At 39.2% G+C, this 245,818-nt stretch overlaps 9 protein-coding genes across 17 annotated transcripts; 2 read left to right on the top strand and 7 right to left on the bottom strand.

The window, feature by feature from the left end:
• The first annotated feature begins 2,401 nt into the window (after positions 1–2,401).
• LOC131668717 (golgin subfamily A member 1) lies at positions 2,402–8,325 on the top strand. The gene is made up of 8 exons (XM_058943100.1): positions 2,402–3,004; positions 3,132–3,522; positions 3,631–3,719; positions 3,789–3,917; positions 4,985–5,509; positions 6,387–6,914; positions 7,005–7,235; positions 7,309–8,325. The coding sequence occupies exons 1-8, from the start codon at positions 2,894–2,896 to the stop codon at positions 7,462–7,464; spliced, it is 2,160 nt and encodes a 719-aa protein (XP_058799083.1). The 5' UTR covers positions 2,402–2,893; the 3' UTR covers positions 7,465–8,325.
• A 759-nt stretch (positions 8,326–9,084) lies between these two features.
• LOC131668718 (long-chain fatty acid transport protein 4-like) lies at positions 9,085–20,040 on the bottom strand. Of its 6 annotated transcripts, none has more exons than XM_058943101.1 (11): positions 19,832–20,040; positions 17,109–17,319; positions 14,991–15,141; positions 14,085–14,322; positions 13,322–13,544; positions 12,306–12,510; positions 12,040–12,232; positions 11,825–11,971; positions 11,605–11,742; positions 11,355–11,512; positions 9,085–11,280 (listed from the first exon to the last, which is right to left on the bottom strand). In XM_058943101.1, exons 2-11 carry the CDS (start codon positions 17,294–17,296, stop codon positions 10,972–10,974), a joined length of 1,950 nt encoding a protein of 649 aa, XP_058799084.1. In that variant the 5' UTR covers positions 17,297–17,319; positions 19,832–20,040; the 3' UTR covers positions 9,085–10,971. The 6 variants fall into 6 exon arrangements, with proteins under 6 accessions (XP_058799084.1, XP_058799086.1, XP_058799088.1 ...); XM_058943103.1 differs by lacking the exon at positions 19,832–20,040 and adding an exon at positions 19,609–19,722; XM_058943105.1 differs by lacking the exon at positions 19,832–20,040 and adding an exon at positions 19,229–19,527.
• A 4,560-nt stretch (positions 20,041–24,600) lies between these two features.
• LOC131668755 (long-chain fatty acid transport protein 4) lies at positions 24,601–39,429 on the bottom strand. Its single transcript, XM_058943174.1, has 12 exons — positions 39,167–39,429; positions 32,608–32,939; positions 29,830–29,980; positions 29,467–29,704; positions 28,870–29,104; positions 28,232–28,433; positions 27,895–28,087; positions 27,675–27,815; positions 27,341–27,478; positions 27,096–27,253; positions 26,858–27,011; positions 24,601–26,146 (listed from the first exon to the last, which is right to left on the bottom strand). Exons 1-12 carry the CDS (start codon positions 39,269–39,271, stop codon positions 25,992–25,994), a joined length of 2,202 nt encoding a protein of 733 aa, XP_058799157.1. The 5' UTR covers positions 39,272–39,429; the 3' UTR covers positions 24,601–25,991.
• An 8,411-nt stretch (positions 39,430–47,840) lies between these two features.
• On the bottom strand, positions 47,841–48,636 carry LOC131668715 (microtubule nucleation factor SSNA1-like). Its single transcript, XM_058943098.1, has 3 exons — positions 48,582–48,636; positions 48,170–48,369; positions 47,841–48,086 (listed from the first exon to the last, which is right to left on the bottom strand). The coding sequence occupies exons 1-3, from the start codon at positions 48,634–48,636 to the stop codon at positions 47,841–47,843; spliced, it is 501 nt and encodes a 166-aa protein (XP_058799081.1).
• Positions 48,637–48,890: 254 nt separating this feature from the next.
• LOC131668743 (uncharacterized protein C05D11.1) lies at positions 48,891–53,373 on the bottom strand. The gene is made up of 14 exons (XM_058943152.1): positions 53,105–53,373; positions 52,711–52,952; positions 52,472–52,640; positions 52,242–52,405; positions 51,650–52,174; positions 51,301–51,555; positions 51,045–51,218; positions 50,714–50,950; positions 50,447–50,627; positions 50,123–50,372; positions 49,861–50,047; positions 49,641–49,784; positions 49,257–49,567; positions 48,891–49,179 (listed from the first exon to the last, which is right to left on the bottom strand). Exons 1-14 carry the CDS (start codon positions 53,280–53,282, stop codon positions 49,119–49,121), a joined length of 3,078 nt encoding a protein of 1,025 aa, XP_058799135.1. The 5' UTR covers positions 53,283–53,373; the 3' UTR covers positions 48,891–49,118.
• A 214-nt stretch (positions 53,374–53,587) lies between these two features.
• LOC131668760 (uncharacterized) lies at positions 53,588–56,176 on the bottom strand. Its single transcript, XM_058943178.1, has 3 exons — positions 55,776–56,176; positions 54,617–54,950; positions 53,588–54,404 (listed from the first exon to the last, which is right to left on the bottom strand). The coding sequence occupies exons 1-3, from the start codon at positions 55,793–55,795 to the stop codon at positions 54,195–54,197; spliced, it is 564 nt and encodes a 187-aa protein (XP_058799161.1). The 5' UTR covers positions 55,796–56,176; the 3' UTR covers positions 53,588–54,194.
• Positions 56,177–57,126: 950 nt separating this feature from the next.
• On the bottom strand, positions 57,127–59,414 carry LOC131668752 (uncharacterized). Its single transcript, XM_058943168.1, has 3 exons — positions 59,314–59,414; positions 58,238–58,392; positions 57,127–57,920 (listed from the first exon to the last, which is right to left on the bottom strand). Exons 2-3 carry the CDS (start codon positions 58,300–58,302, stop codon positions 57,368–57,370), a joined length of 618 nt encoding a protein of 205 aa, XP_058799151.1. The 5' UTR covers positions 58,303–58,392; positions 59,314–59,414; the 3' UTR covers positions 57,127–57,367.
• LOC131668753 (DNA-directed RNA polymerase I subunit RPA12) lies at positions 59,207–60,097 on the top strand. Its single transcript, XM_058943169.1, has 3 exons — positions 59,207–59,417; positions 59,663–59,876; positions 59,958–60,097. The coding sequence occupies exons 1-3, from the start codon at positions 59,279–59,281 to the stop codon at positions 59,980–59,982; spliced, it is 378 nt and encodes a 125-aa protein (XP_058799152.1). The 5' UTR covers positions 59,207–59,278; the 3' UTR covers positions 59,983–60,097.
• Positions 60,024–216,754, bottom strand: LOC131668751 (venom dipeptidyl peptidase 4-like). Of its 4 annotated transcripts, none has more exons than XM_058943164.1 (16): positions 216,544–216,754; positions 213,065–213,357; positions 117,509–117,737; positions 107,774–107,868; positions 105,813–105,887; positions 94,416–94,468; positions 91,452–91,651; positions 84,650–84,816; positions 79,374–79,607; positions 78,937–79,172; positions 73,569–73,797; positions 71,240–71,427; positions 66,440–66,634; positions 62,599–62,759; positions 61,304–61,515; positions 60,024–61,097 (listed from the first exon to the last, which is right to left on the bottom strand). In XM_058943164.1, exons 2-16 carry the CDS (start codon positions 213,257–213,259, stop codon positions 60,999–61,001), a joined length of 2,568 nt encoding a protein of 855 aa, XP_058799147.1. In that variant the 5' UTR covers positions 213,260–213,357; positions 216,544–216,754; the 3' UTR covers positions 60,024–60,998. The 4 variants fall into 4 exon arrangements, with proteins under 4 accessions (XP_058799147.1, XP_058799148.1, XP_058799149.1 ...); XM_058943165.1 differs by lacking the exons at positions 213,065–213,357; positions 216,544–216,754 and adding exons at positions 153,802–153,959; positions 191,516–191,777; XM_058943166.1 differs by lacking the exons at positions 213,065–213,357; positions 216,544–216,754 and adding exons at positions 190,123–190,415; positions 191,516–191,777.
• Between the last annotated feature and the right edge of the window lie 29,064 nt (positions 216,755–245,818).

Here is a 245,818-nt window from a genome sequence, read left to right on the forward strand (position 1 = left end):
CTTTTTCTTCTTTTCTTTCAGGATGCATTCACTTTTATATCTCGTATGATTCTATTTTCACGCGATTGTCGCCCATTCTTGATAAGGTTTTTCTTGTCGTAGGACTAAACGGACGCCTTTTAAGGATGTTGCAATCCATGAAAATATAGTTGAAGCTCAGTAGCTGTCAATTTTTTACTCGGCTGTATTATGGGATTTGTGCTTTTACTGTATTTTATTTCATATGATGACGATCGATTGGAAACAAAGTTTTATATGTGTACCATTGAAAACATGTAAATGAAATACAACGAAAAGTAAAAATAAAATTGAGAGTAAACGTATGGTAATTCTAATCTACTTCATAAATCATCTAAAATAATCTTCCGAGTATATTCTTAGCAGATGCATTATTGATGTTGTGTGAACTTAAAAAAATAGACGATTTTGGAGTCGGAACTACTTATAAGAAGAAAACATCTGTTTCCGGTGTACAGGGACATTTCCATATGAAGCATAAGCGATACGTCTCCACTCGGTTTCTTGAACACTGATTGAAAGTCACCGACGCCATGACCTTTGACCTCAACTTCATAGATATGGCTTTATTGCAATACGCAAAACAAATGGATGAATCGAACTAATCAATTCACCAACATTGAAAGTAAATTACACGCGATATAACTGTTGCATTGACTGCGCGATCGCATAAAACATTTTATACCGTAAATTCTGTTTAAATAGTTTTTTTTTTCATTTATTTGATTTTGTTATATTGGTAATAATGTCGAATTATTATATTTGTTTTTTTTTAATAAATTTTTTCTCGGATCCAATGACTTTGCCATACGAAGCAATTATAACTATTTTTTTATTATAATTTTATGTTTATACTTATTGACAGTATATCAATTATATGATAAATATTTTAGAATAGTTGAAACCTTGAAAAGTCAAAAATTTCATGTTCAACGAACTTACTTTTTCATAACAATACTTACCAAGTACGTCAAAACATTATTCGTGTAGTTAAGATTAGTATGATAAAAATTAAATAAATGTTTAGTTCACAGGGTAGTGGTTCCAATATTAAGGCTAACGTAAATTTTGAAGTCTGAATAATTTCAAAAATACAAAAAGTAAAAATCTCCGTTTCCATCAGAAGACTTATTTACCCAGGTAATATCGGTACTTTAATGACTGAAGAATTCGTCAATGCTTTCACGAATCATAAAAATAAATAAAGCAATGCAACTTCGTGACTCGTTATTGTAAATATCATCATCATTACTAAAATTACAAGTAGAAATTTTGCAAGAATACCATATCAAAATAGGATACCAGAAGAGAGATGCAACAAGCACGGTATCTCGAGAAATTTGAGAACAGTTGGAAAAGTGCATTTCATAACCGAATATATATCTCTCTCTTTCAGTCCCACGCGTCACAGTCGTTGGCCATTTCACCGGGTATAAAAATAACGGCTGCAGAACCGTGCCAAAGGAAGGGAAAAGAGAAAGAAAGAAAGAAAGAAAGAGAGAGAGAGAAAGAGAGAGAGATTGCTCCTACAGCGACCAAAGGGATACGTCGACTCTCCATGGCATCATATAATAGGTCTAACTATAACTATATAACAACCTACATATACCTAAAACTGAGATAAAACACTCACCAATCAAACACACTAGTCGAGGCGATTGTGTCGTCTGGAAAGTCAGTCATGGTTGCTACGACTTTGTTCACTTCGATTTTCCAACACTTTTGACACTAGTTACGCGTGCATAGCAATTATAAAACAATAATATAGCGTCGTTGCCAGCTACAACACGCTGTCTATGGCTCTTTCAACCGTCGTCCAATCGTCCAAGCCTGGGCAAAATTCAAAATAATACTTCCTGATTCACCCGCGTATCGTCATGTGGCGCTTCTACAATTGAAATGAGCTATCTTTTCATTGGTTGATTTTGTCATGATTAAAAGTAGTATCATTTTGCGGGCGATTTGAACGAATTATTTTCTGGACGTTCATTTATTTAAAAATTATGAATTTTTAAATTATTTCTTTTCAATAACTAATTACAATAATATTATAGTACTCAACATATCACGTATGGTTAGGAAACGTCTTTCGATATCTAATTGATAATCTTTTTTTTTTTCGTTAACCTTTTTCATTTCGTACTTGTTGTCAAACATGATAAATGTTTGTTTTTATTTCGACATAGTGTGAAAATTATTTGTAATAGCTGACAAAATGTCTCGTGAACATCTGGAAGTGGCAATAAAAATACTGTTAGTAATTTTGGTATTCATCCTGTGCAACGCTTTAGCCTGCAAATTAGTTTACGCGATAATGTGGATTCTGTTGATATTAGTCGGCTCAAAAGTATTGTTCAAGACAATACTGCCGTGATAAGAAAAAGCGAAATTTTTCCTTTCTTGTTAACCCGCGTGTGTGCTAGTAAATCGACCAACGACGTGTGTGGTATATGGTAGATGGACCTTGTCGACTGCAGGCGACAGCAACGACGCTACATACATATGTACTTTATGCACGTACACATGTGCAAAGGCGCCGCGAGTCAGTTTCACATGCACGTTGACGCTATGTACCTCGGTGAAAAAACACATACACACAATATGTAAGATTAGTGCAGAAAGCAGCGGCCTTATCCCGTCGATGACGATAAGCGGCAACGTTGTGGCTGATTGACACATTGTAATGGTTGTTACTCGATGTTCAAGCAAACGTTTTTTCAGTGGCTTAAAGGGCGCAACTGCTTAGTTCCTCCCGTGAGTCTGTCTGTTTTCTGTCTCTGTCTAGGACAGGTGTGTGTGACGTTGACAGGTGGTTGAATGCAGTCGACACTCCCTTTATCCTCTCCACCCAAAAAATAAGTTATCTATTTGCATCATGTTTGCTAATTTGAAGAATAAAATCAAAGAAGAAATTGGCAGTGACGTGTCCACTGTTGTCAGAAATGCTGGGACTGTTCGTACACTCAATAACAGACATTTCTCTAAGGTGTGTATAGTCTATGAACTAGTTTTGTTTCTGAAGAAATCAATATTTATTGTTTGGCTACTTAATACTGTGATAAGTTTGGTATCTTGGCAATAATAGATATTAAACTTGTTTTACATCTTTGCAGACTGGTTCAACTAGCAGTGTTAGTGGTTCCCAGGTTTCACTGGATGGATCCAGAGAAGACAACGCATCTCCCTCACCCTCTAGTCGTTTAAAGAGAGAAAACAGTTTTGAATTGAAGCTTGTTGATGGAACATCATTGAACTCAAAGGATATTAAACGATTGGAAAGCAGAGAAGATGAGTGGAGGAAAAGATTACAGAAAAAAGAAACTGAAATGCTTAAGAGAATGGAGAAAAAGGAAGAGGAGTTTAGAATAAAAATACTTGAGAAAGAAAAAGAATGGAAGAAACATGTTGAAAAACACGAGAAAGAAAAAGCCAAACTGGTTCAGGATAGATTGAAAGCTGAAAGTGTAATAAATTCCCTTGAAGTAGCTCTTAATGATGCTGGAGGTATTTAACGCTTTACTTGAAATGTCATTTTTTACTCTTAAAATAAATTTAATTTATTCACTAAATATTGCAATAATATACAAAATTGGTTTAATATTTCTTTTATAGAATACAAAAAAAAACTCTACAGTTTTCAAGAAAATGCAGAACAAATGGAAGGATTTCAAACACAAGAAATGGCCAAAATAAAGCATCTAGTGAGCATAGTTTATTTTTTCATGTTTTATCATAAACATTCATAATATAATGTTAAACATATTTTTCAGTTACTTGCAAAAGAACAGGAACTCAAAGATAAGTCTCAGCGTCTTAAAAATGCATGCAGAGAAATAGAAAATTTGAAAACTGAATTATCAAAGCTAAGGAGATACGAAGATGAACGAAATAGCGTACAAGTAAGTGTATGATATATGTGTGTGTGTGTGTGCGTGTGCGTGTGTGTGTGTGTGTCCATTCAGTTTTAACACTGCTGTATGCACTTGAACACAACTCTGAATGTTAGTTTATTGTAGCTCTTTTACCAGTAATTCTTTTTATGTATGTTCTTCTTTCTTAAAGAATTTTATTTTTTTGTTAAAAATTACTATACACACATGCATAATACATTACTAGGTTACAAATTTTAGCAAGGATTAGTACACTACACATAATAGTGTTTTTTCACATTTTTATGTTACACATTTATTTTATTCTAGTTTCTAAAAAAATTAATTTAAATGTTTTATTCATTTTTATTTGCTTTGTGTTTTGTCATAATGTTTTTTTGCACTTTTCCCCTTCCACCACGATCCCAATAAAAATATTCTTTCCTTCTAACACATCATATCACAGTCGGATTTTTTTTAAAGGTCACTTAAAGTGACTGAGGACACAAGTTCCATTGCTTAAAAATGTTTTTGTCGGAACGTGTCTCTACCTTTGAAGTACTTTGATTTGTACCACCAACGTTCTGATAAAAACGACTTTTAAAAGTTATGGTTTATACAAATTGGCCTTAGTGTGAAAAAATGAGCATGAAGATTTGGTACTGAAGATTTCTGGACAAAGAGAATATAGCGGAAAGTACCGTTTACTCATTGCTACTGCTTCCGTTCGAGGTATGTCTTTACAGCTTAGCTGCTACTTTGCTTAATTTCAATAAGTAACGATAAGCATAAGTTACGTCATGAACGCGTAGCATTTATAAACTTAATTTTTTTATTATACTTATCAGTAACTTAATTTTACTTATCAGTAACTTTATTGTGATGTTTGCAACAAATTTCTCCAATGCTTCTGGGTTTGTATTATTTTTCCGGCTTTTTTAAACTCTGCTTTAAAAATAAGAACTGTGAAAGTGAAAGTTACGGCAAACACTTGCTAGTGTTTGTTAGCATTTTTCCACTGACGCTACAACGTATATATAGAATAACATCTAATCCTGGAGTATTTCATACTGTAGCATTGATATTTTTAATTTCAGGATGAAATGGAATCGTTGAGGCATTCAACACAACGTGAACGAGCTCAAATGTCTAGTCAATTAGCTCAAACCGAGGAAGAAGTACGCCATCTCCGAGACAAAGTATTCGTCCTCGAGCAAAGAGCAATTGCGGCAGCTGATCAAGTAACAGTCGATGACCGAATAGCTGACTTGATGCGCGAGAGAATGCTTCTAGAGCGAAAACTCGAGGAGACTCACCTCCACCTGTCAGATATCAAGACCAGCTGGTCTGGTAAAATATCGAGTCTAGAGACTCAAGTAGGCAGATTGAGCAGGCAGGCAGGTGAAGAAGGTTTGGAAAGGAGACGAGTCGAGCAAGAAAATGATTCGTTGAAACAGAGAATCAAGGATCTCGAGGTCGAAATCGAGGTGAACAATGTCGTAATGGTAACGAAAGATGCTAAGCTTTTGCGTATGGCTGAGGACATTGACGAGATGGCAACAGAGTTAAAAGAGCTCAGAGCCAACGTAGATGATGAGGTCGAGGAGTTCAAACGACAAGTCGTGAGTTTCCCGTGAACACGATGATTCACAAGTGAACGTGTGCATGGATCCGTCCCCACCGCGAATTCTATATCAAATTTTATATACGTTTAACGTGTCTAGCATGGTCACCATACATGATAGACACCTACATATATATCTTTATTTGTGATCTACAGCACAGAACACAATTATTTGTTCATTTTTCATTCTAGGAATACAGATGTCTATTTTTTGCTCAGCGTGAAATTTACATTCCATCCCGCCTAAACCTAAAAAAGTGCCTTTATTGTTTTCTTTTCCAATGAATTTATTTTGTTGAGCACATTTCATATTATCAATTATGTTAAATATTTGTTTAGTTAAAAATATAAAATATTTTTACGAACGTTTTTTGTAAGTGCATGCGCTTAATCTGCTTTTTGCTTAGCAATCATCTTTGTATTGTTTTGTTATTTTCAAACCTTTTTGTGTACTTTTGTTCATGTCTATCGTAAACTACGACATGGAAAAAGTAAAGATGTTGCCTTTTTGAAAAAGAACTTTTACACGATAATTTTAATTTTGCTATTACCTCTTCATTACTATTAATTTAATGTAAGTCGTCATATTGTTATTCTACAATATGTGTAGTTCATTGTATCTATAATTTTTAAATAAAGAAAACTAAAGTAACTGTAAATGTTTCTTTCTTAGACCCTATTTATTTTATTTTTACTATCTGTAATTTTGTTTTTATATTTGCGTTTGTTTACTGCTAAATATAATATAGCTTTTTTAAATATAGTGCACGAAATTATTTCCTACATACAATTCTTATTAAGAAAATTTTTAGTACAAATTTGTTGACTTGTTAAAGTAGAAAACAACGTAAAAAAATAATATTTTTCATCATCAGGAAAACTCGTCTCAGGAAATCGAACAAACACAGTTACGTTTGGAAGAGGCTCAAAGCGCAATTACAACGAAAGAAACTGAATTATGCGAAATGAACTCGAAGTACGAAACGGAAAAATCAAAAAATTTACTTCTACAGTTAGAAAATGAGAGATTAAAAAGAGAATTAGAATCTGAAAAAGAAAACAAAACTAACATAAATATGAGTTTGGAAAAAGAGAGAACTGAGAAGGATTCTGCGTTACTTAGAACGGCGCAAATTTCTCAAGAAATTCAAATTGCAAAACAAGAAACTAAAACTCAAGAGTTGGAAAATATGGAATTACAAACGCAATTGGAGAATATGGAGGATATTTTGAGAAATAAGTGCAAAGATGTCGACGACATCACGAGAAAATTGGATGATGCTTTAAAAAGGATTGAAGATTTTGAGCAAATACAATCTGATACTGAAACTCTGCAAGGAAATGAAAAAGCGTTGAAAACAAACTTGTCGGATTTGGAAGAGCAGTTAAGTGAAAAAAATAAGGTAGATAACAATAGAGAATGATTTAATTTTGATAAACAATTGTAAGCTATAAATTATTTTTAATTAAATATGAAACAAATAATGTTTCAGACCATCAAGATACTTCAACAGCGATTAGCAGACATGAAAAAAACTCTTCAGAGAGAATTAAGAGTTCCTTCATCTTCGCTAGATAGCGATGCTGAGCAATCTGCGGCCATTCTTAATCCCAGTTCATCAAAAACAGTTTCTGCCAAGCAAAACAATGTGAAAGAAGAGGACGTCAATTTTAAATACCTCAAACATGTTCTTATTAAGTTTCTCACCAGTCGAGAATACGAGGTAATATTTGTTGCACATTATCCGATATGTTTACATAGAATACATTATAATTTATACTTGTATCGCTATCTAGGCATTACATTTGACGAGAGCAGTGGCGACGCTCCTACACTTTTCCCCAGAAGAGGAGAGACTACTGCAAGAAACGTTAGAATGGAAAATGTCTTGGTTTGGCACTAAACCCAATCTGGGCATTGGTCAAACAGCAAAAGCCATTCCTCCAAGCTGATAGTGGATCACCTCTTATATTTAGCTTAACGGCATTCTTCAATTGTTATCCACTCTTTCAAGTGAGAGAAAAGTAATCTCGTAATTGTGGCAAGAACATATCTCCGATTGATAGAGGTGATATGTTTGTGATTGGTTAAAAATTACAATTAAAATTTAGTAAACAGTTTAACGTGTTAAATTGTTATTTTTATAATAAGGAAAACCATTCCAATGAACAGTTTTCATCAGTCAATATTGAACGTCGGTTGTTGCTTACATAGCGTTTAGTATGATTTATACTTTGAGCTCGCGCGAATGATAAATATATAGTAAGTGTTTTCAGATCAGTGTGCAGATGTGTAACTTATTAATTAGTAAAGTTGATGCAGTGATATAATTTTTACTTATTAATTACTGTGAAAATTCCATGCCATAATTGTAAATATTTAATGAAAAATGCATGAAATGAATTATAATTTTACTTCATGGACATTATGTTAGCTAATGTTGAAAAAGAAAATTTTATGCTCGAAAATATCATAGTATTATAGATATATATAGGAAAATTTTTAGAAAAAATCTTTATAGAGGAAATTAACAATACAACTTATAGTTCTTTTTTCAGTAATGTGCAGTGTCGCATTTTCTTAGCTTTGATGATTGAAAACTAATCGAATATCCTTTGAAAAGTTCAAAAATAAGAAGAAATGTGATATCAATTATTACTATAATAAAGTAGCAAAACAAAATACTATAAAGGATTGTGTATCAAATAAATACACGGACATGATTTAAATCGATCTTTATTTACATACAACAAAAATGTCAACAAATCACTCACATTCAGTCTTACCTTACATACTGTGATTTTTCTAATGCCTCAAGTAATGACTTTAGTTAAATAAAAATTCCATACGTAAGATTTTTCTAATTACTCATTTCATTTATTCAGTTATAATCAAATTAATTAAGCAGATGAAAAGATTATGCGATAGTAAGTTTTTTTTCTAAATTCTATTCATTTTGTCCAGTATTTTACAACTATATAATTAAAAATGAAGGACTCGATCAAGTTTATTTATACTACAAAAAAAAAAGAATTTGTAAAACCAATAAATATTCAACTTTATCTATTGAAAATTATGATGAGTAATTATTTATTTTTCACCATTCACTTTTTTGAACGAGCAAAATTACAAATCACCTACAAAAGATTTTTTAAATCTCACTAATTGACATTAATTTCTAAAGCCTGTTCTTCTTGTTGATGTGACTTCTCGCTCGTTTTATTTTATACAAGTTCGCAATTCACATGTACATACCCCGTGTAATACCCGTATATTTATATACACGGGTCCGCCGTATAACGTGTATTGCCAGAAAGCAAAAATTTTTCAGCTCTTTTTCGTTTTTATTAATTACATTTTGTCCCTATTAAAAAGTAAATATGACTCTTAGTTTCTATATATGCTTAATAGTTAACTTGAAAAATCGAGTCAAGTACTCGATTCACCATAGAAGCTTTGTCACCGTATCTCAAGGATTCGGCGAATCGAAAGTCTACTATATATATATATATATATATAGTAGACTATATACTAGACTATATATATATATATATATATATATATATATATATATAGTATCGATACAAGGATGCGGTTCGAGATTAGTGTTGTTATTAACATCCTTTTGTGTCAGTTAAAAACTACCAATTTGTATTGATGCATTTTCCAAACTATTGTTACAATTTTTAATTAAAATTTTAACTAAACATTCAATATTATTTTGCAGAATGATTGTATGTTTTAAGATGTTATTGACGTGGAATGATTGGTAAATTTGTGAAAGGCATATCTAGCATAGTAAAAAAAATAAATTCCATTAAGTAATTCGATCTACTAGCTCCGAAAGCACTATCATTACTATAAAAAAATCCTTATTTTAAGTATGCAGTAAATTTAAAAACTTTATTCTTTTTCGTTTTTGCGGGATTATTTATAAATATTAGAACCAGTCTTATTGTATACATCTCTTTTTGACATTAGTAATAAAATTCATTTTCATAACATTTCTACACCTTAGTTGAAAAAAGTTATGTTCTTGAATTCGCTGCATACTTATTTTAAGAACAAACTTTTTCAATTCAAGAATTTCCTTGATAGCAATATTAGAAAGAACATAGGTGAATATTTGTTTGTCAGAATATATAGTATGAAGCGACGTAATTGCCTACATGGACGTATTTTCAGAAAGTATTTATAAAAGTAATACTTTCTATGAAAAACTTTAAAGCTTCAATGTTTTTCATGTACAACGTCATGAAATTTGAGTGACAACACAATGATGTCAATTTAAAATTATACAAAACAAACAAGTATTCTAATAGCATTTAATTGTTTTAACATAATAAAAAAAGATAATACCTAAATGAAGCAGTATACCACCGCTTTTATATTCACTAATACAACGATAAACACTTGAAACACAACATAGAAGTAAATAAAACCATACTACCAACAAATCAATTGCCGTTACGTAATTTGCCCATAGAAAAAAATGCGTTGTTGCTTCATCGATTTTAATTAAAAATTTCAAAAACAATCAATTTTCATTTTTCCTTTCAGTCAAAAATTTGCGACACCGTTGTGCATTTATAATTAATAGAAGTGCACTTTGCGCGCAAATCGAATGGCATATTATATCTCAAACGAAATAGGCACGCGCATTTAACGGTTATAGAATAGTAAGAGTATCTCTTCACATCGACATTCTCTTCGTACATTATTAGTACTATTAATTTTTTCAATTTGTTTTTTGTCCGTATTTTTCGAGAAACCTTCGAGTTATCATTCATACGTTTAGTGTCGATGAATAATTTTATTTTTAAGTATTTTTAATAAAAATTTGATAGCTCGATGAGTACAATATTCAAAATCAAAAGAAATAATTAGTTGAAACGACTAGCAGTATTGATAATTCCCTTGCTTATTTTTTTTCATTCCACACTCGACTAAGGCTCATCATCGAATATAATCATTGTATTATTCCTCCTAGTTCATTTTTCTCTTCTTCAACTTCGTTTTTTTAAGTAAAATATCACACGCAAAGGTGAATGCGCGTGCGTCATAAATACTTGTATTTTAACGACGCACAATATAGGCATACAAGTGTGTAACAAAGGCGCTATATTCTCATTTTTTTTTTGCATTTTCTGTGATTTTTTCAGTTTTACTTATCAAATTTCTCGTAGTATGGTGACGACGATAGAGATGAAAATGATGATCGATCAGTCGACCATTTTTTGGCGCCCGCGACATTAGGTAAAGTATATGTATACATATCGCGTTACGCAACCTATTTATACATAATATATTCGTACTGGTGACCGACCAACGCACAGCGAAGAAAATTCCATGGTAGATGTTTTCTTTAATCTACGTGTGAACAAAGATTGAAGATGGGTATGTCGTGTGTATTGAAAACGTGTCACGCTCTTTGTTTCTTTGTAAAAATGTTAGCCACACTACAGCTTTGCCGAACCGGAGATTATTTCCTCGTAGAGTTTTGGAGTGACCTCCACGTATTCCTTGTTTCCGGATCTGAAGTACACTTTATCTTGAATTTTATTTGGATCAAAACCCTCCTTTTGCAAATTGATTTTCTTCAGTTTGAACGTGCCAGTGAGTTCCAGCTCTTTGACGATTCGGAGGAATATCGGTCGGGCATAGGACGGTAAAGCTTTGTCAAGACCTTCGGCAAGTGCCTTGAAGTCCAGCAGGCTATCGGGATCGACGATCGCAGCCATTCCGGCTCGTCCTTCCATTCCCGGTACCTATATTTTCGAAGCGTTTGTGGTTGGATCAGCAAGAACCTCAATTTCATACGTTTTTGAATTTGACAAATTACCTGTACACCGTAGACTGTGGTGTCACGGTAGCCAGCTACGTTGCTAACCACACCCTCTACTTCGGCAGTTGCCACATTCTCACCCTTCCATCTAAAGGTATCGCCTGTTCTGTCTTTAAAGTAAAAGTAACCAAATTCGTCTTGTACGAGGATATCTCCTGAAATCATTCAGAACAATTTCTCATGACAAACACTCTTTACGAACTTTTGTCAGTAGGGGGAGATTACGCTTCATAAAGATATAACGTACCTGTTATAAATGCTTTATCGCCTTTACTAAACACATTTTCTATCGTTTTTTGCCTCGATGCTTCCTTATCTAAATAGCCGTTGAACTCTCTGGAGGCGTTACCCTGAGCTATCAAGCCAATAAACATTCCAGGCTCATCTGAAAACCACAAATGTAAAACGAATCATCAAGCAAAATCTTCGCCGTTACAATAAAAAAGGGAAAAAAACCCAATGCATACTTGGCTCGCAGCGTATGCAAAAGCCATCGGAGCCTCTAATGGGATCGTGAGTTTCTTGGTTAACGCGTATTACTGCAACTGGATGCAGTGATTTGGGTAGAATCGATGGCACGAAGCCAACTGCACCAACGGTATTGTCAACGTTTACTAAAAAATAGCAAAAATCAGTTATCGATTTCCATAATATTTTCTGATTCACGAATGTCTGAACTTACTGATGTTGGCGTTACCCTCGCTCGAACCGTATACCTCATTCACTTGCTTGATCTTGAATCTCTCGACAAAGTTCTTCCAGATTTGCGATCTCATGCCGTTACCAACCATTAATCTTACCGGATGAGTTGAATCTTCAGGTCGCGGTGGCGCAGACAACAAATATCTGCACATCTCGCCGATGTACTGAGATATCTGCAAATCATTGACAATTTTATCATTTACAGTTATAAAGCGTGCTATTTTTTATATTTTAACAGCATTCTACCGTGCAGTTGTACTTGATACAGTCTGTCCAATATGCAGTCACGGAGAACTTGGTTCTTAGAACGCTAGGTATTCCTTTGATTAATGCACAGCCAGTTCCCACGATTCCTCCAGACATGTGGTAAAGTGGAATCGGATTATATATTATATCTTTGTTCTGTCTTAATCCAAGCATATGATACGTTGCCGTTTGTACAAGCAAGTACCTGTGAAAGAAAAATTCCGTAAACGTCAACAAAGAGAAATCCCTTAAAAATATTTAACGAATTTGGAACAAAATGAAAATCTGATTTGCAAAATATAACGCCACTCGATATAAAAGGCGATACGATCGATATCCGCGTGCACGTATGTATACATGCAGCGTACAATGGACACAAGCAGCTATATTCCACCGTAATCTCATTCCCTTAAAGTTGTGAGGTCTCCCTGACAAGATTATGGATCTTTCATTATCTTGAGCATCGCGTCGCCATTTTCATACCGGCTTCAAATGTCCGTGTGTTATGTAATTGAAAATGCTAATATAGTGATAAAATAAAAAATGAAGCCAGCATTCAGCAGTAACATTTATTTTCTAATTTTCACGGTCGATAAAGCAATGTAATTTTTAAATATGTTTTCTTTCATCATTACACTTTCGAAATACTAGTATTGATCAATATTTTCAATCGAGTTAAAATTTTAACAAGAATTATTTCATTAAACTCATTCTGACCATTAGTTTTCTTAATTATCTACAATCAATTAAATATGTAGTCAAGCGAAGAAAGTGAGTTTTTGAGTTTTCATCTTCCTGTTAATGACATTTGATCAGCACTGAAGTTCGACCTACATTCGTGTGTAATCGATAAACTGACAAAATCCAATGATTCTAAATAGGACATTTGGCTTGTTTCAAAATAACACCAGTACTGAAACTTTAGTATAGAAACGAACAAACCAGTCGATTATTAAAAAAATCCGTTTTATGTTTTAATTCTGTCTACAACTGCAATCAAATATTCAATAGATTACCTAGAATTTGGAAATAAAGCTGCCTTGGGTAGACCAGTAGTGCCGCTCGTGTAAATGTACAGGAGATTATCCTTGTAGCCAGGTTCTTCGTCGACAATTGGCTGTTCATCACTAGCTTTGGCCATGATTCCATTGAGATTGAGAGCACCATCCGTACAGGGAATATCGGTGCCCTGCCGGTACCTCGTCACTTCTGACAATGAGTCGCGAATTTCATCTACCGCTAAAAAAAAAACATTCTGTTCAGGGTTAAATTGACCAGTGTTTTTTTCTAATTTAGTTTATTATGCATTATGTAGACAATCATACGATTTGTTTTGAAATATTTTCATGACTGAACGAAGGTAATTTATTATTGGTTTATCTTACGCAGACACATGATACGAGAATCATTACAACTTATCACTTTTATTTAAATGAATATATTGCACTTGTGTAAATAACTATACTTGTATCTCTTACAATGACGTAAGCTTCCAAAGAAAGATAATCGAAAAATTTATTTTTGTAAATATATGTCAAGTTGCTTTAAATGTATTGACACGCGCAGTTGGCTATAAATATCCATGTTTGTTTCAATTATATTGCGTATTATTGCAGTAGTAGAAAATCAAAATGCAGGCAGAAGATCATAATGAATAAAACTATAGGAACAAGTATTTATATTCCTTACCACTGAGAAAGTTTTCTTTGAAAGAAAGCATAAATCTGTCTGCCAAAAAAAGCATTCATACACGTCACCAAAAGCAGAAAATTCACTTACCGAATGCCAACTCATCAGCATAAATGATCGCTTTGACTTTAGCGATGGACAAGCAATGCACCAGTGACTGCATTCGCAGATTGGTATTAATGAGAGCCGTGACAACGCCAATTTTACCGAGTCCCAGCCACGTGGCGATGTATTCAGGTTTATTGGGCATGAAAAGTGCGACAGCATCGCTCTTTACATAACCAGCTTTTTGGAATATATTTGCTATCCTATTGCTGTACTTGTCGATCTACAAAACAACAATCAAGATGGTATGGAGAATTCTGTTAACGGCCAAATTTAATAATGAATCTGCCTGGTGCTTATATGTACAGCTTTCCTATGTCAATTCCTTTCTGACGACAATTACAACAGGTGCATCAGCATCCGCGCGTGGGCTTACTTTGAACCTCCTACACGCTTTGATACTTCCATTATAAACACGTTTGCCCTCGCCAAGTATATGAGCCACCGCGTATTGACGTATATTTTTCCTGTTATTTATTTTTTTCTCTAGTTTTCTAGCTTGCATAGTAAATCATGTTTCATTCGATCGATCTTTTAACGTGCTAAGGCATTCATCCGATCGTGGGATTATTTGATTGGCGTTTTATTATAGCTCTTTTAGATATTAGTAAATTGATCACCTACGCGGTGTCTTGATTTCTTGTATTTTTTGCAAATTTTTTCATTCAAAATAAGTTTGTAGCAATTTTGTTACTCATAAATTTAAAAGAACCTTCAAACAATATATTATTCATAGTTCCGACCTACCTAAAACGATAGCTATTACATCTCGTGACAAATGAATAATTTACTGCGTCGAAAACTAATTATTATATAGTTTGCACGAGTAAGAGAAAGAGAGAGAGAGAGAGATGCAATATAGGGTAAAGTTGAATTAATTAATTAACTCACATCAGCATTAGTCCAAATTTGTCCCTCAAAGATGAAACAGGGCTTGTCCGGATACAGCCGCGCTTGCTCCCTGAAGAGCTTCATCACCGTGGAATTATTACGTAGAAATTGCTTTCTCTCTTTCTCAGCATTCACGTAGCGATAAAGAAATCTGCAAAAAAAATTCGAGTCTATAAAGTTGTCACATCAGACATGGATTGAAATAACTGTGAATCTATATAATAGACGATGACGTGGACGAAGGATTTAATACAGTTCGTGAACCTAATGTGTACATACGACACACAATTGAGGAAAATTACAATAAATTACCGTTCTGTGTGTTACACGGAATAGCGCGATTGAGTAGTTTACGATCTACTTCGGTGTTAGTTCCAAGTTTTTGTGAGTGCAATAAAATACTGTAACTAGAACATGTAGATAAGCAAGTTCGAATCAGAATGATAACAAAGAAATTTCGTTTTCTTCATTAAACAAGTTTATTAGACCAGAATTACCTACACTTTCTATATAAAGAGAAATGTTATCGATCAAAATTAAAAAGGAATAACGAATAATAAACCTATCAAGTAATTTAGATTCAATCACGCCAAACTCAATTTGATAGAATCTGAACGGTATATGCTAATGATTACCATTTGTTTGCTAGCGCTCTAGCTCACCCATGATATGCTTTGATAAATTCAGCGATCTATAAATTTGTCGCCGTCCAGAGGCTAGAGCATAGCAATTAGGTATAGATCGGTCAGACACGTGTTACGTGAATATATACTTAGGAAAGAAGTGGCCAGCTATCATAAAATATAAACACGAAGGACGATATACCTTTTTTTGATTATTCCAACGATGCTACTAAGAAAACCAACTACTTTTTCTCCAGATTTCGATAAAACAATGAATTATCAACGATGCACGGCAAGTGTAATCGGATTAATTAGACAAAATTTATTTAATACACACTTGATATGTTTGTAAGTTAAATATATTTATCAAAGCCAGTTTAATATTGCTTCATACATATGAAATGATCACATTTAGAAAATACTGTGAACATTGAATGTATCATTATACAAAAGAAAATCTGTTTCATGGTATAAATAAATAAACTGAATAAAATGAATAAATAAATGAATAGCATGAACCATCGATGTGAAAGTGATCAAAAGAACTGCAAAATGTACTTGGCGGTCGATGAGACAATGGGATCATCATTTATCGTCTTGTTTCGATAGTTATCGTCTACAAGTTCTATATAAAGAGGTCTTTTATGTAAATAAATAAAAAACAACAACTGATAACTGTTGATACTTCGTGTCTTAAGATAATTTTTAATGGACTTTGTACACGAACTAATGAACTTTTACGTATACTTTTTTGAAAGGATACATTAACGTTGAAACGTTAAAGACTAACCAAGTGTACTATTTCTGTAGTGTAATAATTTATAACATTTTTTATTGAAAGAAAGAAAAAAATAACATTAATTCGAAAGCAGTCGATTATTTACATCATGAAAGTGGAGGCTGAATCATAAGTAAAATTATCACAAACATTGTTTACATTGGAAAACTTACTGTTTGAATTATCGATTTGTTATTTGAGTTATGGACAAGGAAACCAGAAGAAATGTTTCATTTAAGAGTCAGTGATTTAAAAGCGTTTTAAAACATTACCACCCGCACAAATTGTTATCTCTATAAACAACGCATTTTTCTGCTCAATTTTTCAGAACGTCCTTATTTATAATACTACCTAATAAAATTAAATTAATAAGGTATTTCTCTAGAAATGGTTTTGATTTGAATGAATTATGAATAATGTTATTCGATTAAAGTTTCACATTAAAGACTATGAGCTTATAATGAAACGAGAAAAAACAATCACCGAAGATAAATAGAAGAAAAGAATTAAAAAAAAGAAACAATCGAGCCGAGAAACTCGTTAAAATTTATTATTTATTTATTTATTGTTCTTATTATTTATTACTCGTATAACTTTTTCAATCGATAATCTTCCAAGTTACCAGAATAAAGCATAACTAAGCTATTTATTACCCTATGAACAGTATACCAAAGGCTAAAGGTAAAGTTGGAAAAAGAAATTAAGTGCGAAACTCACTTGATGTCTCTGGGCAGTGTCCTCAAGATAACATAGATTTTGCGCTGATAGCTCGATACGATGGGTAAAACCGCGATAGCCAAGCCGAGTTGTACTATCCTGGCAATGAGGCCAAACCTCGAGCTAAGGCTCGCGGCCATGAGACTGCCCACTATCGCCATTATCAAGAAGGCGAATCTCACTTCCATGCCGGCGGCGGCTCACTCCACACCTGTGAATCAGAAAAGCCAGAAAAAATTTTGAAACGGACGATACGTCACACGATCGCTCCTCGACTTTCTATATGCAAGGGTAGAGAGCGGCGATATTACTCGTATCGCACCACCTGCTTTTTTGTCCAGTAGCAAGCGAAAACCCGTTTCTCCCTCATTCTACATACACCTCCCGCCCCATCCCTTTCCAACGGTTACGCGTTAACCGCACTTTACGATTTTCACGCTAAGCTTTTTGCTTATTGCACCAATGTATCGTCTTACACATCTCTCCCGTTTGTTGCCATCATCGATGCTAGGTATGCACGTGTACTTACTTGGCGCATTTCGAGAATCAGTGAAATAAGAATGTTGCAGTGATTGTTTCACGAAAAATGGGGACGAATCTATGAACAATGCAAATAACAACATCATTAACAAATCGAGAAGAGCGTCGCGACGAAAATAACGCAAGGTGCACTTGAAAAATTCAACAGCTTCAGCCTGGTTGTGCACTGGCTACGCCTGCGTACCCGAGCCTACTAAACCAAGTCTGAAAAAAGGAATGTGACGCGATAACACACACAAACACACTCTCGTGGTCATGCCTATACGTACGGTCGTTGCAACGAGCTGCGCACATTTTTATTTGTCTTTCTCTGGCTCTCAGTTTGACAGACGAGTAAGCCCGTGAAGTAGGGCTACTTATATACGTTGGCGGAATAGCTGCAGTTTCTATACATGTAGATTTTTAACGATTGGCGCGTGCGCCCTTGGGCTCGACTCGTTCGACTATTGCTGCTCCAGGCAGCGCCGGGCGCGATATGACGAAAACACACTGCCGCTCGCCGACCACTTGGCTCACCCCACGTCGCGATCTATGAAAATCAAACATCTAGACACGATTAATAAGCTCGACGGGTACACCACGCGAACGCGTGTGTTGGTTTAGACGATGGCCTGACTTTGACACGAGAGAGCAATGAATCGGATTTCGATAACTCGCCTAGCTCTTCAATCTCATTTTTAGCGAATCATCTGCGAATATTACAAGCGATAGACGAAGTTTGATTTATTAGTTTAGCAAGATAAATTCTTGTAGAGAACGAAAAGAAGCATGTTATGCATGAGTCTACATTTGCAATTTCATCATACGCTATAAAACAGTTGCAAGTAGAACAAAAAGTAGATCAAGTCAAAGATATAGTCAGCCGTTAAACGCAACGCGTACATTCTTGCCTATCGACTATTGCCATTCTTCGGAAATATATTTTCAATAGCAGTAATCACATCTAACAATAATTTCAAATAGAATCTAGCACATTAGACGATATCGACAGTACTCTAAGCGATAAAGCGAACGCAGTGTCATTTTATATGCACTTTATGCGCTAGTTGAGGGAGGACGTGCTTAATTAACCGAGGATTAATGTGATATAATACATTTTTTATAACATATCACGCGAATTTAAGATTATAAATAGCTTGGACTATTAAAAAAACCTGGAGGTTTACTCACGACAACACCCTTACGCGCGCAATATCTGCTTCCGATGTTAATTGCATCCAATATCCTTATTCTCTTCTGCAAAGAGGGGGGATATTGAACCCGCAGGAAGTACAGAATTTAGTGTATTTAATCGCGTTAAAATTCAGACTGCTTGCGCGTACATCGGCACACACAAAGTTTCATTGAACTCATAATTAATTTTTATTATTCCCGACACACGCTCCATATAATATTACATCACTACTCCCGTTAAAAAAAAACTATGCTAAGTTCATACTCGTGTTCACAACTGAAATAGTGAAATTAATTTTCATGGTTCACATCAATAAAAAATATAACCTAATTACACTTGGAGAGTAAAAATAATGATACGCACGATCACTCGAAGAAAATAGAAATGGCCAAAGTAACTCAATTACCTTTCAGCACGACAGTATAAAGTATTCATCGACGACAAAGTAATTATTGTTGAATGACGTTCATCGTAACGTATAAATACACATATTCACACGACACTGACAGAAAGGAAAAAAGCTCCCCCGAGAGACTTAGACACAACGACAAAACTATGGTGTTAGAGTAGTGAGTGACAATTTGTTACCTCAAGATACACAAGTATGGTATTTGTCGAATTATCACTGCGAATTTTGTCTGGCTAGAGAAAGCTGATCGATCGTTTAACCAAACGCGTACGCAGACTAACACACGCACGCGTATATATATACAAAACACCAATAGATAGCCTCCCCTTGAAAAATAACATTTCTTTCGTACACTCAATATTAATTAAATAATAAACCTTTGCGTTACGATTAACATGAAGCGCATCCAATGCAAGTAGAATACGAATCTCGTGGATAGGTTTCTTTTTTTCTCTTGCTGCCCCAAGTGCGTCACGACGAATCGATCCACCACCACTAGCACTACCACCACCGCACCACCAGTAGTAGTAGCAGCACAAGTCGCGCATTGTTTATAGGCAAGTTGCATTGGAATATAACCAAGAGACAGAATATACTTACGACTTTGAAGCCTGAGATCCGCACGGCTGAAACGGTTTTTCGCTCTGGCCGTTGCTTTTCCTTTGCGTAATTTTCTCTGACAACAGGCACGTGTAACGCAAAGCGCGATGAAAAAGAGAGAAAGAGAGAAAAAGGAGACGAGAGTCGTCTTTTTTTGAGTTACGACAACTACGACTGACGGTTAGTCACTGAGAGTGCCACCGACTAATGTAAGGAGACTTGCGCGATGCAAACCTATGTCGGTTTCATGCGAAAGAGACCTAAGGCTGGATTGAAGGATACCTATCAGACTGCAGAAGCAACCAGGGGTGGAATTCTAAGAGTTTACTCGTAAAATCGCAGCAGTAATACTATCCAAAGCAATAAACGTTGACTCCGTTCTAAAATTTAAAAACATTCATAAGTGAGCAAAATAAAATAGATACCGGTAAAATAAAAATTCTATTCATACTTAATAAAGTAGCGATACATTAATTATTCAATTAATATGAATATTTAATTTTCATAGTATTTTTTATTAGTATTTAATATAAACTAATTTTCGAGAGAAAAGTGCATATTTACATTTTGTGTGCAAGATATATCCTTATTCAATATTGATTATCATCATACATTTATATTATACATCATGTACGCAAAAATAAAATATAAGACTTAAGTTTTACATCCACATAGACAAGATAAAAAAAAGTCTATAAAATGTATTAACAATATATATAAATTACAAATGTTAATGTGATATTTTTATTTTAAAGAAAAATTGTACAACAAACTGTGGAATGAGCGACAATAAATTATTTATTATAAATCATAGTTGCTTATATTAAGCAATTTCCTCCCAGAAAAAAAGTCAATATCAGAACAAATAAGTTCGTCATTGTATTGTTTTATTTAAACTTAACATTTAATTTTTTTAATAATATAAAAGAACAGTAGATGGATAAAGATATAGTTTTTTATTTATCACAGAAATCGTAGTAGAAATATCATTAATAATACGTATCATTTTAAGTACAATAAAACAAATATACTATTTTATGTAATTGTATAACCAATTTCAATAAATTTTGAAAAATATGTGATTTATAGATGTTTTTGATTAAAAAATAATTAAAAATGTTTTTTTTAGCTATAAATATAATTCTTATTCATAATATTTTTATTGACTGTTGTTATTAATTGAATGTACTATATCGATATACTAATTAGAAATTCGATTGATGAACTTAAGAACGATAATTTCGTTTACATATAATCAGGGGAACATTTTTTTATTTATCTATGTTACAGTTACATGCAAGTATAAAAATTAAGGACTCATGATAATTATATAATTAATTTATTGCTATTTTATGGTGTAACAATAAAATATTTTTATTCTGCCAGTATCTATTGTATTTTCTTCGCTTTTGAATATATATTCTGCATTCAAAAATTCGGAATGGATTTGATGTTTTTTAGTTTGACATAGCTATGATTTTGCGCCTAAAGTCTGATCGAAGTTGTAACTTGGTCTGACTAGGTTGTCGTACATCCAAATGATTCCGCTTTAGTCCAGTGGTTTATTTTAATTAAACTTTTCACAATAAAGGTAAATCGAATATAATGAATCTATTTACTATCGATATTAATTACATTAGACTCAACTAGTTTTTACTTTAAAAGTATCTACTCAATATTGATGTAAACATTACCTATACAAGGTTATGTTTACATAAGAGAAAATACATTAGATTTGTTTTGTTTATTGATTAATTTTTTTGTAATAAATTTCGATCAGATGATTTTTTGTTATAATTATTGAGTCTAAAGAAAAGAATCTTTCAAAATATTTATGGCGTTGGGTAATTCCTTACTTAGCTTCAATTCTTGTTTTGAGATTTGATTACAAATCAATTTAGTTGTTAATCTAAAATGTGAGAGCATGGTTGAATCTTGATATAATTAATTGATGACATTGCTTTTTATACTACCAATTAATATTATCCAATTGAACTATTCCAACTTTCATTGAGTTTTCAAGTTTGATTTATCAGTACTTGTTATATTTTTGACTATTAATTGATTCAGTTGGTATATTAAACCAAATTTTGATGTATGATAGCTTAGTCGACTACCTCGATTGATTATTTTATAAAAATAAGATCAAAATTTCAATATTTATAATTTGACACAAGGTTGATTTTTGATAAATAAACATAGCTGTATTATTTTATTGAGAATTAAAAATGTAATATAGGTGTGCTTTAACCAAGCGTTAGATCTAGTAGTTCTATTATAACAATATCTATCCATAGATTTGATCTGATTAGTATAAGAGTAAGCAGGATTGCATTTCCATGAAAGGAGGAGCTAGATATTTTGAGTTTAACCCAGTCGACTTAAGATTGAAAGATCTATTGGAACTAACTGCAGAATGTATTCTTAGATTTTTTGTTTATTGCTTTTTATACCATAATTCATGTATTTTATATTATGTTCAAATTTAAGTTGTAGAAAAACAAATAAAGGAAACAGTTATATACAATGATACAATAATATGTTACAAGATATGTTTTCTGTACTTGAATATTTGGTTGCTCCATCCATGAGAATAGTCAATGAAATTTTAATCGGTTAGAGTAAATGTGAATGTTTTCTAAATTTATATTAATAATTTACAAATTTGAATTTGCAGTCAAATATGTTTATAAACTATTATATATTCATTCCTTGAAAATAATTAAAAAAATTTCCAATTGATTCTCATTATGTTAATTAAATTCACTGCCCTTGTATTCTTTTTGAATTTTATAAGGAATTGAGTTTTATTAAATAAGTTATATATATATATATATACACACACACACATACAGACACGTGCGCGCACATACACCATATGAAAATTTAAGGTTTTGTAAAAGCGTGCGTACGTGCAACTATTGCATAAATTATTATGGTTAAATTATTGTCACTAGTCTACGTAATGGTAGATGCTTCTTGATTTTAAAACTATGTAATTAATTAATAAACTATCTGAAGTGATATGTATGACACCAATTCGTACTAACTTTTCACCCCCCCCCCCCTCCTGCTCCTTAACGACGATGATGTTGCTGTGGCTCTATGTATTTGCTATGTACGGTTACCCATACACATTGATACTAGTGGTACGCTACATATATAATTTGCAACAAGCATAGTTACCTTTTTATCATTATCGCTTGCCTAGATTCAACAATTTTTTAATGACTCGATACGTATTATTTAGACTTTGTTTACACTTTTCGATTTTCTCATTTTAACTTTTATTTGTTTATTAAAGATTTCTATCAACTGAGAAGGTCCTTCATAAACTTATGTAATGCGTCTTCGCAAATAATGCATTAAAATACTTTATTTTTTATTTATTTGTTATAATTTACAAATTGTAATTTTTGTAACTAATTTTTGTAATTAATATATTATGAACCACCGCATCGAAGATTTTACAATCGTTCTAACACTATTATCAACGTTTCTGCTTATAATATTGGTTAATCTTTAGTTCCAATATTTTTATAAAGACATACTGTTATCCATTCTATAATAACTTTATGAATATATGAGTCTTTTAAATATTTTTCCAATGTTAGAAATTAGTGAATAGGTCTATAATTCACTACTTTATTTTTTGTTTACCTGTAGGAGTTGGTGTAAGTTCAGTTATTAATGTAAGAACCTGATGTTTGATCGTTAGATGATCTTGTTATATCCTTGAACCACTATTCAAAATTATGTTTAAAAATACAATTTCGAAAATTCCTACTTAATATATCGAATTTAAATATATGAATGTTGAAATCTTTCATTACCAAATGATTTTTCGCGCGCACAAAGCGATAGTGAGGGAGAACAAAGTCGCATGCGAAAACTCCGACGCGCGCGTTTGAACCTAAGAGCCAACTGATCCACGTCTTGCAACTCTGAAATAGAAGTCCTGCTTTTGCGAGCACCGAGTATTAAACTCCCCTTTCGCTTGTCGAACTTACCTTTACACGTACAACAAGGCAGCAGCGGGATATTTCCAGACGCCTCTTGCTACGTTAGTATACAGCCACATTCTTCCCATTACCGACTCAGCCCCGCTCTTGCACGCGCGGCTAAATCAAGGGGAAACGGAAATATCCGGTTATCTTGTGTGTACGCTGTTTGCCTGTTTAATTTCATTCGTTAGCGTTTTATGCGTCTTTACTTTGATTGTCATCACGTTCGTATCTATAGTATGCGCTACGTTTTCTCTCCCGGTCATGAGACGTAGTATTCAGCGATTGTCGAGTAAATAAAAAGTGCCAAACCGGAAAGACTGTTCGTTGTTAGTTTTTTTTATTTGATTCTATTTTTGATTATAATGCGCGTAAAATATCTTGTGCTAGTGAAAAAAACAGTTATTCGTTTTTCTTGAGGTCGTCGTAACGATTCTTTTCAATTTTGATTGTACACATGTCGTTTGATTCGGTATGAAATAATAACTTAAAGACGGCAATTAAAAAATATTAAAATTTTTTTTATTCTAAAAACATAACAAGCAACAATATATTTTAAATTATCGCAACGTTGAAACTGCGCATATACCCCACTTGTCATTAAATAAACATTAAATTAACACAATTCATTTGGAGACCGCCCTCGTAATATCACCGACATGCGCCTTTAAGCATTGCAATTTTTGGTTTCTCAACATCGTTGCTTGCAAATGATGAAATGAACGGAAATATTGTTGAGGTTCGTTGCAATAAATTATACATACATACATAGCTATTTTTACGTCTAATGCTGCAGTTTACATGTTGATTCAAAATTGCCTTTTTTCTTAAAATGGATGCAAAGTTTAGTTACAGCAGTTTTTAGTTTTGCTTTAGCTTCATAAACTCGGTAATATCGTTACGTATCGTTACATCGTTATATCATGAAACTAGTCTTCCCTAATCTATTTTGGTGTCATGGATGAACGGAATCTGTGAAAAATTTCTCATTGCAATTTTACAAATTATATTATATAGCGTTTCAGCTAAACTTTTTTACACTTCCGTCTTAACTCTCCTGTTATATTTGTGTTGTAAATTTTAATTGATATTTTTGTGAAGCATGTAAATTTTGTTTATAACTACATTCTATTATTATTAAAATTGCTTAAAGATGAAGGGCATGTAGTGTTCATTCAAATTGAAAAAAGTCGACTGTAAAACCTTGAAATAATATATCTATGAGAGTTCGATTTGTAAATAGTATAAATTGGACAATGGTAAAAGTAATTTTACTAATAAACACATTATTGTCTACGAAGCAAGATGCAGGCATATCACAGCTACTCAAAAGAGACACTGAAAAAACTTGGCGTTATAAAATATTATGCTACATTATTTCACAAGCTTACATCAATAGTTTCGTAGAAAATATATTTGTTCGTTTTGTTATTTTTCACATTAAAATATTGTGCAACACAACTTAAGTAAACAAATGGAAGCGTACAAAATTGGAAGAATTAAACGGCGAAATTATCGAGGTTCTCCGTAATGAAATAAATAAAGATATAAAAACGTATATATATTCGCATAAATATACATATTAATTCTTTTAAAGTTTCATTTCACTAACTTAGAAGAAAGTGATTAAACTTCAATAATAAAACAAAATAAAAATATTCTACGTGACTATTACCCTATAGACTTTCCATTATTCAAGGATAAGAATCGAAGCCGAAGCGTAACGATTTTATTTACTTACTTTTTTCTTCTAGAGGAAAACAATATTTTTGAGATTTTTTGTTCATCAATAACTTTGTTTTCATCTTTTATAGAAAATAACACGATAGTCATCAACGTGCTTCGAAATATTAAACTCTGACTGGAGTTTATTTTACTCGAAACAAATCTTGATTTTCAACCTCTCTCCGATAGGCGCGAACGTTTGTTATTTTTTATTTACAAAAGGAAAGTTCGCGACGAATGCTATAGATGTACTAAAGCTTTCTTGGTGTACGTTTTCTTTTTCGCGGTGCGCATTCATTTCATTTTGTGTCTGTATTTAGCTTTTGTGCTGCAAACTCAGTTTCCTTCTTTCCCTCATCGGAGTTGTTTTTACTTTTGTATTTTGTACAACATCCACTGACCCACGCTCATTCGTGTGCACCAATGTCGCCTCAAAAGCGAATTTTGCCATTTTTGATTTGGTCGTAAGCATCCGACGTAAGTGGCTCGTAACCAGTCTTCGGATCCATATAATAAAGTTTGTCCTTTATTCTTCTTGGATCATAGCCATCGATTTGTAGATCCTTCTTCTTCAACTTAAACGTACCTAAAATATTTTGTTGTTAAAAAAAACTGTATTTTGCATACTCTACAGATGTAGAAATATCTAAAATATCATTGCAAAGATTTACTTTGTTTGCTGTTATTTAATTTACTTTCGTTAACTTCAAATTTTTTAACTTTTTTATTTGAAAGAATTAACAATGTAGCCTAAAAATAATAAATTAGGATAGAATTCAACTATTATAATATTTTATAGTTGTTATGAGATATTGCGATCGATAGTTTTACAAACAAAAAAATTTTAAAAACGGTCTAAATGTATCTATCAACGATTATCAAAATCTCGTTTACAAATCTAGCTTATAATAATTTTTAAATAAGTCCAACATTTTCTCTGGCTATAAAAATTTAAGATGAATAAAATTATAAGTCAAGTCAAAGATAGAAAGAACATCATTCTATTCTGATTGATTACACCCTAATCTATTACAAATGGGAAAGACACATTGCTTTAAAAAAATTAGGGACTTTCTACGTAAGAGCCATTGGACATCGGGCATCGGACATCGGATGTTGAGGTAAAAAACCAATCGATTATTTATCATTATCTTACCAGTGATTTGTGCGTGATCAGAAAAGACCATGTGCCATATTTTTATTTTTATCTGACGTCTGGCTCTTATGTAGAAAGTTCCTTACTTTTGTCAAATTATCAAAACTCGAAATCCAAAAATAAAGTACATTGGAAACTCACCAGTGAGATCAATTTTGGTTAATATCCTAATAAATTGCGGCCTAGCGTAGCTAGGTAATTGCTCCCGTACGTCGGTAGCTAGTCGATCAATGTTCAAAGTACCGTCCGCATCGTAAATAGCTGCCATACCAGCTCTGCCCTCCGCTCCGTGAACCTAACATTATAATTAATTCACCAATAATAAACGACAACATTAAAGACAAGCAAAGTTATTTAAAAAATCAAATGATTTGCATACCTCGACACCATAGACCACACAATCCCTATAATTGATAAAATTACTGACAATAGCTTCAATCTCAGACGTCGAGACATTTTCACCTTTCCAGCGAAATGTGTCACCAGTTCTGTCCTTAAAGTATAAATAACCAAGCTCATCAGCTACTAGAATGTCACCTACCAAATTAAAAAAAACAAGTTATTGAGTGGTTTGTCTATTCTTAGTTTTTATTGAATAATCTATGAAAAAAGATCGTTTCTTACCTGATAAAAATGCTGAATCACCCTTGCTAAATACGTCATGAACGATTTTAGACTTGGATGCTTTTTTATCTACGTATCCTAAGAATGCCCTAGTTGGATTGTTTGGAATGATTTTGCCAATAAATACGCCAGGCTCGTCTGAAATTCATTTGCATCATTGAATTAATTGCAACGATAACGCAAAATTCTTCAAATATGTTTTCCAGGTTTTCAACATTTATCATACATGATTTAAGTATTTTTCATTTAATTGAAATTAAACTCAATCTTGAGTGCGCATTTCAATAATTCTGCCGAATATAAATATAATCAATTGATTAAACAATCTACGTACTTGGCTCGCAAACTTGACACAGTCCTTTCGAATTTCTGATTGGCTCCCCATCAGCATCGACTTTGATAATCGAAATAGGATAAACAGCAGGTAATATACGCGATACAAAGCCAATAGCTCCGACGGTATTATCAACGTTCACTAAATAATAAACAGTTATAATTTACATCTTAGTTACGGACAAAGGCAATATTTTTCGTTTTCGCTAGAAAATATTTACCTATATTAGCGTTGCCTTCAGTGGCGCCATAAAATTCGCACACCTGAGGAATGTCAAATCGTGCGACAAATTCTCGCCAAATTTGCGGTCTCAGGCCATTTCCAAATATAACACGTAATTTGTGCTTCTTATCCTCAGGTTTGGGTGGCACCGCCAATATGTAACGACACATCTCTCCAATATATTGCGCCACCTAAAAAAATGCACGTAATCTTTACTTTAGCTTTTGAAAGATTAATTCGTTGGTGCAAAGTCGATGTGAAAGTAACATAAAATAAATAAGAAAACAACAGCAAGTAAGTAAGTAAGTAAGTCGTTAGTATAAGACGCAAATTACCGTGCAATTGTACTTGATACAGTCGCCGAAGTATGCACTGGCAGAAAACTTTTTCCTAATGACGACTGTACCGCCGTGTAATAAACTTTGACCTATAGTCATCACTCCACCCGCCGTGTGGTAGAGCGGTAGAGGTGTGTAAAATCTATCGGAACTCTTGAAAGGCGCTAGGTAATGTATTCCACTAGCAATAAACATGAATCTGCAAAAGAATCAAGTAATCAGTAATAATAGTTTTTTTTTTCAATGCTCAATCAGCAAGAAAATAATGCTTCCGAGGTAATATCAAATAAAAAATCTTAAAAGTTTTATGATGACTTATAAACCGAAAGATTGTGGCTAGATAAAGAAAAGATCAAGCTATATCTAAATGTTATGGTAGCTCGCTAAATCACGAGTGTCATCATATCATGGATGTATACATATATAGGTCGACTATCGCAACATTTCGTAAAAAGGTAGCATTAATCGTATGCTATATCATAGTACGCGATGAATGGTCGACGAAATGAGAATAGTGAGATTGTTTGTTGTTAAAGTAAAGAGGCGAGCGGCGACCCTTGACACGCAGGCCCGTAACCCACTTGCAAAAGAGGATATCGATTGCTCTGAAAATCTCCAATTCAAAGTGTATATACCTGGAGTTGGTGATGACGGCAGCTTTGGGTAAGCCCGTGGTGCCGCTGGTATAGATGTACATGAGTTTGTCACCGTAGCAACCCTTTTCTTGGATTACCGGTGGCACACTTGGAGCATCTGCCAAAAAGTTGCCCAGCTCCTTCTCTTTTAGTCCGTTTGTTGGCAATTTCAGGTTGTCCGAAAAACGATACAGTGCCATCTTTGCATCCAGCGATGACGAAATATCTTTTACGGCTGGAATATCAATATTTTTTAATATAATGTTGAGAAGTTAATGCCTACGCTAAGTGAATTGTAATTGATTTTAATAAAATAATAGACGCAGCAAATGTTGATAGGAGTTTCCTGATTATTTAGTTTGTGAAGCTTCTACTCCGCCTCAAGTATTTTTCAATATAAAACAATAAGTTATTAATATGATCTTCAAATGTTAAAATTACTCGAGTGCACTTGAAAGAGACTCACAGAAAACGTGAAATTGAAAGAAACACGCGATCTTCTAATGAACTATTCGATCCACGTGAATTCTTTGTTATAATTATGAAAGTCGCGTGTCGCGACGTATTAATTATCCATTGTAGCTTCAATTGCATTACCTTCAGCCAAATCGGCTCCATAAATCAATGCCTGACATTCTGCAACTGTGACGCTATGCAGCAACGAACTTTTTCTTAAATTAGTATTGATAAGAGGCGTTATAATGCCAAGTTTGCTAAGGCCCAACCAAATAGCAACGTATTCCGGTCGATTTTCCAACAATAGCGCCACCGTATCGCCCTTCTTGTATCCATGGGCTTTGAACACCGATGCGACTTTATTGCTGTAATCTTCGACCTGTAATTCATGCGTTCACTCGGGTTTATTAACGATGCAAATTGTTTTTTCATCGTATCGAAGATAAAAAAGCTTCTCGTTTTTATTTACGTCTTATGCATGATGTCACATTAGTTATTATGTACCTGTTGAAACGTCCATTCTTGATCCTCGTAAATAAGACACAGCTTGTTAGGATTTTTGGCCACGTGCTGACGGAATACATCGGCGACACTGCGGTCTTTTTTCTCATGCCCTTTTATTGTCCACAGCAACTGAACATAACGGAGTATTGCCCTTTAAAAGAAATAAAAGTTTAGCGTATGTCATGTTTTTTTTTCTTGTTCTTTTTTGTGACTATTTAATAATTCATGACAACAATTCTCGTAGCAAGTATGTCAAAGTTCAAAGATTAAACATCGTAGTTGTGTGGTTAAGCAAAACTATTTCGAAATTCAAACGTTTCTGACTCTGACTCTTTCCGAACACATCTGAAAATTTTCGAAAGATTTTAGAATCTTATCGTACCGTGGAGATAATTAAAGTCAGTAATTTTCTATATCTACTTTTGGAAAGAGAAAACCACGTTAATAGTAAAGTCTGAGCGTCAAGGTCTCGATGGAACGTACGATAGAATTATTTTCGCATTTACGAGGCACGACTAGGCTCGGATATTCCGTTATATTTCCTCGAGAATGAAGAGATGCCATACGTGTATAGCGGAATGGAGACGACCCATGAGAGCGCAAACGTGGGTACTATTATGAATATACACTGGCGAATCTCGCTTTTCTTTCATTTTTGCCACGCGAACGAATATGATTTCGAGTCACCCATCATTAGAAAAGAATCATTTATAAATTTTATTCAAATTAAAGTCAATGAGATTTCTTACAAACAAGTTCGTTATTAATAGATAAGTCCAAAAGTCAGTTCTACGGGTGACGTATATTTTAACATTGCGTGTAAAGCAATTGGACACATGGCTTTTTTCCATCAATTTAAGTATAGTGGTATAGAAAGTATAGTGGTATACAAACATTTATTTTCGGAATCATTTGTACTTACAACAGACTAGAAAAAAATTGATTCACATATCGATGATCAAATTACAGGAAAATCTCGATAGTCTTTATCAACTTTCACGATTCGTTTGTTCTTATACAATAATAAATCGCTTGAATTTAATCGTATAAAATAGGAATATATAGGAATGTCTATCTAGTAAAAGAAAGATAAGCATTCGATAAATCATAATTCTGTTTTACTCTCGTGATAATGTTCGAATATTCTCTACCATGCCATAGTATATGAATGACGATGAGAATGAAAAAAAGCGATTGTGTTTTTGTTGAATCTTAAGAAAATACGCAACAACGCAACCGACGAATTTTCAATCCAAAAACCCGGTGTGTGCGGCTGCCTCTCTCGTACACTTAAACTCTTCAATATCACGATCACATACGCATATAGAGCGTTTGGCAAGGCAGTGTGTGCGACGAGCTCATACAAGTACACACGTTGAAATCGAGTGGAACCGGTCTCAGGCAGCCGCAACAAACATACGCGTTTCGACAAAGTTTCTTCATATCCCCTCGCGACAATCTTTTTTTTCACCTGTCTCCCTCAGAGCGACATAATCACATTTTCTAAACGTGTACATTTTGCGGACGTTGGTCTTGTATACGCATAAAATTTATCGTTCACGATTGACGTCAAGTCATTCATAGTTTGTTGCACTGTTTACAATGAGATACGCGAGCTGTCAAAGACAAAAATTACAAAGACGTTTCTCGGGCGTATCGCGAAACGCCGAATAATGCGTGCGAGCACGTGTGTGATTTGATTTCGCGAGCTATCGTCTGCTTCTGCTCTGACTGCGCGATACAAGCGTTTCTTGAGCTTGCTGTACGTGCATACACGCCTGAGTTATCTATGCATTATTTACCGAACCAACTGGCACTCGCTCGCGCGAATTTGATTTTATTCAAAACCAATTCGACTTTAATAAAATCAAATTCTCCCAAGTGGATTTTCGAGCGCAACCTCTGTGCACTTTCATCAGAAATTCATCGTTGTATAGACTCGAACGCCTATTGACTATATTATTCCTCGAAAACTTGCGAAATCATCTACGAGCGATTCGAGTGCTGCATTAATTTGCCTTGTCAATCAGTTCGCCGTGCTCTTTTTCTCTATCCATCTTGTCATGAAAATTAAATGGAAGCAGTCGCAGCCGATCAGTATTTTGTTATTAGAAAATGTCGCAATAACTTTTCCTGACGTACGACTCATAAGTGAAGAATAAATAAGTTAAGTTCGGTGTATGCATATGTTAAATGCGGAAAAAAACATTGTTCTTCAATAACAGGTACATGACCTGTGAAGTCAGTTACAGTTCACGAGGAATACACAAGATTTTCACCGAACGAAAGCTTTTCATTATACATACGTTTTATTTCTAGCGTAGAAACTGACGTATTATCGCGGCATGGAGATAAGCAGGAGCAAAATCCGCTTTAAAATTACTACAATCACACTGTTAATATTACTTTCATCATTAGAGAAATGTATGCGTCTTTGAAAAGACCTCATCTAGGCTAAAAAAACCACGCACAACCTTCGAGTCTGACTAATCGGCGTCTAGAAAACGAGATTTTTTTAGCCGTGTTCCCCTCCGCTCGAGCAAGCGTGGTTTGTCGCGTCACGGTTCACCTAAGAAAAGTATACCTGTGGCACAGCGGAGAAAGCTGGAGAAAGAAGGGCATCGTGCCTTATACGAAGACGGCTTTTTTATATTCCTGCAGCCCACATAAACAAATTTCATCGATACGGCATAACGTTAGTAAAAAGTAATCGATCCCTGTATAATTGATTATCTATCAGTCGTTCATGACGATTTGAAACAAAGCGTCGCTACTCACTTGAGGTCACGCGGAGCAGTTTTGAGCGCAACGATGACCCACTTGAGCCTGCCACCAGCAACGAAATAGGCGACGACGGCGACGATGCACAGCTGCAGGATGAAGGTAGGGCCCATGTAGAGCCATAACGCGGCGAGGGCGGCCAGAAGGCCTGTGATCAGGATCATTGCCACGAGCAGGCGCCGCAGCAGACGAGCGACTGAGGCCCAGCGACGACCGCGGCAGCTGCCACCTGGTGCCGAGGCCGACTCTGCGACCGCCGATGTCGCTCCCGCCGCCGCTGACTGCCCCACCACTAGTGTACCTCCACTTGGCTCCCCTCTTTCCACGTCCTGTAACGCACAACAGCAGCTGGCCTATGAGCCTGCCGAAGTATCTGTCTCTGTTATAAAACCGCCTAGCCTGACACCACACCAGGTACCATCGATGCCACTTAACTTCGACTAGATAATTCACACTTTCAGTGTTTTTTTTATTTATCGTTTGTTGCTTATTGCTCTTTATATTCCTGTTTATTTATAAGTTGAACCGTGCACCATATACGCAGTTGTATTAATTCAGTCGTAACTATATTTCAGATCCTATTATATCATTTTTTCAAATTTCAAGACTCGATGAAAAAGTGATTTTGGTTTAATTTTCCGCGAATATTCTATTTTCGCAACTACGAAATAAAAAATATAAAATTGGCAAGAGAAACTTGAAATATGTTAAAGTCCAAGTTTCATATAAAACAATTTGAACGGTGAACCCGCAAGAGAAGAGCGTTTCAGAACTCGAAGTTAAATATTAAACTGGATATGATGCAAAAAGGACTGACAGGTAGATATGTGCTTAAACGACTAATTCAACTCGATTTCGTTCAAAAGATACGTTTGATTTAAAAAATGGAATTGCTTTACTTTTTATTCGAATCTCACTTGTTGAAGATGTTTCTGCTCTTGTATAGTGTACAATTGATTCGAAACGATATTTCAAGTAAAACAAACTTAAATTCACCTCGTTTGGTAGTTATGAAGAGAACAAAGCGGATATTTGAGCTTTTTTGAAAAACAAATTTAATATTATAACGTCGATCGACTCTTTTGGTAAAGTAGAAAAGTAGTAGAAGATAATTATAGTTCAACGTGCGCGGCGTAGATGGATCTACGATACACTTATTTTAAAAACATGAACCGTTTCACATTAAATTTGATTATGTAAATTTTTTGAATTTACTGTGCAGTTAAAGACAGGGCTAACGATAATAGTACATATATATCTACTTAATATGATGTATTTTTATTAACAATAAGCCAAAAGTTTACGATTCATCAATTGTTTAAGCTACAATGATAAAACCAAGTCTAGTACGAGCTTAAAAAAATTAATCTAGTATAATTAAAAATCAAATTTTATAAAAATTGAGCCTAGTTTTGACCGTAATATCACTTATATTCATGAATCCAATTAAATTTATATTTTACAGTTTTTGTATAAAAATAAATTAAACTTTGAGCTGTCACTCATGATGACTTGCAAAAGCCAAGTGATATATTTATACATTTATAGAAACAAGTTTGAAAAGATAATTACAGGAATAAGTGTGTCGAACTCATTCGGCTGTTTCAGCATAGCTTAACTTTAACTTCGTAATAACTTTTTTTAGATTTGGACCTTGGAGGGTAAATAATCACCGATAATGGATTAGCAAATAAGAGAGAGAGAGAGAGAGAGAGAGAGAGGGAGAAATAATTTTGTTTCACTTGCGCTTGCTCTCAGTCGCGGCACCGACGACAAACACTAAAAGTAAACTGAAATCATCCCATGCGTATTCTGAGTATGGAACAACTACTAGAAATACCGGACCGCCAGTATACGAGCCAAAAGGCAAAAAATTCCTTACTCATTCTACTTACGACAAAAGCTTCTTTTACCTCTGTCGCAGTTTCCTCTACGAATCGGCGTATCGAAGAAAAGTATTGAAAAAGCAAAAAAACCATAATTGCTCGGTCGCGTTTAATCACGTTCACTTATTGATTCAATTATATGCACAATTCTACTCTAAACTACATGCTGCAAAAACTAGTATTTCAATGAAAATACTATTTTTCTTAAATTATCAGTAAAAATATAACGAGCAAGTTTGATTTATTTTTTTTAAGAACATTTTTTTTGTAAGATTTCGTGACGTTGTATTTTGAAAAGTAATGATTATCTCTTGAAACAATTATTATTACAAATATAATTATGAACTATGTGAAAAGAAATTGGCATCTTTTGCAATATAATTATTATAAATAAAATTGACTGATATCAGTTAAAAATCTCACTGCGCTCTTATAGAGAGATCACAAAAATGCGATTATCGTATAATATATTATGTACAAAACATACTTTCGAATTCAGCGTAAATGACACGATGCATGCATAATAGATTATAAAACCTCGACTATCATCGCGTCGCTCGCCGATCAATGCGTATATAGTAGCGCGTGCGACGATCCTTGAATTAGTTTGACACGCGACCTGGCTTTGGCAATCCTCATTGTTTTTTTTGTTTTTTTATTAGCAGTACGTGATTTTCTTTTCGTTCGAAACAAATAAACTTGCTAGGCAGTCGTAAGATCTCTCCACATGATATTAGTAATAGGACGTTGCGCGCTTGCGATAGCTTGTGATTTTTTTGGTGATTACAGCGCCGCGAGTACGTGATATTTTAGTTGAAGTTGAGTCGAGAATTGGTATGATAATTACTACATTTGTTGAAATGACAATTAAACATACCGCGTGTTATCATCTGTACGATGAGTTATGTAAAAACAGACTTTCAGAAACGTGCGACAACAAACATTAACACATAATGGAAATAAATGATAAAGAACGTTATTCAAATTATTTAATTATTGTTATTATATTACTTTAAATAAAAATTTCTTGGTAGTGAAATTCGTTGCGTTATTTTCACGTTGATTGCTCAATTACTTAAATAGTTGCTATGCAAATTCATATCAGACAAGTTTTTTTAATTGTGCGCTAACTTAATTTTCATAAACAGTAAGGTATTTTCATTTATGCTAAAGTACCTGTATATTTTTCGACTCAATAAACGTTTCGGCTTGCGGCTTTGTGAAAACAATTTAAATTTTTCAAGCCGCAGTATTAAGGAAAACTCATAAATAAACATCCCGCAACGTACTATCTTAACAATCTATGGCGCGTTCCGAATTACCAATTCAATCAACATCACCGTTAACTATTGTTTAAGATCATTATCGGTTGCTAATAAATAAGTAAAAAAAAACTTATCTTGCAGAAAAAAGAACAATAATAACATGAAAAGCTTAATCTATGTGAAAATGTTTTGGATTTATATGAAAATACTCATTAACGTTAGCTCGTCGAAGAGTCTATATTCGTCAACCTAATTCTATCAAATTAAACGAGAAATTTTTCCTAAAAGAGCAAAAGCTTTAAAAGAGTATTTTTGATCAACAATTAATAGAACTGATAATTGAAATAATTTGCCATTGATAGGTGGTATATCAATCCACTAAACATGCACGTGAAACAATCTGTAAATATATACCGACAACTTGTCTCTTCACGTAGCTGAACGTCTTGCATTGCTGTACGCATGAACATAGGACTTGACATGACTGATTTTTATCAATGACGCAAGACTCCGTAATTTTGTCATATGAATTGGACACGCCAAGGTCATCGAAAAAGAAATTAATAAAACAACTTAGAATATAGCTGATGGCATAAAATTAAAGAATATTCTGATTTGATTATTTGGTATCTATATATGTTAGATTTTAATGATTTCAAGAGTCACGTACGCTAATGATTTGCAGGAAAAGTTTTATTCTTAAAAAACTTCTATAGGTATTATATAAATGTATGAGAAAGCCGCTACAATGACCTTATACTTAATTGTTAAAAAATCGAATTTTGTGCTTTCGTTAAATTCAATACAATTTTTCTTTAAAAACCTATTTTTGATCGGTCAACGAAAAGAGTTTGAAAATTTTCAAATAGAAAGCGGAAGGAGGCAGCGTTACATTCTAACAGATGCATTCTACAGATGCGATACTTAATCTCTTTCACTTGCGAGCGCACGGGGTGGCCGACTTTGTTCGAAACCTGTATATATGTATATATAGGAAGAGAAAGTGCAATCTTCGTAAGTGTCGTCAAATACGACTTTGCCTTGTGGACTACCTGTTTATAAACACGCTTCAACACTGCACGACGCGTCGAACCATAGCATAATAATAAGTTTTACCTTATATAATTCCGCAAAAGGCGATTTGACGATAAAAATGTACAGAAATAATGCACACTAGAGACTGGCTAAATATTATTTCGACAATTTTATTTTTCAGGAAGTATCATTACGTGCATACTGTTGGATTCGTGCTGTGATTATATTTATGTAATATTTTTACGTCTCTATTATTTTGTCTTGTCCAAAGTTTATTTACAATTTTTCAAGAATGCGTTAAAAAGTCTGGAAGTAGCATTATAAAATTAACAGGTTTTCTCTCTACGAAAGTATTTTATCTCAAAAGGCAGATGTTCAAGTACTAATTATCAGATAATTAACACTTTAAAAAAAAATATGACCATGCATTGCTTGATGCTTTCACAGTGAATTAATTAAGTTTATTATCCTTTGCAATAATATTAATTTTAAAATGCTTACGGTAACTAACGAAAGGCAAAAATAATCATTTTCCAAGGTTTACTTTACAATAGCAAAGACAATTTTAGTCACTATATAAACACACCGAGAATTGATTATATTCTCACAATGCCCTACTTTCCAAAATTTGTTGATGTCATAACGAAACTCTATTCAATGCCATGTTAGCATTGCTTTCCGATCTATTAATAAAATCTCTGCAGTCTTGTAAGACCCTATAGATATAAAATCGTTTATATTGTGCTGAACTTTGAAACATTTTTGCAACTCATTAACGAAGAAATCTTATTAAAGAAGTTTGCATAAAATGTCGATGTAAATCATCAAACGATTGATTAATTCTGAAGATGCTCTGAAAAAATTGCATTGCTAACCAGTGTATAACCAAAGCAGCGATAAAGTAAACTGGCCCAAACAGCTCAACACACCGTACGTTGAAAATCAAATGAACGTGTGTTCCGTCAGTAAACATCTCAGTCTGGAATAAAGTAGCGCATCGCATAGTGAAGCTTGGAGGTTTTTAAGACGGAAGTGCATTACCGAGCGCAATCGCGTGCATTTATAAGCGTGTGCACGGGGAAAACGTAGGAGCATGATATACTCACTCCACGAGGAGAGACGTGGTCAGTGATGCGAGTGCATACTAGCCTCCGAAGAAGCCTCGCTAAAAATAACGATTTTCTCCATTTACTCGTCTTCGCCGCTTCGCAAACATCGCGCCTTTCTCTTTTTTTTTTTTTTGAGGCCCAGTACAGCACTTAAGCACAACTACTGTATTCTCACGCGACGAGGGAGAGAATATGAAGCAGCAGCACACAACGCGCGCAACGAAAATCAATATAAAGCCACGGCGGCGGATTGCACGTGCGCCAAAGCTATGCGGTATGGCGGGAAAAAGCTTCCAGTTTGAATAGGTTTTACAAGCCCACTCGGTATGGGTACTTGAGAATTAATTCTTTTATTCCCGTTCAATATCCGTGCAAACTATACTCAGTCGTGTACTGCAGATGTTGTTAATTGTAGGATCGCTATTCACATCAATAGAAGTACAAAAAGTGCTTATTCTGGTCGAATCCTCACAAATGATAGTTACAAAAGCTTTGACTCGCTATAATATAAGTCGTACGGAAAGAAAAAAAAAACGTTCCAACCCACAAACAGGAAAACTGACGTGAGAAAATGCTAATATTAATCAATGCATTGCAATTTAACCTACTTGATGGACGAATTCAATGTATTGAAATATCAAACACGCTATGAATATTCACTGTTATTTTGACAGGAGAAGAGAAATAGCAACTCTGAGATAATAATATTTTAACTGTAGCCATCAACGAGCGTGTAGGCAAGTGAAAATAACGTATACTCTAAAACTTGTTGGAGCCAATCTGTTGAAATAGAATTTCCGAACGACCAATATTTGTTTGCACAAATCGATGCCGCGCGATGTGAATGCGAATGATGTTTACGTTATTACTGAAGAACCGAGAGGCAGGCAGGTCAAGTAACCCTCGTCGCGTTAAAATAATTATATATATTTTTCTCAAGCAAGTTCAGTGTTCGAGAAGGTGTCCACTGTACTTTCGCAATTCGCTCCCGGGCGCGTGCGCACTTACGAACAATTACTAGCGCTTGCCGGCTCTGGTTGTTTGACAGGCTGTCTTAAGAAATCCACAAACTGTAGTAGATAATGTTCATTGAAACAAAAACTTGTTATTCGGTGTCGCATTGTTTGACAACGTTTTTCTTCTTTTCGTACTTCTCACGGTATCAGAAACGTTGCGTTTCGTTTGAAACCTTCACGTCAAGTGAAACTCGCATTACGTTGGACAATGAATCAACGTACGTAACACAAAAATGCAAACTCACTCGGTCCTTGTCGTTGCTACTCGAATTCATGATGATCGTATTGGTTGACATGCTGTTACCATTAGCCATACTGTTGATCGCATTCTTCTCGTTGTTAGTCGACATGATGATGCACGCACAGATACAAACGAAAACAAAATTTTTCGCACTTTGGTTTTTTTTTCTTTTATCACTCACAGACACACATCATCGAAGTGAATTCGAGGGGAAAGAAAGATGAAGCGAATGAGCCAAGCAGAAGCAAGAGAAGTCAAAGTGCGGAGAGCCCTCTCGCGAAAGTCGAGCTGCCGGCGAAGACTGCAAGTACTCGAGTAAACCGACTAGAGCCGTCGAGCCGACTCCGATATTCCCTCTCTCTCCTGACCGACGCTCTCTCACTCTTTCTTGGCCTACCAGCCTACCTGTCTATTGCCTGTTTTCGATTCGATTCTTAAGAGGTTCGAAGGTGTGCATCTGTGAGGAAAGTCTTTTACAAAATCAAACGGGGTTTCAAATAATAATTATACACTATGCTCTGCGCACACGGAGGTTGCATTAATCACACGTTTAATCAAGCAATTATAATCGAACGCTATTTAGAGTGCTCGAATAGAGAGAAAAAAGTGTTTACAAAATTTTTTTCACGCGAAGAATATTGCAATATAAGTGCATATACTGTAGGATGTGGTGCAACTTTCATTCGAAGGACATTGATCTAATCGCGCGCTGCGTCAAATACCTTCGAGAAAGAAATTAATGAGTTAGACAATATTTTTCATCTATCGTGGTATCTATCAAGTGTATCATTTATCATTGCAGGAGTGTCAGTTTATTCATTTGCAATATTTTTGTGGCGAACGCTTGGAACATTTTTATTTTTTCAATATAAACAAAATGCAATTTTTTTATGTCAAGCTTTGTTTACGAAAAAACTAACGTGAATAGAAAAGTTCATAATCGATATCGTTACATTCTCATACAAATGCGCAGAATAGATTCGATGAATAAATTTTAGCCGTATCGCAATAATTATTCTCTGAGCATCGTCCAAATCGTATAACCCATTGCCGTTCGACCTTAACGTGCAGAAAAGAAGAAGAAGAAGAAGATCGACAGTGTCGAATTTTAAGTGGGACATTCGAAAGAAAAAAGTACATAAGCTATCATGGTCGATTTTTCGTAATCCAGTGACTTGCCATGTTGAGAGTCATCGCTCTACGACGGAGAAAAAAATTAACACGAGAGTGCTTTGTACAGCGTTGCAGCTTCTAATTTAACTATTGTATAGTTCAGCTAGGTCTTACCTACTTTCACGCGGCGAGAAGAACTGCTTGCGTACTCGCCGTTGAAGGATCGCTTTTCTACGGTTGATAGGACGGGTTTTTGAGGCTTGTGCTCGGTTACGAATACATGATTTTCTCATCTATGAGTTTCTCGATTTAAGGTACGATTAGGAATGAATGAATATTAATAGTTCTAAGTGATAATTTATAAGATTAGTGTCTATTACACGATAAAGGTCGATATTGAAAGAGCAAATGATCTTTTCGCCACGTTCGATTTGGGACAAAAATCTTCTGAGATAAAAGTAAGATAGCTTCGTTAAGTTTTATAAGTTTTCGAGAATATTCATTCAAGGTGATGACTCCAGTTTATGCCTTAATATACGCAAAAACCAACATAACAGCCAATCTATCATATTTTTTATATGTAAAAATTTACAAGTTTGGTTTGAAAACTGATATTTGTTGCCACATCAAAATCATCAAGATGGAAAAAATTATAATCGTCAATTACAGGTTGCACTTTCAAATAGTGTACAATGTCAGACATCAATCAAATGGCATTTCTCATGTGAGATTAAACACGAGGAGAAAACGATGTGGGTGAGAAATAGCATGCCCACATGGAACAATCGAAGAAATGCCCCCATGCAGAAAGTAATATTCGCACTGGCGGGCTCGTACGGCGCGAGGCGGAGGCACCGACCTCGTTTTTGTTACGAAGTGTGTAGTATGTCCGTAGGCGCGAGACGCTGCCTACAAGCCGATTTAGGAAATTAGAGGATGCAACCATCTCTTGCGAGAGACCCTTTTGAATCATCGAGCGCTTCACCGGAAATCGCGTTTTTCTTTCTTCGCTCGACTCTCTAATAAGACAATCACCGGTTTGCTAATCGCTTGGCCGTTAGGCGTTTTACAACGAGTATGCTTGCGCGAGAGAGACAGCAGTGAAAGACAATAAGTGTGGAAAATCATCGCTTTCGTTCGTTGATGTAATTTTATTGAGGAACAGGCGAACGTTTGTATCGACTTTTATAGTCCTTCAGAGATTCGTTTTAGTTTTTCTGGGATTTATTGCAGTGTCAAATCGAGAAAAACTATCAAAGAGCTTCTTTATGTGTCAAGATTTTTAAAGCACATAAATGTTTTTAAATTGATGGCGCTCGTTAAGAAAATCAACTTAAAAATAGAGATGATTAATCCATCGCAAAGTTCTTCTAAGGCAACAAGTATTAAGATGCAACGTTCGAAAATTTGAAATACAAACGTATTTTTAAATGTATACATAAGAATGTCAATATATAGCAGTCACGTTTATAATTACAAAGTAAGAGGAAAGCAGAGAGCCATTAATCAGAGTCTAAAATTCAATCGGCAAATATCTATAGCATATATACTCCAAGCTACAAACGAAGAGATTCTCCTTGGAATATTTATGAGCGTACGTTTGTTATTGTAGACAAGGAAGGCAAGGGTCATCGACGATATCGCACCGCGAAATTAACAGCAGCTTTCTTCGCAACAGCATAAAAAGAATCGCGAGTTTTCTCTTTCGCTTGCTGCACTTCCGTGCCATTGAAAAGGATACGCTACCATAGCTTTTCGTTTTAACGGTTACGCAAAATCTCTCCTCATACATTTTGTTACTTCGTGCAGACGTGCTTATCAATTGTGCTGTTCTGGACGTACGTGTGACGTAATGAAATATCTATACTTGGCTTTACAATCACATGTACGTGCTTATTTTTGTAAAGATTTTCGTTAACGCTAATAACAATATTCATATGTAAACAAAAATATCTTATATTTTTTTAAATTATTTTTTGGTCGATTGAAGTTTCGTGAAAATGGATTTTTTAATTTCTGCTAGTGTTGTTATTACAGATCATAAATATGTAAATGAAACTCTACTGCTATAAAAACAAAAAGAAACTGAACAAAAGAAGATATTAACTATTCATAGTCAATGGGTTACTACTGACGCCTGACCAATTTGGCCTATTACTACTTCAATGAGTCAGGCAAATTAGTTTTTCAATTTTCTTCCTTAGTGCATCAGATTTAGTTAATTATTTTCAAATAAATTACATATTGATGGGAAAGTGATAGTTGGTTCGTTGAAAATTTTTTATTGTGAATAACAGAACAGGTTTTTAATCGATTAGCTATTAAAAAAATCATATCATCACTGTTACGACGTGACAACGACAACATTTACATTACCAACGCGCAATATACTTTTGAAAAGAAACGTTATTGGTGCGTATCTCTTGAGTAAGGGATATTGCAGAATTCTGCCCTAGCGCCTTGTACACCCCGAAGTTTAATCAACCACCCTCTGCGTCTTAACTTTACCGCTCGAGCTCAAGCAGAATCAACGATCAACAACCCACTAACTACGAAGTCTCGAACATTTTTCATATGATATTGTGACCATTGTTTGTCGACAGTTATTCACACACATTCGCATTGTTTTTAAGCTTGGGGAAGCTTTTTTTAAATATTGATCGTTGAAATAATGTTGAGCTTATTCGACAGGTGGCTAGAAAAGTTCTATAGAATTGTCCGCGAGTGCATGAAAAAAGCTTGGCTCCCTATATAAGTTGGCCACGCGATCGATACTGACCGGTAGTCCGATGCTTCTCAGGAAACAATTTATTAACATCCAAGTACGTACCGGTGTAAACTAACTACGTGTAGTGGATTCGATGCTACTAAATAATTTTTCGTTTACTGTGGAAGCGACTCTGACTATCGTTTTGCTTTTGTTGCTAAATCTCACTCGTTAATGCTCATCGAATGCAAGTACATGATTGAAAGAGCCACATGTCTTGCTAATTTTTTCCATTCAACTTTGAACTTCGATCGCATGAAAACTGTTATGCACTTTGATTCAAAGCTGCAATATTGCAGAAGATGCAATAATAAAGTAAAAATTACAATGATCATCACGGTAAAGCTGAGACACTCAAACATTGGGTGAATTTTTATATTAATTTACGCTGAATTAATAACAAACTTAGCCATGTATTTTACCCCCCAAGTCTAAGAAATATTACGGTGACGTACTGTAATATTTGAAATCCATAATTGATATCGTGAAAATATACAATTATTCATACGATTTTCGTGAATTTTTGTATGATGCTTGATACATTTTATAGTTCCAACAGGGTAATTTAAGTTAATGGTAGATTGTAAAATTTCACTTACACTAAAACAGAGCGGCGCTACATGTCGCCAGCCGCCGATTGTTTATCGCGCTGATAACTATATCTGTTAATTTGAAAGGTCTACCAATCAATAAGGAAAAAAAAATGCCAACTCAATAAGGAAAGCACTTGTTGAAAAATTTTGTAATAGATAATTGACTCACCATCCCTTCGAGTTGGGTGAGATATTACACAAGATCCAAACTCGTAATATTCAAACGGTGAAATGTGCAGCACTGTAGCCAACTCCAGCAAGAGTAAAAACACGCTACAAAATACATGTATAGATATACGGACCAGTTGGTCGGGTTAAGTGAAGGCGTGATACCTAGGGATTTCGAACGGTTCAAGTCCCGTGTATACTCGTCCATGAAGCTCGTCGTTTCGCAAGTAAGGAAACCTGTAGCAACAATTTCGCATGCGATTCTTAACAATTGTCGGCAGGTGGCTGTGACTCGTGTTCGATGTTACTCGCGAGCGACAGACAATCCCAGCGTTTTCTATATAAGCCAGAGCCGCGCGCATTACTCCTAGGGTAGTCCGATGCTTCTCAGTTAAAGTTTACTCAAGTATCGTTTCTCAAGGAGGTTTTCGATTATCGCCAAATATCGCATATCGCCTATCGCCTATCGTTCAAAATGGTGGTACTGGTTGTATCCGTGCCGCTAAAGTATCAATCACTGTAGAAGCGACTTTGACTATCTTTTTACATTTTATGGACGATGGGTTATGTTCAAAGTCAGTAGGCTGTTGCAGCTTTTTCATTTATTTGCTAGCATTCGTCATTTTAGCCTAGTATTATTTCTATAGAACAAGGTTGAAAAAGTATAACTTATTTTTCTTTATACGTTTTCTGGTTTGAATAGGTCCATTGCGAATTAGGTTCAATTATTTTTTTACAAAGTGCAAGTGTAGAATTATTCCCAATAAATTCTACCCTTCTCATTGAATACTATATAAGTTATTTAAATTGTTTAATTATTAAAAATCACTTTAAATATCTGACCCAAGTAATGTAATATCCATTGTGAATTTATACCCTGAAAAATGATTTCCCTGTAATTAGATGACAGTCACTCAATCCTCTCGTGACCAGCGGAATTTATTTGTTACGAGAAGATATTCTTTCATAATAAAAGGATATCTGTTGAAACAAAAAGATTTTCTCGTTGGCTATTTCTGACTAATTTTTCTTGTAACAAAAACAATTCTCTTACTGCAAGAAGATTTTTTTAGGGTAAAATTTTTTTACATTTAAATAACACCTGAAACTTTAAATAGTATTATTCCATAAAACATGTAGTTATTCTTTTTTATCTTTTCCGATCAAAATATTAAGTTATATAACTAATTATACTATAAATCAATTTGAAAAAAATTCAACTTTTAGTAGTATAATGATTTGGTAAATCTTATTTGCAATTTTCATTTTATCTACGTAGCTCTTTCATAATATAAAAGACAAATTATTGAAATGGAAAATTTCATTTTTACATTTTAGAAATAATCCTTTAATACTTTTTCCATTGCAGATGATAAGTCAATTTTTGTAGATACTTTTGGTACTTCAATGACAACTCCTTTTGAAATTCGTCTAGCTGTAAAAGTAGAATAATACGTATGCTTAATCAAGGTCTACTTCTCAGTATTTCGCGATAATTTTCGAGGACAAAAAAAGAGAATTAGGCTTTTTCCAGTCACACAAGTCAGTGGAATATAAGTCAATGTGCAGAATAAATAGGATTTTTACGCTGTTTTGCATGCTTTCAGTCACCTGATTAACACTTTTTTATGGTCATTGAACGTGTGAAATTATAAATAAATGAATTGTTTTGAAAAAATGCAACAAAAATTACACTGTGAGAGTCTTAAGTTTGTTGTGATAAATATTTTCCAAATAAACATAAATTAATTCTATTGCTGCAAAACACATAAGAAATAGTATATAACGTTGTAGGACAATGAACGTTGATTTTACTCACAAGAAGATTGATTGACATCGTACAAGAAAAATTTCTTAATGTGTGTGTGTATATATATATATATACCTTTCAAACTTGTTTTGTCCATTCTGCACTAGCGAGTCGATTGATATTCAAAAAACCTGTCTTTAAACTATAAGCCTTGAATATCGAAAAGAATGTGAAAAATAAGTTGTGCAAATATTGATTTCAGATTGAAATTACTTAAAAATAAATAAATTCAAAGTTAGATGAAAATAAAGCATTCACATCAAACAATAAATATATATCAGTTTAAGTTAATACAATGAATGTATAGTGAAGAGCAGGGTCAAATGTTGATTATTTAAACTTGACTTGCGTATGTACATGACATCAATGGCAATTATGTGGAACAATCGATTTGAGTGTTTACCGCAAAAAGTCGCGAAAATGACAAAGTAAAAAATTTTTGATTTAAGAAGTCAACTTTTACAACAATTTGTAACAGTAATTTTTTAATATTTTTTAAAATTTTAGATTATATTTTATAGAGAATAATTCATTCAAAAAATGTCCATATTTTAACTTACAAATGATTTACGCTCTGCTTACCATAATTTTTTTTAATAATTTCAGCATTTTCTCATTTACTTTCATGATACCAATTATAAAATTTCCGTATCTTGCTTATTAGAATAGCAAGTTCCACACGAATTCAATGGCGTAATAATTCAGTTAAAAAATCACGTAGTCCATGTTCGGGATGACCGCTGACTCAAAGCCAAAGTTATCATTTATCCACAAAAACCAGTTTCTATACAAACGAAAAATTGTCCTTCACCATACGTTATACGAATTCTTTCGTGACATAAAGAAACAAAATATAAATGAAAATTTTTGATCGGTCGACAAGTCGATCATATAGTTGACTACGTACAGGTATGTTGCTTTGATTAGCTGTTGCAGGTATAATAGTCACGAGCGAGAAAATATGCACGCGATATAAACAGTGGTTCGAGCGCAGAGTTTGTCCTACTGACCGCGTCTGCGTGTACAGCTATAAAAACGAAACGCGTACTGATGTTTTGCTTTTTGTTTTATCATCCGACCTAGAAACTTACAATTGATTTTCAAGAAACAATACAATCATTACAGACACAGAGGAGAAAAATTAACTCACAACCTTGCATATTTTTTGCTCTTCTTTTGGAAAAGATTTACGTGATATTCCTTCCGCGTAGATGTACCGTATCCTTGTTAATTGAACGAAAATTGGTAAAATAGAAATACACATACATAACATTTATACCCCTGCATTTCCTCATGACCAAAATGTATTTTCCTCGTGGTAGGTCATAAAGCGAATTGCACACGCAGAAAAAAAGAAAAAAATACAGTGATCGGACGAGAGGAAAAACCGCGGAAAGTTCGTGCGTCGAGAACGGCTGCTGCATGCCCGAGGAACATCAGGGCCAGCGAGTTTAGCTGCGCGCGAGAGTTGAACGACCTACGAGCCGGTATGCACGCGCTGCTATGGCGGCGGCTGTTTCGAGTAAAAGGACGCGGAAAATCGGGTCGACTACTCGATGGATCATTTCCTTTCGTCGTAGTAGCTTTGAAAGCCGATTCTTATTATTTCGTAGCTTTTGCGTGCAACAGAGAGAAGTTCATGTTGTAATAAGTTTTATCCAGTTAAAAAAAAAATTATTTTCGTTTTTAAAGAGCAATCGACCATTCACTCAGACAAAAAATTCTCTTGGCGCAAGATGGACCATCTTGTTGTAAACAGATTTTCCACTTACTACGAGGGAAAATACTCTACAAGTCAAACAATATTAGCACAAAAGACTTTTCGCTTTGAGCAATAGAATATTCTCATATGGCAAGAGAAATTTTTCTGGACACTAAAGAAATTCCTCTTGTTGCAAGAGTATTGGCTCAAAATAATAACCTTCTCTAGACAAGAGAATTTGTTTCCGGAATGTTTTGTTTTCTTATTTATTATCAATACTTTTATATATTTATTTTTTACTGTACGACTTTTCGTGTATCTTTTCGATAAAATATACCAATACAGCAGGATCCTTAATCTGAGAGTGGTCTTGAATGTATTTCGTCAAACACGATATTTTGAAATTAAACTACTGGTTTCAGCTAATTTATCACCAATAATGACCCACAATGATATGATTTACGTCATTACGAAAGAATCTAACAAATTTTAAATCCATTAAGCAATAAATGCACAACGTATAGATCACGTTTTGGCATTTAGATCGCCGGGTTTCTTTTTTCTAAAATGATCGACAACAGATATAGATTTTTGACAGATATCATCACTGTATTCCAAAGACTCCTTGGTATTTCTACGACATCTTGCAGTATCGGACGCTTCGTCGGAGAAGCTGCTGCTACAACTCGTACCACTACTGCTCAGGGTTTTGTCTAGACAAGCTGCCTCCTTCTTCACCATGTTAAGTAGTAGTTGCGAACTTTCGAGGATCTTGACGAATATCAAGATTGAAAGGTCTTTTGATTGCGTATGTTTTTACGAAAGACTAGATTTGCAAAAAATTTTAACAAGACCTTCATATAAGCCGATTCGGCTTCTTGAATAGTATGTTCGTAATCAGCTCGAGCTGCCGATTTTTTGCCAAGACTTTCATTCAGTTGACTGATCTTGACGTTCATACGTTCGACGTCACGCTGCAATCTCACCCTCTCAGCCTCCTCCTCGTCGATTTGTGTTTCCAGTCTCGACTTGGTCGTTTTCAGATCTTCGAGACCTTTGGAGTTTTGAAAGGCAAATTAATAATATTTATACGAATGTCACCAAGTCAAAGATTTTGATTGATGCGTGTTATCGAGTCTCATTAACACTACTACAGGCTGAGAATAAAATCTATGTATAGTATACTTTCCCTTTCTTACACGCTTGTCCTTGGTAAGAAAGAAGTGATTGATTCATATTAATGACTCGTTTAATTTTTATACGCACAACGAATTAAATCCTGGTTGAAAGCTTGCATAGCCTCTCCAGATCTACTAATCATTTGCTTTTCGTTTAAAAAAATTTATTAGCTTCCGTTTTTGGTACGTACTCCATCAACTTTTACACACGTATTTGTTATTTTTCTTTGTCTAATTGTGGATGGAAAAATTGCTACTGGCAATTTTGAAGTTTTGTATTTTTATAACCTCCGCACGCACTCGACAGTTACAAAAAACGTTCGCATTTGTTACATCAAGAAGAGAAATAAAAGTAGAAAACAAAATGAATTTCCTTAAAAATACGATTTTATTTGAAAAAATGCGTATAAAGCTTTAAATTCAATACATTACGAAAATTACTTCATTTTATAAAAGAAAAAATCCATAAAAATATCATGCACATATGTTCGAGATACAGGAAACACAGTATTTCACCGTTGGCTAATTTATAATTAATGGCACCAATTAGTTACCAGAACTTTCTTGGTTACAGAGATAACGTAAGTGTCTTCATTATTCATTTATAAAAAAATGTTGGTTTTATTTACCATTCATTCAAGTAGGACTCTTCAAGAGAATTATATTCTTTTAAATCATGCCCGTATCTATAAAAGAAATATAAATTTCAATACTAAGCTATTCGATAGTAAGCTACACAAAATTAAGCAACTTGTATACTTACTCCTTGAAAGCTTTGACGATTTCACTCGATTTGAGAGGATGACAAACGATTGTCGTCTTACTAGTACTTGGATCGATTAATGGTTTGAGATATTTAGCCGCTACGCGTTCTATATCTTGAATTGTTACAGCCGATATATTTTTAACCATACGGCGGTTATGATCATGCGGTACATTCTTGAAGTAACACATCAATGACCTTATAACCATATCCCCAATACTCTTCTCGCCTTGAACAATCTCGTAAATTAGTGAAGATTTGGCAGATTCAAAAAGTAGCGGTTCCCATTTACTCTCAGCCAAATGGCTACTCTGAAAAAGTTAAATATAAAAAATTACAAACATTTTAGATACTTGAGAACATATTTATTGAATTGATATTTACCACAATATCTTTAGCTTCCCTATAAGCTCCTACAGTGTTTGTCGCACTGTAAAGCGTCAGATACAAAAGACCTTCGTTTGGTGTTGGATACATGTTGTAACTGTATGAAAAACCTTGACCTCTAATTTGTTTCCACATAGGCCCCTAAATTAAAAATCAGTTTTTTGAGCAGAAAATTAATTTTTTAATTGAACTATATTTCAAACATTGAAACACTTACCTCTAATTGCGTTAAATACTGCAAACATACTAATAAAGATGCCAAATCTGGATGCTGGAAATTGTCAATACCATGACAGCATTGTAGTAAGAATGAGGTATCTATACATCCCAAACTAGCTACACAACCACCGATATCTATCGTGGAAAGAGATTTAATGAGTTTATAATCTGGGACTATGTTCAGTCTGAAAATATAACATATAAAAATTAAATGGTTTTGTAAAATTATTACTGTAAAATCGACTTGAAAATGAGCCTACTTGGATTTTATTGAATTATCAACATTAGAAAATTCTTTCCATGCATCATAAACATCACCGACTTGCATTGATAATTTGTCAATGTTTGCTGCTATATACAGCGTCATATTTTTCGGTGAAGTCAAAATATTTCGGACAGCTTCAATATCAGCTAATACTTCCTTCTGACCTTCTACTGTGTTCATTCTATCCAACATTTTGGTAAGGAATTGTTGTTGACGTAACATGCTTGCATTGTAGTGGTTACTTTCTGCAATACAATAAATTTGTTGTCATTTCAGTAACTGTACCAAAGTCATAATAAAATATAAGCTTTATAGTCACCGTTTTTATATACAAGACTTTTCATAAGCTCATGGACGACTTTATGTCCTTTACGCTTCATGCGTGCAACATCATTGATAATTTTGGAAGATATAATTTTTAGTCTTTCTGCAGCCAACTGAGATCTGTGTAATAGGTCTTTAATCCATTTGACTCCCTTTGCGTACTTGGCTAATTCAAGCTATAAACCAACATAACATATTTTAAGACAATTTTAATTACGATATCGTAATAAAATAATTTTAAAGCAAATTGATCAATATTTACTTGAAGAGCCAACATTGCATAGTGGCTGTAGGAACCACACGAAAATCTGGCTGAATTATCAAGTCCAGTTCTAGTGCTAACTGCAATTGTATCCATTTCTAATTCTGAAACAATAGTCTCATATGGAATCAGTTTTCCATTTCGCAACACTGGACATTCCAATATTGCCTCCAGCAACAAAGGAACATAAGGCCTTTGCTCTAGTGAAATATCAGAGGTATCCATAATGACGAACATCTAAGAGTTACAACAGTCAGATTAAAATTTGTTCGGAGTAAAGCTCTTCGGAATACAAGTTCGGGTGTTTGAATTACTTATTTGAATTACTTACATATACAAAATTTGTATTTACGTGATCTAAATAAGTGAAAAATGGTAATTTTTGGACATTAAATCGAGGATGTTGATCTATAGATTCTGTAGAGTAGCTTTTAACATGATGAAAATTGATTGAATCTGTACTTGGAACGGGTACAGATAAGAAAATTCCGTCTGGAATCGGACGCTAAAAATAGATTACATTTATTAACTTATGTTTAATAAAAGTATAATGGCATAGTAATTATTTTTTTTCAAAAAGTCATTACCTCATTTTCTTCAATAGCTTTTGATAATTCCATTTCTTTCTGTTTTAAACCTTCAGGTCCAAATTTTTTTATTTGTGCTTGTACACGTTCGTGTTCCTTTTCCATATTTTCTTTTTGTTTTGCAATACTTGGAATACCTTTGATAACAGCAGATGGTGCTTCAACAAAATATGTTTTGAGCAAGTCTATCCAATATGCCACAGGTTTTACTTTAAGCTTTTTCAGACTTTCAATCTCGTTCAGTCTTTCATTCAACTGTTGAATATATATAAACAATACAAAAATTAAATAGTTATTATAAATTTTATAGTGAAAATTGAATTGATTAAATTCTTATTAAATTATTTACATCATCCTTAGTTTGTCCAAATAAGAAATCTCCCATAATCATATAAGCTACTGAATCATGGGGACTGCTTTCCAAATTGCTTAATGTCTCAAGAATATGCCTATGAATGACAGTATTCATTCTTTGCATGTCAATTTTACTTTCAGATTTTGCAATGTCATTTAAAATATCCATCAAAAGAGTTGAAATTTTCGAAATTTTCTGTTTTGGTACATTTTCGAATGCAAGGTATAACATAGCTTCTGAATTTTCTGATAGTGAGTACTGAACATCACTTGCATATGGATCATCTATTTCAACAAAATGTTTTTGTAAAGGACTTGCTGATGTATCAGTCAAGTACTTCATCAATAAACTGCACCCTAATAAATCAAGTCTCTGAGTTATTGTCGATGGTCCTCTCCATCCGATATGCACAATACCATTGTCTTCATCATTACATGGATAAAAAATATCTTTAGTAACATTTTCAATAAATGGAGGAACTTTACTTTGCCAGGGTTGTATAAAAGGACCTCTATCACCCTATAATAAAATTGTACTTATTATTTTGTAAACTTAATAATAAATATTGAGCCCAGATCAACTTTACCTTTGCTATAATTTTTTCTTCAACAGGTTGTAAAGCTTTAAAAACATCTACATGTTTCACTTGGCCAGTTATGATAACACATAGATTCTCTGGTCGATAAAACTCTCTATGGAACTTTTTTACTTTTTCATTGCTACAACTTTCTCTCACATTGATCAAAGCACCTATTCAACAAAAAATAATTGTAGAATACTTTTTTGCAAATAGCAAGATACAAATGTATAAATTACCTCCAGTGTTGGATTTGTATCCACACTTTCCAGGATACATGGCTCTTTTTAATTCAAGGTGTACTAGATATTCTCCAACATTTTCTGATCCCTGTTGTTCACAGTAAATTACACCAGCATCTTCTCCATCTCCTGTGATATGATGTACTTCAGTGATATATGCTGAATCCTATTAATCAGAGTCTATTAGAAATTCTAAATCTAAGATGACATTAAATATGTAATACACTATAAATAACCTTAAGAGTTGGATACAGAACATGATCCATATAGATTGGTAAAAGAGTCATGAAACCTTCACTGCCAACAGTTTCCATTGTATAATACGTAATATCAACATCAGTTCTTGCATTAGTTCCTGATGCCAAACACCTATTAGCCATAAGATCCAAAATACCCTTGTAGGGATAATTCTCACTTCCTAAGAAGATGAGATGCTCCAAAGTATGAGGCAAGCCATCATCGTCAAATGCTTCAGTAGCTGCCAATGATATTATTCACATTGTTAAAATGCAATAAACGAATGAATAAATATCATAATTATTTTTGAAACGTCAAAAATGTTTTACATAAATGAACAGAATAAAAGTTGTTGCTGAGAAATACCGATAGGTTATGTTAAATAAAGTTTACCTACGCACAGGTACCCGCAAACAACGGGACCATCGACTTCAGCAATAACAATGGTGAGTCCAGTATTTGTTGATTTGTACTTGTGTACCGGAACGATATCGTTGGATTTGAAGGAACTAATTAACTCGAAACCACCCATGTTGTTTGCCGGTGAGCTATCGACGGGTGTAGGCGCCATGCTTATGACTTTGCGAATGCGCGGCTCTTGGCAAATTTTCACAGCACAAGGCTTTTGCTCGCAATCGTATAGTCCTTACCGAATGCCGACTATTTGCTCGCGCGTCTCGCTCTGAACTCAAGCGCTAAATCTGATCCGGGAGGGGATAATACTACTTTTCAGTTTGTAATTACTTTATATATATATATACATATAGATGTTTATTTCTTTTCTTATTTGCAATTAAGTTATAAAGATGATATGAACACTAGTAAATCGAATTACATGATAACATTATCGAAGTTGTATTAAATAAATAACAGGTTTGAATAGTTTTGCATTATGCAAAGAAAAAATTTTTAATGACTAATTAATTATTTTATAGATGGTTTTATAAACTGCATATATATATATACATCATCATATATTTGTAGATATATGCTCGCATGTCTAATGTCGACAACAAATTATTAAATCTTAATTGCTATACTTTCACTGTTTTATTAGTTCGAGTTATCAGCTGTGGTATATTTTTTCGAATATATTATAAACTAAGTACGGTTGTAAATTTTACATTAAAATGTCTAATTATCGAACTTTCATCACTAAATTAAGAATAAGAAATTTCGGGGTTATACGGGAATGAAACCATTTCAGAAGAATGCATTATTATTAATTATAACAAGAATTATAATTCGATGGTAAATTAATTAATCTAATGTAAATATTTTTATTATCGATAAACTGTTTAAATAAACTATTTATTTTTACAGTATTGTCAGTAAGTAGATATGATTATCGTAGAACAAATCAGAATTGAATATTTTCATATTCTAGTTAAAAAGAAAAAAGGAGGCAACATAAATAAAATCAGTAAAATAGGAAAGCAGTGAATATAAAATAATAAATAAACCAATAAATAAATGGTTTGAATCACTTAACAGCTTTAATCCAATCGATTTCCAACGCTGAAACTCCAGGCTGATTATCCGGGAGATACGGTCCATTGTCGACTTTAATTCCAATATTCGTAATTGCCGATAAGTCCAATGGATGCGTTTCCGCGGGCAGCGGTAGCCCCCGATAGTACGGCTTGAAATCTTCTAATGGCAGTTTCACTGTTGCGAATTCATTTTCAGTTACCTGCAAATTACGATACTGTCAATTATATCGTCAATCGTTTAATTATCGTGTCGTTTGAATGTTATATTGCGCCCAGTTTGAACCAAGTTGAAGGTGCCATTTGTTAAATTTGCTTCACTGCCCCACTTATTTCAGTCGTAAATTGAAAAAGCTATCAATTTACGAAGGGTAACGTAGTTAGCAAAGTAATTAAAAGTAGAGAGAATAAGCACCGTAAAAACTTGTCCATATACGGTGCAGTCCTTTTTGAGACCTTTGTGCCTGATAACCATTTTATACTTGAAATTCACCCCTTGGCCGCGACATTTGACGGCAATGTAATGGTACTCCCTCAAATCGAAATTCGTGTCCGAGCGCACCGCTGCGAAGCCAGCGCCACTCGGTTTTGGTACGAACAGACTGAAGAAAATAGCCCTTTGGAAAAGTTGAGACTTCTGAAGCACGAGGGCTGCTTTTGACGTACCACTTGGTTTTACTGTGTCGGAATATTCAGTCCACTCGCTTAGCTCTTCAGCTCTTGTGAAGTCAAAAAGAGTTTTAACACTCCTACAGGCGAGAAAAGTTATTTCAATTTTTAATATCCTTGGAAAATTTAATTTTAAACTTGTTCGCACAATTAAGATTACAAACTATTGACATTTCGAAGAGCTAATAGCACACTTCCGTTTCTTAATAATACTAAGGCAGTTAGAAATTAATAGTTATTCGTACGACCTTTATAAACTTGGCAAAATTTAATTACTAAGGCAGTGGCTTTTTATTTTCGCAAATATTTGAAGCAAGTCGTCAATTCTTATTATACTAATCAATGTTGTGTGCCATACGCAGGACTTATTTCTCTGAATTATATTTTTCAACACGCCGCGCAGAAAGTACGACTTTACTGTTCGAAAAATGCGCATAATTCATGCTTTCCGAACGTTGTTTTGAAAAATATCGTATCTGTATATAACATGCACTAATTAGGTAATGCACTATTATTTTATAAATCAGACTTCCTCTGTATTATTTCGCTAAATATTTCAACTATGCATCGAATATCGAATAAAGCTTCCGGGAATGCATATTATTATCACGAAATGAATGAAATTGCTACATTATTCTGGGAAATATTTTAATTATCTATCCACGATTGAATGAGACTTCCACAAAGGAACATTTTTAACAGAAAAATACGAAAGCACGTAAACAATTTACCAAATGTTATATTTGTTTTTAAATAGTTATAAATAATAGCCAACGTGAATTTAATTAGCACAGTAAGATAACTAAGCGAAGCAATAAAATAAACCTAATTGACGACACTACAAAATATTGAATTGGTAATAGTCGACATTGGAAAGGCGTAAGAAAAAATAAAGGAATACTCACCCCGTAGTTGGTCCTACCATGTCATTCCGTTTGGAAAACTAAAGCGTGCTGAAGCTCAGTGCTATGTCATCTCATTGGTTCGATTGTACAGCGAGCCCGAGTAAATGCTATATAGACACGAGCGGAGCCGCCGTCGCGGTGCTGGCGTTGGCGGTACGTGGCGGTGGCCCAGTCTCCGTCTCTGCGAACATGTATCTGGCGGAAGATCGATCTTCAATCCCCGAAATATGGCTCGCGTGTTGCCTAGTCATTTGACAGAAGTAGGCTTCTTCAAACAAGCTCGCGACACAGATCCTAGGATCCTAGCAGCAGCAGCAACACGCACCAACTTTTAGCCGACAATGCTTTACGGGCGTGCGTCGTTAACAAATTGACGCCTATCAATCGCTTCTCCTTTTTCACCACCACCGCCACCACCACCACCACCACCACCAATCTACCTTTCAAGCTTTGTACTTCTGATGAATTGAGCTTTCTTTTGTGAGCTGCGTGCTGTTTTCTCTTTCCTTTTTAGATTTTGCTCACAATCCTTATATTGTGTTTGCGCTACGATGCAAGGACGCGTGCCTTGACAAGTTTGATCGATTTCTTATTTAGAAATGTGGAGCTCTCTCTTTCTCTCTCTCCCTCTCTATTGATGTGACAGGCGACATATGAAGTGCTTTTTACTTCTGAATTTCGAACATCAAAACTTTCAACTACTTAAAAATGTATGATGCCATGCCAAAAAGCTTGTTTACAATTGTCGAAAAAGTAAAAATAATATTTTACAAAATTAGTCTCGATGTAACTAAATTAAAGTACTCTTTCGCATAATACTGTTATGATATAAATGAAAATTAAAAAGTATTTATAAATATGTATTATATATTTTTTATGCAGGATAGAATGCAGTAAAATAGAGCAGTTCAATTCAAAACTTTCGATTAAACATTCAAATAGGTCATCAAATTCACAAACTTTTTACGTATTTATAATTTTCCGTTCACAAAGCTTTTAAAACTGTTTCTATTAAAAAGTAACTGCTTTAGTAAAAGTCGTCAAAAATAACACTTATAAATATTGCAAAGATCCTCGAAGTTTCATCATTTCAATTTTAATGATCCGGCCTTGAAAACCTCATTTTTCCGAAAGCTATCGTAAAAACAAAATTTATTATACTCAAAAAGTAAAGATAATTTGAAATTATCACGTTTCTTTTTGAAATTGGAAAAACAAAAGGAAGGATTTATTACGTTGAGTTATCGTCGAAGTTTTAACATTCATATTGATACATATTCAAAATTTGAAATTGAGTTTTCAAATTGATTCAAAGAAACAATATAGATATTTTTGTTCAATAAACGTTTATTTATTTTCATCTATTAACCAATCGAACAACATATTTTATCAATCTAAACCACGCATGAAAATAATATATCGTAACAAATAATGGGCATTGGTTTTACAAAAAATCGAGGTAATAATCAAGAGGAAAACACACGTAGTGCAGCGAAGGAGCTTCTGCGCGCGTAGAGGCGTTTACGCGCCCATATACACCGTAAGCAAACATTAAATGTTCGATGGCAGATTGACTTAGGGCGAGGTTACAACTAGTTAGCTTTGCGTGCCTCGATTAGCTCGATCTCAAGAGCCGAGACGCCGGATTGCTTGATAGGCAGGTAAACGCCGCCGTAAACTTGCAAACCAAACATCGTCAGGTGGCCGAGATCCAGGGGCTCGGCGTCCTTGATCTCACGACCCCGGAAGTAAGCTTTGAAATTTGCCAGAGGCAATACCACCTCGCCGAAACTACTGCCAGACATTGGCGCCTCGAAAAATTGCTCGTACTCGATATCGTCGTTCGACGACGAATTCTTGTGGCGGAGCACAACTTTGTAATGGGAATTCTGGCCTTGACCACGGCATTTCATTCGAAATTCGTTGAACTCGCGCAAGTCCCACGTTACCGGCGTTCTTACCCCAGCGAAACCAGCGCCGTTTGGCTGTGGATTTAGTAGACTAAAAAAGATAGCGCGCTGAAAGACCTGTGTTTTTTGCAGAGATAGCACGGCTTTTGACATGCCCACCGTGCGCACCGTGTCCGAGATTTCTTGCCAGTCATCGACGTTGCTCGCTTTCGTGAAGTCGAATAGGATTTCGTTCCTAAAAAATTAGTAATCGATCTTTCGGAATATGCGTAACTTTACTTTTAGTTTTAATCTCGCAATAAATTAACGGTCGGGAAATGTTTTCTGTAATGATGGGGGCATTTTATAGAGTATTCGATGTATGCACGTGTCATATCATTTTTAATAGATATATAATTAGATTTCTCCATTTAAAAGCTCAATATTCAAAGTTTATTGTGCACTTATATAATTAAAGTTGTATGCCTATCCTTCCAGCTTACATAAGAATTGCGATGAGTCATTGTGGTAAGCAAGCTTTTTGTAGATTATTTAGAGGTGTATGATGCTTACCCATTAATTGGGTTCAATATCATGCTGCCAAACACAACACCAGCTACAACGTGAAGAAATCGCATTATTTCAACTACACTTGTTCCACCACTAAAGTACTCTATTATTCTTCTGTGACCATACGTGTATCACGTACGACTGGATGCGACCAGATGCTGAAACATAATAATGCTTTGTTTACACTATCAAGCTACGATTAATCACTTATACGCATGTCAATCGTTTACAAAGCGATAACAAATGAGTCAGTAAAAATCAAGTGAGAAACTCAACTAAACTCAACTAAGCATTCTCAGTCTTTTTATTAGCATTTGCACAGAAAGGTCCGTCACGAGAAATAGATGCTATAGATGTTTAACATAACTATTATCGTTCATTAAAATTACGTGAGTTAAAATAAATAAAACACGAATTTATATTGAATATTCTTAATATTAAACTAAACTTATAAAAGGTCGCGAATGTGAATTAGACTCGAGTATTCGAATTTTTGATAACATATTCAAAGCATAATTGTATATACTACCATAGTACGTTTTGATGCATTTTAAAAAACAATTTTGCGATTAAAGCGAAAATTTGCATGGATTTTATAAAGCATTTATTCGGCTTTGAATTTTTTACCTTCATCAAAACTAGGCTTGTTTTTTTCAGTCTTGTCAGTCATTGTCATCACGTTTTCTTTTGTTTTTCGTTAGTCTTTTTTTCCATATTGTTTATATTTACACATATAGATCGTATCGATAATAAACACATGTTTGTAAGTGATTTGTTTAAACATAATCACTTCTACAAAAAATTAATTATTTACGTGTTTTATTGATTTGAATAGTTTACATGACATTGTTGGACTTCGAACGTCAAATTCGAATCGAGCGGTTTCAGGAACTTCTAGTACGCGCATGCGTGGATTAGAAGTGACGCGAAGTTAGCTGCTGTCATTCTATACGTGCGATTAACGCTGCGAGCGATAGAAAAATATGGCTGCTAGTAGTGTGTATGTGATGAATTGCGGGAAGAAATTAAGTTAATTACTTAAAAATGAGTTCAGATACAGAAAATAGCGTTTCTTTTACCACAACTCCAGGTTTCTGCCCTGATTGTGGCTCTATTTTACCGCTACTCGGTGATCAAGGCGGCGTAACTTGCTATGCGTGTCGAAGGAATTGGGGACAAGAAGGTTTGTACTGAACTTGTTTAGTATCGCGTTGCAAATATTATTTAAATTATTTATATTTACAAGCCAACACTTTTCAAATATCTTACATTTTGATTTCTCACTACTGGTGACAGTTAGAGAATCTTAGCGATATTATTTTTAATTTATATCTGTCATGATATTGTTTTTTCAATTATCAAAAGAAATTGTTAAATAGAATCAATAGTTTATCCCAAATAAATAATTTGCATTTTATTTTCCTTCAGTATTTGGAGATATGGCTATGTCTTACACTATAACATTCAATAGCAAAGATACTTATGTGTCCGCTAAAGAAGCAGACAATGAGAATAAAGCTGATGGTCCTGTTGTTGATCGAAAGTGTCCTCAGTGTAATAATGATAAAATGTCATATGCTACTTTACAATTAAGATCAGCCGATGAAGGTCAAACAGTATTTTACACCTGTACAAAGTGCAAGTATGTATAAATACATTGATATATTTTATTTGATGTTATGGAGATAAAGCTATCAAATATTAATTATATTATCTTTTTCAGTTTTAAAGAAAGTGAAAATTCATAGTTATATGAGGATAAGGTTATTTGTATAAAAATAAACGATAATTTATTAAAACATAGAGCTTTATTTGTTTTACATTTAACAAATAATTGATGATTATACAAGCAGCTCTTTAAATTTTATTGTAAGTCTGCAGAAGCAGAGCTTACCAAACTCTACCTTGATTACGCTTTAATGAGGTGATCTGATATTTACACTATTTAAAGACTTCAAATATTAAAAGTTAACAAGTTTTTTTTGTAATAAATTTATTTTGATTAGTTGTCAAAAATGTTGTAATGGTCCTTGTTGGATTAAAAAATTGTGACTCGCTGAACCTGTTATATTTTTTATTTACAAATCCGTTATTGTGCAATATATTACATGTTTATACTTTAAAATGTGCACTTCACAGTAATGAAGTTTGACAAATCACGGTTTTCTCACTTTGCTGTATAAATAAAAAAATTCATCAAGGAATTTAAAGGGAAAATAATAAATGGCGTAATCATATAGATAATACACTTTATCCTAAACTTTAGCTAAAATATTTCATTTTAGATCGAATAAATTTAAAATATAACAACAACATATAGGAAATCTTTATTCATTGTCTTATACGACGTTGTACAACACATCAGTTTCTTTTTTTTATCTTTTACTTTTATAAAATTGAATAAAAAGCTGTATTACTTTGTAACAATTAGTAAGTACCAAGCTTTTTATAGCATTAAAATTCACTCGCTTCACATAATTATAGAAATCCTCTCGCATCAGATCACAAACTACCCTCACATTATTTCACATGGCAATATTGTAATTTTGTAATTCATAAAAAATACTTCTTTTTTTCATCACCTTTTTGAAAAATGTTTCGCTACATGCGATTTTTTTTTATCAACTGAAAAATGCTCTTTTTTTTTTTGACACCTGTATCGTCCTAAAGTCGACTATTTACACAAACAATCATGTTACAATATTGTACACATTTATGTACAAATCATACAACCCATCCAACGGCGAAAAAAGCTATTTTCCACTCATGACGATGATTTGAAGCATTCATCAAGGAAATTCTCCATCGAATGATATAAGTGAAGGCGCATTCGTGCGATATCGTGAGTTTCGTCGGTGTATGTCTGAAAAAATGAAATTAATTTCAATTAATCTGCGAGAAAATTCAGGGCGTTGCAATAAAAATGCTATTAAAATGTTTTTTATTTGAGAATTTCATACGATTAAATAAAAAAATATATTACGAAAATAGAAATGATAAAAGACGAGAGGAAAATAAAATTGTGAATGAACGTGACATCTATCGGTATAACAATCTAGGATAAAGTACCTGCTGCCTGAACAAAATATCCTTTTGTTCGAGCATCTTGGCAAGCAGCATAGATTGCTGGTAATGTACATTGTCGTCAAGTGTACCGTGTATCAGGTAGTAGCCTTTGTGCTTAATATTGTCGACTTTATTGAGTAATTGGCTCTGGTCATATCCGCCGAGGTTGTCGGCGACGTTGGGTAGACCCATGAATCTCTCGGTGTAAACGGAATCTGTAATTAAAATGCGAGTTTTATTAATTAATCAGTTTCGCGGGCTACACATAGGGACGCAACGGAGGATGAGAGAGAGAGAACGCAGCACATTATGCTGCAGGCGAGCAAGATTAATGAGTTTTCTTTGCGGCAACGTAAAGATGAACAAAAAATAAAGGAAAAGTCGGGTCTGGCCAAGTTAAGGCAAAAGAAGGGAGCTTCTTTGACGACTGGCAAGCGCGCACGATTTCGTAGTAATAAAGACTACCGAGAGAGACTTTTCCACTTTTCCACGCGCACCTGCTATAATTAGTCGGTGTTAAATAGCCCTTTCATAAGATTCGAAGGAAAATATACGGGCAGCGCTAATATTGCCTCTATTGTGCGACCGCCATCCCTTTGTTTTTTTCTCTGTCTGCGTTGTTAACTCTGCCACTGCTTTTATGTTCATTGTCGACTCGGCAAAAACTTTTGATTATTTTTCACGAAGAAAGCACTGTTTTTTCCCTCGTTCTGCTCATTCTCGTTCCCGAGCAAAAGGAAAAAAAAAGAGCATTTCAATTAGTTCAACGAACCGAGAGTCCGTTCGCGTAACTAATCGAGGCTAATCAGCTGCGTTAGTCGGCAGGGAATAACTCTTCGCAGTTCGTCAAGCATGCACTAGCTACCAGTGAGCTTTAATTATATTTGAAGGTGAAATTCAGAGAAAAACAGTCTATTGTTTTGAACCAGCGTTCTTTTGATGTGGCATCTCGAAATAAGCAGAAAAGAGCGAAATACATTGTTTCCCGTCTTCAGAGCGTAGGAGACGTCAAAAACACCGCGATTCTGAAAATGAGGGTAATTTAGCCTTTCATTCTTTATAACATTTTTACGCGCGAGAGGGGAGGGCATTGAAAAATGCATAAAGCGCGCGGTCGTATAAAGGAAGAGGAAAGAAGGGCAGCGAGTATAGGTATACAGCGGTAGCCTCCTCGGGGTTGAGTTGGGGAATGTATGTAAGAATCTCGGTAGCGACGACCAGCAGCACCAGCGGCAAGAGCGAAGTTGGCGAGTGATACGGCGAGCCATCAAAAGCAGAGCGTGCCTCGGCGCACTTACCGTAAAGCGTCCAGTCGGTCACGGGTGCAACTGACAAGCCGCATTTGAAAATCCCGTCGAAATCCATTGCCAGTGCCATCCCCGTCGCGTAGCCTCCGTAACTCCAGCCCCATATTGCTGTTTTCGTACGGTCGATGAACGAATGCTCATTCTGCAAATGCCTGTAACAATTCAGCAATTGAATCATATAGACTTTTATTTTGCTTTTTTTTTACAAAGAATATTATATTTGTCCATTAATTATCAAAATGAAGAAATAAGGTCATGTTTTCGGAGCTTCCATACATCGCTGGTCTTCTTTTTCACTTGGAAACGCGCAGCGATGAACAACCTATCTATTCCGAGAAAACAGTGGCATTTGATTTCGGCAAACTAATAAGTAGTACAATACAACACTCGTTCAACAGAGGCAAAGTTTGATGAATTACGGTGTACAAGCGAACAGCGTCCAAAGTCCAACAAATTGTGCGAAAGGTTACGAAGGGGACTTGAGAAACCACTTAATTAATCGAATAAAAACTCGGCGAGAAAGAGGAATTAATTAAAACAAGTTCTCGAGATTCGGCGTCGCTTGAACCAGCAAAATCCCGTACTTAGCGAGGAGCTCACAATGGTCAAAAGTTTGCCTAGTTATCTCTCAATCGATAGAATTGTACGCGCGCAAAGGGGCCCCTCCAAGAGTGCATTTGTCAGTCGACTTGAAAATAATAGAGATCGTCGATGTTGTGGCTGGTTTTATGGGCACGCCTATTCGCGGTGGCGAAGCATATAACTACGAGCCGTTGTAGCGGCGCGACACTCAAATCCGAAAGTCATTTCAGTAGAGAGTCCCGAGAACATCTTTGCCCGCGGCGACGATCTGCTAGATTGTAGTTCCGTAGATGGTGTTTTCCTTTTTTCATTCTTTTAGGATTTTCTGCGAGTCCTGCGCGACAGAAATCGATCGACTCAATTTCCTCAATCCCTTGACATTTTCTTCCGAATTCAAATTGCTTCTCTCCTTTATCCTCTGATTGTAGCCGTCCTTCGAGATCGCTTCTGATGACTACCTGTCGACGCGTGGATTCGAGCTAGCCTCTCTTCAATTCAAGTGATCTCGCGCGCAAGCGAACACTCCCCGCAAATTACATTTTCTCAGACCCTTTGCGCCGATTATAAGCCTCGATGAGTACTCGACAGAAGTTTTGGAGCGACGCGGATGTTGATTTGATAGAGATTATTTTTTAGGCGCGTTTTGTTGGCTTTATATGAACGCAAATAAACACAGAACATCAAGTGTATGGGTGCGGAATGTACACTTTATACATTCTGATAAACTCTCGCTCTCTTTTACATATACGGTGCAAGTCTGTATTTGAGCGATAACGCAACCAGCATGTTGAATATGCATTATTAAAATGAATGTAAATATCATGGCAACATTCGAAGTGAAAAATGAAATTTGAAAAGCACTCGGAAATATAGGTTATATATTGAAGCTTCGATGTATTTCGACAGATAATAACGTTTATAGCGTTGTGTACCCAGTGTGCACAACAATTTCATTTCGATGGATTCACTACTAAAGTCACCTGCAATTGCGACAGTGGAGAAATACCAAAACTCGAAAGTGTTTTCAATAAAAATTAATAGACATTGCAGGCGTAGCTGGAGTACACGCAGTAGACTAGTCCCGACGCAACAACGCACAGCCGTCATAAATCTGAGCGCGCGCACGAGAGATAGAGAGAGAGAGAGAGAGAGGAAAAGAGAAGAGTGCAATCGATATATCGCGGAACAACTGCGAAATGAAAAGCAAAGGAGGGAGATGGGAAAATGGACTGCGCGTTGCCGCTTGGAAAATGTCGAGCTTCCGTCGAACTTGCTGAGGCTTGAGTGCGATGATATATCCTCTCGCTCGCTATTCTCGGGGCGTGACCCTGCTCGGCGGCAGCGTCGGCGGCTCGGCTGTTTTGCTGGCGCCCGCGAGAATTGGACAGCAGCCAAGCGATTGCGCAGCACGTCTCTTTGACGCAGCCGCCGCCGCCACCGTCGCCGTCGTTGCATCTCGTTTCGCGCTAAACATTTCACGCGAAACAGAATCCGAGAGTTATCCCTAACTAGCCATCCGAATTATCACTCGACATGATCGCCAGCAGAAGTATAGATATTCTTAGAGAGAAGCTTGAGCACAACTGCGAGGACCAAGCTTATCACGAAAGCACCGAGTCTTACGCTGGACTGGAGTTTGCTTTACGCCTCAGAAGCTTCATTCATTTATAATGCACTTTTACTCAAGGGCGACGATTTCCGCTCGGTGTTATAGCTCTTTCTACTTTTCCTTTTACTCTGCAATTATATAGTTTGGGGAGGATATTTTACGAGCGATTTCACGCAAGATTTGGACAATGACAAAGTTACCACGTCGAAAGTTATCGAAAAGTCGCGTTTGGTCAGACCTGAGCCTTTTGGAAAAGCTATTTACGCGACTAAATAAGAGCATCGTTTTTCCTTGCTTTTACACTGTTATTTTCGAGAACAAGTTAAAAGCTAGATAGCAAAAAAAAATTGTCGACGTTGTTACTTTCATAAAACTTTGCCAAGCCTAAAAGAGTTTGGCTACATTTTCCATTTTCCAACTTTGCACATAGTGAGCGTCGAGGAAAAAGCAAACAAACAAGAAAAAATCGATATTCATTTTACGGATACAAGACACCGTTGTTGCAACTACGACGAGATGTGTACGGATATAGGCTTAAAAGAGGGCAAGGAAAAAAAGAACCCGTTTAAAAGTTGAAATGCGACGCCTACGAGCCTCCTCGCCTCCTGCTCCGGGTAATTTTCTCTGAATATCAGAAAGCTCTTTTCGTTGAAAATAGAATTGAGCCCTATCTTGGAAAAAGGAATCGAGTGTTAAATCCGTTAATCTTTAAGTTGACTTTTTGGCAAAACGTAGGTTTCCGAGGGATGCAAAGCTATCGTAATAAATGACTGTTGAGTAGGAGTACGCGGCGAGGCGTCGGTGTAAGATAGAAGCTTCGATAAATAGAGACGAAGTTACGAGCAATTTTCTTCTTGTTAACGTTGTTCTTATCCCCAGGAGGAGAGAGAGAGAGAGAGAGCAAGAGCTCCTCGCGAGCCTAGAAGAAGTTAATTTAACGTGGGATTGAGCTTGTTGGAAGTTAGTCCTTGCGCACGGATCAGAAGGATTATTGCGCGAGGTAGGTGTAGCACATGCTCGTTCATTAGCTTCGGCGCGCACGTGGCGGCAAAGAAAGAACTCTCGCTTTACTTTCTTTTTGCAGTTGTGTCGCCGCGGCTAAGTGCGTTACTCTCGCAGTATGCGCACAGTTGCCCTTGCCGCAAACTTCCCCTTTACGCTCGTGCCACACATACACATGCGACTTTCGTCGGCAACTACGCCCAGGACACTGCACATAAAAGACGGGGCACAAAGTCGTTTGTCGAGTATCGCATTGTGCGTCTCGCTCGGATTGATACGCTTCCGTTGCGATGATTGCCGACGGAAGTCGTCTCGGCCTCGCGTATATAATTGCTCGTCATTTATTAATTGCGTTTCACTCAAGTTTGTGGCTTTTCCAGAGTCAAGCCAGCTAGATTGCAATTGTCAGTGCCTTGCCGATGTGGCCTTTTCAACTTACCGAGATTGCTTTACTAGATTGAACTAGATTACTAGCTGACTTTGATTGGTTTGCGTAGCAATTCATCGGCGATAATGCGTTCAGCATCGATTTCATCTATAATTATTGTTCTCCGCGCACGCTCGACCGAAACACATTACCGTAGCGTTATATAACATCAATGTTGACAATGACGAAGCTTTAAACTGTAATATTCTTACCTTGTCACGTTTATTTGGTCCGCGATTTCGACAGTGCCGAGATTTCTGTAAACTGCAAACATCATACTGTTGCCTTTCAATCCAGTACCTCTTCCATCAATTGACGCGTATATGATACTTTTGTTAGTAACCAAATATGATCCCCAGTCAATATTGAATTTCTCCGTAACTTCGTTCGTATCTGGACCGCCATATCTGCAAAAAAGCATGTAAATAAACGTACGTCAACCAAACATGCGGCATGGAAAAAGATTGCAGGGCACAATCCGTTTGCAAGGAGGTATAGCACGCGGAAAAATGTACATTCATTAAAAAATATACGGATAGGTAAATTCTTAAGAGTTGCGGGCACCTTTGTTCTGCTCGTTTATTTACGTGTCAAGAGAAAACATCTCGGTTGATCAAAAGACGAAAAAAAAAAAAAAAAAAAGAAACAAAGTAAAGAAACAGAGAACTATACACTGGCCCGCAGCACATCAGCAGTTTCTATTTCTCGAGAGCTCGTTTCCTGATTCTCTTTTCCCGACCTCTATTTTTACTTTGATTTTTAAGGCTGCGCCTGAAGCTTTCCGGCGCCCAATTGGGCTTGCGCCGTTTTCCTTGTACACATACATTAAGAATCCTTTGAGTTTTTTTTTTCACCTATTTCGTCGCATACTTTTGAAACGTCTTTTGGTCGACGAGAATTCCCTACTTGCGCTGACATTGTTACGAAATGAAAATAGCAAAAGGAAAAAAAAATAGTTTAAAATAGGCCTGATAATTGAAAGCTGATGTCCGTTGGAAAAAGTCGATGGACTTTCAATGGAAAAAAGTAGCTTTTATTTGTGGCAAGGCAACTCTAATATCAACAGTGGCAATCTCGTTGCGCTGACATTTATATTAGAAAAATTCCAATAAACGACATATTATGCTTTCAAAAACGCCTTATATCTTCTTCGACGTAGCATAGTTATTTTCAGTGGAGACTCTGGCCTGGCGGTTGGCGGCCAGAGTACTCGAAAAACAAGTAGAGCGTATGATCCCAACTTGGAGCACTCGTTGAAACTTATTTTAAAATTTTTTTTCCGAACTAATAAGCTTGAAGAATATTTCGCAGAGACAGCGGCGAGTTGCATTGCTAAGTTCTCAAGTGAAATAAATGGGCAAACTGCTCGCAAATGCGATGTTGGCACACAATTTCAGGAGAAGGAAGAAGCCTTGGGAGTGTGCTCACTACTCAGCGTAAGTTTAGCCTACAACTACAGACATGCAGATTCTTCTAATGAAGTAGGACGTAGTTACGAGGCTGAAGTAGGATTAGCTGAGTTGCAGCTATGCGCACTATTAGTTGCGCAAACAAAAAACTCCGGGCTTTTAGATTCATCAGAGGGCTAACATTTTTTCCCCCCGATATATAAGTGGGATGCGGGTATAATCAGTGCTTTTTATGCAGACGAATGAGATTTTATTCCGGTTTCCTTTGCCGGCTGCTTTTGCGCGGATAATCCAGTGATAGGCGCGGGAAATGAAGGAGCGAGACGCTCGCGAAAGCGGATTACCATCCGAACGCGTAGCGCGGAAGTAGTGTATGCATGCAGCAAGGACGCACTTTCTTCTTCGCGAAAAGAGGAGAGAGAGAAAATTTTGTTTTCGGCGCTAAAACCCAGCGCCAGCGCGCGCGCCACGACGAATAAAGCATAGACGGCATCGCAAATCTTGGCTCTAGCCGCATATAGATACAGCGCCTGAGCTTTTGAGCCAGTCGACGCTTCTTTACGGCTCTCTCTCTCTCTCTCTCTCTCTCTCCTTCTCGCTCTTTCAGCGTTATCTGGATCTTTGAGAAATCCTTTAGCAGCGCACCGCCGTCGACCAAAAGAAATCATCGACGCGCGCGATCCCTCTTTTGAGAACTCGCCATTTTCGCGAGGCGCCCAAGGAAATTTGGCTTTCCAGTGACGCGGCAAAAGCCACACAACCTTCCTACTCTCTCTTTCGAAGCGATTGTCAAGTGAAACTTTTGCACTTGCGAGCTCCCACTTTTCTTTTTTTAATGTGTTTTCAGGTGAATTTCGCGTTGTCAGCCAGAGAATAAAGTTTAATGAATGTTGAGAGCGCAAGAAGAGAAATATGTCGAAAACTAATCTCGCCTAACTTCGTAATTGGATTAGCAACTTTAATGAGGCCCTCTCTTTCTCTCTCTTTAATACATAGAACGAAAGTGTTATATCTAGTTGTTTAATAGTTCAAGAATTTTCAACCACTTTAGGCTCTTTTATACAATGAGAATTGAGTTTGTAATTAAAACTGTTGAAGAGATGCATAAGTACATGTTGAAAAATTTCTTTTTTTTCTCTTTATTTCACTTGACTTTCAACTTGTTAGTAAAAAAGTTTTCCTTTCACTGAAAAAATCAGCATGATTTAGTGAAAAAGCTTGAAGCTCATTCAGTTCTTGAAAAATATTTTTATAAATTTCTAAGGAGTCCGAGAAGGCTGTAAGATTAGAATATTTATTTCGATAAAATTAAATCAATATCAACTGATTCTCGGTGCAGAACATACGGAATAATTTTGGGGCTTCGTCAATTTATAAAAGAACTTCAACCGTATTCGTCTCGCATCTGACCTAAACGGAATTTCTACAAGTTTGTCCTATAAATAACTTGAAAACCAATAAAGTCTTTGAAATATTTCACTCGTTGACAGTTAGTTTTTCGAAAAATGAAAAATTAAAAAAATTTTGAATCCAAGCAGCGAGCCAAAAAACAAAAAAAACAAATGCTGGTGTTACAGAAGCTTTAAATACGTTTTTCCTAGGCATCAAGCGGCGGCATCAAGCTGCACTCCTATCTCTCATTTTTTCTTTTTTACATTTACCTTTTTCCATCCTCATTCTTTGCTGCCGAGACTCTTTTTCTTTTTCTCTTTCTCATTGGTTCTTTTGTATCGAGTATGTGACGCGTTCCAGCGACACGACGCTCAGTAACTGTGCGAGTATTTTGCCCTGAAAGAGTAGCGGATCGAGCGTGGAAGAATGGACTTTTCTTTTCAAGTTCAGAGGAAGCCAAGCGGATTAGCTAAGCGTAATGGATCTGATGGTTGACAGGTCGAAAAACAGATTGACGCATAATCACACATCGTGGATCAATGGGCTGTTCTTATAGCTGTACAGGGAGCTTTTGCGCGGCAAGTGGTTTTGCTAGTAAAGTTTCAGACATTCCAAAGAGTCATAGGACATTGGAATGTGAAAATGGGGGGATATAAAGTGTGTGTGAGAGAGAGAGAGAGAGAGAGAGAGAGAGAAAGGTCGAGTTTTAAAATGAAGTAACTTTTTCTCGCGACAGAGCCTGGAGGAAATTCCCATATTTTTCTCGAGCTCGAGCGTTGCTGGGAATTCGAGCAGATATAGTCTATATTTACAGAGGCAAGAGTTGTTTTGCTGACGCAAAAATGCCAAGCAGCTTGCACTTCTTTCTCTCCTCTATGCCGCCGCTAAGTTGAGCAAGTCACTATGCTCGTATTTATTCTACAGGACAAACATTATGTTGTTGCTTTGCGCCCGCGGATTCGGGCTCGAGTACAATCGCTATTTGTGCAAGGCTCAGGCAAACAATACCAATCGCCGACAATTCCACACGTTTCGTATTTGAATTTCGACGATGAAATTTGAATGTCGATTCGCGCACTGCTAGACGCCGGCGAGCGGCGCTCCGAAAGCAACGCTGGCCGGGGGGAGGGGTGCGGATTCAATAAGAAAAGTATAATGTTTCGCGCGTCCGAGTTGGTCGCATCGCAGTTGCGGCCGATAAGCCGCTACTCCTCTCCTTCCCCCGAAAAGTTTAACGCTAACGGCGTTTTGCCACGCGGACAGTCTAAAAACGCCGCTGCCATTAATACGTCCGCAAAACACACAAGCGAGTGCCGGCGAGCGGGCGGAAATTTCAATTCGCAGTTAATTAAGTTGAAAGGAAAAGCGAGAACAAGCGCGGACGTCCGCCTAATTAAATAATAACGCGGGCTAAAATTAATTTGATATATTCGCGTGGCGACTGCGCGACACCGTTCGTTTAGCGCAAATGACCCGGCCGCCAAGTTTTTGCTCGCTCGCGCGCGCGCCAAAAAGTTATATCCGCGCCGCCTACAAATTAGACATTATAAGGATTTACGGAGAAAAGTTATATCGGCGCGCCGCTGCTCCACGCTGATAGTGAATTTTCGGCAAGAGGGTACCATTCGCATGCCGAATAATTTCTTTTTTCCCTCCCGCAGAGCCGCTCGTAAATAAAATTCCTCGGATTCTCCGAGCTTGATGCCAGTCGTGGCGCGCTGCCGGAGCGTCTTTTGCCTTCGGATTCCGATGTATGCCGACGCGATTATCGGCCGCATGCGGGAAAAGCCTTTTTTTACCGTGGCATTACTTACGCGCGGCCGAATTATTTGGATTTTATCTCTCTCGGCCAAAAGTGGATGGTCCCCTCCGCCATACGGCGTTAAAGTGCTTGCCGATAAAGCCGATTTCATTCGTCCCGCTGCTTTATTTTCATTTGATAACTCGAGCTCAGGAGTACGCCATATTCGTTTCGTCGACTCGACGTTACATTGATTTGCACGTCGAGAACGCTGGCGTATTGTTTTGTGAAAAATGTTCACTTTCGAAACGGCGCGTGAGCGACAGAATTTTCGTTCCAATTAACATGCAGTCATTTGTACAATGAAAAGAAATAAATAAGAAACACGAGCCCGCACAAATAGCTCACTAATTCATTTAAACTTGAGCAAATATTTTATTTAACAAACGAGGATATCAAGTGATACTTACACAAAGACTAACATAGGATATTTTGTTTTTCCGGACAAGTCGGCGTTAGGAGGCAGAAGCAATTTAACCTGAGCTTCGAAACCTCCAGGCACTGGTACGGTAAATCTCTTTACTATCGGACGAGACTTCTCGAGAATGATCTCCGCCACGGCTTTATTACCCTCCCACGTATACAGTTTCGTTGAGTTCTGCAACAGAAAGAAGAAAATCACAACAACGTGTCTTGCGCGACTATTTATACATCCAATTTCGATGGCATTATTTTCCGTCTCGAATAATTAACGTAAGGCAAACACTTGATCTCGCTTTCTGCCGTTTTTCTTCCGAAATCTTTCGTATATCTCAACGTTACACGAAAGAGCAATGCAAATAGTTATTCAGCCAATGCGAGGAAACGAGCGTCAATATTTAAACGCAAAGGAGAAAGGGCAGAGAAATTGATACGGATGGTTTTGCGGCTGAGCGCGAAAGACTGATGAATATCGCAAAAATTCATGCTCGTGTGAGCATAGATGGGAAAAAACTGTACGAGCCACAATGGCAAAATGATGTAAAAAAACCGAGCTCCATTCGTTTAATAAAAAACGTTTCTCTCGCTCGATAAATCATGTTGTTTTTTTTTACTGTTTTTACTGTGTATCAAGCTTAGTAATTACGAAGGAAATTCACGTAAAAACATTGCCAGCCTAGTCGTAATATCTTCGAAGAAAATAACTCGAGATGCGTATTGCAGAAATGAAATTTCGTTCGCAAAAATTGGACCAACATAGGGTATCATTCAAAAAAAGTTTCATCTATTTCAGAAAAAAATTCGTTGCTAAACCAATATTGGAAATCGCAATCAATCGCGATGAAAATTACCACAGCCGATATTCTAGTAAAAATATATTCTTCCTCGCTAGCGTAAATGAGTTTATTTGGGGGACGAAAATAATTATCAAAACTAGAAAACTGGATCAACCGATCCGAACAGTGCAGGCTAAGCTAGTGAAAAAGCAGCGAAAAAAAAAATCAGAAAAAGTACCCGCTCAGCCCGCGTGTACACGTGTATATATATAAGCATCGGCGCGAAGCATCAAAAGGGATTAACTGGTAAAAGTGGCCATTTATCAGCTAGCCAAGCCTCACGAATTTACGTGTACCGTGGAAAAATCCGAACGGACGCTCGTATTTCGCTGGTGGCTTTTTTTTCTCGTCCTCCACTCGACCGTGCAACACCTGTTACCTGCTGGTGCAACTTTGCTTCGGGAGCTTAGAGCCATGAGTCTACTCGCTTAACTTGGCGAGCCGCAACGAATAATTGAATTTGACGGGCGGGGAGTGCGGATGCGCGGCTCAAAAATTTGATTGCAGCACCGAAAACCAGGCTGTAAACACGAGCTGTTGAGCGTGGAAAAAAAAGAAGGGAGAGGACCTCGATATTCAACGCTTGTGGCTTGCGAGTTTTATAGCCTTCGGTACACACGCGTATACGATCTCGGGGCTACACTCGCACGTGACTTCTTTTCTTCCGCGCTCTCTCTCTTCCTCTCTTTCTCTCTCCGCTCATAAACGCTCTGGCCAAAAATTGAACGGCTTCTCGGTTTCTCTCTCGCCTTTTTCGCTCCCTTATTTTCCGACTGTTCCCTCCCGTGCTTCTTTCTTTTTGTTGCTCTTTCTTTGACTTGAAAAACGTTTATGACCGTGCTTTTTAGAAAACTGTTGAGAGTTTATTTTCTTTAGCAACGACTATAACTTTTAGCACGGTATGGTGCTGCTTTTTAATAGTGTTTTCAAAGTGACCGTTCTCCCCGCGGAAATTCAAATTGCTTACGATAATGCGTTGAATTCACCGAGTGTTATCGTTATTGCGGTTCACAGCTTTTAAAAAACATACTTAATTTACCGATAAATATGCAAGTGGAAAAATCATGAAGCCGCAGTGTACGAAACTTCGGTGTTAGAATTTATTTGCATAATTAGTGCGATATTGAATTTTGATATTAACTTGACGCAATTTGCATCGTCATTCGAATTGGAATATTATTCGCTGTGAACTGATTATGAAGACATTAAACTCTACTCGCAATCACTCAAAGTAATTGCAACGTCATATCTACGAGTCATAAAGCCTAAGGTACAAGAACGGCATTGACAAAGAGCACACTGGTCTCATTGTGTGGGGAAGGTGAAAAATTGAATTTTCACGAAGGGAAAACATGTCATCAGTGCGACGATGGCAGCGATAAATCATCAGCAGAGCTGCCGCGGCAAGGAATGTGAAATATCACAAATGTTCCTCCGCGATATAATAGAGAATAACGCGCTTGGATTTATTTTTTGCCCTTACCCTGTTATGAATTGTGATTTCCGGAATTCCAGGACCAGCGCACGTGAGCACGTAGTGCGAGTTGTCCTTGGAGAATTCTGCCGAGTTGTATAGGCAGTAACTGGAGTCGGATTCGCTCTTGATTCCGCAACTCAGGCAATCGTTGCTACCGCGACGATTTCGATCTAGCAGTGAAACTCGATACAAGTGCTTTTGGCCAGGATCCTCTGCTTTCGTCGCCAGATAGTATCTATAGACACACAAAGTTTAACCATCAAGTTTCGTCATGGAAGAGCATTTCATGTCAAAAATAATTCAACCTTTCTGATTTATGTGCGTTGTTCGCTCATAAACATCTTTCCATTACAACTGGTTTTTTCAAATTTACGATGCATTATCAAGAAAGAGAGCGAAACCATCAATTTTTCACTCTCTTTATCTCACATCGACTTTCAGGTAGTTATAGTAAATAAAGTCACAAAACATGCGTATAGAGAGGCGCAAAATATCGATGCGAATTGCGGAATTATATATAGATAGACAGAGAGAGGTAGTAGCTCAAGTCATAAAGCCCGCACGTTTGCTTTCAGTGAAAGGTAGGAAAATTACAGGAAAGTAGAAACGGGGAGATACAACTGCGTGGAAATATAAAAGGGTTAATAATCCACTCGTAAATTCATAATTAGGCGCACTGCCAGTGGGAGTTCTCGATATCGGATTGGTGAGTCTCTCGCGTCAGATGTAAAACGAGCGCGGCGACAAAAATAAAAAAAAAAAAAAAAAAACAACAAAAACAATGAAAAATGAGCTCACGCGCGGCGTTACTGTCTTTTATCGGCCGCAAAACGCGCGCCTTATCAGACGCGCTGCGCACGCTGTAAATTACTTTGCGTTTTCTGGCTAGCTTTTGTGTTTTTGTTCTCGGCTGCGAGCAGCGTGCAACTGCTCGTTCTCATTTTTTCGTTGTTTTGTCCTCTCGCGCGTGCGCGCGCAAAGCCAGAGGACAAAGGCAACTTTTTTTTTTTTTTTTTTATTAGGGGAATTGTCGCGAACGGAGCGCGCTTCATTCATCTCGCTCGAGTGCTCAGCCAATTTTTGCCATTTTTCGCGCGCGCGGGCACGCAATTGTTTATTTGTGTGTTTTATGGCTCGCCGTGCGCAAGCCTGCATTCAAAAAACTTTTCGGCCTTGATTGTGGCCATTACGCGAACGCCTATAGTGCGTTATCCGCGTTTGCGAGCGCCTCTCTACACTGTGGGATTGCGCGTATTGTGTTCGCGAATTTTGCACCTTGCAAAACTTCATGACAGATTATTGCAAACATTTACAATTATTATTTTGATGACGTGCACTTTCACTGTATATAATTGGTACTTTTCGCTCGGACGTTTAATCGTTAACCAGATTCATTAAAGCACTGGCAATCAAAGTTTATTAGTTGTTATACTCGTTCAAAATTATTTAAGATGAATAGTTGAAATTATTATTCCAATAATAATTTATTTGTAACGAAGTCTTATTATTATTAGCATTGCAATGAGACACAAATTAAGTGAGTTTACAAATTAACTGAGCTTATGCATAAGAAGTTCATTATTTAAAATCCACACTAGCACAGTGTCGATCAAAAAGTTTTTAACCTGTCAAATTAGTGTCAAAAAGTTTTACAATTTACCAGCGCGTCCAGTAGGCCTGCTGTATTTTTGCATGACTGATAGATGAGATTACTTAATCTTCAAAATACGATAAAAAAGTAACAGTAAATACATACGATCAATTTTATAAACTTTTGGTAGTTGAGTTTGAAATTTCTCGATTGTGTACCGGAACAGGTGGATCGAAAAAATTAATAAAAGTGCTAGTGAAAAGTGTTAATGAAAAGTCGCGCGAAAGGAAGTAGTAAGGGAAAAATGAACGTTGCCGTTAAAGAAAAAATCTACCGCGAAAGTTTTTCTCCGAGCTTCCTTACTTTAGCCAGGTCGGCGAAACAGTTCTCGATTTCCTTTCCTCGTGAAACTCGAGAAAAGCTGCCTCGTAATTCGATCCACGAAGATAATGGTTTAGGAGACGCTGCACTATATACCGCGCTCGTATGCTTACCTTCTTGGCGCTACGGTTCACGCGTTAATTCCCGTGCGCCCTTTCTGCCTTGCGATCGATCGGTCGTTACTCTCTCTCTCTCTCTACCTGTCTATTCGCGATCATTATTCAAGATAATGCTTTACCGGGCTTTGCATTTTCAATGCGTTCTGAGCCGATTTTCAGAGTGTAGCTATTTGCTTGATTTTGCAAATTGCATTGCGTTTATCCGATGACACTGCGATACGCCAGAAATGGTTCGCTTTTCAAAATGATAATCGGCAAGAATTGTACCAACGGTGTCAATTATCTGGAAAATTGCTTTACTTCGGATTTTGCCGTCGACATTTACATTTTTCCCTAGTTGTATCGCTAATTCGAATTGATCAGTTTCTATTAACAATCGCCCCTTTGCTAATGATAAATAAATCCACAAAATACATGATTACTTGAATTTAACAGTCTATACAAAAGATGCAACATGCGAAATTAAAAGAGATAATTCTTTAAATAAGTATACAGCGAAATTAAGGATGTGTGAAAATAATGCGAAAACGAATAGGCCTTATTACTTATATGATATAAAAAGACCGACATTTATAATTACAAATAATCACGTGACACATAAAAAAAGCTTTTAAATTTGCTGCCTACTTAAATTAATAGTGTTTATTTAAGTAGCGTTCCAGAATTATATATAAATAAATTCCAATGAATTCGACACGTATTATTTGTGTGATTGTCATACGCTCAATTTTATTGTGGAACTGAAAATATTTTAGTAAAAGAAAGAACAAATAAATACAAATAATTTTTTTTAATAAATGAAACAATTTTGCATGATCAGCTTCAATTTCATTAACAAACTGACAATATTTTATTAAAAATGCCAAAAAGATTTTAATCAAACAAAGTAAACAATTGACAAAAGTGCACGAAGATTATAAAACCGTCATCAATTGAGTGCTATCATACATATTGATAATATTCCCAAAAATAAATAGCAAACAAAAGCTTTCGCGAACATAGAAAGTCCGTATATCTTGAAAGAGTTTGGCGAATATTTGAGAATGAAAAAAATTAAAATAAAGTAGACGCCAGTTGGCAATTCAATGAATCATACGCAAGACGCCGGAGGGTACGAGTGGGGGGGGGGGGGGGCGCTTTCACGATTGAAACGGAGCATGATGCATCGTCGTCACAGCGTGAAAAACGCTCGGCATTAGAGTGGCCGCGTACTCGTGCAAAAACTCTTTTCTCTATCTCTCTCTCACTCGCTCGCTACGCCGAGGAAACATACGCGTGCGAGCTACCGTATAAATATTTTATCCACGAATCTTCTCCGCCGTAGAGTTGGATCGATCGCCGCGGGGCGAACTAATTCACGCGTTGCTTAGCATATTATTTTCTTTCGCGTACGGCAGCGCTTATAAATGCTTCAGTCTAATTGGCATTCGTAGGCATCACGTCGACACCCACTGCAGTAACATGTTTGGATTTTATGTTATACGCTCACAGGCTGTTGACTCTCTTAGACTGTACACGAGCGTGAACTCTTCGCTCGAATGAGTGGCCTCTCGTGTTATTAATTTTCTTTCTCGCAATCCACATTCGCCTCGTTTGGAAATAAAGAAATCTTTCAATGAATCAACCAACTCCTGTACTGAGATGTTTATTTTTGTTTTCTCTCTCTGTGGAGCTTTTATGCGCATGCTATTTGTAATGCGGAGTTATGCTTACGAATGGTATGAACTTTTCAAGCAATCTCGCGACGCTTTTCGATTTACAGCCGTGGATAAGGCGAACGAAGTGTGCAAGTCCGTAGGCTGGCAAGGAATCGCGAGGGCAAAGAGGAAGAGAGAGAGAGAGAGAGAGAGAAAAAGAGACAACTCTTGCAGCGAGAAATGCCAGAAAATCACGCTTGCGAACACGCGATAACTGGGTAATTCGGTGAGAGGCGCAACGCACTGGGTCGCCTTTCTGTCAAAACTTTCGCCACTAGTTCACTGATTTTCTCTCAAATACTGATTACTTCCCCGAGAGCGAGAGAAACAAAAAACGAAAACTTGAAAAGCTGCTCGATTTTAGCTTCCATAATAACATATTCACTCATTACGTGCTATGAGTTTTTTAATGTTAATGAGCTTCTACTCTAATCTAAATAATCTTCATGACATTTGTTATATTTATTTTAAGTAATATTGTTGTTTTATTGTAAGTTTTGTTTCGTATGTGTTTTATTCAAATGGCTTTTTCCTCACCTACGACTGGGGTTTTTTATGCCGGCTGAATCTTAGAATAATTCATATTAATAAAGTAAAGTGCTTGTTGATTGTTTAAATTCTGACTTTTATTCCTTATCATCACGAATTCAATTTAGAGTTGAGACTTATAGCATTAAGGATATTTACATTCTGCCTAATAATCTAACTAAAACTAAACATATGCCGAGGCAATTATATATTTGAAATTCTCAAAAGTAGCAAATGCCTGATATTGAAAGTATTAACGTTTTAGGATTGTAAATAATTTTATGGATCGAGCTCTTTCGATTTCAATCAGTAAGTATCATTATGCTGATAGGATTGCAACTCTATTAAATGCAGTGAATTGAAGTCCAAATATAAATTTAAAATAAAATGTATATTTCCTTTGAAAATTTTATGAGTAATATTTGAAAGCTTTTCAACGTTACTGAAGTTTCAATTTGTCGTTCAAAATTAATAAAAAACATGTAATTAATTAATTTTTGAACGCTGCAAATATCGACATTTTATAATTAATAAATACTTTGAGTATCAGTATATTTTTGTGCAGGCTTGATGTGCAATTAAAAACGTAACGGAGAAGGGTAAATTGACACGGATTCATAGATAAAAGAAATGTAATTGATAAGGGAAGAGGAGGGCAAGCAAAACGGCCGTATTGATTTAGCGCAGCGATGTAACGATTGCGATGTTGTAAGAGCGCAAGAGAGCGAAAGAAGCCGAACTAATTAAAAAGTCGTTCCAGTTTAACGAACAGGCTGGTGCACGAGCGCGTACAACGGACGCGCAGCAGCGTCAGTAGAAAAGTTGTGGTTCTGCACGGCCGACGATATCTAAAATGGATCACGCACCTTGGCGCTTTTGCGCGAAAAGTTCGCGACGAAGAAAAGCAAATTCGTGTAGCCGATTTAATTTCGCTTTCCTTTCAATCGGCCAAACAAAATTTTACTTCTTCCGTTCTCGTTTGTTCTTTGCATTCTACCGTTGGGAATTTGCATTTTTCCGAGCATCACGTCGAATCTTTGAAAGAATGATAAACTTACACGTAGTGATTGTCTTCGTCCCAAACCACGATTTCCGTGACCACAAAGAGACCCGAAGTCAGCGCGGTCAGTTTCGGCGAGTCGGTTGTAGCGTTCGTTACTAAAACCGCATGTCTCCAATCGCCTCGATTGCCTTGTTTTTGCGGCAGAATCAGAAGAAAACCTGTACCGTCTTTACTAAATAATGGAGGCACGAACTGTTCCACCCAGCCGTTTCTTTCCTTGTACTCAAGGGCCTGCAATCAAATTAATTATATACTTGACTTACCCAGCGCACTACAGCTCTCATGCAACTTTAATCTGTATAGCCCATAAAAACTATTAAAGTTACTAATTACATTGCCCGAAGTACTTTACAACTATAAAGTTAAGAGGAAAACAAATTTAATTATAACACATTGAACGTAGGGCGGAAAAACAATGAAAGTAATCGTTACCGTGTTGCACTTGCGAGTGACCACATTGCAGAGATGGAAATAAGCTTGATTTTGTACTCGATTCATCCATATGCTAGACACAAGGCTCTCAGTGGGGAAAGAAATTGCTGCCAAAATTCTCTCCTGGCGTGACAGTTTTGATGGGCTTTCTATTTCAATTAAACTCACGTTGCCGCTGATGACTTGCTCCAAATCGACGTAAAATAATTTCACCAATGGATTTTGCGTGCCACTCTGTAACAAGCAAACAAATCAATCAAACTTGATTACGCGATCGGTCATAAAGTTGGTCGAAAGTTTATTACGGGTACACCCTACTGCTGCTGCCGTTGCTACTGCTGCTGCTATAACCCCTAACCATCAGATTTTCTATTTTCTTACCACAAATTGATCAAAAATTTCCATTTTTTGTTTATGAATTGACCGTTTAATGCTAATTTTATCGTAATCCGAAGATTAGTTGTTTACCGACATCATCATGCTTAAATAAAGCTCAACACTGTCTATCCTACTTTATCACCGCCAACATTAAACATTTCTTTTCTCAATAATTACTACGAAATCCAAGCAAACGAGAGACATTGATCACGTGGAACCTTGATTAAAAAATTGGAGTCTCAACCAAATCTATATACGAATGCTTTGCGTGACATATCATAGCTCGATTACTTGCAGCAAGTCTTTGTAGCTTGGCTTCGAGCGTATAGCACACAAATTAAAGCGAGCTTATCATAACAAATTCCTGAAATGTTCTCTAATTTCCAAATACCAATAAACGAACTCTGCGCGGATTCCATTCACTCTTGTGCAATAGTCGTATAATCCCAAAAACCGAGACAGAGCGAGAGGATAGGAAGGGGGGGATGCAATAATAGAGTGTGCAAAAGCCTACCCGAGCCTTATTGAGTGCAATTTATACATAACCTATGTATCTCTCAATTAAACCGCATGCCAATTTATCGTCTAGCACGTGGATTCCGTCAAAGGAAGCCTTTGTAGAGTTTTTAATGCTTTGATTACGTACAGAAGTTATTAGTGTGGCGAAAAAAGAAAGTTATAACGTTGATCAAGAAAAATCTTGTTGATGAAACTCTGTATTAAAATGTACAAAGTTGCCTCGGAAACGTTTGAATGTGAAGTTGCAAAGTCAAATTTTCAGTACATCAGACTTCAGACTACTTTCTTCAACAATGTGCCACACATCCAGTGTAGTTCATCACTGAGAAAGAAAATAAACGATTATCTCCGAATGATTTTGAAGCAACCGCAGGGGCACTCTGAGTCGTCCAACTGCACTATCGCGCAACGACGACGTGTGGCTCAACGAGACATGTGAACTCCCTCTCACAAGAGTTACTGCCGTTATTACTATCGTTTAGCGAGTACATATACTTGCCACTACTTCGGGTTGGCTCCCCCTCGCTCATAATTGCTACCTTTACGTAGACTTTCGCCAACTACTGCGCTCAGGCTGTTTTTCAAATGTTCTTAATGGATGCTTTCTCTCCCGTTCTCATCTCGCTGAAGAAGACTTTATTCTTGTTTATGCTTTTAGGGCCATTATCATGTGCACTTATTTTGTTTACGAGGTGACCTACTCTTCTGTGAATCTCGGGAATTCATCGTTTATGAAGAACAATTGTTTTGCAGGGCTCCCAAAACTCCCAAAAGCGCGTAATACTTGCGAATTGTTCAAATGGAACGTCAATTTTGAATATTTCCAAGTAGTTTGTTTGCGGCATTCTTCAAATATTTCGGAGAAGTTTATCAGTGCAACAAGAGATGACTGAAGGAGGAGCGACGTAAACTAGCTAATGCGATGAAAAGCAGCATGATTTACTCGACTCTTAATATATTGAGAATATTATGACGGAATATGAGTCTCGTGAGATCGCAAGATTTAAAGGGCATTTACGAGTCCAGCTGTCTCTATGACTGCAAGCAGCAGCGAGTTGGTCTTCCCCAAGAGAGGCCAGAAGAGCGGAGCTATGTCGTTTACCTTCGCCGTCGTCGCTTCGGGGAATAGCCGCTGTTGAAATCAATTTAAAGCTTCGAGACTCCCTCGTTTCCTTTCTACATTTTTATCTGCAGCTTGATTTACACGGCAGCCTACTTCTCATAATTTCGTTCCGCCGTTCGAGGGGAAATATACACGTACGATTTCGTTATTTGCCGATTCGTTTGGATAAATGACATTTCTACTGAGATTAAATAAGCCAGTGGGATAGATGTCAACTACGATATAATCATAACTAGCGTGCAAGGGAGGTACACAAAAACGTAAACGTAAGACTCTTGTTATCGCGGTGACTACTTTATTCGTTTGATTATCATTCTTATAGGCGTGAGTGAATTTCCCATTTCCCTAAGTCGAGCGTGCAACTTTACGAGCAGAGAGAGAGAGAGAGAGAGAGAGAGAAACCAGACCATTGTCATCGATCGTTTCCCAATTTATTCAGCAGCAGTGGCGCAAACTAGTTTCCTTCTCTCGCTTATACGACGTAGTCGGATCTAAAAATGATTGCGCGTGCGGCCGAGTAGTCGTCGTGTAGGGACACGAAATACTACAGGCCAATAAAGAGAGTGCCGGCGTAAAGCTCTTGGATTGAGGATACGCTTTGGGCTCGATCGGCCAGTAGGAGACTTTAGGGAGGCAGACTGTCCAGCTATATCACGACTTACAAGTCTTTTTTTCTAAGTTTCGCACGGCCGGGATAACACGTCGAATTTTCGTGTGTACTGTTTATTTTAGTTTGCCCGTGCCGCGCGAGCTCGGCTTTTTTTCACTTGGGCCTTCGCGCTATTTCAATTATTCGGCGACTGTCAGCTAACGGCTTTATTAATGGAGATCTTTGTTTTTCCAGGAAAGAAGCTTTTAACTATAGGGCACTTTTGATTATTAATTTGGAGGTAATCCAACAATATATGAAAATACATTGCTCGTAACAGTAGAAGGGAAAGCATCATTTTACGCCGTTGGTCGTAAATCCGATGGTGATAAAATGAAGCTGCTTTGCAAAAACCGCAGCCCGCTAAGCGATTAAAGCTCAAAGTTTACTTCGCGGGACTTTTAGCAGGTTGAGCTCTCGCGCGCACGTACGCATTAGCGAGCTCGGCAAACGGTGAAGCACGAATTGCGAAACGACTTCATATAAAGTGGAGAGGGTACACCTTTATTATGTAAATGTACAAAGCACGTATGGCCAAGCGAGCGAGTGCACATTGTCGTACGACGGTTATCTCTGTCTGCGTGGCGTGTGGTCATTGCACATAACGCGCACAAAGTGCCTGGCAAATCCATCGCACCTCCAGGCCACTGAAATGGCACTCACTCTCTCGCCCAGCTGTAATACCCACCAGCGAGTCTTGATATCGCAAACTCGTGTTATATGCCTCGTTATTGTCGTGTTATCTTCTGGCGCTCGCACCTATATAAACTTCGCTTGAGTATCTTTCGCGAGCATCGATTCTATGCTTCTGCTCGCGCTGCGCCCACTTCCAAATGGAATTATTTTACGGATGACCGCGAGCATGTACGCTATATTTTGGAGTATCGAGCGCCCTGAGCTTCTAGCTTGTCCGAAATTGGAAATTTTGGATTTCGAGGCAAGGAGAGAGATTGACGAGCCAAAGCTGTCTTCCTTTTATGTCCGATAAATACGAGGATTTTACGCTGTCCCTTTTATGGAGATACATATCGTATTTTACGTACTAAAAGATATTATGAAGCTTGAAATTTCGATGTTTTTCGTTGCCGTTTAATACTTAAGCGAGTTTCTATATGAGAGCGTAAGATATGGACGCTCTCTACCCAATTTTACCTCCTCGCACGAATATCAAATTCATCATCAATTAACTCACTGTATTACAGACATAAATGAAGTATTTTACCATATAAAGACGAGCGATTGATAACCAGTTTTTTTAATATTTACCGCTTGCTTGTATTTTGCTTCAGAATAGCAAACAAATGCAATAATTTTTAATTTTTATTTTTTATTTTGTGGGAAAAATCAAGTTGAAAGTTAGTACAAATGAAATTTATTGAAATTTATCCTCCGCAATTTGCAAAGACTTCTTATTCGCATTAATTATGTTAGCAGTTAAAATATCAAATTTTCAGCCTTGAGAAAGAGTACAACAGTCTACTCGAAACGTTGGCAACAATAAAATTTCATTAGAACTGACTCGTAGCGGATCTTTTATTTGCCAACCAAAGTTTTTATATGACTTACGCTTGTGAGTATTTTGCAGAAAATATAATTTTTTATTATAGAGGTTCAGTCAACTAGATTGTTATTGGCAATGCTACAAAATAAATGCGAGCATGAATTTCCTGCGAGCGCAATGGTTTTGTTTTCAAATGCTGTAATGGAGAACTGAACAAATAAATATACAGTCATATCACCTCTAATAAAGTTAAATGGGTATAAATAGAATTTATTAAATAGCTCGTTGAATGTATTGACAGTCAGTCACAGGATAATCACATTTCCTCCACAGTTATTCTTTTTAAAAATCGAGTAACTGGATTCTGCCATGAAGCACGAAACATTGTTTTTCGCAGATTCCCTTGAAAATAACCATCGGTCAGTATTGTTAAAATCGTATTAGTCGCCTCGATAAACAACTTGTTTCGTCGAGAATTTTCTCATCTCTTTTAAAGAAATATTAAAAACTTTTGAGGACATATAATGAAAAAAGAAAAAGAAAAGAAAGACGATATAGAGAAAAAGAGACAAGAGAGGAAGAGAGAGAGAGAGAGAGAGAGAGAGAGAGAGAGAATATAGCAACAAAGTTCCTTCTCCCGCAAGACTTTACTATATACGAGACGAGCAACAACTGAGCCAATCTGGATTTTGCCCGGTTAAACATCTGCAACAGGGGGAAAGGCACTACAAGAAGCGAATCGTACGCTAGATATCGCATAGAAGCTTTGAAAAGCTGCCGATACACGAGGAACGAAAAGGGACACGCTGAATTCGTGCTGATCACGTATATTGGCATCTTAAGGATTTATATTGTTGGGTTAAGATTGATGGGCTGCCCCCAAATTCGAAATTTCTAACAAAAATATACACTTGCTCCAGCGAATATCAAGTATACTAAGGTATATCAATAGTAGCTAGCTAGGAAAATATCTGTTATTTGAATAGTTTACATTTATCAGATTTGATTTTTCTTTCAACGAATTCAAGAGTCATCGACAAGCAGCAGCTGTTTTCTATAGATTGAGCAACGTCATAGAGAAAGTATTGATTTATTGATCCACTTACCTTTGGGTAATGAATTGATATGGCTGTGGGGTATTGAAAAGTCAATCCCGGAAACCCGTAGTAAGGGATGTTCATTACTGGTGTGTGCGAGTCGTCGAAGTGGCCGAAGGCCAATTTGGTGCCGCTCGGAGAGAACCATACTGCCTTGTTAGAACTGAATACCTCCTCTGAAAAAGAAAACACAAAAGAAGAAGTGAGCGCGAGAACGATTTGATTTCTGTACTTTCGTCGTTAAAATATTCGTTAAAGTATCAATATTTGCTTGTTTTGCATAGCAAAAGGAATAGCTCGCGGGGCAAACGTGGATCTTCATAAAAAGAAGTTCGCTCAAGTTTCCACTTGAAAACCAATAGACGGTATTGGAATTCGCTCGAGTGGCAATTCGAGCATGGCAATCTTAGGCGAACGGAAAGAAGATCGTAGCGTCTTTTCCAGTTTCACATAGTAGAAGCAGCTTACGCACTGCTTATGTCGTCGTCGAGAGAGAGAGAGAGAGAGCGAGCGAGAGGAAGGGAGGGGGAGGGAGGGGTAGAGAAAGAGAGAAAAAGAGAGAGGTACAAGCGAGACTAGAATTGGAGCTGGGATGGCGTAGCAGCAGCAGCTCTAATTTGGCAGAGAAATTAAGCGCGAGCGTAAGACGCGTTGCCGGGGCGAAATATTATCGCGTTAACGCGCGAAGAGCAGCTAGCGGCCCAAGGGGACAGCAGCATCCCTGAGAAATATCAAGCAAACATGGCCTTACGCCCTGCACTCACTAATTGCGCTCGTGTGAGAGCAAGTGTCTCGCGGGCTTTTATGCTTTTCCTCGTGGTATCATTAGCGCTCACATATTTATGCTTATACTTTTACTTCGTCTGCCAAGCACTGGACGCTAAATTATCCGCGGGGTAATGAGCTTGTTTCCTTTTTAGAGAGATATACGCCACTGCCGCACTGCGTAATGAAATTTATAATGCAGGTCGAAAATTGATCTGCTTTAATCGCACTCGCCGCTACATATGGCAGGAATTTCAAGCGTGCTCGATAGCGACGTGTATAATTGGCCAAACAAAGTGGGCAATTCGATGCCGAGTATTTGTTACGTCGCTCGGCCACGCTCCAACAATTGCTCCAAGTTCAATTAGCGTGGGCGCGCGCGTGTTGTTCTTCTTTACTCGCAAGAGCGCGCAGACCTCACGTGATGAGCAATCAAATCAAAGTAAACACTCCGATAATGAATAAATTAGAGGCCGTACGTACGATGAGGAGGTGCGGCTACGTAAGCGGATTTACGAGACGTACGTGCTGACACGGGATGGAAGTTCTTCAACATCCTAGTTAACGGTAGCGCGCCCATATCGTGACTACGCCAGTTTCGAAACTCGCGCAAGCACAAAGGCGCGCCAGAGCGAGTTCGCGGCATAACAAGCGCGGAATTCGAGACTTTTCTTTAATACAGCGCTGACATTATCAAAACAAAAAGTGTCGTTAGAGCTTCTGCGTGGCAGACGTGCTTTGTTTGAACGATTGTCAATCTGACACGTGGCACGTATGCCATTAATGCAAGGTCGGCTTTCCCGTCACGTCGCTGCAATTAAAGTCAATGAAATAGACGTTTGCTCACGGTATACACCCACACAGCTATTTAAGGCTGGAACAATCGATTTAACTTTGGCGATGTAACGGCAAAGCTTTCCTCGGAATTTCGTTGCACATTGTGAATATGCGGGTATACAATGGAGTTCAAAACCTTTGTCGAATAGTTTGGTAGCTAGAGCGTTAGTCAACTTCCTAATTACGGGATTCGACTGTACTGGGATTAATTATAATAAGCGGATACAACAATTGCACTCAAGGAAACTTCACCACTTGATCGTATTGTTCATTAGTAACGATGATAAAATCATCAAATCACTTTCAAAAGTACTCGACAATCTTTCAAACGACGTTTGCAACGACAAGTTTGAGTATCTTGCAAAAAATCTCTCCAATATAAAAGTTGTTGATGCGTAGTACGCACAAGTGAAAGACGCGGTATTTGAAGCGAGATACAAGGCGCGTCTGATTTAACGCAGACCGTGACTACTAGTCGCGCCACTCTTTCACCCTCTCTCGCGAGCGTTTTAACAAGGGGTTTTGTGCGTTACGTAAGCATCCTCGGCTGTTTACGAAGCGTGCAGAATAAGAGGAAGAGCTAGTCCTCGCTTGCAACGTGCAGCAGAAACGCGCGCACGGCCCCTGCCAAGGCCGACTTCCTCCCTTCCTCGTGTCCTCCTCATCCTCTCCTCTTCCGTTCGATACTTTACCTCGCTCTTTTTCTCTTTTTCGACGATTGACAAGTTGAAGCGCGCCGTGCGTATTTCATCGCGCTTTAGTTACCTCGATGTACTTCCCGTCTTGCCTTCGTTGGCTCGTTTTATTTCTTCGCGCGCGTACACGCTGCCTTTTTGGAATTACATTACTCTACGTCGGGTTACACGGCGACGCGACCATGTTACAGGAGCGTACTTCAGAGCTTTTAAAAGAAGAATGAGGTGCTTGTACCTGCAAATATATATATATGTATATATTGATGGTTTGTGACAAATTCCGCGCTACGCCAACTTCGAGACTTTTCGAGTTCAATTGTCGAACGTTCGATAAGCTTAAAAATAACATATTTTCAATTACGTCAATAAAAATATTTACCCGCTTGAGAATATTACGTCGTCAATTGACTATCCTCTAGCTACTCTGATTGCTAAGCATTAATCATTCAATTGTATTAAGCAAACAAGGCAATGCCAACATTACAATTAAATCACAAATGGCCAGCGAACCAGTGTCTGATGCAGACGCCAGAATCAATGCGAATATTAGTTTAATGCTGTCTGTGCATGCACACCTATTGAATATAGTGCTAAACGCACCCGCTAAATTACTCCATAGATTATCTCTCCTTCGCATTTTAACGTAACAATGAGGATTTTATTGTAAAACACATCGACAAATGCAAAGAAAGACAGTAAAGTACTGCTTTATCCGAGAAAGAGAGAAAAGGTATAAGAGGAGAAAAAGCAAATATCGCAATCGGTTTTTCGCTCGAGGCCGAAGATTACATTCTCGGGGGGAGGAGGGGAGGGGCGTTAGAATTCAACGTAGTGTCGTCGTCTCGAGAGGAAGCTAGCAGACTTCGACGAGAACGAGGTACATTATCGAATCGACTCTTGCCAGCAGTCCCTTCGATACGGTAATGCCGCTCGATGGTCTGTCGATAGCCACCGGCACTAGCAGCAGTTCAATGTATATGTGCGCTTGCGTCAGCGCGTAAAATAAAGCCTGATTTACATGTGTCGAGTTTCGCGTCACGCCAGACTCCTTAAATTTTTCGTACCTTGGCTATATATCGGATTTTTGCCCACGCGTACGTACGACTGTACGCCACGTTCCATTTCAATTTTCACGAGGGGCTGATTTTACGAACACCCGGATTTGTTTCTCTCTGGGCGTACACTGCGGGTTATTGCAAAAGGAGAGCGGGCCCGCGCAAGCGTACACGCCAAAAATCCGATCACGTAGTAAAACCCCGTTCTCGCCATGCAAAAGCGAGAGTGTGACGTCAAATTTCTTTCTCTTTATTCATCATTGGTAGCATTTTTGCTTAACTTTGTCACTTTCTTTGGCAAATATTCGTTAATTATCTTGCGAATGCATTGGAAAATCTAGCAATGAAGTGGTCTAGAAGTTGAATTAAAAAAAAAGAAACTTTCTGCTCGCCAGTGAACCGAATATCGCCGAAAATGAATTGAAAATATTGTAGAGACTCGAAAGTTCCTATTACTTCAGGTAGCTTGTAATAAGAATTTTTTCTTTTTGAAAGATTAAATATTTATCGACCACCATTAACGCCAACTCTGCACTTATCGAGCTACTTGTATTTTGTTACTCATTTTTCCTGTCCCATTCGTTTCGCCGATGAAGAAAAAAATAAAGATTTATTTCATTCGCCTCCATATGTCGCCTTCGCTTTTCATTCATATTCCCCGCCGACTCACATACACCTTTCTAAAAGAAGTCGCCCCTTTCGCATAAGTAGAGCATAGAATTCCAAATCAGATCCGTGTCTTGAATTCCGATATTTTTCCTCTTCCTAGCCAAGATCAAGAAGCGAGTCCAAGAGAAGACAAATAAGCTGTCGCCGAAGTCGGAATCGTCGTCGTAGATCGCTTGAGTAATCGTATATCGCTATCGCACACACGAAAATGGTTGCTACTCAAAGAAGAAAAGTAAGAGGGAGTGCGAAAAACCACCTGGTAGAGATGATTTTTCGGATTCTCTCTTTCTCTCTCTTTTACAGCATCTCGTCGATTTTTCACGTCGTCTCTCTCACTGGAAAAAACGTGAAAAACAGAACTTTTGATCAGAGTCGATTTCGAAATGCAAGCTCGTAAGAACTAGCATTATTCGAAGGATTTTTGCTTAGGCCGCTGTGCGAAGTTATATAGTGGAGCAGTAAGGTTGCGCGTTTCTCTCTGATACGATGAAATGTGGAGCAGTAGCAGTAATGCTATGGGAGGAGAAAGAGAGAGAGAGAGAGAGAGGATCCGTGTAAGTCTGCGCTCCATTAGCAAGTGCACATGGATTTGCTAAAGCATTCTTATAAATCCTTTCGACAGTGTTAATGTCACATCCGCGAGTAGCGAAAAACGCATTTGCTCGCTTAATCTTTGAACGTGCTTTCGCGCGAATACCATAGCTCGCACAAGTATATCGTCGCCGAACGAGAAAAAAACTCGCGCGAGTTAGCTGATCGCTTGTGCGATACATATGTATATTACTGATAAACCTACAAGCTTCGAGATAAAATACACTATCTTTCGTTTTAATGTTACGTTCAAATCATCCTTATTCTCGTTTTAGTTAATGAGCTTTCGAAAGAATGTTTTCCAATCAAATAAGTATTGCGGCTGACTATAATTGACTTGTACTACTGTATTGTTTTTCATCGTTGCTTTTTCGATATAAGTTAATGAATTTATGACGATTGTCCATTGTCAGTATATTGGCAAGTCAGTGGCAATTATTTGAAGTATCTGTATAATCCTAAAGATTATCCTGTCATTTTGATGCGCATTTTCCATCAGAAAGAGTAGATAGGCGCATCAAAAAATAATCATCAAGTATTTAATAGCTTTGTGTGGAAGCTTCCAACACACAGCACAAAAACAAAGAGATAGGATAATAGAGGTTTAATTGGGGGTAGACGTATTAGGCGCGCACACTTGTCGAGGATTAACTGTTCAAGCGAGCTGAAGAGACAGTGACTTTGGTAGCTGAAGCGTGTAAACGTCCAATGTTCTCGTCCAGTTCGTGGCAACGCAGTTGACTGGCTTGCGTAAACGACGCCTATTTGCCATTCTACGCGAACGACGGAGGGGAGAGTCCGAATGTAAATTTGACTTTCGCTAAGAACGCACAACCGCAAGCGTAGCGAGTAGGTAGTCCTACTGGAAGTGACCGTGTTGCGCTTCGTAGTCGAGTCACGTATAACTAATGCCGCGACAGTATTCGATTTCAATTTTTTTTCATTTTTTCATTCGTTTGTTCGTGTTCCGACGACTTTTCGCGCTTACACAAGTGATACGATCCAACCTCATGCATAGTAAAATCTATCGACGAGCCAGCCCGCTATTTACGTCAATGCACTTACAGCTGGTTTTTAGCCAATCAATTAATTGCGACTAGCGCTAGCATCGTCAGCGTTAACCATACTGTGTCGGGACTTCTTTCGCCGAAAAAGATAGTCGAACTATTCTTCCGCCCCTTTCCTTTCTCTCTCTCTCTCTCTCTCTCTCTCTCTCTCTCTTTTTTCTCTCTCTCTCTCTTTTCGTGCAATTGCTTTAGTGAATATGCATTTTTTTGCTTGTAGCTGCAACGTTTTCTTTTTTTTTAAGCGCACGCTTGAACGAGCAATTAGCGCACGCTTTATTGGCACTCGCGCGCTTCTTTTCTTTTGATCGTGTATTCTGAACAGTCGATAGAATTTTGGGACACGAGTTTGGAACTAGATACTGCGTTTCAGTATAGTATTTCATGGCATTATAGCTTAAAATATCGACCAATCACCTTATAAAAGCGTTAACAGTTTAATTTATTACCAAATCTTTGTAAAATATAAGCAAACTGAGAAGCTATAAATTGGTAAAGTATATAACAACGTAATCGTAATGTACAAAAGTTTCTCAAATAGTGCAACAATAATATGCGCTATCAAAGACTGAATAAATAAATATATGTGTATATATATATATATATATACACACATATATTTATTTATATATATACACACATATATTTATTTATTCAGTCTTATATATATATATAGATGCACAAGCGCGCGCGCATACACATAATACATCACGAAATATGAATTTTCATAAAGCGTTAAAAATTCGCTTGCAAAATATCGCAAACAGAGAAAGTCGGTTATCCGTAGAATATTGGCTGAGAGAGAGTGAGAGAGAGTGAGAGAGAGAGAGAGAGAGAGAGAAAGAGAGAGAGGGACAGAGAGAAAAAGGGAGAGAGGAAAGAGAAAAGTATAATGAATCACCAAGGCAATTAGCCTTGAAAGGAAGTTACTCCAGCAGTATGGTCAGGAAAGTCAAGTAGGTAGTGGTGGTGGCGGATATACCGCCCACACACACACATACACACACACACACATATATACACATCAGAGAAAAAACAATCTTTAATCAAAGTACATTTTACGATTGCTATTTGCCACAAAAGAGGAAAAAAATAATCGGTAAAAAACTGGGATAGAGGAACATGCGCCACTCACCTTCGTACACCCAGTCTGGTACACCGTTGTAGATCGTGCCGAAGGCGCCGCTAGTTGTGATCTGGTAGTCCTCGGCAACTTCAGCTTGAGGTCGGTAATAGATGTTACTCTGTAAGACGTAGACGAGGCCGTTACCCTGAGGCGCCCAAACCACCAGCTGTAATCCTTGCGACTCGTTACTGGTCAGCAATGTCTCTTGTCTGCAATTCATCGAAAACCATTTGTTACTCGTTTCATATATTGTCATCGGTATTTTGTTATCAGATAGTAAAGCAAACGATTTAGATAAAATTGTTAATAATGTAACTTGCATGCACTTCAACGTAATAATAACAGTATTCCCGTAGTGATGTTAATTTACGAAAATGCAACGTTTTTTCAACGCAACTCAAAAGTTACATATTCGGGATTAGTTATATGTCAAGTATAATTTCAACGCAAAAACTACACACGCATATAAACTTTAAGGCGTTCTTTTTTAATAAGTTTATATAATTAGGAAACATGTAAATGTATTTCACAGGCAAACTGAAATTTGCATTCTAGTAGAATGTGGAGCGAGGGGCCGAAGTAGACGATATCAGCGTAGCGTCAGTCGTAAAAAAGGATAGCACAACACGGTGAAGAGTGGAATAAAGGCCAATGGATCGGTCGACTCGCGATAAAGAAATATCAGGCAGAAGTTTTTCGATTTCCAAGCTATGCGCACAGCTGTAAATATGCATGGAGTGAGCACACACACACACACACATACAATAAGAATAAGACTGCAACACGAGGCGACGTACTGGACGAAAAAGGCATAGTATTCATACGACGTGGAGTCGCTTCTTTCGCATATGACAAGCGTCGCATGAGCTTTGTGTATGTGTACCAGAAGAGAAGGGCACATTTTCCCCAGCGGCATTGTACGACGTATGTACGTGCCGAGTTGTACTCTGTGCATATTACACGGGGCAAGAGAGAGAGAGAGAGAGACGTAACTGCATTGTCCGGGAATTCCTGCGGGCCACTTCTCTAGCGCGCGCTAGCGAGGACGACGACGGAATAACGAGACACGCCGAACGAAAGAGAGAGGGAGACTGAAGAAGACTCTTATCTTTTTGCTTTGGCTTTGGTGCATTTTTCAGGACACCCTAAGGCGACGCACGCTCGCCTCAAACATCTCCAACGGACCTTTCCTTTCGAATTATTCATCGTTCGACGATTTTGACGTTGCCTTTCTATTATAACTGGTTTTTTCCACTTCGACTCAACGAGATGTGATTTTGCAATAAAACTTGGATTAATAACCTCGTTGTTTATTTACAAAGAGCATTTCACGCAACTTTTATAGCCCCGTGAAATTTAATTGATATTAAATGAGTTATAAAAGTGTCTAACAGCTTACTACGACTGCATTTATGTGATGAACTTATTAATCATTTTTTTAATGTAAATTCGATAAAATATAAAACATCAATAATGCTGCTTTGATGTGATCGAAGAACAATTGGTTTGTTTGAAAATTGTAATTGCGAAGCATCATTTCAAGCATAATGAACGTGTCATTATTCGATATATTTCATTGCGACGACAAAAGAGATGTGTGTGTGTGTGTGTGTATATATATATAAGCTTCGTTAATGAAGTCACGTCGTCATTGTAAATAACGTATTGACAAAGCACTGCAACTTATCAGACATCGAACAAGCTTTCACTATACTTTTTGGTATGGAAAAAAGACATATTGCATTTATAAATCAAGGCGTGGCATAATGGGACAATTTCAATCGGGAATTATCGGCAGGATGCCAATAAACAAGCGGATCGTCGGGGACCGAAGGTACAAGTAGCCCGGACGGCGGCGCGCCGCTCGAGTGACAAACGCTAAGAGGAATAAGATGAAGCGACGAGGTCTGCAGAGGGAGAGAGAGAGAGAGAGTGCTGGGAGAAGAAGAGCAGCCCAGCTATATAGAACGGTGAGAGAAGGAAGAGAGAGAGAAAAGGAGAAAAACGGGCCTGTCTGTCGTGGTCATTGCTCGCTGCAAGTACAAGGAACGAAAAAGAGGATTTATACAAGGGAGAGAGAAACGGAAAAGAAAAGGTCTCTCTAGGAACGGCGTGTAATGCATTTTATCCCAACTTCCCTCAACTGCTTACCGCTGCTGCTGCAGTCGCACCGAGAGCTGCTCCATAGAGCGAATAAACTCGATGCTCAGTTAAGCGTAAATTTGAAAAAGTGGCGCTATCGTTATATGTTTGTAGCTATATAATTTTTAGCTGTTGTTTTTTTTTCTCTGGCTTGTTGTAGGTGATCCAATAATCGTAAAATTAGTCGATGAAAAATGAGACAATTAGATTTTCATTCGTAGAAAGTACGAGGCAGTAGTGATTTAAATTCCGGAGTGCATTCGCATACCGACGACTCCTTAAGACAGCCAAGGGGAATTGGATTTTATTCGGCAGAAATGAAAACCATTTCGTCCAGCGAGAGGCGAGCTAATAGATCAAGTAGCGGGAGGCATAAATTGCTTGCGTTCTAAGTGAAAATTAAAGTTCGCGCGCACGCGCAAGTTGAGGAGAATGATTTGTGAAAATTGGTCGGCGTAACATCGTTAAGAAATGGAAGGGAAGCCTCCACCGCTGTGGGTTAGAAGAGGTGCTATGCTGCAGTTTAAAGTTGAGATTTACAAGTGGCGCATTCTTCACGAGAGAGGACTCACTTAAAGCAACGTCAGCGCGTAATATATAAATCCACGGATGAGAAAGTTGCTGCGGGCGGAAGACGAAGGGGCTATAGCGCGCATATATAAAAGTCATCCAAGAAGGGGATTAAATTTGCGTTCGCGCAGTTTGCAGTTTGCGGCTGTGGATGAAAATGCAAATCGAAATTTTAGCCGGAAATAAGTCTGAAATATGATTATATAACGTATAATGCGATAAGGCTCGCTCGCTTTGCGCGGTTACGGCTCGTTTACTTACAAAGTCTCCAAGTTCACGATCTTGTACTGGGCCAGGTATGTGTGACGAAATTGCTGAAACAGACGAGAAGCAAGAGACATCGTTAAATTCTTCATTCTCATTTAAATTCACTGTTGCGCATTTTTTGGTATATATGTATTACTCTGCCCTCTCAGAAAATGTCCCAAAGCGAAAGAAGTAGAGCGACAACTTATATCTTCTTCGTTCTGTCGTTCTCTCGTTCATGGAAACGACAACGGAGACTTTTTTAAATATCCCTCAGCTTTATCACCGACTCTACTCGCGTCTTTTATTAAATTTTGTATTCCACCCTTATTATAATATATATATATATATATATATATATATAAAGAATGTATGCACACTGTTGAGTCCCTTGGCGTTGGTTTGCTTTTTTTCTCACGTTATTCTCACTAACTTCTTATATAAGACATTCTTTTTTATTTTCCGTGCCGCCCAGGCGAACAATCGGACGGACATCGAATGGTCTAGTAAGCTTATTACAGTGCTCGCACTGCCTAGAAAGACAGACGAGCCATCATTACAGCCATAGCAACTGTACCTTTTCCTTACATAACATCTCTCTCCTTCCCTGCCGCCTTCTCTCGTGGACCGTTACACAATCAATATTCCTGCTTTTAAGGGAAAGAGAAAAGAAGCCTTGGGGAAACGCATGGTATATAAATTGGAGCAGTTTGTAATGACATTATTCAAATTAAATTTTAGTCACGTTTCGCGAATGACTGGAGAAAAGGAGGTGCAGAAAAAAAAAACATTATTAAAAAGTCGTGTTGGGAGATAAGCGCGCTCGATTTCCCTTCAATAAATTTAAAAGCTCGAGAGAGAGAGAGAGAGAGAGAGAGAGAGAGAGAGATACGTTGGCGACGCGATGCGTCAAGCGTCATCAATAATACTCGTCGATATACGTAGCGAGAGGGAAAAAGAGCGAGCGGGTGGGACGAGAGGATTCATAGCGACGCGTGCGCTATTTTGCCTCCATTAACTCTTTCACAGGAGGCTGAGCCATAAATCACGCGCGCGTACACTCGCCCCCTACGATAAGGATCGAAATAACGCCATTTTCACGCGGTGCGAATCATTGACGCGACGCAGCGGGGCTACCCATCGATTTTGCCGGAATATTTTTCCTACATATATGCATTTTCTAGCGTTCGGCTTTTACTTTTTTTTTGTCTTTCTCTTGCTCTATAGTCAAGTGCCCCGGGACTTTTTGTTCCGTCGGCCGCCATTTGAAATTCCGACCGGTCCACTGGTGTTCTCTCTCTCGTAGCTGCCGCGAGCGAAGTACCATATTCGATTGAATGCTTTAAATCTGGTTCATCATTGCTATTCGATCGGCGCGCGCGCATACACACGCACATATGCCTTTTCAGGACGAGAATAATACGAGTAGTAATGGCTTTTCAATAGCGCGCCTGACACTACCGTATGAATTCTTTCAAAAGCCAATATGTGTATCGGATATAGCCAAAGTTGACTGTTAACTAGAATTTCATCACACGAATTTGAGAAGCGAACAACGGATTTATTACTTAGGCTCTGCGCACAAAACTGATATAAACTGAAATTGCTTTTTTGTGCGAGGGAGCCCACCTACAAAAGAAAGAAAAGATTTAACCGTTTAGCTTGATGACGGCAATGGCGATGAAATGGCTGTGTCACCAGTGGATGAAAAAAAGACAGCGAGAATCTCCAAACGAGAGAAACTGCCCAGGACCGAACCATTTAACATTTCAACAAGCGCACTTCCAGAGAGATATATCCATCAAGGACTGCACTCAATTAAAAGCTGTTAAATTCATCAACGAGCCAGGGACACGCGGAATAAAAAGCCCAAAGCGGCAATTTCGCATCGAACGGGGAAAATAAAATGTTTGAAACCGAAACTGTTCGGAAAAAAGTAACCATAAATTCAATTGGAATTGTGCGAAATTACACGTACTAGGTCTATTTCAAAGTATCGTTATATATTTCGCGCGCAGAGGATATCCTCGCGAATGATTCGCGAGCGGGTAGACGTGATAATCGCTCGTCGACATAATGCCCGCCGCGCGAAATATCCCGCTGTGGGTGGAGAGAACTTCGTTTTACGAGTACCGTTAGATAATCGCGAATTACGTTCCGAATCGGATTGACCGACGACAATGTGGCTTTTGCACGCTCGAATTGCCATTGACTTTTTCGGTGGTCCGATATTTCCTCTTTTTTTTTTCTTCGCTTATAGGATTCGCTTTACGTTCAATTTAGTTGATTATCAGCTCATACGAAGCAAATGAATGTTCTATATTTTTAACGAACGGCGATATCAGTGAATCGTTAAGTCCATTTGTTCGGAAGATTTTAAATGCTCGCTTGCGAAGTGATCCGTCAATGACATAACGAGTAAAACTGAGACTTATTAGGAAAGCAAGCGGCGCGCTGCAGTCGACGCGCGGTCTTTTGTCTGAGAGCCCTGTAGTAAGGGGTGACGACGAGTAGTGAGCGCAAACAGGCAATTGTCGAGTCGGCTCGCGTACTCAATTAGTGCCCACCGCAAAAAGGCCTCGCCACAGTGATGCATTGAACATTCCAAACTCGCACTGCTCACGGCGAGCTTTTAAAGCTATTCCGAAGGCCAAATTAATTTTCGCCGACCTGACCCGTCGAAAATACTCTCTGCCTGTTGAAGAAGTATCAAGTGTTCTCCCACTCAACGCACTCAACGTGATAAGTAGCTGTGTTAGACGAACAATTAGCAATCTTTCTTGTACGATTAACGTTTCTTTTCTTTCTTTTTGTTTCGCGTAACGCTTCTCGGGTTTACGTCTCTCTACTGCTTTATGCTATAACACGTGAGCCTTCTCTGTACATATAATCCAAATCACAATAGCATCTAATCAGATTAGCCCGAAGCGTGGATTTGAGTATTAGCGGTCAATAATAGACCAAGGCTTCTATGTCCCTGTACGAAATTCGAAGCCGAGGCTTTGCTTTGCAATTCAATCATTAAATTTATACGCGGTGCGTTACAAGCTCGAAAGAACGACAGTGGCTTTCCAAATTTTACAAGCTCACGTAACTACAATCTTGTGTAAGTAGACAAGCACAAAAACAAAAGAGTCGTACTTGCTAGTTGTACACGCTTACGAGCATTAAAAAAATAATCTGACCCGTAAAAGTGATGAACTACTCGTAAAGCCTACTCATATCTGGCATTACGTCTTAATGCCATTGTGCGTTTGGTTTAATATGTATACGCGCATAATGTACGTTGTAAGAGATAGCGATACGCAAGTGCACGCGCCTTCGTTTTTTACGACATTTTTCATACACTGCTTTACGAGTTTTTTTTTGCATGACGCATACTGCTTCCGAGCTGTTTCTCTCTCTCTCTCTCTCTCTCTCTCTCTCTCTCTCTCTCTCTCACTCACTTGCGCGCGCGTATCTCCTATTCTTATTTCAGTATATATTCAACTCATTTTTTATTTTTGCGAGCTTCGTCATTTAAAACCGTCAAGTGCGGATCTGCAGTATCCTCCTTCTACCCTCCTTGCCATACAATCATTTTATCATGCATTATTTCGTACTTTGTTTTCTCTTGCAATTTTTTAATGTGTTTTCGTGGCTTCGTTGTACGTATATTCTCCTGACACAAAAATTCCATTAGAGTAAGAGCACATAAGAAGAACACTATTTTAAGAAAATCAAACGCAGTAAAAAGTTTTACGTTTTTGAAGTCGTCTTTTAAGTAACTGATGCTTTTTTAAGCAACCAGTTACTCAAATTGAGTAACAAATGTCAGTTCTTTTCCTGTGACAACTGAAGCCGAGTAAAACTTTCTTCCGTTGAACTTTTTTTCCCCAATTAGTAATGGAAAAGCAAAACGAAAAGAAGATTATTGTTGACGTTGCAACGCAAACTCGAGTAAACGACCGAAGTTTTAAGAACAAATTTGCATGAAACGTATATAGATAGCCCAACCAACTGTGTATACATCTGTTCTTGAGACTGGAGCAAAGCTGCTCTAGTTAGCCTATATTACAAAAGATAGCAGATATTTGAAGTTTTCGGAATGATCTTCAACGGTGTTGCTTGTTGCACAAGACCGCAGCACTGATATTTCCATCTCTCGGCCTTATTTGGCTAAAGATGAATAATGGCAGTAGCGATTCGAGGCAGCAGCAGGCCTATGCGAATGCTATAGAAGAGAAGAAATTCGAGCTCCGAGTTATAATGGTCGCGAGTGTAGAAGGCGCGCCGCCCTCCGTTTTCCCGATTTTGCATAAAGGTGCCGCAGCAGCAGCCCTCTCCCGATGAAATATCGCTGTTTCGGAATTCTCAGTCGCCGAGTGTTTCCGCGGCTTTATGACCTCCAATCTTCTACATTGAATTTCGCTCGTCTCTCTTATGGAAGTCATCTTTTTTCAAAGTAATGGATCACGTCAAGTTATTTGGTTTGACAACTTTGCTATGTAATGTGTGGTCAGATCGTCACGGATATGAGCAATACAGATTGATGTCGTTATAGAAAATATATGGCTTACATTATAGATACAGCGATTTTTCTTCCATATCTACGTTTTAATGAAAGTTATATTTTATTATATATTATTTCCTACTACCACTTTTTCATCGTCTGAAGGACTTGTGCAGTTACCACTTTGAACAGAAGCTATGCGATATTTAAAATTACTATGTCAACAGCAACGCTGGAAAATAATGAAACTTTCGGAATAGCCCATTATTTTCTTGGTTACTATGAAATTACAGTATTTTTCGCCTTGCAAATGTTAGGTTTTATAAAACACGTTTTGAAATCCAGCAGAGTAAAAAACTCAGTAATCATTCCAACTTTTTCTAAATTCATTTTTTTTGTCGCCTACTTTCAAATAAGAAACCGTAAAACAGAGAAAGCAATTTTTCTCTCCGAGAATGCTTTCAACGTATCTTTCTCTCTACATTTCTCGTCGACGCCAGAACGTCTCATTGCGCAAGTCTTTTTCGCTCTCGTAGGAAAATGTAGCAAACAAACAAGCAAATGTATGTATAACTCGACGAAAAAAGAACAGAAGTGAAATCGAAATATTGAAATTGGATACTAAGCGCGGAGAGCCTCGATTTTCCGACTGGAAAAGCGATTGGAGAAAATTTGCACTTTCTTCAGGCATGCAATCAGCGCTTGTTTGCGCTGCAAGAACCCGTCGTTTATCTTCAAAATGAGCTGCTAAAGCTCCAAGTCGGATGTAAAATAAACCCCAAGAGTCGTTGGGACGGGAAGGGGGAGGAGAGAGAAAGAGAGAGAGAGAGAGACAGGGCGAAAACGAGAAAATCGCAAAAAGAGAAAAAGAGATTGAAAGAAAAAACATCTTCCATGCTCAAAGAAAAAGGTTTTCCTCATTTTCTTTTTGCCGTGGCTTTTTTAATTGCGCGATTTATGGTCGGCACGCCATCTTCTACGATGGGGCTCGCAAGCCTCTTCAAAGTCCGCCCGTTAATTACACCTCAATTTCATTTGAAAGTTTAGTGTTGACTTCGCAGTGATAAGCAACTTACGTAGATTACTGTTCTACAAATGACGTTATCAAAAATGCGATCATCAATTTTGTCCATACATATGGCTTGACGTCATTCATTTATTTTCTAATGTTGTAATCTAATTTCGTAAGTTCAAATTTTAAACATTATCAATTCATTAGAAAAGCGCATTTGATTCAGTTATAATGTGTAATTCGTAATATGTATTCATAATGTGTAATTCGATTAATTTTCGAAAATTTACGCAATCTCCAAATTCATATAATTCTCTGTAGTATTTGTATTAACATAACAAAATAGTTTGATTTAGTTCCCGATCAATTCAATAAAATTTTAATAAATCATAATTTTTTTAGGAAAGAATATCTCCAAATAACATCAATTTTAGCTCTCAACTCAAAGCCTCTATAATAGATTTATTCAGTAAAAGAAAAACTCGAAGCTTTTGACACGTGCATAGAGGTGGATCATACATCATATAAATTCAAAGCACATTATCACACAAAAGCTATGTATCACGATATTTTGCGGTTATATACAGGACAAAGTCATTAATATTCGAACGTACGCGTAAATAACGCAATAATGTAAATGACGTGAAAAAGCTTTGTTGGTTTGATCCTGATAATTTATACATATCGAACGCGGTGGACTTCCATACACTTTGGATAAAGTAGATCACAATAAAAAGCTACATATATATTTTTAACACATTATCACGTAATCGAATGTACTAACAGGCACATAACCATATACGCATAAATCAACAATGCGTAAAAATGTGTAGAATATATACTTATGGGGGGGGGGATGTAATTACGACTGGTATAATTACAACCAAAAAATCCGACGTGAATAAATGAGAAAGAACTCGATCGACATTCAAGAGGTCATAGTTATATAGGACACAAATAAATGATTTCGGCAAACTGTTAATTTCAATTCGCATTGATCAGCGCATGACTGGCGCGACCTACGAGCCTCGAGGAAAGAGGCTTTTGGAAGAGAGAACTTGATTGGGGTTGAATAGGCCATAAATAGTGGTATTCGACGATGCCCGCAAGCGAGCGCGTTGGAACTTTCGGCGAACGATCGGAGCAATTTTTCTCAGTCCGCGAAAGTTGGTTCAATTTTCGCGCGCGCAGCACAGTGGGAGAGAGGCAGAGCGAGATCTAAAATCGACGGTCATTTAGTCGTATCATAGAATCCAAGAGAGAGAGGGAGAGAGAGCGGGTCGAGAGGAAACGAGCGTAGTTTTTTCATCGTACTGGCAAGCTACCAGGCCAAAGTAAGCCGGCGACGATATTGCTCGGTCCATTAGCTCGCGCGCTCGCTCGCAAAAACGACCAAACGAATCTATAAATTTCGATTGTCGCCTAATGAACAGCCAATGACACTGCCCTACGTAGATATTCTTTGATCTCGATGTTTCTTTTAAATGTGCATGCCGTGGGCAGCCACAGCGATCTCCCCTAATGACCTCCGGCTGCGCGCACGTGGCCGAAAGCGATAAAATTGTCACTCGGAGCCTCAAATGATGCTCCTCTACGTGTGGGATTTTGAGGCACTTGCGTGCGGCTACCCTCTTGTGCCAAGGGTCGCTAGTTTCTCGCTAAATTTAGCTCGTCAGCTGTCATCACTCGATAGTCGGCGAGCAGCTGCGCTCTTTTTAACCTCTCCCTCATTAGAACGCATTTTTCAACATGCTTCTTAGACTTAGTCAGCTCACGATAATAAAAAGATAGCGAGCGAGCTGAGGCTTCGAGAAATAAACCAAAAGCGTCAGAGGGGCGTTTGAACGAGAGAAAACAAAGGGAGAGATTGGGCATCGCGGATTGGCACGGCTGCAAAAGAAAGTAGGATAAGTAGAGCTAGTATAACGAGTGCCGCGTTAATCCTCTTTCGTTAGCCGGCTGCGCGCGCGAATACTCAGGGAGCTTACAAGCTCGCAAAGTTGACAGGGCGACAGCGTAAAGAGGCAAATGCCACGCCGTCCATGTCGTTGGAAGGAGGCGCTAAATTAAAACTTTACATGTCACGAGAGCGACACTTTAAATGAGTTTCCCCGCCTACTCTCTTACGCTATTTGACACGGCGTAATATATTGCCGAGATTGGCGCCACACAATCCCGTAAACGTTGCGCGCGCCGCCTGCGCGCACACCTATCGTATATGCGTGTAGCACGGGAGTTTTACGCCCGGCACCGTTAAATCCTTGGGGAGGAGGTATGAGCGCGCGATCCTCGCTGCAAATTAATTCGCGAGGTGTCCTTAGCGAGTTTGTATTCTTTATTTCTCGTATTTTCCGGCGATCGAAGATTGCTTCTAGGAAGATGAATTTTCTGCGCCAGAACAATCTATTTTATTTTTTATTTTTTTTTTGCGCGCGCGAGGAAAGTTTACTAATTGTTTCATTACATTGCTTATGCAAGTATAAGGCTTGGAATAATATTATTTCTGTATCGAATGACTTCTATATGCGATTGATCCAAACGTTCATTAAAAGTCTTGCGAACAACGCTATTTTTTATAGCGGCTGACGTCGTACGGCGTATTCGTATTGTATGTTACAATAGAAACACCATATTTCAAATTTTTATTGGGTATGACAGCACAGCGACACCCATACCTTCAGGCCCTCAAATTTTTCATTTGTTTTGGCAGAATTTCGATATGTCGCCCGACAACATTTAAAAAAAAACCCGATGTATTTTTCAACTCCACTTCAAGTCTACGACACATTGTCGCTACAAATGAACAAATCACTGCTACGCACCATAAAAAAAAGTCTTTCGGTACTCTCTTTTCTTTTGTATAATGATAAAATGTAAAAACGGTTATAAATTATGCATAGGTAGTAAAGACTAAATTTCGAATAGAAAGAAAAAAAAATATCCTCAGTATTCATGTGGCTGCGAGTAAAAGCCGAGCTTTTTGTCCAGTGTATATATTTGACGTTGGCAACAACTGGCGCAACGCATAAATCATTCAGGAATCGGTCTCTCCTCCACCCCCGCCCGCGGAAGAAATTATTTATGACATGTAGAATAATTCAAGGCACAATACCCGAACAGATGGCGAACAAGAAATATTTGCATACGAAAACAGTTAAAATCGAAAGATCGTCAATTTTTGAGAGAGACAACGGGGAAATTCCAGGACAGAGCAGAAAAAGGGAAATTGATTGATCAGTGTCGCGCGTCGCGGGGAAATTGGTAAAAATTAAAGCGAATCAAATATAGTAGGTATGAGGCGGGGCGAAGGGGGAAGGAAAGGAAATTTATACGCGTCATGCAAATCAATCGTGGCGGGCGATACACGCGTACTGCATGGAAATTGATGGAGCTCGAGGCTAGTTTACGAGTTTCAAGCAGTGCTGGCACACGAACGCGAGCTCTGTATACATTACTGCAACACTGGTGCGGGCTGAATCGAGGCATTAGCGGACACAAGCGAGCTTCCCCTGGCCGCCACGCTGCACGTTCTTCGCTGTTGTCGCCATGGTGGTCGTAATACTGATTTACTCCATTAAAAGATTAAGCGCATCCGAGTTCTCCTTTGAACTTGATATTATAATTAGCCACGTTCACGAAATTCTATTCAAGGGGTATTACCTTTCATGCGAACTTGATGAAATTTCGCCTTTAGCATGCCTCCAGCCCTCGCCTTGTTATTTGAATAATATAATAAGCCAGGATAATAGCCAGGCCATGGCTGAATTATTGTGAGTACATCAATGTTATAATAATCCTTTTGCCCGCAAATTCATATTTCTAGGCCATAGTCAGAGGGTACGGCTAATTAATGTCGGTAATGAGATTTTTTTAGATTTTCGATAGCTGCTTATTTTATCCATGAATGCCCTCGTTAGTATGGTCTCAGTTGCATGACTGAATCTATAAAATCATCAAGCTATCGTTTCAAACAATTGACCTTATATGCGCGAAATCAATGATATTTACATTATCGACATGCGATCGAAATTCCATAATATTTTTTACGAGGTTTTCACGGCACGCGCCGTAGTAACCTGATCCCCTGGAATGCCAGAATATTACATGTAATATGTAAATAATTAAGTGCAAAAGATTATGAAGATGACATAGCGATATCTCGTTTTGGCAATTGCATCAATTTATTGGGCCATAAGCGCGATTAAGTGGAGATTAGCATGAAACGGTCCTCATTAGAATATTATAGCCAAGCTACTGTAAACAAATGGCTGGATTCAAAGTGAATAACTATCATTAGCTACAGAATTTGTGCGGAATTATGTATGATTCTTGTAACTGCGGTAAAGGACGAATGCTTCTGCGAACTTTCCTACATTTTCCGGAAGAGGGCCGGCTCTTAATAACATTCGTTTCATTAAACACATTTTTAATTTACGACTCTTGAACTACTTGTGATTGAAGATAGCAATGAAAATGTAAGAAATTTATACTGCGCTGCGAAGTTTCGAAAGAAAATGAGTGCGGTTATAGAACAACTTGTTTCTACGTTAGATACTATTTACAAACACAACACGAAATACAGTACTGATAAAGCATTTCTCAATTACATTAATCACCGCGGCTTAGTTAATATTATGTTCCTTAAAGTTTATTTTATTGCGCGTGAGTATTGATTAATAAACATGTCCGCGAGGGTTTTACACATAATAGTTCGAACATAATAGTTCGTGCAATCAGCAAAGTGGAAAATATTCAAATTATGAAATTATCCAAAACATATATTGGGCTATGATGTAGTTGCAGGTTTAAGGAGTAACAATATATACTTGTTTAAGCCATTATTTGTATTATCTCTAAAATTCAATGTTTATTTATGATGGTTTTTTAAAACAAACTCGAGAGTGTCTATTAGAAAAAATACTACGTAAATAGAAAGTGTGGAAAACTATATATACATCGCAAAAAACAACTGCGCTGAGCGTAAGCTACTCGCAAAAGCTTTTATAACAAAGTCCGTTTCAAAATATACGTTGGGCGTTTTTTCCTATTACAGTGCTATCGTTTACATCGGGATAGATAGGTTATATTTTTATATGTACTTGCAAGTTTCTTTCATGATTGCAAATTGAATGTCAGAAAAAGCTTTAAAATCAACGATAAGTGCATTATTCGCCGTATCAGCTGAATTTTTGAAATTAGAAGGGACTCTATAGTGGACGAAAGAAACCACGTGCAATCAATTTTCCGCGAAAGCCACTCGCACAAATAACTTATTGCGAGTGTAATTATTTTGGCAAGTTTATCACCCATTAATAACGCAGCGCCACAGGCTCGCTTAAGTTAAATGCTGGCAATATAATACCGGGCGTTGTATCGAGATTACCCATAATGCATACCTGTAATTTTCGGAAAAAGAAGGCATAATGTATCCTTGAATTTGCACGCACGGACGAAATATGTTGATATTGCGTTGGAATGCGAAACATCATTGCAGACAGGCAATAAAGGCTACAGTAGTAAAAAAAGCGCTTTGATCACTCGACGAGGCCCACCGGATTGATATGCCGTTTTCATAGATGTATCGTAATTGCTTGCGTAAATCGCTTTTGTTAGCTTTCGGCTCGGTAACGTCCCATCGAATAATTTACGATTCAATATAAGTCTTAAGTTTCTCGGATAACTAATACTAAAAGGAAGTCTGATCTAATACGGGCTGGTTGCTGAGGAGTGCAGGGGGCCTGAAATTTCATTATACGAGCGTTAAAGCCGTAATAGCCAATAACGATGATGAAAACACCTTCATCATCGTTTTTCGAGATGGGCCCCCGCGTCCCGTAATACCATCATAAATACAATAATAATAATGGCGCGCTAGCTAGTATATATAGAGCAGTGCTAGCGTACTTACCCTCTGATAATTGAAAGCCAACAGCAGGTACTTGCGGTCCGCCGAGAACTGATGATCGAAGCTCGCGCTGAGCGCCTGCGAACAGAACAGGCGTCGTTACAGATTTTTCGTGTACGTGTAGCAGGGCCGTGTAGGCAGCTCGCGGGGCGTCGACTTTCCTCGTGGCTGCTCGCAACCTCCTCAAAATTAAACTGCCGCCAGGGAGACAGCGGGCAACGAGCAACGACACGCCAAAGAGGTCGGCCACGTGAAACTTGGACGCCGCGCGATACCTCGGGTAGCAGCACACCACGTGAAAGGCTTTCCGCTGCACGTAGCAGACGGCAGATGCATGAGCCTCGGAATACCGGCAACGAAATTACAAAGAGAGCGAGCGAACGAGCGGTTAGTCATAGGATTAATCGTAGGATGCGGAAAATATGGGACGGTCATTTTATTCGCTCACAAAAAACTCTTATCCGATATCTTCTTTTTTTTTTTCTTTTACGCGGACACGATTCAATCGATTGGAAGAGACTTTGCGAGTGTATTTTAGAAATTCTATGAGGAATTTTGCCTTTGTAAAATTAGTTTGACCGTGTGTAGCACACCGACGGCGATTTATTTCGAGTTGTGGAGAATCTAAGTGAAATGTAACATAGTGGGGCGTAAAATCTGCTCGTAATGTTGCGACAATCGTGAAACGCAGGACAATGTATTTTCAAGCATACCGATAGATCAGCAGCTTTGGTCTCGGCCGCTGCCTCCGAAATATAGTTACTGTGAGCACCAGTGGGGAATAGATTAGGATGAAATACGCGACAAGTTTACGTTTGAGCTTTCTCTCTCTCTCTCTCTCTCTCTCTCTCTCTCTCTCTCTCTCTCTTTCTCTCTTTCTTTCGGCGAATCCGTATTTTTCCACTACGTTGAATTTATATTGACTGGAAAAAATCGGCAGTATTTTATGCAACGCGAAGCATCATAAATGAAAAATGAACTGCTTACAATCGCTACAATGGATGTGAAAAATATTTAAAAAATTAACACAAGTATATAAATTTTTGCATCAAACACTATTTTTATTTAGCTAATCGATCTTACCACGAGTGAAAACACCAACGAGGATAGGTAAAAGTTTGTTGTATATACGGTCGGGGTAACAATTGAAACGCAAGACTGCCCCGTACTAATTATCAAGCCTGTAGTCAGGCAGGTCAGCCACACACACTCGTGAGTCTGTGCGAAGCACGTAGGAAACTTGGGAAAGCGGGGGCACAGCGATTCGAATGGTTATCACGGCAATTTTCGCGATTGCCTAGTCAAGTGACGTGTCTGGTCGATATAACAAGCCCAACACAGACAGACACACAAGTCAAAGTCGTAGTGCGCGCGCGAGCACCGGCACTGCTGGCAACGGACCGATAATATTTGGCCTAATTTGACTCGTCATCACTGATCCGCTCAAGCTGCTCTGCTCTGTGTTTCGGGTTACATGTATATCATGTTCATCGTGTACATCATCGTCCGCGGACTTTCTTCGGCAAACTTGCAATTGGAAAATTACGACTTGTGGCTCTAATATAAATCGTTCGCTGTTAGTACACAAATGGCAATAGCAGTATGCATTGTTCTCTCGTATTTAGCAGCAGAAACGATATGAGACAACGTGTGGCGGTGCCTCTGCTGTATTTTGACGTTAATTTGCGAGCAATAGACAGTTTATGATTTCACGTGAATTTAGATCCATCGGATAATAGATTGCAATGGCTGTCGTTGACGTTTACAAATAGCGCGTTAACTCACGCCGAGATATGGATATTTGTCCTATAGTACAATCGCGCATTCGATCGACTGATCAATAACGAACGCTCCTGTATATTTGGCAAATGACAATTTTTGATTGGGTGATTTCTATGAAATATTCGTGTGGCTTTCATATGGTGTGCGTTACAAGGGATATTGCTGGCGCAAATTCTACTTACGGAATTGCTAATGTTGAGAACTGTTCGACTGCGCTTTGACGTGACGTTGAATATCATCAAATTTCCGCTCTCGTCCTCGTAAAAAATCTCGTCACCTGTAACCCAAGGAAAAATAAAGATTTAAACAAGTGTTTAGCTTTCTTTTTATTTTTTATGTCCTTGTATGCTGTTGATATACGAGAGAAAGAGACTGAACTCGCGGTGTTTTCTTTGAAACTCGCGCAGGCGGTTTCCTCGTAAAAAGTAGATAAAACGAAGGAGCATTTTTTACGAATCTTATAGGCCGACAAATCATCAGCTGGACCATTAGTCAGGAAGAAAAGAAGTACTGAGAATTTTATGTACTATGTATTTTGAATCTTTTTCTATGTGCATGTCAATTTTTATGCTATCTTTAGATTTACAAAATATCAACAATTACGATAAATTGTCTCTGTCCAAAATCAATAATATACTGATCAGATGCGATCATGCAGATTTGAAATTCCCATACAGAGGAAGTCAAAGGCGAGAATGCAGCTTGGCTAGCCAGTATAATATCTACCGATGCGTCGCAGTATGAAATCAGTAGCAACGGCATCTGAATTTCCATGTAAATAGCGTAACATCGATGCATAACGCTTAACCGGATATTAACACGTTGGCTCGCTCGCTCGCACACGTCTCCAATCTCTGGCCTGCAACGATATTTACTGCGAGACGTAAATCGACTGCGATCCATTATGTCGCCAACGCGCACACTTTTACGACGCCGCCGACGTACAACACCCGAAAGCTCGGTCAATCGCTCGAGCAGCTCAAATCTGATTTCGATTGGCGTTCCTTTGCATCATAACTTGCGATCTTTTGTTTTTTTTTTTTGTTTTTTTTTTATTTGGAATTATCTTAATGACCGACGGAAGCATAATTCATTCATTACTCGAAATATATATGAAAATAGAAGCTGACGTGTAACCGAGAGTCTGAATAATTTTCGAATTTTATTGAACAACAAGAAGATAAAGAACATTTATTCAATTAATAGTTAAACTGAAAGGGCGAGAGTACTACAACTACCTTGGCTAGTAGTAATTGACAATCAATGAATTATTACATGTCTATGCTAATTATCAGCTGATGCAGTGAACGCTTCGGTATGGGCGTAGTATTACAGCTTGAAAAGGGGCAGGGAGAGGAAGGACTGCGTATACGCATCCATTTACAAACCCCGCCAACGGGTACAGGTAGCGCATGTATACTGCTCTACTGCCCGCGTGAACATTGCAAACAGCCTCGTTGCCACCGCCGCCCTTATATTAGTTTGGCGACCATCCGGCCGTTAATCGATATCAAGCATTTGACATGCCTGTCGTAAATAGCGCTTATCGCAAAACTGCAACGATTTTACGTTGACGATGATTAATTGTCCTTGTAAGCTGATTATTTTTGCAAGTGTGTTTTTACTGCTAAACTACTCTAAAGACAAAAATCTTGTCGAAAAAAGAGAAATGATCATTAAAACAACTAAGCAAGTTTACGAAGGAAAAATTCAATAAAAATTCGTGTCACTAACAATCGTAATAGCCGTTTTAATAGTTATAGAGTCATGTACTTTCTTTCGAGTTTTTCTTGAGAGACTGTTAAAAGTACCGCGTACAATTAGAAAATGTAATTCTCAAAGAAGTCAAGAAGGGTATTTTTCTATGTAATCTTGAAAATGGCTAAGAGGGCGAGGGGAGGGTGTGCTGTAAATTTGCAAAATGCAAAAGTTATAAATACGGCGCGGCGTGTTACACGAAATTCATCGTCGAAGGTGTGATACGCAGCTGTGGCGCGTTGGCTTTTCCTCTCATAGACCATAAAAACGCGTATTAACGTTGAAGCTTTTTACGAGAGGATCCCGTCGACGCCTGAAGTACTAAGTACCGCAAGGGAGTAGGATAGCTTTCTCTCTCTCTCTCACGCACACAAACTAACATGGACATTACGTAAAGCCTCGATAAACAGCTACTCCATTGTTGACATACTCACTCTGATGAGGATAGGTGCGCCAATGTGTGTTTGCTAAGGGACAAGGCGCACCCGAAACTCGTTAAATCCAACAGAACGGATACACGAAGAGTGTTTTTTTCGGAACTGTGGATTTCGACTTTTCTCGCTCTCGCGATGTTTGTATTTTTCCGTCAGGGTATATACGTCCACGCAACGTACAACGAGCTATTCTCTCGCGTTGCCAAGCTCATTTTCTACCTGCTACCGTCGCATTATGCTTTTAGTGTACTTTCGGGCTTTTACGCTTGCTTCGCACAGGCTTCGTCTAACTGTCCTGCTTTTTTCTCTCTCTCTCTCTTTCTTTCTTCTTTTATGCTTACTTTCTCCGTGCTCGATCGACCAACAGTGATTTGCCAAAACTTTCATTAGATGTTCGTTCGTTTGCTCTGTGGCTCTAGTTACGCTTTTATTATGCGCGCAATAAAACAGGAAGCATATCAGCGTCGACATTCAATTGATAATGAAGATTGATCGCTCTTGCGTTTTCACCGGAGAAATATATATTTTACTTCGTCGGTCCAGAAAAAAACAAAAAGATGTTTTCCTTTTGCTCTCGTTGGAATATTTTTTGCAGTGGAAAGTTTAAGGCTATAAATATTGCTTTACAAATGCTGAACGTTCAAAATGTTTATAAAATCATAAACGATGGGAGCATTCTTCGCGAGTAGTCAAGAATTTGTTATCTAGATGAATTTCAAACAGATCTCTTTTTTTCTCGAACTATTTCTCATGCCGCGTGTAACTGAAACGTTGACATTTTCGCAAGTACTTCTGTAGAGGCGAATGACATACAAAAGAAATAATCAATGTAATCCTCTTTCAAAGATATTTCAGGGAATACCATTGATACTATAGCTATGATTTCCGATCGACAAATATTTTTTCATACCTTTGAATAAGCTGAAGCATTTTGCAAACATAGCCTGGATATAATATTTCATCTATCTCTACGTTTTACACTGTTATCACAGACAAATCCAGTCGACGTTGCACTCTGGTTTGGCTATCAATTTTTCAAGTTTATCTAACAAAATCAGCAGTATAGACACGTACATTGCGCGTGAAAAGCATGAAACTTTTACACTGTGAATGCTTGCATGTTTTGTCATATGTCATATGCGCCACTATTTTTTGAGCTAACTGAATGCAAGCTTTTCATAACGGAATTTACACACGAGGACACATATATCAAATGAGTATTTTATCCATCGAAGTATTTTATCTGTCACTTGACAATTCAATTTAAATTGTAGTTTCCTAGTAAAATAAAATTAAAGTTCAACAATAACAAAATTATTTTTCGATATAAAATTACAAAAACACCAACGTATTTATATTTTGTGCAACGGTAACATTAATAGCGCTGACAGACAATTTGAATCAATTTCTATAAACTTTGCAACATTTATAAGGCAGTTATCAACCAAATATACTGTATTTAACGGGCCGAACTATGCATGAACCATCGCGCGAAATCCATCAGCAGCGGGCGTAAGACATTTATTTCGATAGAGGGATTCTCAGCAGCAGCAGCGTCAGGCATTACATCAGCTGGTCACGATTGCGTGTGGCAAAGCCCCATCAGAGTTAATCCGTTAATTATATGCCGCGCTGGCGTGGTGGTGGTGGTGGTGCAGTGCAGGCTGGTGGATATCATGGATACGCCAACGGTAATGCGTATAAGTCACGAAACGCATTGCACGCGCGTGGCGACGCGGCCGCTATCATTAGTACTCGTCAAGCCGTGTACTCGTTGCTATTTTTATTTTCCTGGTTGGTTTTAAAGGGACCTCCGCCCACCGTAACGCAGCTGGGCTATATGTTTACGTATACAATGCAAGTTTGCAGGCGAATGGAATCTGACCATAGGCTCTAACGTTCCACTCTTTGAACACACACATACACACACGCACACACCAGTTGGGCGCCCGCAGTGATGTATCGCCTGGCTGAAGCTTTTTCAGTTAAAAGCCATGGCAAATCTTTTATTTATTTTAAACTTCTGCTCTTTTTAGACTCTCCCTCTCTCTCTCTCTCTCTCTCTCTCTTCCTAACGAAACAGACGCTATAGATAAAAGAGAGAAACACTATACGCCAAATCTCTCTCTCTCATTTACAATGAAACAGCTGCGGATTCTGTGCGCTTTACGCACACAAAGTAATGGAAAACGTCATGCTAGTTACGAGCAACGGTTTAAATACTGGAATTACTCATTTTTTTCTGCCTCCCTTTTATGCGTTTGCTAGCATTTATGCGCTTTGTCCATGATTAACTGTGACTTTTGTTTTCATCCGTTCGCGTGATACGCCTCGCCGCCGAAGGAACGTCTAAAAAATTAGTCCAAATTTATGAGCGTAACTGAGAGTACAATGAAAAGAAAATATATTCTTCCTTGGCGACGCTTTTACGATATAAACATAATCGAAGATAGAATATTTCAATTATTTTGTTGAGAAAAAAAATATTCACTACTAGTAGTGCTTTCGAATTAATTATATATTACGTGTGATTAAATGTATTCATTCGCCAGTTAGCGACATTAATATTAGACCGGTAGAATGACTATAATTCAGTTACTTCATTAACCTGGAAAATAGAATTAAAATTTTTGTATGTCTTTCTTACGATTTGTTTCATTGTTATTTTTCAAGATTTTCAACCTTTTTGACAAATTAATTTTTACCTTAACAGACCGAGACCGAAAATTAGCTGATTTTCAGTTACGGAAAACTATTGAACAAATGATATTTACTTTGATATGTTGCAATAAGAAATATGAAAAATGTCCTACTTTATTCGCGCTTTTTCTGCGCGTCTAAAGGTACACGGGTATTGAAACACTTTCTAAATTCATTACATCCACGCTTACAGAGCTGAAAACCACGAGAAAACATAAAACCGATGCGATCACAAATTTCCACTATTGCTTGTCAAAACAGTAGTGCTCATATAAGTAGAAAACGTATTCACAAAACGACACTTTGAACCAACTTCATACAAGCGTACATCGTGAATGTTGAGAATCGAGTCATATACGAGGAAAAACTGAAAATGGAAAAGATTCAGAGAGAGAGAGAGAGAGAGAGAGAGAGAGAGAGAGAGAGAGAGAAAGAGAGAATGCTCGGAAAAGCAGAGAAAACGTAGGGGTAGAAACGAGAACACAAAGCATTTCGAACAGTATTCGCGAATAACAAAGGAAAAAACTACGGTAAATCAGCGAAGCGCACAGACCACGCTCGTGCTTCTCTCTACACATGTGGCTCTTTTCTTTATTTCTTTTTTTTTCTCTCCTCTTACTCGTCGACGCGATATCCCTTTCTTTAAATAATTCCGCATCGTCGGTTCGCACGCTCGACAATATTCCGCATACAAGACGAAAAGAGAGCGCGCGTGCCGAAATAAAGCAGATACGTGCGCGAATCGTCTCTCCGGCGCGGGATACGTTGCCGAAGCTAACAATAACCCAATGGACAGGTTTTCACTGCGCACACATATGTGTGACCAATTTTTCGAAAAACTGCACTGTCTAGGCGTGCGCATTGTTATCGGATCGACTATGGCTATCGCTTGTTTACTTTTGTTCTTTTTGTTCCTCCCTCGTGAAATACGCGCAAACTGTCATTGTGACGAATTTCTGATTTTCTAACAGCAAATGTCAATCACGACATTGAATTTCCGCCGAATAGAATCACAGCTCGAAGTACAGCTTTTATTTCAGGAGGCGAATAACGAAGTCAAACTTCATACGGAACTCGCGGATTAACCTAATTGCAGATCTTTTTGTCATTCCTTTCGTAACTTATTTTTCCGCAGGAATTAAAGCTGTCTGGCGTGCACTAAAAAGCTCTTAATCCAATTTCCGGCAAGTTTTGGTTCCGGCTTCTTTCGGTTATATTCTTTGCATTCATTTTTGCCTCTTAACCGCTCAACTTTTCCTCGGCGGCCGTCCGCGAGAAAGTGGGGGAGAAGCCAAAAGCCGAGAGCGCGCTTGTGTATTTACGCGCGAGCGGGAAAGTCGAGTAGAAAACATTTAAGATTCAGCGGCTGGCGAAACTGCAGCAGTCTACGGAATATGCCACGGGATCTTTCTCTTCGAGTCTCGGGTCAATTTTTCTCATTCCTAGGGGGAGGCATTCGGCTGCAGAGGAGCAAAAGAAAGGCGAATTTAATCAAGGTGTCGAGGTGGAAAAGGGGTGCAGCACCAGAGATGCATTATGCGGACGGAGAGTGTAGCTTCGAAAAGTTTTGCGCGCGTAGCGGACGAGGAGGGGAGAGAACGAAAAGAAACTGTAGCCTCACTGTGCGCAGCAAGCAAGCAATTAACGTCAAAGACTCGCGCAATAACAAGGCGAGTTACAAACAACCTGCTGCGAGTGTTACCGAATTAGGGCTGCGGCCCAAAGTTTTGTTTTGATAAGCATTCTTATTTCTATTCGCGCCCCTACTTTCATCGCCAGTTATATTCGATCAATTACCTTTTCCACCTGACAGTACGGAAAAACAGACCTAGGACCAAGAATCCAAGCGGAGAGACGTGCGTTGACATTGTAACGCAACTTTCCCGATCGTTACTCCGGGCTTCTACTCTTACTTACGCTTCACTCAAGTTTCATTCACGTGTACTGATTGAAAGTGCTCCTTTCAAAGTTACCGAATCGAGAAAAAAGAATTCTTGAACATACGTAATTTTTATCCTGCTTAAAATTTTGCTTGAAGTTGCTTTAAACTTGTTCCTGACTCGTGCACAATTTTCACTACAATTGGCACAAGATGTACTAAGAAGATAAATCATTGTGAAACGGGATACACGACTGAAATCATTCTTTTTCTCTCCACAGCACGTAAAATCTCAAGTTGAATAGGCTCAGGATTTCGCGATAATCTTTTTTTGCGGAGCATTTGAATGCACTTCATTGAAACTTTGTAGTCTATTGTTCTTGCCGTACGCGTGCGGCTGTTGCGAGAGAGAGAGAGAGAGAGAGAGAGAGAGACAAAAATAGGTCCAAAGCTAAAGTGCACTTTTAATACTGAAAGGAACACTTTCAACGACGTTCTACTTCTAATGTTCCGAGTTATCGCGCATAGGTAAAAATGAACATTTCATATCCACGTGTCCCCTTCGTCAATTCAATCGCAATTATAGTGGTAAAAAAACGGCGAGCTTTCGCGAGAATTCAGCATATTCTGCGTTTCTAAAACCAAAACTCATACATACGATGCATTTACATTCGCACTGGCGTACGATAATCGCGGTACGTTCGCGGAAATTTTCGCTAATCTCGCAGAATCGAAATTAACGTGGCAGCGGCGGCGTCACTGCTAACGCAATATTCAACACCAAGCGAGTGAGGGGGGAGGCTAAAACGGTGGCGCCGAAGCGAGGGTAATTCATTGTGCGAGCACCTAGTCACCTCAATTTAGCGCGCGGGGGGTGTCCCCTTCGCTTGAAACACTCATCAAGCCTGGTGCAATTACCAGTTGCAAACCAGCGCGTCTGTATGCGAAACAGATGTGTTATTTTTTGCTTGTATTTTTCCGCGGTTAATGCTTAGTCTTATGCGCTAGTAGTAGTATTGTGTAGCTAGCAGTGCGGCTTAGCTTTACTACTTGTTTCGCCGCTGCCAAGTAGACTTTAATTTGAAACCTCGACTCTTTGCCTTGTGCTTCTGTTTGGGGCTTGCCAACGCCGCACCGAGGCAAACGAATCCTACTAATTTCGTTGGCCTGACGCACACTTACTTGAGGTTTTAATGCCTTCATTTTAGAGTCCGACAATGTTTCGTGGAAGAAATTTTTCGGCGTACTTGGTAAATGAGTGTCATTTCTATAGAAATTGCTGATTTATAATGGAACGTTAAATCGGTGTTCTGAATTGAGAGACAAAAGCTTAGAGGCTTTTGCATCTTCCGATATTCACGTGCAAGTTATTTTCTTATTGAATTTACCATTGGTATACCAAATCCATTGGAATGTGTTCGACGTGTACAAATATCACGAACGTATCGAATTTCATTACGACCAGTTTACGGTAACGTGAAGCTTTCCTGAAAAGAAAAATCAGGAATTCGGGCAACGCGCGTATACAACCGCACAGACGTTATGCCCTTTCAATCGTCCGGTATTGGAATTTAAATCATTCCAAACGTCGCGTAAATACTCGAGAAAATTGACAGATCCTAACGCGGAAAGTTACGCTCAGATGTGCCACCAACGCGGAATTCGATATCCAGTCGACTGCAGCGTGGTGCTGCAACAACCGAAAAAGTAGCGAAATTTGGGCAGGCATTTGAAGCATCAGGCACAGAGAGGGAAAAAATCATACTCGGGAGAGCCGCAACAGCAACAGCTACACAGCGCGTTTTCAGCGATGCTCGCGAGACATATCTGCAAAGCCCATTCGCCTTTGCACATTCGCCGCACGCGTACGAATACATAACGGCGCCAATGAAGAATGCGAGCCGCGCAATGTTTCGTTGTTCGCCGCACGCGGACGCCAATATTATCTTCAAAGCGCTGGCCCGAACGTGTGCGCTGCCGAATCAGCAGTAACCACTCATGCGCGGCTTTATTGTTTTTGGGGCTTATACTTTAAATGCGGCTGCGGGCAGTGATTTTCATGCAACGATCAGTTTTATGTTGTTTGGAGGGCAAAAAAATTTTGATTTTGTCGTGTAATTTTTAATGCCGTCATTTGTCGACGTTTTGCATTTACACCTACCTAATATTTTATATTAAAAATTAATTTCTAGGATAAAAATATGTAATTTTCGTAAACTAATAAAAACAAGTAGAGATTTGCAGTGTTTTTTCATACTCTGGAAAATTATCTTAAGATTTTTTTTTAAATATGAAAAATTTTAAATACATTTCAAATGAGAAAATTTGTTTAGTATATTATTATAGTTTGTCAACATTAAATACGCAATCTTACTCGGGTCAAATTGAACACTCGATCTGAAAAATTATTAATGCAATTTCTATAAAAAGTTAAAAAGCATACATGAACCAACTAAAAAATTAATAAAAATTATGTAAATATTTTGAAAATGATCAAACTATTTTAATCTTTAAAATTAAAAGCCGAGAAAACTTTACAGTAGAGTAATCAATGTTTGATCAGACCAACTTCATGGTATTATAACTAATTGGTAGATATGATATGCAATATTTCTGGTTGTTTATTAATGTTAATCATCGTGAAATTTGATAAAAAGGTATTTGATTAATAATATAAATTAATAGTAATTGTGCGAATAATATTTCACTGCTTTGCATTCATGCTTATTTCACTTAGAACGTTTTGGAATAAACTGCTGACATATCCATTTTGAAGATTATGATGCTTTCTATATAAACCTACATGTCACGTAAATATCTTTTAAACGCGATTCGATTATCAGATGAGTTGATGTACATAAAAAAAGCTGTTAACCCTTAGATCTCATAAAAAACTAAGACGAGCAATTCACTCGCGAATGTAGTTTCTTACCTATAAAGGAAGCTATTACAGGAAATGCAAACTGCGCATCATACAATTGAAATTATAAAAAAAAATACATCGCAGTATTATCGATAAAGCTTAAAAAAAGCAACTTCCCGATGGAAAAAGTATGCCAGTGAATTTGCCTTTCCGCGATAGTGCAGGATTTTTCAGTCACACAGCTTGTAGCTAAAAACTAGGAGGAAGAAAAAAGGTCACGTACCACTAAGCCAAGTGCCATTGAAGCCTTTGGTAGAGAGTGACCCACCAAGCCATTCCTCGAGGGAGATGCCTTGGCCGGTGAAGGCTTCAATTCTCGCGGTTTCGCGGTCATTACCGCTGAGAAGGACTGCAGCAGTCGCGGTGATCACCAGCACCAGCAATATCGTCACCACAAGACCAATGAGCAACAGGCGTCGCGTCTTACATCCTGTGCTCTTCGTCATCAGCTCCTGTAATGGAAATAAAAGTATAACTTTTATTTGGAAATGTAGAGACATATCGAGGATCTTTAAATGGCTAATATAAGCAATATCATCATATTTCTACGTTTATTTGTCACAAGAATAGGAATTCATTATTTATTCTACTGATCGATAGAAATAAGATAGCTTTCAATAACTCGCAGTTGGAACGTGATTATCGCAAATTTCATAGAATTTAAAATAAAAAGACGGCTTTGAAAAGCTAGCAGAAGCAATCAACCATTTCTGTAATATTTGCAATTCTGCAATTTCGATTATACTTCAATTATTACTTGCTCAGTCGAATGGATGTACATTTTACATTCCTGCATAATTGCTATGCGATAATAAAAAAAAACCTTTTGTTTGTGAATAATAATGATTAATGCAATATAGTGCTACGTTTATTTATATGGTTTAACATAGCGTAACAAACAATTAATTAATCCATATAATTAAATTCAAAGAAAAATAATTGATGAGATATATCTATTTATTTGACTGTGAAGAACAAGTATGAACAAACTCTGAACTAAGGTCTCGCGAGGCATTCTCAGTAATAGACAAGTTAGGATATTGCGGGTAAGAGAATGTGTATCTGAGTAGAGCTTTATGGTAGAGAGTAGAAGAGAGTAGCCTCGCAGCAGAAGCTACTGCTTCAAGAGTATAAGCAAGTAAAGAAAGCTCGATTGGGAGTATAAGTTTATCGGGAACTCGATTTCTGGCGCATCCGGAAAAATAGCGGGCCACGCGCGTCCCTTGTGAATAGAAAAAAAGGATAAGGGGCGCGGTTCTTGGTCCCTTTAGCTATATTCCTATAAATCTTCTTTATCGAAATTAAATTTGATCCTTGCTGGTATAGCAACATTGGAACAAGACGCGTACGCCAGCCAGGATAAGTAATTGCATTTCTCTCTCCCGCAGCAACGGAAAAACAGATTACGAGTTTATCTATGCTTCGAATTCTCAGCTGCGTGGCAAAACACTATAACGAAAATGGACTTCTTTTCGAGTCTCTGCTGAATACGATGAGGAAATTAAGATAGTAACGTCATATTTTTGATAGAGCGTCGTTAGTGGATTTCCATTATTAACGAATTATCTTTTATTTTTTGTTAAACAATAAGAGCAATTTTGGAAAATGCGTTTTTCATTGAATTTATTTTAGTATCATTCGACATTGTTAAAATTTAAAATATCGTAACCCAGCCGATATTTATTGCAATAAATGTAATTGTTTTTCTTCTCTTTTATCGTATTGCCAATTAAGTTTAAATGCTATAAAAAATAAATTCGTTTGAACGTTGCTCTTGTTTATCAATGCCTAGCCGAAGCAGCAGATGTTGAATTGCATTCAAGTACACAAAGGGTTAATGTAATTATACGTATGACCTGTGTTTGTGCCGTTTGCGCGTCTACCGAGTTTGAGCATGCTTTCGAACACCTTTGCTTAAAATATGAAAATTTGTCAGCTGCACAGGTCATGTCGAAGGTATGCTCAGCTCGTGCTCACCAGAGGAGAAAGCGACACTTAAAGGAATTGTTCAGCAGGCCTTCAACACATGAACGGGGCAAAAAATGTCTTGCATGTGTTGCGCGTCTGTTGGAAATCCTACGGACTCGCCGCTCGTTAAATCAAAAAAAAAAAAAGAAGTGTGTGTGCAGACGTGCACCTTTGCTGTTCGCTCGAGACCATCAGCGACGCCTTATCAGGGGCTAAGGACAGGAGTGCCTGTTGCCTTAGCAGAGGGACTTCCTCTGGAGTGTCTTCACCCTTGCGGCAGTTTGCCCGTTGGATCCATCACTAGTAGAAACGTTAGCGAGGGCTCCATCCGTATGAGCTACGTTTAAGCTAGCAGTGAAGACGTTTCCCTACATCGATTCCTTGTTGTATAGGCATCAAGCTGGTAAGCGAGCGAGCGAATATTCATTGAGTGGCCATTAAATTTATTACTGCGACATCCCAACTATGTAAGCGCGTTTATACGATTACTTCACACTGTTTATCATTTCTACTCTAATCTAAATAATCTTCGTGACATTTGTTATATTTACTTGAAGTAATATTATTGTTTTATTATAAGTTTTGTTTCGTATGTGTTTTATTCAAATGTCTTTTTCCTCACCTACGACTGGGGTTTTTTATGCCGGCTAAATCTTAGAGTAATTCATATTAATAAAGTAAAGTGATTGTTGATTGTTTAAATTCTGACTTTTATTCCTTATCATCACGAATTTAATTTAGAGTTGAGACTTATAGCATTAAGGATATTTACATTCTGCCTAATAATCTAACTAAAACTAAACAACCTGTATAAATGTGTAAACGCGATTCGCAGAAAAGATATGATGGCAAACATATTACCCAGATAAAATAACATTTTATAACGCTTCGGTGAATTATAAACGTAGCTTACTTTTCCGTGAAATGCGTTTTGGTTTTTTTATAAAATGTTATTTACAAAGGATTTTACTGCCAAAAAATATGTAAACGTACAACATGTTACCGTTCGTTCGACAAAAGTAGTGGCACCATTTCTATATAAAGCAAGGAAGAAGCAATGTCACGCAGTTAAATCGCACTTCGATTTTGTTTACTTAGACCAATTTATAAAGCCAACGTCGTTCGGAGTTAGTTGAGCTGGTTGTGCAAAAGCTTCCTCTGGTGAAGCAGGTACTATTCCCAAACGTTACTACTGTTCCCAGTGGAGAGAGAGAGAGAGAGAGAGGGGCCGCGAACTATTTTTTGGTGGTGTTCATAGCGACGCGCGAAGCTTAATGTTGACTAATTTATAACGTTCAAAGCAAAACTTGGTGAACGAACCTGAAAGAGAGAGACAGAGAGGAAAAAATGAGTCCGAGCAAACGAGTTAACATGTGTGCCTAGGGCATTTATTTTAACTGTCCAGCTAGATAAATGAATGCTCTACAATTGTACTTATTATTGATAAGCCGAGAGAAAAAGAGAAAGAGAGAGAGAGAGAGAGCTTGGCTTTCTTTCTCATTACGCTTGATTAAGCGAATCTTTTATTTGCCCTGCCATTGATTTTCTCGTTATCTCGCGCACTGAGAAAAAGACCATTAGCCCGGCAAATTGGAAAATTCTCAGTTCTATTACGAGACACAAAGGATTTTCGATTAAAAAATTTATTGCAGCATATATATTGTACTTCTCCAGAACTAGAATTTAACGGAAAAAAAACTGATATATTTTTTACTTATATGCTTTGATTGACACACTTTCCAACAGAGGCCTTTTGTATTTCCCTATCAGAGATTAGAACACGACGCTCTATGAGAAATTCTATTCAACATGCATGTACGTAGAATCGTTGGTAAAAAGTTCAGAGTCATTCGTATTCTTTAAGATCCTTATACTGCGATGCCTTTATTCTAATGTTTTTTATCGGCCGTTCGAGCCTTCCCACTTGCTCAACTTATATAGGTCAAGCGCATCCCAAATCTGTAATATTGCCCAGCACAGTTCCGAAATTGAAAAGGAAAATAAAAGGGCGGCGGGAGGGGGTGGAGGGATTAAGGGAGAATGGCCAGCCCAAATCCATTGGCGCGCACGCACATCGTAAAATTCCGAAGCCCATCGACGTTCGCGCGTCGTAAAAAGACCATATTTCAGGTAAACCAGATATTTTACTACTTAAACAGGTGCCGGGAAAAGCAAAGTACCTTGGCGCTACCATAAAGAGAGGGAGGGTAGGCTGGGCTCTCCCATGGTTTTCGCACGCGCACTCATAGTGGTTTGTGAGTTGTTCGGTTGCGACGAGATGTCAGTGGCAGTCCATTTGGGAAAACCGTGGTGAGAAGTTGCTTCTGGCTGTCGTTCGATCTCAAAACTTTAGTCTTTCCTCCACAAAGCCTTCGTGGCATCGGGTACTTGCATACGGCCTGCACCCGTGGTGGCATACATGCTTATTGGCATGGATGTGTGCGTGTGCGCGATCGTAACAACGATACATCGAGCGAGCAAGCGACGAACTGCATGGGATTGGGGACAGAATCTGCTGCTGTTCTAGTAGAAGACGCGCTACGTTGTCTGGGCTGACTTCGACCCTTGCGACAACTTGTCCATTCACAATCTCAGTGGACACGTAGCGAGGACTGTCTCCATTTCGGAGACGTCGGAGCTACCGAGCGTTGAAAACTCTGAAGGCACCTTTTCTGTCGATTATCTTTGTGCCTGCGTGCAACTGGTAAGCATTATTTTTTAAATACCCATTTATATCTGTGACTCGCGTACAGGCTATTCGGGCGTCTCTAATATTAACGGTAAGTACACGCTGTTGATATCTCTCTTTGCATTAATTCATTCATTCTTTATGTCTGTTGTTGTAAAAGTTTTTAATTAAACTGTGGTCGGCTGGTTTTTATCTTAATTTTTGGCATTTGAATGGCTTTTCCTCCATTCACGACTTTTCTTTCATACCAACCATGTTCTAAAATATTTCATTAAAGGTCTTGTCATTGGACTTCAAATTTCTCTGTGCCATTTCTACTGCATACACCCAATTAATATTAATCTATCTATTAAGTACTTTATTTTCAATCAAAACTGAGTCTTATTTTATTCAGTAATCATTACTACTATCTAATGAATTTTGATTACTCGCTTTCGCAAGCAAACAGGGGGCAAACATAAGAATTCTATTAATATTCAGATCCATGTAATCTTTTCCTGATCATATATTTGAAAGATCTACAATATATTTCATTTCTTTTTTGTTCCAGCATTCTCTAAACAAGTTCAAATCATCGGTATTATTTGATTTTTTAACTTTTCCAAGTTTATGCATGTGTGTTTTGTGCGATTTCGATGCTTGCAATAGTCTTTGATATTTTCTTCTATCGAGATAACATGCTTTAACTAAAGTAATTTGCCGCGCAAGTGCAGAGTTGCAATCGTGCTAAATTACATTGATAGTTCAATTAAATAATTCAATGAAATTTGATATGAAGTTGCAGCGCAAACTTTGCGTTAAGTCGGATTTCGCTAAGACGTACGGTTTGCGACAGGTTATATAGAATTGCAAACCCTCTTGAAACTCGATGCTCATTTTCGCAAATAATTATATAGAGCACTCCTCTGGAACAGTTGCTTAAGCAGTTTCTGTATCAATGAAATCAACCTTGTATTAGGCAATAAACATCTATTAAAATTGAACAGTGTAAGTCGAAGTTTTGAATAAATTTTGCTGTGATACGAGCAGTGAAGCCATAATGCGTAGCTGCGAAAACGGAAAGCAAACCAAAACAAAAGTGTGAGTCGGAGCGTAGGAGTGTTGAGTTCCTCGAAAAACCAAAGCGTTGGCCGCGGCTAGTTGGCTAAATCGGGGTCTCGCAGGTGCAAGCGAAATTCCGGTGGGCAGAGAAGGTACAAAATTAGCGAGCTCTCGCGGTCATGAGCTTTACGCGCGCACGCCGACGAAGGGGTGAGCGAGGCTTTTGTTTTTCGCTTTGCCGCACAGAGGCGCCAACAAACTCGACCGGAAAAATGATAGAGCATCCGTTTCCTCTCTTTTTCGAAAAGCTAAAAGTATATATGCACTGTCCCTACGCGCTACGTGCGGCTATTATGAAATTTGTCGAGTCTCTTAGCCACAGGCCAAGCTGATGAGTCGCTTCTTTCGCCTGTGCGAATAAAGCGTTGGATTAACATTCGTAAAAAACTCGCACAAAAAATACTGAGAATACTCTTTAACGTGAAGTGACTCTATTTTAGCGTCGATTATAATTGCAGCTTTTTATTTTGTTTCACTTTTGGAAAATGCGCGTGTTGCGTGAATTTATTTAGGTATTCATTTTCGTGCTGAATTTTTCGAGGGAATTCGACGCTTTCGTGAACTCTTTTCCCCGCGAAATTGGGTAAAAATGGTTAAATGGCAATTTACTGGACAGTGAAAAATATTATTAATTTCAGAGGTGATGCAAGGGTACATTTGAACAAGTGAAAATCTCATTCCTGATGAAATTTCATGAAATTCAAATTTGATTATTTTTAAACTTAGTAATATATTCGTATCGAATTATAATATTAATGCGTAGATGAATCAAATGCGTAATTTAATCAATTTATTACATTAATATGTTAAAATGAGGACCTATTTTTCCGACTTATGAAAATTCATCAAACTAAATGTTTTTTGGCGAATTTTCAATATACACTGTTCAAATATTCATCTTTAAAATGATGGATTACCAGAATGTATTTTTGTGATATAAATTGAGTCTTTTTAAGTAGGTTAAAAAATAATTCACAAGGCGGTCATTAAAGCACATTTACATTTTACAAAAAAAATTATCGAACCCGATCGTTCACGAGTAGTTCTCGAATAACAAAGATTTTTTCAAGCAAACCTACAGATAGTGAACTCTGTAAAATTTCTTGAGATTAAACGCAATATTGCAAAATAAATAGAAGTAGAGATTTACTCATTTTACAAAGATTGTATAAAAACTTTGAATGGAGAAAGAAACATTGTCGTAGTTTTCAACTCTTCATCGATTTAAATTTGAGTAAAAGTTTTTTTTTTAATTTTTGACAATTTGGTGAAACACTTGAAAGGAAATTGTCGGAGCAATTAAGGAAACATCTTGCAGCATTTTAAAAGCATAGTTTAGAAAGAGATGCTTTTCCTGTGTAAACGTTTATCACCTCCGGCCGGAACTTTGCTCGTCTTGCAGCTAGACAAAGCTTGCGATGTTGGCTGGGAGCATGCTCGGGCGCGTAAAAAGTTCAAGAGACGCGTAGACGATAAGTAAACAAGTTTATTTAATTTCGGTAAAAGCAAGTCCGCGCGCACGACCCCGTTACTTTCGACTGACGCGTATAAAAATCTCGACTCTAAAACTCCCTTTTTCAGGAGCGCGTCTTCTCTCAAGGTTTAAAACTAGAAAGATAAAACGGTGCAGGCTTCTTGCAACTTTTAATCGACGCTCGGCTCGTGAAAAGTAACGCGTTTCTCCAACTTACTGTGGGAGAGAGAGAGGAAAACAAGAGCGGGCGTAACAGAGCACACCTCCTTATTTACGCCTTAATTCAGCATGCACTTGGCAAAGATTAAAGTCAGTCCGAGAGCGGGGAAAAAGAAACAAGATGAGGAGAGAGAGAGAGAGAGAGAGAGAGAGAGAGAGACACACACACAGAATAAACAAGAGAGTACGCGCGGATGTCCCGTTACGCCAAGAGAAGAATGATACAGAGCGCGTTTACCGCAATAGCCTCGTAATTAACTTGGATTATGCGACGTCGTCGCTTCGCCGCATAAAAATACCGACAACGACGCCTTTCTTTGCCCCTCTTTTTGGCGGACAAAACCTTCTTTTAATTTCGACCCCTTCCATTCCATCTTCCGCCTGCATTTTGTCGGCGAGCTCTCTTTCTTTTTTTTATTTCTTTTTCCTTTGCTCGCCATTTCCTCGGCGCATAACTACCAAGCCATTTGCGAGGTTTCTTCTCCTCTCTTTTCGCGGTGGTAGCGAAAAATGTGCAGCTATGGCTTAAGCAGCTTCTGTTGCGCGCGAGCGAGCCTCGAAAGAAAGGAGTTGTCTCTCTAAATCTACGGCTTAATTGCCTGGGAGTCGATGTCCCTATTATTTTTTGAGCTTTTTCTTCTTCCTCACCCAACACTGCAGCACTTTCGTCCTCGTACACGATGTCTTTTTCTTTTCCGTTATTAATCCGAAAAATTCGATAAAAGACATCAATCCTCTCTCCTTCTTTTTTATCGTGGCTTATTGTTCATATATGTGCTTGGCGATGAAATATTCTGCTTCTTTTCTGCCGCAGTATCTTTCGTTCACTTGAAAACGTGCTTTGAAAAATACTTTTGGCATCAAGAGCACTATTGGCTGTTGTGTCGTTCGTCACAATTTTTATCGACTGTATAGTTGAAAAGTTACATGACAAATTCAACGTCTTATAAAATATTCTATTGTGCTGCAACAATTTTTCTGAAATATTGGGCTATTATTCCAGCTTTTCATGGCAGGAAAACACAAAATTACTTTCCTTTTTTCTCTTTTACAAAAATTTTTGATTTATTATATTTTCTTTCAATCTGAAAGTCCAGGTAGAAGTTATAAATAGTAATAAAAACGGGAACGTAATAATAATTTCAGAAGTTAAGGTAATGTCAAAGTTATAGAAGCATCATAGATGTATATCTCAAAAATGAAGACGAATCAACATCTACGTAATGCATCAAGAAATAAAGTTACTACACTCTCGCTAGTAACATTGAAAATAAATCTACATATCAAAAGAAAGCTCACGCAAATTACTCTCAATTAAAATAAGCTGTAAAAATCATTTTCATACCGTGGAGTTGTAACTCCTAGAATGTATTAAAAAAAACCCTCTATTACATCAAAAGCTTCAATTCGTCGGTGCACCGTCTCAAGTCTCGGCATCGCTTACTATACGAAATTGACAGCTCGTGCTGAATGAAGCATGCGCGCGAGACTTTTCGCAACGACGTTAAAAGTTACCGAAGCTGCGAGGTCAGTGTTTTTCTTATTCTTTTTTTTCTACGAGCTCATTATGCTGCCTCTTATTCTTCAGTAAAAGAGAGAAAAAGATAGAAGATCTCTTGTTTTTCCGCGCGAAAGAGAAAACGAGAGAGTCGAGAGTTGAATTTAACACGGCTTCTCTATTGTCACAGCTGAAACGCGCGAGGTCGCGCTTACACTCTCGCCCCTTAAATTTCCGCTTTCATTCCAACTTTTTTTTTTAAGAGAGATCTAGTCTATCAGAGAGTCCCTTTTTTTATCTATGTCTCCTCTGCATAAGAGCTTGGCTGTTAAAAAGTGAGTGTTTCGGAGCATTATATCGTGCCATAAAAAAGAAGTGTGGAAGGGCTGATATAAAAAAACTTATTCGCATATTTTTATGTCGCAAACCATAGTTTTTTGGTTTTGAAATGGCAACGGTACAAAAAATTATAATGATCTTGCTATCATGTAATTGATAAAATATCTTAATTAGTACATTACAATATAAGTGCGATAGAGTAGATTCTTATTTCGTGTGAAGTGTACACATGTTAGCATAGCTAGACTGGAAAGTCACGCGAGACGAGAATCTTTCCCGAACGTGTATCGTATGGTATTTTTTGATAAGACGTGTGGAAAGTTCAATTTTGAATATACGTTTTTGGCCGAACGTGCGAGTGTCGAGCAAGTATTTCTCGTTTTTCTATTTGAAACATTGCCAAGAGAAAGGAAAAAAATTAAATTAAATGAAAAAGAATGATTGTACGTGACATAGGAACGTTAATAAGCATGTGCCTGACCATAAGACGTTCTTACTACTTGACGTAGCGTACACTTCAAGCATGTAATATTAAATTTATTCACGATTTTTATCAAAACTCCAATAAAAAATATAACTTTAATAAAATTCTTTTTCTCACCAAACAATAATAATTGATTTGAAATCAAAGGAAGAATTTCTTTTTACAATTTTAGGAAATATAGCCGTACTGTTAATGTGTAAGACAAGTCCACAGCAAAACACTAGTCGGGAAAAATCGGAACATTTGGTAGCATCCGACGCAATCAAATGTTTTTTATCAGAACCGAGAAATATTAAAGAGAGAGAGAGTAAAAAGGAATTTGTACTGCGGGTTATTTTCTGGATGACGACAAAATGTACGAACGAAAAGCGCTGCGAAAGTTTTTTCATCAAGGGTAGGTGGCGCATCGCCACGAAGAAATATGACACCTCAAAGAACGGAAAAGAAAAGAGGGACGGCTATTTAGAGAGTGCTATCTCAATCGAAAAGTCATCAAAAACTGAAGTAAAACGAGGTCAGCCTGAAAAATAGAAAAGTTTTGCAGCGCTACCGATTACACTTCATGTACAAAGAATGCATTTACAAGTTATTCGCGATGTAAATAATTTTCCTGCCTTAAGTTACGAGTTTTCGCCTATATTTTACTTTGCGTTGATATTAGAAAGACGAACTCCTTAGGAACGCCAAGTGGCTATTTCATGGAGCTTTACTCGTGCTAGTAACGTTCCACGAGAATCTCTTGCGGAATTTTCTTCTTTTTTTCGTTGGGGAAAAGGCGTACATGTGCGTAACACCCTTTGTTCGAGGGCAAAGCAAGTTTACTGTTTATTTTGCATTTCAATGCAAGCCGAAGGCGAGAAGGGAATTTTCCGCATTTCATTTCATGGAAATACCACTTGAAGACCGTTTGAACATAATACAACGCTCGAGAATTTTACATACTTTTCACTTAAGAGCGTTGCATTGTTTTAGCTCTTATACTTTCGGTTTTGGAAATAATGCTTCCAAACTTCCAACACCAGTGCCCAGCATTATATTATTTTTACCGTAATTTCATTGATAGCAGAGATTAATCCAAGAGAATCATATTATATTCTGTTGAAGATAAGCGAAAGTAGCCACTAATGAAAAAGTTTTACAATATGAGCATTGAAAATTTTCCACTTAACAGCTACATTCCATCCATTGGTGAGAAAAGCGCACTTGCATTCATTATTTTTGAAATATGCGAATTTAAAAAGTACGTAATATTTTTTCTGAAGAGAAAATTTGTAAAAGGGTAATTCATTCGAATGTATGAGCATTTCATTCGGATCGTAACATAAAAATGTACATGCGAATCTGCTATTCATGTAAATGACGTTAAAATTGAATAAAAAGATGAAAAATTCATCTCCGTTATTTCTCAATAACCGACAGATAACTTTTTCTTGTAAAGGCTCAGTAAAGTAATTTTTGCTGAATCTTGCTGATCTCGTATCAGTTGAAAAAAATAAGTCTGACACAATGAAAAAGTCAAGGACGTGAAGCATCCGGTCTCAAAAAAACCAACGGATCTGATAAAAATCAGGGCATTTCCTCGCGGAGCGACAAGCATTTGTCAGTCTCCTCTTTTCGTCGGTATGGTGCAGTTCTGCTTCCTTTTCCACGGTGGGCGCGCACACACACACACCAAACTACTATTACCCTATCTATTCTTATTTTCAATTTTTCTCACGACTCCGTCGTTTCGCCCGGAATGAAAAATAGCTTAGCATTACTTAGGCTGAGAGCGAGTTACCAAATGAGACGTCGCCGCCTAGGCTTCTCTATTTTTTCATCTTACTCGATGGGCGGCATTGAATCTTTCTTTTTCAAGCGACGCCTATTAAAAGCGTGCAGACGCGACGCTTTGTTTCCGTGAATCCAATTGAGCTTCCGAGGATAAAAAAAACCGGCATTAATGTGGATTCGGGTGCGACGAAAAAAGAAAAAGAAGCGGTCGTCGGGAGTCGTCTTTTGTGACTTTGCTAAAGCTCTAGTAAATGCAGCGGACTATCTTTTCAGCACTACTTGTGCTTGGTCGATAGAGAAAAATACTTGATTATGTAGCTTTGAAAAGAAAAATAATTAACGCTATAGCTGCAACTGACAACTCTTTCGCGGACTAGAGAGAGGAAAACTAAGAAAAAAGAGAAATTCGGATCGATGCTGCTCATTAGAGCTGAGCGTAATAATTAATTCAGGGACACGCACGGAATAACCAATATTCGGGTGAAAACTTTGAAAGCATCCCTGCTCTATCTCACGCCATTCAACTTGAGAATCACTCGAGCTTTCAATTACCGAGGATACGCAAGTCACTTACGACGAGCGAAGAAGTTACGCCGCATATTTTCATAGAAAGAGGAACATGAACGGCGCTCAGCTGAGTGCTTCGGATCTTTACCGGAGAGCTGCTTCTATAATTTATGTCACGTTGAGAGAAAGAGAGAGAGAGAGAGAGAGAGAGAGAGCAGATGCGACCAATTTTTTTTTACTCGCCGCTATTCTACCGGTAGCCACTCACTGCGGTTAGATTTATTCGTCCGGTGTATCGGTCGCCGCCGCGCAATGTAGATTTTAATTTCAGAAATTTATTGCGGATGCCTGCGTTTTTTGTAAAACTGTTACGCTAAACGTATTTTTTTATTTTTCTATCGATTGTGATCGATTTGTTTGTCTTTTTTTTTCTTTCAATTAAACGTTACGCGATGCTAATTTTATCTCTGACGAATTGTGTTTCATATCAAACCAATTACACGTTACGAGATGTTTGTCGTTTGAAAATTTGAATAAAAACATTTCAGCACAGCTTAACGCCATCGGGGGCGTGGGGAGTGAACAGCAACTAACTTTAAAACTGTCGATCAAAATGTTAATTAATGGATCCGGTGGCATATATGAGCTACCGTGCGAAAAAGGCGTGTGACAAATTTACATATAAATTCCGGCGCGCTGTCAAAGCTTTTATCTAAAAAATATAAGTAACATGGAATTTCGAAAAATAAATTATCATCTCGTCAGTGTCATTCCAGAGGACTCGGTTTAAAAAAATAACAAAAAACGCAGTCATATCGTGGCGTATTCAACTTTGATGAGGTTTTTTTCTGAAGGCGCATAAAATGGCAAAACCCATACGAAGGAGAAGACAACCAACCGCTTCCACCAATAATAAGCTCCAGAGCTGCAATTGGTTCTCCCACTCACGTAGCCGCTCGCGGAACTGGAAATGATTCACGGCAAAAGTCGCGTCGCGCATCCACCCTCCCTATCTATATATATATATATATATATATATATATATATATATATATATACACAGAGATTTCATATATCTATACAGATGAAACTGGTGAACGAAAAACAAGATTTGCAAAAATAGGAAGATGCAGATAGTAATCTTTTGTTTAAGTTGTAGTTTTTTTAATGATGTCTTTTGAGAATTCATATCGCCTTGCTTTCTGTAATCGATTTTCGATAGAAGCTGGTTATAGTTTTCGTATAGTTGTATGTTTACATTCAATGCTTTTCGAGGATGTATTTTTTCATGGATCTTGCATTATTTCATTAAATTGAAGATTGATATATTATTCAGTTCTTGCAGAATATATTCCGCTTATACATGTTTGATTGTTTCATCTATCACCTGCTATTCGTATTTTACATAATAAATTGTTTACTTTTGTTTATCTGTCTGAAACTATTCATGAAAATTTGTTTATGAAATATCACGATTAAACAAAGTTAAACTCAAATAGTCATGTTGTTATTTAAAGTTTGATATAAAGAAAATAAATTTAAAAAAAATGATATAAATTTTTAAAAAAGAATTGAAGCTTTTCGTTTGGATAAATTAGTTCTAAGCAAAGTTATATTCGTGTACACAGAGTTTTACCACCTCCAATTAAAATCGTGCAATTAACACATATATTTCAGGCGAAGCTTTTCTCTCACTCTCCTTTCTCTACCTCTCTGTCACTCGAACTTTTAATTTTGTTTTAATTATTTGCACTAATGATTAAATAATTGGCGCGTTGTCGTCATCGTCGTCGTCGTCGTCACGTAGGATGACGAAATAGAACATAGAAAATCTTCTCATTAGCGAAAAAAGCAGTAATATCAGGCATACTTAAACAAATTGCAGTAACACAGTTAACACATCGAAAGAATTGAGCATAGAGAAATGTGCGGCAGTAACTGAGAAAATTTTTAATTAATTCCAGCGAGAGTGTGAAAGCATTTTAGAAATAAAAGAGAGAGAGAGAGTGAACTCTATAAAAAGCAAAGACAAGCGGAAGAGAGAGAGAGAAAAAAAATTCTTTTTTCTAACGGAATAATCCTCTTAAAAAAGTTGTCATCGCTTCTGCGCTTGCTGAAGAAAGTTCATGGTCTTTTATAAAATTCGAAGATAAAAATTAAGCTACAAGAGCCGCTCGCACTCTCATTAAAGCTCTGGCAGGAAGTAGAAAAAAAAGCAAATTAGAACGGACCAGAGATTAAGGCGTGGACGTGAAGCCGTAGCGGGAGAAAAAGAAAGAAAGGCACGGCAATTTCTCGGAGAGAAGGCAGCGGTATCAAGCCCGCGAGCAAATGCGAGCGATCCATCAGTGAGGTGGATCGCTAATCCGCGAGGATGTTTCGTTTTTCACGGAGCTGCACAGACTCGCTTCGCTGCACTCTTAGCGCCAGATGTTACGCTTAGCAAAAGTTCGCAGCGAGGGATTCGCGACGGACTAATAGCTACATTCATAATCGTATTAAACGTTTATTGACGAGGAGGGAGCCTCGATCGCTGGAAATCAATTATTCACGGCTGAGCGAGCTGACAATCACCAAGTTTCGCTCCTCTCTGCTGCTTTTCCATCAACGCAAGCTCTATTAATGGCCGGAATTGAAAATGAATTGAAAATGACGTTCTAGCTATTCCAACAATGCGATTCTTTTCCTTTTTCACGCTTTGTATTTCTCGGGGTTAAGCTGCAATTGCTGTGCTCTCATTTCTCGCGGGAGCAAAACAAGAGCGCCAGCAGAGGCCAGAGATCGAAAGGGAGCGTGCGCGCGAGAGCTAAAATTGAGAAATAAAATCGGCCAGGCATCGTCGTCGTCGTCTCGAGCAATTGAGGAATCTCTGCCGACGGCAGTCGCAGCTCTGCATATTGATTCGACTCCACCTTCCGCTTTCCCCTTTGCCTGCACCCTCCTTGTTCGTCTTTTATTTCTATCTCGCTAAAAACTTTCTTTCGCCCGCTTTTCTTGACATCTATCTCGCGAACTTTGATCGACATTTTCATCGTATATCGCCGACGTTTTTATGATACCTTTCATTTTCTTTTTTTTTTTTATTTTTATTTGGCATTTAATATTGAAGTGTATGGCTGAGTGTAAGATATTACGGATTACGATTTATCTTACGTAAACACTCGTGGCGTTTTGGAATTTTTGAAACGGTAATTTTTAAAGTGTTTTTCTGGAGGGGGGAGGGGGAGAGAACTTCAAGTTTAGTAAAACATTTATTACACTATTACTTTGAATGGTGCATAAATTTCACCCGATTTGATTAGTTATTTGAAAACGCATAAAATTCATGTTACTCAAAATTAATAATAATATTAAATTCATACTTGATTTTTACCTTATATCGCACAAAGATAATAAAGTATGGAATTCACATTTATTCCGAAAAAAGCAATTAAAAGAAACAGTGTGATGTGTACGAGGAAAAGAAGAAATATTAACTTGTTACATTCCACTCGACCTTTTTTCTAATAGACAACTTTTCGATGACTGTCCATCAAAGAATAATCGTACTTTAGCCACTAATAGATGCCTAATCCTTACAAATCGAGGAATATAAAGACGCCAGAAAGCTTATAATCACATCATTCTGTCGTGTATCGTTAATCAAGACGAAAGACATCCCATATATGTCTTTTTTTGTTTTTACTCTATACTTTTTTCTTTCAGTTTCTGAACTAGAAAAAACTCTCATTCTTCTTGATAGTTAGTGGAGTGTCTTACATTTTAATTGAAAAACACGTGGCTTTTACTGTAAAATGTAATATAGTAACAAGTTGTAAACGTTTGTATTTGTTCATAACTTGTTCTAACATTTACTTAACTAGCAATTGCTATAGCCAACATATCGAGGACGATGATGTAAGTATGTCGAAAGAAAAAGTATGCCATTATATCAAGACGTGAAAGTACCTTACTTTTTGTTTTGGATCTGACGAAGGCGGAAGGAGGGGAATATAATAAACGGGCCGACGTCCGCACGCGAAAACATATAATAATACTTCGTCAATGGGATGTAACTTATGAGAGAGAAAGAGGCCGTGAAAACGGCTACGTAATAATCTCTTGTTTTATGTACTTATCTGCCGATTGATGCGATTGTAATAAATTTCTTCCTCTTACCTCCCCTTTAATAAACGATCAACTGAGTAGGGCGGGACGGTTCTCTCTGCCGCCTTTTGTCAGTTGTGCCAAGAGGTGTTTATTAATGGCGAACCTTCATGGCACTCAAGGGATCATGAATGCTGCTGCTTGTGTAAACGAGATATCAAGCACAAGAATTAATTACCTTGACGACGTACTCCCAAATTAATGAAGTAAAGGCTGTCATTATTTCGCTGCGCGAGAAAAAAGACAACTCGTACAACTAACTTTTCTCATTTCAGCCTACATCTGTCTTTATTAAAATTTCCCCGAGCATTGAGGTTACCGTGTATCGACAAATGATTAAAGTCACGCGCCTCGGCGAAATTTCGAAGGCACTGCACACGCGCGCGCACAACTGCAAAAAGTAATTTTTCTCTTGCTAGTTCGAGTGAGTCACTCCAAGTTTTATCGAGAGTTGGAAAAAAAAAGTTTCCTCGTGTTCGCAAACCACATCCAACCTGACGGGAGAACGAGCGAGCAAGTTCTTTTTGTAACGGAGAGAAGGGTAGTATTGTAATGAGCATCGCGAAGCGAGCCGAGGAAAACTTGTAGGAATGTTTGACCCTGAAAGTGATAAGTGAATTGGAAAGCAGCAACGAACTCGGTCAGACGTGCTAGCAAGGGCGAGAGAGAGAGAGAGAGAGAGACACACGATAGTCGCGAGCAAGCTTGGAGATTGGAAGCAGTAAGGGGTCGTCAAGTTAACTTAGTTCTAGAGAGAGCGCGCGAGGCTGCAATGCAGCTAGGCGATACATTCGACACCTGCCAGCTAGATAGAGCCAAGTATAACCAGCAAGTCTAAGCTCCAAGCCACAGCAAGTTTCTGGCCGTAGCGTGCAGAATCTCGTTGAGTCCTCTCTCTCCCTCGCTCGGTGCCGCTCCCTCCTCTCTCCTGGTAATTACAGTCCGCGTCAAAACGCCCGCCGGGAATTTAACGCTCTCTCCCCTCTCCAGCAGTCTTCTCTCAACGAAAATGAAATTAGCGCCGCACGCAGGCGCTTTAATTAAACCGATATTACGGACTGACTCGCGCCCTGTTTGTCTTGGGCCGCTGCTACTGCGAATCACGGCCTAACCAGACAGCGACCATAGAGAAAAAGCACGTGCGCCGCTACTTGGCAATTTCAAGGCTCCAGGAAAAGACGACTTTTGCCGAAATACGGCGAGTAGCGCACGCGAAAAGAATTGAAGCGGCCCGCGCGATGCAGCGCACGCCTTTTGTTTGCCGTCTGCCCTGCCGCGTTCCCCTTCGCAAGAAAGCTTAGCCCCGAAACGGTCAGAGGCGCGCGCGCTCTTTTTCTTCGTCGCTGCTCTTTCCCCTTTTTCGCTTTATTCTCCTGCGCTACACAATAGAGACGCTATTTTGGTTAAGATGCCCGCATTATTTCGGCAATCTACTTAATGAGCACTCCACTCACTCTTATCTTTCAAATTTCATTATTTGATATAACGAGCCAAAGCTCTCGCATTTATTTTCTTGGCGTCCTCACGACCTACTTCCCTATTATCATTCTTCGCTCTTTATTCGTGTTATTAATATTTCCATTAAAATGGATACTGTTATAGATATTTTTATTGGATATCTGCACGGAGCTTAATTCATAGGTTAAAGCACGAAGGAACGAGAAACTGGTCCCTTTTTTCGGCACATTAACGTCTCTACTTCCTTACAAAATTGAGCCAATTTTGCGCTTACGTAATCTCAAGTAAGTCTCAGTCGCTTTCTAGACCCGCCTGGCAAATTAGCGACAAGTTAATTTGTTTGCTCGAGAGCAATTGCGAGGGAAAAGAAAGGAAAAAAAGAAAAATATATTCCGAGGGCGAATTAGCAGGTTGCTAAAATGGAACGATAATAATAATAATAACGAAGATTAATAAAACATTACCAAAGGGGTGATAAATTAATATACGAATGAATCCGCCTCGATGCTAAAGGACTGTAACGCGTTTTTATCCGCGCTTTATTTGTGCTTTTGTTATATTTTCGGTCGGAAAGACTGCTAATGAATGTAATTGAACGCAAGCGCTCCTTTTCTACGTGCTCGCATCAAAGAGAACATGCACTGTGGCAAGGTATCCTCAAAGAGCTTACTTTTCATGTGAACAAGAGCTTCCGCGTGTAAAATTTTCAGAAAGTTTCTCGACAACACGTTGCACTGTCGCGCAAGCTTCTTCATTTTCAGAATTTCGAGTATAAAAGCATCTATACTAGACGAGCTTGCGCGAGCCTCGTTTATTTTTGAGATGTAGCAAAACTCATATCTCTTTCAGTACCTAAATATTTGAAGGCTTCACTCATACTCATACTTACGTCTAAGTATAGAAACTAATAAAGCATTTCTTCGCGTGGAAAGTTTCGCAGATGAAAAGAGAGCGATTCATCATTCGCAACGGTTATCATTTTCTCAAAGTTCCGTGAAACCAAGCAAAGAGAAAACAAAACGCAAGAAGCAAGGCTCGCAAGCCGCGGATCAAAATAACGGTATCCTCAGTCGAGCGCAAGCTTAAGATGGCATGTCAAGTTGTAAATGATGTATTTTCGCAAGTGTTTTATTTCGCGCGACATCATACCTGCATGCATGTACATGGAAACAATAGCGACGCTGATAGATGGAAAGCTCCTTGTACGATGTTGCTGTTATTGCCTTTCTATACGTATATATGTATATATACAGGTACGCCAACCAATTTACTATGTAAGTGAACCGACGTAATTCTGCGCGTGGCTCATCTCTTTTTCTGTCACCGCTTTTCTCAGAGCAACTTTCTTGTTTCTTTTCATCTTTCCTATGCAAATACGACCTTTTTATATGTTAAAAAATGTTGCGGCTACCTTTCTTTTTCCAATTTTTAGAAGGATCAAAGTTTATACAGATAGAAATTACCTTATTACTATCAAGATTATATATTACTATATTATTTTATATCAAATATTATTATTATTCACGGTTTCTATTAGTGCAAGTACATCCGCGTGAATTATCCCTGATAAATATTTAGTGCAAAAACTAAATGGGATATGAATAAATCTAATAACTTGGAATTTTTCAACAGATTATTTTATAGGAACTAAAATTGGCTTTAGTTCGGCTAATTGGCTCATTAAAAAGTGAAATGTACTTTTTGAAAAGTGTCGTCGAAAATTTATCAAGTGTAGTATTCGATGTGAATTTGGATAATACTTTTAACAATGGAATTGCAAATAAATAAAATCTTGCAGGTAAAGCTAATTAGAAAATTTAGTAGAAATTCCAACAGCGAGGTGTTGAGAATGTAAGGCGTGGGTATTCGTTTCGAAAAGCGTAAATACAGTATATAACTCGTTGGCCTAAGCCGTACACACGCGCGAGAGAGGCATGGTCAGAGCGTGGAAACCTCTTGAATTTTTCAAGTACTAGCCACCCCCCCCCCATACGCTCGTTTGTAGCCACTTGGTACAGCACGCGACGCTGCACTGCGCCAAAAATTCAAACTCGGCGTATTAACGCTCGTTGCATTGTAGCTATGTGCATAATTTTAAGCGTAACGCCGCTGGAGCAGCAGCACTAAATTAATAGAGACAACGTCAGAGCTCTTTGCTTTCCACGCTATGCACGGGAAGAAATGCGGTTGCAAAGGTTACGTCGCATACTTTAATTTGACATCAAGCTTTTAGATAAGTTTTATTAATCATAGAAATTGCTCTTATGCTCTTTCGTCTCCAAAGCTGTTCAGCCGTCATGCGAGTTTAGCTTGCGGCTTCGCTGTTTACACTCACCGCAGGCGCTTCGTTTAACAATATAATTTATATTGTGAATATTTAGCAAATCGGATTTGTGCTTAATGACATTTGCAGTTTGACAGATATGTCGCTGCACACTTGGCGCATACTTGTCGTGGAAGAGCTCTCCGAGCGATCTCGAGTGTTGAATGGCATTTTATATTTCACAGCTACTACTTCTTGGCCCTCAAGTTGCTTTGTATTTTCTCGTTCGCTGTGTACGTGCGCGCAGGGGTGTTGCGGAAAGCAACAAGCGCGCGACGCTTTGGCGTCAAAGACCTTCGCGTGGGAATTCACGAGAATTTTCCTAGGTAAAAGCTTGTTGCAGGATATCTCAAAAAACGCGCTCGCGCGCACGCTGCGTACGCCCATTTGCCAGCGGTTTCTTTTCCTCTTGCAGCTTAACGCACGCAGGATACAATGCTTTGAGCTGCTGGAATCTTACAGGAAGCTGATTTCAGCTGGCCTTGCTCGGGAGCATTTTATTCCAAACGATTCGACGTTTCTTATAAGGACACATTTTGCACACTGAGGAATATTGGTCCGACCACCGATGAAAAATTTACACGCGTTGCGTGCCTAACTTTCTTTTCCCAAAGAACATACATTTGCCAGCTGCGCTGAAGAACATGCGGAGTTGTATCGCGAAATCAAGCGTAGCGTCTCGAGATGTCTATGGACGTAGAAAAACTATATAAGTGTATGCGGAATTGTCTCGTAAAAAGACGAACAGCTGGAGAGGAAGCTGTGGGAGAGCCTAGGCCCTACAAACATATATAACGAGGATGCCGCTTCCGACACTAATATACGAGCAGCAGCCTCAAGATATCTGCATAACGAGATAGGAGGCTACCTACTTTCAAGCAGCCGGCGCGCACGGCCTTTCCGAACAATAAAGATCGTCTGCGCCGACTGAACGAGCCTTATTTATTTGCAGGACAAGAGCGAAAAAAAGTTTGCCAGTTCTATCGAGAGCTACATTTCTCTATCTAGCTGATGTAAGCGACATGCAAACGACGTTCTCCCTTTGAAATATTTTCATTGTCCGATAGATAAGAGCGTTGTCAAATAAACAACCATCCGAGCGATAGACGGAGAAGATTTGAAAGCAGCTTTTTAACTTGCAAAAATAGAATTAAGCAATACAAAACCCGCTTTCAAAAGTTGTTTTGTATGTCCACGACTTTTACTGTAGCGACGCTTCACATTGATTTTGTCGAAGTGTGCGAGTATCACGCGATTCAAAAACTAGAAAACCGTAAGCATGAAAGAAAATACTCTCGACAATGTTCGAGGGTATTGTGCGACGAGCTCTTCGTTCCAATTTCACTCGCTGAAAATAACGAATTCGCGCGCGTGTGTGTGTGTGTGTGTGTCTGTGTCGGAATTTTAAACGCACAAGGGACAGAATAAAACAACAGAATTCCTATGAGGTTTTCTATATAAGGAGACATCGGACATCGGACAATAGACGTCGGACGTGTACCGAGATTATCATGTTAAACACCGAATTGTTTGTTTGACATTAGGGTGTGTCCGTAATTGCGCACAATGCAAGCAATCATAACAAATATTAATCTACTATATTACCATTATTAGCACAATAATATATCATTTGATTATCTTTTTTCTATGCGGTAAACGTCCGATGGTCGATGTCCGACGTCCGATGTCTGCTTACGTAGAAAGTCTCCAAGATAGCACAAAACACATCGAAGAAAACAAGTTTCCTCGGTATACATAAATAATCGATCAATCAAGGAACAAGAAATAAAAAAATGATCGATTCGTTAATTAAGTCCTTCATCTGGCAACGACATACCTTATTACTTTGAGTACCGATGAGAGCGGGAATCACGACAAGAAGCAGTCGGTCAAAAAACTAATAGATAACAATAAAGCAAGTTTTGCACGCACGTCAAGTCGGAGGTCGATGAAAATATTTTCGACGCATACCTGGTTTATTCTTTAAGCAAGTTTTTATTACGTTGAGACACAATTTTTCCTTGTTATATTTTTCGATAACAATGATATTCACCATTCACGTTTTGTCCAAAGCACCTGTGCGTACGCACGTGCATGTTTAGCATCAATCAAGAATGAATATCGAATAGACAATTTCGTACGCGTACGTATAAGATTGACATTTGACATATTTCATGATCACAGGGCGATCATGTTCTATGAATGATGTTCAATCGTGTGCGAGCTCTGTACGAGGCGCGCTAATTGAAAAGATATCGGGATTTCCCGGGATATGTGCGATTCAATTTGCGCGCTGATGCTTTTGAATGGTGCGATCACCAGCTGATGGATGTAATTCTGGCGAGTTTTTCTAAATAAAAACACACGCACACACAACAAAGATGGACAAAAAAAATAAAAATAAAAATCGAATGATGAATAATTATGCGGACCGGTGACTTGGATCAAAAAAATGAAAGGACCTACACGATTTTCAATGATAGTTTATTCCAAATACGCCCTCTCATATTGAACGCGATGACCGGCTATCTTTTATATTTTCAAATTCCATATGGATGGCTTCTTTCATCGTAAAATAATGCATGTATTACAAGCATTAACAATGATATCAAAGTTTACACGTACATCAGAGTTTTAAGCGTTCTACATGGAAAAAATACTCACCTGAATAGAGAAATGAAAAAAAAGAAAAATTGAAGGGTTGTGAAGCTACATTAATTCAATATGTTATTATTATATAACATGTTATTATATTATGTGCTTACGGCACACAGAACAGAAGCAAACTAACTGCAAATATAGATCGACATACAAGTCTTGCCATTTGTCAGTTCGTAAACGTAAGTTCTACCTATAGTCAGATCAAATGATTGATTGCTGTGCGCTATCAACTATTACGTTATATCGTCCAAAAATAAGTAATCACGGTAGTGATTGTTAAGTTTACGTCGAAGTCTATATCTCCTTGACAAACCCATCAACCAACATAATCGGTTCCATCTAACGCAAAAAGAAAATGAAGAGAGTGCGAGGTGGAGGCAAAAGAACAAAATAAATTATCTGGCGATGCTTATCGACGAGGAAGAGCGAGGCGAGCGTTTCGCGTGACAAAAGTAGATGTAGGGCGCACGAGCGGCGCATTTGAACAAATGGAGAACGGCGCCGCAAAGATAATGACCAGATAAGCATCGAACTAGAGCACGCAGATCTAGTAGGCTGCTGTGACGACGTGACGGCACAAGAGAGAGTCTGCTTTTTCTTCGTTCGAGCGATTATTAATCAATGTATACAAGTGAGTGCGTTCGACGCGACCAATTCAATTTCTCCTTCAAGCTAATAACCGACGATGTATATACACAGACTGTCCGACTTTTGCAATTAATATCCCGTGGCGGCACGAAGGAGGGTACTTTTTTATTTCGCCCCGTCAGATTGTGCCGTACGCTTTCTCCGCTACTCGCCATAGGTATACTCGAAAACTGCAGGCGTCGGCGTGTCTCGAGAGATGGCTCTTGGCGTTAATTGCCTGTACCTTCGCTAGAGCCTGCGCTTTAGCTGTGCGCGCGCTATGTGTGTGAGCTCTTGGCGTCGCGCATCGCCCCTCTTGCATAATAATGCGCGAAATACAGCCAATTTCATTTTTGTAACAATACTTCAGGACGATCGTCTTGCCAGTTTACCAAAAGAAACTTCGACGTGACTGCACGAAAAGAGCAGTCACGTCTACGCAACCCTCATCGTCGTAGGCCAAAGATAATCAATGGTGACTCTGATGCTACGGATTTGAGTAGTCAACGAATTAGCATGATTCGCGAACATGATCGATTGTCCGAGCACACGTTTATAATTTCATCGCATCGAGTTGGCGATGTAATTTGCGATGTAATTGTTGATAATCGAGTACGCTGGAGGAAAAACTTATCGTGCGTAATTACGACCTATTCGTCGCCGGAGGTCCGAAAAATTAATGGAAATGCCAGTACGAGGTTGATATTTGTATAAAGCAATTACCTTTGCCCACAAGCACTTGGCTGTGTAGGGCAAACAGCGTAGCGCGCGCGAATAAACGTTGCATTTTCCAATCGAACGCTCAAATTGAATTGGTCAAGGTACACCCACACCTGCGAAAATGGAAATAAACGACGAAGCCCAGGAGTATAATGACGTTAATGAATTGAGTTATCAGCAGGATGGCGGCGCGAGACAGTTTCACGCGAGGAAAAGAGTGGCTCAGAGCATATTATATAATGTAAAATAAAGCGAGAGAGAGAGAATGATAAACGCGTATCAGCCGTCGGATTCCTCCCCTTCCTTCGTCTTTTTTTTCCTCCGTCGAGAGACAGAGCGGAGCGAGCTGCTGCGCCAAGTCTGCCATTTGCCAATCCATCATACGTACGTGACCCCATCGGGTCCGTTGGATTTCCGCGCTGAAGCGGGAAATTATCTACAGCGAACGCCGCCGCCTCGAATGTAAGTAACCGTCGCGATACGAGAAAGGGAGCTGCTCTCTGCGACAACATTTTTCTTTTTTAATCCTGCTAATAGGAGACTGAGGTATAATCGTGTCGTCAGTCTATTTATATTTACTTTTTCTTCGCGCGAGCTGATTGATTGTATAATTTTTTTCTCGCGTCAATAGCTCTTTATGAAGGATCGATTCGGATTCAAAAGTTAGCGTCATTTAATACCCTGTACAAGGTGGCGGATGAAGATAACGATGCGCATTCGACTGCGCTGCGTAGCGAGCGATCTTTCGATAAAGCATTTTTCGCACACAACGAGCCGTAAACAAACCGACGCTTACAAAGGAGCACGATTTGCTGGCGGTAAAAAATCTGCCGCGGAACAACGTGTGCTGAGCTAGGAGAGAGAGAGAGAGAGAGAGAGAGAGAGAGAGAGAGAGAGAGAGAGAGAGAGAGAGAGAGACAGAGAGAAGAGCACGCTAACAGTAAAAAGAGCGCATAGTTACTTTTTACTTAACGAAATTGAACTTGCCAAGGTTAGTAAACTCGTGTAAGCGCGCTAGTCTCCGTGTCTTCTTTTCTTCTTTTTCCTCCTTATCTGCTTTCAACGTTTTAATGTATTGAAGATGCAAGCACGCTTTAGTAACTCTCAGCCGGAGAAGTAGTGGTACAGCAGGTTGAGAATTTTCGTGACACGTTTTCAACGCTTCATTTCGTTCTCCCTCCACTTTTTTGATTAAATATTTCATTTTGTGGTCCCTCGCGGAAATATAAAGACGCTCAAGTATAGCCTTAACGTTACGAGAATGTAAAACAAGCTTTCCTCCTTCTCTTTCTCGATCGTGCAGGGGAAATTTCGAGCGCTGAGAGTTTGGATATGTAGCGTGCGAGCGACGATGAGTAAATATTAAATTATTCATGCTACGAGCATATTTCCCAAGTGGAATTCCAAGTGGCTGTAAAGCTTAACATTCGGTAGTTCACACCGATGTTAATCGACCAACAGCAGGATTTTCGTAATGCTTTCGGGACAAAAGATTTGGCATGCTCAAAATAATGCTCAAAAGTTAATTGATCTATGACTGTTTCAGTATGCCATAAGCTCAGTCAATTATACATGTGGCACAATTTCCGAGATCACATTGTCGCATTGTCCTTAGCGGTCAGGCCGCTAAGGAATTTTTTACCACGGTCCCCATATATAATTTTATCATTCGCAGGCTCTCTTCAAACATTTGAACTTGTTCCTTAAAAAATAGAAGGCACATAGAAAGACGCCTTAATTGCTATCCCCGAGATTGTGCTTTTTTCTTCTCTCTTTCTCTCTCTCATTCTCTCTTTTTAACGCTGAGCTTTTTTCTTGAGCGAGCCGTTAAGCGGCTCCAAAGGTTTAACGAGGTCGTCACGTTTATCAAGCGTCATTCGCAAGATGGAGCGTCGCCTACAAATTTACGACGAAGAAGCGAAAGCCTAGCTGTCGAGCCTTAGCAGCCCCATCGTGAAAGAGGTTATGGCGAATTCCCAATGTCCACTATACACACACACATACATATACACTCGCGTGCGCTCACATAGGTAGCAGAAAGCTATCTTCACTGGACCCTTTGTCATGTACGTGCTTTACGGCCGTAAAGACCCTCGGCACAGCCTTGTCTCCACTCGCACAAGCTTACAATCAACTATATTAATTTCTCATGCGATCTTCCTATACATATATAGAGCCACATAGCTTGGATGCTCTTTGACGCCAGCAAACAAGCTGGAGATGCTCTCTCTGTTATGGTCGTTCGTTTCATCGAGGCGTATCGATCGACGACACGCGTTTGGCATTTTCGTGTCAAAGACAGCCATTGTCGATGAGCCAAAATGACTTAATTGAATTTTTCTGACGCTTGTTTTTCTTCGATAGCTATTTTTTTTCCTTTGTCTCGGTAATTTACCGTTCAATTTTTCAGGCATTTCAATTGTTTCATTTGATTTGTATGGATAAATTGAGAGCATCTGCAAAATGATTTCCAATAAAAAATAAAACTTTCACGAATATATTTTCAGTTTAAAAATATTTATTGATATAAATTCCCTTCGTCATTTAACAGGCACGATTAATTTTGTTGCGAATCAAACCAATGTGCCTTCTTCAGGAATACACAATGTCACACTTTAAACTTGTAATCAAAGAAAAAGAATAACAGTAGCGTAAGAGAGTTGACGATTAATCGTCTGGTCGACAAAGATATAGCGCGGCGTACCGGATATCCGCGGTTGTTTTTTCCTTTCAATGCGAGTGTGAACCTTTTTTGGCTAGAAGCATCTCGCTTGCAGCAACGCAGCAGCGAATGAACGAAGAGAGAAAGAGAGAAGGGCATGTGAAATTCGCGGAAGAGCACGGGAAAACGATGAAAGAGTGACGCACATATGCCGAATGAAAGCTCGAGGCGGCGAGTGACGATCGACCGACGTGTCGGAGCTGTGATCAAAGCTGTTGCAGCTTTTTTCCTCTCTCTGCCTGCCTCTCTGCGAAGTGTCAAAGCACCAGGGGTCAATGGCAGACGATTCGCCTGTGAAAAAAAGAAACATTCGGTTGTTCCTGCGTGTTTTTTTCTTTACGCTTCGATATTTCAAACCAAGTTATTTTATAACTCGACGTTGTAAAAACTTTCTTTCGTATTTTTCGTTATTTGTTACACCTTTTGAACTCCATTCTTTTCTGAATACACGCCGGCAGTTGGGTAACAATGAATTGATTTTCACTTCAAGTGTCTTCATTAAAAGTTGCAGGCAGTTATCGCCACTTGACGTCTCGACATACACTTAGGATAGTACTTGCTCGCGCGTGCGCAAAGCTGCCTCGTCGAGTGAGCTGAACTTTTGTAACGATTTGATCTGTTCCGCGAAAATTTCCGCTAGCGGCAGATGTAATTAATTCGCTGCGTTTAACATCGATTGAGTCGCTCGAGTAAGAGATGTATATCAGTGTCGTTGCCAGCGACTTTTTCACGTGCAACAGCGCCCTCGAAAAGTTTGCTTGACGGGTAATTTAAGTGGGAAATCGCTTCGCGATTAAACGGCGCGAACGATAGTGCCAATTCTCCAACTGCGATAAAGGGTGAGATTCGGCTTTCACAGTGACGGCGCGAAAGATACGCGCGAGCGAGAAGAGCCTCTCGGCATAATATCCATGACAAACGCGGCTCGAGGGGCGGAGCGGCAGTTAGGGAATGCGCGCATTGTTTCTCTTTTGCGAAGCGGCGCGCGCGCAATAGACCCAGTGAAACGCAGCATTCGAACGCCTCGCGCGAGCGAGATGCGCGCTTTTGTTTCTCGTTGCTTTTCCGTGGCCCCAGGCAGCAGCGCCGGAGACGACGAACCAAGTGAAAGCTTGATGCGAAGCGACATTGCGAGATTGATGGGAAGGCGAGGGAGGGGAACCCACCGTGAAACCTGATCGAATTGCATCGAGATAATACCTCCTCGGCAGTGAGTAATCTTAGAAATATTACTTCGCCACGCCTCGGCTGCAACTTACGATTCGCCTTTACGTGTTGCTTTTTAATTGGGGATCGACTTTCCTTCGCGATTCGCGCATCGACATTCTCACGGAGAACCTCTACCTCTTTGCCTACCTCTTTGCCGTTCTAACTGCAACGTGCCGCGGTTTTATTCTCCAATTTTCCTGACGTCGGAATTTCAACGGTAACTTTCCGCAAAGGCAAATGCTGAAGATTCCCCGCGCGGCTCTCGCCATTGAAGTGTGGCTAATTAGATTAAGTTTAAATCCGTAGACATTCGTAAAGACAACGCTTATGCGCATGTGTTTGTTATGTGCGTGTTTGCTTGAATAATTTGGTCGTGCTAAAAGCCTGTCGTAACTTAGCAGAAGTTACGAGGGAATTACGTTTACTGCAGATAGTGAGAGGTCGAGCTAATATTAAAAAAAATGGACGCCCTGGCGAGCAGCTTCACACGGAAATCACATAACAGGATATCGAAAAGGGGAATAACTGGTATTCCCCGATGCAATAAAGGAGCAAGTGAGAGCGAGACGGTGGGAAATAGAAAAGCTTTGTAGAAAAGTCAAATTAACCGATATCACAGAGAAGAGAAGCCCTCGCCTCGACTACGACGAAGAAGACTTTTCATAAGAAGCGAGGGAAAATCCACGGAAATCCCGTCGCGAAAGGAAATAAAAGGACCAATGGCTGAGGTATCGCAAGGAAACGGGAACGGATAGGAGGAAAGAATGAAAGAGAGCAAGAGCAAAAAAGAAAATGAAGGGATGCGCGCAAAAGTCGAGTGACAGTCGCAGAAGCGCGAGTGCAAATAAAGAAGAGCTTTCGGTTACAAGGAGCGAAGAACAAGTCCAAAAAAACAGCGGTCTTTTGTGCATTTTCAGTCGGCGAGTTTCGAGGGCACGCGCGATTAACAGCCTGGCGCTAAACCAAAAGATATGTATGTATTGAGCGAAGGGACGAACAAAGGTAGCTTTCTAGAAGACTACAGGCGTTTTCTCTCTGTTTATGCGGCAGCCACGCGATGTCACACGGAAATCCTCTGATGGAGATTTACGCCGAGTACGCGTGCCGCTTCTAAAGCGGAACAATGCCCTCGCACGCGAGCTTTTCCGTTGCCGCCGCCAAGATTTCGCTAGGTAATGAGCTTCCTTCTAGCCAATTTGCAGTATCTCTTTTTCCGTTAATTCTATTTTTTTTTCCTCGTCCCAGCCGGCCGACCAAAATCTTATTTGTTCCCCTTGAAATTCCAATTCGCGCATTGTATTATAGCAAACGAGCCACCGCTAAGCAAATCGAAGCCAAGTTGCGAGGCACACGAGCTTCACGACCATTAATTAACTAAAACCAAAAGACGATCAAGTCAAATATTTGCAGCACTTAAGCGATTTTTTCCAGCGAAAGTTCACCGGCGAGAACATTACTCTCCTGCGAGCTCAGCAAATAATCAAAGCGTTCAAAGGCAGCGCTAGCTGAAAACTTGCCGAAAGTGCCGCCGTGGAATGAACTCCAAAGTAAATATGCCAAGAAAATCCACGAGCGTGTACGAAACACAATGGAGAAGTTGGGATAGCACTCTCTTGAGCACGTCTCAACGACAGTACGAGCAATTATATTATCAATCAACAATGCAGCTTCCATTTGGTTGAATCACTTCAGATACTTTTTTTCTGATTTCCAAACGACTAACTACTCACCACCGTGCACTCTGCATCGGATTTCAAACACAAATACAGAGCGTTCGTGCGTGGTTTCTCTCTGCGAATGTATGTATCAGCTTTCCGTAACCCAACCAACCAAAATTCGCACTTTACTCATTATCGAAACTTTGTATTTTAGTAAATGATTTCGGAGACTCGCTCGAACGGTTTATCGTATCGGATAATTAATTGATCTCCGCGACTGGCTAACTAATGACAACTAGTTTATTCCGATATCGCGGTAATTTTAATTATCTTGCTTATATACCAGTAGACCATGTTATTAAAAGTATTTTTAAGCTTATTTTTAAAATATTTTATTGTATGAGAGAGTTTTGAAAAAGATTATCGATTCGGTTCGTAATACCAATGTCATTACTAATTTTTGATTGTCAATCACGTCCGAACAATTTTCAATATGTGTCATCCTCTCAATAACAAATTTAATTTATTGGCAATATTTGTGGTGTGAATGCGACGATTGATCCATGACGTTCCAATAAAATCACGCTGGTATAATTATCGACTATATCGATGATATTGATCAGATTTGCGTACAACAGCTGTCGCTTCAAACAAACATACAGAGGGAAACAATAATAAGAAAAACGCAAGACTCGTTCGACGCGGCACAAAAGCAATTCGCGCGTTGGACTCAAGCTTTGTGGCTTGCGCTTCATTTGAGTTAGGAATGTGCGCACGCGGCAAGCGATGTCGTCAAAGCAACTACACTCCCATAGTAAAAACCGTATTCGCGTGCGACCAAGTCAATTTGTTGTGGCACGCGCGACAGCTTTTTATACGCGGAGATAGAGCGACTGCACAAGCTTTAATCAAGCGCGCGAGAAAAAATAGCGAAAGAGAGAGAGAGAGAGAGAGAGAGAGAGACAGAGAGAGAGAGCGAAAGAGTGAGAGAAAAATGTTCACGCGGTATAGAGAGAACGTTGAATCTAATTGTAATGGGGTTCAACGATACACACCCACATCCACACCCACACGCACACACACGCACGCGCACACACACACATACACAAACACAGAAGAGAGCTAACGAGTGTGCAACGGTAACGTTGCTCTGATTGATTGACGTTAAATCGCTCTATCAAGTGCATCTGGATGTTCGCGGCGGCGGCTGTAACTGACATCCGTTGGACCAGGCGGCCGTGCGTTACCCAAACCGACAGAAACGAAGAGGAAAAAAGACATAGCGGCAAAACCAAATGCTTTTATTTATAGACCCGCGCGCGTTTCTTTCCCTCGCGCGCGACTTTTTTGACGTGACCCCCGCCGCGCCGCGCCGCTTCTCGGTCACGAGTGATTACTTCGCGCCGAACGTTTAAATGACCCGATCGCGCAGCAGCAACCTTCTCTGACGTTTGATTGCTTTATGGTAATTCGTTTATTGATTTTTTGTCCCGGCTGATTCCACGAGCGCGCACTTTTTTTCCGATGATTATTTTTCAAACGAACCTGATTGCAATACGTTCAGTCTCTCTTTCTCTCTCTCTCTTTTGTTTCCTACCTTCTTTGTTAGAGTTTGATATATTAATGTTTTTGGTGAATGATGAAGTGTAAAAGGCTTTTGCGAATTTATTTTTTTTTTTCAATTGCGAACGTATCAATTTTGAAAGTTATTAATAAATAAATTGCGAGGTAGCAGCAATTCGCCCGTTACTTAGCAATTAGGCCATGAAAACGTTTTCAAATATAAATTTTTCGAAAATATAATTTTGAACAGGTATGATTAAATGGCACCCTGTCTTTTTATTATTTCGCAGGATTTCTGTGCTTTTTTTTACGATTTCTCTTTTATTCATTATTTGATGTCTCTGTTCGTACATTAAGCTTCTTATGCGTTACAGAATGTAAATAATAAAGGTAATTTTGATAATGCGTCGAAAGCACGAAGCTCTGTTATAACAAGCACAGAACATTTCTTTTCGTTACCCGCAGTAAAATTACGCAAAGAACGTTCGCAATTAATAAAAAAAACATAATAACGTTTGAAACGTAAAGACATATACATTAAGAATAAAAACGAGGTCAGTAAAGAAAAATTCATGAGAATATAATACAATAACATATACATACATACGGGTTTGTCCGATCCAATTACAATGCAAACCTAGCACACTGAAAACGCTATTGCCAAGAGATTAAGAGAAGTGATGGGCATAGGGATCACACAGACTAGTATTATTATTTAAGGTCATAAAATCAATATGACCGCGGATACACGTGACGTAAGGTCGAAAACGAAATTATGCGAGGTTGCTGCTGGTACTGCTGCTGATGCTGCCACTGCTGTTGCGCCCGTAGCTATGTCACGACGTTGTAATCACCTCGTCCGGCCAAGAGTTGTTATAGTTGCCTTACATGCGATGTTCTCGTGTACGCGACCCTTTATGAATTAACGTATTTACCCTGGTTCTCTACAAAGATTGCTCTGCTCTTTGATAATCGCATTTTCAGCTAGTCTAAATTAAATACTTCGCTTTGTTCTTTCCTAAATGTCACACTACCAGTAAGTTGCGTAATGACGAGGTGGAACGAAATTCCACTGCGTGAACGTGAAATTTTATTTTGTATAAATCGTAGCTGTGTATAGATAGCGTACAATGGCGATAGAAGTTAACTTTGTTACGCTGTGCGCTGCAGTATACTAGTTTATCAAACAGTTTGCCATTTCCCGTAAAATTTCAATACTCTCTCCACAATAACTGCTCGGTTACGCTAACTTTCTCTCGCCTTCGGCTCGCTCTTTTTTCTCCTCTCCGTAATTATTAATCCAAGCTCGACAATCACATCGCGCGCGAGTGTAATAACTTTACAAGTGACGCTACAGTTGAGTTTGAAAAAATAAAAAAGCTACGCGATTCTCATGGATAATCCGCTTGGGGCAGCTTCTTGCCCCAACGAAATTGGAACGCATCAATCCATCAAATACCAATTAACTCGGTCGCCCGTCAATGCCGCACCGAACAGGAAAAAAAAATAACGCGGCCATGAAGCACGCTGAGCGAGATTCCATTGCAACGATGGAGAGCAAAAAGGTCTCGTTTGGAGAATAATTGGAAATTAGCGAACGCTCAATATACCGCGAAAAAAAGAGGGAGAACATTTCGATGTGAAATATCGCGTCAGCGCGATATATCAAACGGGAGAGATATCAGTCGCGTCGCGTCGCAAATCCATAGCAGCACAGCTCTCTCGGAATTCCTGCGCAGACGACGACAGAGAAGGTGGGGGGGAGGGGGCGCTTTTCGCAGCCGCACCACGAGGAATGCTTCCCACTCATCTCGTCCATTTTCCAAAGCCTCTCTCTCTCTCCCTCTTGCGCGCCTGCATCGCAATTGAACGCAGAGAGAAACGTGTTTGCTCCTCTTTACTCGGGAGATCATTTTTTTCCCTCGTTTTACCCTCTCACAGCTATGCATGTATGCGCGTATTTCATTTTCTGGCTTGATCTCTCCTCTATAGCATTTTCATAATCGGGATGTATCCAGATACGGTGGCTAAAAGTTGCTCTATCTCTCTCTCATTCTCTTTCAAGACATGCGTTATCAAGACTTTCCTACGCAACGCGTATTTTAAGTCGAATAAACCTTAAAACCGGCGTACAATCTAAGGCTGAAATGTGCTGGCAGTGAGACGTAGCATTTGAAGTTGGCCGAGGCGGCAATTAATCGTTATCCGGCGCAGAAGTAAGCAACGCGGCGAAACGAGAGAGAGAGAGAGAGAGAGAGAGAGAGAGAGAGAGAGAGAGAGAGAGAGAGAGAGAGAGAGAGTGAGGACAGGGGCTGTAGTCCCCGCGGGGAGGAGGTGTTATATAGCTGACGACAGGTGAAATTTTGACAGGTTCAACTCCAAAGTCACGAAAGGCCGGTAACGCGTCCAGCAGCCGAGATATATGGGTAATTCTTGGCTATTTCGATTGACTTGTAACCCTTAGGTTACGGATTTTTTTTTAATTTGGCACAATTGTTGTACACATAAAACTGAGATTTTTCCCAAATTTCGGAGACGATACATTAATTATATCAAAAGTTATTAACAATTAAAGAAAAATGATAAAAAATTTTCAAACGGCTATATTTTAAAAACTAATAAAGATATCGAAGTCGGATTTTTTTCAAAATACTTATAATGCCTTAAAATTTCGAAATAATTACAACAATAAACAATAAAAATTTTTTTTCGAAAGTTATTAACTTTTTGTTTAAACAATTGCTAATATCTCAAAAAGTATATTTTTTTTTTGAAAAATTCTTGCTCCTACGTATTCCTGAGGATTTTTGCTATCGAAATCATTCATAAAATTCAAGGGCCCGACATATCGGAAAGCGTAGCCCTAATCAAAAGAAGACGCCTCGGCGTAAGGCTGCGGTAGCGCTCCAGCGGACTCACGGTCGAAAGGTACTTTAGCTTTAATCTAAAAAACTAATAAAGATACCGAATCGGATTTTTCCCAAATTACTTATAATACCTTGAACTTTCGAAATAATTACAACAATAAACAATAAAAAATTTGTTTCGAAAGTTATTAACTTTTTGTTTAAACAATTGCTAATATCTCAAAAAGTATATTTTTTTTTTGAAAAATTCTTGCTCCTACGTATTCCTGAGGATTTTTGCTATCGAAATCAATCATAAAATTCAAGGGCCCGACATATCGGAAAGCGTAGCCCTAATCAAAAGAAGATGCCTCGGTGTCCGGTCGCTTTCGACCGTGAGTCCGCTGGAGCGCTACCGCAGCCTTACGCCGAGGCGTCTTCTTTTGATTAGGGCTACGCTTTCCGATATGTCGGGCCCTTCAATTTTATGATTGATTTCGATAGCAAAAATCCTCAGGAATACGTAGGAGCAAGAATTTTTCAAAAAAAAAATATACTTTTTGAGATATTAGCAATTGTTTAAACAAAAAGTTAATAACTTTCGAAAAAAAATTTTTATTGTTTATTGTTGTAATTATTTCGAAATTTTAAGGCATTATAAGTATTTTGAAAAAAATCCGACTTCGATATCTTTATTAGTTTTTAAAATATAGCCGTTTGAAAATTTTTTATCATTTTTCTTTAATTGTTAATAACTTTTGATATAATTAATGTATCGTCTCCAAAATTTGGGAAAAATCTCAGTTTTATGTGTACAACAATTGTACCAAATGAAAAAGAAATCAGTAACCTAAGGGTTACAAGTCAATCGAAATAGCCAAGAATTACCCATATATCAAAACTTCAAATCCCTACGCATCACTCGTCTGAGCGTGCAGTCGGACATGTATCTATTTGAAAGACAGTGCTGCATATCCCTTCCTCTTTTCACTCTGCGATTCCAAGTACCAACTTTCCCCGCCCATTTATCCGTCGAGTGCTTATTATACTTTTGCACGCGACGCTAAACTACACACTGCATCCCCGAGACGGATGACGTCTTCCAGCGCGCGCGACGAAAACTTGCTGCTGCGAGGAATTAATTTGTTGGAGCGCGTGATAGATTATGAGGATTTCATCTGTTATCACAGGCACAGAAATATGACGAATAATATATTTCGCTCCCGCTTAGCTAGCTTACGATGAATTAACGAAATAGATCACGTGAATGCTGAGACCGGGATATAACGATGATGGTTCGTGTCATTGCTTCGAGTTCAGTACAACGAATAAACTATTTAACGGAAGCATTGTTTTTCTTTTACTGGAACAGCAAAGTTTCTTTCGAAGATAAATTAACAGATTGTTCTGCAAAAAGTTATATCCCAAGAATATTTTATTGTTTGACAAGGTTACAAGCAGTCGACGGTGAAACTCGAACTTGAAATTAGCAACGTTGAAACTTCTTAACCCCAAAGCAAATTGGAATTTAATTTCAGCATGCGAATTAATTTGATCCGTGATCTCGGGCCTATATATAGCAAATGAAAAGCACTCGTGGCTATAGATATGTAGACGTATATACATATATATTCTTTTGCATTAACTGATATCGGCGGTAATCAATTGCGCGAGCAAAGGAAAATAATCACGCGTACTCATTATCTCACGTTCGTCGTCGTGTAATTGAGCCGCGTCGCATCCACTTCAATACGTACATCTTTCACGCGCGATATATGTACATCCCTTTTTCTTATACATACATTCCGCGGCGTAGTTCTCCGCGCGTAATGTCGCTTCCGCTTTACGAGGGCGGCGCTTTATGCTCTCGCGCACTCCTCCAGCCAATCGCTAAATTGCATTCCACCTATCTCTCCGACTTGCAGATAATTTAACGAGCCGCTTCACGAGACGTATATCCACGCGTATTCGAAGGCGAGAACGTGCCTTATACGTTGTGAATAAGAAGAAAGAAAATGCCGACGCCAGAGAGAATCCGTGGAGCAGTCTCGAGGCATATTTGCATATATCGAACACGACAATTGATGAGAGGCAACATTTATTTCATAAACAGATGAGCTTCCTTTGTGCTTGCGTTCGCGGAAAAAGTGGGCAAAATTATGTTCCCATGGTTGGGTAATTTTAGTTATTGATGGTCGAACAAATATTCGCTATTTACGCAAATGCGATCGTGGTAATATTTAATAAAGCCAAATAACTCGACGACCTCGTAATCGCGCGTGTATGCGTGCGTACGCGCGAATTGGAAATACTCTGCATTAGCATTCCACGTCTGTTTGGATAACGATCCGAACGAGTACAGCGCGAACATACCTACCACGCGCTCTAATTCTCTTTAAATACATACTTGTAGAGAGCAGAACATTTCAAACCCTGGTTTACTCTCAGATAGAGGGTTGAGCAACCTCGTTTCTAATATAATATTTTCAGCTCGATCTATTGGTCTAAATGTGGGGAAAGGCTGATGTTACCTGGCTGGACTGACTGGTACAGATGTCGATGCCGCTGGCCGTTTCCACAGGCATGGTGGAATCTCTCCCACTCGACAATTATCGCTAAGTGGCGGCCGAGTAAGGCTGCAATTCTGCCTCCGACTGCTCGCTCTGATTGCTGCTAACTCGGACGCTAGCTGTGTATGAGAGGGGCTACATAAACGTCTCTTTTTATTGATACGCTATTATCACCTCACCTAACATCGCCGACTGCACTCACTGGTACTTTTTCCACTCTATTTGAAAGACAATTTTGTTGTTGGTATTCGCAACGAGTAGTGTCTTTTGTAAACGTGCTTTATGCTTTCGATTATGCTTTAGCTCATTATTATGGAAAATAAAAAGATCAAACGACCTTCGATATCCATACAGTTCATTTATTGGCCTCGCAGTTTATTCAAACGTTACTTTTATCTGTTTTAGTACAAAATTACATTTTTGATTTATTTCACTTCAGTAATAAATATGAGAATTCAAGTAAAGGTTTCGAAAGTAATTAAAAACTTCAATCACGCTTAATAATACAGTTAAATGCTTGCAGATTAGACTGCAATATTCAGTCTGCAATTGAGTACAAAACAGGAGTCAACTTTTAATTTATGAACAATCGTAACAGATTGGCTACTCTTGTTCTGATTCCGTACGCTACATTGTCATTGCACCATTCAACTTTCATATAGCAATACAATTACAAAAAATAATAAAAAACATAAATGTGCCGCTTGATATTTCCTTCTTAGCGACGTGCTTTTTTTGTTTGTGTTTTTTTTTTTTTTTTGCTCCTCTTAAAAATAAAATAATATTCGTAGGCTCTGGCGACTATATATTAAATAGAAGAGAAAAAAGATGGAAGTCAATGACTAATAAAGGCATGAAAATATCCGCTTTACGAGGGGAATCACTCGGAGAATATTGGATTGAAGAGGCACTTTATACGGGCCGACGCTCATCCGATTGTTTGGTTCAGGTTACGATCGGTGAGACGCATACACACGCCCCAAAGTGAAAAACGAATTGCTGTTCTATATGCGAGACAATCACTTTCCCTATCTCTTTCTCTCTCTCTCTCTCTCTTTTTCTCTTTGAAAATTCTCAGTGGCAAATTGTTAATCGATATCTCCCTTTTTTCAAGTAAACGGGAGCTTTGACGAGTCGCCGGAAAAATTCATAAGAGTTTTCATCAAGCCGTCGACAAGCGTTTTCCTTTTGTCCTGTGTGCACTTAGCTTGGCTACTTGACTCGATGGCTCATCGTGAAGCCTTATTGTCCTCTTCTTCGAGTTGTGAGAGGGATGGAGGTATACAGCCGTGGAGCAGCTCACCCAATTTCCCGCGCTAGCAGCAAGTTTTCGCTTTGCTGACCCCCTCACTTAACGGCTTTTTCCAATCGAGCGCTCGGACAAAGGCCGTCTCTCTCGCGATGCTTTGCACAGACAAAAGAATTCCGATGATGCTGTTTTTCCTTCCTCCTTTTTTTCAGAATATTAACCAGACTTTCATACAACGGCGCACAAAATTGTCAAGGGTGTAATTCCAAGCCTCGTTCTTCTTTTCTTTCTCGTGCTTCCTTATCTTTCCTCCACAAGATTAAATATTCAGAAGTTATTAGGAGTCATGTTGAGCATAGTAATGCCTTCATGAAAGACGAATGTCTTCGTCAGAATATAGAACGAGTAATCTTGAGCAAAAACGAAGAAAAATTAGGATTTTCTCGTACGCAGTATCAGATTTGTAGATCGGTGTGTTATCCTAATCAAAGGTAACGTACAACCGGGAAAACGTTATCCGATACAATTGCTGAAGGTAACGTTAAAAATTTATGTTTCTTTTGTTTATTTTATTTCTTTATTGGTTTTTTGTTTGAGTTTCGAATCGAATTTCTGGGCGAGAGGTCGCCATCGACATTCCTGAATAAAATTGCAAGTTTTATACGACGCAGAGGATGAGGGGAGTAATTTCATCTGCTATTTTATTTCATCCGCGAAACTCTATGCGTCGCGTCGCGCGAATTGGCAACATTTCATCAAATCACAGAGTCACCGACAGTGCGCAATCAGACACTAGCAATAAAAATAGGAAAAGGAGCAAGAAAAGTGCATTGATGTACTCGAACGAATAAAATTCTAGTAGGGCAAGGATTGCTCGGCGTAGACCAATGGTTTCGTCGACAATGTCGAACAGCAGACTGCAGTAGCCTCGTAAATACGAGGCAATAAAGGAATTAGGCTTATCGCTTTATTCATTGGTTTACGCGAAGCTTCTAGGAAGGGAGAGTTTTCAAGACGGCCATTGCTCACGTGGAATGGCCTGCACGTATCGTCTCTCTCTCTCTCTCTCACTCTCTAGGGACGGAGAGAGGAACGGGGGGAGCAACTTTGCACGGGTCCGTGAGCTGGCTGGCACACACAGCACACGAACCCTAGGAATAATCGAAGGGCGTCAGATTTACGAGCTCGACTTGGCTGCAAATATGGTACTCTCTTGCGTTAGGCAGAGCTCGTAAGCAAGCTCCAAAGACGAATTCGGTACTTATGCATCTCTCGCTCTCTCGTATGCGAAAAAGTATCAAGGTATCTTCCGGGCGATTTATCCGAAAAATATTTGTCCCGCCGGCAAATTTATAGTCCTGCGAAACTCCCTCTCTTCCGCGCAATAGATAGCGAAGCGAGAATCTATCCTCTACCTCTTGCTCGGCTGCCCGAAACTTGGCTGGACCGATAATGCCTTTTGCATGCTGTTGCTCCTACTGCAACTAACCCATCCTAGCGTTCTCTCTCACTTTCATTCTTTCTCTTTTTCCGCTTTATCGTACCGCGCGTAGTGGACGTCCCTTTCTTGTTTTTCCCCTTCACTTTGCAGAAGAGAAGTTGCTTCGAATGCGCGCGAGATCGACCCGCACACGTGAAATCTGTGTATACGCGAAAAGACGCTTGGCCTATTTCATTCCGAATATAACTTGAGCAAATTTTGCCTAAGCGACTGTCGAATTTTCCGCGAGAACTTCTAGAGATTTGACATGTAAGCTTTAAGGATTATAATTGAATCTTGCTTTAAACGAGAGCCGACGCGAAGATTGCGAGTTGACTTTTCGAATTTCCGCGCTCAACGCTCGTATATGCTCCAACGAGGTAATTACAAAATGTCCTGCGCACGGCGACCAAGTTTCAAAATCATCGTTAAATTGACGTTTGACTCGCTCGCGAAAAATATCAAAGATTAAAATTCACTCTTCGTAAACGCGATCGATGCTACCACAGCTGCCGCTCTGAGCCATCAAACTGCCAGTTTTACGAGAAAATTTATCTAGCAAGTAGTCCGAGTCAATATCAAGTCATACACCGATGAATATTTAACCAAGCCAAAGAGCAAATAACGCTCTCTTCAATTGAAAAAAGAAAATCTTCAAGAAAGCGAGCGGCAAACGAGCAATCACCAAAAATCGTAAGCAGAGAGAGAAAGAGAGATTCCAAGGGAGTTGTACACGAGTAAGACGACAGTTTGTATGTGACCCGTAACAATAGACAATTTTCTCTCGGGCTGTGACTTTTTCTATCTACTTCTCTTCTGCCTTGAACGCGCAACGAGTCACGTGGAGAATATGAGAAATGAAAATAATGACACATAGAGAGAGAGAGAGAGAGAGAGAGAGAGAGAGAGTGAGTGAGGGAGGGAGGAAGAGAGTAGCTGGCGTTATAAGCCGAATGAAAACGCGCGCGGGCAAGGGTGGCTTGTGAACGAGGTCGAGCCGCGGGCAACGAGCCTTCTCTTTCTCTTCAAGCCTCTTACCTTTAGACTAACGCCGACTATTAACTGACAGGCATAACAAGCGTCATGTGTGAAAGAGAAAAGAAATTGCAAGAAAAGAAATTGAGAGCGCGAGTGTGCTAATCAAGCAAAAGCAATTCAATGCCGTATAATTAAATCCGCAGCAATCTTCCGCGTGAACTTGCGAGGAAAAAAATCATGATTATTCATGATTTTTCAGCTGTAAATTGAAGCGCACAACAAAAGCGATGCGTGCGACTCATGAATACGAGCTTCGGCTTTATTGGAGTTATATAAACGTAAAAATTTCGCGAAGCTCGCGCGCCACGTCGGTCCTCTCTTCTGTATTGCTATGCAAGGCTCGTACCCGAGTATAGCATCGAGTGTAGTCCCGAATTCACTATGGAAGCAAGTCGATGGAGCTTGCCTCGCCGTATATATATCAAAGCTCTATGTGCTTCGTCGTCGTCGTCGTAGTTGTCACTTGATTTATTCCTCTTTTTTCTCTCTCTCTCTCTCTCTCTCTCTCTCTCTCTCTTTCTACGCTCATTTATTCACCTGACCAAGCGTGCACTTATAAATATATGGCGAGCGCGACAAAGCGAACCTTTGAGAGATTTATTATGCTTTGAACTATAAAGAGAGACAGAGAATGAAGCTCGCTTGCCAACGTCAATAACCTAGTTATGAATATATATGAAGTTGAAGCTCGAGTTTTCTTAGCTCTGCTTTTTCACATTTATTGTACTATCTGATTCTCGGCAACTCGCTCAGCAACCAGTAGCCACAAAGTAGTAAGTAGCTTCTTGCTCAAAGGCCTGACAAAGAGCTTAATAGAGTATGCTTATGGATAAAAGGTCGTAATTGTAAGCTTTCAGCATTCCAAAGTCCGACTTTTTCGGCCGGTGCGTTATTAAATCTCAGCAAAAGCTGGTGCTCGCGGTGGCCATCGATTAACGACGAGAATAGCTATTGTAAGAGAGCAGCCCGACGAACTTAACAATGGATACATTGCCGTGAGAAATCGGATTGCGGTTTATGAATCGCTTTGGCATATATATAGCGTTCACACATACTCACACACGCAAGCTGAATATGAGTCTAGCCAGAGCGATAGATAAAGTAAACGATTCTCTTTTTCTCTTTTTGTACTTTGCATTCGTGTCTGTGAGTCATGTCGAATAACTTTAATTATTAGTTTTTTGTGTTTCTTCTGTGATTACTCACAGTCTATTTTATTTTGAAAGCACGAAAAGAAGTTTTTATAATCCAGTATAAAGTGTCTATTAAACTCGTACAAGAAAAATCGCGAATCGAATATAACGAAGTTATTTTCCGTAAAGGTGAGTACACCGAAAGTAGTCGATCATAAAAGGATCAGCCGAGCCTTAAAAAGCCGTCTTTCGTCGAAGCGAGAGGGAGGGAGAGAGAGAGCTACTGGTCTGACTCAGCGATCCGTCAAAGCGCCTATCCTAGATAAAAAAAACTTTTCGGTACGACTATCCCTTCTCTTTCGCTGAGTTTTCTCTAACTTTCGCGAACTCGCCGCCTTTTGTGAGTCTTTTCCCTCTCTGTTTCACCTCAAGTGAGCAACAAACCAACACACACGCACACAACCTCATCAGCAACTTTTTGTGAACTACCGGCGAGCGCAGAAGGGGTACGCGGGTAGCTTACAATCACAGCGAGCATTGTTCGCGCAGACGACGACCCAGATCGAGCCACGATTTACTACTTAGCCTTTATAGTAGGAAGAGCTTTTTGCGTTAATGAGCGCGGCTCGCCGTTTCAATAATTCTGCGGCTTAATGCTAAGAGATTTCTCTCCCCCTCTCTCTACCTCCCTTGGCTATTGGCTTAATGAGGAATTCATTTCTCTCTCTCTCTCTCTCTCTCTCTCGTTGCGTTACACCTTTTTCTCTTCTTTCGAGCTTTCGCCTTTACCAAATCTATAGCGGAATTCCATGAAGTACTCGTAAAAGCAAAGATTTACGTGCCAGTCATTAAAAGCTGCAGCTACCCACCCTAAATAAGATTTATATTCGTGCCATTCCAGTTCTTTCTAGCGGGTCGCACTACGCTACTAAGCTTTGAACCTGCCAGAGCGCCAGAGCCAACTTTGTTGTAATTTTGATCTTTTTACATCGGGCTTCAAGCTTTTTGGAAGCAGTAGTAATCGGCAATACTGACATCTTGGTCAGTCAATGGAGGCATCGAGTAAATTTTTACGCGTGACCAGCAGAAAACTTTCAATAATCTCGTGATCACAGGTCGCTAATACATCAAGTGGAAATAAGGGAAATCAGAATGACTTGAGAAAAATACTTTCAATACCGCGGTCCACGCTCTAACGGCATAATAACGACTTTAAACGGCAGAGCAATACAGCATTTCCAGCAATAATGGAATACGAGTATTTTCCAAGCGAAAGGGATTCACCGTGAAGCATAAAAAAGAGAAAGATGAAAAAAGAAGTGTAGTTTGAAACTGCGAGGGAGAAGTTTCACAGCGCAAGTATAAAAATCAATAATTCCCCTAGAGTGCTATGCAAACAAAGCGTTATAGCCATTATAAATAGGGTCAAGAGGCGCGGAACGCTAGCAGGATCGCGGCCTGCAAGACATAAGGGGCAGAAGCCAGTAACTAGTAGTAGTGGCATCGCTGTGGGAGACTCTCGAGGTTCGTGAATAGCGAACGCGCAATACCACGCCAACGGGTTGACCGGCGTATTATAGCCTCGGCAAATTTCTCAGCCACCGCCGCATCTTTTCAAGTTTGCGCGCAGTTTGCCGAAGCTATATTAACTTGACCGGGGGCAGTATTCGCGGTCTGCGATCGCGACTTATATTTATGGCATAACTCCGCCGAAGTATGCGTCGCAATAAGCGTTTCCAAGTTGTTCACTTGCACGGGTAATTGTACTTCTAATCCGCTGACTTTTCACGCGCCACGTGGCATTTTTCCTTTTCTCTTGGCGCACGTGCGACTCTCAACTTTCTCTTGTATGTCCGAAACGTGTGGCTATACGCTTGCAAAGCTCTTTCCGTTCCTGCAGCTGTAGCCTTATATCTCTGTCTCTCTCTCTCTCTCTCTCTCTCTCTCTCTCTCTTTCTCTCTCTCTCTCTCTCTCTCTCTCTCTCTCTGCCTCGCTCTCTATTCTTTGGTGCAGACCGCATAGTCCATGAAAACGCAGTTAACTGCCACTCTCACGCGCGCGCGCACATCGCTTCGTGTTTGCGTGAAAATGAAGCTTTTAGTATTACGCCTGATTTTCAAGCTTTGTTTGCACGCTTGAAACCGAGCGATCCTAGCGAGCCGCGAGCATAAGCTCGAGGATCATGTAAAAGATCGGCAATAACCAGCTTGGATAATCACTTGGTTGGTGTCTATATATACTCTAGTCGAATTCAGGTAAGTGCTAGCTGCGAGCGCGAGCTTGCCAAATTGACTTGACTATTACTTTAACTTAATTGCCAACACATTCAGCTAAACAGCCATTCGGTGGCGCAGTGGCGAGCTATTCGCAATTACAAAATGGACTACCTTATTACCGTGATTGGTTACAGAGAACGTATATGCCTGTTTGAGCTGTACAGTGGAAAGGCTTCTCATAGTGCTTGACTAACGCTATATACAATTTCAATGTACCATCTGTCACAATTCTCTCCATCTCTCTCACTCTCTCAGTATACAATCTCACTATACGAATATTCATTTTGCTGATGATTTTCCCAGCGTCGTCCTCGCGGAAAGCTCAAATTTTAGTTACTTCCCTTCGTGCGTGTACATATACATGCCACGGGGGTTGGACAAAACTTAGCCAAGTTTTGCGGAAGCTCGTTACTACTTGGCTTGTATACACATACATATATGTGCTGATTATAGAAACAATGGGTATTCAAATAACGTAATTAATACTTGATTTTCATATAATGTACGTTTAGAAAATCGATTTTTCTCTGAGAATAGCGAGCTACAGGTCTATTGTAACGGTACACTCAAGAGTCATTGTCGGAGAAGCCGATTAGCGATTGTTTAATCGAACTAAACTCCCTTTCGTACTTACTATAACACAATAACACCACACATACGTACACGTGAGCGAGTATGAGCACAAGCCGCACACCGCAAGTATCGAACTGCTAACATCACTCCTCCGTTGCGGCGTGAGCGCGACGAGCGAAGATGTCTATATATCAAAGTGTACATACTCGTCGTCGTTCCTAAGCTTCTGCTCTCTCTCTTCTTCTCTCTCTCTCTCTCTCTCTCTCTCTCTCTCTCTCTCTCTCTCAGTGCTATACGTACAAGCGAAGAAGCAAAAAATAATGTTATATGCGCACAATAATGTAAGAGATATAATCCTTGGATACTTAAATGTTTCGATGAAGCTCAATAGATAAATAACAACCGACTAACGAGTGGCAATCACATCGAAGAGCAACAATGAAATTTATTTTTTCGTTGTGTATAACGTACGATAGTGTCGAACGATCGGTAGCCAAACTGCGAGTTCAGTACACGAGACACGGGATTGAGTAGCGTTTAATCTTTTTCGAGGGGGCAAGAGCAATTACTCGCAGGCGCTATAGAGGCAGGCAAGAAAAGTAGGCGGTAAGCAGCTGCGGTTAATTCGGAATCCCGCGCACATGAAGGGGTAAAGGAGAAACGAGCACGTACGACGGCCTGGCAATTCAGTGATGGGGGGCGAGATCACGTAGACAAAAGCTAGCCAGGGATATGAGGCCACGCACGGCGCGCGAGCCTCGCAATTGAATCGGAACCCAGGTGCGCGTGCGAAATCTCTCTGATGCGGCTAGCCTCTCCGCTTTGTATTTGCCTATCCTCTCCCTAATACTAATTCCACACTTGGCTCTCTCCTTTTTGCTCTTCTGTTCGTTCCCGCTTTTACGCCTGCAGCTCACTTTCCTTTTCGTTTTATTTTTGCTTTTTGTTTCTCGCAAACGGCGACGTTTAAGCGCGCGGCTTGCTCCTTTCGCTGATAAACTTTTAAAAGCGCACATTTTTGTCAATACTCGCTACTTTCAGCGGCGTAACTTATTTCGAGTTTTACCTTCACTTTCTTGTTGGCGAAATCCCGAGGACATAAACTTGACTCGCGAACGCTTATTCCGCGCGTAAACAAGTTGAGAGCTTTACTTTTTTATTATTTTTGTTGTTGTTGTTGCTGTTACTGCTACGCTACTCTTGCTGTTGTATTAACTTCAATCTCTCAAAAATCGCAACGTCCTCGCGAAGAGGATTCGCGCTGCTGCTTCTCCTATCCTTGGAGAAAGTTTTGCAAGAACAGGAATCAAAAAGCTTGCACTTTGGCGGACTGTGGGTGCGCGTATGCGCAGCGCGGAAACTGAGATTTCCTTTCTCCGTTGTAAATCACAATGCGCGAGCAGGCGGTTGCGTAACACGCGAGCTGTATAGCAAAGCAGTAACGCCGAAGAAATGAGACTGGCCAGGCTCCAAGCTACGCGCGCGTATATCTGCAAAACTCGGTAAAATTTCGGTGCGATGCCTCTACTTTTGACGAGGCATAAAAAGGAACGCTACGTTTTTCCAGTTGCTGCTTACTCGTCGTGGTACAGAGCGCCAGCGAAAACCGTTTTTCGCGCGCGTCCCAAATTAATTTACCACTAGTACACACACACATATATACACGTGCATAGAGGTTGATTGACGATGTCGACTTTCGCGCCATCAAAGCAAACAAGCGACGGAAATCAGACGTTAATTTTCGCTCGCGAGAGCGAATTGAATAAAATTACCGACGGCGCGCGAGTCGGCGAATTTCGTCGATAAACAAACGATGGAATGATAATGAGGACGATGGCGTATACTTGCGCCGTGTCGAATAATAAGTTAAATCAATACGCGTCCGCGCGAGCGCGTTAACTTTTTACACCGATAAACGTAAACGCGTCATTTGGTGAATCACCGCGAGCGAATGAACGCAATGATTATCCATCGTTTTCATACCCCAAACGTAATTATACGCGCGAGAACGATTGCAATTGTTGTGTGGCCTTGATTATGTGCTGCGCGCCTATCTAAATTTTGATCGACATCAATTATGCTGTTGTACAGGGGCGACGCTTCTGAAAATTCATTTAATCTCGGCGAGTGTAATGTATTTACTTGATGTTGTAAATATACAAGAGAAAACAAAATCATTCGAATTAATATACTCTGATTGCTTGCGAAGGCAAATAATTAAAATGGATCACGTAGTAGTAACGATTGTTAAATAAAATAAGTATCATCATAGATTGAAAATAAAGTGTCTAATTTTGGCATTCGACAAAATAAATGATTACAAATAATGAAAACTAAGATAGAAACCATTCAGGTAGTATAAAAACAACATTCAGGTTAGTATAAAAAGTTAATGAAATATGTAGAGAGATATCAGCCGCCTTACTTATCGTAATTATTATAGAGGGCCGAGCAGCCTATACCCGAGGCGCAAAGACAAACACAATTGATAGGAACGATATGTGTGCTTGTAAAGTTTACCCCCACCCGCACGCTTCGTCGCCGTCGAAATTGTGGGTGGGTAAGTTGCCGCAAGTGTCGAAGCCACCCCAGAGAGCGTAGTGTCCCAAGTCCCTTGCAGTGCGTCGCTGGTTCGCTCGATGTATCGTTATCGCAACCGCACACACACGAACACTTGCGCCGAGAAGGATGCGTTTCATAATGAGCGCGAGACTGCTTTCAAGAAGCCGGCACCACGAAGCCTTTATATGAGGAAAAACTAAGGTTTCGCGTGGCACGGCACGTACAACAATGAGACTAGACGAGAGGCAGAGGCGATTGCTCACGACGCGAACTGCCCTGACAGAAAACTTGTCATGATCGGACAACTCCTGAACCACTGCTACAGCAACTGCGTTGACCCTTTGTTCAGAGCCCCATCGGCATATTAGAACGGCGGAGCAATTAGTGCCCATGCGAAAACCATGGGAGAGGACAGCGTACCCACCTCTCTTTTATGGTAGCGCCCAGATACTTGACTTACCCCCACACCTGGTTAAACAGTAAAATACCCGCTTTACCTGAAATATGGGCTTTTTACGAGGCGCAGGAGTGTCGATGGGTTTGGACGTTTTATGACGTGCGTGCGCGCCGATGGGGTTCAGCTGGCCACTTTCTCCTCCCTTCGTTTCCCTTTTCAATGTCCGAACCGTGCTTTGCGTTTTCACAGATTTCGGATGCGCTCGACTGTATACGGCCAGCAAATGAGAAGACCCTAATGGACAAAAAAAAATAGAAAGTGCCCCTCGCAGCATAAGAAGTGTAAATCGCGCAAATATAGTCCTGTGAAATTGCCGTATATGCTTTATAAATTGTTCATCTATTTTGTCTTGTCGATTTAGCATCGGTATGACTATCGATCAAAACACTTCTGTACATATTCAAATAAACATTATATATATTCTATACGTATTTCTCAATTTTTTTCAATGCGGTTTCTCGGCATGGATTATACAGCAGGCAACGCGATTCGTTGTCACTGGCTTGCGTTCAAACTTTAATTCTTCGGTGAAAACATTTTGATTGATTGTTGAATTGTATCGAATGGATCGGGCAACAAGTAGTAAGAGCTTAATGGCTTGAAAATCTGTGTAACGCGAATTTCATTTACAGCGAAGACAAGCAGTTTTTCAGCGCATTTCCAGGGAAGATTAATCGAGGAAGCTTAAAGTCGCTTTGGCGCCAGCGAAACTAGTCAACTAACGGTTGGTCTTGCAAAATTTTAATGCAATCTCTTGGCCAACGAACTCGACTTGGCGGGCTGCGCGTACCGAACAATGGCCAATTGAAGGCAACATATACACGAGAGCGAAATAGTTGAATTGCAGAGAAGTTGCTTTGGCACCCAATAACAGCAACGAAACTATCAACGAAATTGGCATAGCTTTCTGGTTGGCCCTCCGTCAGACATTGTTGGAGTAGGGGTCGTTTCAATAGCAGCGCGAAATCAATTACAAGATGAGGCCACTTTAGCGTAGCATAGGGGAGAGAAACGGATGCGCCTACAAGTTGGCTTGGCGCGGCGCGGCCAACTTTCGGGGCGGGAAACTTGTTCGAATGCATTATTGGACAGTTAGTTGAAGAGCCGTGCTGTGTGTGTGCGCGCGCGCCCGTGCACGACCGAGCGACTGCAAAGCGCGTCGCTTTACCCAGTCGCGCGACGCCAAGCTCCAGCGACCGACTCCTCTCGCGCTCGGATATGGAGTGCTCCGCAAACTCGGAGCCGCCCGGACAATAGCGAACGCGTGGCACATATCGCGATGGAATAGCGTCAGCCCACATAATGCGGCCAAATAGTAGCTGGCTTCTCTCTCCTATTAATATCCCACTATAGTGCAGCGGCGGCGACACGCGCGCTGCCACGCGCCGGGCGCTACTCATTTGCATTCTCGTCGTCGACTCATGGTGCGTCTGCCTGAACTGTCGACCTTCTGTTGCGAGCATCGCTCTTAGATTGCAATCGACGTCGTGCCGTTTGTTAAATCACTTGCCAACGGGTTGCGTATCGAACAGTGATTCCGTCACTTTGTTTCACGTCTCATCGTGTGTCACCGCTGCCACGTTCTCTCGGAGGATTCGCCGCGAAGAAAGCATTCCCTCGTTGCCGAGCGACACCGAAAAGAACAGTGTAATAATCTGCGACGCGCCGACTCTCGAATCCAAGCGAAATTGCACGGGTAGATGTGTAATGCTATGCGCTAACAACGCGCACGTGAACGCCCCTTGCTCGCTCGCATTTGTTAATAATGAAGCACGCGAGAGCGAGCCCGAAAACACCCAAGCGTAGCAGCGATATCAAGGAAAATAAATAGGAGAGGGCATGTTATATGATATCGCTTCCCTTCCCGTTACCGGAAAATCCCGCGCTAACCTGAATACGTTTCTTGTTGTCCGTATCCCACGTCAAGACACAACTAATATCTCTTTCGCCTAGCACTGTAAACGCGCATCGTGGTATATTTTCAGTGATAACATTGCAATGCGCGACACGCCGCAGTGGTTAATCAAACAAACTCTATTGTGCTATCTGCATGACATCTTTTGCGGACAGACATAACATCTAATCATTTACAACAAATCGAAATAAAGATTAATGAAGTAAGCGTAACTGAAAGTAATTTTGCGGACAGGTGGCCACAGATATACCTCTGATCTGTGATATTCTTACAGATATTGGAATATATGTATATTTTCAAAAAAGAAAACGGTCTACGTTTCACTGTACAATTCAAGTCAAGTTTTGAATAAATTGTTGTTGTACTTGCTTCCTTACTTTCGTCGAACGTGCTGGTGTAATGTGTAAACTCGTATGAAGGAGTAACACCTATCGAGCTCATCTAAATTAATTATACAGAACTTAGAGAGTTGCTGCCAAAACAACTCTGTGGGCGCCCGCAAGAAAGAAGAAATAAGTATCCGAAGCTCGTTACGCGAGCGGACGAAGTGTATTGATTGGCTCTCGTTAGAGCTCATTACTCCGGGCTGGTCAATTTTTTACGATCGCTGCCGCCGCCTTGGGGGCACGAAAAAAAAGGAAAAAAAAAAGAAAAAAAAGGAAAATATATTTTCCGCGAGCAAGAAATATATCGAGGCGCGCCCCGTCAAAGGCAGCCGTTTCGCACGCTCGCGGCCGCAAACGTGAAAAATTGCCGCTCGTACGTTCCAGCGAGACTTTTCAATGAGAACTACCATGCCGTGGCGGCACGATCGGAGCCGCTGCTAATTACCTTCGAGAGCTCTCCCTCTCCCTCTCTCGCCTTCTTGCATGCCAAATATACTGTCGATTATTCAATGTTTCACTTACACAGCGCGACAAATTAACGAGGCCGCGTCGTGACGATCATTGAAAATCAATGGCTCGGAAAATTATTCCTCGCGCGTTCGATTGTTATTTCATCAATCAATTTAATACTCTTGGGGAGTGAATTGCGATATACGTGCTGTTAATCAATGCACGGAGGTTATCGTTTCGCGTGAAACGCTATGTTTCATTTTTAACTATCGAGTTTCCGCAACTGTTGCGATACACGAACAATATAGGCCGGACTCGCAATTATTCCAATCCTTGAATAATTTTAAGACAAACTTCGGTTAATCTCGCCGTTGAATTGGCTGTGAAACATTGTAAAATAAACCGAATCTTTCGACGCCTTTCCTGTGCATAACCTGAATATCTTGGAGATTGCTTTAGTCGAAAATTAGGCGCCGACGCGGTCAAACTAATTTCGCAAAGACTACTCGCGCGCTATGCAGTGACTTTCATGCTTCGCATTCTAATAAGGAAGTTACTTCGAAAAAGTTTTTATTCAATTTTACCGGAAGCATAATCCATGTACTGGGGCTGCGCACCAAACTTGTCCTTTCATTCACTCTCGAAGCTCGCGAAATAATTTTGTAAAGCTGCTATTTTAATTTGCAAAAAGAAAAAATGAAGTGAAAGTTGCGCGAATTTTAAAATAAGATTTGAAAAGCCGCGAGAGAATTTTTCTTTGAAACCGAGTCTTGACGGCGGTAAACTTGTAACTTCCAAAAACTTCAACTTCAACAAGTAAAATTCCAAGTTTTTGGAAGTTTCATAACGCAAAGACGTTGTAATCTCCTAACCAAACAGCATTTTGGCTTTCATTCTCAGGTGTGTAGGAAAGTGGAAAGTTTCGGGTGGCAAGTAACGATTCGAATAGTTGAGCAAAGTGCATGTTTTATAGGAAAAGAGCTAACAATATGATGATCTGCCTGTAAATTAGTGTAATCAAAGGCTTCGAGCATTCGTAGGAAATCTACAAAGTAGAGCAGCATCAAAAGTTAGTCTTTTCGCTTGGAGATGTTGAATAGTTATCAGAGCTGCGGTAGCAGTAGCAAGAGAACTATCACGTTCGAACTCGCCTAGGTTTACAAAGGGATCGAGGCATTCGGCCTCGTCGTATATATCAAACTTTTCGACGAAAATGGAATTCCCGCGAGTTTGTCGCGGCCGCTCGCAAACCTCGGCCCGCCATTCAGACAAATCGCTAACGATCGCAGGCGCGACAACTCGTTGAAACACGTATAGCCCAGAACAATTATCCGAACGACTCGGCGACCTGTGCGACTTTGCGAAACAGTCAAGCTGACGAACGAACCACGATGATTCTACGCATAAACCGTGTGGTTAATGAAATCGGGTAAACGGAAAGCTTTGCGGTTACCACCTAGATAGAAAGATAAACAGAGAATGAGGCAGAGAAGCAGAGGCAACGTTAGCTTTTGGATGTTTGCGCGTAGACGCGGGCGAGAGCTTACAGGTTCGCTTGCTTGCGCGCGCGCCAGTTAACCGCGAAAACTGTGTGCGCGTGCGCATACGCGGCAAAGCCAACTTGGACTACCTTGACGCGGATTGAACGGCCTTCATTAACTAGAAAATAGTTTACCTTCGGACCTCCACACATGTCAGTGTGCAGTATCAACTCCAACTTTATCTCACCGAGTCATCGGAATAATTTCAGGAATGCGATAGCTCAGGATTATATTTGCTCCTGTAATTGAAGTACCAACTGCTGCCGTTTTTCAACCGAACTTTCACTAAGGTTCGCTGTTCTTTCTGACAACACTTTCCATAAATGAATTGGGGCGGATAGTATAAAAATTAATGCCTTGCATCTGCAATAAAACCGAGCCATGCAGTCCAGCCTTGCGTTATCTGCTTTTTCAACAAATATGAATATGTGCACGAAACGAGCTTATTGTCGTGTTTTACCGTTTGCGAAATAAAAGCTCGTTTGAATTTGTATACTTTGAAGTGAACCTACGTTATTTTTCGAGCTATATTCGATGATTAAAATGAGCAAGTGAGATAAAATTGATACGAAAAGCTTGTAACGCTAATAGCATTACGCTGGAGAATTATTGATTCGGAATAAACGAGCTTAATTGTGCAAAATATCAATGGGGATAAAACTTTGACTCGAAGCTCCAACAAATCCATCAAAAGAGAAGCTAGACGGTGTCGCCCACTCGAAAAAAAAACAACGAACAAAACAAAGCAACACGCAACGCGAGAGGCTCAACACAACAACGTTTTGAAGAATAAAAGACCATGCAACCTTTCTTTTTTTGGAAATTGGCTGCTGCCGCTGGTATGTCGGTGACAATGGCTGTGCGCATATTCCGAGCAGCGGCGGTTGGCCGGATAACGCCAGCTTCCGCGGATGACTCGTACATGAATAATACAAGCGCGTATGCGCGCGTCTATACATAAATCTATTTCGAATTCGAGCAAATATTCAAACTGCGAAGACAACTTCTGCGCCGGGGATCCTCGCCTGCCTCGCCTACATACAGACGTGCGCACGCGTATCCTAATACCCGGCCCTGAGCAATTTCATTGTTTCGCTCGCAGGCCGTGGCCTCGGTTAATTTTCAAGCTTTTAACATTCAACTACTTTTGCACTTTTTGCACGCTTTCTATGTTTATATTCGTTAGTTCGATCAGTTACGTCGTGCTATGGCTTTCAAAATCTGTAGCGAAGCTTTGGCTTTTGATCTGCTCTTTCAAATGGTCGCGCAGAAAACTTCGCTCGCGCATTTAATGCGAGTAATATTTCAGAACGAAATTTTCGAAAACGCGTTTTCCTAGCCCTGCGGATGTAATCTGCTTACGCGAACACGCTAAGCTTCATCCATCAATAAATCATCCGACGAGGTGGGATTTTGCCAGTCATTCGAATAATAGGTTAATTAAATGGAAAAGGGGGCGCTTGTCTCTTATCATTCCGCGCAGATGTTTTTCCACGTGCTTTAAAAGCTCAACTTGATGTAGGTCAAATTTTTCGAAAAGCCAGCTTCCAAATGCACCCGAAAAAAGATAACACATATCAACAAGAGGGAAAGAGAAAGAGAGAGAGAGAAATAGACGTCACACACGCACATAGAACCGTACTTTGACTACAATTCGCTAAAAGCCTTCGGCTTTTCATTTTTTATCCAATACGTTATATTTTCGCGAGTATGAATTACGATGTATACAGATTTATCCGCCACAAGACGACGAACTCAATCTCTCTTATCTTCAGAAAAACTCCACAAAGCCGTAACATCTTTTATGAGTACATCCATCCTTCGCACGCGTGCATGGTTCTCTTTATATGCAGAAGTAGGAGGATGTATACGTATATATAGTAAATGCACACAGGCTATTCCGTGGCCGCTATAAAATTCTTCAGTGGACACTATGGAAACGAGCGAGTAGGTGCTAATAGGTCAAAACTTCGACAGATGGTCAAACGATTCGTGTATCTGTCAGTTACTCTTTTCCGGTGAGAGTCGTTCTCACGAATAAATTACGCTCAAAGTTTTTCTTATTGACGCGATCGCGATGTCTTTTTTTTCTCTTGCGCATCGAACGAAAGCTGAAGAAACTCTCGTTCGGGGCGGAGGGGGAAACTAGATTATCAAGTTGCGCGAGCATGAATCGATTTTCGTGCGACCGACAACGGAACACGGGCGCGTAAACTTTGACTTTAGACAGTATTTCTTAATTAGCTTCGCCATCGCGCAGCGATGAAGATATTAAAAAAATTTTCGATCGCTTCGAGCTTTCAACTCTCTAACTTTGTTTGGAAAATCGTTATATGTCTATAACTTTGGAAACATTTTGAAAAGGTAGCTATAAACCGGCGAGCGAATCAATGAGGTACTTCGAGTTCCGATATTTCAAATAAAAAGCACATAAAAAAGCGAGCATCGCTACTAAGTGACGATAAAAAAACCTTGTGTTAAATAGATAAAGGAAAAAGTTGACGCCCGCGGCTGAGTTAACAGATAAGCTTTTATGGGTCTCGAGCGTTTAAAAACGTGACATACGATAATTGCGTGCTTGCGTTATCACGCGAAAGCTAAAAATTCCAGGGCCAAGTCGTCTTGTTAAGGCGCGTGAAATATTCCAGGGCCTACAAATTACGAAAATTAGACAGGTTAAGTGACGTGCATTCGCGAGAGCTCCCTTTCATTACTCCGAGGAATTCAAGACGCTCGCGCGGCAGCGGCGCTGCTGGGCTTTTACCTTTTCTCTCTCTCTCTCTCTCTCTCTCTCTCTCTTTAGGGAAAATGCTCTCAACTCCCCCCCCCCCCCTTTATTTCATGCCTACCCCATTAGCAGGTGCTTATTTTTTACATATATTATTGAATTATGTAAGCCGCGTTATTAGTGTGATAAATTGCCTACACTATGTAACCTCAACCTCATTCTTTTTTCTTTTTTTAGGAGGGAGGATTGGTTACTGGTGAAAAATGGATCGGCAATATTTGGTGTTTCTCAATGGGAAATTTTTCATTTTGGCCCGGTAAGCTGAATTAAGCTGTACTGAGTCGAGTTCGGCAATGGGGCTGATACATTTGTTATTCATCGCAATTTTCATCCGACTAATTTGTACAATTCACAACAGCTTCGTGCTGCGATAAATTCGAGGTACGATAATTTACAATGCTCTTGATCATTTGGCAGTAATAAATTGAAAAGTGGGGTTTCAATGATTTCAATGATTGGGCTGCAACTCGATCTCATATGTGCAAGTATACTCGAACGTAAAACATGGTGTATAAATTTTCTTAAAAACCGTTTTTGAAACGATGCAATCTTGCAAAATCAAACTGCAGCCGAGCCCGCGTAAATATTTACAAGACCGATAAAATTTGGAGCGTGACGAGGAATCTCCCGGTGAACTTGATCGACCCGATATCGCAGTCAGTTTCCCGATTTTTTTTCCTCGTGAATCAAGCGAGAATACTCTTGACAATCAATCAAGCAAGCTCGAATCGTTGACTCAACATGGCAAAGTACAAGCATAAGACGGCGTAGCTACTGTCTGCAGTAGCAGCGAGTGCGCGAGGTGAGAGCAATTAAAGCCCTTGGAATAGGCCGCGACGAGGTGCATTAATGTCCCTCATAAAGTACACGCAAGTGTGTGCGTGCGTGTAGGTGTGCGCAGCCGCAAGCCTCTGATAAATCCTACCGATGCGTTCGCTCGTCGCAGAGACGCGCGAGCGGCGGAACGAGAGCTATATAGCGCGCAGAGCGAGAGACAGAGAGAGAGAAAGAGAGAGGGAGCAGGAGAGCGAGAAAGACAGCGGAGGGCTGCGGAGGCGTATCGATTGCTCTGCAGCGCTCCCGTCGTGCCGACAGCCACATGCACGTATTGTCTGCGAATCCCGCGCCCACCGAATGCTTCTCAACTGCACGATTCTCGAATAACTACCCTTTCCTTTACTCTTTTCATTTTGTGCATCGCTGCTCGGATTATTCTAATGAGTTTCGACGGCGCGTGTTTTTTTTCTTCTTTTCGCAGTGTGCTCCGACAGAGTCCACAGCTAAAGATTGACAAAGTGAAACCAATGCGAGTGATAAGGTTTCATCCGTTCCACGCTAATTGGGGTATGTCCCGCAGTGAAACTTGGAATAATTAAATTTTCACTTCTGTATTTTATTTTTCGCAAAAATTAATTTCATCGTTTTATTAAGCAGCTTGTCGGATTAACGAGTTTGTCTTCTTAGCGTGAACTCTTCGATAAAAGCATAGTTTGTACCAGTGTAATCTATTTATTTTTGCTTTTTTTTTGACTTCCTCGTTAGTGAATCCACTATTAAAAAAATGTTTACCGACAAAGTAGGGATGTTTATTCCTCCGTTACAGTTCTAATATTGAATATTTCAAGTTTCTTCGTAGTGACGTTTTTGTAAAGTTTGTTTTTGATTTAAATTTTTTCTTTTGAAGACGATTTTTAGACACGCATAGGTCATATGCGTATAGTTATGAAATCAAACTCTTCTTCAATCAGATATTAACGATTTGTAAGATATAAAACCAAGGAGAAATCTTGATTTTATAGAAATCGACTGGATATTCGGTTGCGTACAAGTTTCCTTTCGATCGGACGTCCAACAGCAGCCAGGTGTAAATTCGATTCTATTACTCATCGCTCAAATGAGCGTGCGAACGTGCGATGTATATTGTAAGTTCTTAAATTAACGATGATGGATGCAGCAGTTTCGAATGAGAAAGCGAAAGGCGATGCAAGTCACGTTAGAGGTGGTCGCTTTATACACGTATACACACACACTCACACAGAGACATGAGTCACAAGGCCAGCTGTTCTAGAAAAACGTGGTTATCGTAATCTATTGGATTCGCGTTACACTTGATTTCTCGAAAAATAAACATGCTCTCAAATAAAGTATTAGATGACATATCCGATTTCATGCTTGTATAAAGTTTTCTCTCTACTTGGAAATATATTTACGCGTTTTATAATTTTATGGACTGAACTATAAAATTTCAACTTTCCTTCATGTCCGCACTGAAATAGCTCTCTCTCTCTCTCTCTCTTGCTGTTTGCTTTACGTGCTTTACGTTTTTTCAACTAAAAAAATATTGTATCAAAGCGCTGTGAGATTTATAAACAAACCAGTATGTATTTTGAATCTTCACCGCTAAGGTAAAAGAAAAAGTATGGCTTTACAAGCCAATTTTTTGGTGCGCAAGTTAAAAGAATATTCCTCCGTTTGTGTAAAAGGAAATTCTGTATTTAACATACACGAAAAAAACCTTAGTAAAAAAGAAAACATTTTTTTCGCTCGCAGTGAATTTCACATGTTACATCAAATATTACAAAGAAAAAAAATTCTATAAAAAGGAAAAAATGGTACCTCTGCACGTTAAAGAAGCGACAAGTTAAAAAAATCGACGAGAGTACCACATATTATATGCATGAAATTTCTCGGAAATAGTTGTCAAAAAGTTTATTATTGCTCGATAGCGTAACTGTAAAAAATTACTTAAACGACGTATACGACGAGATCGCGTCGCGACGTTATTGCGCTCGAAGAAGAAAGCTCACAAAAAGGAGAATCCGTCGCAACGAAAGAGAACTTAAGGTGTGTAACATGGCAATAAATTTTCAGACGTCGATGGGTAAGAGTCAGGTGGGTATTCGCGTGGTGAAATCGTTGCCGTGGCGTCTGCTATAAAAAAAAGAAGACTGAACTTCTTGGACTCGAGGATAAAATATCACTTGCTGTCGATGGGATATTTTCGCTTACATTCAATTTTCAAAAATATTCTTAGTGAATCGCAATTACATGATCGTAAAAATGCAAAACCAAATATAATTTTGCGATCAAAAATAAAAAAAAGAGAAAAATCGCGCGATTATGCCAAAATTTTCTAAGTCGCGTAACTATGTAGATGACAGTCTCTCGTCGCAGTGGTGGCGGTGACAATCTATATGTAGAATACACGTCGGGTCGATGGCTGTCGATTATCGAGACCGCTTACGAAGCTTTCTGTTATAAGACGAAACGCGTTTCTCTCGCTCTCTTTCTTCCTCTCTTTCTCTTTTACGTACTCTTAAGCCACGACGCCAACGGTTCCTCGAGCTTTGACTGTGATAAGATTTCAAAGGACTCGAGATTCCCCCCCCCCTCTCTCTCTCTCTCTCCTTTCCTACCTCAACCACGTGACTCTTCTCAAAGTACGTCTCTGCGATTTATAGACTTTTCTTTTCCACGTCCCATCGTACTGCATTAGTTCTACTGAAAAAATTTATTTCGTCGATTGGCCTTTCAAAGCTTGGCTTTCCATTAAAAAATGCCATGCCTCGCGTTATTCAACCGAGCGAGCTTTCAAAACCAAAAAGCCCGGCGCTTATTCGAAAATTCATTTTCGCATAGGGGCTTGCGGCGGCGTGGTGCGGAACGCGCTATCAGTTTAAAAGTCTATCCGACCGGCGTGTTTTTAGCCCCGCGCGCCTGCGCGCCGCCAATTTATAAAATCGAAACCACATTTTTTCCAGCCAGTCACGAAATAAAACCGGGGAAAAAGGAAGCCCATTTGTTTTTTAATTTCCCTCTAAATATTCGTTTAAGCTTGATGGCTTTCGCCCGTAGCGAGCGGAGATTGCCATGTGGTTGATGCGCACAGAGATGATTTTGAGGAAACAAGAGAGCAAAGCAAGGAAAGAAATGAGCCGATCTCGCTCGCGTGCATATACGCGTCGGTACTAAAACGATCGATCGGTCGCGCAAGCGAGCCTTGTTTTTCACGAGCTGGTTGTGCTGGCCGCGGTCCAAGGCTCGACGATTCCGGCCAATATCCGTATATATCGCTGCTGCCGCCGCCGCCGCCGCCGCCGCCGCCGCCACCGCTGTGCAACGGGGCGCGTATTGCGTCGCATCGCGTCAGAGCCTCTCACCGATAGAGAATCGAGAGGACTATACTAGTCCCGCAACAAACACACTACCATAGTAATTACGTAATGGCAAACTGGCGGGAGTACAGGGTGGCTTTTGCTTGCTAATGCTTGGTGCTTTCACTCGATAAGAACGCCTCGTAAGTTGCGATGTAACCTCATTAAAGCTAAGTGTAAGTTGCGACTTTACGCGCTATAATGTATATATCAATCTAGCTTTGCCAAAGTCATTTCGCGCCGAGCTGAATAGACCTTGTAATCGAATTACCCTGCGTTCGGATGCAAATCGCGGCTAAAAGTATTGTTTTCGCAGTCTTTGTCGTATTAACGGTATTGATAGTGGCTAAGCAGATTTAAATTGTAAAACGGATTTACCCATTCAGACTCACTTGAGTTATAGATTCATAGCAAACTTTGCAAAATTATAAAATAATCAGCTTATAAGCTCTAATGCAGCTTTCGGCATATGCATAGAAACTCTAATTGGACATTCAGTTGAGCAAATCCATCAACAACATTTCGTATTGAAAATCTAATGACTGACTGCGCAAATGCAGTAACGCGCGAGGAAATTGATCGAAGCATTGAATCAAGAATAAACCAATAACCCCGCGGCCATCGTTAATAACGGAAAGGAACAATCGAAGCAGCAGTCGTACCGTGAAAATGCATCTTTAACAACCAGGCGTAACTAAGAGGAACGGCAGAAAAACAAAGTAAATTGATTCGCGAGGGAGGGAAATCACCAAAGCGCAGACAAAATATTTGATGCCCTATTAAGCGGAAAAATATTGGATTTCACGTGTTGATTGCTGTTCCCCTTCCATATAATAAAAAGGCTAGTCTCGTGCCGAGAGCGATAACTCATAGAGGCAGGGCACGCAAAGCGCTACTACACTGGACGAGTAAACCGCAATCACAAGAGGCGCCCACGCACGTGCTGGCCTCCGCGCCCGAAGAGAGACAGAGAGCTGAATGCTTCTGCATTTTTTTCCCTCTCTTTTTAGCTGGCACAGCCAAGTTTTTAATCAGGAAAGCTTTCGTGAGCTGCGATTCACATTAAAAGTATTTAATTATTGGAGCCACTACGCCGTGCGAGAGAGGAAAATAAAACCACTCGACGCGTCCATTATTGTAATTAGTCGGCAAAGTCAATTTCGTCGTCGCTGCTGCTGGTCTTTTAAATTATTAATCGTTTATTTGCGTTAGTGGGACAAAGTAATTAAATTTTGTTCCTCGGTGACTCCTTTTTTTTCGTTCTCGTTGTCGTCTCTAGCTCACTGGCAAGTTGTTGATGAAAATGAGCGAAGGAGGGAGAGTTGCGTAAATGAGTTTTAAACTCGAGATGAGAGAGAGAGACAGAGAGAGAGAGAGAGAGAGAGATATAGAAAGCAAAAGAGGCTGTAAGTTAAACGATAATTTGCGCTATGTAAAAACTTGGCAAAAGTGCCTCTCTGGCTACTGTTGCTCCTTCTCAGAGACGATTAACAGGAAATAAAGATGAAATTTTTCATGATACTTAACGAAAGCGTACCGCAACTTTCCGTATGCATCACGTTCAATTATTTTTATAATGATTCGACGACGATTCAGCGACGACGATTGAAAGGATAGAGCATGCTGCTTCCGTTTCATATATAAACGTTGCTCCTTTTTTCCGCACTGTTTTTTACGCGCTCGTTGATTGGGGCATGATCCTTTGAAATTCAAACGCGCGATAATTGGTTTTGTTGTTTGTAATTTGTGCTTCATTGCTCGTTAGCAGACGAAATGTCGATTGAAACAAAAAACCGAGCTAACAGACGTGCGCAGCGGAAAGCAAAAACCATCCGAGTGTTTTTCACGTGGCAACCGCACCCTAATTAGCGTTGTCAGATTGAGAAATCGCGAGGGCCATGCACGCGCGCAACGGCATACAATGTCTTTTCGTCGAATGACGCCGCGCTAAAGATAGCGGATTCGAATGGGAGTCGGTCGTTTGGTTTTTGTCGCTCAGCCGAGCGTATGCACAAGCAGGGCGTTAATCAATGTTTACAACGCTCGCGCGAGAGAGGAGAGAGAATCAGATTGTAAGGTCTAATCAGCCGCTCGTCTGCTAATCAACGTTGCCTGTCAACCCGAGAGAGGAAGGGCTGAGGAAGATGAAAGGAAGATGCACTTGCACTTGCAATAAGAGAAATACTAACGAAGCTCTGCCCCCCCCCCCCTCCCCCCCGGCCCACAAGCTGTGTGTGCATTTATGTAGCCGAGCTCCGAGTTGGTCTCCCCTCCATAACTCACGACTCTGCTGCTGCCTAGTTCTCTGTACATTCGTGCAACAGCACGACCGATAGCATCTTCCGTCGCCCCGTTTCTCGGCCTAGCTGACGCAGCAACAGTGATTGAGCGAGCTTGCGCTCAGCTTTTCCATTCAAACTGTTCTCCCTCTCTCAGCGACTTAATTGATGGCTTATTTTTCAGCTTCCTCCTTTGTATGCCTCCACGCCTCCACGCATACGACTAATGCGTTTGTTTTTCTTGCTTCTCTCCCTGCCGAGTAATTCTTTTCTTAGCTTTTCCGTTTTTCCGTAAGTCGTTTATTAAATACCAATTACATTGGATTTTTCATCGTCTGTGTAAAAGCATTTAACGTATGATTAGCATTTAGTATTGAAATATCAATGGCAATAGCGGAATGCAATCAGTAAAATCGCGTGAACTAAAGGAATAGGGCTGACCGAATGATCGACTACGTGCACGCTGATAATTAATCGATGAAAAATTCAGCGTAATTTCAACGAGATAGAGGAGAGAAAAACAAGCACGCAGTCCGAAGAATTCAATATGAGGCGGTTCAATTGATGCAACGCAACCATGCCAACCAGATTACTTGAATATTTAAAATCTCTCAACTATACGAGCAAACGGCTAACTTTTTAAATTATGCAGCTATTTCCCGTCGATAATGCAACGCTTAGAAAGTAACAAATCTCGTTCCGCGGTGACGAATACACATAGATTTTCACGGAAAATAATTCAGTCAGTCAATATACGCATAGTCACGAGCAAATTCAATCAAACCGTAATAAGAGCTGTAACAAGGGCACTACGTTTCCGAATGCGGTATCGTTTGATCCGGCCCGCCGACGACGAAATACATCCAGAGGGGGTTATATAGAGATTTCGATTTTGATGCCGTTTCCAATCAGCTTGCACGTTCGGACTTAGTTGTGAGTCTCTGTCCCGCGCGGTATAAACCAATAGCCAGCGCGTATTTCGACGCCTAAAGAACACACACACACACACACACAGAGCTCTGCGTATCGGGCAATGGAATTCGATTTCACGAATGCGAAGAACTTGATGGGAAAAGACATTTGGAATTCACCCGAGGCACATAAAGAATCATCTCCACGTTTTATAACATGTGTAGCTAGAAATTCGCTGGGAAACTAGATAACACCTTTTGTGCGAAGCTCGAAGCGAATCCCCGAGTCGAGTCGCGCGTGATTACAGCAACTGCGCGACTAAGAGAGGGTGGCAAATCAACTAGAGCAATAGAGAGGAAAACACTCGCACATGTCTCGCTTCCCAAGTGATAAGAAATGAGGAGAAACCTGCTATCGAGTTTGCTTCGCCAATCGAACGTGCAAATATTTCCGCTACAGTAATTAAGAACTCGATTAAGAATCATACATTTTCTCAATGGAGCAATTGTCATGTTTGTTAATTTCATTAGGAAATAAAACTAAATTGTCAAAGAACGCCCCAGAGAATGTTTTTCGCTTGTCAGGGCCGAAACTTCATTTCAAAATACTGCTATTAGATTTTTCCCTCGTTAACAAGGAAAATAAGATTACAAGGCTAAAAGGCCTAGTGACTGTTGGTGTCGCTGACGAATAAGAATAAACGTTCTTTTTCTTTATTTTGATTATCGTTTGACCTTAAAATACACAACGCGTAGCCTATTACAATGTGAGCTGTCCGACGCGTCCACGAGAGAGATAAATTTCCGCGACATTTACAAGCGGCATCCGTTCGATTTGCCGTGAGCAAGGTTCTGGCTTCACGCTGTAATTGGATTTCCAAAGGAAGAAGAATATCTGTGCTTGCAAGCCTACTAACAGAAGCACAACCGATTGTCTTGACTCATTGACTCGCATCCCCATTCCCGTAGCTGAAGCGAACGTGGAGAGAGAGAGAGAGAGAGAGAGAGAGAGAGAGAGAGAGAGAGAGAGATAGAGAGAGAAAGACAGAAAGGCACGAAATCGATTTAATAATTCGCTTCAACGGCTTCTTGCTTGTTGCCTATGGGCCAACCAGTGGATTTCTTACGTATACAATATGACCGCAATATCAATCGACATCAATTATCTTCACACCTTTTGTTCGCAACAATACAACGTCATTTTTTCTATAGGGCATCGTGCATACTGGACCATCCATTTGTTGTTCTTGTTATATTTTACACATGCAGAATGCTGGCGCTAGTGATAAAAAATATTAAAAACTTTCCTTTACTTTAGTTCGTTATTGCCGTGCCAAAGTATGAGCTTGGGATCGTTATGCTTTTCTTGGTTTTCAAATAGACTGTCTATTTCGACTGTCTTTAAATACTATTATATGATACAATCCATAAAAGAAAAATGTGTTTTACACCGATTTGTATGCCTGACAAATAGTATTGGAGCTCGACTTGGTAGGTGAGGGGTTGAAATTGGAAGATTTGGCTGAGCTCTTTAAATAGAGCAAGCAGAATCGACGATAAGGGCCAATTGGAGATCCTAAAGCAAGGTTTCCGTATAGCCGACTAGTCTCCCAACTTTCACTGGCGATAAGCCACTGTCTCTATTGAATTTCGTGCCTCTTTTAACAAAGACGAAAGAAACCTTTTCTGTCTATTGTGGACTGTATCTGGCCACTTGTACAATTCGACACAAAAGACTCGTGTCTTTCGTATAGCTACGGCTTTTTTTATTGCGCCTTCTTTTCTTTTTCTCGAAGCAAATATGAATTTACTACGAAAGGGGATAATTAAAATTTACCGTATAAACTTACAGCAAAGTCATCAGGAAGTTAATTTAGATAGAGCTTATTCAAGCAAATAGAAATTTAATTAAAACTAGCGTAAAAAATATGAAACGAGAAATAGAATATACATATTGCGGCAAACGTTGATTAAATAAGATATAATTATTTGAGATCGCGAGCTAAAATTTGAATATCATTCTCCGAAAATAAATTATCAAACTGCAGCTAATATTCTTCACAAGCAAATAATAAAATAACAAAGCCTACCGGTATTACATGAAATTTCATTCTCTGCAGAGCATGTTTACTTTCGAGCGGCTTTTACCTGTATTTTGACTTGAAGGCTGACTCCGCTGTACAGTTTTACGAGAAGAGTGCAGTATGTATAATCCAACGCCTTAGTAAAAAGCGTTTCATCTCTCAAGCGTACGGTGTAAAAATGCTCTCTTCTCCGGCGGAGTATGGAGGCTGTCGAAAAACTTTTACCTCAACTAGGTATAGGGGTAAGCAGAAAATTTATTTGCTGCATATCATATCAAGTTTACCGTTTTACTTTTGAAAAATTACTGAAAAAAATTTTTCTTCTTTCAAGCTTTGCGCTATTACAAACATCGAATTCTTTAAGAAATGACAGAATGACAGAATGATGCGATCGATAATCTTTACCTTATAATAAATCTTTCTCTAAATTCGTCGTAGCACTAACTTGTAAATTGACAAATAATATTGTTCGCGGTAATTCCTTGACTATGATTTGAAATCTAAACAGAAAGTAAGCTTTAAATCAATCACAATGCCAACAGCACGGGAAAGAAAGAGAGAGTTCAGTAAACTCGAAAAGCAAGCGCAGCCTTTCAAGATTCAGCGGCAAACTGAACACTTACATTGAATTTTAATGGAGATCTCTGACGTAGCGTGGCAGACCTTGCAGCAGTCAGCTAAATCCGACTGGCGGCTAAAAATCACGCGGGCAGACGGGAATAAAATTGCGCTTTCGACTGGCGCTGATTTCAAATCCCCAGCGACACCACGAGCCGTATAGCAGCAGCGGCAGCAGCAGCAGCCCTTGATAACGCATTCACTTATCTCGCGGGAAATTGCAGGCAGAGAAGAATCCCCGGAAATCCCGGGCGTACATGCAATAGCGCGTGAGTGTGTATACGAGTAGAACGCCAAGGGGGGCAAGCAAACATGATGGGGCGTACTTTGATATCGTGCCAAGGCGATTTTTAACTCTCGCGGCACGCCTCCCTCCCGCGCCTCTTGCCGCGGAGCGCAATCGTCCGGATTAGTTTTACAGATCGGCAAGCCGCGCGAGAAAATGAACTTTTCGCCTTTCCCCCGTCGATGGAAGCTCTTAATAGCCCGCGAGGCTCCAATCACTCTCCTTTTTTTTTCGCAATGCGCTGCCTTTGAGGCGAACCGTTTTCCTTCTAACTACCGTCGTGCAGCTTTTTTTATTCCTCAGTTCCCTAATAAAAGTTACGCTCACTGATTTATATTCCGATTTTCGCTATTCAGAACGCTGTCGCTGACAAAAGGCGCCGCATGTAAGAATGTTTTTCTAATTAAAAGTGCTATAAAGCGGCGTTCAGTTTACAGCAGTCTTTTAATTATTACTCCGGTTGTGACGAACAATGGAGGGGGGTAGAAATTAATTTCGTTACGTGTGCAAAATTAATTTTTTTTTGTTAGAGGCTTGTCGCATTCTCGAGGTGCCCTTTTTTATGCGCGCTCGTGAAAATAAGCACACGGAACATAATTAACAAAGCTGTGGAATGCGAAGTAAAATAAAATTTTAATCTACGTGACAGTAAACTCTCGACTTATATTTTTGACGGGCAATAAAAGGGGCAAATTAATTTTAGTTCAGTTCAGTTTGTTTTGCTAAAGGATGGTGACTCTCTAATTGAGGGCATACGAACAATTGTGCACGATTTTATTATACATACAACTTATTGTGCATAGTAACGTAGCGTAAGAATTGATAGACGCCAATTTACGCCATGTTACTTGCACAATAGCTGATGTGTACGTTAAAACCGCGCACAATTGTCCGTACGACTAACCGAGATGCCTATGCGCAGGCATGATTGAATTAATTTTAAGTTACTGTGTCTTGTACTTCAAAGCGAATATGTTTAATCGCGAGAACAAACGACATTTTATAATCGAAAAATTTACGCGTGCCTCTTGCAAGCCATTGGTATGCGTTTCAAACTGAAAACACACGTATCAATGCTCTTTACGTGAACAAAGCTGAAAATTGCGGGAAAATTAATTTTTACTGGAACACAAGTAACATTTTTAAATAATCATGAAAGAGCTTTCAGAGCACTACAACGTAAACATTGAAAAATTCTCCATCGGGAGGTTTTTTTGCTTTTGCACCTTCGACGATCAAACTGAATTTCACAGCGCGGGAGTTCAAAGCGAACGTGCCTGTGTATAAAACGTTTTGCGAAAATAAGGGGTACAAACATCCATTCACAGTATGATAATTGAAAGCTCAAACAGCTTAACCTCGTTTGCATCAGTGCCTTAATTAACGAATTTAGCAGGATAAACGCCTGATAGGACAAAGTCTGAAAATCATTTAAACGAGAGTTGCATCGAAGATCGAAGCAAAAGAGCAAAGGCAGAAATAAGGAGAGCTGGCAGGGCAGTAGAAAGAAAGGATTTTGTTTACTCGTTGAAAGCAGAAGGGTTATCTCTGACGCATACGCAACGCTTAAACATAACCTGCTTAATTGAGACGAAGGAGCGCTCACGAGGCTAATTGCCGTTCGGAATACACAGCCACACATAGGAACTACGTGCGAGCGTGCGCGGGGATAAATTGATAAAGAGCTAAACACGATAAGCCACCGAGTCACGCGCGCGCTAATCCGATTTAGCTTACGTCGCTCGTTAATTTGACGCGAACGCATCCGAAAAGGACGCCGAGACTTAAGATTCAATCTTTTGCGCAGGCAATCCAATCTGCACCAAATGAATTCGACGCTCACGCTGCCCTCCCCGCTTGTCCATTTTGTCCGGAAGACATTGTCCAGGTGGAGAGCTTGGCTATCCTTTTGTTTTTCTTTTCTTTTTTATCACGCGCGACGACGGCTTTGAGGCCCTTTGCCAAGTCAATTCTCCATGCGCTCGTCTCCTTATCGCGGCGCCAGCACTGCTCTCTCCCTCTCTACGCGTCCTTGAATAAGCGATTGTGCGCGCCGCCGCTGTGGCAGCCAAAAAGCTCGCCACCAAAAGTCAATAGAGCTGTTAAATCTACCTTTCTTGCCCACTGTCACAGGTCTGGGGCGACTTTCCTAGTATTGACGTCGTTTCCCGCCGTAATTTTCTCCTTACGCGCTCGTTTCGGCCGGTGTATGCCGAGCAATTAGCGAAAGCACGCTCGCTTTAATTGTATTTCAACTCTAATTTTTTGACGCGTGATACTGCAATTTCGCTAATGAGGAAATTTCGTACTTGGCACAAAATAAAAATCTTGGCGATTATAATGGCTTCTTCCGAGCCGCGGACTTACAAAGCTCTTCTATAATCGCATTAGATGAAGCTAATGAATCCATTGGATGAAACGCCAACTATAATTTGTTGATGTGAGAAGAAGTTCGAAAGGTAAGAAAAAAAAGGAAAGGTTCAATTTAATCAAGTGTATACGCATGGAAGAAGCACTTTATGCTATTAGTGGGCTCCTTATCCAATCTAATAATCAATGAAGAAGCCGTTGCCACCGAGGCTACAGATAGCGCGATTATGCAGAGCGAAAGACATTCGAAAGCGAAAAATTAAGGTAAGGGCAGCTAAGGGGAAAGAAAAGTCTAGCGTCTTAACTGTAATTTAGCCCTGAGTCAGCGCGAACGAAGCAGCAAAAAGGAAGAAGAGGAATCCGCGAATCCGAGGGAAACGTGAGCCCGGCAGCCGGAGGATTATGTCCTCGAGCGCTTATACATTTTCTGCCTTGCCGTAAAGAAAAATAAAGGAAGACAAAGCGGCATCCGCGTGCTCGCAATCGATACGCCATCCTCCGCGCAATTAATAACAGGGCGGGAGAAGACTTGTAATTCCATCGAAGCGAAAATAGGATTCGGATCCGCACTCGGATCGATTGGCTCAGCCGGCGAGTGAAAAAAAAAGGGCTGAACGATTCAGCCAGCAATACGTCAAATCCCCGAGCGTCAGCACTGAAAGTTTAAACGCGCAGCGTAAAGCTGCGTTGTATTCCTGGGCATTCATTCGCTATTCATATAAGAGCAGCTCGCGCGAGACTTGATGGCTTGGCCTTTTGCTATTAAAGCGCACTGCCTTTTCGCGTGTGTTTGCGAGCAGGACTACTGCAAGACCGCGAATAGCCGACTAATCTTGCGGATTTACGAGCTGGCTTGCGCTTTCTTATTCGGCAACCCACTTGAAATTTCGCGCTCGCGCGGCAGTGGGTAAACTCATGCTCCCGCGCCGCTGATGAAGGCGCGGCCAAGAGGGACCGAGTCCCGTTGCAACCACTACTAATAATTAATTCCCTGAATATCATATCTGTTGTTCCTCGCTCTTTTTTCCGTTCAACCTCGTTGACATTAAAAAATTACCGGACAATTCAATTCTATGAAAACGTTGATGTTTATTTTTAATTGAATAAGCTTTTAATTACTGAGAGTTTTCAACAATCATTCACGTAGTGTATTTAATACATGATTTTATTGTCTTTGCATGGTATTAAAAATTTCTTTCTGTTACCCAATTATAACCCGAGATAATAAATAATTTATCATTCTACGCAAAGCCAACATTAATTTAATAAAAGCAGTTGTAAATATGATCGAAGTAGAATATTCATTCGTGTAATTATATTGAAATGTATATAAAAGGATAAAAGAATAAGAAAAGTATTAAAGAATGGGTATATTTCAGCAAGGAATTGGTTCTAATGAAATGCAAGCTCGTGCACTTACTAGGTATTGAGTTTCATCATAAAACGGAAATTTATTCGTTGAAAGCTCGAAAGCTTTTGATGTGCTATATGTGAACTACAGCAGTGTGTTAGGCGGTGGCGTCTCTGTTTGCACTAGAAATTTTATTTAGAAAGCGCGTGAAGTACAGCTACATTGCTGTTACTTCACGCGCAATGTTATAGTTGCAGCACAGCAGCATCGTTACTTTGGAAAAAAATTTGTAGTTGCGCTACTTGTAGCGCCAATGCTTGCGTTGCGTGCCAAATGATTTTTAAAGGGTAGTCATATTACTTGCATCAAATAGTTGCACTACACGCGTATAAAAAGGAACGTGCCTTTATTGCTGGCAACTTCTTTTTTTGAGTGCGCGAGCATCGTTCTCGTGGAGTGCAGATTGGCAGATTGTTGCTACAGATTCGAATGTAAATGTAAAAAGGCGTAGTTTGAAAATGCTCATTTCGTGTTATTTGAAGGTAGTGCAACTACTGTTCTTTTCAAAATTAGCGCTACTACAGTCAATTTCATTTGCAATTTTGGAACTACTAGCAGCAGTGCAACTTGTGTAGCGGAATATGTTGCTGTAGCGTGAACTTCACCAACACTCGTTTGCATTATTATGAATAACTGATAGATAATAAATAATTGTTTAACTAAAATACTATATAATCTATAGTCAAAGAATTGTTGATATTATTAGACAATCATTATAATAATGCAAGCAACACAAAGTTAAGCAAAACTTTTGAAAAATTGAGGTCGAAACAAGCTAATTGCGCACGCAGCCAACGAAAGATTCCCTATAGCTTCATCATAAAGACGCCGGTCCATAATTCAAAATCTCATTTATAGAGAGGATCGGCATGGGGGAGATCAGTTTGACTGGCTTATAGAAGCTATATCAAATAGCTATATAGCGCGTCGCTAGAGACGTCCAGCAATCACCCAAATGCACTCGGGCTTCTACTCCTTCGTCTCTCTCGTCTTATTGCAGCAGCCACGGCAGCACAAGCCTCGAAGATGAACGCACAAGAGCGAAAGTAATTTGATATCTGTGCGCTCGCGTCGAAAGACGAAGATGGAAGTAGGCCCAAAATTGCTTTAGAACAAAAGGATGAAATGAGAGTGAGTCAGTGCGGGCTTTGTGATTGCGGCCGTAATAAGTCAATCAGAACTATGGTTGGCACTTCGGGCCGATTCTTTAAATGCCCATTAACCCGTGACGCCTCACTGCGCACCTACGTACACATCGAAAGCGAGTTCAGAATTTCCAAATGTGCTCGCTGAACAGGCACGTTTTTCGACATTCCAATTTATCCATTGATACTTTCACGAGCTGCGCTATTCAAACCAATACGTGCTTTATCGCTACGCTTATTTTTCTCTAATTTATCCCTTTTTTACATGATTGCGTGAGCAATGCTTGCGAAATTCCGGATGTTTATATCATGGCCAAAGTATGGACTGCCGAACGGCAGCGAAAGAGAGCAGCTTGTCACCCAATTTGTATTTCAACATTTCATTTCACTGTTCAGGTACTGCATCGACCTAACGATTCTGTAAATAGGTCAAACAAAAGTTTCTGCGCACGTTCGTCAATTGCACATGCCACGTCATACTTCATATAGGTATGCACGACACCTTGATAAATTACTCAATTGCCAATGGCCTCTCGTCGGCAAAATCAGAGCATTCATTTTCCAGCAAACGAATGCAAAATGTGTGCTCGCATACGTGCTGATTGGTAAAGAGAGAAAGAGAGAGAGAGAGAGAGAGAGAGAGAGAGAGAGAGACGCAAACGTTGAAAACTAATCGTGCATTCGCTATTTTATTGATAAAATCGGAGTTTGAATGCAGCAGAGATCGATTGACTAACATTATTTTTTCAGAATTCGCATGCTACCGAAGCATTTGAGCAATAGGAACGTCCAATGGTAAAGTCGCAACATCTATTACATACAGCGGCGCCATCATTCGCGCATTTCAATGGCACAAAAAAGAGCAGCTACAGGACGTTCCATACCTGCGTATCGGGAAATTCAATGGTCGCGTGACCGAATCGCAAAAATGGAAAACGAAAGGGCAATTATAGATGGCGGAGATGTCGAGCAGCAGATCTTTATGAGATTTACGACTGTATATATGGCTAAGCAAATAAGTTGATTTAATACACGCACGGGATTGCTCTCGGCGATACGCGCGTGCGTGTATATAGAGCAAAACTATCCGCGTCCCAGCGGCGCAATATGCCTAACGACGTAATCCCACTTGATTCTATGCAGAGCCGCATCTACATGCAGTTGGGTCCTTCTATACATATATATGTACACATACATACAACACACTCATATATATATATATTCATCCATTGAGCGGTAAGGGGGTGGTACTTGGGGCCCTACAACATCTCTCTGCTGCACTGCGCGAGTGCCAAGCCTCGCGGACACGACTGTAGACATCGCAGCGGAGGCAACCCTCGGTGTATCCGCATGCAAATGTATTAGCGCCCGGCCGTGTGCGTGCTTGTATCGATGTATGCAAATATGTCCCCGGATGTAAGAGTCCAATTGTCGTATCTCGCGCAAAGCCTGCAGCAGCACGCTCACCCGATAGCTCGATTATCGCATACAAGCGCCCTGCGCTTGTAAGAGATGGTCTTCGGCTGGGCCACTCGTAACGCTTGCCAGACCTGTTACTTTCGCGCTGGCGCGTTTATGTTATAAATGCGCGCGCGCGCGTGCGTATTAATAGCGAACATGCGAGGACATTATCTGGCGTAGCTCTAATGGGTCTTTCAAACGTTTCACGACGAGCGACTTTTTCTAAAAACAGTAAAGAGAAAAAGTCGCACGCTGAATTTTCCATTGGGTTACGTGTCTAACTCGTAATGAGTATATTGCGCGCCTCGCGCGGGCGAGCGACTACCGGATGTCGACTTATTGTTTGTTATTCGTCGTTTATTGCGTACCAAGGCGCTTTTTCTATTTTCGAAGTTTGGACTGATGTCGTTGCGCTAGATACTTCGGCGCACACCGACTGAGAAAATAAACCGAGCTCCCGGAAAGTGGCTAAGCGCGCCGTATTCGGGAGGAACATTGCCTGAAAAGTGCGATCGTTGTCCTTCAAGCGTAACGTAAGGTTTGCGCAGATCCAATTCCGCAAAATCGACAAATACTATGTGCTATCCGAGAGACAGTCACTAGCCAAATTCTGCTCTACATAGAAAATTATTTGTCATTTAACAGGGAGAAAATATTCATAGATGTGAAAGTAAGCAATCTATATTTTTTGCATGCGGATGTGATACGAAAGCAAACACAGTATAGCGGAATACTAATCAATATATAGAGCCCTCGACGCAGAACGAAAATGTATATCTTCTCTCCGTGGCAATCCCGCGTGTCACCCTAAATCAACACGCAAATCAAATCTCGATCGCTACAAGCCTGTTTTTTCTCCCTGCCGCCCTACGCTAGCCTGTCATTAAATTACATTCGGGTCTCCCATCAAAGTGTCAACTTTTGTCAAGAACGGAAAAGAACAGCCTTGAGTAAGGTCGAGAGTCCGCGCGTGAAAATAATGAGGCGAGTGAGTTTTTGTTGGCCTTCGCGGGGGAAGGGGCAGAGAGAAAGGTCCGGGATCTCGTTCTCCTCCCTTTTGTATTTCATTTAGACATGTGTGTGCGTGTATGAAAGTCGCCTTATATACGGCTTCGCAATAAAAGGATACATACGTGGCGCGCGCGCTCGAGGAATTTGTTCGCGTAATTTCCACTCTCTGGCGAGTAGGTATATAAGATAAGAAGCCGGCAACGAGAGAGAAAAAGTAAAACCGCCGTGCGCGCATGCACGGCACGTGAAATTCGTCTCACATATCTCGCGCGCACTTTTAAGGCATATATGCGCAATTGTACAACGAAAACGTGCGTGTCTCAGTTCTCACTCTCTCCCTCTCGGTCGTTATTCTTTTGTTTGGCGAGATAGTGGCGCGCGCGAGATCATTAGGCCGCGCGCGCCCAACGTCATCGACGCGTTCGGATGTGCGCCTCGCAGTGACCTTGGACGTCGCCATTCCGCAGTGTCGCACGGTTGATCGTTTATCGCGCGCCGAGGTTAATTGAACTGACGTCTCGCGAGCGAGCGAGTTTGCCATAATCAGATCTATCGGCGAAACAGAAGCACTCGTGCAAAAGTGATGCTTAGGCCACGGGTACGTCGAGAGCCCAATTACAATTGCAAAGCAAACACAAAGTACAGACAATGCGTGATCCGTGCTCGACGAGAACAAATCGGCTGTGTTGCATGCTGAACTCACGTTGACGTCGAAGACACCGTCCCTCATGGTGTCCAAGCGTTGACGCTGATCGTGCTGGTTGCTGTATTGGTGCTGCTGGTGCAGCCGGCCATTTACGTGGGTCTGCAGCGTGTCGCCGCTGAAAGCCTGCTGCTGCTGCTGCTGCTGCTGCTGCTGCTGCTGCTCGATGGCCTTATATCGAATCGCCAAGGCTAGCTTTGCGAGCGGCAGTCAGGCGAGCCCCCAGCAAAGTCGTCGACGCGGCATCCGTTGCTGATGCTTCTGCTTCTGATCTGTCGGCCGCGAGCTCAGCTCTGCACGCGCGCGTTCGTTTGGTTTTGCGTCCACACAAAAGAAGTACATTTATTTATCATCGGTGTATTTACGTATATTGCACGACGTCACGCGTGAAACATGCAACGTCGCGAGTGCTACGATCGATGCCAGGATCGATTGCGTCTTGGCGAGGAAAGCTCGCAAAAACGCCATGGGAGATCTGCACGCGCGATCGGATTGATGTATGTCTTTCGATGCGCGGATTGAATATTCATTGGAACGGGCTGCTGCGTGCCACAAAGGTTGCTCATAATGCGCCTGCAAGATCATTCGACGCGCTTGCTCTCGGAGCGAAAGTTTTGCTGACAATCGCTATTATCAGTGTAGAACGCACGTCAATGAGATTCCCACGGCAAGGCGACAACGCAAATGGAAGGAAACAGAGTAGGGGCAACAAAGAAGCGTGAAAAATACTAGAAAGCGAAATAAGCGCGCGGGCGCGCGACAGAAAGCGTTGTGCGGCATGCTACACGAAAGTCGAGATCCCGCGCCGAGGTTAACGGAAATTAAGAAAACGCTGATAAGCTCGAAATAAACCGCGAGCACACGCGTAGAGCGTCGGTGGTGTGCAGCGCCGCAGCAGCTGAGACTTTACGAGAGAGTGTACGTTAATACCGGTTCGCTGCACCGATAACGATCGCGGGCGCGCTAGCTGCAGCGTATATCAAATAAAGGACAGACGCAAGTAGGTGAAGCTGACTCGGCGAATAATCTAACGCGCCGGCGAGATCGCAGGAGAGAGAAAGCCTTCGGGCAGCCTGTGGTGCCGCAGCCCACATAACAGACCCACGTGCTCAGTCTCTTCGTCAGTGTCAAGAGCCTTTTGTGTGTACACAACCGACTCGCCGCGCGAAACCCGCTCGGCCTTCTCAAAAGCGATGGGCTCGAGCTCGCCCGCGAACGAGATTTAACATTCGACGGCGACTCCTCTCCGGGATAACTGCCGGAGCGCGTGAATAATGCAATGACAAGCTGGTGGCGTACTGCAACACACACACACACATACGCGCGGAGAGGCAGGCAGGCAGAGGGTTGAATGCAGTCGACGAGAGGTGATAAAATCATTGAGACAAACTACCTCGTTGCATCAGCAGCTGTGGTGCAGGATGTACGCCGGGCAAGACCTGTCGGGGCACAAACAAGAAAACAACAAAACAGCACTCGCGGGGCGTTGTCGTTGGCGGCGCGAACCGAACCGAGAATACAGCGACAGACCGAACGGGAGAGAGAAAGAGAGCGGAGAGAGAGATAGAGAGAGAGAGGGAAAGAGACAGAGAGCGAGAGAGCAAGGTACCGACGCGAGGCGGTTAGCGGTCGGCGCTCGACTGAGCAGCCGCTAGAAACACCTCTCCCTCCCGCGAGGCACACCGACTGAGAGAGAGAGAGAGTATTACGCGCAGCTCCCCGGACCGCCGGCGCGCACCAACAGAGACAGAAGTACTGCGCAAGTGAGACAGACCCGTGTACCTGTTGAATGTCCCACGTATATACACGCGCACATCCGAACGAGGGATAATAGAGAGCGAGGGAGGGAGACAGAAAGAGAGAAGCGCCAAGACCCCCGATGCCGCGGTCTACGACTGGCAGAAGGCTTAGCACTGATGAACTTCTGGATGCTGCACCACCTGCTTTGTTTTCTACGATTTGTCGCGCGATCGCTGTCGCGCTGACAATTCTGTAATGATCGATCGGAAATCATCGCGTGTACGTGATTTTTGAGCAAATGATTTTGAAGCGTTATGAACTGCTGACAATGACTTCAACATCTGGTTGAGTTCGTGATTTGAATATCAATCGCGTCTAATAAGCTCGTTTCACCTTCGTTTCACCTTATGCATGTAGCGTCTCTGAAGTACGAGAAATTATAATTGTCGACTTTTTATCCCGGAAATATTCCCAAAAGATTACTCTGACATGAACTGTTAATGTCTTCAACGACGATAAAATGTACCATCATAAATGCCAAAGTGGCTGTATTTAGAAAAATAAAAAGAAGGTTAAGACAGTGGAGTCTCCAGTGCAGCAATAAAGTCGTTTAAAGTTGGCCTAAGTTGAAAATGGAATTTTAAAAGAGAATATGATAGAGTGGCTTTTTTCCACAAGGACACGCGCAGCTCGCGCGCGCATGTATTCCAAAGCATTCTCAGGCCTCGTAGAGCGCGCACAACTTTTAGTTCAAAGAACTCTTTCCATAGTCTCGTGAGCGCGTTGCATAGTCGCGCTTCTATTTTACTTTATGAATATCTTTTCATGCCTCGCGCGTGCAGTTTCCTGCGAATTCGGACAAAAGCTCGTGCCTCCTGCTTCGGCTTTTCACCGACGAGAATATTTTTTCGAAGCGTACTCCGACAATCTCAACAATAATTATATAAAACTCCGAGCCAGGTGCTCGGCTTGTTTACTCGGCTATCGCAGTGCTTGTCATAAAAATACGACTTTTGCCCAGCACGCCACCTTGTGAATGTAAATTCGAAAGCGAAATTACGACAATTATCCGAAAACTAGAATATAAATGAATTCAAAAGTGCATTTGTTAACGCGGTCGGAATAAATCTTAAGCAGAGTTATGTCGTCGAGCACGCGACGATAAATTACAGTGTTTTGTAAGGCGTCAGCTTAATCGCATGCCGGTGCAAAGAAATGTAATTTGCATACGAACACATGAGCTACGCAGGAGAAAAGGGGGAAAAGGAAAGAAGGAAAGGGCCGTAAGACGTTGGAAAAAGAAGTGCATTGCACAATACGTTGCAAAAAACAAAGAAAACAGTTGAAAGCATGCAAAAGGATTCTAAAAATCTACCCGCCTGACCCGTTGACCTCAAATTCAACCTCTTTCTCTACCTCGTGTCGCCTTGTATCGAAGCCTTCTCTTTGGCCTTGCAACCTCTCGTACATCGCGATGTATCCGCTTATAACTATATTATTTTCACATATTTTACTTTCTCGCATATCCTCGTTAGCACTGAAGCTCCACTTTTTCCTCGTCTTTTTTTACAGACCCTAATACAACATCAACTCCTCATCAATTTTTCATATATATATGTATGTTTCTTGCCCGGGCGCCCGTGTAACTGGCCTTTTCAATGCCTACCGAAATTAGTGGGTCGAAGTGAAAGGAGCGCACCGAATCGCGTCGTCTGGCCGTCGACACGAGGCAAGAAAGTTTTTTGGTTGAAGTATTACGGATTCGATGCTCATTAGCACAAGTTTTTCTGTTTTTGTTTGTGCCATTGAAATTTTACATCAAGCAAGAACTTTCGAGATCTTCGATTTTCAGATTACTTTGCCGTCGTCGTACTGAATAGAACTTGTTGATTAAAATTTGTCGGCGAATTACATTGGTATAAGCTCGATAGAAAAGTATAGAGCTTGTAGTCAACAGTTCATTGCCCGTTGTAACTTTACGTAATGATTTGACAAATCGTGTAGACGGCGATTTTCACTTTATCATTATATCAGATTATTATGCATTCTATTAATTACTCTACCGATGTTGCTTGAATACAGACAAAAAAGTTCCACTACTTAACTGGATATTACTTAAACATTTCATTCAAAAATTTATTTGTAATGTTATTTCGTATTTTGTAAATGTAATGTGACCTCGTATTTGCCTTTTAATTTGATACTCTCAGAGTTCAATAGTCACACCTATTATTTTACTATATCGACGGGTCAATTAAATAATAAGTACAATTTACATAATTTCAACGAATTTTATTAAATGTACGTTACATTCATATAATAATGCTTGATAAAATGTTCACAGAAAGAAATATGGTTAATAAGTGTACAGAGTAAGTCAAAGCTTCTATTGCTACTAAATCGTTAAAATTTCTTATAAAATAATTTTTAATGTAATTTGAAAACTTTCATAGAGCGGATAATGTAACTTTCACATTTATCATATTCTTTGCATACGTTAAAAAATTGTCTTATTAAGAAACGACACATACCTACCATTTTAGTAACAATGACAGTAATTTGGGGAAAATTATCATAATGGATTTCTTAACAGTTACTTCAATAATGATTTCCGCGCTCATATACTGTTTTATTATTACACGAAAAATTATACTCCCTTCAAAAATTAAAGCATAAATGCTATCATCGCCAAAAAAAGTGCATATCAGAAAACTAATTGACTATTGATTCAGGTAGTTTTTTGAAGCAGGATACATTATAATAAATCTACTTAATAGAAATTTAATACATATAATCAATCGTTATTGTCGAAAAGCGTTTTCTGACTTATCATTATTTTTAATCAAAATCAAATGCATATATCTCTTAATAATTATACATGTCATTAATAATAGCATAAACTATATACAATGACCGCTGGTGAGTTTTCATTATCATTCTTTTCATACTGCTTTGAGATAAATATGTATTTGAGTTTATAAACTTCCTAAAAATTCTGATATTCATAAACGTCTTCAAAATATAATTATAAAGCAAAAAACGCTGTACTTGAATGTAATCTTTCATAGTCGAGATAAGATCTCACATGTGTATTGGCAAACGGTTCGTTATTTTGGAAACAAAATTTATTTTATTCCATTTCTAATTTTTAGTGTATATTACTTAAATATCTATTGAAAATATAAGAACGATATGAGTACGGTATACTGAAAAGGAGTTTGTTTAAAATGAAATCTTATAATCAATTGTAATTAATCCACTTGAATGACAACTTTATATCGTGCAATTAGCAACTTAGTGCTTTCTGATCTATCTTATATTTTTCCTAAGAAATGATGTGCTTTTTTTCTCAATTATTATACCACTAATTATAATAATGTTCTGAATAAATTTGGAAATCAAATAAACATATTATTTCTAAAAATTAAGCTCATACTACTTTTTATTAAAAAAAAGTTAAAGGATTGTGACATAAATAATACATAATGCTCACGAACCCAATTTATAATGTACATCATCGTTATAATATAATTGGACTGTTGGCTCTATTTTGAACCAATCATTCAACTAGGAATTATTTACAGTTAAGAAAAAAAAGACTTGACTTTCCCCAATTTTTTTCATGCTTAGTTAATAATGTTTTGACTAAAATATAGTTTAAAAATACGAAACCGTGAATTTATTGAAAAAATATATTTATAAGAAAAATATAACAGAATGTTGTCTCTAACACGATGTCAACAATAATAATACATCGTTTCTAATAAACGTTATTAAATTCTCTGAACTTTATCACTAAGACTATTTCCGATCGTCTCATATATGATTTTGTAAGTAATTCGTAATTAACAACGGAAAATTATCAACGAGAAATGAGATATTTAATTTCAACTACACGTAGAAAAGCTTGTTTTGAGATAAGTATAAATATACAATTACACAATAAAAAATATGAAATGTTTTTAATACTTTTAAAAACGTTTGAAAGATGTTAACAGATATTAACTTGATGACAGCTTCATGAATTCTGTTTGTTTTCTCAACGCTAACAATAAAAAAAAAGTTGCAATTTAACTTCAAAGCATTTTAATATGTAATCCAAATGAAATAAAACAAAATATTTTATATTACATTCTGTTATAATTATTAAAATTTAAACATTATTTTTTTTTAAATCAATAGAGCATTGGCATTTTTTATTTATGATATTACACCTATTATTTATGATATTTATGATATTACACATATATTTTCATTGAGCTACCTATCGTAAATTTGAGAGAGTTTTTTAATTAAGCAGGATATTAAATTCCTCTATTGATATGTAGTTATGTTAGATACACAGTCTTGTTAAAAGATGTATTTTACTAAGTGGATTTTCAATGTTCACATTGTTAAGAAAGTCAAATATAGTTGCTTAAATACTGCTTAAAATTGATGTAAATCAATCTTGAAGTGTTGAGCCGCGTGAAATATTAACATTGCACGTAAATACAGACACGTAAAAGTTATGGACTACTCACAGGCGCTATTCACATTTACTTATACAGACTTTATCCTTGAGCTAAAATATTTTCTGATATTTGCAGAAGCTCGAATCGCCTACAAAGTAGTCACCTATTCAATTGCTCAGTGGTCTACTTAGCCGAGTTATAATGGAGTTCGAAAAATAGTATTTATCGTAAATGTGACAAGGATGAAAATATGGCAGCACATATTAATTAGCGTTCATTCTCATCAGAGCTCTTTCTTTTCCGTGATTCACAATGCAATTATTACATGGTAATTACAGAGCCGATTGCCAATTAAATGTCAGCAATCGAATAATAAATTATGTGCATTGTGCATACGTAACAAAACGATTTCACGGATATCGAATGGACAATTAAAAACTTTCTACTGTTATAGATCAACAAACGTATGTACTTTCACGTCGCAACGCGTTGTACTTTTTGTTTGATATTCTGCAATTTGCGTGAAGGAATGCATTGATAATTGAATTATTATTAAATTTCAACTTTCTACTCTCTGTTAAAATGTAAAACAATGATAATTGAAAATCTTGTACAGTAATTCAATAAATTTATCCTCGAATCGAAATACGATATATTTTGAAATTTCTACTTTATTCTGTTTTCGATTTCATTGTGTGCGTTCGGAAATTCACTTTTTGCTTGTGAAAATAAACTACTTTACGTTTCTTTACACTGAAGGAATTAGTTTTAAAAATACAATAGAGCATTCATGAAAAATTTATATTTTACCCTAGATACTTTCTGTAAAACAATTAAAAAAAGACAATTAAAAATAGTCTGGATTTATGGAAAACAATGATACGTCCGATCTCCTAAATTGAACTCAATTTTTTTATCCCACAACAATGGCCCATCGAAACTGTTCATTTCAATCGTCAACTGTGGATATATTGTTAGCTAGAACTTTTAGTACAAAGGATCGAATTCTCGTTTCGAAAACGAACTTTAACTTGGGCAGCATCAAACAATGGCGCACTAATGAAAAATAATCATGGAAGAAGCTAAATTAATTGCAAGGCACGATGATCGCTTCGGTCTTTCCACTGTGGATTCGCTGAGAGAAACCTCGATTTGTCTTCATTACTATAGTGGCACAACTTGCGTAACTCTTCATCCACCTGGCAACTCATCATCTCTACACGTATGTGTACGTACGTGCGAGGCAACGCATCCTCTTCGTCAGAATATACGTCAGGCGCGAGCACGAAATTTCAATGCCAGACTGGGGGAGAAAGAGAGGAAATTTTCGACGCGAAGGCCGTTTCTCGCTTTGTTGCGGAGACGTGCGATCGCTTCCGTGAGCCGAATAATATCAATGATATTCCAACCTTTCTCTCGAGAATTCATTATCGTGTTTATGAACTAAATACTTGTCAGCGCTTTACTTTGTTTTTGTACGGGGAAGTGGATTGCAGCAAAATCCCTCGAAGGATTTCAGATGAATTTCATCTTAGAGAATTATAAGCAGATTTTTTTATTGATTTTTAATTCTTATTTGCTTTTCATCTTCGCTATGTATGTTCGATATAATCTTCAATGAAGTCTATCAAATAAAATGTATCGGTTCGATATTTCAACGTAGAATTTGCATCTCTCAAGAGGATTTGATTTTATTACGAAGCATTAAAAGAAATATAAAATATTTTTCTAGGGGATTAAAACATCTTGTTCAATTTTATTACTGTTAAAAAAAAGGAAAAACGGTACGAGCAGATTATCGATATACGCTGATTGAATTTTTAATATTTTTCCTCTTCGATTTTCCTCAAAAATAAATATCCAAATAGAATAATACTTTGATGCTAAATAAAAAATCTACTTTAAATTAAATTGAATATGAAAAAAAATGTAGGTAGCTGATAAAATTGGAAAAAGAGGCAGTAAAACAAACCCAAAGATTGGATTAATTAAAATATCTACAACGTTGGGCTCCCTCGTGTAAAAAGTGTAAAATTCTATTAAAACTCCAGAAAAAGTATCGTTAACCGTGAAAGTTAGCGCGTCCGTGAAGTAGCATCGATCTACTTAGCCCCATCGCGCAAACGAAGTTTGAAAGCTCACGGTGAACGCTATACATAAGATTCGTTGGGCCATATTGTTCACGGATGAAACTGAAATGTACTTATGAACTTTGCTTTTAGAGAGAAACGGCACGGCCGAAATAGATCGAATACGTTTGATTGCTGTCTCTGAAAAGCTGCATTAGTGCGTGCAATATCTAGACGAGCAGACGTATATACGTCCTAAAGCCGCGACCTGTTTTTGGGAGGGACGGATCTAAATCGAATATCGATCACTACGAGCCGTAGACGCGTAATACGCAATTTCTTGAGTGCTGCCGCGCGCGAAAACCAAAGAGGGATTCCGCGAATCCCAGCGTCGTCAGCGAGCGCACACTTCTCGACTTCTTTGGCCTCCATAAACGTGAAATGGCGCTCGACTCTCTTTTATTATACTTTCGTTCCGTCAACCAGCCTTTAGCTTCGTTAGCGGATTTGCTCGATCGTTGAGATATCGTCCGATATACCACCACCATCCAGTCCCCCCCCCCCCCTCCCCCGCTGGAGGCAATAGCTCTTCATGCGCCTTTGAGCTCGAAGGGTCTTTGTAAATAAATTATTGTTGGCTTTGTAGACGCCTAACTCTTTAGAGAGCTTTCGTAAATGTTACTATACAATTCGCTGTTTTTCCGCTTCTGTAAATTTTATAATGGTGCCTTTGCTCATATTCAAACGTGCGTTTAATGGAATTCGTAAATGAAATGCGAGAAGTAAAATATGCGGGGAAAAGTGCATTGCATGAAATAAAAACCAATACAAAATTAACTACCTTTGATATTGTAAATCAATTAGTTGATATACCTAAGAATTTCGCTATGAGTATATGCATGTCCTTCACAAAATGTTACATATATAGATTTATAATAATCTAGTATTAACACGTATACGATTTTGCTTTAAATAAATAAAGCAAATAAAGAATATCTCTCTCTTAGTAGAGAAAACTGCGGTGCATCAAGTTAATGATTCGATTCACTGTTATTGTCAATGTATTCGATGGACACGAGGACAGATATGTCGAAATAACTAGACGAAAATCACAAAAATATAAAAAACTAAAATTTCTTTGTATGATGAACACGCTTTCAGATCGAAACTTGTGGATGCAAGGAATAACCAACTTGGACTACTCGGCGAACGCTGTGAGCGGTCACGTATGAATGACCTACGAAGTTGGGAGAAATAGAGTAGGCATGAAATTGGTCGCTATCATAAATTTAATCTTAATTTTAGACACTATTATTTGAAAATTATTATCATTAATATTTGTAAAATATTAATTTTCAAGAAAACACTGACTTTAAGAATTTGACTTTTTTCAATTAACGAGCTGTAAAAATAATGAGAAAATAATTAGATTTTATAATTTGTATCAAGAAGAGATCGGTAGCAATAGACTGTCTTTCACCATTGTACCAATAATTATGAGAAGAACAAGAAGATAAAAATTTGGTCCTAAATCAAATTTGCTACAATCTTAAGATGAACAGTGTTTTGTAGTGCAGGTACACCGTACCGTATACATTGTTAAAAAGAGAAAGGATTATCATACGAAGCTTTCGATTTTTGCCGTTAAGCTACTTTAAATATTATCGGAAAGTCTCGTACTAACAAGCGTATCGTGCAATTTTCATTGTACACAAAAAAAATATTCTTTCCAACAACTCCAGGATCGCTTGAACGACGGCGTTGCCATTGCGTGCAGACAGACTGTTTGTTTTATTCTTGCTGGTGCGTAAGAAAAGGGAAGTGAAACGGGCGATCTCTCACTGTCAGTATTTTTTATTAAAAATTGCTGTGAGCCATGATGAAATTCAAAGACACCCAGAAGACGCCGTTAGAGCGACGGCAAAGTATTAATGGTCAAACGCGCAACAAAGCTGACCATAGCAGAGAATAAACTATGTACTGCTCTCTTCATTAACCGGCATCTCTGCGGGACAAAAGTGCTCCAGGCTTTTCTTAATACCCGCTCGAGCGTCATGCTCCTTCTCCTACTTCTCAATCATTTTTTCCCTTTTTTCTTCTTTTAGCCCTCTCTCGCGTGATTATGCAGCGCGGCTAGCCACATTGGCTTTCAGTTCAGAGGTAAAGGATCGCGCGCATAAAGCGTCAGCCGTGTGGCTGCTGCTGCGCGCTGGGTGAAAAAAGAAAGGGGGGAGAGTGAAAAAGGAGAGTAGCGTGGTGGATAAGCACAATTCGCGTCCCCCCGGGGGCAAAGTCAAGAAATTTCGCGTGCGCAATGAACGCTGCCGCATATTCTTTGAGGGCGAAAATTTGTGGCTCGGGGCTATTTGCCATCACTTGTCGCGGATCAACGAATAGAAATAGGGCTTTGCGCTGGCACTTTTCACGCATCACGATGTCGTTTTTTTCGCTGCCGACGCTTAGCAAATGTTGTTGTTGATCTTTCATTTGCTTCGCTCGATCTCCGGTAAACTCGGTGGGCTTTGTTTTATTTGTTGTCATCTCATCTCGGCAGTTCTGCGCCGCACGCAAACAAATAATGGTCTATTTGGCTTTGAAATCGAAATTGAACTGGATAGGGCTTTTACGTTTTGTCTCTGAACGCGGCGCGCGCGAGGCAGCTCGCAGCAGCAAGCAATCAGATTTTTTTGCTTTGCGACAAACACGTGACGTTTTCATTATTCGTCGTACCGGTCGCCAGTGTTGGTGTGTTTGTTTATTTAGGTTTCATTCTCCGCAATTGACTAGGGAAACAATCGGCGTATACACTTCCAAACGTTTCGTCATTCTTTTGCGTATGTTGACTTTTCATTTCTTTTTCCGCGCGTGAGTGTAACGAATTTGTAAGCAAGAGAGTCGTCACGCGTCACACCGCAGTATTAACTTCCTAGTAAACCAAAATTAATAACTTTCATTTACCACAAGACCTTTACTCAAGCTGTAAAGCTCAGTTTTCCGTCCAATAGCACCCGCCTATATAACAATAACATTTTTCATTTCATTGATAAGTAAATGGACGCTGTTTAAGTGCTTTCGTTCAAATGCTTCGCAAATATGAAATCATTGATTTCACAAATGGTTGTAGTAAGAAAAAAAGAAGAAACATGTAAATACGTCGACCCGAGGAACGTATACTGTTTGCAGTGCGAGCGCGCGAAAGCAACAAAGAGCACATTTTCCAAGAGCCTGCAGCTATGCGTTGGAACGATAAACAGACGCGTTTTTATCTTTTTCGTCGGCTGAGGTGCCGAGGGACGGGATGTATTTGCCGAGTGTCGAATTCAACTCTAGCACCAGCGGGATATATACATTGCCGCGGGAATGACCATCCAACGCGAATGCAGACGTCGAAGCGTGCCCGATTGATAAACACGAGAGCTTGCAAGGCTATCCTTACATTTTTTTACTTGAGCTTCTCGATAAGGAGACAACACACACACTGCACGGTCCGGGTCGAGTCTGCTGCGCCCTGTTGAAATATTCAGAGGCGCGTGAACGAGAGAGAGAGAGAGAAAAGTCGGCTCCTCCACGCCAGAGAACATTAGGTATTCCGCGGAGTATGAAGCGGTTCTGAGCGACACGCGTAGTTATGTTAATCTATCAACGGAGGAAGCCGCTGCTTCTTACGTTCCTTCGGAAAACACGTGCCACGCCTCATGTTTATATGCAGCGAATCTCGCATCCAACAGGACCCGGTTCACTTCCTCCGTTTCTCGTCCCGCGACTGAGTTACGTTTGAAGCCCTTCGTACAGTTTGAGACCAATTAACCAATTGCTAGCTACAAACTTTCCACGAGTCTAGTACAACTTTGATGTGCAAGCTTTTATGTGTGCGTGCTTTCGCTACTCCAAGCTGACTCTGATTTACACTTGCACGTCTCGCCCCCCCCCCCCCAGGTCACGCTCTCTCTCTCTCTCTCTCTCTCTCTCTCTCTCTGCGTGAAAACTCACTGAGCGAGCTGACTTTTACCGTCGTGATTTTCCACGTGTTTTCGTTCTATTACGTGGGGAAACATTGCACACGCGTACATCCCTCTCATCTCCCCTCGAGTACCGTATTTTCGTTTCGACAACGCGATACGCCCAACGCATATTGAATGAAAAACAACATTGAAAACAAACCGGCGATAGTCTTTTTCAAGCGCGCTAATCCAATTATTGTTCAATTGCGACTACGAAACAAATGAATTTGACATGTAAAATCGTAGCCATTGTTTTTTTTCATAATTTTTTTAAGCCTTCTCGATTGATTTAAAGCGATTATCAACAAGTTATTCATCATAAGTTAGCTCTATTTTTAACCAATTGATTTACGTCAACGCTAACATTTGAACAAGACAATTTAAAACGAGACAGTCGTTTTGACACGATATCACCAAAGAATGCGTATTTTATTGAGAAGCATCTTTTTATGTACTTTATTCTGGAAGATTAAATGTTTTGTTGAATTCCATTTTGTCATTCATCAATGGAAATTGTCAAGCATTGAAAGTTCAAACATTACGTAAAGCCTACACCTATATTGGACGGAATAACGCGTTCCCCATCGTCAGTCATTTGTTATATTTACTTTGATGCACTTGCGCGCGTATCCCATTATTTTTAATGAGGTAGCTATATATAGGTGCACAACAATATCTCGAAAAGAGCCAGGAAAGTTCCTTTTGAATGCAAGTCAAAGCCAACTGAATACCATTCCTGCGTGCATTTTTTCCCTTTTTTTTGTTTTCACTTGGTTCTTTTGTGCCCCAGACTAATAAATAAATTGCTCGCAGTTTTTTCATTATTTGTGAGATCATTGTTCCCTTTATATCTTTCTCTTGTATTTTCATTAGTGAAATGCTTCGAGGTCTTACGGAATGATAATGAAGATTTTTCTGTTCTTTAATATTATTAAATCACTCGGATGCTGAATTACTGAACGAGTTTTATAAATGAATAAGGTAATGAAATATTTTAATCATTCAAACTTATGTGCGAGAATATTTTAAGCAGGTTAAATTATCGGTTATAAAACTATGCGTGAGAATTTTCCGATTATAACTTTTCGGCTATTATGGAGTCGCGATTCAGTTCAATATAATTATTATGGAAAAAAACAACTTAGTTTCAAATGTATATAAATTATAACTAAAAATGTAATGAAAATTGTACCACAGACTAACTTAAATATCAACCTCGAGAAAATGTGAGCAGTACTACGAAAGAAAACTTTGAAACAGCTAAACGCGACTATTTCTGCATATGCATACTCGTATACATTACTATTTTTCAACTATATATGTATATATATTTAGGTGGCGTACAACAGTTCTAAACATGCGAGCGAAAGTTTTTTTCCGGAAGAAAGTTAAGACATAAAAGTACAAGAATCCTACATGCCAAGTTTCAAACCACAGTAAAGTAGCCAGCGAGCAAAAGAAAAAAAAACTTAGAAAATTTATCTACACACGGGGAGGAGCACCCAGCTGGTAATGAGCGTGTATTTGAAATTCAGAATTTTCACGTAGAATTCCGCACATTTTTTTTTTTGCTTTTCACGCGCCGTGCTAATGGAAAAAATATGCAACAGTTCCAGGCGTGTAAAAAAGAAAATAATAACAGAAATGATAAAGTTAAAAACGCGTATTTTGCAATGTCCATAGAATATTATCAGTTATTCGTGTGTGTGTACAGCGCCGAGGCTGGAGGGAGCGAGAACTCGGTCGAGTTGAGTTTTACGCCATGTCGGCGATTGCTCGTCAATTGGTTCGCCTTTTCAATGGCAGCGTGGACGCGCGCGTAATAATTCAAACGCGCGTCGCGCATTATTGGTATGGGGCCGCGGCAGCGTATAAATTCAAATTACCCACCGCTTGCAATATTAATAATGCGACAACGACGTCATTCGTACTGCGAGTGTTGTAAATAAAAAGGTCCGCTAGTATTTTCATCAGCGGAGTTTGCGTACTGCAGTCAGCGCTTAATGAGAAGCGAAGCCAAGGGCTGCGATGAGCCACCTGAATAATTGAGAGGACCTACCTCTTTGCCGGAGATTGAATCGTGTACCCTGCTCGCGCGCGCGTTTAAAAGCGGCAGCTCACCGGACCCCCTTTTTTCTCTTTTCGCTGCTGTTTGCGCTGACAAATTGATGGACGATTCTTAAGGATTTGCTTTTCATTCTTTTTTTTTTTATAAGCAAGCTTTCGTCGCTTCTATACATTCAAGGCTCTTGATAAATGTCATACCCGCCTGTTTGCATTTAATCATTCAGTTGTAAAGCTTTGCTAAACGTTTTTCTCTCTCTGGGAACATGCAATCTTCAGCTTTTAGCTAGATTATTTTAGCCTGTTTTCGTTAGAATGTCCATTTAACGTGATAGATATAGAGCTGCTCGTTACCTAAATAGATTTCAACTAATTAACGTCAATAACCATAGTACATTTCAAATTTAATTACTTGTGTCATCTTCTTATTTTCTGTAATGAGATGGACTAATTGTCTGTCGTACGCACTCGTAAATCGATATTTGATCATATAACATATTCATATTAACATGTTATGGATATTTATTCAATGCGGGAAAGTGTATTTTTTGAAAATAGATCCTTTTCTTTCAATCTGATGCTGAAGTGTTCGTTATACGCTGTTTTTGTAGAAGTGCACCGAAAACCTCACGGACTAGATCAATCAAGCGTTAGGATTCCCGAGTATGTCTGTTAAGAAAAATGTGCAGTTTATTTTGAAATTGGCCGTAGGTGAATGAGATTTTGACTATTTGGACGTTGAACGTGGTTCGTGGAAAAGTCAGTAACAAACAGAAACCACGCGGTCACACGGCACAGCTTCTGCGAACGAACTGCAATGCCGCGGGAAAGCAAAAGCAATTAGCTTGTTTTGCCGCGGAGAGTCGCGATGAAAGCGCGTCGGGGCAAATGAAAAGGCATAATTCATAGGCGCTTGCTCCGTCATAAAAACTGTCGCAATCAGAGGATGAGAGGGCTTGGCCGCAAGTTCCGAAATTGAAACGGAGCTTAAGATTGCTGTCCCTGAGCGTCTTTGTTGCAAGTAGTGCTGTATCTCAGCATAATTTCCCACTTGCGCTTGTTTGTCGTGACGGCGTGTTACTGGCTTGCACGGACAGAGCTGCGCATAATGCCCTCGGGTCGAGAAGGTACTTTATCCAAATCTGTACTAACCCTCTGCTCCTCTCTTGCTCTACCTTCCGAGTACACTGTAGATAACAACGAGAAGGACAAAGGGCATCGGAGACACTCATTGAACGCGAGCGGTAGATTCGAGTCTTGGGATTAGTAGTGCACATAGACGTGCGGCTTACGGGGATAATCTTCGCTTAGGAACGCGTCATGTATGTTTTAGGCTTTTTCCGGTGTAACTGAGATGTTGGAGAGATCCGGATAAAGCATGGTAGCCCCATCATTTTCTTTTCTGAAATACTTTCGCGTCACCGGACCAACGACCCTCTTCCAAGTATTCTTCGAGGGTGTGATTCCGGCTGTCTGCACAAAAACTTAGTCGGTATTGCAGATTGAACGAGGAGCGTCGTTATTTTAACTATAATTTTTGCAATTTTAACGATTTCTTAACTTCAAATTAAAATTGTGTAAAGGTGAATATCGATAAAATCTAATGATTATACCATATATTAGTACGTCTTTCGAGCTTCCTAAAAGTGGAGTAGGGCAATGCGAGTACTTCCCTTTACATGAATATTGTTTCAATTTCGTTTTAAATAAATTAAATGCATAAATTCATGTACATTGATTGTAATTTTAATCTTGTTTTTGAAAAATTGGCGAAGAATACGTAAACGCAGAGAGTCGTCGCTCCAGAACGGTTTCGAATCATTTTAAATCGATAAATTTTTTTCCAAGAGGAACAAGAATCCATAGTTAGAATTTGCTTCGCACACACATGCGTCTGAAGGGAATTATTGCCGATTCTCGTAGGTATCCCGTTTTACCGAGCTTTGCTTGAGAATCCGAAAGTTGACCTGTGATTGGGAGCTCTGAGAATGAGTTTTTGAAATTAAACCATTTTGAGCAAGACATTTGCATAGGATTTTCCAAGAAGAATGAGAATCCGTCGTCAGAATTTGAATAAGATGTGACTGAACGAAGTTATCGCTTAGGTATCCCGCCTTACCCGGATGTCCCTTACAAGGCGAAGCACTGTGCTGTGAAACGCGAGTGTGTCATAGCCAAACTTTCGTCGAAAGTAGGGGTATAAGTGAAATTTTGGGCGCCGAGTAACTTCTTCCGTTTCAAGTTATTGTCTTCATTTTATTGCGCTGCAAAATCTTGCAAAGTTAACATAAAAAGTGCCTTCCTCATAGTGGCGATTACAATGGTATATAATAACTTGTTTTCTATAGTGTTATTTAATTTATAGCTTTAGTACACCAACCGCATTGAATACAATGTATGTCTAGTTCAATGTATAGAGAATGTACTTTCTTCGATGTATTTGGATATAATACTCTTGTTACGAAATCGTACGATGGGCGTTTCATTGAATAGCAATCGATTATTATACATTGAGAATAAATATGTTGTGCATACAACTGACGGAGTTGTACGGCGAATGGAAATATGTTGTTGTATTATATATCATGATCAATGTAGCAAACGGTTCATTTTTTTACAAAAATTGTCCAGGTTTTTACTATTTTATCAAAAAAAAAATTAAAACAAAAGCATATTTCACGTTGAGTTGCGTTATGATAAGAATTTCTATGTGAAAAATCTAATAATTCAGTTCGAAAAGCTTTTGCAGCGAAAATCCGATAGAACTTTTTATGACGATGTAATTTCGGGTCGAAAGAGGAAATTTTTCCACACGAAGCTTTCAAATCGAAAAAATTCGATTTCAGTTTTTATTTGGCTTGAATTTACATGCCATATGTATAGGTTGGGTATGAGTTATAACTTTTTCCAAAAAACAATACAAATGTTAGAGCGTCACTTTCAAATTTGAAAGAACTGCAATTATTGAAAACAGCCATGATATAAAAATGGGCTATTATGCTAGCACGATAAATGTTTTTATAAGAATGCTAAGTTATAAGTGCATTTAGCTGACCTCATTACACGTCTTCAAGCAAAGTGAAACAAAACGAAAAGAAAAGCGTAAACTCAAGTTCAAATGAAGTTGAAAGTGAGAACAAATTGGAGGAACATTCAATACACAGGAAAAAAGTGGCAGGATCAGCAAAGAAAAATATTGGACTTAAAAAGTTGAGAGCGAGAGCCGCTCTCGGTAGTCAGTTTTACGCGCACTTATAACGACTCGAAGAAAATAGTACGCTGGTTAGCGTCTAGCGCTCTCCCGGTTCAATTTCGAAGTAACAATATCGGAATATGACTGCAATTTGATCGGGGGGTGGGGGTAGAAAAAGGCAAGAGCAAGTTTCTGGCGAATTTACAGATAAGAGGGTTACCGTCAGCTATTTTCATGTCTCAATGTGGACAGACTTCGTTTTCGGCGAGCAGCATATTGGGAAGTAAAAACGAGAAACCGCATACGCGTGCCATTCGTACGCGAGTGCGTGACGTTTCGATCAGCGGAGGTGACGCGCTCGCATGGCTGACGCGCATTTTTCCCACGACGGTACGTAAGATAATGCGAGTTTAGGGGAGAGGACGAAGACGTCGCCCCGCCTTGGGCTCTGCGCTCTCATGTTTTTTGATGATACACGGTGTTTTTACTTTAAGGATGCGTCCGTTCTTTCGGATAGATATGCTCGGATATTTGCATAATACGTCGCATGAAAATGTTTCGAGGAGAATAGTTTAGCTTCTCTTCTCCGACAGAAATTCAATCGAAAGAAAATTTTATGACATTTTCAAATTGGATTTTCCGGTTTTTCTAAAAGGACCGAAATGCCGTTTACGAGAAGGCTAGCTAATCCGACATTCCACGTTACTTTTTGCAACTGACGTTCTCGCAAGACGAAGGCTGCCAGCGAAACGCAGACCTTTATTTTATTACTCGTTGGATCGTTGCGTGCTTTGCATTTGCTTTCCATCAAGTAATCACCGACACGTTTCTCCATAACAGGTACGAAGTTATCTTTGATTGCCAAGCGCTAAACGCGCACGCGGCTGAATTTCCGAATCTTTCTTCCGCATTAACATTCACAGAGTATACATAGGTAACGCATTGATCAGCAAGCTACAAGGAAGCAAGGGCCATTAGCGCATTCAATTGGTTGAGTGAGAGCATTAATCATGTCGTTTACAGTCCGTTAAAGCCACTGCCGCGTATGCGCGCGCGTATATGCACGCCCACTAAAGAGATAGATTGATACACGAAGGTACAGAGTCCGAACAGTAACAAGACTATCGGCAATTAAGCAGAGCTAGCCAACGCAAACGACGACGAACAAGCAGAAAGTAACAACGGGTTTCTTTCTTTCGGCGTCATCGTCGGTTGAGCGCGGTTGAGCGCGCCTGAGCGCCGCGCGACAGCCGCATTGCCGCGGCGATGCAATCAGAGCACGGAATAGCGCAAACGCGGCTAGTCAGCTGTTGTCCCGCGCTCGCAGCAGTAGGTAATACGCCGTCGAATTTATGGTATCCAAGCGAGCATGTCGCCGTTGGGCGTGTGTTCGCGTTAATGTCGGCCCGCAGTTAGGTGCCGAGGGAACGACACAGCAATCTTGCATTAGGACAGACAGATAGATAGGCAAAGTCAGCGTTGGCTGGCGCGTCCATCAAAAATATCGCGCGCGGCGCGCAAACGAATTAACGCCATTTAAGCGCGCCGCAAAGCTCTAGCGGCGCTCGCGTTAATTATTGCTGAACACTGCCCTGCCCGCCTCTATCCAGGCTACTATACGGACTGCTTTTCGTTCGACCGATAGCCTGGCTCGTTCGCTCGCCCGCCTCTCCCTCTGTTCACTGATTGAGTGCTTGGATGTGCCGACCGATCGATATAATTCCTTCGTTAGGACGCCTTGTAACGAATTATACCATGCTGTGCGCGGATAAATGTTGTAACGCGGGATGCAGTTATGTGCAGCGCATTGCCAATGTTTCGCAAAGCATCTTATTTGCGCGATTTGTCAACGATGCCTTGTTCTAACCTCTGCCACTGACGATTGCTCCGACCGACTTGCATTCAATTTCGATAAAACAAATTTACTTGACAACTAAGTTTTGGACAACTTATTTTGAACTTTACGGGAAACTCGTTGTGTTTTCATTCCAAACCAAGTTTCTTATCAAACACAAAGTTTCTAACCAACTCCGATCGAAAAAAATCAAATGTCTTTCGATTTTTCGAAAATAGTTGAGCAGCACACGCCAAAGAACTTGATCCAATAGAATAATTTTCATTTTCTCAGCTCTATAAAATTATGGTGAATATTCAAGTTGTTATTTCAATCTATTTCCTGCTACATATAGTTAAACTTTTATCTAATGAAAAATAATTGATTTTTATTAAACCAAACTTTTTTTATAATTATTTTTGAAAATATGACGTACGAGATTTAAATTTAGAAATTGACTTCGTCAAGTTCATGAAGAGAATAACGTATTAATAAAAGTCATCCAAGAGCTTTACATCTTGCGTGTGAGCTTTTATCTAGTAAAGACGTCTTACACGAGCAGGGCTGCTACTTTACCCAGTATTTTCAAATGCATGAGGTACTGAGTAACTTTAAGTTTCTTTTTAGCTTTTAAAAAGTTTTTAAATTTCTTTTCGTAATACTCAATGTATGTCACCCACTGATTTATATGTCATCATCTACTTCGGTTATTGTTTCAATAAATACATAGAGTTGATGGAAAATCGTGTAGTGCTAGGTTACTTCTCAAAATAGAGTATTGCTGTGTTGTTACCTAGATAGTAATTGATATCCCCGTAGGTCATACGAATACTTTGTGATTGAAATATTGGTTTTCCAGAGACAACCCCTGCATTAGCTGCTGTATATGCATCTCCCCATGAAATTATTCCATAGGTTATTATACTAGGAAATAACGCATAGTAAATCATTCGAAGATTTTCAGTGAACATTATTTTTGATAACTTGTAGAATATAAAAGTTATTTGATTTTGTTGTATATATTTATTATGTGGTCAAGTGATTTATGAAATTTAATACTCTTTTGTGGATAAATTTTTCAAGAAACTTTGCTAGGTTAGCGATTAGTAATATTGATCTGTACTTTGTTAGTAAATTCGTTTATTTTGCTTTGTATATTAGAATAACTTCTGCCATCAAGATCAGGTAATATTGTTGAATCGAGAATAATATCCAAATTAGAATTTTCATTATACTTTTATTGCATGTGTAACAATACACTCAAAATCTATAATAAAAAGATAAATTTGGTGTTGTCATTAGAGGAAGAAAAACGGAAATAACATAAAAATTACGTTTTATCTCTGACTTGAATTTTATGTCATAAATGTTTTATGCATACAATTTAATTTATCGCCAGGCATTTTAGAGCATGGAAATTGAGGAGTCAAAAGGGTCTTTGAAGTTTCACCGATATGTTAGAAAACTTTTCCAACTAGCCAGACGAGAAACTTTCAGTCTATAACCCATGGAACTCGTTCACACGCTTTATTGTTACAACAATGAAAACGAAGAAAAAGCTTCTTCCGGTTCCCATTTTCTTCCAAGAAATGAGAAAAAGTGAAAAGTTTATATTCTTGAATCCGCTATGTTTATGAAACCCTCGACTGAGAGTCACATTGTTAATCGTGTTACTTCATACTGTACTAGTATAATTGTCTTAAATTGTATTAAGTCTTTCATGCTTCATAATAAATTTCGGATATATAGCGAATGCGAAACAAAGCTATCTGTCTTCCCGTAAGTTAAGGCTTGAATATGCATTCGAAAAATAGTTTAATAGTAATGTAAATATGATCGAAGTCATAAATTGGCGAAATAATAATAGGCACATCTTAGACAATGCGATCCCAGAAGATGATAACTACAGATAATTGGTTACTAGAGGAGTGCAGCTAATATATTAGCTGTCGAGCTCTGGGATCTGCAGCTTTGATAATTGATGGTATATGACGCCAACATATCGCTTACGAATAATTGAACAAAGAAATTTTTATAAAATGAACGTTATTTTCTCATACGAGTGTCAGTATGGATTTATTTAATAATAAAATACAAAAGTAAATAAAAAAAATATTGAACATCTAAGGTATTTATGGAAGTACATATTTAGAGTAACGCAATTGTGAAAAGAATCAAAGCTTGTCTCTATTATAACTAAAATTCTTATTTTAAACTTGCTATCCTGGTCACGTGCACGCGTTCGCATTTCCTTTTTTCTTTCAGATTGGCCTGCATACGTTTATTACAAGTAGAGACGCGATCGCAGATAATTCGATTCGTAGCCAATGTCTATAACAAAGTTTGGCCATACAGGGTCTTTTTCGTTTAACATTGTTGGAAAAGCTTGTCCAAGCAGTTATGTCACTATATCGATTTCCCCGGTAAACTTTGAGATGGAAATTACCGAGATTCAAACTCATCGTGTTATGCCAACTCGGCTTGATTAATCTGATTAATTCAAGAGTTTACGACGTCAGCGTACGTGATCGAATTATAAATGCGTAACTCGATTGTATATTACAGCTCATAATTTTCAAACATGTAATCTGTTTAACGATATATACCAGATATCACTAAAATAAAATTGTTTGGCTCACTTGAATGTTTTAGTTAAACATGTTGCAATTTAATATTCAAAATGTGAAAAGTCATTCTAAGCTACCAATCAACGATATATAAAGAAAAAAGTTGGATCTAGTAAATTTATTCGATAAAAAGTTCCTTTTTCATCAAGTATTTATGCGGGCAAAGGTCGTAGTTCTTACTGTTGGGAAACGGGTGTACAGTGGGATTGTAGAAGCTTTCACGGTTCTCGCATAAATCGTTCGATTTCGCCGATAAATTGAACCTAAGTAAAACGGAATTTGGAGCCATCAGCTTCCAACGCAAGACTTATTATCTTCTAGCTCCTGCTTCTCTTTCTCCCGCGTTCACTTTTCCGCGCAGATATATCCCACACAAAATTTTCGATCGATTACGGCAACGTTAGCGAAGCACTTGGACGCAACTTAGACTTGAACTTTTTTATTGCCTCGCTTTAATGGAACTCGCAAACACACATATACACATATATCCATATGTGTGTGTATATATGTATACATATGTGCTTCTTATTTGCAGTGCTCTCACGGTAGAATGTTTACGTTTCACGCAAAGTATTGGTTTTTCGAACTCACTTGCTCCATATTGTAAGCTACTAATGTTGATAAATTTTTCATTCGTTCGCAGGCAAACACTCCCTTATTCGATAATTTATTTATTTAATTTTTTGAAAACAAATCCGTTCAATTTTTATTGACCAGCCATTTCACCTGAGATGGACAAACCAATAGCTTTGATGCGCTCGTGCACAAAAGAAGCTTTTTTAACGGTATTTAAGCGCCAAAGAGTGAGTTCTCTTACCAGAGGTTCAAAGTAAATAACTAAAAGTTAGCGAGAAAAAGAGAGAGAGAGGAGGGGAGAGAAAGAGCAAAATAGCTTTGGAGCTAAGAAGAAGAGAAAACTTTGCGCTGTTAGGAAAAATAGAAGGAAAAGGTGGATCTTACCTTTTGCAGGTCTATCACGGTGACTCGATTCTTTCGTGTGTGCTTTGGCTTTCTTTGTTGTCCGTCGAGCTGAACGTGATTGCCATTGATTAACGAGCCAACAACTAAATTCTTGTCCTCCGTGTCGCTGCTTTCATCGACGCCTAACTTGCCATCATTTCTTTCGTGCACCAATTGCACGTATCGATAAGCCATAATGGATTATAGCACATTGCACAAACAAGCGCAGATTCTCATTGCTGAAGGACAATCTCGTCGCCGAGGCGAAGAAACTTTGCTGCACGTATGGCAAGCTGAGGAAAAACACAAAGAGTGATGTTCTCCTTTCGCTCTGCGAGATACGCAACGTTAGTAAATAATGATAGGAATAATCGGCGACCATAGGTGGCACCTTTGTTCTCTTGAAAAACGGAGGAAGGAACTTCCAATGCATAGGCTCAGGATAAGAACGTGACCGAAGATACTGCTAAAAAAGACTCGAAAACTTTAGAAGATCAGCGACAATAAAATGATTCTCAGTCTCTCGCACATTCAGCGTTGTTGACAGCTATTTATTCAAGTGTCTTTGCACGCAAAACCAAAGCCTATACAGTAATAACCGGCTGGCGACAACTTCGCGCAGGTGGGCTTTATTCGACCGTAGTTAATGGAGATTTATTTTCTCGGAAAATACTCGCAAGTCTTCGCAGTCGGATGGCGACCTTTATTATGCCGCGACGAGCAGCTACCCAGCACTGCGTGTCGCCGCTACTTACTTTACTGCAATAAAGCAAAAGCTGGTACAAGGCTGTGCCGAGAGGAGAACGATGGAGGACGACTTGGGAAATTCTCTCTCTCTCTCACTTCATGATTTCAATTTACATGAATTAACAATTATTCGCTTAATCACCGGTTTAATTTTAAACGTGCTTTCTTCTGTCTTTGCTGCTCGGAACTTCTCTATTATTGCCGCGTTGCATTTTCTTCACGGACTTGTAGAAAAACACTTTACTGGTGCGGTATTGAGGTCCTTTCAATTACCGCCGTTGTCTCAGTCAATAATACGGCGTTTAAAGAACTTTCAAAATATTTTCTTACTTGAGCGTTTTCGTTGTTTCCATGGTATTTAATTAGAATTGATTTTAACGATGAAATTCATTTTTACAATTATTGTTGTTTACAATTATTCTTCCATCAGATTCTATTTTATTTGCTATTACAAGGTGAAATAGAATGAAGGTACAAAAGCGTAATCAACAAGTTGAAAGTTACAATTATTTAAACAATTTAACGGGTTTAGTTTTAATAATTTTTTTACAAGTTACAAGAGGTGAAAGCATTCAACTATGCAAATATGTATTACTAGAATTCATAATGTGATCTGCTCAGAAAGTTACATGTAACATTCGGTTTGCTCAGGTCTCTTGAGGTTTAGAGAGAATTCATGTATACATTTTGATGATTGACGAAGTTGGAAATTGCATAATTTAGCGAGAATAATTATGTCGGCAAAACGAGAATTGAGTTATTTGATGTGCTATTCGATTACATTCTGTACAATGTCTTTTAATCCATCGGAAAATTGTAATGTGGCCAACAGCGGAACAAACTAAGCTAAAAACATAATTTTAAAAAAATTTTATCTACTTGATTTATCTAAGTTTTCAAATATAATACTGAACCTTTGAAATATAAAAAACTTTTTATTTTTGGATATCCATATTACTTTTTAATCCGCATACTTTCTTCATTTTTTGCTGATATTCAAATAGCTATAAAGTTGTAAAGAACTAGAAAAGTTATTTAAACTTGTATGATAATGCCAATATATTAAGCTTAAATAAACACATGGTTCTGAAATCAAATAGTTAATTTCATTTTAGATAACAATTATAATTGTATGTTAATAATCAATGCAAAATGTTTATTACAAATCTGAAATTCAATAAGAGAAGAGAATCATTACTAATTAAATTAATACCGTTATAACTAGAATATACAAACCAAAACACTAAAATGAACAAGAACAAGAATTTAATAACATTTTTATTTTTTAGAACTCAATTAATTTACAAAAATAAACAATTATTGAAAAATTCATGTTTATAATTAAAAATTGATTTACTCCTCGAATTCATCGGCTATAGGCTAACAGCCGGTAGAGCGAAAACCCGAACGCACGAACCTATATCCATACACTATGTAGCTCTACGTATATCTTTCTCTTTCACTCTCGACCGCAGTGTCTACGGCGCGCAAATCATTGACTGTATAGTAAGCTCCGCAGTGAAAGTAAGAATTTTTCTCTCTCTCTTGCATCTTGAAAATCTGCACTCTCGCTTGCACATGTCCTAGTGCACACAGCAGTAGGTGACAACATTCAAGAGTAAATATAAAATTTACACGTTTTACTTTGTCATCAGACTAACAAAAAAGAGAACACACACCTCAACTTTGACACAACGCTTTTTCATATCTTTAATGTCTTTTTAGTTTTACTTTCACATTACTAGAAATTAAAATTGAATTTCATTCATATTTGGTAAAAATAGAACAGCTACGAAAAAGAAATGGCCGTGAAAGTTATGTCAAAAGGAAAAATTACACGCGCGTTTGTTTGTATTCAGTGTGATCTTTCTAATCACATTGTGGCAGAAATTATCTACTACGTAACAGCAGATTTTCTCATACGAACGCTGTAAACAATGAGAAAAAGTGTTATCTAGTTTCCTGTCCTTGAGCAGGTCGGTATTTGTAAAAAACATATTTAAATGCAATTATTCCGATCAAGCTTGAATAAATTAAACCTTATCTGTTTGTACACGTTATTTTAAGAAAAGAGGAAGAAAGCTACGCGCTTTAGCACATAACAAATAGCACGGAAAATTCAGGAAAAATGTTCGAACTCGCTCGGAATAACGGATTCGCGCGTAAAACAATAAACTGTGGGGGTTTTTACCCGAGAAAATATTGAAAATATCAGGATCGATAGCTTGGGCGCGCTCATTCGAGCATACTTGAATTGCATGCGGAGAGAGAGAGAGAGAGAGCGGTAAAAAGGCCTTTCAGCGGTGAAAAATACGTACATACGCGTACATAACCAAGAGAAGCATCTACGCGTATAGAAGCAAAACACTACAGCTCTAAGGAGCGCGATTACAAACGAAAGGGAAAATAGATGAAAGAGAAAGAGAGAGAGAGAGAGAGAGAGAGAAACTGTAGACGAGGAAAAAGGGAAGAGAAGGTGGCAGCTGTTGTGCATTAACAGCAACCAAAAGGTCCTTTGAGTAAAGCCTTTACACAATACCAACGATTTTCCATTATGCGCGCGAAAGGATGTCGACTCGCAGCCGATTTAGAAAGTTTCCGTCGGAGTGTACGACGCGTCGCTGCACTCGCCATTCTCGCTCAGCCTTGATCAATTTTTTCGGATTCACTTGTCTATTTCTTTATTTTTTTATTTTTTTTTTTTTTTAATTTTTAATCGCGATCGTTTTTACCTTTTCGCATTTCTTATCGCCTTGCCTGCCGCCTTAGCCGCCACCAAGAAAAACTTGCTGAGTCAGCTGCGGTTAATGCATCCTCAATGAGATGGACGTTAATGCAAAAGACGATGGCAGAGCGTCGATGTTGTTCGCAACGAATGCAACGGCGTCGGTCATCGATACTTTACCATTGGCGCTCACTACGACACCGTTCGAATCTCGGAGCAACGGAAATGAAAAAAATTATTATAGGAATCGCGAACGTTTCGAAAGTGGGTTCGCATGCGTCGCGCTCGCGCTGCTTGGACTAGCTATATTCCGCGTGCGTCTTCATTACCGCGCGCACATAGTTCGTTTTCAAGCCGTTAGACGTCACTTATTTGCAGCATCGCGTGCGCGTGGCTTATTGGGAATAACCGCTGCACTGTTTTTATCTTATCTACAGTTATAATTCGACTCGCCCATTCAAACAGTCAGCCTACATTTGTGATGTTTGACTTACGGGCAGTGTCAAAGATTGCTTTCAACATGTTCTGTTTGGAAAAATAATTATGCTAGCTTATCGATAAAAAAATTTCTGTTAGTGTATTTGAGATTTGTCTAACACATTCGTTCCGTCCTGATCAATGCAATTATTTACTGGAGCTGCATTCTCAGTAAAATTGAAAGCGACACTCTTGATGAAATGCTTTTACGTAGAAAACTTATTTTTGATTAGACATTTCAAAATAAGATTGACTTGATGATTATTTTTCGTCTCAAAGGTTTCATCCCAAAAAGCAATAGTTGGCACCATATTACCATAGAATTACTATGGTAATATGTCGAATGTATATTTTTTATCCGAATAATAGCATTCGTAGAATATTAGTACGTAAATGATCGCTCACTTATTCCTAAACTGAATTTACATGTAGTCTATTGAAAATTGCAGGATTTGCCTTAGTTATCTAAGAGAAATAGAAATGTCACGAAGCGACGTATTAATTTCGTTCATTTTCAGGATAAAATTTGGCAAACGGCGATTATTTGCACCCTTTAAAGAGATCAATCGCAAAATGGTGCGATAAGTTCAAGATGAGCGAAGCGTAAGCTTGAAACAAGTATTGCGGTGGAAGCCCCAATGACGATCGATGCACACTAGCAAAAGAGAAAAAATGACTTGAGGTGGCATAGACTGGCTCATAAATCTGGAAGGAGCGCAGCTGCAAAATAAGCGTAAAAGAAGAAGAAGCGACAAGAGCGCGGGGAAGAGGAAAATTCGCAATTCGGAAGGAGTGTCTCGCAACTGGGAAAATATGAAAGTTCCGGCAACGCACGCAGCAAGTGCCGGAGCGGCTTACATCCGTCGAAGTTGCGCCAGAGGCAGCGACTAGCAGTGGCTAGCAGCGGCTAGCAGCGGCGGCGGCCGCAGCTCCGCAGTTTCGTTCTTCTTCCTCATCCCCTTAACGCGGTCTCTATGCGGGCAACAACTCCGACGCGCGAGCCCTTTTGCTGTGCACTGCGTGACCCGCACAGCCCAGGTCCAGTATGTGTCCGGAGCAGAGGGAAAGAGAGGAGAGGACTACTTTGTCTCTGCGTCTCACCGTGACCAGAGAGCCGCAAAAAAGCGAAAACGAAAGCAGAAAAAAAAATGAAATTGGAAACCGACCAAGCGAGTGCTTTCGGCTTGCTCGCTCGCATACGTAAAGGCAGAAGCAGGTTTTCTCCTTTAAACACCGTGGCGTGCCTTTGACGGATCTGCGCATACAATTTTGCCTCCGCTTGCAATCCCCACAAGCTCCGTCATCTACTTGCGGCAACGACTTGTCTCGCGCTTCTCGCATCTCATTGTGCGTGAGTCTCGTGGAATCTTACTCTCGTTCCTTTATGCAAACTCATCAAGGCGCGAAGCATGCTTCAAGCGTGCTTATGTTCTTAAGGGAATTGCTACTTATGTGAGACGTCGTTCTAGTTTCGCCTTACTATACGCTTTTTCAAGAATTAGTCAAGCCGATCAATTATATGCAAGTCGCCTTTCGCTCGCCTCATTTTAACGTTGCGTCATATTTTAATAAACTTATCGGTTGCACGAGCTCCCGCTGCAAAATGGCTTCATCGTACGGAAACTTGGCAAACTAACTTCGAGCCAAGCTACATTTTGCGCCAGTGGCAATAGAAGTCAAATTTAAGACCACCGTGGAACATGTTTCGCAAGAAAAGATTTTCAATAATTCATGGCCTATACATACTGCACTTTCAACATTTGCGCTCTTTTTAATATGATTCAGTTAATTATTCATTCGTTCAAATGATATTCGACGCTTTTGCACCGTCACACTCAGATTGCTAACGTTTTCGTTGGATGCACATTTACGATATCAACAATACCAACAGATTTGGTGAGTTCCGATGATTCCAATATCGAACAGAATGGAAATGACGTTAAGTGGAAACACATACAGAAGATAGACCCGCGCGGCGCTTGCACTACGAGCTCGCACGAACCGCAGCTGGCAATCTGAGCTCGAGTAAGCTCATTTTCTGGTTAGGTCTCAAGAGAAATGAGATGGCGTAGGAGAAGAAGGCTTATTCGTCGAGGCAAAGCTTGTCAGAGAGTTTATTGCGTTGGTTTCGCAAATTCTCGGCAATGAGGATGGTAATTTGATGCTGGTCTACCATGATAAATGCTTCTGAAAAAGCAAAACTCCGGGACGAAAGCTCGTGCTGTTGAATTTTTTCCTTTATAAAGCTCGTGAAACGCGATTCTTCAAACCTATTATTTCGAATAATTATGATTTACTTTAATACGTTTACGTAGCCCTCGAAACCGCAATTTTTAACTCGATGAAATTCTTTTTATATATCAGGTAACGAGAAAATCGTCAAAAGGGATTAATCAGCAAAAAGTGCCCATTTATCTGTGCAGCCAGGCGTATTTGCATGTATCGAGGAAAATCCAAACGAATGGTCAAGGACCACCCTCTGCATGGACTCTCGTATTTTACTCGTGCGCCATCAGCTTTTTCAGATTTTACACATTGTCCTCTTCTCGGCGTGACATTTAGTACTTGAATGAGCAACTGCGTTAATATTGATTTATATAAACATGCCACTTAAAATGATTAAAAGTGTATTATTTTACAACATTCATTAAACTAGTGACTCTCTGTAACAACGACGTAAATGGAAAAATCATTACTAAAAATTGATTTCCTTTGCGTCAGAAAATGAATGGAATCACCGTTATAAATTTTGCGGTACTGCATTTGCTGCCACCAAAGATACACGTTTTATTCACTTGAATTGTAAAACCTTAATATTAATGTATATGGTACGGCAGACAGTTTCATAAGCTAAAATTTTAGATTTGCAATAAAATGAATTATTAAAAACTATCTTAAGTTTTTTAAAGAATGTATATTATATATTTTATATTATATACCTACGATGATAATGTAGGAAAGATAAAAAAATTAGGATTACTTTCTGTCCTTTATTAAATTAAAATACAATACCTACTAGGTCGTATGTAAAGTAATTATAACTAATTGCTATATAAAAGAATAAGAGCATTTAAAATTTATCTGTTGACGGGAACATCACACGTTATATAATATAACCACTAGTAAATACCCAATTATCAGTCCACCTTGTAATGGAAATCCTATCAAAGTTAAATTCACGCGCGTAGGGACGTAAAATCAAATCGAACTCAAAGAGCATAGGAAGTGTAAACAGATAGAAATGGGAAAAAAGGGAAATCGGCCAATGTGATAGAACACGAATTGAGAATTAGCGCATTTGGAGAATGTTTGTGGTAAAGGCTCTTATACGTAGGCTAGTGAAAATTGTTTGGTTGTTCGTTGAATCCCAGCAATCTCTTTTCCATTTGCAATGAAACCGTTGATCGCTCTTTTGCCCATTTATTGAGCTTTCCAATCATGGCAGCGATTCGCACAATTCCATTATAAAAATAAAGGCTTTGCAATATATACTTACTCTACGAATTTCAAATGAATTTTTTACCGAATAACGCCCTCTGATAAATACGTCGAGTGGCAAAGTATTGCATCCTTTGTAGAATTGAATACTAAGAGGAGACTGGTTTTGATATTAAGAATTGCTGATAATTCAATAACTTTTCATTCTATATTGCTTACGAATTTTTTTCTATTTGTCCACTTCGTTGTTTCTAATTTTTTTTTGCATTCAACATTTTTTAAATTAAAAATATTTAAACGAAAAATTCTTATAAACTACGGTAAGATCTATTTTTGCTTCTTAACGCCTGCAAATAATAAAATAATAGAGATATTATCAATTCCGTAAAATTTAAATATTTCTCAATATAATGATGCTAACACATAATTGAAAAACACTTTTCAAGTCAAGCGAACAACTTTTTCATTTCTTATTTCAATTTTATTTTTCGTTATCAGCTGCGAGTTCTCGATCCTGTTTCTTTCTCCCAAACGACGATGACAAAAGTGTCACTACAATTCGTCCAAGAGGAAATAACGATGGTTTTTTCAATTTTCTCTAGAAAAAGTTTGTATACGAGCGTCGTGAACATTATTGCGTGGTTACAAGCATAGAAAAAAAATATTTCAAACTTGGCGATCTGCAAAAAAATTTTTTTCATCATATTTTATGAAAGCTCTTTAAGATTATTGGCTCACCATGGCTTTTAATAACGTCTCAAGTCACACGAACATTGTAACATGATGATTCATTGGCCCTTTATGAAAATTTAATTAAAAATGAAAGAATATTTTCGAATTAATTTATTGAAGTTTTCCTGTTCCATAAAATACTTAAAAATAATAAAAAAAAACAAGGAAAACCTTTTTAAGCAGTGCACGTGTACGGTATAACAGAAAAAAAATTGTAAAAATACATGAATCAATTTTCCGCTAGCGTAAGAAAATTTTTTATAAGATCACACGAGTTTTTTAGCCTCCAGCCGTCGTCCTTATATCAAGCTCATTTGGATTTAAGTCTCGAATCACGGTCGAGTAAAGCTTCATAGCGAGAAAACGTAAAGGAAAAAAAAAGAGCGAGTAGGAGAGCATCCCCGAGTTTGCGGCTCCTTGTAATTCAATACACCGCGTGCGGGCAGAGATAATGGCTTTGGGCTTTCGAGCTGCGCCACGGGGCTTTAAGCCTCGATGCCTCGGGAAAATGCGGGCGCGCATGTCACGCGCTTCTTCGACGCGAAGAAGACGCATGGCTTTCTCTCTCTCTCTTTCTCTCTCTCCCTCTCTCTCTCTCTGTCCTCGTATCCCAAGCGTTAATTCGGCTCCGATCGATCGATCTCTACGGATTCAACCGACCGCAAGTGCAGCAAGCTGTTGTTGCGGTGCAATGACCTCGTTTTCTCTCTCCCTCCTGAGAGTACGTGCTCGACGGCAATTTAGTGCATCACCAGCTATCGAAACTATATCTACCAACCAGATTATCTGCATTTCTCTCGGGTGGCACTTATTATTCACGAAGGTGCGTTGCTTCCGATGCATTGACCATTTCGGATGCTTATCAGTGAGTACGGGTTCTGTTTGTGTCACTGTTTTTTTTTCGTTTTGTTTTAAAGCCCAATGACTGTATTGTACGTAAATAGACAATCCAGTTTTATCATAAAACTGATACCGAAGAGCGTGTTCCAATTTAATGTATACCATTTGTATATAAAATCGAGGTATCATATAGAGGCTGTCTAAATGTGGACTTTTAGCAAATTGAAGTTCAAACTGATAGGGTTGCTTTGAAATGATCAACGAGGTAATAGGCTTTTAAAATGTTTAATAAAAAATACGATCTTCTTATTACAAGTAGACAGTCATTTTATGCAAACTCTCTTGTAATAAAAGAAAATATTTTTGTAGTAAAAAGTGTGTTTTCATTACAAGGAGACTAGTCTCTTCGGTTACAAGAGGGATTTAATTTGCAACTATTCCTCTTAAACCAAGAGGAATCTTTTTGTTAAAAAAGAACTTCTTTCAGTATTTGATACTTTTCTTTAGTCACAGTTGTTACTATGTAATACTTTTAGCTTTTTTTATTGTTAAGATACCTTTTTCTCGTAATCACGCGGAAGGATAGCCAAAGTTTTCCAAAAAAATAGCGCAATTTGGAAAGTTCACCAAGGCAACCATCGGTTTATGATAGGCAATAAACGCGCTTTCACCCTCGTCATATTTTGTTGCGAGTCGTCGGCTTACGATCTCTATATAATAGCTTTCGATTTACTGCAACGACGAAAGAAGAGGGGACGCAACTTTCTAAATCACAGACATCAAGCTGCGCACGCACGATAGCTGGATATAATTCTGTTGATGGATTCTGGTTCATGGGGTACGACATGTACAGGTTCTGTGCGTGCATTTTTTTTCTCTAATTTGGTTCATAATAGAAAGAAAGCACATTTCATTTTTTTGGCCTCAACACTAATTAACATTCTTACATGTTGTTATACATGATTCATTATTTATCCCATTGTATTCTTATTCAATTTATATAGGTTGCAGTTACGACGGTTATAAACAGAAAAATAATGAACAACAGATACAGTCTATTGAGGTAAAATATTGAAAAATTGAAATGCTGAAAGAGAACTATGAAGGAAAGATGCTCTTGCAGGAGATATGTCGGAACGACAAGATTTACAGGGCATTTACGACGAATAAGAGAAACCACCTGTCTTTTTACGCTGGGGAAATTGACTTCCCAAGAGAGACTCCTATCTTTTGTCGCTTCAAGAATTCTCAGTTGAAACCAATTTGAAACTGATTTTAAGCTTTCACTGTTTCATCACTGTATTGTAGACGTACTCTACCGATAGGAATCGTCTCCAGAAGCTTAACATGGAAATTTTTAAGGCATTGATATACGAAATTTGAAGATACAACTCTGAACCTAGATACAATTAGTTCAGCGGAAAAAATTGGCCATAGTAAGGATTATCGCGTCAATCCTCTCAAACGATAATTTTTTACGATTAACAGTTCCCATGTGTTTCTTATAAAACATCTTCAAGAATTGAATAACAAAATTAAAGGTTTTCATGTAAACAATTATTAAAATATACAGTCTTGAAACTATTTATTTTACTGTATCTTCCAAATTTCGATAACAAAATCATCAATTTTCACGTTAGACTTCTGGAGATGTTTGCAATTGATAGAGGGGGAAAAGTAAATTCCACATTATCCATGTACTACCTACTGTTTCTTGTTCAAGAATAAGCACACTTCTATTTTTATACGCGCGCGCGTGTATGTGTGTGTGTGTGTGTGTGTGTGTGTGTGAGAAAGATTGTGAGTGTGTGTGTAATATTGACGTAAAAAATTATTTTTAATTATGAAAACGTGTTCAAACAACGAAAAAAAACAATGTAAATGAAAATTAGTCTAAAAATTCTGACCATTTATACTTTACAAATACGTACAGAGTACCGTATAGCGCTAATATTCGCATATAAGCCGAAATGTGAGCATCATGTATTGATGTTGGCTATTTGCATGGAAATTTGGTATTACATATGACTTTTCATTTGACATATTGATTGTGATAAATAAACACACAAAGGGATTATGGCACAATAGAGAGTAATGTTTATAAACAAATGTGCATGCAACCTTCTTATAATTTCTGGTGTATTTAATTGTCATCTAGATATACAATTCAATATACTGACAATAATAAACTCAAAATAATGAAGCAAATATAGACTTCAAGCTTCTGTACTAAGTGTTAATGGGTACATGGTTCGAATATTAATTAGAAATGAATGAATGATGGCTTACCGTACAAAAATCAGCCACAATAATTTGAGAATAAAAGTTTAATTAAATTAAAATTTACAAATAATAGTTTATAGTTATAAACTATGGTTATTTATTTATATGATTGATTGTTTAAGAAAGTCAAGTGTGGTTCTATGACGACCAAGGACAAAAATTACGCTATTCTATTTAAATATTCGTGATAAGTTTTACGTATGTACATAAAATGCCCCGATCTAAGAGTATTTACTATACGAGACATCATTTATGGCAAGTTCATCAAACGTTCGCACTGAAGGCAATTTATTTTGAAGTACTATTATACTCGTTCAAAAAGAAAACTTTTAAATTACAATGAAGGTTTATCATAACATACATGTACAGCGAGAGATATTTCACATTATTAATATAAGCTAAACATTATACTAATTGTCTTTTCCAAATTTTCAATTATCTTTTTGACACAATATAAAACTATGCAAAATTCGAATTTTTCATAATAGAGCGTACTACGAGTTCTAATGGCATAATTATGATTATGATTTGGTACGCATTCCAGCTAAAATGTAGACTTGTGGTTTTATTTTAAAGGGAAGGCAAAGCGCAAATTGGAAACCGAAAGCACTCGTGCGCAAGTTTAATTCTCATTCCTGAATTTCGTTTGTTAACATGTACTTTTTCATTACTCGTTAAGATTGTTGACGTTAGTTTACTTTTAGGTATTTAACATTTTACCTGGTTGTCGCGTTCACTGTTAAAGCAAAGTCAAACGAATGTTATGACCGCATCTCTAAAGTAAGGAAGGATACACATGAGAAAATAAATTAAATATAAAATGAGAACTATTGTCATTTTTGCCGGCATATAAACTGCTTCATGTTGGCGCTGTAATGAGGTACTCTTGGTAAATTGCAAGCTCCTGCAGTCTATGGCTATATCTCTGCAGGATAATGAGCCCTTTACACCTCAAGTAGTATTACACAATATTATGCCTGTCGTATCGTTTACTTGTTTTCACTATAATCCGAGTTGAAGTGCCTCGATGAAATTGACGGACTCATTTGAATCCAAACAAAATAAATGAAATGATACTGAATAAATCACATTCGCAAAAAAGTTGAGCAATCAGAAAAAATTTCTTTTATTTTTGAATGCTTTATTATTGAAAAAGATCATTTTTACATGTAGTTTTGCTAAATATACAAAATGGTAACTTAGCTAAATTTTCATCAAGCGTTAACCAAAATCAACTTAAGTGCAAAAGTACTTCAAGTGTCTCTTTCGTTAGCTTTCAAAACTTTTGTTTCAAGTCCTCCACTTCCCCAGATCGTCTTTCGGCTTTGTTGGGTGGTTCACTAAATTACATAAACATACGGTATCCTCGTGTACAAGTTTCCTCGTAGATGTTGGTTTAATTAAGATGAAAGGTTAGTTCGCAGCTATAATTCTTTCGCTGTTTTACGTCGTTTATTCATGGAACCGTAAAAAAAACACAACCAAGTGACTGTTTTATTTATAAATTTACTTTTTACAAAGAAAACGATCATATGATCGAATTTAATTAACCTGACGATTAACAATTTAGAACAAATAAAAAGTAGCAAAAAAAAATATATACCTAATGATGATTTTAGAGACAGCTCCATTTAATCAATTGTTGCTTTCATCCCTGTAGATATTTAATCGAGTTAGGGCTCGCAAAGTTGCACGCCTGCCACAGACGGCTGTCTTACGATTAACTGCTCTGCGTTTCTCTTTCTCCTACACGCACATACAAACATTCAAGTAATATATGGCATTACCAAATCTCTCTCTTCATCTTTCCGTCAAACGATACGTCCTTCCAAAGTCCCAAGAACCGCAAAGCTTTTTGGCTTGTCCATGCTGCTTTTGGTAAAAGCACTCGTACCACGTTCATCAAATTATGAAAGCGCACTTGTTGTATAATAACTTGAGGCGTTTATTTTATACCACTTGTACTTAGGGATACCATTCCGCGAATTCCTAAGGTAGTGATATTTTCATATTACAACATTTGTATGATAGCAAGAAACGTAAATTGTAATTATAAGTAAAATAGTAGTTGACAACGAGAATCTAACAAAATTACAGTGCAAATGAGTCCGTGTATTTGATTTTTTAGCACTATTTTATGTATTGGTCAAGACGAATAAAGTAGGAGATAAATTCTTATGAAAGTAGAATAGAATGCGCCAAAATCTGCTGAGTTGCAATTGGCGCGCACCAATGAAAGTTCGTACTTGAAGACATTCTGGAGTTCGGCCAGTTCCGTTTTTAAGAAGCTTTCAGATACTTTTATTTCATTATAGCTATAATGAACTTACGTAACTAAAGGCTCTCATGCGCACTTGATTTGAACAAGCTTATGTTACGTAACAAGCTGAAAGTAAAGTATAAAAAGCAAATTATTATAAAGATTACTTAATGCTGCCTAGCATATTGTCTGATTCTTTCATTGACGAGTAATGTTCTCCTTTTTTTTCAACGAAAACTTAGCGAATATTTATATATGTTTTTACAGTAATTTAATAACAGTTATTCTTACATTTGAATTGTAATTTCAATAGAAAAATAAATTATGAACTTGAATCGATACGGGGGTCCGATGTATAACGTGGACCTGGCAAAATTCCAAACACGTTACGATTTATCAAGTGCTGCGGTTATACAGATTCATCTGTAAATTAAGCACATGCAAGTAATTGTTCTTGTATAGCATAGCCCTGGGATTGAAATTCCATCTAGAGAGGTGGTACGTGCATCAAAGCATCTTCTCAAACGTAGGATTTGAATACACAAAGGATGTTGACTTGTTTGTGAAATGAACATTCCAACTCTGTAATAAAGTACACGGAATTTACAGCAAGTAGATACAGGAGGAAGAACGGCTGCTGCAACCAAGTCAAACGGCGGTGCAGTATACCTACTATGATACGCTAGCTTGTGCAACCGTCGCTTCTTTGCGACATGACTGAATACTCGCCTTGCTGCCATTACACACACACACACACACACACACACACACACATGCGCTGTGCTTGCAATGGCGCGCTATTTATTCAAAGTGCCTCAATTTAACCTTCCCTCTCCAAGTAATAGTAAAATTAGTCACCCCCCAGTCGAGTGCACCGCTCTCCTAATATTTCATCAAATCGAGTGGAACCGGGTGCTTTTAAATGATTGCATTATTTGCACATGGAAATCGTGATATTTTTTCAGCTCTTCTTTCTTACTACTTGGGTCGTAAATTTTAAAGTAAATAAGCTTCGATTGTAAAACGAGAAACCTTTTTACTTTTTTTTTAACTTTGATTTTCTCTTTTTTACTGAGGAAATCTTATTGTAACAAATAAAATTTTTATCTTAAAACTATCACAGCAGTAAAGAAATGTAAATCAATATTTTCAATAATGGAAAATTGTATTATTAGTAATTGTTACGATTTATAGTGATTAAAATTTACTACAATTAATTTTGCCAAGGAAGAAGACTAAATTTAATGAGTAAAAGTTTATCTGGCTCCGTTTCCTATATAAACCCTATTGGTATGAGTACAATTGTAGCCGATTTACACCACAATCCGATCAATCGGGGAGAGTTGCTTCTCGTTTCCAATGTATCTGTGGTCTATTGTGCCTCATTGCTAACTTTCGGCTAGCTGCTCTCTTTTCATGCGACAGGCTTCTCTATTTCCTATTCTTTACCTTTATCTCACGCTAACCTTTAGGAAAGAGCACATTCTCCATTCAATGAGCTAGGTAATCGATGAGAGGAAAGCATTCGAGGATGCATCAACAGTGAACTGTTTCACGGAGCTCTACTATTTTCCGCCAATCATTGGCAGTTCGTGAGATGAATTCTTAAAATCTAATAACAAAGACTTTTCTGTAGAATGAAACTTTAATGATTTGGTCAATGCCAAATGTTTAATGAATCATTAATTGCAAAAACTATGTATAATATTTTTGTAAAAACAAGATCTCAGTTTTAACAATATGGGAATAAATCTAATGTTTGCATTCGCATTAAGCTTACTTCGTACTTCACAATTCTTTTCAGCAATTTCACATGAATAAAAATGTCTAAAATAAAAAAAGATGTAATTTTTTCTTTGGAATTTTGCCGACTACCAAAGGTTCACAAATAGCATGAGATAGGGGATAAAAAAAATTTCCTGCATACCCAAATATGGCTTAATTGAGCTTTATTGTCATTGAGGTACGTACTTCGCGTTTTAATGGTTCTACCTCTCTTGGTTACGATACATATACATATTCTGCTATCTACTGGGCTTACAGCTTGGAGTGAGTCATTATTCAAAGGTTACGCATAATTGATCAAAGAGTTGTATATTTACATAACTAATATGGCGTAACAGTGCGTAACACTTTTATACTCGTAATTTTCCCAAATTGAAGAGAACGTAGCTAACCGAACTTAACCGCTTTCATAGCTTATAAAAGAATACCAGTGCAAGTATTTTGCTGCTGAAATTGTCATTATCTGGAACGCCACTGAACTTTGTGGATACTTGGTTAACATTTGCAATTTTCAAAGTGATAATTTTCTTAGAATTACGAAGAGCGAGACGGCTGCGGATTTCATTTGAAATATCTGGCACTTAATTTCTCATTTAATAGCATAATATCTCTTAGCGTTGAAGAAAAATGGGCCACTGCATTCAATTTCTTCGGCTACTTCTCTAGAACTTCCAGTAATATTACTTTGGTTACACGACTAAAAGCATCTGCTGTACCTCGATTGAAAGTAGTATTCAAGAAAGGAAGAGCTAGAAAGAGTGAGATATAAAAAGGCTCGTTCGATTGAGAAAATGTCTTTCAATATACAGGGATCAATAGAATTCGATCGGGTTTTCAATTTATGTAAAATTAAATTTCGGTTCGATGAATTCCTCTTCTTCAGTTTTAACTATAAAAATGAATTTCATGACGATGCCCCTATTTTATTTTATGAAATTGAATAATTAACTTGGATTTGTTACTTCATATAAGTTATCTTTTCTTGTTATCAACCCAACGATATTTTTTATTTAATGTGAAAAGTATTTGATATTTAAAATTTGGATTGGCATAAACAGGTTACTTGATGTCCATAGGCTGGGAACATTGAATAAATTTAAATAATTAATAATAACTCTCAAAGTAAAAAAAAAACTTTGTTTTTAAATTTATTTATTTCTTATGTATAATTAATAAATTCGAATATCACTAGTCTTTACACATTTGGGAAATTCACATCTTCATAGACTTCCAATATAAGATTCGAAATTTCCTTGTACCATTTTTTTAGTGTTGGTTTTATCTTATTGTAATTCAGATTATCTTCCATGGTTTGCGTGTTGTAATATAAATTTCTTCAATTTACTGTTTTCATTTTTTTCGCTAGTTTCTAAATTTTTAAGTTCTATTAGTAATTTATTAAAAAAATTTACTGCTTCTACGTAACTGATTTTGTCACTTATTCTTCTGTTGTATTTTAAAAATTGCATCGATTTCTTTTTTATTGTACGTGTTATAGGTAGATACATCTCTCTCTCTCTCTCTCTCTCTCTCTCTCTCTCTCTCTTAGATTATTCTAATCATGTATTATTGCCTCTAATTGGAAGAATTGCCTGATTATGAGGGTTTGTTATGTGTTCTTTGTACTGAATTGAAATGATGCTTTCGTAAATAAAATTAATATACTTACTACACGAAATATTTACGATTAGTTTTTCCAAATTGAAGATGTTGCTGGATCATAGACATTTTCGATCTTAAAATGACAATTATATGAAAAACTAAATTATAAGAAAATCGTAATTTTTTCGGATTTTAGAAAAGCATTCGTAAATGAGATTGGTAGATTTAAAATATAACAAGAACACAATTAGATAGGATGAAAGCGTTGCCAAGTTATTGAAATCGTCACGTGGTGCAACGAGGGTTAAGAAAATCGCCATGTTTACTTCTCTGACAAGAAAGCCAGGTCACGAAGATCTATCGTGTTAAATTTTAGTAAAGTTTATCGGACAATGACGGTAATGAAAAGAAAAAACTGAGGTGGAGTATTCTGATTCGTAACGAGGGCGCGCGAGTGAGCACGGCAGGAGGTAGAAAGTAGGAAGAAGGGGAGCGATTTATAGTAGATGCGGCTTGAAAAACGTGAGCTAGCAATAGGACAAAAGGCAGCAGCCGGCGTATCAAAAGAGCGGGATAAAAGAGTGCTCTCTGCAAGCTGCCTCTCATGAATATCCAACGTCGGTGAGCGTCAATTTTGCTCACGACTCGTCGTCAAAGCGTTACAGCTCGCGCTCACTCGTTCGAGAGAGAGAGAGAGAGAGAGAGAGAGAGAGAGGAGAGAGGAGAGTGCCGCTCGCGTTGTACTTGCTCTTACCTGCGCGTCGAAACGACGAAAGCGGTATCGATTAACAATTTGACGCCAAGAACTTTCGGGAGCAACGTCGCGGCACTCGGAATAGTGTTTGTCTTGCGCATAAAATAGCCATATCTTTTCTTTTTCCTTTTTAGTTTACTCCTTGGTCGGAAGCTCTACTTGGCAAACTAGTCGCGTTGCGTGAGATGCTTTCTCGAAAGCCGATCCAATTACGACGAGGCGACTGCAATTATACGCGCAGATTTCAACAAACAAGGATCAATTGTACAAAGGCTTGGAAACTCACGAAGAAATCAACGGACCGAAAGACAAAATACATCCAAGAGGCAGAAGTAAACAATGCCGGGCGAAAGAAGGCCAGAGGGTAAGTCGGAAAGTTTTTGAGGATCCGAAAGTAATTTCAAAGTGAAAAGAGTATTGGCTTGTCGCTTTGGCGTCCGGTCCCACGAGAGCAATGGACGTACTTAGTCTCGCGTGCTCACGATATGTAGGGATTCCAACTGCTGCAACCAACCAGTCGGAACTTTCCCAGTCTGATATCTCCCCTGCGCGTTATCAGCTTTTCGCGACTTAGGAGTTTCGCTGTGGGCCCTGCCTCTCCATTTCAACCTATCGAGGTTAACATAGCCACGCAGAAGGGTTACATTTTAATATTCCGTGCACTTGATGAATTCCTAAATAAACTTGACAATTCTCGGAAAACCTTTATTTCTGGTAGAGAGAAGAACAGCGACAAAGTTGCTTGTGACGAGTGAATATGCCGAGCAACGCCAAGTGTCGTTGCATCAATGGCTATGCAAACTAGAACAGATTATCGCGTTAATTCGAGCTAAGTGACAGGTACAGGCATGAAAACATTATTTATAACGCCGGTAATTTGCTGTACAGGCACACGAGATTCGATTTACAATTCCATACTTACGTACGGTGCACGGACCACTTGTAATATACAGCTGCGTGCTGCGTGTAGACGCGATAAACGGTTGATTGTATGCACAGTGCGAAAGAGCCACACTCTTATCAAAATGTAAATATAGTTTGCATCAAAAGTTCGGAATAATCTAACTCTAACATCACTATCGCCTCACGTTCGAAACTCGTTATACAAATTTAACCTAGCAGAAATCTGAAATCAGCGAAACTTTAGTGTAGTAATTACCTTCGTTGCACGACTACCGTTAATTTTCAGAATATGACATTAACGCAACGTTGAAATTCATAGCCCAAGATTCCATGGAGGATTCTATGGCGATGTTGGCATCACGTTCGCTTCGCACCAATTAGCGCTGACGTGAAAAGAGCAGCGGCTATACAGTGGCTTACCAATGCAGACAATGCCTTCTTTTGCCCGCATCGCTTTGGCTCGCGAATCTCAGATATTGAGTTTTCTGTCAATAGGCACACATTAAAATGAATTTTACGCCTCACTCCTTCCATCCAATCATCGGAAGCTAAACCTCCAACAAATATCTCGCGTCAGTTATCGGGCTTCTACAGTAATCGGCACGTCGACTCGCAACTGTCGTGGGCAATAAGGCACCCGGCGAGTCGGTCAATCGCAGACATCGCGTGCCAGTATATGTGCACGGATCAAGAAGTACAATCGTGCCATTACGTGATAACGAAGCGACCATTACGAGCGAACTCCACCAGCGTCTCGTGCTAATTGATAATCCTGATCGGCTGCCGGCGTGCGGCTGCGGGCGGCGCACTTCCTCGGGTAGTAAGCCGATCGATTAAGTCCCTCGTCGTAAGTCTGCCGCAGCCTGCCTACCGTAACGCAACCAATAATTCTCCGTTCGAAGGCTGCTCGGTGCTTAACGTGATCGCGACGCATCGACGTGGCGAACGAGCGCGAAAGCAGATCGCGCTATTTACCTGCGCTCGCAGAGCCAACTTGATTTCGGCCGAGTGGAGCGTGCGGACGGATTTGAATGGCCGCGATGATTGATCGGCAGTTATCGACAAGTGGCGCGTCAAAGTTTCGTATCGATGCCGAGTGCGCGCACACGGCAGCTCGGCCAGTGCTCATATTTAGATAATGGGCGCGCACCGTAAACAAGCTCCTCTCGCAGCGACCAAGGCAACGTCATTCAAGTCCATCGCTGGAATTACAGCCATTGGCCTCTCTGCTGCCAACGTCCACTTCTATTGTTATTATTAGATTTTACGCAGTTCGAGCCCAAGTCTACACGGCCAGATTGTAGCGAGTACAGGCGTTGCAGCTGGAGACACGGCAGCTGTAGAGCTTGAGGCGGCTGAAAGGAGCACCTCCATTCCTAAAGCATCAGCGAGTAGGGCCAAGAAGAATCCATCGAACGGTCAATTGCAGCAGCAAAGCAGACGATCTGAGTTACGGGTCGACGAACGTATATCTTCGACCGCGATGAGTTTTTTGTTTGCTGTGGGACGTCGAGCCAAGTCGTGTATATTCAAGCCACAACCGTCTGTACTTGCGTATTATAGTCGCAGTCGAGATTTTCCAACAAGTTTTGCACCGCTTTATAAATATTCCGAATATGCTTAAACTATTTACCCAAACCAACGTTTTTCCGCGGCTGAAGAATTGCTCCCGCTCTAAAAGGATCTTCATCTCAAAGATTTTTTGTTTTGTCGTACGCGATAAAAAAGTAAAAGATCTGATTTTTAATTGTACATAGATCGAAGGCCCTCTCAAGACAGCTATCAAAGATATTTAAGCAATCTACAGACAAGACAGAACGCAAGTAAATATCTGAACTCCTTGCGGTTGGAGACTGGGGACAAGTCTCGTTCTACTACTGTGCGTTGCTTTATTGCGAAGCGGCCACACAACGGATCTTCTGAATACGCGCGCTTGGAAACTCGACATAGTAAAGCCTCGCAAGTTAAGTTCATTTGATGAAAACCCAAGTACCCTTGTTATCGCAAGAACTGTAAAGACGACTCGTCAGACCTGCATACCAGATTGGCAAGTTAGGGGTCTCCCCGAAACGCCAGCTAATACTACGTCTATTCCAGTTCATCCGATTTACTTGCTCTCGCAAATCTTCATCAAGTCTCTATTACATTGCATGCCGTATTACTTTAGTCAGATAAATTTTATCGATTTTTATAGATACACGTTATGGTTTATTTTTATTCAAATAATTTAATAATAGAGTTGGATTTTTTTTTACTCACTAACTTGTAAATCTTATTCTTCGAATGACAACTAATAACAAGCTACAACAAAATACGATGGTTCGTCGTAGAAAAACCTTCGGGTCACATTGCAAAAATCCCTTTGTATCAAGAGTATCTTCTTGTCGCAAGAGGAAATTATTCTTTTTACGAGAAAAATAATGTAACGAGAGGATTATTCCCAAAATTTAATTGCTGATATGATAGACCAACTTTTGCGCGTAGACAATTAATTATTACTAAATTATAATTTATATGGTTACTCCCTAAGTGTCAAAATATTGAGGTTCGATGTGCACGTATAAAATAAATGGAATTTACCCGAATTTACAGATTAGCAGTTTATATCAAATAGACATGCTATCGTGAGATTGTAAAGTATAAATGGATATATCAAATTATACTGGAGATTATGTATAACTATAGAGACAGAAGGGTTGGGCTGAAGTCTGGCATCCGCTAATATGACGGACAGGAAAGCTAGTCGGCAATACAATTTCGAATGCCTTATATGAGCGCGGGGTGTGTCTGACATTAGCGCGCAGATCGCAGCCACGGCATTGCGCTTTCTGCGCGTATAGATATCATAAATTCGACGACCAGCCAACTCGCCGGCTGCTGCCGCGCTTATACGTGGCAGGGCTAGCATCGGGGATGTAGCTCGCGTTTATCTTTCTCGATGCGTGTGCGCGTATGCGTGTGTATGGCAGCCGCTGTTGCTTGTCGCAATTGTAGCTGCTGTTGCTGCTGCTGCTGCTGCTGCCGTCTGTAGAGCGATTATGGTTGTGCGCGATGATTTCATATTTCAGTTATCACGAGATTTTAAGCACGATCACAGATGTATTTGCGTATTTGTTCAATCGTTTCCTAACTCACAATAATTATATTCATTTAAATGAACAGTTGCACCTGTAAATTGTGCAAACATATATTTAACGTTCTTAAAATGAGCCATGATTTACATTATTTAGAAAATGACCATTCAATGCCAAAAAATTTCAATTTTATCATGGTTAGAAGAGGAAAAATTTGAAGAAAACATAAAATTATTACAAAAAATCAAAACACGTTCGTCTTTGTTATTGTTGTATCGTAAGTTTTCATGCAAATACAAAAAAAAACTATTTTTATCATGTAACTACTTCAATTTTATTATTGAAATGATTTTTACATAGCTTTATTAAAAAAAGAAATAAATCCTTCACGAAAATATAATACATCATCAGAAAACATGAACAAGCCTTGCGACATCGGGGATTCACATTACAGCACATGACAGACTTTGTGCGCAAGTCACCTTATCCGCAGATAAGCCAAGTGCGTTTATAGCCAAGAAATAAAATCGTTGAGACAGCTCGATGTATATCTTGCAGGTAATTTTCAAGACTATGAGTGAGACATTGGGCTAATATGCCAACGCAGCAGAGCTCGTCTGTCTTCTGTCGCTCGCCTTGGAAATGCAACGGGAAATATAAAATAGTTAACACTCTCTTATCTGCGAATAGGCAAGAAATTTTGTTTGCTTTTTTTTTAAAGATAGAATTAAGACAAGGAGTGATTCCATTGGATATGCCAGATATCTCAGTTTCGTTATTTTCAAATTGCTAAATGTAATAAAATACTTTTTCATTATGTACAATATAGCAATCACTTATGTCGATAATTTTTCAATTTGTTGAGCAGAAATAAAAATAATTGTTTCATAAAAAACAAAACTATTCATTTTTATACTGAAAAACACTTGCATAAAGGTATTTAATACAGTCTTAATTAGTATAATGAAAATGAGTGAATGTTAATAGAACTTGTCAGCTATCAGCACGAAATCACCTAAACGACTATATACACAAACAGTCGCTTGGTCAAGTATTTTTCGTCATCTTTTTAATAACGATATGCATAGCCCTTGTATTCAGTGATCGTAAATAAATTGAAATTTCCAAGGGACTTAGTAGCCATATATTATTTGGTTTATTTAATAATTTCCGAAGAAACAGAGGATGAGAATCTACTTTGTGATAAATGTCTTGAAGAATGCAAGGTTAATGTATTAACAACTCTAATAGAGTTTTAATCGTAATTGTATTCAAAACTTGATAAATTAATGGATTTTCTTAATACTTTCCATTTAAAGAAAAGAATTTTTTTTGCTTTCAAAATAAAAAAAATGGTAATTGCAGGTTCATGATAACTGGAGAAAAGTATATTTTACATTTTATTATTTGCTGAAAATAAATTAGTGATTAAAACATACTTGAATATAATAGATTTGTCATTAACGGCATATTTAATTAATATGCCTTTAATATCCAATAAATCTTCCAATAAATTCATGAGTATTTTTGTTCAATTAATTCTAAGCAATCGTGTTGTTGGTTTTTTATTGGATTCCAACATTTGACACGCTAGAAATAATAAGAGGGAAAGCAGAAAAAGCGCGAAAGAGATCCGTGGAAAGAATGAGCTGAGGCTAAAAACGATGACTGCTGGCTAGTCGAAAAAAGCCAAAGGAAAATCAGAAAGTTAGATTTGAAATGGCCAAATTGAATCGGCGAGGAGTTTTCACGGCACAGGCCAAGTGTAAGTGACAAACGGTGAGAGGTAGGGAGCCCGTAGTAGCATTATCAGGACGTTGAGCTTGTCGCGCGGCGGGAGCGGTGAACCTTTATTATGCAAATTTCTAGAGCGCGGCATGCTGCGGCGTACGCGAGAGCACATTTGTAGGTGTACAAACGCTGTCTCTTGTATCGTCGCGCGTTAGTTTCGCCTGGCAACGCACTGGCTGTTGCCAGTGCTCTCTCGTGTACGTATTACTGCGAACGTGTGCGCGGTTATTCCGATCTTCCAATAGAATAATAACGGACAAATTAGTATTATGGTCTTAATTAGTGCTCCACCTTGATACCGCCTCGTTTTATTCGGCTCAGCTGGCCAAACGCGCCAAAATGATACTTTGATCGTTCAAAGCCCACGCGGTGCTGCATACTCCACTTTCAAGAACTTGGATATGTACTTTAACTGGCTGAATATTATTCGAATGCCTCTTGTGTTAGCGGCATTCCGTTGTTTTAATGACGCTTTAAAACGTGTATTTATATATGACAATGATTTGCAGTCGAGAAAGCAATGTCTGATAACACCTCGTAGAGAAAAGGTATGAAACGTGACAAGCGTAAGTTGTATCGCGGCCGACTTAAGAATGACCTTTACTACTGCGGCTCGGTCGCCGAAGCGAGCACGTTTTGCGTACACGCTAAGGCGAGCCACGCGTGTTCTTCCTGTGCGTACAGTTGTATTCTTGACTGTTTATACGAAGCGTAGTAGTAGTGCAATCCTCGTCGCAGGCAGTAACTTCGAACAGAGACAAAGGCCCACTCACATCATAAAAAAGAGGAGTTTAGATTCCCCTCCACTTTTCCTTTCATACTGTCTCTGTTGTCTCCTTTTTTCCCTTTTGCTCATCCTGCTCGCTTGCCTGTCGGCTTCCTCTTGCAGTTCTCCTTCTTCCGTATCTATTGTCCTTGTTTTTTCTCAATTTTGCTTCCCTTTTCCATCTACAGTCTTTCATTCTTCCCTTTGCGTTTGCTGCTTCGTGACAGTTTAAGCGTGTGCCGCACGTACTTTATTACGCTTGACCGCAGTGTCATTGCTACTCGGCAGTACACTCTTCTCCGCCTCTTTTGATTGTCCGCAAAAGCTTCGTATCGCTGTTTCGACTATATTTACTTGTGAAAAAGAAAATAAAGTAAACGTCATTTTAAAAGTTCCATTCGAAATTCCATTGGTAAAGAAGATTCCGGGTGCAAATATGAGAATGACGATCGATAGCTGTTCACATCAGTCAATCTAGAGATACAGATAACAAAGGAGAAAGACAGAGAAAGAGAACTTGCTCGAGATCGCGTGCCAAAAAATAGCGCAGCAGCTCGTATTTCGCGCACGTCAGCTCGCAAAGAGGCAAAAAGGAGGAGGCTGGGGTTCTGCTCGTGGTATACGATTGCAGCAGCAGCAGCAGCAGCAGCAGCAGCAGCAACGCAAGGAGAGTGCCTTTCTCTTACTCGATCTCTTGGGCGTCCTATAGCCGACGTATAAAGGCTAGTTTACATGTGTCTCGCGCGCTCGGCTGTTGCGTTGCGTCAGCATACGTTCGATTTCGCCTGCGGCGGCAACGGCGGCGGCGTTCGCGCTGCAGCCCCGGAGCTTTCCGCTGCAGCAAACCCTTCCGTTTCCTGGCTGCTGCATTTTCCCCTCTGTTTCCCTTTTACGCGCGCGTACTACTACCTTCCATTTCACTTTTCACGTTCGCCTACATCCATCCACGCCAGAGACGCGCTTCGGAGTTTAGATTTGTTTTCTCTACCTGCGCTAAACCCAACGAATCATGCACACTTCTCTCTAGCTCTCCTCCGGGGCGACCGTGCGAATAGCCAAAGATCCGATCGTGCGCCACTACCACTTCGCTTTCTGCACCGGTGATCGAGTCTTGACGAACAACGTTTCTTTTTCTCGCTGTCGTTTTATTTTTCAGCTGGATTCGGATGCGAATCGCAAGTTTTTTTCATAGAAAGCCGTCCGTAGCCTGGTAAACGATGTAGAAATATTATAAGCATCCTATGTATTTGACGAAATGACCGTTGGTCAGTACGCTGAACATAGTTTCGAGTGAAAATTCTTACGATAGTTTTACTGATCCTGAAACGTAAATTACATGGGCTTTATTTGGAAGCATATGCCATTTTACTGAGTTGACTTACAAGTAAACAATATTGTGCAAAATCTGTCAATTTTATAAGAATGATTTTAAAAAGTCATTGTAAGCGTCTTCAGACTAAACATTCTCATGCAAGATCACACTAAATTAATAATTGAAGAAATTCCTAGTTCACGTGGATATTAATATTTCCATAAATTTTGTTAAAATAAATGAAAATAGCGCATCATTATCGCTGAATAAATAGCCATGGCACGCAAGTTGCCCTAATGTTCGGCTAAAATCGCTTGTTGGACTTAACTTTGCAGTGTCATCGATTATTTCAGAAAGCCAATGTCGGGCACTAGCGACACTGCTGTCACTAGAGCTTCCGAAATGTCATTCCAGTTGCAGTATTGCCTCCACTGTCATTTACAATATTGTAGTTACAAGTTACTCGACGACAAGTATACTGTGCCGCTCATTGAAGAAAACTTAGCTTTCGAAGTGCGCAAGCAAGCCGCGAGCATCGCTCTTGTGATGTCTCGAAAGTTCGACACGTGAAATTCCGTCGAAAGGAAAGTCACGTAGCGCGCCACGTAAGTATTGCTGTTATGATCATTTCATTTGTAGTTGTACTACCTTTAGCGACTCTATGCTACTTGCGTAACGCAGCATGTGCCGGTGTAAGCGTAAGTCCGGACTTGCCCAACAATTTGCAAACCTTATCAGTTGAAATTCCATATACATCACTCTTGCACTACAATCATCAACATAATTATCAAAATATGTAAAAATCAAATTAATTAACAAATAAAATGCTTTTATAAATATCGCAACTAGAGGGAAGAGCAGAATATAAAGATCTAAGAAAAGAAAAGAGGAAACTAGAAGGCTTCTATCTATAATCTAAATTACGACGAAGTTGAAGTAATTGTAGGGTATCGTTGTCAAGTTGAGTCACGTAAGCATGGTCACGCACGAGTAGCAGCAGCGCCGCAGCAGCAGGTTTCGATTGGAGCGGGAGAGAGAGTATACTCATGCCAGGTGCTTGAAACAGCGCTAATTCTGCCGCACCGTGACTTTTCGTACGATACCCGCTGACAATGAGACCGATGCGCCAGACACCCCCTCATGCATAGTAAAATTCTGCCTGATAAGGGAATTACGAGGAGCATTAAGCTGAGTTCCTGATAAGCTCAGCAGAGAGGAGGGGGAGAGAGAGAGATAGAGAGAGAGAGCAATTGTGACCTATATAGCCCTGACGGTTAACGAATCAATTGATTGCACGTGATGTGCAGCTACAAAACTCATACAAAACTCATTTGATCTTTACACTACCTATTTGCGTCTTTGCCAAGCAAAATCCTTCATTTTTCTTTCGTATCTCAAAAATACTCTTAAAAATTGTACGACTGCGTCTTTTCCTCGGGATATTTGGATTTTCGAAACGACGCTAATAAACCAAGTTAGTGCAACTGCGCCACGAGGCAGAGCAGCGAGTCGAACGTACGGAAAACGAGGACGCAAGAAAACGCGCGCGCGCGTGCGCTGCCAAGTTGCGAAGCTCACGGTTACAAAAGTTTATGATTCACAAGCGTTTCCCTCTGCCGGCGAGAGTTCATTTGAATGTGGCTGTAATACATAACACGCCTTAGATAAGAAAGTTGCTGCTGCGCCGCGCTTCGCTCGCCCGGCAGAAGACGAACCGAAGTACGCGCGCTCGCGCCCAAACGCATAAAAAGCGGGGATGCGTACGGTTTCCAAAGCCACGCGTCGCCCGTGCGTGGGCTCTAACGAAAATTTGACACCGTTCAGTCGGTGCGGCCAATTGGAATATAATGTATATTCGCACGCGCGACGGACTTGCGACTCGTTGCGCTTAGCTACTACCCTTACGGGATGCGTATTTCGCTACGCGATGTTCCTTAAAACGTAATTCGCTCGTAAAAACGAAGAGGGCGTAATGTCGGATAAAGCCATCGCGGAATGACGGAATTCAGTTGCATTTCCAAATGGAAATTCTATAAAGACAGCTCGGAGTTATATACAGCTTCGCGTAAAACGCGGGGTTATGGATGTCGTAGCGATGCGCATCGCAGACAGAGAGACAGGGAGAAAGAGAGAGCGCGCACGCATTTATAAGGACGACATTTACGCACTGCTCAGCTAGGCTCTTTCGAGCACTAATGACCCGTGCATGTCGCTAGTGGATACTTGCACGTCGCGACGACCGCGTGGATGTAGACATCAAATTTGACGACTTTGACGCTGTGCCTTGCGATATTGCCGGTTTATCTTGCCCCGTCAGCGCCGCGATGAGCGCACGAACAGGTATCGCGCGTTGATTGACTACTTGTTGTGCGTGCTCGCGTGCTCGGCCTCGCCGTTTCGACGCCGATCGAGCATGTCGTCGACGAGGTAACCTCCTTTCCGGATCTAATTTTCAAAAAAACATGAAAAAAGCGCGTCAAACGGCACGAGGCTGTATAGCGTTTACAGGCGCGTAAACATTTTACGCCGAGCCCGTTACAATCGCGCGAATGAAGCCCCAAATGGGCATCCAGAAGCGAAAAGAATGGCGCGATAGAAGCACACGAGCGTATAGGCCGCAGTGCAGCACACATGCCGCGGATGAATGCTGGCCGATTATCGGCAAAGGCTGAAGGCGTCAACGGGAGAGCTAGACGGTAACTGCAGTACGCAGTTAATTGCCAACTAGGGGGATGCTCCCGAAGTTAAACGGGAATAGCTGGTGCGCTCTCAATGTGTATACTGCTGCTGCCTGAGCGTGAAATCAGCAGCCACACGCGACACCCGAATCTCCATATAAATAGCGAAACACCAATATGCGCTCGTTATATCTCTCTCTCTCTCTCTCTCTCTCTCTCTCTCTGGTAGTGCATCTTCCACGGGGCTAACAAGTGTACGCTGTTTTACGCATAATTATTTGCATTCTGCCCTGGAATTTGCATTACTTGTGCAACCAGCATCACCTAACCTCTTTCACCTGGATCAACACTGCATACGTTACTCTACTAATTGAATCAATTTCTGCATCACAATTGCACCAGGACATCTCATCACCTACCTGGCCGTTCTAGCTCTACCAACAACGAATATCATCGCTAGAACAACTATTTTCTCGTCGGTTAAGTGAGGAATATCTTGTGCTGCCTACATTTTGCCACTACTTGTATTGTTCATTTTTCTTTATTATTTGTCATTACTGCGAACCTGTAATCGATCACTTTAATTTTTAAGACTACATTTCATCTCGATTCATCTAGTGTAATTTACATCTTCATCTTTATTGTTATTTTCATAATCATTCATTTTAATCTTAAGTTATAACGTATATTTAAGTCGGGTTGCGTCATCTTGCGAATTTTCCGCGCCAAATTTTCCCCCTAATTTCTATTTCGCGTTCCGCATTACTGAGAGCATCATTTTCGCGCGCAATTTGATTTTCCCGCCACACCCTCTGTGATAATTCGCTTTTCCTCGGTAGAGGTCACTCTACCGAGTTTATCATAGCTGGTTGGTTGCGTGCGCATCCGCGCCACTTGAAATTGCGCGCGAACATTCAAATTATTATAGACACTTCATTTCTTTCTAAACCTATCTCGCCTATTTATGTCAAGCCGCGTGTGTGCCAAGTGTGGATTGATCGTGCGACGACCTGATCAACTCCTCCTCTGTAACTCCTGTAATTCCCTGTACCATAGCTGTTGCATTTCACCCAACTCAAGACCAGCCAATCACAACTCCGCAGAATTTAACTGCTGCCTCAACCGCTCGCCGAAGGTTGATACTGCCTTAGCCAATACCGTCTTGGATATCTTCGCTACGCCAACAGGACACTCCCCCTCTATTATTACACACGCCAGGAAACGTCTAGCCTCACCAACTCAGCCATCATCGCTGCCGATCACCAAAGCCTGCAGATCTGAGCTACCTCCGACTACAGGTCGGAACTCCGATTGTTCGGCAATGTCTGAGGCACCTGAGTGGTTCCGCAGGGAGTCGCAGCTTAACGCGGAGCGGCATGCGAGGGAAGCCCAACTCAATTCTGAGCGCTTTGAGAAACTTTGCGGACTCTGGACTAAAACGCAGGATGAGTTTCGCGAGCGTGACGTCCATTTCGCAATAGTCGACGAGCCTGAAATCTTGGTCCATGGGTTACCAGCGGAATTTCAAGGTTCCCTCTTCCAGGCCGCTACTTCTGTCCTCATTGCGCTGGGCTTTGGCGGAGAGCACAACCTCCCTGCGATCATTGCGACAAGGGAGTGGAATCCCACCGCTGCCTCTCGCTCTACTGCGCCCACGGATCAGTCGCAGTCCTTCTCTCACTCGACCCAAAGTGCACGAAAGAAGTCCTTCACCTTCCTGCTGGATTCGCCATCCTCTCGGGACAGAATAATCAAGCTTTCGTCCAGACTGAAGGGGCATACTGCCCAGACGATCTTTGGCTGTGGAGGTGGTATACGAGTACTACTGCGTCCAATCTACCCCAAGCCTGTCTTCGAGCTGCTATCCAAGGCCAGAAAAGTGAGTGACGACCTCGGATACGCGTGGCCTGTGGTGCGAAACTTGCGGGTCTTCTGCCGCGCCACGCCGCAATCAGAGCTGATCCCTATTGTCTCTGAGGCTGATCTACGTGGTTTGCCGAGGCTGGCATCTCGCCAACCAGTCGCATCCTCGGTGGGAGCCCCAGGCCACCTTCACCCTTCGGCCGCGCCTTCCGCTCCTCTTAGCGGTCCCCTTCATGATCCCCGACTCCCTCGCTCTGATCTTCATATCCGACCGCCTGGAAATACACCAAGCTTCACTTTATCTGCCTCCTCTTCTCAGTCGCCAACCCGTAACCCAGCTCAAACTTCATGACATTCAACGGTCCCACTAAATAATTCTGTTACCACTTCCATCTCATCTCGATCTTCCCTCACCGTTGCGCACATCAACATAAACGGCCTAAACGTACCGTGGCATTTCTCTCTCTTAGAAGCACAGGCACATACAAGTTCATATGACATTATTGCCATCTCCGAAACCAAACTTTGTAATGTCATCTCTGATGACCACCTCGTACTAGCCAATTACAATTTTTTCCGACTGGATCGCGAGGGCAAGGAGGGTGGTGGAGTTGGCTTCTATTGTCGCAATAGTTTGACAGTAAAATTACTCGCTGCCTCTGATCCCACGTTTAACAACTCACCCGAATTCATGATAGCCGAAATCCAAAATAAATGCCACCTAAAACTTTTATTTGCAATTGTCTACCGCCGTCCATCCGCCAAAATCCCATCATTTTTCTTCAACACCATCTCTTCCTTTCTTCCTCTCTTCAATGATGTCATTATCACTGGTGATTTCAACTCCGACCTTACATCACATCTTCCACACGTCCTGGCATTGCGCGATCTCATTGATTCACATGCACTTGGGGTTGTCTCCACCGAGCCTACACACCATCCCATTACTGAGAGTGGAGTGACCACACATACAGCGCTGGATCTTTTTATAACAAATCCCTCAACTCACATCCTTAGCTTCACCAAATCTCTCTCCCCATTTGTACCTTATCATGACCTAATTGAGCTATCCATACTTTTTTCCTCGCCCCAGGAACAACCTAAAACCTTTGCTTCCCGTTCTCTCCATCGTCTTAATAAATCTGTCCTGAACTCTCTTATCACCACCAAGCTCTCGGTCTCCCAGGATTACCTGGGTGATATTCTTCGTCGAGACACTCCCTCAGTCGATCAACTTGAGCGAACTTTCACCCTTGCGGTTTGTGGAGCTTTTGACGAACTAGCCCCTTCTCGTCTGGTTACCATCTCCTCCAAAAAGAAGCCGTGGGTGACTGATAAGCTGCGTGTCCAAATGCGGATCCGTGACGCAGCCTACAAACGCTTTCGAGCCTCCAACTCATCCTTAGCCCTTCAACAGTATCGCTCTCTAAGAACTGCCATTTCAAACGAGCTCGATACTGGGAAAAACAACCATATCCGTCATAATATTGAACACGCCAATAGCTCCAAATCCAAGTGGAGGACTCTCCATGACATCGGCCTAACCAAACGACTCCTGCCGTCACCACTGCTCTTTTTCTCAGCTGACGAACTCAATAAATACTTTGCTACAGTTGTCAACAGATCTCCAGCCCTAACCCTCACTGCATTTGACAATATCTGCAGTTCCCCCTTGCATTTGACCTTTACTTTTCCTCCGTTTGTCTTTTCAAAAATTAAACAGGCTGATGTTGAGAGCGAGATCAGGGTGTTGCGTTCTAGGGGCAGGGGTTGTGATGGACTTACGGGAGGGATGCTTCTCCTTGGACTTGACACCGTAGCTTGCAACCTTACTGATATATATAACAAGTCCATTGAAACATCTACTTTCCCGGCCACGTGGAAGCGCACCCTTATTCGTCCTCTTTCCAAGGTCAGATCACCCCAGTCTCCTTCTGATACTAGGCCCATAGCACAGTTGTCTGAACCTTCAAAAATCCTTGAACGATTATTGCACCGACAATTTTCTGACCACCTGGAAGCTAATGACCTTCTGGATCCCAGACAGGCTGGTTTCCGTAAGGGACACTCTACGGAGACTGCTTTAGTGGGCGTCCTTGACGACATGCGGTTTGCCATTGACAGGAGGCAAATTACCATCCTTGTCCTTTTTGATTTTTCAAAGGCCTTCGACGGAATTCCACATGACTTGCTTATTAATAAGATCAGAGCTTGTCACGTTGGTGACTCTGTCTTACGATGGTTCTTTAGCTATCTTGTCGACAGGGTGCAAGCTGTCATTGACCATGGGGACACTGTTTCGCGGTGGGAGCGTGCCCGGACGGGTGTCCCGCAGGGAAGCGTCCTTGGTCCGCTACTGTTTGCCATCTTCATTAATGACCTCCCACGAGTTCTTTTTTTCTGCAAGCATCTAATTTATGCTGATGATACTCAGATTTACCATCACTGCGTCCCTTCCCAGATTGTTGAGGGGCTTGAGAAGGTCCAATTGGATGCGCAGGCGGTGGCGGATTGGGCGCGAGCGAACGGTCTCCAACTCAACGTCGCCAAAACAAAGGTCATGATCGTTGGTAGCGAACTTCACGTCCTCGCTATTGACCTAAACTCGTTGTCCAGGCTCAAGATTGATGATGTTGAGATTCCATTCTCATCATCGGTCAAAAGCCTTGGACTTACTATCACCTCGACCCTTCAATGGAAACCCCACATCTCCGACATTGTTAA

Source organism: Phymastichus coffea, unplaced genomic scaffold, assembly GCF_024137745.1.
Source record: "Phymastichus coffea isolate CEN01 unplaced genomic scaffold, Cenicafe_Pcof_1.1 PCOF00083, whole genome shotgun sequence".
Taxonomy (NCBI): domain Eukaryota; kingdom Metazoa; phylum Arthropoda; class Insecta; order Hymenoptera; family Eulophidae; genus Phymastichus; species Phymastichus coffea.

Coding starts and splice junctions, on each gene's coding strand:
- LOC131668717 (XM_058943100.1), top strand. CDS start 2,894: ATGTTTGCTAATTTGAAGAATAAAATCAAAGAAGAAATTGGCAGTGAC. Junction 3,523..3,630: donor AGCTCTTAATGATGCTGGAG/GTATTTAACGCT, acceptor TTTCTTTTATAG/AATACAAAAAAAAACTCTAC. Junction 3,918..4,984: donor ATGAACGAAATAGCGTACAA/GTAAGTGTATGA, acceptor TTTTAATTTCAG/GATGAAATGGAATCGTTGAG.
- LOC131668718 (XM_058943101.1), bottom strand. CDS start 17,296: ATGGAAGTGAGATTCGCCTTCTTGATAATGGCGATAGTGGGCAGTCTC. Junction 12,511..13,321: donor GCTTTATTTCCAAATTCTAG/GTAATCTATTGA, acceptor TTTCTTTCACAG/GTACTTGCTTGTACAAACGG. Junction 11,513..11,604: donor CGATAAAGCATTTATAACAG/GTACGTTATATC, acceptor GAATGATTTCAG/GAGATATCCTCGTACAAGAC.
- LOC131668755 (XM_058943174.1), bottom strand. CDS start 39,271: ATGTCGACTAACAACGAGAAGAATGCGATCAACAGTATGGCTAATGGT. Junction 29,705..29,829: donor AAGAATGGACGTTTCAACAG/GTACATAATAAC, acceptor CATGAATTACAG/GTCGAAGATTACAGCAATAA. Junction 28,088..28,231: donor GTATCAAGTACAATTGCACG/GTAATTTGCGTC, acceptor GCATTTTTTTAG/GTGGCGCAATATATTGGAGA.
- LOC131668715 (XM_058943098.1), bottom strand. CDS start 48,636: ATGATTAGTAGATCTGGAGAGGCTATGCAAGCTTTCAACCAGGATTTA. Junction 48,370..48,581: donor CAACCAGGATTTAATTCGTT/GTGCGTATAAAA, acceptor AAAACTCCAAAG/GTCTCGAAGATCTGAAAACG. Junction 48,087..48,169: donor CCGAATCGGCTTATATGAAG/GTCTTGTTAAAA, acceptor ATATTCGTCAAG/ATCCTCGAAAGTTCGCAACT.
- LOC131668743 (XM_058943152.1), bottom strand. CDS start 53,282: ATGGCGCCTACACCCGTCGATAGCTCACCGGCAAACAACATGGGTGGT. Junction 52,406..52,471: donor ATACAAATCCAACACTGGAG/GTAATTTATACA, acceptor TTTGTTGAATAG/GTGCTTTGATCAATGTGAGA. Junction 50,951..51,044: donor TAAATACAAATTTTGTATAT/GTAAGTAATTCA, acceptor TGTAACTCTTAG/ATGTTCGTCATTATGGATAC.
- LOC131668760 (XM_058943178.1), bottom strand. CDS start 55,795: ATGGTAGGACCAACTACGGG. Junction 54,951..55,775: donor ATGGTAGGACCAACTACGGG/GTGAGTATTCCT, acceptor TCTCGCCTGTAG/GAGTGTTAAAACTCTTTTTG. Junction 54,405..54,616: donor TATATGGACAAGTTTTTACG/GTGCTTATTCTC, acceptor CGTAATTTGCAG/GTAACTGAAAATGAATTCGC.
- LOC131668752 (XM_058943168.1), bottom strand. CDS start 58,302: ATGCGATTTCTTCACGTTGTAGCTGGTGTTGTGTTTGGCAGCATGATA. Junction 57,921..58,237: donor ATATTGAACCCAATTAATGG/GTAAGCATCATA, acceptor CTAATTTTTTAG/GAACGAAATCCTATTCGACT.
- LOC131668753 (XM_058943169.1), top strand. CDS start 59,279: ATGAGTTCAGATACAGAAAATAGCGTTTCTTTTACCACAACTCCAGGT. Junction 59,418..59,662: donor AAGGAATTGGGGACAAGAAG/GTTTGTACTGAA, acceptor ATTTTCCTTCAG/TATTTGGAGATATGGCTATG. Junction 59,877..59,957: donor TACACCTGTACAAAGTGCAA/GTATGTATAAAT, acceptor TATCTTTTTCAG/TTTTAAAGAAAGTGAAAATT.
- LOC131668751 (XM_058943164.1), bottom strand. CDS start 213,259: ATGGCTTATCGATACGTGCAATTGGTGCACGAAAGAAATGATGGCAAG. Junction 84,817..91,451: donor ACCAGACTGGGTGTACGAAG/GTGAGTGGCGCA, acceptor TTTCTTTTTCAG/AGGAGGTATTCAGTTCTAAC. Junction 79,173..79,373: donor TCACTCGCAAGTGCAACACG/GTAACGATTACT, acceptor ATTTGATTGCAG/GCCCTTGAGTACAAGGAAAG.